The sequence below is a fragment of the Phyllostomus discolor genome, chromosome 6, assembly GCF_004126475.2.
Source record: "Phyllostomus discolor isolate MPI-MPIP mPhyDis1 chromosome 6, mPhyDis1.pri.v3, whole genome shotgun sequence".
NCBI lineage: Eukaryota > Metazoa > Chordata > Mammalia > Chiroptera > Phyllostomidae > Phyllostomus > Phyllostomus discolor.
Genome location: NC_040908.2, coordinates 163914094 through 164184409, shown reverse-complemented (window position 1 = coordinate 164184409; position 270316 = coordinate 163914094). Strand labels below are relative to the sequence as shown.

The 270316-nt window shown below is 53.4% G+C and overlaps 20 protein-coding genes, 1 long non-coding RNA gene, 9 other non-coding genes and 1 pseudogene across 51 annotated transcripts in view; 23 read left to right on the top strand and 8 right to left on the bottom strand.

Annotated features, from left to right (window-relative positions):
• The first annotated feature begins 5060 nt into the window (after nucleotides 1-5060).
• Nucleotides 5061-22219, top strand: SLC22A8 (solute carrier family 22 member 8). 2 transcript variants are annotated; one of them, XM_036029615.1, is made up of 11 exons: nucleotides 5061-5175; nucleotides 5923-6282; nucleotides 15239-15342; nucleotides 15918-15976; nucleotides 16556-16724; nucleotides 18895-19018; nucleotides 19237-19352; nucleotides 20289-20503; nucleotides 21214-21322; nucleotides 21454-21657; nucleotides 21745-22219. In XM_036029615.1, the coding sequence occupies exons 2-11, from the start codon at nucleotides 5947-5949 to the stop codon at nucleotides 21797-21799; spliced, it is 1491 nt and encodes a 496-aa protein (XP_035885508.1). In that variant the 5' UTR covers nucleotides 5061-5175; nucleotides 5923-5946; the 3' UTR covers nucleotides 21800-22219. The 2 variants fall into 2 exon arrangements, with proteins under 2 accessions (XP_035885508.1, XP_028372844.1); XM_028517043.2 differs by having other exon boundaries at nucleotides 15918-16072.
• Nucleotides 22220-29039: 6820 nt separating this feature from the next.
• On the top strand, nucleotides 29040-37101 carry SLC22A6 (solute carrier family 22 member 6). The gene is made up of 10 exons (XM_028515085.2): nucleotides 29040-29652; nucleotides 30000-30103; nucleotides 30356-30510; nucleotides 31660-31828; nucleotides 32297-32420; nucleotides 32573-32688; nucleotides 33689-33903; nucleotides 34046-34154; nucleotides 36329-36532; nucleotides 36808-37101. Exons 1-10 carry the CDS (start codon nucleotides 29299-29301, stop codon nucleotides 36896-36898), a joined length of 1641 nt encoding a protein of 546 aa, XP_028370886.1. The 5' UTR covers nucleotides 29040-29298; the 3' UTR covers nucleotides 36899-37101.
• A 4072-nt stretch (nucleotides 37102-41173) lies between these two features.
• Nucleotides 41174-60929, top strand: LOC114499142 (solute carrier family 22 member 6-like). Its single transcript, XM_036030018.1, is given in 10 exon segments — nucleotides 41174-41224; nucleotides 41227-41559; nucleotides 47148-47251; nucleotides 49486-49778; nucleotides 50527-50695; nucleotides 51254-51527; nucleotides 54245-54278; nucleotides 54614-54722; nucleotides 60432-60515; nucleotides 60869-60929. Coding segments are annotated over 10 exon segments (1497 nt in total). The 5' UTR covers nucleotides 41174-41188.
• Nucleotides 60930-69386: 8457 nt separating this feature from the next.
• On the top strand, nucleotides 69387-81597 carry CHRM1 (cholinergic receptor muscarinic 1). Its single transcript, XM_028517499.2, has 3 exons — nucleotides 69387-69968; nucleotides 70429-70521; nucleotides 79059-81597. The coding sequence occupies exon 3, from the start codon at nucleotides 79143-79145 to the stop codon at nucleotides 80523-80525; it is 1383 nt and encodes a 460-aa protein (XP_028373300.1). The 5' UTR covers nucleotides 69387-69968; nucleotides 70429-70521; nucleotides 79059-79142; the 3' UTR covers nucleotides 80526-81597.
• Nucleotides 81598-98689: 17092 nt separating this feature from the next.
• LOC114499141 (4F2 cell-surface antigen heavy chain-like) lies at nucleotides 98690-104376 on the bottom strand. Its single transcript, XM_028515083.2, has 9 exons — nucleotides 103858-104376; nucleotides 103392-103565; nucleotides 102715-102809; nucleotides 100857-100925; nucleotides 100703-100761; nucleotides 100379-100559; nucleotides 100125-100268; nucleotides 99237-99320; nucleotides 98690-99126 (listed from the first exon to the last, which is right to left on the bottom strand). The coding sequence occupies exons 1-9, from the start codon at nucleotides 104261-104263 to the stop codon at nucleotides 98710-98712; spliced, it is 1629 nt and encodes a 542-aa protein (XP_028370884.1). The 5' UTR covers nucleotides 104264-104376; the 3' UTR covers nucleotides 98690-98709.
• Nucleotides 104377-117070: 12694 nt separating this feature from the next.
• Nucleotides 117071-140388, bottom strand: LOC114499411 (4F2 cell-surface antigen heavy chain-like). 2 transcript variants are annotated; one of them, XM_036029614.1, is made up of 9 exons: nucleotides 139839-140368; nucleotides 139291-139464; nucleotides 138393-138487; nucleotides 136801-136869; nucleotides 136646-136704; nucleotides 136318-136498; nucleotides 136064-136207; nucleotides 134703-134786; nucleotides 117071-117164 (listed from the first exon to the last, which is right to left on the bottom strand). In XM_036029614.1, the coding sequence occupies exons 1-9, from the start codon at nucleotides 140266-140268 to the stop codon at nucleotides 117099-117101; spliced, it is 1302 nt and encodes a 433-aa protein (XP_035885507.1). In that variant the 5' UTR covers nucleotides 140269-140368; the 3' UTR covers nucleotides 117071-117098. The 2 variants fall into 2 exon arrangements, with proteins under 2 accessions (XP_035885507.1, XP_028371377.2); XM_028515576.2 differs by lacking the exon at nucleotides 117071-117164 and adding an exon at nucleotides 134070-134593 and having other exon boundaries at nucleotides 139839-140388.
• Nucleotides 140389-150792: 10404 nt separating this feature from the next.
• On the top strand, nucleotides 150793-150863 carry LOC114501130. The gene has a single exon (XR_003684895.1). It is a non-coding gene; the product is annotated as a small nucleolar RNA SNORD26 (small nucleolar RNA).
• Nucleotides 150864-151114: 251 nt separating this feature from the next.
• Nucleotides 151115-151188, top strand: LOC114501129. The gene has a single exon (XR_003684894.1). It is a non-coding gene; the product is annotated as a small nucleolar RNA SNORD27 (small nucleolar RNA).
• A 320-nt stretch (nucleotides 151189-151508) lies between these two features.
• On the top strand, nucleotides 151509-151583 carry LOC114501128. Its single transcript, XR_003684893.1, has one exon. It is a non-coding gene; the product is annotated as a small nucleolar RNA SNORD28 (small nucleolar RNA).
• A 372-nt stretch (nucleotides 151584-151955) lies between these two features.
• LOC114501138 lies at nucleotides 151956-152081 on the top strand. Its single transcript, XR_003684902.1, has one exon. It is a non-coding gene; the product is annotated as a small nucleolar RNA SNORD22 (small nucleolar RNA).
• A 201-nt stretch (nucleotides 152082-152282) lies between these two features.
• LOC114501127 lies at nucleotides 152283-152349 on the top strand. The gene has a single exon (XR_003684892.1). It is a non-coding gene; the product is annotated as a small nucleolar RNA SNORD29 (small nucleolar RNA).
• A 175-nt stretch (nucleotides 152350-152524) lies between these two features.
• LOC114501131 lies at nucleotides 152525-152594 on the top strand. Its single transcript, XR_003684896.1, has one exon. It is a non-coding gene; the product is annotated as a small nucleolar RNA SNORD30 (small nucleolar RNA).
• A 191-nt stretch (nucleotides 152595-152785) lies between these two features.
• On the top strand, nucleotides 152786-152853 carry LOC114501132. The gene has a single exon (XR_003684897.1). It is a non-coding gene; the product is annotated as a small nucleolar RNA SNORD31 (small nucleolar RNA).
• A 313-nt stretch (nucleotides 152854-153166) lies between these two features.
• Nucleotides 153167-153292, top strand: LOC114501137. The gene has a single exon (XR_003684901.1). It is a non-coding gene; the product is annotated as a small nucleolar RNA SNORD22 (small nucleolar RNA).
• Nucleotides 153293-157523: 4231 nt separating this feature from the next.
• Nucleotides 157524-157714, top strand: LOC114501245. The gene has a single exon (XR_003684993.1). It is a non-coding gene; the product is annotated as a U2 spliceosomal RNA (small nuclear RNA).
• A 633-nt stretch (nucleotides 157715-158347) lies between these two features.
• On the top strand, nucleotides 158348-163343 carry WDR74 (WD repeat domain 74). Of its 2 annotated transcripts, none has more exons than XM_028515798.2 (11): nucleotides 158348-158482; nucleotides 158564-158670; nucleotides 158748-158869; nucleotides 160470-160545; nucleotides 160679-160825; nucleotides 160983-161084; nucleotides 161956-162056; nucleotides 162142-162197; nucleotides 162504-162649; nucleotides 162719-162793; nucleotides 163121-163343. In XM_028515798.2, the coding sequence occupies exons 1-11, from the start codon at nucleotides 158377-158379 to the stop codon at nucleotides 163298-163300; spliced, it is 1218 nt and encodes a 405-aa protein (XP_028371599.2). In that variant the 5' UTR covers nucleotides 158348-158376; the 3' UTR covers nucleotides 163301-163343. The 2 variants fall into 2 exon arrangements, with proteins under 2 accessions (XP_028371599.2, XP_028371600.2); XM_028515799.2 differs by having other exon boundaries at nucleotides 158355-158482; nucleotides 162737-162793.
• An 843-nt stretch (nucleotides 163344-164186) lies between these two features.
• Nucleotides 164187-178320, top strand: STX5 (syntaxin 5). Its single transcript, XM_028516538.2, has 11 exons — nucleotides 164187-164346; nucleotides 165016-165259; nucleotides 166510-166580; nucleotides 166749-166804; nucleotides 166924-166994; nucleotides 169848-169964; nucleotides 170048-170104; nucleotides 170284-170365; nucleotides 170846-170952; nucleotides 171120-171241; nucleotides 177571-178320. Exons 2-11 carry the CDS (start codon nucleotides 165035-165037, stop codon nucleotides 177728-177730), a joined length of 1068 nt encoding a protein of 355 aa, XP_028372339.1. The 5' UTR covers nucleotides 164187-164346; nucleotides 165016-165034; the 3' UTR covers nucleotides 177731-178320.
• Nucleotides 178321-179453: 1133 nt separating this feature from the next.
• On the top strand, nucleotides 179454-189977 carry NXF1 (nuclear RNA export factor 1). Its single transcript, XM_028515384.2, has 21 exons — nucleotides 179454-179909; nucleotides 181393-181582; nucleotides 181805-181955; nucleotides 182753-182836; nucleotides 182942-183046; nucleotides 183170-183250; nucleotides 183374-183443; nucleotides 183587-183675; nucleotides 183799-183906; nucleotides 184086-184195; nucleotides 185995-186031; nucleotides 186830-186898; nucleotides 186979-187034; nucleotides 187170-187277; nucleotides 187397-187455; nucleotides 187565-187680; nucleotides 187802-187844; nucleotides 188394-188466; nucleotides 188711-188893; nucleotides 189410-189470; nucleotides 189586-189977. The coding sequence occupies exons 1-21, from the start codon at nucleotides 179882-179884 to the stop codon at nucleotides 189622-189624; spliced, it is 1860 nt and encodes a 619-aa protein (XP_028371185.1). The 5' UTR covers nucleotides 179454-179881; the 3' UTR covers nucleotides 189625-189977.
• On the bottom strand, nucleotides 185863-186905 carry LOC118501387. Its single transcript, XR_004904032.1, has 2 exons — nucleotides 186817-186905; nucleotides 185863-186028 (listed from the first exon to the last, which is right to left on the bottom strand). It is a non-coding gene; the product is annotated as an uncharacterized LOC118501387 (long non-coding RNA).
• A 107-nt stretch (nucleotides 189978-190084) lies between the features above and the next one.
• TMEM223 (transmembrane protein 223) lies at nucleotides 190085-191178 on the top strand. The gene is made up of 2 exons (XM_028516347.2): nucleotides 190085-190428; nucleotides 190880-191178. Exons 1-2 carry the CDS (start codon nucleotides 190095-190097, stop codon nucleotides 191170-191172), a joined length of 627 nt encoding a protein of 208 aa, XP_028372148.1. The 5' UTR covers nucleotides 190085-190094; the 3' UTR covers nucleotides 191173-191178.
• A 231-nt stretch (nucleotides 191179-191409) lies between these two features.
• TMEM179B (transmembrane protein 179B) lies at nucleotides 191410-193597 on the bottom strand. The gene is made up of 5 exons (XM_028516635.2): nucleotides 193445-193597; nucleotides 192435-192622; nucleotides 192217-192351; nucleotides 191971-192049; nucleotides 191410-191765 (listed from the first exon to the last, which is right to left on the bottom strand). Exons 1-5 carry the CDS (start codon nucleotides 193583-193585, stop codon nucleotides 191604-191606), a joined length of 705 nt encoding a protein of 234 aa, XP_028372436.2. The 5' UTR covers nucleotides 193586-193597; the 3' UTR covers nucleotides 191410-191603.
• Nucleotides 193598-193612: 15 nt separating this feature from the next.
• TAF6L (TATA-box binding protein associated factor 6 like) lies at nucleotides 193613-204498 on the bottom strand. Of its 3 annotated transcripts, none has more exons than XM_036029613.1 (12): nucleotides 204347-204498; nucleotides 203564-203626; nucleotides 201473-201632; nucleotides 200990-201076; nucleotides 200144-200294; nucleotides 199938-199988; nucleotides 199303-199397; nucleotides 198475-198549; nucleotides 198110-198330; nucleotides 197649-197781; nucleotides 194551-194679; nucleotides 193613-194428 (listed from the first exon to the last, which is right to left on the bottom strand). In XM_036029613.1, exons 2-12 carry the CDS (start codon nucleotides 203569-203571, stop codon nucleotides 193655-193657), a joined length of 1884 nt encoding a protein of 627 aa, XP_035885506.1. In that variant the 5' UTR covers nucleotides 203572-203626; nucleotides 204347-204498; the 3' UTR covers nucleotides 193613-193654. The 3 variants fall into 3 exon arrangements, with proteins under 3 accessions (XP_035885506.1, XP_035885505.1, XP_028373211.1); XM_036029612.1 differs by lacking the exon at nucleotides 204347-204498 and adding an exon at nucleotides 204146-204340; XM_028517410.2 differs by lacking the exons at nucleotides 203564-203626; nucleotides 204347-204498 and adding an exon at nucleotides 204146-204340.
• Nucleotides 204499-208271: 3773 nt separating this feature from the next.
• Nucleotides 208272-211516, bottom strand: POLR2G (RNA polymerase II subunit G). Its single transcript, XM_028515869.2, has 8 exons — nucleotides 211403-211516; nucleotides 211165-211274; nucleotides 210123-210282; nucleotides 209296-209346; nucleotides 209127-209192; nucleotides 208951-209022; nucleotides 208717-208750; nucleotides 208272-208499 (listed from the first exon to the last, which is right to left on the bottom strand). The coding sequence occupies exons 1-8, from the start codon at nucleotides 211412-211414 to the stop codon at nucleotides 208486-208488; spliced, it is 519 nt and encodes a 172-aa protein (XP_028371670.1). The 5' UTR covers nucleotides 211415-211516; the 3' UTR covers nucleotides 208272-208485.
• A 2876-nt stretch (nucleotides 211517-214392) lies between these two features.
• Nucleotides 214393-217587, top strand: ZBTB3 (zinc finger and BTB domain containing 3). Of its 4 annotated transcripts, XR_004904031.1 has the most exons (3): nucleotides 214968-215096; nucleotides 215438-217146; nucleotides 217203-217587. XR_004904031.1 is itself a non-coding variant. In XM_028517253.2 (2 exons), the coding sequence occupies exon 2, from the start codon at nucleotides 215487-215489 to the stop codon at nucleotides 217038-217040; it is 1554 nt and encodes a 517-aa protein (XP_028373054.1). In that variant the 5' UTR covers nucleotides 214393-214953; nucleotides 215438-215486; the 3' UTR covers nucleotides 217041-217587. The 4 variants fall into 4 exon arrangements, 3 of the variants coding, with proteins under 3 accessions (XP_028373054.1, XP_035885504.1, XP_028373053.1); XM_028517253.2 differs by lacking the exon at nucleotides 214968-215096 and adding an exon at nucleotides 214393-214953 and having other exon boundaries at nucleotides 215438-217587; XM_036029611.1 differs by having other exon boundaries at nucleotides 214880-214991; nucleotides 215438-217587.
• Nucleotides 217588-221558: 3971 nt separating this feature from the next.
• On the bottom strand, nucleotides 221559-228824 carry TTC9C (tetratricopeptide repeat domain 9C). Its single transcript, XM_028516189.2, has 3 exons — nucleotides 228200-228824; nucleotides 224284-224466; nucleotides 221559-223245 (listed from the first exon to the last, which is right to left on the bottom strand). The coding sequence occupies exons 1-3, from the start codon at nucleotides 228435-228437 to the stop codon at nucleotides 223151-223153; spliced, it is 516 nt and encodes a 171-aa protein (XP_028371990.1). The 5' UTR covers nucleotides 228438-228824; the 3' UTR covers nucleotides 221559-223150.
• A 1012-nt stretch (nucleotides 228825-229836) lies between these two features.
• HNRNPUL2 (heterogeneous nuclear ribonucleoprotein U like 2) lies at nucleotides 229837-242646 on the top strand. Of its 3 annotated transcripts, none has more exons than XM_036029610.1 (14): nucleotides 229838-230736; nucleotides 232591-232726; nucleotides 233026-233102; nucleotides 233303-233442; nucleotides 234184-234274; nucleotides 234374-234486; nucleotides 234718-234981; nucleotides 235144-235266; nucleotides 235872-236000; nucleotides 236544-236712; nucleotides 238107-238307; nucleotides 239355-239428; nucleotides 239693-239800; nucleotides 239917-242646. In XM_036029610.1, the coding sequence occupies exons 1-14, from the start codon at nucleotides 230151-230153 to the stop codon at nucleotides 239995-239997; spliced, it is 2292 nt and encodes a 763-aa protein (XP_035885503.1). In that variant the 5' UTR covers nucleotides 229838-230150; the 3' UTR covers nucleotides 239998-242646. The 3 variants fall into 3 exon arrangements, 2 of the variants coding, with proteins under 2 accessions (XP_035885503.1, XP_028371378.1); XM_028515577.2 differs by having other exon boundaries at nucleotides 229839-230697; XR_004904030.1 differs by lacking the exon at nucleotides 239355-239428 and having other exon boundaries at nucleotides 229837-230736; nucleotides 239917-239950.
• Nucleotides 242647-245289: 2643 nt separating this feature from the next.
• Nucleotides 245290-258943, top strand: BSCL2 (BSCL2 lipid droplet biogenesis associated, seipin). Of its 10 annotated transcripts, none has more exons than XM_036029603.1 (13): nucleotides 245290-245385; nucleotides 245649-245728; nucleotides 247460-247675; nucleotides 249412-249728; nucleotides 251364-251445; nucleotides 255151-255294; nucleotides 256573-256707; nucleotides 256887-256984; nucleotides 257838-257979; nucleotides 258118-258196; nucleotides 258262-258372; nucleotides 258478-258558; nucleotides 258700-258943. In XM_036029603.1, exons 3-13 carry the CDS (start codon nucleotides 247601-247603, stop codon nucleotides 258840-258842), a joined length of 1407 nt encoding a protein of 468 aa, XP_035885496.1. In that variant the 5' UTR covers nucleotides 245290-245385; nucleotides 245649-245728; nucleotides 247460-247600; the 3' UTR covers nucleotides 258843-258943. The 10 variants fall into 10 exon arrangements, with proteins under 10 accessions (XP_035885496.1, XP_028371954.1, XP_028371951.1 ...); XM_028516153.2 differs by having other exon boundaries at nucleotides 245292-245385; nucleotides 258130-258196; nucleotides 258301-258372; XM_028516150.2 differs by having other exon boundaries at nucleotides 245297-245385; nucleotides 245592-245728; nucleotides 258130-258196; nucleotides 258301-258372.
• On the bottom strand, nucleotides 245672-247084 carry GNG3 (G protein subunit gamma 3). Its single transcript, XM_028516155.2, has 3 exons — nucleotides 246858-247084; nucleotides 246411-246510; nucleotides 245672-246163 (listed from the first exon to the last, which is right to left on the bottom strand). The coding sequence occupies exons 2-3, from the start codon at nucleotides 246507-246509 to the stop codon at nucleotides 246035-246037; spliced, it is 228 nt and encodes a 75-aa protein (XP_028371956.1). The 5' UTR covers nucleotide 246510; nucleotides 246858-247084; the 3' UTR covers nucleotides 245672-246034.
• Nucleotides 258944-259051: 108 nt separating the features above from the next.
• LRRN4CL (LRRN4 C-terminal like) lies at nucleotides 259052-261757 on the top strand. The gene is made up of 2 exons (XM_028515080.2): nucleotides 259052-259764; nucleotides 260262-261757. The coding sequence occupies exon 2, from the start codon at nucleotides 260267-260269 to the stop codon at nucleotides 260981-260983; it is 717 nt and encodes a 238-aa protein (XP_028370881.1). The 5' UTR covers nucleotides 259052-259764; nucleotides 260262-260266; the 3' UTR covers nucleotides 260984-261757.
• A 1489-nt stretch (nucleotides 261758-263246) lies between these two features.
• Nucleotides 263247-263986, top strand: LOC114499138 (annotated as a pseudogene).
• Nucleotides 263987-268278: 4292 nt separating this feature from the next.
• The window catches only part of UBXN1 (UBX domain protein 1), a 2678-nt gene continuing 640 nt past the window's right edge, over nucleotides 268279-270316 (top strand). The window contains exons 1-8 of one of the 3 annotated variants that reach the window (XM_036029601.1): nucleotides 268279-268399; nucleotides 268503-268590; nucleotides 268730-268783; nucleotides 268869-268963; nucleotides 269059-269128; nucleotides 269360-269551; nucleotides 269642-269693; nucleotides 269813-269929. In XM_036029601.1, the coding sequence (XP_035885494.1) occupies nucleotides 268532-268590; nucleotides 268730-268783; nucleotides 268869-268963; nucleotides 269059-269128; nucleotides 269360-269551; nucleotides 269642-269693; nucleotides 269813-269929 (639 nt within the window). In that variant the 5' untranslated portion in view covers nucleotides 268279-268399; nucleotides 268503-268531. Of the gene's footprint in view, nucleotides 268400-268499; nucleotides 268591-268729; nucleotides 268784-268868; nucleotides 268976-269058; nucleotides 269129-269359; nucleotides 269552-269641; nucleotides 269694-269812; nucleotides 269930-270316 lie in introns of all 3 variants that reach the window. The other 2 variants (XM_028515595.2, XM_036029600.1) reach the window with 2 other exon arrangements.

The window sequence follows — 270316 nt, the reverse complement described above, 5'->3', positions numbered from 1 at the left end:
GCTGGAGTTTGTGGCTCCTAGAGGAGGTAGAAGCGGAACAGACAAAGGGATTCCAGAAGGTGGGAGGAGGGTCGCCTACACAATTGGAAAATTTCACAGAGTCCAGATTTCAAGCTATTTTTAAAATATCTGAAGATCTGGCAACCCCGAGCCTGCATATCCCCATGGCAACACCAGCTGGTGCTGCGCGGCCAGCTGCCCCCTGCAGACTGGACGGGCGCCCTGCACTTCTTCGCGGACCCGCCACTCACTGTTGCCCACACCTAGCCCAGCCTGGCCCTGCAAACGTTTGAGTGCGCCAACCCTGGTCTAAGGCATCTGATGGGCAGAAAGCCACGCCGGGGACAGGAGAACAGTGGCATCTGTCCCAGCAGCCTGCAGCTAGGAGAATCACACCGAGGTTCTCACGGAAGTTGTCAGTGCGTGGGGGTTTCCAGATCCACGGAAATCCTTCCGTTGTGCTGGGTTCAGGTGGCCCGAGGGCTCCAAAACTCGCCCTCTCCGCCCAGGCGAGAGATACAGTTCCTGCTCTGCACCAGCAGGGGGCGACTCTCCCTGCCAGTCCCTCAGAGCTGCGTGGGAGCACCGTTCCTGCGGCTGAGGGCTGCTCGGCTCCCATTGCTAAAGCGCAGTCCCTTGGTTGTCCTGGGTCCTGCAACGGCCCCTTTTCCACCTGGGGTGACACCTGAGGTGACACCCGGCTCGGCAGTGATTGGCTGGGTCTGGACATAGTCCAAGTGCCCAAGGACAGCCTCGAGAGCCCACGCACCCGCTTCGGAGCCCTGCTAGCCTATGGCCCGGGAGCCACACAGCACCCCTCCTGCCCTCTCTTCTCCAGCAGCCTCCTCTTCCTCTTCTTTTGGAGCTGTGCAGCCCTCCGGAGGCCTGTGCCCCAATTACTACGTGTTTGGCACTGTGTGCAGGGCTTTATATACTTTATTTAAAATCCCAACGATCCTATGAAGTAGGTAATAATTCCCATGTTGTAAGTGGGGAAACTGAGGCCATGTAACTAGCAAGTGGTGGAGCTGAGATTCACATCCGGGCCTGGGGAGCCCCTCTTCCCTGGACTGCCTGGTTCTCCGGGAGGGAGTTTCAGAGTCAGCCCACGAGGGGGGCAGAGCGGGGTGGGGGGGCTAGGGTTTGAGGGCAGAGGACAATCCCTTGCTCAGGTGCAGCCTGAAGCCACCCACACAGGCCACCTGTCCTGTTGGAGTCACCCCAGGACAGGGGCTGAACCTGGGGTCCCTACACCAGGATTAAAGGCTTCAGGTGTCAGCGTGGCCACCAGGGAGGAATGGCTGTTGGGAGCTTACTGACCACCTCGCCAGCCCCAGCTGCGCAGGCAGGGGCAGCAGAGACCCCGGACAGTTCAGATGGCCCTCTCAGGGGGGTGGAACCTGGATGAGGGTCGAGAGACCGAGAATCCGCTCCAAGTGGTGGTAGGGCCAATTCCCCACCCCCACCCACGGGGAGCCGAGAAGCCCAAGCCCGGGCTAATCATCAGCCCCTCTGAAACTGTCACAGCAACATCCCAGCTCCCGAGACCTAGGTCACCACCATGCTGGGAAGAGAGGTTCCCCCCATGCTGTATCATCCAGTTTAGTTCCCATTTTCCCACCATGCCGTGCACGCACGCACCTGGGTCTGCAGGTTCTTTCTCCAATTCCACCTGGTGATCACCCTCAATTATCAATGCCCAGTGTCTACACTATTGACCCTGATCTGGTTCCTCACACCTGGTCGGTCATTCCCTCCTCCCCTGAGCCAGCTGGAACTGTGTGGGTCTCCCCCGTGGCATTCAGGTGAGTCTCCTTTGTGCCCTGATTGTCTCTGGGCTGCCATCTTTCCTGCCAAGCAGACAGAAGGCAGGGAGGGTGGCACACAGCACTGAGCACGGGCCCTTAGGCACACAAGGGATGAGACTGGCCATATGGATGGACAGAAAGATGAACGGGCGAACAGGTGAGTGGGCAGGAGGGTGGCAGCCCACAGAGAGGTCAGTGTGGTCCCTGTAATTGGCCGGAACACCCAGAGGCCCCACTGCTGCTAGCGAGTAAGATTTCCCTGTTTCACTTGTCGCAGCCCCTCAGCAAATCCAGACTTAGAAAGACCGCACTGTGCACAGGGAGCTGGCTGGCCACAAAGTTCGTTTGGTTCCGTCAGATGGCTCTGAGTAGCATGGAGTTGTCTTCAACTTTATTTGAAACAATTTTGTTAGACTGTATTGTGACAGCTGTCATATCAGTGTGTGTTAAAAAAAAATCTTGTCAAAATTGGTGAACTTTTTGTGTAGCCATTTTAATATTGAAGATGGAAGAAAGTACACAACATTTTTTGCATATTATGCTTTATTATGTCAAGAAAGGTAAAAACGCAAGTGAAATGCAAAAAAAAAGATTTGCATGGTATGCACAGAAGGTGCTGTGACTGATCGAATGCATCAGAAGTGGTTCGCAAAGTTTCGTGCTAGAGATTTCTCACTGGACCATGCTCCACATTTGGATAGACCAGACGAAGTCGATAGCGATCAAATCAAGACATTAATTGGGAATAATCAACATTCTACTACATGGGAGAGAGCTGACATACTGAAAATATCCAAGTCAATAAAATTATTGGTGAAAATGAAAAATGTGTCTTTTATTTTATGGGAAACAAAAATTAAACGGACTTCTTGGCTGACCCAATACAAAGGCAGCTAGGAGTCGGCTCTGTGCTCCCTTCCTCACTGAACTCCAGCTGCCCTGCAGGTAAGATGAGGATATTGGACTGGATGACTCCCTGCGCCCTTCAGCTCAAAACACTCATCTGTGCTGGGACCTGGCCAAGAACAGGGGAAGCTGACTGAATGCAGTTGAGCTTAAAGGAAACTCTGGAAGAGTTCAGACAAAGGTGAAAAGAAGAGAGAAAAGAAAGAAAGGAGGGGCTGAAGGAAAGGAGGGAAGGAGGAAGGGAGAAAGAAAATCGATTATCATGTCCCAAATTAAACATGCATTAGGCACATAATATTTCCCAAATGTATCATTTCTTTAAAAAAGCAAACAGACAGTTCACTTCCTCATATTGAGTTTAGGACCACAACATGGAGGTTGGGGTGGGTCCCCTGGTGTAATGGAGGTACCGCAGGCAAAGACGACTGGAGGAGTAAGATGCCACCTGGAAGGATGAGCTGGGGGAGGGGTTTAGGGTTGGGGGGGCTACTTTCTCTCCACCCCTCCCCTACTTTAGCCAATCCACCTCCTCCAGTATCTACTTTACATATTGATCTTATGAACCCAATATATTATTTAAATAAAAGATTTCTGGTGGGCTTTTCTTTGAGCCACTTAAAAAACAAAGAGGAACAAGAGGCCCAGAGGAGGTGATCTGCCCAAGCTCATACAGCAAGTGCCTGGCCCCAACCCCCAGGGCCAGTTAATAGAAGCCTCAGTTCAGATGCCGTGAGTCCAAGCACATCCACTGGACGCAGAGGAGAGGGGCACTGCCCCTCCCTGAGCAGCGTGAACTCCCCCCACCTGGCTCTGCTCCCGCAGCCTCAGTGGGAAGCCACAGGGCACCTTTCAGACAATGTTCCACTAGGAACAGACGGGGAGCCCAGGCCCAATTATGGACCTGAAAATCTTGCAGAGGGTGAATGCCCAGAACAGGGGGTGCTCGGGGCAACAGCCCAGCTTCCCGCCAGCTTCACAGTTGGAAACCTTCCTAAAACAACCCTTTGGCTGCCTCGGAGCATAATTTAATCCTTCTTTGATGACTCCGGATCTTGCTCGGCCTGGGGCCACTCAGAGAACATCAATCACTGCTGGGCCCAGGTGGGGGCCCCGAGGAGGGGCAGCTGACCCTGCCCTGGGGTGCGGATGGAGGAAGAGTTGAGAGGAGGCTTTGGGGGAGGAGGGGCATGGCTGGAGCTTGAGGAGCTGGATGCTGCATTGGTGGAAAAGGGGGCCAAGGAGGAGAATGGGAGGCCCCTCCCTTACCATAAAGGGGGTCCCTAGGTGGGCCCCACCTTGGCTCACAGAGCAGGTGGGGTGGGGCAGCTCCCAGGACTCTCTGGAGGTAAAAAGCAGGCGGTGGCAGGGCTGTCGAGAAGGCAAGGCTGGATGAGGGCTGAGGGAGACGGCACAGGGCCCCTAGTCTTTCTAGAGAATGTCAGCTTCCACGCACAGGAGGGGCGCAGGGCCACACCACATCTGCCATGCCACTTCCTGGTGGGGGGACCCGGGGCAAGTTACTCAACCTCTCTGTGCTCATTTCCGAATTTATGGTGCTAGCATAGTGACAGGCCCCCTGTGAGGCTAACATATGTGGAAAGGGCTGGAAGAACATCCCTCAGAACACTCCAGAGTTGGCTCCATGTGAGACTGGATGTTTTGTTTTGGTTGGCTTGTTTGTCTTTCCTATATTTTATGCATGGAACACAGTCTTATATAATTAAAATAATATTCAGAGAAACAACAAAACAAAACAATGGAGGCTGTGATTTGCCCCCAGCAGGATGCAGCCTGTCTGGAGAGGGGCCTGTCCGAGGAGCATGGCCTAGGAGGGGCTTTGGCTGAGTCTCTGGGGTCTGACATGCAGACACGGGTGCCCAGGGGATGACAGCCCCGAGCCCTCGGACACAGGTGCAGGGGACTATTTCTTCCTGGGCGGGCCCTTGCATTTCCCAGAGGCAAGTCTCCAGGCCCCTTCTCCAAAGGCCCCAGGCAGGGAAGGTGAGACCCTGGAGAATGTTGTCTGTTCGGGACAGAACACCTCTCTCTGGCTATTGTCAGCTCCCCCGTCCTCAGAGATGAGGTGGGAATGGGAGCCCCAGGACTCGGTCAGACCCCCTCCTAGACCCCTCCTTCCCCAGGTGAGCCTGCTCCACAGGCTCAGCCACACTGGCAGCCCCGCCTTTGCTGAGGCAGCCCTTTGTGGAAAGCTCAGCTTGATGGATCCACCCAGGCTCTCCCTGCCCGGGAGGGCCGTTAATCCTCAAAAGAAAGTCAAACATTATCCCAGGGAACAGCTTAGGCCTTATATAAGCCCCCTCTGGGGCAGGCACAAACACAGCTCGCTGGAGCCGAGCTGCCCAAAGAGCTACTGCTGGACCCCGGGACCAGGACCGAGTGAGGCTTCAGCCACATCGACCGACCGCCAGCCCCACCGGAGGCAGCCAGGCCCAGCCGCCAGGTGAGGAAGGGTGGAGGCCCCCAGGCCCTGCCCAGCCCCCAGGGACTAGGCCTCCTAAAGCCGGGCCCTGCCTCTGCTGTGACTGGCCAAGCCCCTTACGCCCTCTGGGACCTGCCCGGGCCCTTTCTGCTACCCCAATAGAGTGGGTCTCACCCCAGGGGACGGTCAAAAGCCAGGAGGCTCAGAGCTTGGGGCGGCCCTTCCCAGCAAGCAGGCTGAGGTAACCATGTATGTCTGCTCCAGGCAACCAGGGGCCTCCTCCCCCACACCCACTATCCATCCTGTATGTCCGAGACTGGGCCCGTGGGTCCCAGCTGTGTGACCCGCCCTGCAGCACGCATGCAGCACACATGACCAGCCTGGCCGAGTGCACACGGACTCATGCCCCCAAATCCACACACACACACACACACACACACACAACCATGCACCCAAGCTCACACCACTGCACCCTCACGCTCTAGCCCAAACACATTCACCCCAACAGACCTGCTGTGGACATACACCAGCGACCCCTCATCTGTACGTGCAGCTGGGTCCCTCCCCCTGCAGCCACGTGCAGATCTGTGCACACACGCAGCCGAGCCCCACACCCTTACACGTCGATATACACACAACGTCCCACACACTTGTGTTCACGTACACCTTTTGGCACGCCATCCCACACGCGCGCCCACACCCATCGACGTGCCCACACGTCACACACTTGCACACATGCCTCTCCCCGTCCTGGTGCCTTGCCCGCAGCTCTGGCTCCTCTTGCTCGGCACCATGACCTTCTCCAAGACCGTGGACAGCGTGAACAGCCAGGGCCCCTTCCAGTTCCTCATCATGGTCCTGCTGGGCCTCCCGGCCCTCGGCATAGCCAACCACAACCTGCTGCAGATCTTCACAGCGGCCACCCCCGCCCACCACTGCCGCCCACCCCCCAACGCCTCCGAGGGGCCCTGGGTGCTCCCCGTGGGCCTAAATGGGAAGCCGGAGTCGTGCCTCCGTTTTGTGCACCCACCCAACGCCAGCCTGCCCAACGACACCCGGGGGGCCACCGAGCCATGCCGGGATGGCTGGGTCTACGACGTCAGCGCCAGGGACTCCATTGCAACTGAGGTATGCCCAGGGGCGGCCCTGTGTGCCACTTAGAACAGCCCCCACAGCCTGCAGCACTCACAGACAGGGAGCTGGCCAGGCCCAGTGTCCCCAGGCCCCAGGGACAGGGCGCTGGATGGGAGGAGAGGATGCACTGGGGTGCACATGCGTACCAACCAAGAGCTTTGGTTTCTTTGCCCTCAGAGCACAAGCATTTCTCCAAGCAGCCCATTCTGTGCACGGGGCATGGTGTTGAGCTCGGGGGACTAAGAGTGCCCTGGCCTTGCTACAGAAAGCACCCCACAGAGAAATGCGAAGTTGCTACTTGGAAGGACTTGGGGCTGTGACCTGAGACTACAGCCTGCCCCTGAGCTGGGTGTGGGGGTAGTGGGTGGGGGCAGGGGCAGCACTGAGGGAAGAGTCGCTACAGAAGTGACCCTGGACCCGAGATAAGAACTTGCGTCCAGAGTTAGCCAGGCAGGGGTGGCGGGGGGCAGGGAGGGAAAGAAGGAAAATTCCATCTTGTTCATACAAAGGTCCCAAGGTGGGAGGTGAATGGAGGAGAAAGAGGACAGAGTGGGGGGTGGAAACCCCCCTGAGCAGACCCCGAAGACGTCTCCTCTGCTCGCCCGGGCACTGCTGGGTTCGCCCCACTCATTCCTGCCTTCCTGAATCACTGGTCTTTGCACCTGCGCCCGACTCCGGGAGGTGCAGGGTTAAATCCGACTCGAATGTACAGGCAGGCCAGAGGCCATGGTGAGAACTGGCCTTTACTGAGGCTCTACCCGCTGCCTGGCACATTTTGGTGCTTTGCAGGCATTGTCTCCCAATGTGATTCCCACCGTGATGTCCTACTGAGGGTGATTTTATCTCCTGTTACAGATCAAAAACAGCTGAGGCTCAGAGAAAGGGAGGGAAGTTCTGGTGCCACACAGCCGGTCGGTTTCAGGAATTGGAATTTAAAGCTAAAGCCCATTGGAGGCACCAAGTGGAGGACAAGGGTCTCTGGCAATTCAAAGATGGAGGAGCCATGGAATGCCAGGGAGGCTTCCTGGAGGAGGAGGCATCTGCACAGTGAGCAGAGGCCAATGTTTTCATTCCCCCTAGGGGGACTGTGAGCTCCTCAAGGGCAGGATCTTGCTTTTGCCTCATTAGAAGAGCTGGGTTCCTAGGTCTTTACCCAGTGCCAGTCCTGCACTGGGCATGCTGTGTGGGTGGGCTCCTGGAGTCTCAGGAGATGATGGCATCTCAGCAAGAGATGTGTTACTAGTATCTCCAGTTCACGAACGAGGGAACTCAAGCTCAGTTGGCTTCCATGACTCTCCTAGGATTACACACGGTTAGGACCAGGCAGCGGAAGGATCTGAGCCCAGGACTCCCTGTGTTTGGAGTCCGTTGTTGCTTCCATTTGCTTGATGAATAGTCCCATTTCCCCCCTTCATTCCCCTCCACTCTGCACACCCTCTTCCACCCACATTCCCCCACTTTAGTTCATGTCCATGTGTCATAAGTTCTTTAGCTTCTACATTTCCCATGCTATTCTTGCCCTCTCCCTGTATATTTTCTACCTACCATCTATGCTACTTATTCTGTGTACCTTTTCCCCCTCTCTCCTCCTCCCACTCCCCTGTTGCTAACCCTCCATGTGATCTCCATTTCTGTGGTTCTGTTCCTGTTCTAGTTGTTTCCTTAGTTTGTTTTTGCTTTTGTTTTAGGTGTGGTTGTTAATAATTGTAAGTTTGCTGTCATTTTACTATACATGTTTTTTTTAATCTTCTTTTTCTTAGATAAGTTAACATTTCATAAAATAAGGGCTTGGTGATGATGAACTCCTTTAACTTGATCTTATCTGAGAAGCACTTTATCTGCCCTTCCATTCTAAATGATAGCTTTGCTGGATAGAGCAATCTGGGGTGTAGGTCCTTGCCTTTCATGACTTGGAATACTTCTTTCCAGCCCCTTCTTGCCTGCAAGATTTCTTTTGAGATATCAGCTGACAGTCTGATGGGAATTCCTTTGTAGGTTACTGTCTCCTTATCTCTTACTGCTTCTAGGATCCTCTCCTTCATTTTTACCTTGGATAATGTAATTATGATGTGCCTTGATGTGTTCCTCCTTGGGTCCAACTTCTTTGGGACTCTCTGAGCTTCCTGGACTTCCTGGAAGTCTATTTCCTTTGCCAGAATGGGGAAGTTTTCCTTTATGATTTGTTCAAATAAGTTTTCCACTTGTTGCTCTTCCTCTTCTCCTTCTGGTACCCCTATAATTTGGATGTTGGAATGTTTAAAGATGTCCTGGATGTTCCTAAGCTTCTCCTCATTTTTTTGAATTCTTACTTCCCCATTCTTTTCTGTTTGATTGTCTCTTTCTTCTTTCTGAGCCATTCTATTGTGAGTCCCAGCTTTCTTTCCATCACTATTGGTTTCCTGTACATTTTCCTTCATTTCTCTTATTGTAGCCTGCATTTGTTTATCTAATTTGTGACCAAAATCAACCAATTCTGTGAGCATCTTGATCACCAGTGCTTTCAACTATGCATCTGATAGGTTGGCTATCTCTCAGTCGCTTAAAAGTACTGACTCTGGGGCTTTCACTTCTGTTTGAGCCATATCCCCCCCCCCCTCTTTGATCTGGTCTTGCCTGTTACACATGAGAGGCGGAGCCTTAGGTGTTCACCAGGGCTGGGCACCCCAGTCACTGGGTTGTGACGTTGTATGTGGGGGCGGGGTCTGAGAGAGAACAATGGTGCTTGCTCCGCTCTCCATCGGACCTCAGTCCTTCTGCCACTTCCCCCAAGAAAACTAGGCCCCTCTGGTGCCAATTCCCGTGTGGGTGGGCTTGTGCACCCTGTGGGACTTTCCAACAATCTCTCCTGTGAGGCTGGGAGTCTCTCCCTGTGCCTCAGCCTGCCCAGGTGTTTTCAATCAGTGCCCCAAGGCTCTATTTCCCAGCTCTGGGATCCTGGCTTGCGTGAAGTGCCTTGCTTCACAGTCGCTGCCTCGCTGGGTCTGCCAGTTGTCACCCCTCAGCTGGGGTCTGCCAGCTGCTGCTTGCACACTCAGGGTCCACCCGCTGCAGTCTTGTGCGCCCCTTACACACCCAGTCCCAGTACTCTCTGCTCTCTGAGCCGTCACCTGCGCCCAGCTGCCCGACTCCGCCCCTCCCACCGGTCTGGATGAACGTGTCTATTTTAACTTCTGGGTTGTCTGACGGCCATACAGTTCAATTTTCTGTCAGTTCTGGTTGTTATTCTGTTTCTAAATTATTGTTGTCCCTATCTTGGTTGTGTGAGGAGGCACAGTGTGTCTACCTATGCCTCCATCTTGGCCGGAAGTCTCACCCTGAACTTTTTTTTTTAATTCTTATTTGTTGATTTAAGAGCGAGGGGGAAAGGGAGAGGGAGAAAGAGAGAGAGAGAGAGAAACATCAATTTGTTGTTCCATTTATTGATGCGTTCATTGGTTGATTCTTGTATGTGCCCTGACCAGAAGACTAACCCCCAACCTTGGGGGATGATGCTCTAACTCACCTTGACCTTTGATGCCTATCTTCCAGTTTCCCTCTGAGGGGCCTCCTGGCCTCTGATCTGGCTGTGCTCCAGCGCCTAAACCTGTCCCTCACCCTCTGGGCCCGATAGCAGAGCAGCCCCCGGGCTCTGGCCCCAGCTGCCTCCTCAACCACAGTTCCAGCCCATCCTGAGCTGCATGTCCTGTGGTGGCTCATGGTGATGGCTCACATATCCTGAGCCTTCCCACCTGCAGCCCAGAGCTCAGAGCAAAGCACAAGTACGGCATCGGGAAGCCATGGTCAAGGCCATTCGTTGGGGGCCCAACAGACCTGTTTGAGTCACTGCCTCGAAAAGAACCAAGCTGTGCTTAGCCAGGTTATTGACTCTCTATGCCTCGATTTCTTTGTCTGGAATTGGGGACGATCATAACACCCACTTCGGATACTAGAGCATCATTGGGAAACCTCACTCCTGGGTGTCACAGGCCCTCTCTTCCTTACCTGCTACCTTCCCGGTGCATCAGCCTACTTGGGAAGCATTGTGGGGGGTGGGGGGGGCTTTCTCTTCTTCCCCTCTAGAACCTAGCTTCCTACAGGCTCAGGAAACACTCCAAGACAGGAAAGAGAAGGCCAAGAACATTGGACTAGGGTACTGGGAGCAAGAACTCTATATGGAGTTCCCGAAAGTCAATGGGGAAGAGGTCAGCCCAGGCTACACCAAGGGCTGCATGGAAGTCCCGGAAAGCTCCCTCCAGCCAGCAAGTTAATTTTTCCTCGCTGGGCCTCATCAGTCAGATATGAATACTAACCCTGGCCCTGTTCACTCGTTAATTATTCATTGAACAAATATTAACATTGACCACATCCCAACCACTCTGTTAGCTGTGAGGGACAAAGAACCAAGGGGACGCCTCTGCCCACCATGAGGTCGCAGAGGGCCAGAGGGAGGTGGGTAAATCAGCAGCTAGAAGGCCATGGAATGTGTCCTCTTGGAGGTAAGAAGAGGGTGCTGACTGCGAGAGGAGAAATGGGGAAGGACATGATCTCAGCCACGGGTCCACTTCACAGATGCTCACTGACCGCCTGCTTGGGCCAGGCGCCAGGAAAGCTCTTCCTGGCATCGTGATGTGAGCGTAGGACTGGCAGCGTTGCTAGACCAAGGGAATGATGACCAGTACAACAGCAGAGAGAAATGTAACAGCAAGCTTTCCTACCACCACTAGTTTAACCCGATGAACCCACGAGAAGCCCACGCCCCGTGTGGCCTGGCCTGTGTGTGAAGTCAGAGAAACAAATCACAGTCGGTTCCTGGAAGAATCACTGAACCTTCAGCTGTAGGTTTTGTTACCAGGGCCTTCTGAAGAGTCTGACACCGCTAACCGCAGAGAAAGCACGCCAAAAATTTCTGTAAATATCTTTCCCTCCCTCCCCCTCAAAATTCAAGGATGCCTTTAAAAACCTTTCCAGTTCTCTCTGTATCAGGTTCCTTCATTGCCACATTCTTCTATTCCCAGTCCCTTGCCGCCACCACCACCACCACCACCACCCCCCCACCAAGCCAGCAGGTACTTCAAACATATAGGAAACGCAAGGTGTATTCATGTCCTAGGGCTTCCGTTGGAAAGCAGCACAAATTGGGTGGCTTCTAACAACAGAAACACATGCACTGCCTCACAGTTCTAGAGGCCAGACGTCCACCATCGAGGTGCAGGCAAGCTCCCCTACAGGCCCGAGGGAAGCATCCTTGCTTCCCTCTCCCAGGTTCTGCTGGTGGTTTGTGACCTTCAGCATCCTGGGCTTACGGACACATCCCCCCAGCTTCTGCCTCCATCGTCACGGGGTCTCCTCCCCGTGAGTCTGTCTCTTCTCTTACAAGACCTCTGGTCAGATTAGATGACGGCTCCATGGCGACCCCAGTAGGGCCTCACTGTAACTAATTACATCAGCAACAACCCTATTTTCAAATAAGGTCACGTTCCAAGGTATTGGGAGTTAGGACTTCAACCTGTCTTTTGGGGGGGACACAGCCCAATCCACCACAGCTGCACATCCGAGGCGGGAGCCCCGTGGATGGGGGTTGATCTGCAGGCAGCCACGGCCACTGTTACCACCAGTGCCGATGAGCCTCGTTAACCATGAAATCTCTTAAAAGCTACTTACAATGCAATTAATGCCAAGACTCTTACTATTTAACCACAAAGGACTCTTCCTTCTGAGCTTTGAAACCTCATTTTACCAGTCCCGGTACACAATGTTCTGTAGAAGTCCTTCTGGGCTGATGGTGAGGTTTTTCTAGTCCTTCTCGCCGACGTGTGCTGAGGGATTTGACATACACAGCCTAGACCATCTCCTTCCCGGCACAGGCCCCGCCTGGGGACACGAGGCAGCCCGCCTCAAAGCACGTGGAGAGGGGACCCCGTGATCCGTCAGGCAGACATAGGCACAGGTCTAAGTCTCTGAGGCTCTCCGTCCCTCTGTTCTTTCTGGGGGGTGCTCACACATTCACCTGCACACTGTGTATTCAGTGACCACTAGGTGCTGTTCTAGGCAATAGAAGTCCCGTAGTGAACAAAACAGACCCGAAGCCTCACTTCCATCAGGATAACATTCTTGGGAGAGAAAGTTTAAACACTGAAAAGTATGCAATAGGTCTGATGGTGCAAACGCTATAGAGAAAATAAAGCAGGGTAGAGGGGTACCCACTGCCGGGGCAGAGGGTGCAATGTTAAAGATGGTGGGCAAGGAAGTTCTCGTTAACGAGACAACATCTGAGCAAAGATTATAGGAGCCAGCCGAGTGGCTATCTGGGGGAAGAACATTCCGGGGCCAAGAGACCACCACATGCCAAGACTCTGGGTGCCTGACATATTTACAAATAGCAAGGAAACCAGCGTACCGGGAAGAGGGCACGTGGGAGACAGCAGTAGAAGTGGGAGCAGAGAGGGAAGGAGCATGAAGGTGGGAGCAGATTCTGCAGGGACTTCCAAGGCTTGTGGTGTGTTTTAAATGTGACTCAAAGTCCAACCAAGACTTTCCGATTCTATGGAAGAACCTGGCTTGCAACAGGTGTCCTAAAGCCTACGGCATCCCCAGGGCCAGGGTGGAAACCAAGACCCTGTAGATCTGCTCTGTGACGGTGGGGCTGGGCAACAGCCGTACACTAATCCAAGCATGCCTGACATTGACCTTCTCATGATCCGAACAGGCTGGTGTCTTAAGGCGCTAACTTGAAGGTTGGGGGCGGAAAATCAAATTCCCATCCTGGGGGATGTATTAGGATAGGCTAGGTTGACATGACAGAACAATTCAGTGGCTTAAGGGATGTAGAAATGTTTCTCTTTCTCGTGCACTAGATCTCAGAGGGGCATTTCAGGTTAATGGGTGACTCTGCTCCGTGAGGTCGCTCAGGAACCCAGAGTGGCAGCAGCGCTGCCATCTTCAACACAGGGCTTCCAAAGTCGCCAGCTGTCACCACCCCACCAACAGGAAAGGAGGAGGCACGCCACAAAGTACCAGAAGCCTCTCGAGACACCCACTGATGGCCTTTTCTTTACCCCCTCACTTTCGCCTTACCCTTCTCCCTCCGCCATCCCATGCACACAGTAGGCAGGCTCCCTGTCCAGCCAGAAGAGCCCAGTGGGTTCGCTGGCCTCGCTGGGCCACTCTGAGACAGCTGCAGGCCCTGGCATCTCATCCACGCCGCCTCACTGTTCCCTACTTCCAGCAGAGGAGGGTGTGGTTCTTCCCCTGCCCTGTTTCACTTCCGCAACATTCCTGCGAGGCATTGCTGGTGCATAAAATTCTCCACTTCGTTACACAAGTAACTCAGGGTAGCTGCACAAAGGGTGATTTAGGGGATTAGCAGGAGATTGGGCGGGGCAGGTAGGCAGGGGCCAGGGCACAAGGGCTTTAGAAATCTGTGTTAGCAGAGCCCTCCCTTTACCCAAAGGGACAGGAGGCAGCCAGGGAGTGGGAGAAGCAAGACAGGAAGCAGGTTTGAGGGGTGTTTTAGAAAGTCATGGAGACTATCCTAGAAAGAACGGATAGGAGAGATGGAGATCGAAGGCCGGGACACCTGTCAGGAGAGGGTTGCAGGAATCCTCCTGGGGTCTCCGTTTCCTCACCTGCAAATCGGGGGTGAGAGTGCCACATCATAAAGTTGTCGTGAGGATTGAAGGGGTGGAGGTCTGGAAAGTGCCCCCCCCCCCCACCGTGTGTGGTGAACCCTCAGGAAATATCGGCTGTCGTCCTTAACCCATTTGCAAAACGGTGTGACGCATGCTAAGATGGTAGTCATGGAAATAGAAAAGTCCAAATTCAACAAATGTTAAAACGTTAGCAACTGGAGAGTTGAGTGATTGTAAAGTGGGTGAGGAAGGAATGAAAAGAGGGCTTACCGGTCACTGAGATTTGGAGACCACCAGGCAGGGGCATGACACGCGGGCGCTCAGATGCCCGCGGGACACCCATCACCCGGGGCGGGGGGGTGGGGGGTAGATTTCAACAGGCCGCTGGGTCTCCTGGTCTCAAGACCAGAAGAAAGTCTGGGTTGAAGATACGGAGTTGGAGTCTTCATCATAACATAGCCACTGAAGCCAGTGGCATTTCCTGGGGGGAGTGGGTGAAAAGAGAGGGCGACCCAAGAAGGGCTGGGGAAACCCATCCCGGAGCCCACGGAGGAAGAGAGGGAACAGCAGGAGGAGGGAGGGGTCGGCAGTGCCATGGGGGGGCGGTGCAGGCCCGTTCCGGTCAGGACACAGGCGGTCCCGTGTATTGGGTGGGGAAGACACCGGCTTTGGGGAACACGGTTTCTGCGGAGCAACAGAGGCAGGACGGAGGCAGCAGCGGGGGGTGAGGACCAGGAGATGGCAAGCATAGCGCCTCGTACAAGAAATGTGGCCGGAGAGGGAAGGGGGACTGAGCGGAAGGGGAGGGCGAAGAGGGGGCGGGGCGAGCCGGAGAGATGGAGCACTTGCACGTGCTGATGAGGCGGGGTCAGGAGAGAGTGCGAGGGGGTGAGGCTGTGGGCAGGAGCGAGGTGGCATCCGTGGAGGAATGCCCCCGTGGGGGAGAGAGGGTGAGGTCAAGGGTAGAGCAGAGGGACTGACCTCGGATGTGTGGGAGGTGACAAGTGGGGAGCCATGGGGATGTAGGCAAGCTCGGCAGGGCTGAGGACAAAGCTGGATGTGACCGCTGAACCGACTTTGAAAGCTGTGTGACAGGCCACGCGTGCTAGAGGGGTGCTGTCATCACAGAAGCACAGGTCAGGGCCCCAGAGAGCCACAGGGGGGCCTCGGGAGCCCGGGGGCCAGGCTGAGAGGGGAAGGTATGCCTGGGAGGCAGGGGGCCAGGTGCAGGGCGGTCACGTGGGGGCGCTGGAGTGGGAGTGTGCTCTTGGGGGCGCAGGCTGGGCATGGCTGGGGGGCTGGTTGGCACTGAGCCGCGTCGGTGTCCCCTTTCTCTCGTGCAGTGGGACTTGGTGTGCGACGCCAACAAGCTGAAGGAGATGGCCCAGTCTATGTTCATGGCAGGCATGGTGGTAGGGGGCATCTTTCTGGGAAGCCTGTCCGACAGGTGAGACACTGGGGCCTCCCACGAGGGGGCACAGCCCATGGTGACCACCCTGCCCCTCTGTGCTCCCCCCGTGAGCCCCAAAGAGGCAAAGGGCTGAGGAGGGCGGGAGGGATGGTGTTGCTGGGCAGCCCTGGGCGAGCCCCAGGGCTCTCTGGGCCCCAGCCTCCTCTCTGACCCAGAGCCCCTGTGACTTGAGTCCTCCGGCCTCCCCAGACCCAGTGGGGGAAGCGTCCAGGTTTCCCGACACAGCGCAGCGGCTGAGTGGCCATAGAGATGGGGTGGATGGGCTGCTTCGCGGTGGCCTGACCCTTTGAGCCCTGCTCAGGCAGCTAAGCTGGAGGTGGAAGGGATGACTAATTAACTATAAAACCTCTAATTACAAACTTGCCCCCCCCCCCCAACAACAACAACAAAAAAGCAATTACAAGCAAAGCTCCATCCGGGAAGGGAATCTCACGTCCTGCACGGCGCTCCGAAAGACGGGAGGTCCCACCCTGCGCTCCAGGTCTGCAGAGTCCCTCACCTCTGCTGGCTCCCAGCAGCTAACCCGGCCCCTTCTCTCCTTCGAGCTGCAGGTTTGGCCGAAAGCCCATCCTGTCCTGCAGCTACCTGCTGCTGGCGGCCAGCGGCTCAGGTGCCGCCTTCAGCCCCACCTTGCCCGTGTACATGGCCTTGCGCTTCCTGTGTGGCTTCAGCATCGCAGGTGTTACCCTGAGCACCGTGATCCTGAGTGAGCCTCAGGGGCAGCGGGCAGGGGAGCACCAGCCGGAGCCTGGAGAGTGGGGTCTGGGCCTGGGGCCCCCCGGGGCCTTGGTAGAGCAAGGTGTCGCCCTCCGAACATGACAATGACACCCATAGGAGCAGCAGCTCTGTGTCGGTCCTGAGCACCCACCTCTGCTGAGCGTGTGATCTCGCTCAGTCCGCACACATAAGGGAGGGATGCTGTTACCCCCATTTTACAGACAAGGAAATTGAGGCAGAACAAGGGAAGCCACCGGCCACTGGGGAGGCCGTCGAGAGCGTGGGCTTGGGAGTCAGGCTGGCCTGAGTTTGGGCCCTGCCTTCTTGAGCCTCCGTCGCAGCACCTGTCGAACAGGGTCAATGAGCCCTGAGGGTCAGAGTCAGACCCAGCAGCCAGGAGCGGATGTCCCTCCACAGGCAGGTGCCCAGGGTCCAGAAGGGCCCTAACCTGGTCCGTGGGCTCCTCCCGCAGGTGTCGAGTGGGTGTCCACCCGGATGCGGGCCATCATATCTGTTGGGATCGGCTACTTCTACACTGTGGGCCAGTTCGTCCTGCCCGGCCTGGCCTACGCCATCCCCCAGTGGCGCTGGCTGCAGCTAACAGTGTCCGCTCCCTTCTTCGTCTTCTTCCTGCTGTCCTGGTAGGTGGCCTCTCCCCCTTCACGTCCCTCCTTAGGCCCAGCAGAGCCCAGCAGAAAGCCCAGGCCTGGCCAGGCTGGCCAGCTCTGTCCATCCTGGCGCTTCCCTGTCCCAGAGTCAGGGAGGGGACCCCAGGAAGGAGGAATTACCTACACAAAGGCAAGGCGCAGGAGGGGGCAGGTGTCTGGGGTGCCCTCCGGGGCTGCCTGCAGCAGCAGAAGGGCTGAGCTGACACAGACAGGACAGGCCAGACCTCAGAGAGCACAGAAAAAGCCAGGAGGCCTGAGCTTCGCATGGGGGGCCGGTGACCCCCTCCAGAGGTGTCCATGGTGCTGAGCAGCTTGGTCAAGCTTCTGTCGGGGAAATGACAGCACAGAGAGACAGACCCAGGTGGGTGGGGACAGGAGACAGAAGGGAGGTAACCGTAGGGGCAGGAGGATCAGGGGACAAGTGTGAGAGGCATTTTAAAGGAAAACCCATACCACGTGGGGACTTCTGGGTTCGAGGTGCAAAGGAGAAGAAAGCTCAAAGCCTGAGAACCTGGCGGGATCCAGGTGCCTGGGTCAGAGGTCCCCAACCAGTCAAGAGTTCATTGGTAGCAAGCAAACCTGAGGGCCCATGGAAGACAGGAAGTGAATCTCCAGAAGGTAGTTGAGCCAATGAACAGGAAATAAGAAACGCACTCAGGACGAGAAACAGAGTCTCTCAGCAGCCCCTTTACTGGGCACTGGCCACGCGCGAGACCTTGTCCTAGGGGCTGACCTAGACTGTCTCCCACCCTCACGGCATCTCCGCGAAGGGAGCCTCGTTGCTCCCGTTCCACAGGTGAGGAAACCGAGGCTCTGAGAAGCAAAGCAATCCCCCAGGGTTACACAAAAAGATACACAACTGGGATGGGACCTCCATCTGGAAATGAGAAATAGAATCTTCTAGAAGGGATGGGCAATCCTGGGGTGCGAGAGGGGCTCAGCAGGGTCAGGGTGGAGCCAGGAGATGTCCCCAACCTGGGAGGGGAGCAGAGAAGGAGCAAAGTGTTGAAATGGCAGCAGGGTCAATCGGGTACGGTCAGCCGAGAGCCTGGGCCCCTTCCTATGGGACTCGGGACAAGCCTCACCCACTCCGAGCCTCAGGGTTTTCTAAGCGAGATGAAGATAAGAACAGAACGCGTGTCACCCAGACTCACACGTGCCCGGCCCACGGGGAGGCTCTCTCCTGGGAAGCCACTGTTGGCATTGTCCCCGGAGTGAGGGGATGGAGCTCCGGCCCTGCCACGGTGACTGAAAGTCACTGATAATCCGGGTGTGCGTGGGCTGACAAAACTGGGCAGACACAGACGCTGAAAGGCCAGGAAAGGGGATAGCCACAGGCCCTGGAGAGGACCGGCCACTATCAGCTGAGCCCAGTGGTCTGAGTGACCAGTGTCCACTCCCCCAAGGGCCCTGCTGGAGCCAGGTCCTGGGTGCCTGCAGGGGACCACAGCTGGAGTCGATTTCAACTCAGGCCAGACTTTTCCAAACATCGCTCCTTCCTCCTCACACCTAGTGACCCTCAGGGGCTGCTCAGGGTGAACCGGCCCCACAGGTGCAGCCCCGGAGGGAGAGAGAATGAACTTGGCTACCCTCTCGCCCATCCTACCACGCCATGCTGTGCTCACCCCCCAGCCCCTCCCCAGCAGAGTTTTGGTCCTTTGTAGGAAGAATCTGAGGATCCTCAAACCCATGCCCTAGACCACAACCCTCACTTTCGCCCCCTTCCCAAGCTGCCCCTTCACCCAGGACCTGCAATGCAGCCCAGGGAGGCTGGGGCGGTGAGCGTGCACAACCTCAAGCCGTCCAGCCTCGAACACGCCAGCCCCTCCCCAGGCGCCACCTGCCTTGGCCTCGGGCCCAGGGTGCCTAGCTAAGAAGACACCCAACGATAACAAGCAGCCCGGGTGGGGGTTACTGAGCAAAGGCTCTTCTGTGAGGGGAGAGGACAACAGTGGAAGTGGTGCTGGCTGCAGGCGGCCCAGGTGCAAGGCTTGGCCAAGTTCAAATGCCGTGAAATCTGTAGTGAGGCAGCTCAGGTTTCTGGGCCTCCTACCCCTCAGCCCTGGCTGGACCTCTTCATCCAGCCTCTCAAAGGGGCTTCCAGGGCGGGGGTGAGCCACTGCGGTCTGACCCTGGCCCCCAGGTGGATACCGGAGTCCATACGCTGGATGGTCCTGTCTGGCAAGTCTGCGAAGGCCCTGAAGATCCTCCGGTGGGTGGCCGCCTTCAACGGCAAGAAGGAGGAGGCAGAAAAAATCAGCCTGGAGGTAGGAGCCGCGAGGCACTGAAGTCTGGGGCAGGAAACTGGGCTCTGCAGCTCTGCTCTTGGGCTGTGCCCTCCTCCGGCCACTGTTCCCCTGCTCACACGCCCACCCCCATCTGACGCTAAGCAGGCTCCTCTCAAGGCACCAGGCCTGCCCCGGCCTCTCTTCCTCCCGCCGGCCAGCAGTGACTAACGGCAGCCTTCCCCTCCCTCTGCCCCAAGGAGCTCAAACACAACCTGCACGAGGAGGTCCCCTTGGCCAAGGCCAAGTACAGCATAGCCGACCTGTTCCGGAAACCCATCCTGCGCCGCATAACCTTCTGTCTCTGCCTGGCCTGGTAACCCACCACCCCTCCCTGCCCACGCCTAGCGCCTCTGCCCAGGCAGGGGTGACCAACAAGGCCTCCGGCAGGCGAGCAAAGCCTGGGGCACCTGCAAGAGGCGTCAAGGGACCCCTTCCCCTGGGCTGCCCCTGGCCAGCCCCAGGAAGTCCTCTGTGTCCCTGCCCCACGCCCGGGTCCAGCCATCAGGGTCTGCTTTCCTCAGGGGGCACACTCCCCACCCCCTGGACGGTTGTTTCAAAGCCCCTCCCCAGCTCATGCCCCTGCCACGCCCGTCTCCACCCCCTGATGTGCCCCTGACACTGTCCCCCACTGGTCTGCCTCTGTCCTCCGAGACCCCACTGAGCACAGTCCTCAGGGGACAGACTCGAGGACAAAACTGTGTTTCTCCCTCCTCATCTCTTCTGTCCGCCATTCCACTGCTCCTGCAAAGCCCTGCCTGTGACCTGGCTCTGAGGCCCTTCTCCACCCTGGCCATCCCTACGCGAGACTGGATTTGTTCAGGGACCCTTCGCAAGCGACCCCAGACTTCCAGGGAGGGAAGGCCAGGCCCCTGGCCCACACTCGAAACTCCACTTTCACTCCCCCTCTCCGGGCGTTAAACTATCGCCACCCAAGAGTGACCCTTTACGGCTTCCTCTGGTCTCCAGCAGCCCCTCCAGCCCCAGTGTTCTCTGGAGTCAGTTATGTGGCGTCTTTGCCACCGGACCCCGGACCCTGCCCGTGTCAGACATAACCAGTCGATCCCAGCACTTCCTCACCTAGTCCAGGCACAGCCTCAGGGACCTCAAAACAGCCCTGGGGCCGCCCAACCGATCAGTGGCAGCTGGGACGCAAACGAAACTAGTCGTCATCCTGGTGACCCAGTGACCGGTATGGGGCCAGGCCCCAGCTGGGCAGCAGGTGCTAACTGGACCGTCCCCCGACCCTCAGGTTTGCCACCGGTTTTGCCTACTACAATTTGGCTATGGCCGTGGGAGAATTTGGGGTCAACCTCTACGTCCTCCAGCTCATCTTCGGCGGGGTCGACATCCCCGCCAAGTTCCTGACCATCTTCTCCATGAGCTACCTGGGCCGGCACAACACCGAGGTCGCCACCCTGCTCCTGGCAGGCGTGACCACCCTGGCTCTCATCTTCGTGCCCTCGGGTGAGCTGCCGGAATGAACCCCGCGCCCTCTGGAAGAGGCTGACCCGTGCAGGCCAGCAAGTCCATGGGCATCGAGGGCGGCCACCCAGCTCAGCAGCGGGTGCCAGGGACTCCTGCCAATTCTGTCTCTGATTCACTGCGTTGCCCTGAGGAGGTCCCTGTGCTCTCTGGGGCTCAGGTCTCTCGTCTAGAAAGCAACTCAGTCGGGCTACACGACGTCCCAGGTCCTTTCCCGCTCTCACTCTGGAAAGCACGCTGCCATCTGCTCAGGGTGCAGAATCTCTCGAGGGGTGGGCCTGGCCTGGGGGGGCACCATGGGAGAAAACGGGCTGGGGTGGAGACATGGCAGAGCCCAGTACTCACAGAACCCCCTCCACCATAACCGCGAAAAAGCCAGCCGTATTGTCTATAGACGTTTCTGTGTTGATGCCCCTCTGTCCCTCCAAAGGAACTGGAGATATTTTAGGACAAGAACAGGCACAACAAAAAAAAAAAAAAAATAATGAGAACAGGGAATCAGAACCTGGGAAAACCGCAGGTACAGCAGGACACAAACCTGTTAAAGTTAAACTCTAGGAGTAGCAGAGTGGCTATTACTTGGCTTTACGTTGGGGTCTGAGCTTCCCGGCAGCCAAAGCAAAAAGGGAGCCAAGGTCTGCACGCAGGTGCTCCTAAGCCCCAAGGCTCACCACACGTTCTTCCCCCCACAGACTTGCAGACCCTGAGGACGGTGCTGGCTGTGTTGGGGAAAGGATGCCTGTCCAGCTCCTTCAGCTGCCTCTTCCTGTACACCAGTGAACTGTACCCCACGGTCATCCGGTAGGTGCTGGGCCTGGGGCTGGCCCCGCCGAAGGATGCAGGCTCAGGTGGGACTGCGGCATCCCCCTACACCCTGCCGGGGGCCCAGCGCCGTCCTCCAGGCGGCCAATCCCCGCTCTGAACCCTCGCAGGCAAACGGGCATGGGCGTCAGCAACCTGCTGACACGCATCGGCAGCATGACGGCCCCGCTGGTGAGAATCACGGCGGAGTGGCACCCCTTCGTCCCCACTGTCATTTTTGGGACCGTCACCATCCTGGGAGGCAGTGCTTCCCTCTTCCTGCCTGAGACCCTCAACCAACCCCTGCCGGAGACTCTCGAAGACATGGAGAAATGGTCAGTCCCCCGCTCCGGCCTCCTCGGGGCCGTCCCTCGGGGAGGCGGGTCCGGGCCCGGGGCTCTCCCTCAGCTCTTTTTCCCTAGGTCCCCACGGGCAAAAGGGCCAAAGCAGGAGCCAGAAGCAGAGAAAGATTCCTAGAGGAGCCCTCTGCAGCCTCGCCGACCAGGCCTGGGCCCCAGCTGAGGGCGACAGACCCTCCAGAGACAAGCCCCAGCCAAGTCCCTGCCTGCCCCTGGGCTCCATGGGGGACAGGGGGGCCCTGGGCAGGTCCATGCTCTTAGAACGGAGGCTTCTGAGAGCTTGGGGACATTATCACCGCCACCACCACCACCACCGCTCCCCCAGCCCAGCCCCGACTGGCTCAAAGGTTCCACCACCGGCCTCCCCAGACCCTGTCGCCCCCTTCCCTCCTGCAGCCCAGGCCCTGCCACCTTCCCCACTGCCCCAGCTCCCTCTCCCTGAAGCCCCCTGGCCACCCGCCCGGCTCAATCCTCCTCCCCTTCTTGCCCTCCACCCCCTTTTTTAATGGGAGGTTTCAATAAATGACAACGAAAACCTTGTGTGGCTCAGAACGGGGAAGGGGGGCAGGCCGCGGCGTGGAAGTGTGAGCTGCACACGCGTCACCTGTACCTGCGTGTGCAGGGAGGACACACAGGTACATGCAAGCCGGGCTGACGCGAGCATATGCACGCATGTGTGAGCGTGCTGAAGCATGCACACACCAAGCCAGCGGCACAGCATGTCACAGACGGGGTCACTTACACCACACACGCTGCTTTCTCGCTGCCCTGGGAGCTGAGAAGTCTGAGGTCCAGGTGCTGGCAGACTCAGCCCCTGGTCAGAGCTCTCCTCCTGGTTCGCAGCCAGTCCCCCTCCTCGCTGCGCCCGCACACACAGGGGGAGGGGAGAGAAAGCTAGTCGTCAGGTGTCTCTTCCCTGAGGACATGCACCCCCTTGTGAGGGCCCCACCCTCGTGACCTCCTCTGACCCTAGTTATCTCCCAAAGGCCCGCCTCCAGTCACCACCACCTTGGAGGGAAGGGCTCCCACATGCGCATCCGGGTGGGGACCCGGGCCGGGACGAGAGATCCACTGCAGGTCTCCGCTCCTGTGAGCAGGCAGCTGGACAGACCCAGAGTGGCCGCAGATACACGGGGCTCCTCCATCCCAGCCCAATCTTCCTCCCCTGCTCGCCACACACACACCCCCCCATCCACGTCCCAGCCCCGCGCCCACCACACGGCCGTGCCTCCTATTTGCAGAGAAAATGTCAGCCAACGCCGACCCCGTCCACGTCTGCTGCCACGTTTCCTGGGGTCCCGTCTAAGTCCAGTCCTCTCTCTCGGGGGCCCAACACCCAGCCTCCCCCCTCCGTCAGCAGCCAACTGCTTTCCCCCTGAGGCCTCCACCCAATCCCTCCCTCCTGGCTCCTTCCAGCACCGGTTAAGCTCAAGCCTCTCCTACCTGAATGAAAACCACGCAAGTGCCCTGGCTGGCGTAGCTCAGTGGATTGAGTGCGGGCTGGGAATCAAAGTGTCCCAGGTTCGATTCCCAGCCAGGGTACATGCCTGGGTTGCAGGCCATAACCCCCAGCAACCGCACATTGATGTTTCTCTCTCTCTCTCTCTCTCTCTCTGTCTCTCTCTCTCTCTCTCTCTCTCTCTCTCTCTCTCTCTCTCTTTCCCCCTTCCCTCCCTAAAAATAAATAAATAAAATCTTAAAAAAAAAAAAAAAAGAAAACCACGCCAGCAAGCAAACCTCCTCAGAGGCCTCACCTCCTGCCAGACCGCCCAGGGCCTTTCCCTCGTTCACGGCCCGACATTCTGGAGCAGCGGTCGGCCTCCTCTTTCCAACCCACCCGTCTCCGCAGCGCACACAGCTCCCGCCCCACCCGGAACTGTTCCCACCAAGCGCACGCACTGCCCCGCGCTGAATCCACAGGTCACTTTCCATGCCTGGTCTTACCTGGACTCAGAGCAGATTTGGTTCTGCTGGCCGCGCCCTGCTCCCTCGGTTGCTGAGACGCCACGCGCCTGTGGCTCCCTCCCACGCTCTGGCTGCCCCTTCTCAGTCTCCTTCGGGGTGTCCCCAAGGATCCGAGTCCCAGGGCCTGCTGACTGAACCGTTGCATGACCCCACCCCTCTGCCCAGGACCAGGGGCCACTGTGGGTCCAAGTCTCGCCTATCCCGTGTTCCGTCCCGGGCTGGGGTTTGAGCGTGGACAGTCCAGTCCGTCCCTTGGCCCTCGCCCTGGGAAGGACGTTGTCATGAGGGTGGGCTGGTCCAGAGGCAGGTCGAGCAGAGAAAGGATGAGGAAGGGACACAGAGAAAAGCAGAATGAGAGACGACAGGGCCTGGGGAGACAGAGCTGGTGAAGCTGTTTCCATCGATTCTCCGTGAGCTCCAGGTCCAGGGGCCTGCTCAGCCCCGCATGCGCTTTGGGACCCTGGGTTCCCGTAAATACCCCTGAACTCTCCACATCGATTCCCTTTCTGGTTTCAGCTAAACTCGGGGATCCCCATCCCTGTGACCAGACGGTTCCCGAAGCTGGGCCCCTTCCTCGGCCACCCCTCGGAACCCTCCCCCGGGGCCCATCCTCTGACCCTCTTCCCAGCGCTGTCCAGCGGGCACGCGACGCGAGCCACCGCCGTGAGTGAAAAACGCCCAGTGGCTGCTTTGTCAAAGTTTTAAAAAAGGGGAAGTGAATTTTAATAAGAGTGTGTCGGATGCGATAACAGCAGGTTGCACTTCACCCAGGGCATCCCTGCATCACCGTTGCTGCGTGTCGCCGGCATCAGAGTTTTCTCCGTGAGAGATTTCACAGCCTTTGGTTCGCACTGAGGCTTCCGGACCTGCTGTGCGTTTTGTCGTAGCGGCTAGAGCTCTCCCTGCAGACCAGCCCCCCTCGAGTGCTCTGCCGAGGCTGGGGGCCGCCCTGTGGGACGGCTCCGGCACACTCCAAGGAGCTAACTGCCCTCAAATCTGTCCTTAGACATCTGAGAGAGGGGAAGAAAGAAGTAAAACAAAACAAAACATCTGAGAGAGAGCTCACCAAACCTGAGAGGCCTGTGGGCCCCTGCATCAGCTTCTCCGTGACTCCCCTTCGGGAGGAAGTGTGCGCCCCGTGACACGTGACAGGCCTCACAGTCTGTCTCTGTCCTGCCGCAGTCGGGCCCCACCCGCTTCTACACCCGCCACCTGCCCCCTGAGATCCAGCCTCATTCCGCTTCCTTCGGTGCCTTCTCTCAGCCCTGCCCTTCGTGCCCGCCCTGCACTTGACTTCTGCCCCGCCCAGCCCCGCTGCCCTTGACTTAGGGTCAGCGGACACAGGGGTCACCGAGGCCTCCCTTGGGCTTGGCTGGGGTGCAACGTGGAGGGAGAAGAAGGGGCTCAGTGAGGAACACCGGCCACCTCACTCCCCCACCACCTGTCAGCGGTGAGGATTCGGGGTGGCACCCAGGGTCTCCAGGGCTACTTCAAGGTGTTTACTGCAGATACATGGGAGGGAAGGGACGATGCCCAGGACGGCACGTCCCAGCCACGCGATCAGGACTCCTGGGGAACTGGGAGGCTGGCCAGGACTACTGACCCATCCTCCTTCCTGCTCCCAAAGCCCCTGCCCGGTCTGGGTGCTGCCCCCTCTCCAGCTCCCCTCCTCCAGCTCAGCTTCTTCCTGTCCCCCTACTCCCTTCTCCCTGGTCCTGAGCTGGGCCTCCAAATGGCTTAGTGATTCGCCACTTGGCACCTCTCTTGGGCAGAGTCCTCACACCGATCCACCTCATTGGTTACCGGCCCCGAGTCAGGCAGTCTGCACGTGACCTGTTAACGTCTGCACCATCCACCGGCCAGGGAAGCCGGGTCCTGGGCACGAAGCTCAGTTTGGCACCTTGCTCCGGAAGTCACCGCGGGCCCGTCGGGCCTGCCCCGTCTGCTGTGAGACTCCCCTCCCTGTCGAGCCGTTTCAAACTCATGCTTAGGGCGTGTGAGCTGAGCAAGAGTGTTTTCTTTGGTCTGTAAATTATTTACTTGAAAGGTGTCACAAGATAATAAAAAATCAAAATTACACGTCGTAGCACTCCTGAAGTCCCATTTATTTAACAGAATGAGTTAGGCAAAATCCAGATGTCTCGGAACACCTGGGACTTGTAAGAGCCTCTAGTGTGATAGAAAGAGCAACGGGAGCCCTGGCTGGCGTAGCTCAGTGGATTGAGCGCGGGCTGAGCACCAGTGTCGCAGGTTCAATTCCCAGTCAGGGTACATGCCTGGGTTGCAGGCCATGACCCCCAGCGACTGCACATTGATGTTTCTCTCTCTCTCTCTTTCTCCCTCGCTTTCCTCTCTAAAAATAAATAAATAAAATCTTAAAAAAAAAAGAAAGAAAGAAAGAGCAATGGCATCAAGAGGACTGCTTGCCGTGTGATCACGGGGCACCCTCGCCCGCTCTGAGCCTCGACCTCCCGACCTGCACAGTGAGACATTCTCAACCCTGTGATGGCCTCCGTCTCTGATTCTGTGGCTCTTGGCCAATCTCAAGTCCCCAGGTTTGACCCCTTAGTCCTTAGAGGATAGTCCCTGACTCTGCAAATCATTTTCCATGGGACCATTTCTCTCTAGAAGTTCTCTCTGAGCTGGGAGGCCAGTGGGGACTCCCCTTGCTACCCGAATGATCCCAGGAGCCAACCACAATGCAGTCCCTAGAGTCTCTAGTTGAGCTTTTTCCAGACTCAGCCTGACTGGAAGCCGGGCAGGCACTGGAGGGAGGGGGGGAGCCCTTCTCCAAGGCAGGGCTGGGCACAGGCTCAGAGGGGGACGGTTCTTGGGAGGACCCCCCCACCTCCCCCACTGGCCTCAGCACTCTGTCCTCTCCCCCGTGAAGACAGCAAGTTCTGGCAGGAGACTGGCCCCAGAGCCCCGAGTCTGTTTGTCCAGCTGTCCTCACACCCCCAGGGCACGAGGCTCTTGTTTTATATACCTTGGCCTGCAGAACGGTGTCAGGCATCTGGACACCCACTGGGTCCCAGCCCAGAGCCCACCCTGGGTGGAAGGAGGGAGGCTGGGCTGAGTTGCATCCCTCTCTGGGCCTCCCCTCTCCCCTTTTGGACAAACGAGATGGGGTGATGTCTCGGACCTCACTAGCTGGGCAGCCCACCCCTCCAGAGCAGCAGTTAAGAACCTGGCTTTGAAGTTAGACAGAACAGGTGTGAACCCATCTGAGGCCTTGAGCATCCCACGGCCCTGAGGGACAATGAACACCTCCCAACTTAAGACACAAAAGAGTAGTTTCTGTAAAGTGCACACAATGACAGGGCATCTTGAATCCTTACAAGAGATGTTGGAGATCACACTGCTTCATCTCAGCAACAAGATGAAGATTTTGCACCTGGAGAACCGAGGACTTGAGAACCAGTTTGCAGAGAGGGGCCGCCAGAGACCTCCAGTGGAAACACACCACAAAAGACAAAGGGCAGCCCCAGGTCAACAGTGGAGTCAGTGTGGTGGAGAAGAACGCTGGGGGCATGCAGGAAGACCGGGGTGTCCCTCCAGGGGGGCTGGCCAGGGAAAGAGCTCCAGCCCCTTGGAGCCCAGGCTATCCTGCTATATTTGGGCAAAGCAGGGAGAAAGAATTGTCTTCCTCACTTTGCAAGCTGTCTCCCCGCCCAAATGAGGGCATGGGCGATCTTAGAAATACCTGAGTAGGAGCCGCCTGTATGACTGCAGTGACCTTAGCCGGGCAGGGATCGATCATCCTTTAGCTTGGCGGATCTCAACCTTAGCATGTTGGCATTCTAGGTCCAGACAATTCCTGGTTGTGTGGGGGTGCCCCGTGCATTGCAGGGTGTCCAGCGACATCTCGGAACTCTACCCACCAAAGCCAGTAGCACCACCACCCACAGTGGTAACAGCCAAAAATGTTTCCAGACATGGCCAGTGTCCCCTGGGGGTGGGGGTGGGCAAAATCACCCTCCGTGGAAAATCTCTGTTCTTTGGATAAGATGTGCTTAGGCATATTTTCTCCCTAAAATCAGTGCGATAGTCTTCCCTCTTTACCAGAAATGAACAATAGGTACAGCGCACCATCACTGAGCTGTGAGGCAGGGGCTACTTTAAGATCTGTACCTGTATATGGGCTCATTCAACCCTCCAACAGCACAAGAGGCCAGCAGCACTCTCCTCTCCACCGTGCGAACAAGAACACAGAGAGAGGGGTTAGACGACTTCCCCCCGCCAATACACAGCCCGCGAAGGGAGAAAGAGGATGTGCATCCACGTAGGCTGAGTCCAGCGTCCTGTTTCACAACGTATCCCATGCAAATGGAAAGCAGGAAGCGGTAACCCGCTCCCTTGGCATCCCCGACCCATGATCCAACCAATCAGCCAGGTCCCACCCAATCAGAGCGCGGCACTGCCCTCCCTGACGGTGAGTGATCGGAACTCAGGAGCCAAGCGCTGGAGGGAATCAAGTGGCTGTCTTAGAAGTGTGGCTAAAAATAAACTCAGTTTAGGCTCATTGCAAACAAAGGGCAGGAATTTGAATCAGGAGAAGCCAGAAGGTTAAAGCTGAGGCGCTGGAAGAATCGATCGCCAGTCAGGGGTGTCCAACCTTTCGGCGTCTCTGGGCCGCATTGCGACATGTAATACAGAACAATCTCATCATGTTTTAAGTAACTTTACGATTCTGTGTTGGGCCGCACTCACAGCCACCCTGAGTTGCACACGGCCCTCGGGCCGCAGGTCGGCACCCCCGAATCTTGAGTGACGTCCGTCCCGGGCCCCATTGCTTCAACAGCAGCCTCCAACCCCTGCTGTTTCTTCGACTGAACAAGCTCTGGTCCTGTGAGAGGCGAGCTGGCCCCAGAAGACTGAAGACCAGGGTTGCCAACTTCAGCCAATGAGACTACAGGATGCCCAGTTACATTGGAATGTCAGGTCACTGAATAATTTTTTAGTGTAAGTATGTCCCATGTGATTTTAGGGACACGATTACAGTTAAAAAAAAGAAAAAATTGTTGATCTACTATTCAAATTAAACTGGGCGTCTTATATTCCGGCAGCCCTCCCCAGAGACAGTGCTTGGATCCTGTCCACTGACGACGACAGAAGCCCCTCAAGAGGTCACCACACTTCTCAGAACCCCCTTCTCACTAAAAGGAAGGCTGAAAGGCCCTGCCCCCAGAGGCCCAGAGGGGCCCCCCCGAGTCCATTTCTTCCTACCACCCCCTCCTCATTCCCCCCTCTCCTGTCCTTTACACCCCTGAGGTCTAATAGTCCACTGACACCAGAATATTTGGGTTAATCCTTCTGAAATTAAGTCACACTTTAACTACATCCCTCCTTGCCAAGAATTAAATGCTGCCCTGTAGGGGTTGGGGCTACAGCAGACCCTGAGGCCCTACCAAGTGAGAAGACGCTGCGAGGCAAAGGGAGGGCCAGAGAGGCAGAGAGAGGGAAGGAGGGGTGCCGGCCGGGCCGCTGTCCCCCCACAGGGCCAGCTCAGATTCAGCTCTAGGAGCAACGGAGCTGCGGAAGCCACGGCAGCCCCTCTCCTCCAGCCGGGGACCGCGGGCAGGCAGACCCGGAGACAGGGGTCCTGGGACTGGAAGTCCTCCACTCCCAGCCACACCGCTGGGCCTGTCCCCCATGGCTTTCAATGACCTCCTGCAGCAGTTGGGGGGCGTCGGCCGCTTCCAGCAGATCCAGGTCACTCTGGTGATCCTCCCCCTGATCCTGCTGTCTTCCCACAACACCCTACAGAACTTCACCGCCGCCATCCCCACCCACCACTGCCGCCCGCCCGCCGGCGCCAACCTCAGCGAGGACGGGGAGCTGGAGGCCTGGCTGCCCCGGGACAAGCAGGGGCGGCCGGAGTCCTGCCTCCGCTTCACCTCCCCACAACGGGGACGGCCCTTCCCCAATGGCACAGCCGCCACAGAGCCCTGCACCAGTGGCTGGATCTACAGCAACAGCACCTTCCCTTCCACCATCGTGACCGAGGTGAGGACACCTGGGCCCCTCCGTGCACCATCCAGAGTGTACCTCCCCTCTGAAACAGACAGACGGACAGACAGAAACACACACACACACGTACACGGACCACCTCAAATGCCCCAGCGGCCGCCACAGGCGGACAGGGAAAGTTCAGGATGGGGAGGACTTTGTAGAAAAGGTGGATGTGGGGGTCCAGCACAGTCAGTGCCTGGGACCGACCGGGGAGACAGACCGTGAAGAGAAGTGTCAGGGGAAGAGGGTGACAGACCTGGGTGTGCCCGAGGGGCAGGGGTGGGGACGCCACCCTGCAGCTCAGGCTCATCTCTGCTGGACCTTGTCCCCTCTCCCCGCAGTGGGACCTCGTGTGCTCTCACAGGGCCTTACGCCAGCTGGCTCAGTCCCTGTACATGGTAGGGGTGCTTCTCGGAGCCATGGTGTTCGGGTACCTGGCAGACAGGTCAGTCCTGGAGAGGGCCAAGCAGCCGGGCTGCGGCGGGGGGCTCCTCGGCTGGGCCCAGGTGGGAGGTCGCCATGCCCAGCTGAGGCTGCTGTGAGGCCCTCCAGCACCGGCCTCGGGACATGCCACAAAGACCGCCCCCCCCCAGCCCACCGAGGACCTCACCCAGGGCAAGCACTGCTCCCCGCACCCTGCCCGGCCGCCTTGGTCCTCAGGACCCCTGACGCAGGTCCTCCCCCCTCCCCCCCGCAGGCTGGGCCGCCGGAAGGTGCTGATCTTGAGCCACCTGCAGACAGCTGTGTCAGCAACCTGTGCGGCCTTCGCTCCCACCTTCCCCATCTACTGCGCCTTCCGGCTCCTCTCGGGCATGTCGGTGTCCGGCGTCGCCCTCAACAGCCTGACCCTAAGTGAGGGGTGCCGGGAAGGCAGGGCGGGTCCCCACCCACGCTCCGCTCGCCAGGCAGCCCAGCGCCCCTCCCCGCCTGGGCTTTCCAGCCCCCGCTCCCAGCCTGTCCCTCCCGAGCTGCCCTTTGGGATTGCCCTTTCGGCCGACCTAACGGCCTCTGTGGGAAGCTTCTGCCCTCCTGGCTCCTCATTGAGATTTGGGCTGGCAAACTCCATTGTCCAAGACAAGCAGGTCCCGTGAATGACTGAAGCAGACTAGGCGGTACAAGAGGCATTAGGGGGTGGGGAGGACTGTGCCCAAGGGGCCACAGCCAGGTCTCAGGGCTGACAGATCTTCCCCCTTCCTTTTTATTCGTGTAAATGATCCCAAGTTCCTAATGTTGGCAATCCATTCTAATGTGTTTAACACAGGGCAGGCGGGCGTCGCGTAGACGGAGCACAGGTGGACTGAGCGTGGCTTGTCCATGAGCTGTGTTTCCCTTTCCCCGCGTTCCCCAGATGGGAAACCCGAGGCTGGGGAGAAGGGAGAGGGTTTACTCGAGGTCACCCGCAATCGTAGCACGGAATCTGGGCTTTGGGGGTTCTCTGAACTACAGGCATTAACGGGGACGAGGCTGGGGCGGGGCAGGCCGCCTGGAGAAGGCTGCCCCAGGAGCCCACCCGGAACGGGGCTGGGCCTCTTCAGATCGCTGCAGGGAGGTGCCCCCCCTCCCACCTCCACTCTCCAGGACGGAGGGAAGCTGCTGCCTCCTCCAAGCTGCTCCGGCCCCTGAGGCTGCAATCCAGCCCAGGGCTGAACAAAACCGGAGGAGTGGCTGCTGTTGAGGACGGTCTGAGCGGTCAGAGACACTGCAGGGAGAGGAGGCCCTGGCCAGGAGCAGCGCAGGAAGGAGCAGACACGCAGCAGAGGAGTGGAGGGGACGGCTCCTGGGGCTCCCAAACCCGCCTCCCCACCCGCCCCTCCACTGGAAGTCTTCCCCTTTCTCTGCCTGGCACGCACCCTCATTGGGTGTATCTCCCACTGAGCCTTGGGACAGACCAAGGTGTGGGTGTGGAGAAGGGTCTTTGCCTGCCCCGGGGCCTCCGCCCCCCCCCGCCCCCCGCCGGCAATCCAGGGCGTTGCATCGCTCTATTCTGACCCTCCTTTCCAGATGTGGAGTGGATGCCCATCCACACCCGGGCCTTCGTGGGCACCCTGAACAGCTATGCCTTCAGCCTGGGCCAGCTCCTCCTGGCCGGCCTGGCCTACGCCGTGCCCCACTGGCGCCACCTGCAGCTGCTGCTCTCCGTGCCTTCCTTTGCCTTCTTCATCTGTTCCTGGTGCGTGGGGACCCCAGGTGGTGGTGGGGGGGGGGGGGGCCACAAAAGCCCAGGGGGCTGCAAGGGATGAGACGCACCCCCCCCCACACCAGATCTTGCCAAGCGCCCTGCCCCACAGAATCAGAGAAGGTCAAAGGCGGAAGGTCAAACCCAGGCCAAGCCTCAGTCGGACAGATGGGGAAACAGGCTGTGGGGGGATTTGCCCCAAGGTGTCCAGCTCTCTGGCTTCCCCCAGCTTCCCCCAGGTCTCCAGCCCCCGATTGCTGAGTTCCTGGGTTGCACAGTGAGTCGTCACCAAGCCAGGCACGGCTGCTTCGAGGTCCTAAAGAGAGGGATTTGACAAAGCCACTGGGTGCCCAGACTTAAGAGAGATCCTACTGCAGGCCCCTAGAAAGCCCACCCCCTGCCCCCAGCCCAGAGGACTGGCACTGAAGCCACGCCCACATCTACACCCACCCCTGCTCCCAGGTTCTTCGTGGAGTCTGCCCGCTGGTACTCCACCTCCGGGAGGCTGGACCTCACCCTGAGCGCCCTGCAGAGAGTGGCCCGGATCAATGGGAAGTGGGATGAGGGGGCCAAGCTGAACATGGAGGTGAGACCCCCAATGCTTCCCATGACACTGCCTTGGGCTCTACCCCGAACCCTGGTCTCAGGACCCAGGGGTGGGGCCTTCCCTGAGTGAGGGTCTAGGCTGCGAGGAGCTCCTGCACGAGCCCAGGCCCTGAGCCCTGCCCGTCCTGGCAGGTCCTCCGGTCCAGTCTGCAGAAGGAGCTGGCCATGGGCAAAGGCCAGGCCTCGGCCATGGAGATGCTGCGCTGCCCTGCCTTGCGCCACCTCTTCCTCTGCCTCTCCATGCTGTGGTAGGCCCGGACGGACAGACCCACAGACAGACAGCTGTTTGGGGAGAGAGAGTATGCCCCGGGCGGGAAGCGTCGGATGAGAGGGAGGGAAAGTCAGCAGGTCTGCACCGGGGGCCGAAGTCCGGCACCAGGGGAGAGTCTGGAAGGACCGGCTGACCTCCAACCTCAGTTCAGCACCAGTGTCCCAGCTGGGCCTCGCCTCCTCCTTTCATCAACCCCGTTCCAGCATACAACAGGAAAATCTCACCAGGATGCGTGGCCCCCGAGTCGCCAGGAGGACATCATGAAGCAGAGACCAGTCAGGCTCGAGAAGCACTTGGAGACTTCCCCGGCCTTGGCCAGAAGCATGGGCATGGGCAGTGCGATGCCTGAAGCTTATCTCCTGACGCACACTTTGGGAAAAGCTGATTTCAGCCAAACGTCTGCTGTTCCCCCGGCAACGCAACCGATTACCCCTCCTACAGCTACCTTCACCAACCCACCACCGCGGCCATCCCCGTGACCGTTCAGGGAAGCATGGTCAAGAGGAACAATCCCACCAGCACATTCTTTGTTTCCAATTCTGGATTTGCTCCTGGGTGTGGGTTTCATCCAATGACCTGAGCATCATTCTGTGGGCTTCTGACGTCTTCGGAAACACAGCGCCCATCCCCGGCACCATGGACAGGTCCCTGGAGGCTGTTGCTGCTCCCAACGCTTGGGCCCTAAAGATATGGCTCAGACTGCCCACCTGTCCTGCCTCGGCCCGGTGGCAATAGATAAGAGAAAGACCCAAACTGTGTAAATTCTACATAGCAACCAAGTGACAGAATCGGGAGTATTTCAGGACCACCCCACTATTTAAACTGGATACTAACATCCAAAGAAAGCTTAACCAAGGAGGCGCATTCCAGCTCCTTATTAAGCAGGGTACTCAGGGCAGCTCACCCCTGTTTGGAATGAGCACCCCTCCTTTTAAGCCTTCCCAACACACCCCATGTCCCTCCTCTCTCCTCACCAGGTTTGCCACTAGCTTTGCCTACTACGGGCTGGTCATGGACCTGCAAGGCTTCGGGGTCAGCATCTACCTCGTCCAGGTCATCTTCTCGGCCGTGGACCTGCCTGCCAAGCTCGTGTGCTTCCTAGTCATCAACTCCCTGGGCCGCCGGCCCGCCCAGATGGCCTCCCTGCTCCTGGCCGGCATCTGCATCCTGGTCAACGGGGTGGTGCCCCAGGGTGAGTGCTCACCAGCACGCAGGTCTTCCCCTTGGCCTCGTCCCCAGACGTGACTCAACTTCTCAGAAGGAAGGAGAGGCAATTCCCCCCCACTCCCCACCCCGGTTCCAAGATCCTGCTGACTCCCCTCCTTTCTCTCCAGAGCAATCCATTGTCCGAACCTCCCTCTCTGTGCTGGGGAAAGGCTGCCTGGCTTCCTCCTTCACATGCATCATACTGTACACTGGGGAGCTGTACCCCACGACGATCCGGTGAGTGGGAGCCTCGTGAGGAGCCTTGGGGTAAAACATCCCCCCACGCACAGGTCAGACCCCAGAGCACGGCCCAGTATGCCCCCGCCCAAAGCCCCTCCCCAGCACTCATCGGGACAAGGTACGCAGCTGCCCCTCAGTGCATGCTGGGTGGCCCGACCAACACAGGTGTGACTACCGACTAAGCCTTACCTGACGCTAGAAGATCTCAGAAGGTGTCGCAACTGAGACAGAGCAGGGAGCCAAGACTCACCTCAGAGCACAGGCAGCAAACACAAGGCCCGTGGGCCAAATCTGGCCCTCCACCTTGTTTTATCCGGCCCGGCACCTTGTTTCTACCCGGCGGCAATGCCGAGCTCCTTGCCCCTAGTTAGGGGGTAGTTACATTTATACCGTCCTGAAATTACATTCGGCCCTTTGAAGGCCACCTCGAGGCTGATGTGGCCCCCAGTGACATGAGTTTGATTCCTCCGTCTTAGAGGCAATGAATTGAAACCACCCCCTTGATCTGACACTAAATCTGAATTGCACCTGTAAACCCCGTGGTACGGCTCAAACCAAAGACCACAAACGTGAAAGTGCTTCCCCACCACTTAACAATGGTGGGGCTGGATGGTACGCCCGCTCTGCGGATAAGCACAGCACTGCTTTTCCGAGTGCCAAGCTTCGGCGGAGGAAGGGTCATTGAATTAAGAAACGAGAAACACGTGCCTGTATTAAGAATGGGATGCAGCCCTGTCTGGTGTAGCTCAGTGGATTGAGCGCGGGCTGCGAACCAAAATGTGGCAGGTTCAATTCCCAGTCAGGGCACATGCCTGGGTTGCAGGCCATGACCCCCAGCAACTGCACATTGATGTTTCTCTCTCTCTATCTCCCTCCCTTCCCTCTCTAAAAATAACTAAATAAAATCTTTAAAAAAAAAAAAAAAAAAAGAATGGGATACAGCCCTGGCTGGTGCAACTCAGTGGATTGAGTCTGGCCTGTGAACCAAAGGGTCGCTGGTTCAATTCCCAATCAGGTCACATGCCTGGGTTGTGGGCCAGGTCCCCAGTAGGGGAGCATGCAAGAGGCAACCACACATTGATCTTTCTTTCCCCCTCTTTCTCCACCCTCTTCCCCTCTCTCTGAAAATAAATAAAATCATAATTTAAAAAAAAAAGAATGGGAAGCAAAATTAACATGAGATGTCAAAGAAATGTCAGGCTTCCCTGAGCCACTTGGCATGAGAACCCTGAGGGTCATGGTCAGGGTTACTGAACCGAGCCCTCCTGAGATACCAGGGAAAGAATAATCGCGTAAGCCACTTACTGTGTGCCGTCTTAAACTGCTTACAAGTTTCAACTTGTTTAATCCTATTAGGTAGATATTGGGATTATTCTCATTTTACAAATGAAAAAAACTGAGCCACAGAGAAGTTAAGCGACTTGCCCAAGGCCACACAGCTTGCAAGTGAAAAAGCTTGGATCTGAACCCAAGCAGTGTGTCTCCTGAATCAATGTTAACCTCCGCCTTGCCCTCATAGAGAATGATCTTCACTCGCTCATTCCGATCCTTCCCCAGGGGATTCTCTTCCCCCAGGCCTGTCCTTGTGGGGCTGGAGCAACCGAAACTCAGAACCCCTGCAGGTGATCTGAGGGTGACTGGCCTAACCCAGCTGTCTGAACTGACTGCTGAGGAAACTCAGGTGCAGAAGGCAAAAGGGGCTTGCTGGCCCCCGGGTCTCACAGCAGGTTACTGGTGGAGGCAGGCGAAATCAGTGTCCTGACTCTCTGGCCAGAGCCCTCCCCAACCTGTTCTTCTTCTCCTCCTTCTCCTCCTCCTTCTTCTGCTTCTTCTTCTTCTTCTCCTTCTTCTTCTTTCTTCTTTCTTCTTCTTCTTTCTTCTCCTCCTCCTCCTTCTTCTCCTTCTCCTTCTCCCTCTCCTTCTTTCTTCTTCTCCTCCTTCTCCTCCTCCTCTTCCTCCTCCTCTTCCTTCTTCTCCTTCTCCTCCTCCTCCTCCTTCTCCTCCTCCTCTTCCTCCTCCTTCTCTTCCTTCTTCTCCTTCTCCTCCTTCTCCTCCTCCTCCTCCTCCTTCTTCTTCTTATTATTATCATCTCTAAAACACACGCCAAATCCATTTGCTAATCAGTGGGGAACAGAACACTAACCGGCTCCCACCCCCTGTGGACCCCGCAGACAGACAGGCCTGGGCCTGGGCAGCACCATGGCCCGAGTGGGCAGCATCGTGAGCCCGCTGGTGACCATGATGGCTGAGCTCTACCGCCCCATGCCCCTCTTCATCTTCGGCACTGTCCCCGTGATTGCCAGTGCTGCCACTGCCTTCCTGCCGGAGACCCTGGGCCGCCCACTGCCGGACACGGTGCAGGACGTGGAGAACAGGTGGGGCTCTGCCCACAGTGGCAGAGCAGGGGCTTACCCCAGGTCACGCATCTGAGCCACGCTGTGGCTCAAACCCAGGCCTCCTTTTCCGGGCCAGGGCTCCTTGCTCCCGTTTCCCCAGTTGCCTAAGTCTCCCCAGAGTCCTTCCTGGGGTACCCAGCTGCAGGGAGGGGTAGGTGTTTGAGGCAGAGAGCTGGTGGCTGGGCACAGGCGCCCCCAGCTCCCAGCCCCAGCCTGCAGGCTGCATACCCAGGGCACCCTTCTGCCGCCCCCAGGAGGAGAGGGAAGTCACAGCGGCAGCAGCAAGAGCAGCAGAAGCAGATGGTCCCACTCCAGCCCTCAGCACGAGAGAAGAGTGGACCCTGAGCACCAAGAACGGGCCTCACACAGCCCTAAAGGGAACAGGGGTCCTCCAGGTCCTGGGCCACCACCCACACGAAGAGGCAGAAGTGGGGATGGCAGCCCAAGTGTCGGGGGCTGTGGTTCAGGGGAGCCCCTCCCCGGGGGTTCTCCTCTCTGAAGAGATTCCACCAAGACCACATCATTAAAACGTTTTTCTGTGTGCAGCACCTCTCTTTGTCTGTCTCAAAAGTAACAGCCCCTCCCCATGGGCCAGCTTCCAGCCCACAAGGCAGTCCAGTCCAGTCCCTGCCCTCGGCCCCAGGACTTTGCAAACCATCCCAGACCTCGCCCCCCACCGCCACCCCCTCTCTTCCTCTGAACCGTGTCCTCTGGCCCGCGCATGTCTTCTGCACAAGCATAATCTTCAGAACCTCATCCCTGAGGGACACCCCCAGGAAGACGCCAGTGATCTCAGATTCCCTCATGGGCAGAGAGAGGGCAGATCTCCTCCAGGGACTTGATCATCATGACCTTGACCAGGAGGCCCGGCTTGGTGACAGGGACCCACTCCCTGTCCTCAGCCTTGCTGCTGTGAGCTCTGCATCCCCAGCCCTGACCCCAACCATGACCTCGGCCCCAATGTCACTGCCAAATCCTCCATGGAAGCTGCCCTGGCCTCCCATTTCCAGGGCCCTTTTCCTTGGAAAAAAAGCACTTCTGACCTGTGTCCCCAAGGAGTCATCCCTGGGACATTGGCTCGCATCCCAACCCCTCACCTCTGGGCCTGAGTTCTGATGCCGTCACGCCTCACTCCAGTGGTCTCAGATGCTGTGTCCAGTCTTGACCACAAGGCCCTGTCCTCAGCCAGAGTTAGGAGGGCCTTTGTGACCACCCTCGGGCTCTCCCGACACAGCTCTGAGCACGTCCTAGCCAGGATGGCACACGCAGAAGCGTCCTCAACCACGTGGCCCCGGGACTCCACGCGATAAGGAAGTTCATTCCCACTGTTTTCAGCCACTACCTTTGTGGCCATTTGTTACAGCAGCAGTCAGAAACTGATGCACACCCTTATTCTCAGACTCCTCTGGGTGTGTCAAGCTGGCCCAGATGGGAATTTATTCCAGATGGCCCAGAGAGATTTTATTTTCTCATGCACCTTTTTTTGGTAGGGATAGCGCTGTATTGTCTCGATTGCCACAGTCCTCACCACTCCCTATTGCTCACACCTTTATGTTACCCTCTGGCCTTGTAGCCATTTAAGTTCGGCCCTCCTAGACTCCTCTCTGTGAAACCCCCACCTTGCTGTCATACGTTTTCAGAGCTATGAAAGGTTTTTGTTGTAGGCATAGGGAGCAAAAGGAAAGCACTGGGTGGACCCCCCTGCTCATTGTTCCTCCTCATCCAAGAGAACCATCAAACAACCTTCTTTCAGCCTGTATCATGCTGTGGTCCTAGAACGGGAGCTGACTCCATTACCAAAAGCTGGAGTGATAAGCTAGGTGAGCTTGGGACTCAGTTTCCCCGACCAGCCCAAAGGAAGTCTGTTGCCGATTCTCCCAAACTCCTCCCCCAAGGGAAGCCCACACCCAAAGGGCAAGTTCTTTGGGAGATACATCCAGAGAAGAAACCAGGTGGCCTATCGGGGCCTGAATTGGTCAGGGTCTTTTTGTTTGTTTTTCCTTTTGTGTTTCTTGGGCATCACCCCACACACCTGAAGGTTGGCAGTTCCAGGTGTGATTCCCGGTGAGGCCTGGGTTGCGGGCCAGGTCCTCAGTTGGGGATGTGTGAGAGGCGACTGACCCACTGGTGTTTCTCTCCCTCTCTTTCTCCCTCTCTCCCCTTCTCTCTAAAAATAAATACATAAAATCTTTTTTAAAACAATAAATAAATAAAGCAAAGCACTAGCATAAGGTTGAAGTCTGGGCCTGGCAAACACCTGCCTGGGGCACTACACAAAGGGAATGTCTTCAAAGCCCCTTCGTGGGGCCCTCCCGCCACCCCTGAGTCCCCTGGGGCCCCTCGGGTGGGAGGGGTCCTGTAAACAGTTTTGTATCCACATAAACACCCCCCGCTGATTTTTGTCTGGTTTTCTTCACCTCATCCTCCACCCTAGCAACCTCGTCAGATTCTCTTACCGTCACCCAGATGCACATCGGGTGTGGCCTCTCCATTCTGGGGGCACTGAGCCAGCCTGCGGTGGTTTTTCTCTTGGCTTTCCTGGCGCGTCGTCCCCCATGGGCCCTCTCCCTGCAGCCCTTGCTTCCCTGGCTGCTCTTCCCTCTTCTCTCGGCTTTCCTTCCTCCTCTGGTTTTTTCCACTCTTCCAGTATCTCCTCATCTTCTGCCTTTCCCTTGTCTTCTCTCTTTCCCTTGTTTTCTAACTTTTGCTTGTCTTCCAGAGTACAAGCTACTTCTGGCTTTTTCGCATTCTCAGGCTGTTTGTTTTCCGTCCTCCCTTGATCCTGGGCAATCCTTCATTTTCCCTGTAGAGTCTTTCCACATGGAGATGTCCCATCTTTTTCCTGCCCCGCATAAATTCTGGACAGGGCCCTCCTCTCCTAGCCTTGCCGAGGGTTCCCAACAGCGGCTGTAGAGAGCGGGAAGGACATGAAGCGACCATTAGGAGCTCACAGGTGCTCAGGGTGCAGCCACAGCGAGCACGGACGGTGGGCGCCTGGACCCTGCATTAGTCAGGATGTAGATCTAGGTGGTAGATGGACGATGTTGAGTCTGATGGGACGTCTGGAACTGTGGCAGCCACCTGTGACCCAACAGAGCAAGAACTAAGGCAACAACTGAGAGGAACACAGTGGAAAGATGGCCCTAACCTGCGGGTGGACAACGTCATTGAGCTCCTGATTTAACGAGGCCACAGCCACCTACCACTAATCAGTAATTTGGGGAATTCAAATGTAAATCCTCCTTCTTCCTGAAGTCATTGAGAGTTGGTTTTTCTGTGATCTGTAGCCAAAGACATATTGACTAATTTATTTTACAGCTCCATTGCAATACAATAGGTAATTTTGTCCATATTTACGGTATACATTTTGATGAGTTTTGACAGATGCATATGCCCGTGAAACCATCCCCCACAACCAAGACAAGGAATTTATTCATTACCACTGCAAGGTTCCTCATGCCCCTTCTTGGTGTAGACATAAGCTGCTTCTATTTCTTTCTTTTTTACGATTTTGTTTGTTTATTTTTAGAGAGCGGGAAAGAGAAGGAGAAAGAGAGAGAGAGAAACATCAACGAAACGGAAGCATTGATCAGTTGTCTCTCCCACACCCCCAACCAGGGGCCAGGCCTGCAACCCAGGCACATGCTCTGACCAGGAATCAAACCAGCAACCTTTCCCCTTATGGGGCAACATTCAACCAGCCGAGCCACTAAACAGTGGGATTGCTGAGTCATATGTAAGGTGTATGTTTAACTTTTTAAGAAATAATCAAACAATATTCCGAAGTGGTTGTAACATTTTACACCCCCACCGGCAGTATGTGAGAGTTCCAGTTGCGACACATCTTTGCCTATACATGGTGCAATCGATTCGTCAAATCTTAACCATTGCAGGGGCTGTGTAGTGTGACTTCCTGTAGTTTTCATTTGCAGTTTCCTAACGACGAATGCTGTTGAGCGACTTCCCATGTGCTTATTTCCATCTAGATCTGTTCCTTGGTAAAGTATTCAAAAATTTTGCACGTTTTCAAATTTGATTGTTTGATTTCTTATGATTGAATTGGAAGCTTTTTTTTTTTAATGTATTCTAGAAACAAGTCCTAGGCCAGATATGTGTGTTTTGTAAACAGTTTCTCCGAGTTCATAGCTGGGCTTTTTATTGTTACAGCAGTGACTTTTGAAACTTGCCTTTTTATTTTTATGGCAGTGATTTGGCCTTCCTTCCTGACCTTAACATTTTTCTCTTCTTCTCCAAGGAGGAGGCCACCTGTTCTGGCCCCATCAGAAGGCCCGAACTGCCAGACTGAGGGGCCTCGTCAGTGACCCTCCTCAGACCTGACCTGTCCTTACATCCCCTTGAAGAAACCATTAATGCAGTGAGTCTTAATAATTGAATGTCTTACTCTCAAGTTGTAGTTTAACTTGATTCCTTAAAGAAAAAAAAAAGTTGTAAAAACTGCTACTGGCCGTCAGGAGGCCCGGGGCTACAGCGGACCCGGACTGATGAGATAGAGACAAAGGGTGGTTCTTCGCTCCCCCCCAGGCCCCCGCACCCCCCACCCTCCCGCACACCCCACACCCAAAGACAGGAACTGCGTGTGGGAGCAGGAGGCCTCAGCTCCAGCGGTCCTGCCTCATGGCCTTCAGTGACCTCCTGCAGCAGCTGGGGGGGACGTCGGCCGCTTCCAGCAGATCCAGGTGACTTTGTTGTTGCTCCCCCCGCTCCTGCTGACCTCCCACATCACCCTACAGAACTTCACCACCACCATCCTCACCCATCACCGCCACCTGCCTGCCAATGCCAACCTCAGTGAGGATGGGGAGCTGAACGCCTGGCCGCCCTTGGACGGGCAGGGGCAGCCCGAGTCCTGCCTCTGCTTCACCTCCCCACAACGGGGACGGCCCTTCCCCAATGGCACAGACATCAAGGGCACAGCAGCCACAGAGCCCTGCACCAGTGGCTGGATCTACAGCAAGAGCACCTCCCCTTCCGCCATCGTGACCGAAGTGAGGACACCTGGGCCCCTGCCTCGCCCCCTTCCAATCCCTGCATCCCCATCTTACCATCCCCAAACAGACCACGTGACCCTGACCTGAGTGTATCTCAATGTGGGAAGAGCCTGGAGCTGTGAGGAGCTTCGCCCCAAATGTGAGAGAACAGTGGCTGGAGTTTGGGGGCTTCCTGATAGAAGAGACGTGGAAGTCCTTGAGGAAAGGTGTGCTCTGCCCTTTCACCCCCACCAGAGAGAGACGCTGTTCTGGGAGTTTAATATTTTCCTTTGCTTTCCCTGGGGTAGGGAACTGGTGTGTGGGGGGGGGGGGGAACGGTACAGAGGGAGGGGGAAAGGAGACATGCAGGTGGCTGGGAGTTACAGGGGTATTCCTGAGCAGGGGAGTCTCAGCTCAGTGTCCTAGAGACAAAAACGGCCTCTGAGTTCATCTAGAAAGAGCTCTCAGCAACTGGGGCCAGGAGATAGAGACCAGCCAAGGGAGAAAAAAACAGGAAGGAGAAGAGGGTTATGGGGGTCCTTTCATCTGTAGGAATTGAACACCCCTTCCCCCCAAAACACACGCCTGCCTTTGTAAAGTCACCCCAGACTGCAGAGTGGTTCATCCAGCTGAATTCTGTACCTTGTACCTGTCATATTAACCATGTTCTTAGCAGCTGTTCTAGTTAACGGTCTTTTGGTGGCAAGAAACAGAAGCTCTCCCCAGTTTGTTCGGGGGAAAGGGGGGTGGATTACTGCACGACTACAGGGATTTTAGGAAATCCAAGGACAGGAAATGGAGTGTGTCCAGGCCTCATGGAAACTGGAACCAGAAACCGGAACACAAGAGGCGTCTCTGTACATTTACTCTGTTCCCGTCCTCTCTCCGCCCATCTCCTCTGTGTGCTCACCTTGCCAGAGGACCACCTGTCCCAGCCCTGATCCATGACCTTTCAGACTTAGGGTCTGCCAACAACCGGAATGTTTCTGTGTGTCTTAAATCAAACTCTCAGAAAAGTCTCTGATTGGCTCAGCATAACACATTGATGGGCTCATCCCCTCCCACAACTGGCCCAGTTAGATGTCCACACCTCATTTAATCACCATGGCAAGAGGCAGCACAGTGGGATCATGTGACCCCCTTGCCCACCAGTCAGGGCTATGCCGAGAAGATGCCCTGAGTAGGAACTGTGGTCAGGCATGGTCCTCAAACTTGCCTGATGTGGCCTCTGTCTGAAACTGACCAAATTTAGTCTCCCTGCTGTGGAGACACACCCATATCAAATGCTGTCCCTCCCATGCCTGGTGTGGGGGATTTTCTTCATCACTCTCCAGCCTCAGCCCAAGTTCTGAGACATCCACATCAACACACCCAAACTTTGGGTCTTACCAGTCCTTCCAGATCTGCTTCCCCGTTTCCCTTCTTAAAACTTTACACTCTGCTTGCCAAGGTCAACAGTATTCCAGGAAACATCAACCCGGCACTTGCTCTTCTGTTCAAACAGCAGGCAGTTTGGTCCAAAAGCTCAGATCTCTTGCCATCTAGAACTAAGAATCTGGGTACACAAATGCCTTGGACCTTCTTCTAAATAAAGACTGGATAGTAATCTCATCATTGTTGGTTTCAATGACTGACAAGGCCAGGTGCACAGGTAGGCCACTCCCCGAGATGTATGGAGATGCCGAGAATAATCCAATCTTCTCCTAGTAGACACCGGGGGTGGGGCCATCACCCACTGGTGCACACAGGCCTGGGATGCCAACAGTCTTCTTTTACAAGTGCCAGCCAGACGACCTCTTCCTTGAACCAATAATGTCAAAGCCTAGAGTTGCACCAGAAAACAATTCACTCAGGTAACAGGCAGCTTACATGCATAACCCAATGTGAGGCTGGACCTCCTGAGTTGTGAGCAAATGAAACAGCTCACCAATTAACAGGGGCTGCTTAAGCAAGACACTTAATCACAATGAAGACACTCCACCCAGGCCCAATGGCCCCAGGTCACCTGAGAAAGAAAAGTCCCAGCTTGCTCCTTGGAAGGAAAATGACCCAACATCCGTAGGGTTACCTCAGCACTCTGAGTACAAAGCAAAACAGCAATAAATATAATAAGAAAAAGAGGCTGGCTGTGGGTTATAATAAAAACCCTGAGCACTTCTCCTTATTTTCTTCTGAACTAAAATATCCTGGGCAACAACTAGCAGCTTCCATCTGTACCATATTAGTCAAGACTCTTATTTGCAAGTGACTGTAATTCAACTCAAGCTAATTTGAGCATCAAGGCTCCTATGCCCAAACCACAAGATGGGCAGAGGCAGAAATGGCTCCAGGAACTGTGGGCACCAGAACTAGGGGTGTCATCAGGACCCTTCTGGGTCTCATCTCTGCTTTTCTTTGCATGCTAGGCATGTCCACAATGTACACGATCCTTCACAAGGTGGCCACAGATCATTCTGGGCTCACTCCAAATGACTTCCCCACCAGAGAGAAAGGTTTCTGTCTCCCAGCTCCAAATTTGAAAAATTCCAGGAAAGACTGATTGGCTGGCTTGGGTCATGTGCCCACCCCTCGGTCCAAAGACTACAGGGCAGGGAGGGCATGGGTTATTATGAATGACCCAGCCTGAATCTCCTCTTCCTTCCTGTTCTGCAGATGATTAAGAGCTGCCATTTCACCTCTCTGCTCTCTGTGCTTTTCTCCTTTTCCTTCCCCAGAGGCCAACCTCAAAGCATCTGTCGTTTATCGTAGCCTTCATTAAATTAGCCATTCAGAGCGTGCCAGGCGGCGATTCTCTGAGTCTGCCTCAAAGCCTATTCCTAGACTTTGGTTCCTATTCCCAATAAAGTACTTCTCTACACAAGAGACCCAGGAGCATTGTCCTTTTCAGTTGTGTGTTCGGTTCCTGGTCAGGGCACATACTTCAGTTGCGGATTCAATCCCCAGTGTGAATGCATACAGAAGGCAATAAATCAATGTTTCTCTCTTGCATCTATGTTTCTCTCTCTCCCTTCCTCTTTCTCTAAAGAGCAATGAAAGAATGTCCCCAGGTGAGAATTAAAAAAAAAGAGGCCCAGGAGCACACAGAAATAGTTGATCCTCAGGGATTCCAGGTGCACATGAAGAGAACACAGATGGTGGTGTAAGCCCCAAACAACCTTTGCTTTTGCAGGTGACGAGACCTTACAGCAAACCACAGGCAGAGAGACTCTGAGAACTCTGTACTCACTGGTCCATTTCTAATGTGGACTGCGTACAGATCTCATAATAGACTGCACAGAAGCCCTTCCCTTTGCACCCCCCTGACTCCTTACCTCTTTCCCACACCCTCTTGCCCCTTATCCTTTCATTTCTCCGTTCCAGGCTACAATAACCTTCACTCACTCACCGTTTCCCACGTCCATCTCCACAGGCACATTCCACTCATGTGTTTCCAGCAAAGTACTGTGAACATGAATTCTCAGCTGGACACAGCCCCAGAATCAGTTCCAGATAAAAGCCATATTAGACAACACATAGAATTACAGGAGAACAGTTGTTCAAATAAAACAGCAATAAAGTCCATCATTCTTTGGGGAAAAGTGTTTGAATGCTGACATTGCAAATTTTACATCGTGTGGTATGTGCATCCACAGAATATTAAAAGTCCTATAGTAATTAGTGTATTTGGAAATAAGGATTTCTCCCCAGCCAAATCTTGGGTATACATGAACACACATCAGGGGGCGGTCTCCAGTTGCCTTGATCATTTGAGCCCCTTTATCTTTTTTTTTTTTTGATGAGCAAAAGAAATGACAGTTTAAAAATTCACTTGAAAGTATAAAAAATTGCTCCTAATTGTAAAGGAAATGCCATATCTATTGATCATTTCAACTCAATCTTAATGGCATGTCCATCAGCAGGGTGGCTCTCCTGCAGGCTGTAGAGCTATTCTGACCCATCTAGAGTAGAGAGACAGTACTTTCAAAATGATGGGCTTTTTCCTTATATTAATTAAAATGGCCACAAAATATAAACTATAGGTTGTACTATCCAATTGCTGTTTATTTGAAAGATGCAGATAACCACAACTCTCTCAAATGTGTGTATGGAAAGTCAATGGAAGGATGAAAGAGTATTTCACAGAATTCAAGGTCAAGAATGTAGGCCCACAGAGTCATATGACAAGATGCTCAGCATCACTAGCCATCTGAGAGATGCAAATTCAAACCACAATGAGATGCCACTTCACACCATCAGAATGGCCATCATAAACAAATCAACAAACAAGTGCTGGCGAGATTGTGGAGAAAAGGGGACCCTAGTGCACTGTTGGTGGGAATGCAGACTGGTGCAGCCAATGTGGAAAACAGTATGGAATTTCCTTAGAAAACTAAAAATGGAACTGCCTTTTGACCCAGCAATTCCACTGCTGGGATTATATCCTAAGAACCCCGAAACACCAATTCAAAAGAACCTAGCACCCCAATGTTCATAGCAGCACAATTTACAATAGCCACGTGCTGGAAGCAACCTAAGTGCCCATCAGTAAATGAATGGATCAAAAAACTATGGTACATTTACACAATGGAATTCTATGCAGCAGAAAGAAAGAAGGAGCTCCTACCCTTTGCAACAGCATGGATGGAGCTGGAAAGCATTATGCTAAGCGAAACAAGCCAGGCAGTGAAAGACAAATACCATATGATCTCACCTATAAGTAGAACCTAATCAACAAAACAAACAAGTGAGCAAAATATAACCAGAGACATTGAAATTAAGAACAAACTGACAGTAACCAGAGGGGAGGGGGTAATGGGGGGGATTAGGGGGAAAGGTTGTCAAGGAACATGTATAAAGGACACATGGACAAAGCCAAAGTGGGGTAGAATCGAGGGTGGGAGGTGGGGATGGCTGGGGTGGGGGGGAAATGGAGACAACTGCACTTGAACAACAATAAAAAAATAAAAAACAAATAAAAGTGAAAAAAAAAAAGAATGTGGGCCCAGGCTCATGAGGGTCTGGGATCAGGGAGCTGAAGGGGACTGAAAGCTGGACTCTCCCTCTCCACCTCTCTGGTGCTGACTGGGCTCTCCCCCGACTTCCCTCTGACTCGATACTTCATTCCTCTTCCTCCTCCTCCTCTTCTCTCTTTCTTCCATGTTTCTCATGCTCTGTCTCCGCCTCTCACTCTTTCTCTCCTGTTTTCTCAGCTCCACTTCCATATCGTGCCAAAGCTTAGCCATCCCATCCCAGCTTCAGGTGTCCCGACAAGTCTTGCTTCTCTGAGTCACATTTCCAAATTAATAATCAAAAGATTCTGATTAGCTCGAGCCAGCTCCAGGGCCAGGTTTCTTCAGGTGTGCCAGGGAGGGATAGCTTCAGGAGCCCTGAAGGAGATTGAGGGGTCAGTGCTCAGAAGAGGAGGAAGTGTCTAAGCAGGCACCATGAAAGGCACCTCTCACATGTTTTGAAATAACGTGATGAGAAAGATTGCCTGGTAGGGGGAGAGAGGCACTCCTGACACGCAGGTCTCAAATCAAGACCCTCAGTCCCACCGGGAGAGAGGGAGCAGGGCTTCCCAGGGACCAGCCAAGCTCTTCTGGACCCCAGCTCTTCCTTCCTCGCAGTGGGACCTCCTGTGCGCACACCAGAACTTGCCCCAGCTGACCCTACTCATTTTCACGGCAGGGATGCTGTTTGGAGACTTGGTGTTTGGGAACTTGGTAGACAGGTCAGTGGTGGACAAAGCTGGGTCAAGGAGCAAAGGCATGGGCCCTCTAGGCTGGACACGGGGGGAGACTGGCATCCCTGAAAATCCAGGGAGGGACACATGACTGATCCACTCGAGTGTGGTGACATCTGGAAAGCCTAACGGAGTCCATCAGCACTTTCCACACCTAACTTCCTTTCACTTACTTTTTGCAATACCCTTGTGAAGCCAGCAAGGGTGGTGCTATCATCTGCATTTTACCTGTAAGGACACTGAGGTTGAAGGATGTTAAATAACTTGCCCAAAATGTCCAGAAGGATCAAAAAAGAAAAGCTATCCATTGTTAATTCTGAGGATTGGAATTGGCAAGAAGAGAACTTTTCACTCTGCATTTCTATACATTTGGACTTTTATAACAATTTATTACCTTTATCATTTTAAAAAACTAAATAATGTTTTTTAAAAGTACAGTCACAAGGCCCTGGCTGGTGTAACTCAGTGGATTGAGCATGGGCTGCAAACCAAAGGGTCACTGGTTCGATTCCCAGTCAGGGCACATGGCTGGGTTGTGGGCTGGGTCCCCAGTAGGGGCGCGTGGGAGACAACCACACATTGATGTGTCTTTTCCTCTCTTTCTCCCTCCCTTCCCCTCTCTCTAAAAATAAATACATAAAATCTTTGAAATAAATAAATAAAGGTACAGTCACACAACTCGTAAGTGGCAAAAGCAGGACAGGAATCCAGATTTTCTGACACCCTGAAGAGGCCACTTGGCGCCCCTTCTGCCTTGTGTGTAACCTGTGCATGTCACGGAAACACAGACCTGAGGGTCAGTGAGAGCACGGAGAAAGGCTCAGCTCCACCGCTAACTGTGTGTCCGTGGGAGGGCTGCACAGCCTCTCTTTGACTGATCTGGTTTTTCCCCCTATGAGATGAGGGTGATGATCCTAACCCCAGAAAGTTATAGTGAAGGTTACGTTAGTGCCTGGAACTCAGTAGGGATCACCCTAACCTTGACTATCTTGCAGGCCCACGACCATAAACAGATCATGGAGTGGATAACAGGAGGCAATTTTCTAGAGCATAAAATCTGCCAGTTTTAGAAATGTCATAGCAGATCAAAAATACACAAAATCAGCTTTATTCTTTTTTTTTTTTAGAGAGAGGGGAAGGGAAGGAGAGAGAAAGGGAGAGAAACATCAATGTGTGGTTGCCTCTTGCGTGTCCCCCACTGAGGATCTGTTCCACAACCCAGGTATGTGCCCTGACCAGGAATTGAACTGGCGACCCCCTGGTTTGCAGGCTGGCACTCAATTCACTGAGCCACACCAGCCAGGGCAGCTTTATTCTTCATAACATATAAGCCACAGTCAGATCCATTTTGCAAAAGCAACAACTTTGCATAGGTTTCTCAAAACAAATCTATAAGCCAAACTCACAGATACAGAGAACAGGTAGGCAGTTGCCAGAGGCGGAGGGCTGAGGGCTGGCCAGATGGGAGAAAGGGGTCAAAAGGTACGAACCCCCAGTCATAGAACAAATGAGTCATGGGATGTGATGGACAGCACGGTGACTACAGTGATTAATAGCGAGCTGCATACTTGAAAGTTGCTAACAGAGTAGATCTTAAAAAATCCCTCATCACAGGAAAAAAAAATTTTATAACTATGCATAGTAAGTACACCTATTGTGGGATCATTTTGCAGTGTATATAATTATTGAATCCCTGTGGTGTACACCTGAAATAATACAATGTTTCATGTCAACTATGCCTCAATTTCTTAAGAATTACAAAAGACTGTCTCCTAGCAGAGGTCTGTCAGAGATCCTCCACCAACCATCAGAGAATCCACCACATCCTGCAGCAGCAGCTCCCAAACCTTAAGAGCTTGCTAAAAATCCTATTTCTAGCTTAACTTCCAGAAGGCCTTGAGTCGGATTCAGGCATCTGAGTAGTTTCCACACACCCCTGTGATTCCGAGGAGAGTATTTGGGCCCCTCCACCCATGTGCCGATGTGTCAGGACCCTGGACAGCGGCAGCCCAAGCCTGGGCCTACTGCAAGGGCGCCCAGGTTCCAGCCCTTGCCTTCTTATCCCCCGACTGCCGTCTCAGCACCTACCTCCTGGTCACACATGAGCAGCCTTGCACAAAAACTATTAGATGGCCCGGGGCACCAAGCGTGAAACAGACAAGGACACTGGGCAGGGAGGAAGCAATGTGCTCTTTGAACCTGAGTTTCTCCTCTCCCCACAGGGTGGACCACAGGGAGGTACTGACCTGGAGCTACCTGCAGGTAGCGGGGTCAGAGGCCTGCACTGCCTTCACACCCAACTTCACAGCCTACTGCACTCGCCGCTTCCCTTCAAGCGTGGCTATAAGGGGCCTCACCTCCAACTCCCTGACACCTAGAGAGAGGGGCCCTGGGTGGGCTGGGCTTGTGGGTTCAGTGGAGCAGGGGACCAGACCAATTCAGACCTCAGCTCCTTCCGAGTACAAAGCTGAGACCACCTGTCCCAGCACCCATACCTACCAAGGCCTCCCTTGGGGTAGGCAGGGCCCAGGGAAGAAAGAAATGAAGATGGTGACCTCTTTGGTGGCTCTGATCTTTGGAAGCTGGAATGCCTCCCAGATATTTGGGGATCACTGAAAGGATGAATTGAGTAAATGTTTGATAGAGACTGGGGGGTGGGGTTACACAGAGAGGTCAAACTGGGAGCCTTTGATCCATCATTCATTTATTTAACACAGTTTTAAGAGGCACCTAATTTGTGTTGGACTCTGCATTGGGGACACAGGAGTGAACTAGTGGACACTACCCGTGAACTCAGAGCTGGAAGTCTACTGGGGGAACTGCCAAGGAGTTACAGATTCCCCAGGCCAAGCAAAGGGCATGGCACAGAGTTGCCAGCCCTAACTGCTTGTTGGGTTAAAATGAGTTGAAGGAAGTGCAAGTGGAATGGCCATAGGCAGAGCAAAGGATGTTTGGGAGAAGCCAGGTAATATGAATGTCAGAGCTAGACTCTGGGAAACAGGAGCGCACCTGGGATTCAGAGCCCTCCAGCCTACTCCTGGCTCCACACACACACTGAACGGTGCTGTTGATCAAACCACCTTTGCCTTACCCTCCGGGGTGGGGAGGGGAGGGCAGAGATGCACAGAAGGACTGAGCTCGAAAGAGGGGCCCTTCTGCTTTGATGTGAGGGTCCTCGTTCACCTGGAGATGACTACTAACCCTCACATACGTGTCTACTCACACGCCCCTGACCTTGGCCTGAGCTCTGCTCTTCTCCCCAGGCTTGGAGTGGCTGCCCATCCATGCCGGCCCAGTTCTGAGCTTCTTATTTGGGTTAGTCTGCAGCCTCTGCCAGTTCTCCCCACCTGGCATGGCTTATGCTGTGCCCTACTGGCGCCACCTGCAGCCATTGGTCTCTCTGCCCTTCTTTGTCGCCTTCATCTACTCCAGGTGTGTGGGGCCTGGGGGCAGGGCAGAGGCTTCACAATCACAGGTGGACAGAGCATCCTAGACCACCCCTACCTACCTACCTACCTACCTACCTACCTTCCCTCCTAGTGCCGCAGGCCAAAGCAAAAAGAACCAAGGCTCAGTCTGGTAATGGGGAACCCCGTGACCAGAGAAGGTTGAACTTGTTATCTCATGGCTCCCGGAACACGAAGACAATAGCAACCCTCGGAGGAGAACCCAGGGGTCCTAACTCCCAGCCCAGAATCCTTTCCATCCCTCCAAGGTGTCTTCCTTCTCTGGTCTGCACCCTTCGCAGGCAGCCACAACTCTATCAATACAGGTTGAAGGCAACCCCGCCCCGGCCCTCCGCCCACAGGTCCCCCGTTAAGTCAGCCCTCCGCCTTGGGGAGGCTGCCCCTCTCCCCGAGGGCCCTATGGAGAGTGGCCTGGGTCAACGGGAAGCAGGAAGAGCGAGCCAAGCTGAGTAGGGAGGGGAGAGCCCTGGGACCTCGTGCGACACCCCGCCAGGGCTCTGCCCGCCCTGACCCATCACCCTAGAACCTGTGCCTCCCAGGACAGGGGTTGGGAGGAGGAGTTGCCCGGGAGGCCTGGACCTAAGCCCTCTGCACCCAAGCAGCTGCTTCACATGCACCTGCGGAAGGGCCTGAGGATGAATGCGGCCCAGCCCTCAACGTTGCAGCTGCTACGCTCCCCGCCGTTCGCCACCTCCTCCTCTGCCTCCTGCCGCCGTGGGCGCTCCATCCTCAGGCAGGCAGGAGACAGACAGACTGATGGACAGAAGCAGATTGAGAAAACAGAGCAGACTGGGAAGGTAAGAGGCTGGGGGGGGGGTGTCCCCCAGCAAGTGGCAAAGTACATAGGCACCCTGGAGCCTCAGAGGGCTCCCTGCCTCTCCAGAGAAAGCCCAGCTGCCCCTCAAACAGCCAAGTGCTCCCCTTCCCTTCCAAGACCTCCGAGCTCAGCTCCCCGCAGGAGCCCTGACCTCCTGGCCCCAAGAGCTGTATGACAGCATTCCCATTCCCCCGAAGGTGTCTCCGATGGCCGTGTAACGCATCACCACATATTTAGCGCCCCGCCGGGCGGAAACCAACATGTCAGGTGGGCTACATTTGAAGGCCTGACTTGAGAAGAATCCACTTCTAAACTCAGCCAGGTCATTGCCTGAGTTCACTTCCTTGAGGGTGTAGGACCGAGGACCCTGGTGTCTTGCTGGCTGTCGGAACGGCCCAGGGCTGCCCTCCGCCTCCGGCACTGCCCTCAGGCCCGCACGTGGGCTTTCCCAGCGGCTGCTCCGCTGGCCGTGCCAGCAGAGAGGGTCTTTTGAGTGGGTCTCCTGGCTGGTCCCCCTCCTGGAGTCCAGGGGCCACCAGGTCTTCCCAAACACTGCACAGCAGGTCCCTGGCACCACAGTCATTTGCAGCTGACAAAGGTACGGCCCTGATCTCACTTGTTTTACATATTTCTAGAATACCTCTGTGGGAAAACTTGCAGGAAATCCATGTGGGTCAAGTAATTAGGCAGCTGGAATATGCAACAGAACGAAATTTTAATGGCTTTTCTAATCCCGTATTTCAGAAACGGTCACTGTTAACATGCTGGCATGGGCTCATCCAGACTTTTACCGTTTGCACATGCCTGAAACAGGCAAATGCACAGTAATCTATATCACATGTAGTTGCAAAAATGCAGCATAAATCACAGGCATTTGTTCTGAATATAGTTCATGAGCATCACCCCAAACCAGTAAACGCAGACCTTCACAGCTGACCCTGTGTTCCCGTGATTCAGGCCCTCCCACCGAGGAAGGCAGAGAGGACCGAGGGGGGAGGGGCCAGGAGGCCAGAAACCAGAGGCTCCGGGGCCAGGGTCAGTTCAAAGGTAAATAACCCTGAGGCCTCCTCATCCCCAAGGAAGGGCTAAAAGATGCGGGAAGGGTCAACGGTCATTGGTGACTAACCCACAGCCTCTGCCCATCCCAGAGTCCACCCAGGGGGAAATGGGAGGGGCTAAGGGTTCAGGGGCATTAGTTTTAAAACAGACTTCAGTTTTGTCTACACACCAACCTTCTCTCCAGTAAGTAAATATTTCACAAACGTGACCCTCATCCACACTGAGTACTGTTGCTCCGAGAAGCAGAAAACAGTATCTTCTTTTTCAATTCACATTTATTTTATTCTGGAGGAACTTGAACATTTTCTTCATATGATTTTTACCTATTTCTTATAAACGTCCTATTCATACCCCTTGTCCGTTTTTTTCTTTTTATTGACTTGTAAGAACCCTCTTTTACATTAAAGATACTAACCTAGTACCGCATATGGTCAATATTTTTTGCATTTTAAAATCTCTTTAGACTTATCACTTTTTTAAAATAGAGACATTTTGTTGCTTTGCATAAACACATCTACCTATTTTTAAAATCCAGCTTCCGTGTTTCAGATTATATCCTTAGTACAAAACTATTCACCTAGATTTTCTTCAAGCGTGTTCATATTTGTCTCGGCTTTTATATTTTGTGACAATTCATTTGAGATAGAGAGGAACATAAAGGAGAGGAGGTAGTCTATTTTTTTCTAGGTTAGTTAATTATATCAACCCATTTAACGAACGGCCCGTCCTTTCCTGGTCAACGTGAAACATCACCCTTATCACACACCGTTTCTGAACTATTCAGTCCCACCGACTTCTCTGCCCAGTCTGGTGCCAATACTATTCTGTATAGTTCTTCATTCTAGCGTGGCTCATAGACGCCTGTCTTCCATGGCCAGCCTCTCACTGTGCCCTGCCCAGCCTTGAGGCAGGACGCGACACCTAACCACATCTCTGAGGCTCCACGCTGCCCCACGACACGTCACAAAGCTGTGCTGATCTCATGAAGACTCCATGGGGAGACAGACATGACGCTAACATCACACGCCACACAGCCAGACGTTGAGAGGCAATTTCTGCTCTCCCTCAACTCCAGCAAATCCCTCCAATCGATGGCTTGCTGCTATGGATTCTTCCCCCTGTCTCTCCTAATGCTTCCTCCGTACAACCTCTAAAACCTCCCAAGAGTGCATCTCTAGCTGTAAATTGACATACAGCACTCAACAAAGCAAAAAAATGAATCCTTTCTTTCTTAGAATTCATCAGCTGTTTCTTGAGAATCCCTAGGAGGTGAGGTCTCTTGCAAACAACCCCTCCCGGTACAAAGAACCAATCAAAGCCAGCTCCCATCCAAAGCCAATCTCTCAAGACAGGGACTGGGGGTCAGGGGAGAGAGGGAGGACCTACGGCAAAGTTAAAACACGTTATTTTCTCCTGGGTAATATTAAAATGCAGTCTAATATATGGTAGATAATGAATACTGCCTTTTAGAATTAAGGAAAGAGTTTTTAATGTGCATTCAAAAGGGGAAAACCCACCCACACAGCTGATGTAAGTCCTGCAAGAAAGAGCAGATGCAAGAGCAGCGTGCCAGCTGCAGCCCCCACACAGAGGTGGCACCGCTACCACCCAAAGCATGTCCCCCTGCTTCTGCCCCAGGTCCGTACTCGACCTCGGCTACCTCGGCTTAATCGTGAGTCTGCAAAGCTGTGGGGTCAACATCTGCCTGATGTAGGTGCTCTTCACAAGTGCAGACACCTTATCTCATTTCCTGGGCTTCTTGGCCAACAGGTCACTGGGCCACAGGCCTGCCCAAACAGCCTCCTTGCTGCCGTCAGGGATCTGCATTCCAGCCTGTGCTAGGATACCCCAGGGTGAGCACGTGCCCCACTCCCGCCCCCACCCTGGTCCTTTCCCAAACCCAGACCCCCATCTGGCCCAAGCCAGCTACCTAAAAGGGTAAGCAAAGACCCAAAGCGCCTCCCAACTTTCCCCAGCACCCCTATCGTCAGTCTGATTTCCTTCCAGACCAGTTGTTCCGCCACATCACAATGGCTGTGTCGGGAAAAGGCTGTGAGACTGGCTCCTTGAACTGCCTCCTCTTGTACACCAGGGAGCTGTCGCCCACAGTGATGCGGTGAGCAGAGTGCGGGGGAGGCGTCCTGGGCCCGGACAAGGAGGCCCTAGAGCCCGAAGCTTTCCAGGAAAAATGGCACAAGGTCAATCGGTGATTCTGTAAGACAAGAAAGGAGGGCAAAGACATACAGAAATTAGGATGAGTTAAAGACGAAAGATAAGATGGTATCACTCACTCCAAATATATCAGTCACCACAGAAATGTAAATGAGTTAAACCTACCAGGTAAAAGGCAGAGATATTCCCAGTTGATTTTTTTTTTTTAATTTAGTTGATGATGTTTGCAGGAGGCCCACCTAAAATGTCAGCACAGGAAAATGTTAAATGTGGGAGAGTGGAAGAAGACATACCAGGAAAGCACTAACCAGAAGAAAGCTAGGCAGATACGCTAACAGGAGTCAGAATAAACTCTAAGACCAAAACACGTACAGTGTTTAAGAATATGGCTCTGGCCCTGGCTGGCGTAGCTCAGTGGATTGAGCGTGGGCTGCAAACCAAAGTGTCGCAAGTTCGATTCCCAGTCAGGGCACATGCCTTGGCCCTCAGGAACCGCACACTGATGTTTCTCTCTCTCTCTCTTTCTCCCTCCCTTCCCTCTCTAAAAATAAATAAATAAAATCTAAAAAAAAAAAAGAAAGAAAAAAAAAGAAGTAGCTGCATCCAGCATTTCCCTTAAAAAAAAAAAGAATACGGCTCTGGTATGTAAAGTAACTAGTCCAAATGCTCAGTTATCTCCTTACCTGTAAAACACAGCTAAGAATAATAATAATAGTACCAGAAATAAATTAAACAGAAAACAAAGATATAAAAAAAACAGTCAACAAAACAAAAAGTTGATCTTTGAAAGGATCAATGAACCCTGGCTGGTGTGGCTCGGCAGTTGAATGTCGGACTACAAACCGAAAGGTCACCAGTTCAGTTCCTGGTCAGGGCACATGCCTGGGCTGGGGGCCAGGTCCCCACTAGGGGACCTCAGAGAGGCAGCCCACTGATGTTTCTCTCACACATCGATGGTTTTCTCTCTTCTCCCTCCTTTCCCCTCTGTCTGAAAAGTAAATAAAATCTTTCTTAAAAAAAAAAAGAAAGAAAGGAAATATCAATGAAATGGACAAATCCCTGGTAACAACAATCAAAAATATATAAAGGGAGCCCTGGCTGACATAGCTCAGTGGATTGAGCATGGGCTGTAAACCAAAGCATCACAGGTTCAACTCCCACTCAGGGCACATGCCTGGGCTGCAGGCCATGGCCTCCAGCAACCGCGCATTGATGCCTGGTTCACAGCCTGCACTCAATCCACTGAGCTACGCCAGCCAGGAGATAAAATATTTTTAAAAGAATAACACAAGTGAGTTCAGCCACACTTTTAAGAAACAAATCTTCCAATATTTTAAAAACACTTCTCTAAGAAAGAGAAAAAGAGGGAATTACCTCGAGTCCGTTGTAGGAGGACAGCTTACACTGAAACCAAAGGAGGATGGCTGGGAGCTGAAGCCCACAGGCCGGTCTCACTCATAAACATGTGCAAGCTCCTAAACAAAACGTGTTTAAATGAATCCACTGATGTCTAAGAATGATAATACATTATGACCAAGGGGCATTAATCTCAGGAAAGCGAAGGTGGTCGGTCGTATGTTAATACCACCACATTAATAGATTATCATTGAAGTAAAAGCAGAAAAATTCTTAACAAAAATTAACAGCCATTAAAACAAAGAGCTTTAAGAAAAGAGTAATAAAAGGAATTTTAACTTGATAGGGAACATTTACCAAAAACCCAAAGCAAATGTTATTCTTAACGGTGAAACATCAGAAGTATTCCTTTTAAACCTGGGAACCCAAGGAACAGGCCTGCGACTCCTCCCCCGTTCCACATTATGCATGAGGATGGGGATGCGGCTGTGCTGAGGGGCTGAGGGGGGGAGAATGACAAATAACAGCCCTGGCCGGGTGCTTCAGTGGGTTGCAGTGTCGTCCCAATGTTCGCGCACTCTCCCTCTCTCTCTCTCCCCTTCCTTTCTTTCTCTAAAATCAATAAATATATCCTCGGGTGAGGATTTTTTAAAAATTAACTATAAAACATAACAAATAACAAAAATAAGACTAGGAAGGAAAAATCAAACTGTCACTTTGTAGAGGATACAGTTCTCTATAGAAAAATCTAAAATCATTATAAATAATAAAACTTTTCAAGGTGGCTGGATACAAGGTCAATAAATAAAATAATTGCATTTTCTACTCTGGTAAAAATTAGAAAGTTTAACTTTTTAAGAATTCCTGTATCAGCCCTGGCTGGCATAGCTCAGTGGATTGAGCGCGGGCTGCGAACCAAAGTGTCTATCACAGGTTCGATTCCCAGTCAGGGCACATGCCTGGGTTGCAGGCCATGACCCCCAGCAACCGCACATTCATGTTTCTCTCTCTCTCTCTTTCTCCCTCCCTTCTCTCTCTAAAAATAAATAAATAAAATCTTTAAAAAAAAGAATTCCTGTATCAAGAAAATATCTTTAATTGTAGTGAAAGGTATTAAGGAAAACTGAAATGCACTATGTTTGTGGACAGGAAATCTCATAATTGGCATTCTCATAATTGGCATAAGATGATCTAAAACGTCAATGACTCCGATATTAATTTATAAATTCAATGCAATTCAGACAAAAATCTCCATAGATATTTTCTCTTTTTTTTAGATTTTATTTATTTATTTTTAGAGAGGGAAGGGAGGGAGAAAGAGAGACAGAGAGAAACATCAATGTGCAGTTGCTGGGGGTCATGGCCTGCAATCCAGGCATGTGCCCTGACTGGGAATCGAACCTGTGATAGACACTTTGGTGCGCAGCCCGTGCTCAATCCACTGAGCTATGCCAGCGAGGGCTCCATGGATATTTTCAAGAAACTGGTGAGGAAATTCTCAAATGTATATGAACATGCTATGGGCCCAGTATCACTAAGTTCTTTTTTACAAAGAACAAGATAGAAGCATCGGCCCTGCCAGAAATCAAGCCCTATTATAAACGCATATTATAGGAAATACTATAGTTATAAGATTACAGCAACTAAGACAGTGGATGAGGGAGCAAGGGAAACAAATTGGCCAGCGGAAAAGAGCAGCAAACCTGGAAACAGACCCACACACGGGAGCAAGCCTCCTGCAGAGGAGGCATGCGACTGGATGAAATACAGAATGGTCAGTCAGTAGTGCCACGCACCTACTCCCTCACACGGGAAATAAGCCCAATGCAATCTACGTTTCACCCTGGAACGGAAACTAACTTCTGCTGAGGAGGGGATGATTTCTGAAGACATAAAAAGGGTTAGCCAAAAAAGGAACACTGATAAATTTTTCTACTTTGAATGTTTTTTTTTAATTCTGCCCATCTGTTTCCCTATAAATAAGGTGAAAGGAGTAAAAGAAGATATTTTCAAGGATTTGTACCCAGCATTTATTTAAAAAAAAAAACTTCTGGAAATCAAATAGAAAAAGAACTTCTATTTCCATGAAAATAACACAATAACACTGAAAACAACTCCCCAAAAAGTATAAAGTATTTTTAAATATCCTTTAAAATACCGAAGAGCTAGAAGAAGAGGAAGGGAAAACAACGCCGCCCATCTAGGGGAAATCGGGGAGCCGGAGAGGTGGGCAGAGCACCTGGGCATCCGAGCAAGTGTGGACATGATGGGAAACGCTGTGTGCATTCTCCTCAGCCTCAGACTCTGCTGTCTAACACAGCCCGGCGGCTGCTGGCCAGCACTGCTCTGCTGGCAAAGGAAAAGAAAGGAAAGAAAAAATGTTCAGCCCTGGCCGGTGCGGTTCAGTGGGTTGGGCGCTGGCCTGCGAACCCAAGGGTCGCCGGTTCCATTCACAGCCAGGGCACATGCCTGGGTTTCAGGCCAGGTCCCCAGTACAGGGAGCGTGAGAGACAACCACACATTGATGTTTCTCTCCCTCTCTTTCTCCCTCCCTTCCCCTCTCTTTCAATACAAATAAATGAATAAGTCTTTTTTAAAATTTTTGAAGAGAAGTGTTTCAGATGTCATTATTTGGAGAGAATATGATCATCTACCTAGATGAACCAATAAAACAACAAGCAATTGAAACTAATGCGAACTCCTCAAGGATGCTGGATACAAAATCCAATTACCCAAACATCGAGAGTAATAACTTACAAGCAATAAAATAGAGAAACACCCTAGAAAAACTTTGAAAATGAAGATACCATTCAAGATAACACCGGAAGCTGGATCCTACTGGGAAATTACTGTGGGACACCAAAGACTGTCACGGAGGAAGTTATTGAAACTCTTTTAAGATCATGAGAATTATTTCAGTAAGTGAAGAGACATTCCACACTCTTGTTTAGAATGAAATAGGATAAAGATGTTCATCCTCCCCCAAGTTAATTTATAGAAATTTAAAGGGGAGCCCTGACCATATAGCTCGGTTGGTTCGAGTGTTGTCCCAGCACCCCTAAGGAGCAGGTCCAATCCCCGGTCAGGGCACGCGCAAGAAGCAACCAGTGACTGCATAAATAAATGGGACAACACATCCATGTTTCTCTCTCTCCCTTCCCCTTTCTCTCTTTCCCTCCCTCTCTCCCTCCCTCCTTCCCTCATCAATAAATTTTTAAAGAAATTTAAGGAGGCAATAAAGGACAAATGATGGATGATAACGCCATCATCCTATAACTCCAAATGATGGATTATAATCATCATGAACTGAAGATTATAATTCACTCAACCCTCTGCACTTGAGGTTAAAAGAAAAAAAAATGCAGCGGAAGAGGGAGTGGCTGAGCAGCTCGCACGACCAGGAAAGATCAAAGGTCAGCAGTCAGTCTGAAGGCCTCACTGGAAATGCAAAGGGACCGGCACAAGACAACAGCTGAGGCGGGCAGGGACCCACCATGCGGGGGTTTACAGGGAGGCCAGACTTCATTCTAGCACAGTGAGACACCACGGGATGGCTTTAAGCATGATATGACCTGGGTTATGGTTTTAAAAAACCACTTCGGCTTCCTCTTACAGAACAGGCTGGGCACAGAGGCCCAAGACCAAGGACAGCAATGGGAAGACGGGTCGGGACCCCACGGAAACAGCACCGCAGCGTTAGTGCCGGCAGCGTTAGCGCCCCCCAGCGCTGCGGTGTCAGCGCTGCAGCATTAGCACGGCAGTCCGGCCACAGCAAGAAATGAAAATGGCCTGGCGTGAACTGATGGGCATTGGTTCCGGGAGACTGGATGGCTGGGATGGGGAAACCCGGGGGAGGAGCCAACTCGGGGGTAGAAATGAAGAGTTCCTCGCCCTTGACCTTTTAGACATCCAAGTGGAAGTGTCAGCGAGGAAGTCAGCTATACAGCCTGGAGTTCAGAGGAGAGGCTGGTTGGGGACTCACTGACAATCATACAGCAGGTTCATATCGGGGCTGGAACCCACGCTTCCTGGCTCCAAAACCATTTGCTCCCCACTTTCCTTTCAGCCAAGGTCAACGCCAGCGTTGGGCACTACAGCGGGGAATGTGAAAAGAAACAGCAACAGCGGCAGGCACAGCTGGGGCTGCTGCAACCCCTCAGCCTCACCCAAGTTCTCCTCCCCCAAGGCAGAGGGGCGTGGCCATGGCAACAGCCTTGGGTACCACAGGCAGCAGCCTAAGCCCATTAGCGGCCAGGACCGCTGAGTTCTACCCCTCCCTGCCTCTCTGCATCTACAGAGTGGCCCCTGTGGCTGCCACCCTCTTCCTGCCGGAGACCCAGGGCCAACCTCGGCCCAGCAAGATTCAGGACCTGGAGATAAGGCGGGCTGCACCCTCCCCTTCCCTCTCCTCCCCTCCCTCAGAGTTACAAGAAACTCCCATCTCCTTGCTCCAGCCTCCTTTGACAAAAGAAGACCAGGCCCAGGGGAGAGAGCAAGGACTTACCTAGGGTCACTCGGCAGCACTCTGGCGGAGCCAAGGCCAGAACGCAGGTCTCTGGGGCCCCGGGCCTCCTGGGTCCTGTTCTCACACGTAGGCTGAGTCCCCCGGAATCCTTTCTGAGACTCTCAGCTCTTAAAAACAGTGGGCAGTTTGGAATATCAAGTGGGACAGCTGAGCACAAGTGTAAAAAAAAACCAAACTCAACTCAAACCCTGCTCGTCCTTCTCCTGTAGATGGAAAAGGAAACTGGGGCAGGAGCAGCAGATGGTCGCGCTCCAGGCCCCCGAGGACTGAGAGAGGGCAGAGAGCGGACAAGGCGCCCCTGCACCTCCTGCATATCCACGCTAAGCAGCAACGGAGAAACGGCAGCCAGGGGAGGACAGAAGCCACCTCTGCGGAACCTGTGGCTGCAGAGAAACATTTCCCCTACGCCCCCCCACTCCTAGCCGGCTCACTCATTAAAGTAACTTTGCCCAACTTCTCCCACTGTTCCCCTCTGGCCCAAACACAGTGGCCACTGCACAGCAGCCAAACCTCGGACCCCAAAAGTATCCAGTGACCCCTCATGGAGAAAATCCAAGTGCAACTACAACTGAGATACATTTCACAGGTTGCAAGTTACAAGAGCAGTATTTTAAAAGAACCGCATTTCTGGCTCACGTGGTTGAGCATCATCCTGCAAAGCAAAAGGTTGCTGGTTCGATTCCCGGTGGAGGCACATGCCTGGGTTGAGGGATGGTCCCTGGCTGGGGAACATGCAAGAGGCAGCCAATTGATGTTTCTCTCTCACAACGATGCTTCTCTCCCTCTTTCTCCCTCTTTTCCCCGTGTCTAAAAAATAAATAAGATCTTTAAAAGAGTTGCACTTGTATATATTGGCAATAAGCTACTAGAAATAAACATTTAACATTTACAGTAGCATCAAAAAATGGAAATATACAGAGACAATGAACAGGTCAGTGGTTGCCCTGGCCAGTGTGGCTCAGGTGGTTAGAGTGGCGTCCAGTAAACCAAAGGGTTGCAGGTTCAATCCCCAGTCAGGCTGCACTGGAGGCAACCAACAGATGTTTCTCTCTAGATATCATCTCTCTCTCTCTCTCTCTCTCCCACCCTCTCTCTCGCTCTCTCTCGCGCTCTCTCTCTCTCTCTATCCCCCTTCCTCCCTCTATAAGAGCAATGAAAAAAAAAAGTTCACAGATTAAAAAAAAAGAAAAAGATCAGCCCTGGCTGGTGTGGCTCAGTGAATTGAGTGCCAGCCTGTGAATCAAAGGGCCCCTGGTTCAATTCCCAGTCAGGGCACATGCCTGGGTTTCGAGCCAGGTCCCCAGTAGGGGGCACATGAGAGGCAACCACACGTTGATATTTCTCTCCCTCTCTTTCTCTCTCCCTTTCCCTCTCTCTAAAAATAAATAGATAAAATCTTAAAAAAAAAAAAAAAAGATCAGATCAGTGGTTGCCAGAGGTTCAGAGAGAGCGAGGATGGACAGCAGGTGGAACACAGGACTCTGACGGCAGGGAAACCATTGTGTCTGACACTTATGATGGCACCATACCTACCGAAATCCTTCAATAAGCTCTCAGGTAAGCATTATGGTAATCCTCAGGCAGAGGAAGGTTACGAGACACAGCTAAGAAATAACTACACTTGAACCCAGACAGCAGAACTCACGCATGTGCTCGCGCGCACACACACACACACACACGGTGCTCCCCCCTTGCTTGCCACGTTCCTCTGCTCCCTTCAAGGCTTCCTTCCAGGTGCAGTGAAACACCTTATGCGTCTTGCTCCCCCACCACCGCGTGCAGAGACAGGCACGCACGGCCCCAGCACCAAGGCGGGGGACAGGACCGTGGGACCTGCACCTGGCTCTGCAGGGGCAAGGGCCGACGTGCCACCGCAGACCCAATGCGCAGGCACCCACTAGGACCCCAGGGTCCTCCTCTCTGTTTCTAGATCTGCTCTCCATCCCTGCCCTTGGCCTTGGCCTTGGCCCTGCCCCCATTCTGTCAGCCCATCTTCAAAGAACATCAGAGACAGGAGAGAGTCCTTTGGGACCATCTAGTCCATCTCCAAATCTAACCCCGCCCAGTTTATAGATGGGTAGACTGAGGCTGGGAGTGAGGCCATGGCTCCTTTTCTCCCACAAGGTTCTAGACTGGGCCTCCCGGTTAACTCAGACAGCCTGGTGCCCCGCTGTGCTCTCTGCCTCTGGAACCAGGTCGTCCTCTCCAGCCAGGCCCACGCCCTCCCACGGAGCCCGTTCTCCCTAGCCGTCCCTCTCTCTTCACCGTTTGTCCTGTTTCAGAAGTCCACGGGCTGTTGTCTGCCCTCGTACCTTTCCCCAGAACATCTCCTCTCTTCAACCAGCTCATCAACACCGCCCCCCCCCCCCCCCCCCCCGGCTTCTGGGCTCTGGTTCCGCCCCGCCCCCCTCCCTCCGCAGTGCCTAGCACAACGCTGAGCAGACTCCAGACTGTGCCCTCAGGGTGGGGCTCCGATATCAATCTGCAGGAAGGAGGACACGCCATAGGCTGCACTGTGTGGTTGTTAAACAGTCACTACCGATTGATGGAAAGCTCTGGAAGCCTAACCCTGAATTACAGGCCAAGGAAACGAAGGAAGGCTGGGCTGGGGCGGGGTTTTTCTCCCTGCCTTCCCCCACCCCAGGTGGTCTACAGAGTCACTTCACCAGCTGTTGGAGGCAGGACTGCTAGCGCAGGCCGGGCACGTGCCCCTGGGAGAGGTCTCCAAGCTGGGAGACACAGAGGTGCAGACGCACCCCCAGAGGGAGGCAGTTTGAGACCCAAGCAGGGCTGCTTCCCACGGTCCCAAACCGAGACCCAGTCTGCCTGCCTCCCTCCCTCCCTGCACTGGCGCCATCTTCTTCTGGGACGTTGCCCTTCAGGAAAGCGCTTTCTCCTCTTAATGTGCACCCAGCCCCTCCATTTCTGAGCCTCCCGTCCTCCGTGGAAAGGGCAAGAAGGGCAGGGAAGGGCAGTCCCCGCCCCTGGAGCCACAGGCTGTGTCCGCTGGCCCTTGGCTGCGCACAGCCCCGTCTCCGACTCCTGTGCGGGCTCCAAGTTCAGGCACACCCCTGACGGCCCTGGGGAGAGTCACTGCTAGCCCGCAGGCGCCGGCGCCGCCCCCTCCCCCCGCCTCAGCCTCGGAGCTCGGGCCCTAACTCGATTGTGCACTGTTAATCCAGCGAGTGGCGGGCAGAGTAAACAGGCGGCCTCCGAGGTCCGCTCCGACTCATCAGTCCCTGCCCTGGTCAGGCTGGCAGGCGGCGCCAAGGGGGCCGGCCGGCTGGGGAGGGGGCCTTAGACCCGAGTAGAAAGCCTGATTACCAGCCCCCACCCCTGCAGTCCAGCTGTGGGGGCTGGGGGCGGGGCGGCATTGTGAATACGCTGAAGCTGAAGCTCCGCAGGCCTTTCGGACAGGGGCCAAAGCCGCGATCTGGCGTCAACGGGCCTGGCTCTGGCGCCTCCTAGCGGCGCGACCGTGGACAGTCTACTGAACCTCTCAGGACCCTAATCTCTTCTTCTATAAACTGGGGATAGTAATCCTCCCTCCTTCGACGGATTATTACAAAAAATAAGTTAATTAAAACATGTTGCCAGCACGTAGTCGAGGCTGCGCGGTGGTTAAAGAAGGGAGACAGCAAACACCAAGCCAATTCCCAGGACACTCCTCCCTCTCATAACCGACCCAGGGGGCTCTCAGCTAGTTAGGCTCCAACCCGGAGAGGGGGCCGAGGGGCAAGATCCTCAAACTGTGAAAGAGTCAAGAGGGCCGGCCCTAACCTCTCTGGGCCTCCGTTTCCTATCTGTGAAATGGGTGCCACCGCTGTGCCTACATCATGAGCTGTTACGAGGATTGAACGAGGAAGCGCACGCGCCATCCTTTACCCACCCCTGCCAAAGAAAGACCTGCACTGCAAGGCACTATAAGGCGTGAGGGAGGAACATGTAGTATTATTCTTTTTTTATTTTATTTATTTTTAGAGAGAAAGGAAGGCATGTGTCTGACTGGGAATCGAACTGCCAACCCTTTGGTTCGCAGCCCGTGCTCAATCCACTGAGCTACATCAGGCCGTTACAGTATAATGACACTCCAGGCCTGGAGTATTATTCTTGTATCTGCGAAGGAAAATGGGCGCTCCGCACCAGCACACCCCAGGCCCGGGCACCTGGCCCCCAGCCGCGCTCCTCTGGGCGCGGAGCTGGGCGGCCGCTAGGGGGCAGCACGGCGGCGGCAGGCGCCGAGTGCGGTAGGTACCGCTGGGACGTCCGCGAACTGCCCCGCGCACGACCGCGAGCAAAGGCTCGGATGTTCCCGACCTGGCAGCCGGGAAGGGTGAGGGCCAGCCCCCTGGCCACCCACGGACTGGCTGCGCCTCGCCGGGGCGAGGGTCTCGCCGAGAGGTGTCTGGAGGAGACACCGGGTTTAGGCTCCGCCCGCCCGGCCCGGTCCCACTGTTCGCCATCCTGGGCTCGCAGCTTCAGTCTCACCTCGGTGGGGGCTCGAGGACAAGGCGCACCCGCCCGCGGGAGTCGGGGGGAGGAAGGTTACGAGGACAGGAAGCAAACTGAGCAGGTCTGGAGTCAGGGGACCCCGAAATCGAGCCTGCCTGCCCGGGGCTCTCCCTGGGCGCGCAGACTCAGATATGGAGCTAGAGGACTGTGGGGGCAGCCTCAGGGCCCGGCCCGAAGTTCCCTCGCGAAGCGCCTTCCACCGCTGGGGCTTCCCTGCAGCAGCCTCTCGTTGGGCCTAGGGCTGGGCCTGGGCGCGTACTCTACGTGGCGGAAAACTGGGGGACCCGATGTCCAGTGACCCAAGCGAAACAAAGTCGACGCCGTTACCCAGACTTTTCGGGCTGTTCTTGGCTGTAGAGGTGTGAGCGAGAAGCACCTGCCGCCAGAGCACAGAAGAAAGCGACCCTTCCCCACTCCCGGTCGCTGGTCCACGGTGCGTCCAACTCCTAGGCGGCAGGCGACCTGGACTCCGAGGCCCCGCCGCCTTAGACCGGACAGAAGACGCTCAGGGACTCCCTGTGGGCACGCAGCTCTGCGTTGAGGCCGGTCCCAGCGTCCGAGATGGGACTGAGCGTTCACCACCCCCGCCCCATCTGGGCGCCGCGAAACTCAGCAGAGTTGCCCGTCCCGGCTGTAAGAATCCCGGAGCGCTCCGCCCCGGGCCAGGCCAGGCCGAGCGAGACGCCAGGCTCCGGGCCTCCCTAAACCCCACTTTCTTCAGGGTGGGGGAGGGGCTGCTTCTGGGCCCTCCCCCTTCCCCCAGTCTCCCAGCCCAGAGCCATCAGGGAGGTAGAGCGCCCGGTACGTGGAGAGGGAAGGTTTCCACGAGGCCTTGATTTCTGAACCACATTCAGGAAATCCAATTTCCTGTCCCAGGATGATGCTTTAGTTGTAGCCACTTTCGCCGCTGCTCTCCGGCGGTGGGAACGCCAGCAGCCCTGACTAGGCCGCCTGCATCCACAGCCCCAACCCCATAGGATTTTAGCATTCTTTTAAATCCGGGAGTTGGTCTCTCTCTCTCTCGGGACCCCCGCCGTCGGAGTGGGGAGGAGGAGCGAGGCTGGGGGCCTAAAGCGATGGGGGAAAGGCAAGCAAGGAGGGGCGCCCTCTGGACAACCAGCTGCCTCCTTCCCTGGCTCTCAGTGGAGGTCATCTGGACCGCAGGTGAGGACACCAAACTACGCCCCTCCCCACGGCACGGAGGACCAACCAGCGCGGCTTCGCAGGTCTGGTGGGGGCGAGGAAGATCGCCCACCTCGGCCTCCGTCTCCCAGGACTGAAGCAGCAGCAGCACTGAGAAGCGGCGCGATTATCCGGGCTTGACCCGGGGACGTGGGCGCAAGCAGAGAGTGAGCGTTTGAACTGAGGGGCTGCGAGCTCACAGCATGCCAGTGCGCCCACCCCTTCCTTCACCCTTTCGCGGCCTTCAGCCAGAGCCCCGCTTTAAAAGTGCTGTTCCAGGGGTCTCGGCCGTCCTGGGACTGCAGGCTGGACCCCAGCGCCAGGGTGGCGTCAGGCTCACCCACCGTTCCCTGTGGGGAGCCCCGGATGCGCGCTGTGAAAGTACTCATCTGTAAAATGGGAATAATGATGATAATAATAATAATACTACCTCCCTCAGAGAGTTGTAGTGAGAAACAAACCAGTTCATGAATTTAGAGTGTTTTCGCAGCGCCTGGCCCATAGTTAAGTGGTCAGTGCGAGCTATAAATAACAATAATGGCTTTCTCTTGCAGCAAACGCCTGCCCGGGCCACGTTTCACATGCAAAACTAATCAGCCAACAGCGCCGTCAGAAAGATGTCTCTAACTCCCACGACACTGACGGAGAAACTGACGAAGAAACTGAGACCTAGACACCTAGAGAGGGCCACCACCTTGCTCAGGGCGGCTCAGCTGGGAAGCGATAGCACCGGGTTCCCACCCAGGGCAGCTTCTCCCCAGCCCGTCCACGGCGTCCACGGCGAGGAGGCTGCGAGAGGGGCCCAGCCGCGCAGGGACGACCCCGCGCTCCCTCAGCGGCCTGGAGGGGTGAATCCCTCGCCGAGTGACCAAAAATAGCAACCGGTAGGCTCAGAGACCCAGGTGTGCCGCCCCAACGCGGTCCCACTGGGCCAGACAAGACAGAACTGGCTGAGGTCAGACCGGGCAGCTGTCCGGCGGCTGGGGGGGGTCGCGCGGTGGGGGCGGGGAACGGACCCCCACGTGCGCCTCCTGCCGCTGTTTTGCGAAGCCCTTTGTCGCGAGCAGCCGCGTTCGTGCCGCACTCGGCGGCTTAAAATAAAGACAATGTTCCCAGCCTCCCTGTGGCTAAATCGGGCGCGGGCGCGGGGGCGGTGAGAGAGCTGGGTGGGAGCGCTGCTCCGGGTCCTACCTCCCTTCTCCCTTCCTACCTCAGTTTCCCCATCTGGTCCTGGGACCTAGCCACGGAGGCCTGGGCAGAGCAGTCATGGGGTGGGGTGGGGTGGGGTGGGGTGGGGCGGGGAGGGAGGACATGGGGCGCGTTATTGCCCTGCCTCCGTGGGCCTCACCGCCTTGAAGAGGAAATCGCTTGGGACAGAGCGGGGCACTCCGGGGAGGCAGGGGGAAGCTGGACACCCTCCTCTCCCGCCTACAAAATAAGTGTTTTTATTTCGACAGGGACGTGTGCAGAGGCGGTGGGAGAAGAGAAAAGGGAGACCAAGGAGACTGGGGGGAGGGGGCAAACAAGAGAAAGCCTGATTCAGACTCGGAAATGGATGTTGAGCTTGGAGGCCTAACACCCCCACACTCGGCCACGTGTGCGCGCACAAGTGTCCGCAGCCCCACCGCGCCCTGGAGCCGCAGCCACACACCAGGACCGCCCAGCAGGGGGCAGTCCGAGTCCGAGCCCAGGGGCAGGGACTGGCCAAGTTCCAACCCACCCCTGACCCGCTGGCTGATCAGGGAAGGGAGCGGGTGCTCCGATGCCTCTCCGAGCGGCACTATCTCCTCGACCCCAGTGGGGGCGGTGGACTGGGTGCTTGCTCTAGCCTCCGCCGCCTTTGAGAAGCGAGGCCGCCCCCACATGCACTCGCCACATGCGCCTCCCATGGCTGCTGGCCAAGCCCCAGGAACTCCAGTTCCGCTCCACCTGGTTCCACTGGCGACTGGGCTCCAGCCCCAGGTTACCGGCAGGCATGCTCGGTAGCGGGAAAGTGGTGGGACAGGTCCCAAGCCCTGACGACTCCAGAGCCCTGAGCCCAGAGCCAAGGGACCTTCATCAAACACTCGCCCACCACAGATTAGTCATGCTTCTGCTCTTTGGTTTCCTCATCCACACAATGGGGACAATAGATGACCCTGCTCCTGCCTTCCCCCCAGGGCTGCAGCACGGCCCAGTGGGGCAGAGCCCACCGCAGCCCGGCCATAGTAGCTGCCCCTCTCTCCTTCGTGGTTGGCTCCCCAGGAGGCCTCCAGGGCCAGGTGAGAGCAGTGCTGGACCCAAGTCTCTATGGCAAAGGGCCCCCCGGGGGTTCTGTCTCTGAGGAAACTCAACACAGAAATCCAAACTGGGGGGCCGGGGGGAGGGTGCTGGCCAGGCGGTGGGGCTGAGGTGAGGAGGAAGGGCAGGGTTGTCACTTCCCAGGTGCACACCTGTGAGCCCCGTGTGGGCGTCAGGGGAGACGGTTTGACAAGCTGGGAGGAGAGCTGTCTGTCTGTCTGTCTCCCAAGTGGAAGCTGGGGGTGGAGCCGGCAGGGAGATGGAGGCTGCCTCGCTTGTCAGAATTAACAAGCCCCACCGCGCGGCGGCACTCAGACACACACCAAACGCAGACATGCGTGCACACACGCATCCTGGCTTCAGACCAACAGGTTGACACCTGTATTTGCAAAGGCTGCGCGGTGGCGTGCGTCCTCGGGGGCACACATGTGCGGGGCACTCAGCGTCGCGTGGAGCAGGCACACAGCCCCCCCCCCCCACACCCATCCCCGAAAACCAGACGCCTGTGCGCCCTCACACCGGGCTGTGCAGCGGGGACAAACACAGAAGCACACAGCCCGGCACGCGGGCACGTCCACTCGGCCCCGGGGCGGGCGCGCCAGCCCTCTGGGTCTGTTCCAAGTCGGAGCCTCTCACGTGAGGCTCAATGTGTCATTTCCAAACAGAAGGAACCTGGCTCCTTCGCAGCAGGGAGAAGAACAGGGTGTGGGGCTGGGTGGGTGGGAGGGTGGGTGGGCGTGTGGGCATGTGGGGGGCAGGGGCAGAGCGTGTGTGAGGGAAGGAGGCATGTGAGCCCCGGGGAGCATGTGTCGGCCACGGTGCGCTCGGGCTGGGGGCTCCGAGGTGGGGTGGGGGAAGGAGCCCGAGGAAACAGAGTGTGCTTTTGTGAGGGTGTGTGTGCGCGCCGCTGAGTCTGTGTGCAGTGGGCGTGGGTGTTTGTCTCCCTGTATCCGCCTTCTCTCGCTCTGGACTTTTAGCCTTCCTGGGCTCATCTACCTCATGGCCGGCCCCCTCCCTCCCGGAGCTCAAGTTGGGGGCCCTGGTGGAGGAGGGGGGCATGCTCCAGGACCTGGTCCAACCCCAGACGTTGCCTGAGGCTTCCCTCCAGCTCCCCTCCCTTCCTTTTCTCCCTCCCTCTCTTTCCCGTCCTCCCTCCCCCCCCCCAGGCTGGCGTGCCAGGGGGTGGGACATGCCAATCACTGGCTGTGCCTCTCCGGCTGCCAGCACAGGACGCAGCTACCCCCCGGGAGCCAGGTGTTTGGGTCCCTGGAGCCACCGCCGGCCCCCAGGACGCAGTGGGGTGGAGGACCCTACAGACCCCTCTCCGGCCCCATGGTGAGTACATTTGGAAGGGTTTGGGAGGGGCTCCACCGAGGTGGGGGCTGGAGAAGCCGGGTCCTGGGATCAGGGCAGGGACCGGACTACCAGGAAATGAGGATGGACCCCCAAGAGAAGAGGGGGCTGGGGAGGGGGCTGGAGGCGGAGGGGGCTCCACAGCGTCGGACCCTGGCTGCTCCAAACACCCTATCCCCTGGCTGTGTGTGGATACACCTGATGGGTTGTTTTTTTTTGGGGGGGGGTCAACTGGCAGAGGAGATGGAGACCCCCTTAGGAAACTGGACCGGGAGCCCAGCAGGGATCGGGCCGCCACGCAGCAGGTGCAGCCCCTGGAACCCCAGGGACGGAGTGGGAAGGGTAGGGGGCCAGCAGGCAGCGCTTGCCGTCTCGCGTCCTGGGGGAGGTTGACCCCCACAATTGGGGTGCCAGTCCCAGAACCCCTCCTCTCCTCCCTCAGGGAATTCTGAATCCCACCACCCCCATCCACCTTCAGCCCCCCCAAGATGGACTGAACCAGGCTGCTGGCCAGATGGACAAGCTGGATGCCAAGGTGGGTGTTGGGCCAGAAGCCAGCAGGAGAATGGGCCAAGAGCCCCAGGGCTCTCTGGGGACAAACGGCACATGGACGGCCACACTTGTCCAGGAACATGGTGCCAACATGTGCAGGGGCCCAGAGGGTACGCCCTATGTTCTCAGTACCCTGGACTGCCCCGGGGCAGGTCTCAGTCCTAAGGCACCAATGCCGGGTACCCCCAGGCTCCGAGGTGCAGGAACAGGCTGGGAGCCTCAAGCCCCGATCCTTGCAGAGTTGCCCATTCCTGGGCTGGCAGCTGGGGAGGGCTGGTCAGCTGTCACCGGGTCCTCCAGACCGTGCTGCTCAGGTGTGATCGGTGCCGGTGGACAGGGGTGCACTCCTTCCCACAAAATGCACCTGCAGCTCCACCCTGACTGACCCGGCCCCTGGCCAGCTGGCCGGAAGGAGTCAGAGTGTCGCCTGCACCCGGACGGTCTCCTGTCCCGGGGTCATCAGCAGCTCACCGAGCTCTGAGCAGAGAGCTAGTTCTCCGCCCCCTGGCCTCGGCCACTGGGCAGGCCGCGATCACCAGTGTGATAGCGAAGGCTCGGGGAAGGTGGCGAGACGGGGCTGCCAGAGACACGACTCGTGGCTCCGGGGTTGGGCCCGGAGGTCTGAGAGCTGAGCCCAAAGCCGAAAGAGGGGTTAGGCAGAGGTCACGTCACACCCAGAAAGGAACCTCCCCATCAATCAGGTGGAGAGACCGAGGCTGAAACGGGGAAAGGGACATGCTCGTGGTCCCAGAAGGGATGATTGGGGGTCCAGGTGGGGCTCGGACCCCATTCTCTTCGCCCTCAGGGCAGCACGCCCACCTGCCTGAGCAGGACGGCAGGGCTGGGGAGTGCCGAGCCCTGGGAGGCAGGGGCTCGGGCTCCGGCGGGTGGCAGGTGGGGAGAGGTGGGTGACTATCTCACTGGGTTTCTGCTCTGCTGTGATGCCATGGTGATGCCTAGAAGGATGGGGGAGGGAGGGAGAGAGAAGAAAGGAAGTGGGGATGCGAGCTCAGGAGGGAAGAGCAGGGGGCGTGCGGAGAGGGGCAGGAGGGCGCAGCACTTCTGACGCAGCCCGGAGCGCGTGGTCCCGGGCCCAGCCTGCTCACCGCCCGGCTACCTGGCATGGTCTGGCTGAAGCGAGGCCACCTGTGAAAGTCCACCCACAGTGAGGACATGTGGCCGTGGAGCTGGGGGTGGGCTCCTCTTCTGGTTCAGTCGTGCATTTGTGAGCATTTAACTCATAGCTGCTCCCCCACCCCACGGACCCTACCCCCCAGGGCTGGATGGTGCTTCCCAGGGAGACTGTTGAGCCTGAAAATGCAATACATCGTATCTGCCTGCCCCCTGGAGTCCAAGGCCAGGCATCAGAGGTGGAAGCCTGGTGTACCTTTAATGGGTCTAGAGCCACCTTCAGAGAACAGTTAAGCCAGGGGGAGAAAGCCCCCTCTGCCCGCCTGGCCCCAGCAGAAGGGACAGGTCCCTGCCCGTGTGAGGTCCCAGCTGCCCGGCCGCACAGCCCCCACCTTTACCTCCGTCTCCCCAGTATTGCCCATTCCTTCTAGCCTGGGTTCTGCAGGCCCCTGGGCCCAGAATCACAAGATGGCTTCACTCCTCCTCCTCCTCCTCCTTGAATCTTTCGCCAGCACCACCTCATGCTCTGCCTCCCCTTCTCCACGCCTCGGCCAGTGGTCAGAGTCCCGAGACCCCAGTGTTCAGGAACCCCACTGCCAGCCATCTCTCCCGGCCTCCCCCCACCCCACCCAGGGCTCCCTCCCCTCCTCTTGCCTCTCACCATCCAGAGCCACAGCCCCGGGGGATCTGTCCAGGGCGCTGGCGGTCAATAGTCTGGCCTGCCCTGCCAGAGGCTCTGACCTCATCCCTTAACTGTTTGAGTCCAGGGTGACTGACTTCTTCCTCCCCTGCACCGGCAGCCGCCTCCCCGCCTGTCTTATGCCCTCGCTCCCCCCAAGACGTCAGGAGAAGCAGGGTTTCCTTTGTCCGTTCCCGGTCCCCAGAAGACAATGCCGGGGGTTGTTCCCCTGGGCTCGTAAGCCAGGCAGGGCCTCACCCCAGGCGCAGGGACCTGGCAGGTGAGGAACGAGGAAGGGAGAGAGGAACAGAGGGACTGTGCTCTGGAGCTGGTCCCGACGACCCCTGTGGGCAGCGGGCTCATCCTCATGCCCCTGGGCCAGAAGCCAAGCAGGACGAGTCCACAGATACAGTCGTGCATTTATCCCCCGAACCTTTACTGAGCAGCTACTGTGTGCCGGGCCCTGGGCTGAAGCAGTGCCTGGGGCAGGCGCAGCCCCCACCCTGCCTCTCAGAGAGCCACCGCGAGGCCTCCCCCTCCCACCGCGCTGTCACCATGCATCACACGGACAGACGGCAGGCCCCGTCACGCACACGCAAGCCAGGTCCTGAAGGAAGGGCTCACTCCTCCCAGTTGGCTGACTTGACACACGAGAGTTTGGTCAGGCTTGGTCAGGTGGACGGGGGGCTGTTGAGCCCTCCCCACCCCCACAAGAGCAGTTTAGGGTGGGGGGATCCGAGAGGCTCGTCTCAGAGACAGGCTGCCTGGGTCCGAATCCTGGTGGCGTCGCTGATGAACTCAAGGCAAGGTCCTCAGAGGCTTAGAGACCCTTGAGCAAACTGCCCCTTTGGCAAATTGAGGGTAATAGAACCTACTTGGCAAGGAATTATAATGGGTCAGTTAAATGATGTGTATAATGCGGCCGTGGCCAGGTGGCTCAGTGGGTTGGAGCGTCGTCCTGTACACCCAAAGTCTGAAGGTTCGGTGCCCAGTCGGGGCACATAGGGGAGGCAACTGGCCAGTGTCTGTCTGTCTGTCTGGTCTGTCTGTTTCTCTCTCTCTCTCCCCCCCCTTCCCTCCCTCCCTTCCTCTTTCTATAAAAGCAATAAAACATATTCTTGCATAAGCATTAAAAATAATAATGTATATAATGCTTACAGCCATGTCCGGTACATTGTAAGCAGTCAGTAAATACCACTGGCTATGATAATAATGTTATTAACCCCGGCCAGGTAGCTCTCAGTTGGTTAGAGCATCATTCCAATAAGCCAAGGTTGTGAGTTCAAGTCCCAGCCAGGGCAGCTGCCATACAAGAGCCAACCAATGAACGCGTAAATAAGTAGAACAACAAATCAATGTTTCTCTCTCCCCCCTTTCTAAAATCAATAACATAATATTAATATCAGTCATTAAAAGCTCCCCAAAACTTTCATCAGGAGGCCATTGTCCTGGAGAGAAAAGCCCTTCCCTGTTTCCTTGCCACCTTCCTGTACCCCAGAACTGACACCCTCAGAGGATGAGTCGCGGTCCATCCCCACAAAGTGACAGACTCCCCCCCCCCTCCCCGAGCACTTCTTGTTCTTATGCAGTGGAGCACACGCCCTCACCCACAGACACGCACCCCCTAGAGAGCCGTCCAGCGAGACAAGGGTAGGGACGGGGCCTAAAGCTGGGCAGAGGCAGGGCCAAGGACTCCCTGGGGGAGTCTGAGCCCCGGCCCCTGCACCCACTCTCCCCCCGTGGATGCTGCCCAGAATACGCCAGGCAAACAGCCTCCAGCCTCCCTTTCACTTTCAACCTGGTGACTGACTCCAAGCCCCTCCTTTTCGGAAATCCTGGGGCTGCCGAACCCTGGCACCCCAACTCTCCCTCTCCGCCCAGAGCGTCAACCCCCAGCGCAGCCAGCTGCAGTCATAGGAAGCCCCGTCCTCTCCCGTCCTCACCCGGCCACCCCTTGGCCACCTTGAACAGGCAGAGGACCGCCCCCAGCCCAGGGTCACAGAGACGTGCCCAGGGCCATGCAGCAGAGACCAGAGCAGAAACCTCCTGAGCAAATCACGGCCCCAGAGAGGTTTGGGGGAGGACCTGCTTGCTCCTGATGGAGGAGGAAAGGCAGGGTCTTTGACAGCTGCCCTGAGTGGCGTCCCAGGACCTCAGAAGCTGCAGGGACGGCAAGAATCAGGGTCCAGTTCCCCAGAACCTCTACTCTTCTCCTGCCCCCCTTTACTTCAGATGGGAGGCCTTGGGCCGTGCAGCTCATAGGCCGGCCCGGTAGGAAGAACGCAGACCTCGGAGCCACAGGTCTGGGCAGAGTCCCAGCTCCCCTGCTTCCTGTGAGAGACCATCGGGGAGTCATTCAGCCGCGCCCCCAGGGTCTTCAGCTATAAAATGGAGCGTGGACAGCAGGGTGGGGGTTGCAAGATGCGGGGAAGCATAAGGGGACTAAATGGTCATGGAAAGAAATGCAATAAAAAAAATAAAACAAAAAGAGCTAAGAGCTCCCCTCCCCCATTGAGGGAAATTAGATTTTACCGTAAATTAAGGGAAATAATATCATACACCAAGTGCCTAGCATGGAGGAGGTGACTCATTCTGGTGTTTAGCAATTTAAAATGAGAAGGTTAGCCCTGGCCAGTGTGGCTCAGTTGGTTGGAGCGCTGTCCTGCAAACTGAAAGATTGAGGGTTCAGTCTCCGGTCAGGGTTCATAGGAGAGGCAACCAATCACTGTTTCTCGCTCACCTCCGTATTTCTCTTCCTCTCTCTACCCCTTCTTTCCCCTCTCTCTAAAACCAGTAAGCATGTCCTTGGGTGAGGATTTTTCTTTAAAGGCACCAGAGTTGATTTTATTTTATTTTTTAAGATTTATTTATTTTTAGAGAGGGAAGGGAGGGAGAAAGAGAGAGAGAGAAACATCAATGTGCAGTTGCTGGGGGCCGTGGCCTGCAACCCAGGCATGTGCCCTGACTGGGAATTGAACCTGCGATGCCTGGTTCGCAGCCCGTGTTCAATCCACTGAGCTACGCCAGCCAGGGCAGGATATTTTTTTTTAAATGAGGAAGTTGGAAGGGGCTTCCAGCCTCCTCACTTCCAAGAACCCCTTCTTCTCTCAGGTCCCCCCTTCCGAAGCCTTTTTTTTTTTTTAATTCATCGAAGCCTTAGCTAGTTTCCAGCGAGAGCCTGGCAGCGGTCACGATGGGCAGCGGCTGCCGCGTTCCCACCGCGAGGTCACTCGCGGCCTGGCTGAGAGCACACATGAGCTGACGGCTTCTGTGGCCTCAGCTCAGGGACTTGGGGCCTTCCTGTTCAGCATCTTGAGATGTTAGTTGCCGGGTCCTGTAAAATCTTAGAAGACGCCAGGCGGGTGCAGCGGCCCCACCGTAGAGAGGAGCAGCTCGGGGACCAGAGAGGGGCCGTGGTCTGAGAGCAAAGGGCCAGGGCCAGGGGGTGGGGCGGCGCATCAGAATGCTGAGTCGGGGATAATACCCGGGGCTTTTCCCTGAGCGTCATTTCAGAGCCAGGTGCATCGGATAATGTTGTTCCCGTCAGCTGGGGGGCGCAGGGCAGCTGGGACGGGGAGGGTTAAGTGATGGCTGATGTCCGCACAGCCAGGAAGGGCAGCGCTGGGACTGGGGCTCGGAGCCAGGGCCGCCTGCGGTCCACAGTGCTGGAGGCCGGGCAGGCGGGCAGGCAGAGTGCGTGAGGCGCTCACCTCTGAGTAAAATTCAAGATAAACACTATAATAATGTAACAGTTTCAGACCTCCAGCGGCAAACTACAGCCCACGGTTGGGTGGGCCGCCCGTCTGCTTTTGTAACTCAAGTCTCCTTAGCACCGGGGCCAGGATTGGGGCGAGGCCGGACAGGGGTGTTTGTGTGAGTGCGGGGTGGGGGCCTGTCTTCGTGTGAAATTTTGTTATGGGTGTTTTGCCTTAATTTCCACTTTCAAGGATTACATTGCACTGTTATTTTTTTGATGGCTGGAGTCTGGGGGCACCTCCTTAAATTCTGCACCCAAGGCAAGTGCCTTCCTCGCCTGACCCCTGTCCCAGCCCTGCGGTGGCAGGAGGGCTGGGTGCGGTGGCCCACGGAGTGCTGGGCTCCGCAGGGAAGGAGGCCCCTGCGGCTGCGAAGGAGCAGGGCCAGCAGGCTCCTCTCCGAAAAAAGCCTTTTCACGGTTTGGCCCAGGTTGCCGCTGGGGGCGGCAGAGCTGCCTAGAGGCCCCCCCCCACCCAGGGAGCTGGGGGTTGGGCAGCACCCAATCTAGGAGCCAGGACACCTGGAGTGACATGACTCCCGCTTCCCCCTTTCCTCTGGGCCTCGGTTGTTCCAGTTGTGCAATGGGCGTCAAACAGCACTGGGTGCAGATCAGAGGGACCAGAGGTGAGCGGGGCACCCTGCCCCGCAGCCTCGCCAGGAAGCCCCATCAGGGCCATCCCATCCCAGCCTCCCCGCCCCCCAGCACCTGGCTTTGGCTAAGGAAGGAGGATGCGACAAAACTCAGGAAGCCCAGTAAATAACGCCGTAGTGTGATACTTGAACAATTCAAACTGGCAAACTCTGGCCCCCAGGGCCAACCACCAGTTTTTATAGAGCGTCACTGGCACGAACGGCTTGGGCTCAGACCCCGCTTCCTAGCTTACTCGTGTCTCTTGGGCAAATTCTTGCTTTTCTCAGCCTCAGTTTCTTCGTCTGTGAAATGGGGAGAAGAGCAGCGCCTTGGTCATAGGCTCCCCATTACCATCGCTGCAGCCAGGCGCAGGGGTGTCGTGAGCTGCGTCTGGCACGCAGCGAGTGCCACATCACAGCGACGATTGGTGCCTGCTGCCGCTCTCACGGTGTCAGGCGCTCCGAGGCAGCGGGGAGCCCTCGGGGCCCCACGCGCTGGGAGTCATGGGAGCCCCTGCGCCAGGGCTGTTCTGGGCGCTTCACGTCTATTGGCTGCTTTAAGCCTCGCCGCAGTTCCTTGACCTGTGAGCTAGGGACTCGTGCGCTCCCCGATTTTCAGTTGCGGCAACTGAGGCACAGAGCAGTTACATTGCCGGCGGAGATCGCGCACGCACCCGGGGGAGGGGCCTCCTGGACCCGGATGCAGACGGTGCGGCTCCAGAGTCTGGGTCCTTCCCCTAGGAGGTTAGGTGTGCCCCCGAGTGTGCAGACTGTCCTGGACACACGGGCAGCCACAGTCCTTCTTGCTCGTGGGTCACGCTGCGACCTCTCCATGCCGAGAGGTGCTCTCACATGCTCATAGCTCACCACGAGCCATGGAGAGACCTTTGGCCCCACACACTCTGGGTCACGTGCACTCTCCGCTGCCTCACCCCCAAGGTCACCTGTCCCACAGCCACCCTCCCACAGGCATGGCGCTCTAGTCTCTCTGTCACAGACCAGGTTTCCAGGAACACCAGGGCTTGGTGAGCCTTTGCCCAAAATCTCCCCCTTGGACTTTTTCCAACGATACAGCCCCTGAAACCACAGTCGCAGGTAGGAGGAGACCCCACTCTCCTCAATGGACAGGCAGATGCCTGAGGCCCAGCTCAGGAGAGGACCTGCCCAAACACAGCTGCGAGGCCGTGGCCGGGCTGGGCTGGGCTGGGGCTCCGCCTGCCTGGCCCGGAAGTCACTAAGAGTCCTTGCTCTTCCTTTTACCCACACTCAGTGCCTGGCTGGACTCCAGTTTTAAGAACAATCTGGGGGATCTTCCGTTCTTGCTGCCCCCCCACTCAGCTGGAGCCCGGGAACAGAGTGGGGAGACACAGGGGCCTCCCACACCCCATCTGGGGCCAGAGCCCGCGTAGCTGGGAGCTGAGTCCCCTACCCCCACTGCCTGCTTGTACTGCAGACCTCCTGCCACCAGGCACCTCCGGGCTCCGCACAGCCCTCCCTGCTGTCCTCACAGAGGCTCGGAGGCAGCTCCACCCACTGCCCTCCCCCCCCCTCTCTGTACCCCCAGCCCCCCCACACACACAGACACACATTCACCCCAAGCACCCCTCTGCTCTCGTCTCTTGCCCCTTCTCTTCTCTGGAGCCACGCCCCGCCTTCTCAGGTCTCCTTATTTGGTGGGATTATCCCCCTGGAGCTCCACGTGCTCAAAGGGAAGGGGAAGTGGGTTCTAATCCTCCTCCCCGCCGGGTGCCAGTGCCGCCGTGCCCAGGCCTCGCAGCCAGGGTTGCCTCAGTGAAGCGGGGCTCCTAAGAGACCTTCCCCCGGGAGATGTCCAACAGCGAGGTTTGGTAATTCAATGAGGTGCTTAGCTCTGCGTCTGGCGTGTAGTAACTGCTCAGTAAATGAGAGCTGTAATAAAATTGAGTGAAACGCTTTGAGAATTTGGCAGCGCTGTATACACAAAGCCCGTCTCCCAGCCCTGCCGTGTGACTTAGGCGAGGCAGGAATTAGTAGCAATTTCCCCCCGAGGAGAAAATCAAGGCTCAGAGTCTGAATGGTGAGGCTGGAACGAGGACTCGGATCTCTGGGTTCCGGAGCCGCCCCCACCCCCACGCTGCCGGCAAACCCATTCATGGCTGGGGACGTGCGTCGGAAATGACCGCGTGCAGACACCAGAGCAGGAAGGGACCAGCGGGTCAGGGAGGGAGACGCTGTCTGGCCTGCAGCTCCGGTGGGGCGGAGGCTGTGGTGTTCCCCGCACCCGCCCCTCCGGGCGGTGCAAGGTCTCCGGCGGCCCCACCGAAGCCCACGTCCTCTCTTTCCAGGTGATGACCTCCCCTTGAGGAAGCCCCCCGCCTCGTGTGACTAGAGCAGGGGGCTGCACCCTCAGCCCCACCCGGCCGGCCGCCATGAATACCTCGGCCCCGCCTGCTGTCAGCCCCAACATCACCGTCCTGGCGCCAGGGAAGGGGCCCTGGCAAGTGGCCTTCATTGGGATCACCACGGGCCTCCTGTCACTGGCCACGGTGACAGGCAACCTGCTGGTCCTCATCTCCTTCAAGGTCAACACGGAGCTCAAGACGGTCAACAACTACTTCCTGCTCAGCCTGGCCTGCGCCGACCTCATTATCGGCACCTTCTCCATGAACCTCTACACCACGTACCTGCTCATGGGCCACTGGGCCCTGGGCACGCTGGCCTGCGACCTCTGGCTGGCCCTGGACTACGTGGCCAGCAACGCCTCCGTCATGAACCTGCTGCTTATCAGCTTCGACCGCTACTTCTCCGTGACCCGACCCCTGAGCTACCGCGCTAAGCGCACACCCCGCCGGGCGGCCCTGATGATCGGCCTGGCCTGGATGGTGTCCTTCGTCCTCTGGGCCCCCGCCATCCTCTTCTGGCAGTACCTGGTGGGGGAGCGGACGGTGGGGGCCGGGCAGTGCTACATCCAGTTCCTCTCCCAGCCCATCATCACCTTCGGCACGGCCATGGCCGCCTTCTACCTCCCAGTCACGGTCATGTGCATACTCTACTGGCGCATCTACCGGGAGACCGAGAACCGGGCCCGCGAGCTGGCGGCTCTGCAGGGCTCCGAGACGGCAGGGAAGGGGGGCGGCAGCAGCAGCAGCTCGGAGCGGTCCCAGCCAGGGGCTGAGGGCTCAGCGGACACCCCCCCGGGGCGCTGCTGTCGCTGCTGCCGGGCCCCCCGGTTGCTGCAGGCCTACAGCTGGAAGGAGGAGGAGGAGGAGGACGAAGGCTCCATGGAGTCCCTCACGTCCTCCGAGGGCGAGGAGCCCGGCTCCGAGGTGGTGATCAAGATGCCCATGGTGGACCCGGAGGCGCAGGCCCCCCCCAAGCAGCCCCCGCGGAGCTCCCCGAACACCGTCAAGAGGCCGACGCGGAAGGGGCGCGAGAGAACGGGCAAGAGCCAGAAGCCCCGCGGGAAGGAGCAGCTGGCCAAGCGGAAGACCTTCTCGCTGGTCAAGGAGAAGAAGGCGGCGCGGACCCTGAGCGCCATCCTGCTGGCCTTCATCCTCACCTGGACGCCGTACAACATCGTGGTGCTGGTGTCCACGTTCTGCAAGGACTGCGTCCCCGAGACCCTGTGGGAGCTGGGCTACTGGCTCTGCTACGTCAACAGCACGGTCAACCCCATGTGCTACGCCCTGTGCAACAAGGCCTTCCGGGACACCTTCCGCCTGCTGCTGCTCTGCCGCTGGGACAAGCGGCGCTGGCGCAAGATCCCCAAGCGCCCTGGCTCCGTGCACCGCACCCCTTCCCGCCAGTGCTGACGGCCCCTCGCCCTCATCCCCTCCACCCCCGGCCCTGGGAGGGCCCAGAGCCCCGGAAACGGAAACGGCGCACGTGGGGCTGTGACCTCAGACCCCGGGCCCCGCTCAGGCCTCTCCAGGCTTCCCAGGCCCCGAGGTCACCTTCCAGGGGAGCCCAGAGAGACCCTGCCAACTTTCTGCACTTTGCTATTCCCAGGCAGGGAGCGAACCTGGGGAACTGGTTTTTCTGTTCCCTGCTGGGTGGGAATGGGCTCTTCACCAGGAAGAAGGCCCCGGAGGAGGATCTGGCCTTTGGATTCCTTGTTTGCTTTTAGGCAGGAAGTCTGTCAGGAGCCAGCAGGGCGGCCTGGGGAAAGAGGGTTTACCATTGCTGTTATCCTTGGCCCCCTGGATGGCCTGGATTGGGGTGGGATGGCGCCCCCTGGGGCCACAGCAAGGAACTGGCACCAAAGGTTGAGAGAAAAGCTTGGCTCAAAGGGACGAGCCCCTGGCTGGGGATCCCCTCCCCCCTCAGGCACAGCCCACTCAGCTGGGCCCTAGGCACACTCTCCAGGACTGTCCAGCCTCCCTACCAATGTCCTCAGAACATCCCTGTGTGGGTCACCCCCAAGGCAAATATCTAAGCCTCAGCAGGACAATGGCACCAGGGTACCAGCTTGGCTAGTCACACATCGAGCCTTGAGGCAGCAGCAGGACCAGGCCCCAGGTGTCCTGACTGTCCCACCATGTGGTTCCCCTGGAATGAGGGGCAGGGGCAGGGGCGCCCACTGTCCAGCCTCACACCTGTGTGCCCTGCCCGAGAGAAGCCCTCAGCCCCTCCCCGGCTCCCAGCCGCCACCTGGATAGGTTTGCCCCGTGCAGACCCTGCCAGGCCTCCTGCATGCCGCGTGCCTCTGGGCCGCCCCCCACAGGCCTGGCCGGGCCAACAGGTTCTGTCCTGCGAACTTCCCGGCCCCACCCGTGCATGGCCTCCCAGCCACCCTCACCTCCAGGCCCGGCCTGGCCCCCAGTATTCCTCCCTCCCACCCTCAGCAAGCGCTGAGTCTGTGAATAAAGCCACATAATCAGTGGATGCTAAGGATCCTTCCTCCCTGTGCTGGACCAAGGCCCTGGTCTTCGGCCAGGGCAGGATGGGGCAGAGAAGGCCCAAGCACCGTGGAATGTGGGTCACTGCCCTGACGGTGGCCCCAGGAGGGGCAGCACGGAGTGGTTGGATCTGCTGAAACCTGTGGGCCCCAGCATCCCAGTGCTCCCGGCTCAGGTGACAAGGGCTGCAATGGGTAGACCAGGCCACTGGAAAGGGAAAAGCTAAGCTAAATAAACTGCCCCTGCCCATGGGCCAGCATATGATCCATCAGCTTTGCCATCTGTGGCTCTTCTGGGGGCCCTGTCACACCCAGCGAGGACGAAACTGGTCCAAAGCCCCATTTGCAGATGGGGAGACTGAGGCCCAGTGGTCCAGGAGCACTGTCCAAGCTCACCCCACCAAGCAGCCCCCGGGCTTCGGGGCAACAGTGGTCCCCAAAGTGTGGCTGCCATCGGAGGCCCTCCAGACCACCCTTGCATAGGTCCCTCAAGTCACTGGAAGGACACATGGAACTCGGGCAAGCTCATGGCTATAGTTTATTGCAGTGAAAGGGTACAAATTCAAATCCGCAAAGGATAAGGCGCCGAGAGGAGGGTCCAGCAGAGAGCAGGTGCGAGCTTCAGTGGGGTCACGGGGGAGCACTGAATTCTCTCAGCAACACCGTGCGACGGCGTGCCCCAAGTGTCGCCAACCAGGAGAGCTCACCTGAGCCGCCGTGACATCCAGGGGTTTTACTGGAGGCTGCTCATGCAGGCGAGGCCGACCTCAGTGACTTAGTCTCTGGCCCCTCCAGGGGTTACACTGTGACCATGTGGCCCGGCACCCCCACTATAAATCACGTCGTCAGCACAGATGATCTGGCATGGCTTAGGGCCCCCAGGTCAGCAGGGGCCGTCTTGTCAGGCAGGATAGTCCAGGGCTTAGGAGCTGCCTCCCGGGGGCCAGGCAGGGCCAACCTCTCTCAGGAACGGGTAAGGTGTGGATAGCCCGGACCTACTCAGTGAGTCCTGCAGCCCGCAGTGGTCCCGACCAGTAGCATTGGTACCACCCAGGAGCTTGCTAGACATGTAAGTTCTCAGGGTCACTCCGGACTTACCGAACTGAAACTCCAGGGGCAGAGCACAGCCCTGTGTTTCAGCGAGCCCTTGGGGGATGGGGACACAGGCTCAAGTTTGAGAAACGCCGGCCCAGAGGTACAAGGTCCTGGGTGGGGCTCAAACCCCGAAGAGGGAGGGAGTGGGCATTCACCCCACACAGCTGTCAGGACTCCCAGAATCCTTTTTTTTTTCTTTTTAATTTACTTTTAGAGTCAGACAGAGGAAGGGAAGGAGAAAGAAACATCAATGTGTGGCTACCTCTCAAGCGCCCCCTACTGGGGACCTGGCCCCAGGCCCAGGCATGTCCCCTGACTGGGAATCAAACCAGCAACCCTTTGGTTTGCAAGCAAGCCCTCAGTCCACTGATCCACCCCAGCCAGGGCGGGACTCCCAGAATTCCTTGAAAAGGAAGCTTCCAGCACTATGAGCAGGGGCGGTCCACGGAATAGGTGTACAGAACAGGCTGGCCAGGGACTGGCAGGAGTGCGGCACTGTGGACAGTGACTTTAAGACAGGAACTCCACCCCCTCTCCCACCAACACAGCTCCCTGGGTTATCAGTTCCAGGCCCCGAGAGGAGCCTCCCTTGTTAATTGCTTCCACTCCGCCCTGAGCCCCCGTTAGGGCTCCATGCCCTGGTCTGTGTTGATGGAGCTGGTCCTGGGCGGCAGGGAGACCGAGCAGGCCCAGCAGTGCCGGGAGAGCAGAAGTATCAGGATCCCACCGGGCAGCGCTGCTGGAGAGCAGAGGTGAGGAGGCCAAAGCCGGTCTCCGAATCAGGAATAGGGCTGGCAGGTCACGCCCGTCCTTCGTCCCAGGCACAGGTCCCACCAGCCTCTGCCCCCTCCCCACACAGCCTTAGATGAGTCTGATTTCAGTGTCCTCCTCGCTGAAAGGGGAGCGAGCCCCTCGCGGAAGAGTTAAGAAGAAGATGAGGGAGATGGTCGAGAAACTACCGTGATGGCTCCATGATCGGTGTCATCGCGAGACCAGGCTGCTCGCAGGTAAAAGCCAGGAACAAAGGCTGGTTTCCAACGCACATCCCTCTGCACTTCTCCCGCCTGGGGTTTGAACAGGCCGGGGTACCCCCCCCCCCCCCCCCCCCCCCCCCGCCACCCGCCTAATGCTAACCCTCCCACCACAGCGCAGGGGAAGAAACGGGAAGAAACTGCTTGGAGAAAGGAGTCTGGGGAGCGAGCCTGGGTGGTGGAGAGCGCGCGGTCCAGACAGCCTCCCGGAGAGGGGGTCTGTGCCCTGCAAGCCTCTGAAGCGGCAGTCCTGCAGGTCCAGCTGCCAGAAGATGGAGGAAATGGTTTGAGCTGGACGGTGGAGGGTGGCTGGACATGCCATGATTTCACCCCCAACACGGCACACAAAGTCCCACCCTGAAGAAGTCCTTCTTGGCCGCAGAAATAAGGGCCCTTTCGTGCCTGAGCGGGAAGTTGGGAAAGATTAAGGCAGCTTTGTGAATGCCACCCTGGCCCCTAGCAGGTAGGAGCAGGCTTAGAGAGAGACCACCAGTTAGGATGCTCTGTCCTCTACCGCCCCCCGCCCCCCGCCTCCCGCCCCCACCTCCATTCACAGCCTATCGCTTTAGCGCCATCTGCGGGCAATCCAGGGAATAGTCCTTCCAAGCCTGGGCTGCTTCCCAGAGAATGGGACCACAGGACCAATAGGTCTTGGCCGCCTCAGCCCCTGCCCTCGCCTCAGCCCTGCCCTCGCGCCTCAGCAGGAACTAGGGCCCCCAGAGGATCAGCCCACTTGGCTGCTGCCCTATACCTGCAGAGGCAGGGCCCTCCCTCTCCCCAGGAGGCCGACCTCACCAGCAGCTAGGTGACGGATGAGGGGAGGCCCCGGACCTAGGGACAGCTCCACATTCTTCAGGTGCTTCCCGGGGCTTTGGGGACCCCTGGTTTCACACTCTGAAACCTGGCTCCGATCTGACAGATGCTTACCCAACAGGAAATTCAGGCAGGCACCCGCTCGCCTTTACAGCACCAAAGCCTTTGAAGGCCGGGTGCCCCACACCAGCCTTGGGCCCTAAAGAGTCCGAGGCGTTCTCAGCATAGTGGGCAACACACACAAACCCCCGAGCTCCAGGAATCAGGCTGGCACACGGAGGAGGCCTGAAAACTCTTCTCACCCTTCCCTCCCAGCCCCTCCACCTCCCTGCCGCCCAGCTCCACGCTCGCCCTCTCGGCATGGCCGGCCTCGCCCCCACCCCGTTCACAGTCCTCAGTGCAGAAATCTGGGCATCGTCTCGGAGTCTTCCCCTTTCACCCCTGTGCCCAGTCAGTATGCCTGAATAGATCCCCAACTCATGCAGGGTTCTGCACGCCACCGTCACTACCCCAGTGCAGCCCTCTTGCCTGAAATGGTCAGATACCGTATTTTGCCGTGTATAATGCGCACCCACGTTTTTTGTGCGCATTATACACGGGATTATTATACCCATGGTATGCAATCGTTATACCCATGTATACTGCGCATCCTTGTTTTCTCCTTAACACTTTGGCCCCCAAAAGTGCACACTATACATGGCAAAATACAGTAATCCCTTACTTCAGAGTCTAGCACACTTTTTCTGTAGTGGGACAAACAGTAAATATTTGAGGCTCTGTGGACCAAGGGGCAAAATTTAGGATATCACACAGGCACTTCGGTATTACAGTCTCTGTCACAGCTGTTCAGCTCTGCCGCTGCAGCTGAAAGCAGCCAGAACAACAATACGTAAGTAAATGAACGTAGCTGCGTTCCAATAAAACTTTATTTGAATTTCACTGAGATTTGAATTTCACATCCTTATCATGTGTCACAAAATACTCTTTTTCTGATTTGCTTTTTAACCATTTAAAAATGCAAAAACCCATCCTGGCTGCTGTGGCTCAGTGGATTGAGCGCCAGCCTGCAAACCTGAAGGTCACCAGTTCGATTCCCTCTCGGGGCACATGCCTGGGTAGCGGGCCAGGTCCCCATTTGGGGGTGTGCCAGAGGCAGCTGATTGATGTACTGATTGATGTTTCTCTCACACGTGGATGTTTCTCTTGCACATACCCTTCTAAAAGGAGAATCTGTTTCCTATACTCCCTACTCACAAACTTCACACACCAGATGAGCGGGGTTTCTCCCCACACACTAACCAGCTCCCCAACACCATCCAGGTGCCCTACAAGTCCTGGCATTATCTGGAATTAGCCTCGGACTCCACAGGTGAAGGGCTCAGTCCCACAAGACTGCCCCCACTTCAGACACCAGTCACAAGTTGTGGGTCCCGAGGTGACTACTTCAGTCTGATTTGGCTACAAATTGGGGGTCCCCATGACCCACTCTCCAGGTTCAGTAATTTTCTTTTTTTTTTTTAAGATTTTATTTATTTATTGTTAGAGGGAGGAGAGGGAAGGAGAAAGGTAGGGAAACATCAGTGTGTGGTTGTCTTTCACGCGCCCCCTACTGGGGACCTGACCCACAACCCAGGCGTGTGCCCTGACTGGGAATTGAACCACAGACCCTTTGGTTCGCAGGTTGGCACTCAATCCACTGAGTCACACCAGCCAGGGCCAGGTTCAGTAATTTTCCGTAACAGCTCACAGAACTGAGGGGCACACTTACATTTACCAGTGATATAAGAAAGGATATGATAAAGGATACAGGTGAACAGCCAGGTAAAGACGAACACAGGGCGGCGGGGCCCAGAAGGGTCCCAAGCATAAGAGCTTCTGTCCCCGTGGAGGTGGGGTGAGCCAGTCTCCCGCCACAGGGACAAGTCCACCCACGGGAAGCTCTCTGAGCTTGCGGAGGCCTCCTCCTGTAGGCGTGGTTACCAACGTCCCTCCCCGGGGCTGGAGGGCGGGGCTAAAGTGCCCAACTCCTCCTCCTGGCTTGGTCTTTCTGACGCCCCGACCCCATCCAGGACCCCAGGAAGAGCCACCTCCCGAGAACAAAGCACGCTCCGCTCTGTCACCCGGGAACTTCCAGGGATTTAGGAGCTCTGGGTCAGGAACCGGGGTGAAAGACCAAGCATCAGAACAAAAGATGCTGCCAGCACCCCCATCGCTCAGGAAATTAAAGGGAAGCGTTTGGGAGCCAGAAATGGTGAACTTGAACAAACGACGCCATCTCTGCAAGCCTCGGTTTTCTCATCTGCAAAAGGAAGATAATCGTGTCGGGCCTGCTACATACTGAACACGCAGAAAATACTGGGCTCAGTGGGTTTGGTGTCGTCCTAAAAACCAAGATTCAAGAAGTGTCTGTTCGTCTTCAGAGGGGGCAGGCAGAATGCGTAATAGCAGTCTGCTTCCCCGTTGTTCACGGCAGCAACCATGTAACGACCACGGGCCGTCCGCTGTGTCACGATGGACCCAGGGCTTTCCTGCTCCTCCGGGGCCGTGGTCTGGCGTGTGCACCCCCAGTGCAGCGGGGCAGAGACAGAGGAGCATGAGAAACGGGCAGGGAGGAAACCAATTTTTTTAAAAAGATTTTATTTATTTAATTTTAGAGAGAGGGGAAGGGAGGAAGAAAGAGAGGAAGAGAAAAAGCAATCGACTGCCTCTCGCATGACCCCCAACTGGGACCTAGTCCGCAACCCAGGCACGTGCCCTGACCGAGAATCGAACCAGCGACCGTTTGGATTGTGGAATGACGCCCAACCCACTGAGCCACAGTGGGCGGAGTTCTTTTTGAATCTTGAAATTCCCTCAAGATGGATATTACTGTTCCTATTTGTGATATGATAAATAAGTACTGTACTTTGCCATATATAATGTGCACTTTTGCCCCAATTTTTGAGGGAAACATAAGGGTGTGCCTTATACATGGGTAGTACTAATTCTGTATCTATATAAATGTTTTTAATTCTTTTATTTATGCTTATGCATTAAAAGTGTGACTCTAGAAAGCAACAATACCCATATGCAAAACAACACCGTGGAGTACGATCATCAGTTTTGTTTCTGAATATAAACAAATAAATAATTGAATTAAAAAATTAAAAGGGGCCCTGGCTGGTGTAGCTCAGTGGATTGAGCGCGGGCTGCGAACCAGGCATCGCAGGTTCGATTCCCAGTCAGGGCACATGCCTGGGTTGCAGGCCATGGCCCCCAGCAACCGCACATTGATGTTTCTCTCTCTCTTTCTCTTTCTCCCTCCCTTCCCTCTCTAAAAATAAATAAATAAAATATTTTTTAAAAAATTAAAAGGTTTTTTTTTCCGTGAAAATTTGGGCCAAAAATACAGGCGTGCATTGTACACAAGAGCGCATTACACACAGCAAAATACAGTGTTGGGGTTTTGTCCCAGTTGCTGACACAGAACTTCTAAACCCCTTGGTACTGATTTCCTGAGTGACCGAAGTGAGAGGAGCATCTTTTCTTATTCACAATAAACACCTTCAAGCACACCTGCGTTTCTGCTAATGAGGTGACTTAGGGGGCGGGGTAGGGCATGCCTGGATAGCTTCAGGTTGTCAGCTGGTGTGCGGCAGAACCAGACACCAATCCTGCTGAGTAGAGGGTGGGGACTTCCAGCCCCACCCCACACTTCCTGGCAGGGGAGGAGACTGCAGGTTGAGTTCAGCACTAAAGGCCCAGGACCTTATCACTAATGCCTCCATAATGGAATCTGCATAGAAACAGCTGGGGGGCAGAGTTCCCAGAGCTTCCTGGTCGGCAACATACCTAGCCCCAGGCACCTCTTCTATGGGGCTGCTCCTGAGTCGTAGCCTTCATGAAACTGGTAATAGTAAGTACGGCACCTTCCTGAGTCCTGTAAGTCATCCTAAGCTTACTGAACCTGAGGAGAGAGTTATGGAAACCCCCTGAAGTTATAGCCAGTTGGTCAGAAGTACCCGTGACAATGGGACATCTCAAAGGGGGTCAGTCATGTGGGAAAGAGCCCTTCACCTGTAGGATCCGGTGCTGACTGCGGGCAAGGTGTCAGAATTGAATTGAATTGCAGGACTCCCCCGGTCGATGTCTGGAGGATCACAGACACGCTGGTGTAAGAAGAAAGCAGCACATCAGGCGTCAGAATGCTACAAGTAAAAGCAGCTGGTGTAGGTAGGTCAATGGTTGAGCACTGGCCTGCAAATCAAAGGGTCACCGGTTCCATTCACAGTCAGGGTACGTGCTTGGGCTGCAGGCAAGATCCCTGTGGGGGCTGCCTGAGAGGCAGCCACACATCAATGTTTCTCTCCTCTTTCTCCCTTCCCCTCTAATAGAAAGCAGTTTTTCTCCCAAATGATCTCCAGCCCATACTCCCTGCTAATGTTACAGAACACAACAACAAGGTGGGGGGGGGGGGCCTGGGATGATATACTATTATTGAAAGAAGGCCCCGAGTCCGTTATGTCCGCCACCAGAGGAAAGACGTCTCTCAATGCCAGAGATTTGTGAAAAGGAAAGGAAACGTTTATTTAATGCTATACTAACTTAAAGTAGTGACCTAATGTCTTCACCAAAATCCCAAAGTCCCTTAAAACACCCACAAACAGACACAGTCCTTCCTTCCTTCCCCCTTTGCCCAGTCCAGAGTACCGTATCTCAGGAAAGGAAATAGAAGTCCATGGCTCAGGCAGTCCTCTGGTTCTTCCCAGTTAGTACTCCCTCTCGAGTGGGAGACCTCCCTGGGTTCCCGGCACCCTCGGCTGAGTCGCCAGGATCTCTGCTAAAACCAGGTGGTGGTTCCCCCTTCTAAAGCTGTGGGGGTCCCCACTCTGCCAGGCCGCGTGGTTCTCTTTCTCCAGGGCTGCCGCATGGTTCCCTCTCTCAGGGCTGCAGGAGTCTACACTCCGTCAAGTCCACGTGCTTCTCCTTCCTAAAGCAGCATGGTTCTCCCTTCTCAATGGCCGCCAAGTCTGGGTTTTAAATCCCCGCGGCCAATCTTCCTCTGCAGCCCCATTTCCAACTCCTTCCACACTCGGCTTCACATCCCAGAACTCATATCATTCCAGCTTTACTGGGCTGCCATCATGAGTCTGGGCAGGTGTGGCCCCATGTCCTTGAGCCAATCCTCTCTGAGCTCCCACGCAGGCGCTGTAACGCAGGGGACCCGCCCCCCCCCACAGTTACATCTGGGTGGGGAAGTTACTTCTGTTCCCCTGTCTTAGAGCTGATCACAGCTACTTAACATATCTATGCAACCAGCCAAAGGCTATAGATATGTTAAATGACCAACCCAGAAGTTAGCTGCAAGGCTGTTGCTATGCAAAACAGCTCTCAATGGCCCTGCTTCATTTGTCCCTTCCCCCAACCCACACCCTGGGGTGGGGAATGGAGACATCTTAAAATCTCCTGGACACCTTAAGTTCTGGACCGCATTTCAAATGTCCATTTGGGGCCCCCCCCCTCTTGGCTGCACCCTGTAACACTAACACTGGTGGCCTGGCCTCCCCCCCACTCCCCTGCAGAGCCTGCTGTCCGCCTGAGCCAGGCAACTTAGCATTGCACGTATCATCCCCTCTCCAGCCCCAGGGACCTCGCCCTCTACTCTCCGCAGCTTAAACTCCATGTCTGCAGTGCCCACTGGCACCAGGCTCCCTCCTCCTCCGCCAGGCCCTGTCCTTCTTTCTCTCCGCCTTTCAGCCCCTCCCCTGCCATGGCTCTTCCTCCCCAGAAGCCAGAGCTGAGCAACCTTGCCCCCACACCACGCGCATCACAGTCCCCTGGCCCCTGCTCCCACTGCAGACCCACCCCCGGGGCCCACCGTCCCTGATCCTACACATGGGCCGTCAGGCACTGCTGGGGGGACACCTGCTCCCGCGCACACGGGCTCCGGGGCAGACGCAGGGCTGCTGTCCTCAGCCAACGGGCCTCACGGTGCCATGTCACTCCGCTGGTACCTGCCCTCAGCCAGCTCCCTGCCCTGTTCCCAGAGGGAATCTCGACCTTGCCCTCCTTCCTCACGCACGGCCCCTACCCTCCGCCTCACAACAGGTTTCCTTCTGTGCGTTGATCCAAATGAGACAAGACTCTCAAACTCCTCAAGAAATGTTGCCATCACTGGGTTCATGTTCCCCCCCCTGCGCGTGGGAGAAGAAAGACGTGTCAATGCTCCCCTTCTGGCTTAACAAGGACGCACAGGTATTTATTTATACCTCCTGGAAAACAGAGATGTGAATTTAAATAGTATTGCCAGGGCAACGCCTTATCAAAGGAGACAAGCAACCAGAATCTCTCGAGCTTCTTGAAATTTGAAGGTTTCTTTCACAGGCCAAAACAACAGCCTCTTAAACATAATTGTCTTGACAAGACTCTCTTGTTAGAAATAACGTTTGCAACGATGGCTTTGTCATGCAGAAAAGAATCTGCTTTTCTTTCTGTGGCTTTTGAAAAAGAAGACACATTTACTCCTTACCGCACTGAGATTTAGGGGGGATGGGGTCCACCCCCAGTCAGAGGGATCCAGAGTGTTCGAGGTCAAGCCCTGAAGTTCCACCGGTTCCCTCGGAGAGAGGCCAACGCAGGTCTGGAGAATGTTGTGCACACCGCCTGTCTGTCAGCCCGCCCTTCCCTCCGCCAGCGGCTCTGCCTTCTCCCACATCAGGGCTAGTCCGCCGGGAGTGTGCACAGGAGTCACCTGGGATTTCAATCAGACTCAGGCCCTGGCCGAGTGCTCAGTTAGTTGGAGTGTCATCTCCTGCACCAAAAGGTTGGGGGTTCGATTCCCAGCCAGGACACAAACCTAGGCTACGGGTTCGATCCCCCAGTGGGGTGTACATGGGAGGCAACCAATCGATGTTTCTCTCTCTAAAATTAATAAACATTTTTATTAAGATTGTATGTATTTATTTTTATAGAGAGGCAAAGGGAAGGAGCAAGAGAGGAAGAGAAATATCAATGTGTGGCTGCCTCTCACACGTACCCTACTGGAGACCTGGTCAGCATCCCAGGCGTGTGCCCTGACTGGGAATTGAACCTGCAATCCTTTGGTTCACGGGGCAGTGCACAATCCACTGAGCTACACTAGCCAGGGCCTCAACAAGCATATTTATTTTTTATCTTTTTTTACTGTTGTTTGAATACAGTTGTCTCCATTTTCCCACCACCGCTTTCTCCCACCCCACCCACCCCACCCACCTCCACCTCCCACCCTCAATCCTACCCCTCTTTGGCTTTGCCCATGGGTCTTTTATAGCAATAAACACATAATATGTTTTAATCACGCAGGTTCTGATTCACTAGGCCTCAGACAGGCCTCACATTCTAACAGTAGGCGATGTGGTGGCTACTGCCTTCCAAACAGATACTGAACGGGGAGGTCCTGGGTGTTTCTTCAGGAACTTTCTCCCCTCTGTAACAGCCAGCGCTGTTGAGGCCCCACCCACCCTCAGCTGATGGATGGCCTTGATCCTGCTCCACCGAGAGAAAGGAAGGCAATCCGTGGGTGGGACGCCCCAATGCCCACCACGTCCGCGCACCACCTCCGCGCTCACTTGCCTCACCTGCACTGTGCCCCCTCCCACAAAGTCCGGCCCTCCTTTCCCCGGCCCTCCCCACCACTCACCCAACCGCCCTAGATCCCACCCCCTCTCCCCACCTCGAAGGCACTCCTCCAGCAAGTCTGTCTTCCCCGCATGCCCCGGCAACTGAAGCAAACGTGCCGTCATTGCTGCCATCGCAAAAACAGGAAAACTCCTTCCACTGCCTGTCGAACAGAACTGAGACTAGAGGATAAACACTCTCATCACATTTCTCCACTGTGCCAGGAAGGGCTCTGGAGACCACGCCCAGTGACACCTCTGTCACCCAGTCTGAAGGCCAGCTGGGACGGCCCTGCTCTATCTGACACTGACCCGGCCTCTTCCTCCCGCCCTCCCATCACCCGCCACCCACCCCCAGGGCTCAGTTCTCCCCTGCTCCTCCTTCACTGAGGCTCCTCCCCCACCGTCTGCCCTGTCAGTGTTGCCAGTCCTCCGGGCTCCATCCTTCTTACCCCCCAGCACTGTCACCAAGGCATCACTGGCACTCACAACAGCACTACCCCCACCGCCTCTACCCCCAGGGCTCCTGGATCTCCCCCTTCCCTCTTGGAAAGCTCACCTGCAAGGCCAAGAGCTCCTAAACCCAGAGCACGTAGGTGGAGCTCATCACCCTCCCACCTGCTGGGGCTTCTCTTCCTGCCCCCCACTCAGCTCCATGGCCCAGCCTGCTCCCCACTCCCCCACTAGAAACTCCAGTCCACACACACCTCCTGACCCCCCTCATAGAGCCCACCCCTGCTGCACCCTCATGAGACCCTGGGGCTGCTCCACTGGGACCCTGCCTCCCAGCCTCCCCTCCTCGCCCCCCACAGCCTTTGCCCTTGATTCTGAGACTTCCTGGGCGGTTCCCAATGGCTCCCGGTCCCCGTCCCAGGACCCTGAGCTTCTCCCTCCACAGCAGCAGAACCCGAGGGAGCTCTCTTCACCTCAGGCCTGACCCTGCCACTCCCCACCGAGGCCCTCCTGGGGGATCCCCACTGGGAGAGCCCTGTTCCTTCCTCCTGCTCATCTGAGCTCCTCACACAGCCTCCTGGGTCCTGTCCACCTTCTCACACAGAACAGCCGATAGGAGGGAGGAAAACCAGGACTTTTCTAACCATTACCCTCAGGCATAACAAAGCAAGTTCGGGAAACATTCACCTCATGATTCCCCAACAGCCAGGAGAGACATTCTCGAAAGTTGCTTAAAAATAGACTCCCAGGTTCACCCCCTGGAGATCCCGATTTACTGGATGCTGGACGCAGGAGGTGTCCCCTGGGAGTCTGCATAACCACGGGGGGAACCACCTGCAGCCTGGCTGGTAGAGGCCTTTGCCCTTCAGCCTCGGCTGGGCCCTCACCACTCCCCAGACTGGCCCCAAACTGCTTTGGGGTCCTCACAGCCATCCTGCTGGCTTGGCTGAGTGGCTGGATGTACACAGTGTCCCTGCACCCAGGAGACCCTGTCCTACCAGCACGTCACACAAATGCCCACTGGCCGCACCCTGTCAGCTCCAGGGCAGGTGCAGGCACCAGCTGTCCCCATCTCTCCGGCACCAACTCTCCTCTGTCACCCAGGCCTTGGCTCCCTGCTGCCCACAGCGCTGACCTCAGGACTGAAATTGAGGGCACAGGGGCTGCCATTCCCAATCAGTGAAGCCGGGGCGGGGGGGGGGGATTTGAGTCTCCCTTTTGCCCCCCACACTGCAGCACACTGCCTGGCACTGGGAGAATGAGTCAGGCAGAATGTCAGTCCCTCCCCAGACCCGCAGGCGGGTGAGTGGCCCGGGGCCCTGGGGCAAGACCCAGTCCAGGGAGACAGAAAGCTTGACCCATGGAGCTAAGGTCTCGGTCCAAATGGAGCTTCAAAGGGGAGTCCCTTCCCCTCCCTGGCCCTCAGCCTCCTCCTGGATGCCTTCAAGGAGAAGAAAAGTTCAAGTCCCATTAAACCAATTTTCTTTTCTTTTCTTTTTTTTATTTTATTTATTTACTTATCCAGAGAGAAAGGGAGGGAGGGAGAGAAGGAAAGAAACATCGATTCTGTGGTTGTGTGGTTGCCTCTCCTGCACCCCCTAGTGGGGACCTGGCCCTTAGCAGGGCATGTGTCCTGACTGGGAATGAAACCAGTGACCCTGAGGTTCCCAGGCCAGCACTCAGTCCACTGAGCCACACCAGCCAGGGCTCGTTCAATCAGGTGTCTAACATGGCCTCCAGTGCTCCGAATTCCAACCTTTGGGTCCTTTGGATCCTATGGGGACTGGAAATGATGTGAGGGGAAGGGCTGGTCCACCCGGATGCAGAAGGTGAGCATGGCACCAGGGACAGAGAAGCAGCTGAGGAAACGGCTAGGGAGTTCGGGAGCAGCAGAGGGGGCTGTGCTGTGGGAGCCGCCCGGCCCCTCCCTCCTGGTCAGGGCTGGAACACCCCGAGTACAGGCAGAGTGCTCCCTGGCCTCACGGCCCACAGGCACAGAGCCAGAGGGAGGCAGGCAGAGAGCCCACAAGGCCTGGGTCTCCGTCTCCTTTCTTCCTCAACCAGGACGCCCTTAGAGGCCCAGGCCCAGCCCCTGGAACTGGGCTCTTTTCCCTGAGGAAGCTGGGAGGGCTGCCCGCACCCCCAGGGCCCTCATCACAGCACAGGGATCCCACAGCACTCCCTGGGGATGGCCCAGCACAAAGGCAGGGGCCCCACACCTGTTCCCAGCCCCACTGCTGCCACCCCAGGGACCCTCCAGCAGCAGCAGCAACAGCAGCTGTACCCACTCTCATCGGCCTCCCTGTGCAGGGAGGAAGTCACCTTTGCTGCAGGTCTGACCTTTGCCCTCAGCCAGTGGGAGGTGTGGTCCAGGCCCTGGAATGTCCTGACTGGTGGGAGTGTCTTTGTTAGCACGGGGACTTCAGACATCAGCCTGAAGATGTGATTTAGGGTGAGGGCCTGGGGTCCTGCCATCTCTGGAGAGAGGAGACCAAAGGTCAGCCACGGGGCCAGGAGGGGAGTAAGCCCCAAGGGCACTCTGGACACCAGAGGCTGGGGAGCCTCCCTCCCCAGCCAGCATGCTCTACGCCAGGAGGCCGGTGTCCGGAACTGCACTGGGACCGGGCCGTGCGTCAGAAGGTCCACGTGGGCATTCTGCCCTGAGCACCTGGTCCTTCGGTCAGTTCAAACCCACTTGCTTTCACTTCACGAAATCTGTAATCTCGGCACTTCCTGAGCTCTGTGATCGTCCCAGCAAAGACCTGCTGAGGACAGTCATGAGCTGCCAGCTGGTGTCTGAAGTGAGGGCAGTCGGGGTACTAAGGGGGGACCCACACCCTGTTACTGCGCAGGTGCCAAGCTCTTTGACCTCCTGTGACACCACCTTACTGTTACAGGGTATGGCCAAGGGGGAGCCCCAAACAGGGATTTATAATGGGATCCAGAACTCAGGGGATCCAGGAAATGTTAAAAAAAAATATATATATATATGTATATATGATGTCCTCACCCCCACAAGTCTGAGCTGGGAGATGGGACACATGGAGCAGGGCCATTCAGACCTGTTTTGCATAGCAACAGCTTTGCAGCTAACCTCTGGCGGGGTCATTTACAGTATCCGTAACCTTTAGCTGGTTTCACAGATATGTTAAATAGCTGTGGCCAGGCTTTGAGCCAGCAGGATGGGAGTGACTTCCACCCAGGATATAACTGGGAGGCAACTCCCCCTGGTTACAGCGCCTGCATGAGAGCTTGGAGATGATTGGCTCCATGCCACATGGCCACGCCTGCCCGGACTTACTATGGCAGCCAAGGAAAGCTGGAGGAATGCGGGAATGCTGGCAGGTGTGACTGGTTGTGGGAAAAGTGGGAAATGGGGCAGCAGAGGAAGATTGGCGCTGGCATTTAGACCCAGCAGTGGCAGCCATGCAGAGGGTGGGGGCGGGCCCCCAAGGCTTGGGCAAGGTTCAGAACCACGTGGCTTTGGGGTACTCCCTTTTGGCACGTGGCTTAGGAAGCAGGAGAGACTTTGCCTGGAAGGAAAGGGGGGAAAGGACTCTTGCTGGTGGGCCATGAGAAGGTGCCACATGGTTTGAGATTAACTGGAGATTGTGGTGGCGACACAGCAGATGGTGCCAGAACCAAGGGACTGCCTGAACCATGGACTTCTGCTTCTTTTACTGAGATACGGTGCCCTGGACTGGGCAGAGGGGAGAAGGACTCTGTGTGTGTCTGTGGGTATTCTAGAGGACTTCAGTATTTTTTTTCTTTTAATCATTGTTCAAGTACAGTTTTCTCCCATATACTCCCATTCCAGCCCACCCACCCACCCCTCCCCAGTTCCCTCCCATTACCACCCTCCCCCTAGCTTTTGTCCATGTGTCCTTTAAATTTGTGCCTGTAAACCCTCCCCATTCTCCCCTGAAATTCCCTCTTCTCTCCCCTCTGGTCACTGTCAGTCTGCCCCCTATTTCGGTGTCTTTGGTTATATTTGGCTTGTTTCTTTGTTTTGTTGTTTAGGTTCCTGTTAAAGGTGAGATCAAATGGTATGTGTCTCTTACCACCTCGCTTATTTCACTTAGCATAATGCTTTCCAGCTCCATCCAAGCTGTTGCAAAGGGTAGGAGCTCCTTTCTTTCTGCTGCATAGAATTCCATTGTATAAATGTACCATAGATTGTTGATCCATTCATTTACTGATGGGCATCTAGGTTGCTTCCAGCACCCAGCTATTGTAAATTGTGCTGCTATGAACATCGGGGTGCAAAGGTTCTTTTGGATTGCTATTTTAGTGTTCTTAGGATATAGGACTTCAGTATTTTAATGAAGACATTAAGTCATTACTCTAAGTCTGCATAACTTTTAAATAAGTAATTCCTTTCCTTTCCTCCAATCTCTGACACCAGGAGACATCTCTCCTTGGCAGCAGGAAAGGCGAACCTGGGAGGCGGGGGGGGGGGGGGGGTCCCAGAGAAAAACGGGGGTACTTTCAGTAATTTATCATCCACACGCAACCCCCTCTGTTCTGTGACATTATTGTGCTCCTCACCACCTGCCCGCCCCCTGCCAACCAGGCCTCCTCCCCTGCCCCGCCCCCACTCCTCAGTGGCAGACACAGTCCCACCCAGGGCCCCGCAAAGCCCCTCCCCCACAGATCTGCCTCCTGAACTCCCCCCTCACTTCAGGCCTCTCATCCAAATGTGACCTCTGGACCCCCGATTCCCTTCACCCCAAACGCCCACCTCTCCTCCTGTCTCTTTCCTCTCTGACCACCATCACCACACCCACCACACTCTAAGGCTGATTCACCTTATTCCTAATCCGTCTCCTCACCAGAATACAGGCCCCAAGGGGACAGGGGTGGTCGACCTTTGAACCCTCCTCCATCCCAGGACCTGGCACAACACCTGGCACGTGCCAAGTGCGCCATCAATTCCTACGGCTGCAGGACCTCCCTTGGGAGTGCCTCTAGAAACCCATCTCCCTGAAAGGCTGAGTCTGCAGACACAGGAAACTGGCAGCACGTGTCTGGAGACCAGGCAGAGGAGACAAGAGCAGCCAGGCCAGACCCGACACCTCCAGGGCGGCACCAGGTCCCTCAAGGGGAGGAGGCACAGTGGGCACCCTGGCCCCGAAACCTCTGCTCTAGGAGCCTGGTGGGCCCCTTGCACTCTGGGCTGCAGCAGACATGTGAGACGCCAGGGCCCTGAGCGCTGTGGCAGAGGTCAAGGTAGGGAGACAAAGGGAGGGAAATTCCTGCCAGAGCAGCGGGGTGCAGGGAAGACAGGACCATACCAGGCAGTTTGACTTTTATTGGAAGCCAGCACACAAGCCATTGGGGGTTCATCTATAATCTGTAACACTGAAAAACCACCACAACAAAGCCCTGGATGCTGTGGCTTAGTGGCCTGCACTAAAGCTAGCTCCGGCCTGCAAACCTGAAGGTTACTGGTTTGCGTCCCAGTCAGGGCGCATGCCCAGGTTGCAGGCCAGGCCGCCACTGAGGGCTTGTGAACCCACCCACGTGGCCCTTACACACCGATGTTCCTCTCCCATCCTTTCTTCTGCCTTCCCACTCTCTAAAGATAAAAATCTTGCCCTGGCTGGTGTGGCTCAGTGGGTCCATCACTGGCCTGTGAACCAGAAGGCTGCTGCTCTGATTCCCCATCAGGGCGCGTGCCCGGGTTGCAAGTCAGGCCCCCGGTTTGTAGGTTTGGTCCTGCAAGTGGCAGCCACTGATGTTCTCCCTCTTTTCCACGGATGGTTCCCTCCCTCTCTTTATCCTGCCTTCCCCTCTCTCTGTAAATAAATACATATTTAAAAATAATAATAATAGCCCTGACTGGTGTGGCTCAGTGGACTGGATGCCAAACCGCCAACCCAAGGGTTGCAAGTTTGAATCCCAGACTAGGTCACCTGCCTGGGTTGCGGCCAGGTCCCCAAGTAACGGGCGCACAAAAGGCAACCACACATTGAAGTCTCCCTCTTTTTCCCTCCCCAAGCCCCTCTGTCTAAAAATAAAATCTTTAAACAAATAACTTAAAAAAATAAAAAATCTTTAATAATTAAAATTTTTAAAAAAGAGAGAGAAAGGACCCAGAGCCCCAAGGTCCGGGGCAGCGGAGGGGAAGGGCTGGGGCCCCGGTCAGGCCACGTCGGGGAAAGTGGAGCAGCAGCCCCTCGTGGGGCTTCAGGCTCAGGTGGTCCAGCTCCACACGGTCACCTTCCTTCCGGCCTGGATGAGTGCTGAGCAGCAGCTCAGCCTCCGCAGGCAGGCCCGAAGCCCCCAACCTGGCAGCTTGGGGCACATCCCCAAAGTTGAGCACAACCAGGAAACGCTTGTTCTGGTCCCACTGGCGGACGTAGGAGAAGAGGTCCGGCCCCGAGGAGAGGACGTGGAAGTCTCCGTGCAGCAGGGCGCGCTCCTTACCCCGAAGATCGCTCAGGCGCCGGAACAGGGACAGGAGGGAGTTGGGGTCCCCATCCTGGCCCTGCAGACCATGGAGACACAGCAGGAAGGGATGGAGAACTCCCCTGGGTGCAAACCCCTAAGGGCCCCTGGGCACCCTCTGCTGGCCAGGCCCCGCCACCACGCCCTTACCTGCACTGTCAGGTTGGAGCTCACAGGCCCTGAGGTGTTGGCTGAGCTGGATCCACCCCACAGCATCACTGGGGCCTTTGCTGGCTGGAGGGCAGGGAAAGCAGGATGGGGAAAAGGGTGGGTCTGTGCCTCCTCACTCTTTCTCCTCCTGTTCCCCCACCACAGACACGTGCACGCTCTGCACTCCCTCCCAACTCCCACTGGACCCGCAGCAGGGTGGGCTCCCACCTCCAGTCCTGCACACACTGTCCCCTCGGCCGGCAGGGGCTTCTCCCAGACAGCCACAAGCCAGCCCTGTCACTTCCCTCTCCTCTCCACTCCACTGGCTCATAGGGCTTTCTGTGGCCACTCTTACAAAATATAACCCCTGGCCAGCCCTGATTGGACACCTGCTGGCTGTCTCACTTCACGGCCTCCGGTCCTCCGGGCACCACGGAGCCCTCTGTGCACGGCACGTGGGATTCCACTAAACAAAACGCGGCAGCATCAAGGAGTGACTGGTTCTGTAAGTATCAGCTCCAGTGTCACCGCCAAACCCATGACTGGAGCCAGGAAATGCATTATGGTCGTCCACTGTCACAACACTCACTGCACACTCTCTCTGCCTCGCCTGCTGCCCGCTGCACCCCGAGTGCCTGCAGGGCGGAGTGCCCGCTGCACAATGAGTGGAAAGTGCGTGAGTGAGTGAGTGAGGTGACAAACGGAACATCGACCAGGGCCCAGACACTGTGTTTAAAGTGAGCCATCACTGAGTCCTAACTACCCTACACGAGATGCAGTCCCCGGGGAGAGGAGACAGGACAAGTGACACGGCTAGCAAGGCCACACCACAAAACCGCCAGGCTGGATAAACATGACCTCCCCCCATGTGCTGGGGAGGCCAGATACCTGTCCGGGAAGGGCCGCTGCCTTCAGGCCAATCTCATCCCCGGAGCTGAACACTGGGGTCCCCGGCAGGGTGAAGAGCAGCAGGTGGTACAGCCGGAGCAGGTGCGCCGGCACAACAGAAGCCAGGAGCCCCACCTGAGACAGCTGTGGGAACGGGTGCACTGGTGAGCCCCAAAGCCCATGATGCCCCATGTCTCCCAACACCCGTTCCCTCCAGAGCACGGCCTGCCCCTCCCCCACCACTGTGTGCTCACACTCCAGCTGCACCAGCGATTGTCTGTGGCGTTCAGATACTGGGTGACCAGCTCTTCAGTCTCCTTGCCAGTGAAACCGGAGGCTGACAGGTACGAGCTGGTCAACAACAGGTCCCTGCTCACTGCCAACAGCCTCAGGATCTCCTCAAGACTAGACAACTCAGTCCCTGCAATCAGGAGCCTGCAGAGAGCACAGCAGGGGTCAGGGCTGGGGCTGGACAAGGAAGGAAGCATGGACTAGGAACTGCCCCCTCCCAGGGCCTAGCACTCCACTGAGGGGTTCCCACAATGGAGCCAAGGTGGGGCCGGGGGGCTGGCACTCACCTGTCCTCACTGAAGTTCTTGGTGACATTGTGCCACTCGGCCAAGTATGATGGCGCGCCCTAGAAGACAAAAAGCAGAGTCAAGTTCCACCAGGCCCTGGAGAGTCCCTCTGCTCTCAACCAGGCTCTGCCTCTCACGTGCAAAGGGAACTCACCCACAGACTCTCCACGTCCCGAATCTGGACCCCATCCACGCCGGCCTGCAGCCAAAACTGCAGCGCGTCCTGCAGCGAGGAGGGGCCAAAGGAACAGAGAAGGCATTACCACTGTCATGCAAAGGCAAAGAAAATTCCAGCCCACAGGAAACCATGCGTGCCATGCACTTCCCCGCAACCTTGGCAGAGCCCCTGCATGGGAGACCTGAACAGTCTCATGTCCCCACCTCTGTTATAAAGTTGCAGCCCTTGGTCTGCAGCCATCGTAACCCACCGCTGATTCTCTTAGTGACACAGCGTTTCTCTTCCCGACTCCTCCCTATTACCAATCATAAGGCCTCCCTTCGACAACGGCGAAGACCCAAGAGAAAAAGCGTGCTATTAAACCTAATTTTATTTACTGCTTACCATGTGTGGAGCGCTGGTATACCCCTTTCAGAGATGAGAAAAGAGTCTCAGGGAAGCAAGGAGGCAAGCCCAAGGCCCAGTCAGAGAGCAGCAGAGACGGGACTCAAATCTAGTCAAGATCCCAGACAAACACACTGACGCCTCTCCCAGTGTGCTGACGCCTGGGGCTGCTGTAGAAGCCACTGGGAGCACAGCCAAGAAAGAGAGAGAGAAGTTTCCAGCACACCCCCGGGGCAGCTGACACGGAGGTGTGAAGAGAAGGGCCAGCTCTGCAGAAGAGGCCCTGGCCTGCAGCCCTGTCCTTTGTGGGGCACAGAACCCAGGCCCATGCCCACTGCCTTGGTTTTCCCTTTGTCCTTGCTCCATGCGCCCTTAGGGAGGATACCGCTCTTCATACGTTACCACCTGAAAAACCTCTTGAATCAATACCTATTAGTAATTTTTTTTAAGATTTATTGATTTACTTTTTAGAGAGGAGAAACGAGGAGGAAGAGGAGGGGAGAAACATCAATGTGCAAAAGAAACACTGATCAGTTGCATCTCACACACCCCACCTGGGGACCTGGTCCACAACCCAGGTATGTGCCCTGACCAGACCTGAACTGGTGACCTTTTGGTTGTCAGGATGGTGCCCAATACACTGAGAAAACCAGCCAGGGCCCCTTATTAGTAACTTTCAAAGGATCGTCTAGCAATGTGCTAACTCGTGAAATGCATGACCCAGAGTGGCCTACGGAAATGCTGGGAAAATACAGAGCTCTGCCCCAGAATCAGGGCTGCCCGCACAGTGTCTGCCTGCCTCCACTCCTGCTCCACCCACTCAGAGCCGGTCAGTGTCCCAGAACCCAGACACTGGGAGCTTGGGTGACTCCCAGCCTGCTGGACAGGGAGTTTCAGCCTGTACCTTCCAGGACGTCAGAGAAGAGAAATAAGGCCGCTGGGGCCTCAAATCCCATCACACAGAGACCTCTGAACCTTGGTGTCCTCACTGACAGTTGCTCAGCACGCAGAGGACACCATATATACAATGCTGGCATGGTCTCACACACACAGGAAGACCCCAGGGCTTAGGATTCCAGACTGGGCTGTACTTCAAAACACATCAAACAGGAGCTGGGAACAAGAAATGGGAAACCAACTGGACAGATTCCCACTCACAAAGGGTTCCTCTTCCAAAGAAAAGAAAAGAAACCCAAGTTAACATGTGAGATTCTCTCTTCCTGCCATGGTCACCTTCAGAGACTCAAAGCAGCAAGAAAAATGAGCGGTAAAAAACGAACAAGCAACAACAGGGGTCCCTGCCTGGCTGGTGTGGAGGTGTACCTGCCGGGCCCCAGCAGGAAGGGCCCTGAGCTGGGCAGGGCCGAGTGCACAGGGCTTGCTGTGGAAGGACCCACCCAGCCCCAGCCCCCGCTCCTGCTCCCCCGGCCATCAGCACCAGCACACTCACCCTCATCTTGGTGGCCACAGTGGCACTCTGACTGGGAAGGAACCAGGACTGCTGGCCCCTGTAGTTGGGAGTGAGGTCCAGGATGACCCGGAGGCCTAGAACAGTGCAGAAAGAGACAGCTGTGAGGAAGACTGTGGGCTGAAGGGAAGGGAGGGAACCCACACATACAAGTCAGACCACTGCCTCTGCTGTCCTTGGTGCAGAAGCTTAGGGTTGGACCCTGATGGATCTCAGTCCATTGAAACAGAGCAAGGAGGGGCCTTGAAATCTCTCAGGGCAGAAGGTCAAGGGTGTTCATAGAAAGGCCCAGCTGTGGGGCCCTGCACACCCCACCCCAAAGTGAGTCCTTTGAAAGTGAGACAAGAGTTCATCTCCATTTGCTTTCCCCAAAGGGTCCACTCTCTGCAGGTTTAATAACCACCAGCTCAGTACAAGCCCACACTCAGAACTACGGGCACGGGAGCCCACAGTGAAATGACTGCACAGCCCAGTCCAAGTCTCTGGACCACCTGGAGAATCCACTTCCGTCTGAAGCCTAACAAGGCTGCTCTGCTCCTGCCCCGGGAAAGCTGAGAGCCAGGCCGGGGCCACCCACACAAAAACGCTATCCTGACCTTCCTGTGTCCTGGAGACCAAGCCCTTCCCAGCTGCTCCCTTGCCCACTGCAGGACCCTCACCCTTTTTCTTGGCCGACTGCAGGACAGTGTCCAAATCTTCCTTGGAGCCAAAAGTGGGGTCGATCTGTTCCAAGTTGGTCCCATCGATGTCATCTTTCTGGTTCTTGTGAATTGGGCCCAGCACCAAGGCCTTCACCTTGAGGGCGCTCAGGTAAGGCACATGCTCTTTCAGGCCTGAAATGGAGAAGAGGGGGAGAGTGAGGAGAACCTAGAGGGCCGTGGTTTCCCCGCCCCCCAGACTAAGTGGGACGGAGGAGGTTGGATCGAGGATCAGGAGAAAGAGGAGCAGTTGCCCCCTCAACCCGTGGGTTCGTAAACAGGCTGTGATTGGCTCTGAGCGCCGGAAGAGGGAGGGGCTACATCAGGGAAGCCGCAGAGGCTCTTGGGATATCCCCTCCCAAAGTTCTGGTCCGGGTTGGGGCCTGAATGGCGGCCGGATGCGGGTACATGGGTACTCGCCGCTCACCAGCTAGGTCGCCCGCGTCCTTGCCCTGGAATGCCTGAAGGTCGCCGATGCGGTACAGGGCGCCCGTGTGGCACCAGCTCTGCTCCGGCAGCTCGCGGCAGGGCGGGGCCCGCATGATAATGACCACAGCTTGGGCTAGCATGCCCAGCCAGCCAACACACAAGACCAGCAGCAGTGCCCAGCGGGTGCGCACCCAGCCGGGGTTGTTCGCCACCTTTAGCAGCTCTTGTTTAGACAGGCCGGTGAACTTGGCTGTCTCCGCCTCCGTTTCCTCGTTGGCCACCTTGATCTTCACTGGACCGTTCTCGGTGCCGCTGGCCGGCCCCGATGCCGCGTTCATCGGCTGCGTCTCGGCTTCAAGTTCGCTGAGCTCCACTTCTGGGTCCACCTTGATGTCCTGGCCCATGATGCCTGCGGAACTGGCGACACGACTGCTGGACGCCTATCTCGTCCTTCTGGCCCCAGAATCTCCCGCTGCAATTTGAGACATGCCTTCAGCTGGGCAAATTTGTACTACCGGGGTAGAACGATCAGGAGCCCCTCCCCCCCCGCGGCCCGCCCCTTAAAGTGGAACAAACGTGATTGTTCTTTCTCCAAAGCTCCAGGGGAAAGTAAACGGGTAATAGTTTCAGGAATTCGTGCGTGGTCCAATTTCTCATTTTGAGCCCGGCTACTCCCAAGATTCCTTCGATTCAGACGCTAAGATGCCACTCTGGCAAGGATCCACCTTCAGGTGGGCAGAGTCCTTGATTTTTCCCCACTCCTGGGGTCGCCCGCAGTTCACTCCAGCCACTGGAAGGTGGGCGTGGAAAGGGGCCCGTCCTCAGAGCCCTCACCGCCTGCTGCTGACTATCCCCACACCATCAGCCTATTTACCCCTGACCCTGGTCTCAGGCCTCTGCCTGCCTACTCTTCCCAAGTTCGCAAGGCCACTTGCGGCTCAGACCAACCAAACTCAGCTTCTGCCCTACCCCCTCCAGGCCTTGTCCCCTTAGGCCTCTGAGACTTGAGGGCACCTCCGCTTCCCCGCAGGGTTACTCCCACTCCTTCAAGACTCAGCTTGAGTTTAGTTTGGTTAATGCATCAGGCAGCAGTTATTGATGGGATGCCCGCCCACTGCAGTACTTGGCTTTCTTCACTTTATTGAAATCACTCTAATCCAGTGTTCTCCAAGACATTTTATGATGACCCTGTTTGGACAGGGAGGTGCTGACACGCCCAGTCGCCCCCTCCTCCAGTTTCTGGCGCCAGGATGTCCCGGCAGCTTGGAATTCCACATGCAGAAGAGCCTCATAGGCACCTCTGGGCTGTAGCCAGCATTCCAGGGCTGGGGCTCCCTTAGAGGTACCCACCCTTTTCCTATAGCAGATCAGAGGATGCCATGTGCAGACTCTTCCCTGTAAGGAGTAGGGATTAACTTAGACCATGAGGAAATAGGAATTTAGCTAGTTAGAGCCAGGAGATTACTAGGTTACTAAACAAACATCCTGCCTTCCCGCCTACTGTAAGAATGCTTGGTTTGAAATTCCCGTGCACCGTCTCTGTAAGCAAATAGCTGACCACGGCGTCAGTTTTTTATGGAATGCTTGCTTTCTCGCGCCAAAACTCCTATATAAGGACCTGGATGTGAATATTGGTGCGCCATTCTCTTTTGTAGCTCTCTGTGGGCACTGTGTCACTTGACACTTTGAGAGTTCGCCCCTGCGCAGGTTAAACTTGGCCAATAAAGTAACATCTTTGATACCCTAAAGGCTCCAATATCTGTATTTGCGTCCGCTGGGTGCTACATTCTGGAGGCCCCAGCGAGATTATCGATGGATTTTCGGTTCGGAGACCGGACGGGCAGCTCGAGCTGAATAAGTATTCGCTGAGGATCCTGTTTTGGTTTCTGGTTTCTGGGCTCCGGAGCAAATAATCCTGAGGTAGAGGTGGGACGCCACTGATATCTACCCAGGAACTTCCAGAGGCAGGACGCTGCCCCTGGAATTTGGTTTTGGAAATTAAGTAGTGACTGGTCACTTCAGGTTCCCTCCCCTTTTGCGCTGCGCCGCGCTGCAATCGAAATATTTGTGTGAGTGAACGAGCTCGTGAATGACTGTGTTTGTAGCCCCACGGGGAAACCTACGGGGCATGAGAAGGCCCTAACCTGCGGATCCTGTGTCAGGTCAATACGCCATAACGATTGGCAATCTAACCCAGACTCTGATCGGGCAACTTTAGCTAAGACCGGCATCACCTCGCCAGAGGGCAGGCCGGGCGGGCGAGCGACTGAGCTCTGTACCTTGTCTGTGTGGTATGTTGATTGCTTTCTTAAGCCCTCCCAGGATGGGGCAGCGAGAATCGGCGCCCAGCTCCCCACCTGATTGTCTATTAAAGAATTTTTCTGATTTCCAGAGGCGAGCCTGAGATTATGGTGGACTACCACCGGACCCTGAGTTCCTGCGGACGCTAAGCCAATTGGAATGGCCCACCTTCGATGTGGGATGGCCCGCTGAGGGCACTTTTAATCTGCCTATCTTGTTTGCAGTGCGGGCCACAGTCTATCGGATTCCCTATCCCGACCAGTTAGTTTATATTGATGTTTGGGTAGACATTGCAACAGAAAGGCCTGGATACATAAAGAAGTACCTGGGTGGGGGCCACCGGGGAAGGCGGGCGATTTGCCTGGCCACACCTGAAAGTGGGGGGAAGGGAAAAGACACAGCACCTGCCCCTGAACCTCCCCGAGCTCAGCCTAGGTCGTACCCAGTTTTGTCCGGTCCACCAGAGGACCATCTAGACCCAGTAAATGCACCTCCTCCCTACCCTCGTAGGGAGGAGGAGCCAGATTCCTCTCTGCCGGGGATCGGGGATCGACGGACTTATGAGCCCGCCACACACTCGGGGAGGGGCCGTTTACGCGGCGGGAAAACACGCCATTTTGGCTGGGGAAGGGGGCGGGGCCCTTTTGCCCATGGCGGGAAAAGACGCCATTTTGGCTGGGGAAGGGGGCGGGGCCCTTTTGCCCATGGCGGGAAAAGACGCCATTTTGGCTGGGGAAGGGGGTGGGGCCCTTTTGCCCATGGCGGGAAAAGACGCCATTTTGGCTGGGGAAGGGGGCGGGGCCCTTTTGCCTGCAGCAGGAGGGGCTACAGTCTTGCCTCTTCGCAAGGTGCCTTCAGCATCAGATGCTCTGCCGCGGGCGCCCCCACGGCTGATCTATGTTCCCTTTTCGACTAGTGATTTATATAATTGGAAGCACCAGAATCCCCCGTTTTCTGAGAAACCCCAAGGACTGATTTCCCTCCTAGAGACTATTTTCAGGACTCACCAGCCAACTTGGGATGATTGTCAGCAGATTTTGCAGACTCTCTTCATGTCAGAGGAAAGAGACCGTATTGTGAGGGAGGCTACAAAAGCTATACTCGGAGAGGAGGGAGAAACTATGGCTGGTAGAAGGGAGATCGAGGACATTCTCCCCTCTCAACCCCCTGCTTGGGACCCCAACACTACTGGGGGAAGGGATGCGCTCCTCCAGTATCCCGGGGCTCTACTCAGGGGGCTCAAGGCAGCAGCTAGGAAACCTACAAATTTTAGTAAGGTTAGCGAGATTATTCAAGGCAGAGAAGAATCCCCTGCTGCATTCTTAGAAAGGCTCATGGAGGCATATAGGGTATATACTCCCCTGGACCCCGAGGCAGAGGAAAATCGAAGGCTGGTGAACATAACTTTTGTGACACAGGCTGCCTCAGACATTAAAAGAAAGTTACAGAAAATAGAAGGATTTGAAGGAGAAAATAGAAGTAAGTTGCTAGAAATAGCTCAAAAGGTTTATGTGAATAGAGATGACCCAGAAGTCGGAAGAGCAAAAGAAGTTGCCAAAATCCTACTGACAGCACAGCAGGCCCCAACTAAGGGCAAAGGAAGAGGAGGGGGCCCACAGAGAAGTCAGAGGCGGCAAGTGGAAAAAAATCAGTGTGCGTATTGTAGAGGGAAAGGACATTGGAAGCGGGACTGCCCCAAGTTATTGGTAGAAGGATCAAAGCAACAAAAGAGCCCCGAGGTGTTGCTCCAAACCCTAGACTGACTAAGCCAGGGCTCCATTCCAGTTGGCTCCCAGGAACCCCTGGTGACTTTGAAAGTCGAAGGGAAGCCTATAGACTTCCTGGTCGACACGGGAGCCACCTATTCAGTTTTAAAGCAACCTCAAGGACAGATACAAAAGGCAACTACCAGAATAGTAGGGGCTACGGGCAAGGCAGAAGCATATCCGTGGGCCACTGCACAAGTAACTGACCTAGGAAAAGGAACAATTACTCATTCGTTTCTAGTCATTCCAGATTGCCCCTATCCATTGCTCGGGAGGGATCTATTGCAGAAGCTTCGGGCTACCATTACCTTCAGGCAAGTAGACAATTCCTCAGAAAGCCAGGAAGCCGGAGTCAACCTAGACATAACTGTTCCACTGTCTGAGAAATACTTATTGGCCACCATCCAAGAAGGTAAGGAGGAGACAGCGGGGGTCCCGAACAATCTCTTAACAAAGATACCTGGTGTATGGGCAGAGACCAATCCACCTGGACTGGCGGCTCACCAATCACCCGTCCTGGTGCAATTGTTGAGCACTGCCAGCCCGGTTAGAATTCGGCAGTATCCGGTCCCAGCACGAGCCAAGCAGGGGATCGTGCGGCACTTGCAACGCTTACTCAAAGCAGGGATACTCCGACAGTGCCAGTCAGCCTGGAACACCCCTCTACTCCCAGTCCAGAAGCCGGGGACAGTTGACTACCGCCCCGTGCAGGATTTACGGGAGGTGAATGCGAGGGTAGAGACAATCCACCCTACGGTGCCCAACCCGTATACCCTGCTAAGCTCGTTGCCTCCAACACACACATATTATTCGGTCCTAGACTTGAAGGATGCCTTTTTCTGTATCCCGCTGGCACCCCAGAGCCAAGACATCTTTGCCTTTGAGTGGAATGATCCCGAGGACGGGTTAGTGGGCCAGTTCACCTGGACTCGGCTGCCACAAGGGTTCAAGAATTCCCCCACCATTTTTAATGAGGCCCTAAGTAAGGACTTGCAGGCCTTTCGGTCATCACACCCGTCAGTTGTGGTATTGCAGTATGTTGATGACATCCTCATAGCCGCGAGAAGCAAGGAAGACTGTGAAGTGGCCACTACAAACCTACTGCAGGATCTCGAACAGATGGGGTATCGAGTCTCTGCTAAGAAAGCCCAAATCGTGACTCAAACTGTAAGTTACTTGGGGTATAATTTGCAGGGTGGCCAGAGGACCTTGTCCAGCCGGAGGATCCAGACGGTCCTGCAAATCCCAGAGCCCACCAACAAACGACAGGTGCGTGAATTCTTAGGAGCAGTAGGATATTGCCGACTCTGGATCCTGGGTTTCTCAGAATTGGCCAGACCCTTACACGAAATGACCCGGGGAAAGGAAGAATCATTCACATGGACCGATAAGGAGAGGCAGGCATTCCAAGCCCTTAAGGAAGCATAAGTGGCCGCCCCGGCCCTGGCTCTGCCTGATCCGGCTAAGCCCTTCCAGCTATTTGTGGCCAAGAAGGGAGGGATTGCACTAGGAGTACTCAGCCAGGAACTCGGGCCGTGGAAGAGACCAGTGGCCTATCTATCCAAGAAGTTAGACCCAGTAGCCTCTGGGTGGCCCACCTGCCTGAGGGCACTTGCTGCCACGTCAGTCCTAGTCAAAGAGGCAGGCAAATTGACTTTGGCCCAGGACCTACAAGTGATCAGTGAACACTATGTTGAACAGGTCCTCAGGGCACCTCCCGATCGGTGGCTGTCTAACACCCGGCTAACGCACTACCAGGCACAGCTGCTTAATCCGCCATCGGTTCGTTTCCTGAAGACCACGGCTCTCAATCCAGCTACCCTTCTGCCCGTGCCGGACTCTACTATAGCCCATGATTGAAAACAGATTCTAGACACAATGACTGGCTCCCGTCCAGATTTGAAAGACCAGGCATATGAAAAGGTTGATTTGACTTTGTTTACGGATGGTAGCAGTTTTGTCACCGACGGGTTAAGGCATGCAGGGGCAGCAGTGACCACTGAAGATGAAATATTATGGCAGAAGGCCCTGCCTGCAGGAACCTCTGCACAGCGGGCTGAGCTAATTGGGCTAACCCAAGCCCTGCAGATGGCGGAGGGAAAAACTGCTAATATTTATACTGACAGCCGATATGCTTTTGCCACTGCCCACATACATGGAGCCATATATAAGGAACAAGGCCTCCTAACTGCAGGAGGCAAAGACATTAAAAATAAGGATGAAATCCTCGCTCTATTAGATGCTATATGGTTACCTACTAAGGTTGCCATTATCCACTGCAAAGGACATCAAAAAGGATTTTCACCAGTCGAAAAGGGGAATCGGCTAGCGGACTCAGCTGCGAGGGAGGCCGCGTATGGCTCCCCAGAGACTGTACTCCCTCTCCTGCCTCAGCCTAGGCTACCCCTTCACCCCAACTATACACCTGAAGAAGAGCAAGATGGAAAGAGACTAGGGGGAATGCGGAATCAGCAAGGATGGATAGAGTTACCAGACTCAAGGCTCTACCTGCCCCAAGGACTTCTAAGGCAAATTATTAAGGACATTCATACCAGCACGCATCTAGGACAGACTAAGGTAGAGCAGCTAATATGCCGGTACTACTACAGCCCAGGAATGAAAAGTACCATCCAGTCAGATGTCTCCAGATGTAGCACGTGTGCTAGAGTGAACCCACCAAGTAAGGAACTGCCTCCCTTGGTCAGGTATAGAGGAAGTACACCAGGGGAACTATGGGAAATAGACTTTACTGAAATGACCCCTGGAAAGTATGGCTATAGGTATCTATTAGTTTTAGTAGATACCTTCTCCGGGTGAGTAGAAGCATTCCCCACTCGAGGAGAAACAGCATCCACGGTATGCAAGATTCTACTACGGGAGATTGTACCCAGGTATGGCATACCCCTTGCCCTAGGCTCAGACAATGGGCCGGCTTTTATATCTGCCATATCACAAGAGTTAGCCACGAAATTAGGTATCAAGTGGAAGTTACATTGTATATATAGACCACAAAGCTCAGGACAAGTAGAAAGAATGAATAGGACTCTTAAAGAAACCATAATTAAGAGAGGAGACCGGCGAAAACTGGGTCGAGCTACTCCCTTTTGCCCTTTTTAGGACACGGTGTACCCCTTACCTGAGGAAATGGACACCATATGAAATCATGTTTGGGCAGCCGGTACCACTTGTACCCCGACTGACCACTGAAGAACTGGAAATGTCTAATCATAACTTCTTAAAGTCCTTACAGGCACTGCAGCATATTCGACGTGAGGTGCGGACCCTCCGACAGGCTATCCAGGTGGAGAAGGCTGAAGGTGCCAAACTACCAGAAGCACCAGAACCTGGGCAGTGGGTGTGGATCCTGAACCATAGGAGGGGCAACCTAGAGCCTCGATGGACTAGACCCTTTCAAGTAGTGCTAAGTACCCCCTCTGCAGTTCGGGTGGCTGAGGCCCTACTGGATCCATCTCTCCCACACCAAGCCAGCCCAGCCGCCCGGGGATAGCCAGCAAAAATGGCAGGTCAAGCAAAAGCCAGGAGAGCCCTTGAAACTCACCTTCTCTGTCTAGGGCTGGCAGTATCCTGGTGTTTGGCCTGCTCAGGGTTAGAGAGACAGGAATGGGTCTTAATTAGAACAGCAGATGGGACTGCGCCTGCTGAGAATTATACTTGGGGAGGGGAAGACACACTAAACCTGACTATTGATCTGTCTAAACTTTTTGGAGACAGTCTGTGGGACTCATCACTCTCTGACAGATTGGGAAGCAGTGATCTGTATACCTCTTCCGGAATTGTGGGTGGAGGAGCGCCGTTAAGGCCATTAGTGAAAGATGAAGAAGAATTCCTGCACAAACAACTAAGTCGAACAACAGCATATGGGTGTCCCACTCCAGACAGGAAACGGGCACGAGGGTGTGGATATGAAAGTGACTTTTATTGTAAAAGCTGGGGTTGTGAAACAATAGTAAGCCCATTAGAATGGACCCCCGGAGGAGGAAGTGATTCACATATTAAGCTTACCAGACACAAGGGAAACACTGCTCTATGTAAAATAAGAAATTGTAACCCAATAAGTATAACGGTTCTACATCCAACTGACCCAGAGTGGGTTAAGGGTCGTACGTGGGGAATTAGATTGTATACATCGGGAACTGACCCAGGAACATTTTTTACTGTGAGAAAATTACCCACTAAATATAAGCCTCCATTTAGAGGAGCTGGGGGCAGACTACCCCCACGACTACCTCCTATGGTTCCCCCGACGGAGCCTCCTAGACGAATAGCCGAAAACTCAATTAGTCCAGAAGACCTTAGTCCAACTCCCACAGAGCCCGAGATAGCCAAGCAACGGCTGCCTGATATAGGCTGTACTCCTAACCCCTTCCTAGAGAGACTGCATCATCAAGATAATTTAGTCTTAGAGCTTTTAGATAAGGTATTTCCTTTCTTTAACAGTACACAGCCAAGTGTAACTGAATCCTGTTGGTTATGTTTAAGCCCTAGACCTCCATGTTATATTGGGTTAGGAGCAAATACTTCCCGAGGGGGAGAACTAGCCCCAGATATTACAGTATTACGAGGGAGCCCAAGTAAGGAACACATGGAAGAAATTGATGCATGTATTATGGGGGGAGGGCTAACTCTAGCTGAATTCCACGGAAGAGGGACTTGTTATTTGTTGGCCAATTTTGTATTAACCTCTAATTATAGTGACTATTGTATAGATCTACAAAATATATCCCTTGCAAGGGGAGCGCCCCAGGTTATGCAGGCACCAGAAGGTATATAAGGTTTGTATGTACACAAGGTATCTACAAGTGTCTAATGCCAATTAGCCCAGAATTATGTGTGAGTGCCTACATAATACCACAAGTGTATTTATATGGTGGAAATCCTAACTTCCTCTTAGGGCTCCCTCGACGGGTCACTCGTGCACCACTATTAGTTCCTATAGTAGCTACCATAGGTATAGTAGGTTCGACAGCATTAGGAGCAGCATCTTTGATACAAGGAGAACTAAGCCTAAGAAGATTATCCCAAATGTTTACCAAGGACATCTCTCTCCTCTCCGATCAGGTAATATATCTAGAACGTCAAGTAGACTCCCTAGCAGAAGTAGCTCTCCAAAACAGATGAGGGTCAGATCTCGTATTCCTAAAGCAGGGAGGACTTTGTGCTGGCTTAGGAGAGGAATGCTGTTTTTATGCCAATCATTCAGGAGTAATAAGAGAGAATATCAAGACTTTAACCAAAAGACTCAAAGAGAGAGACAATGAAGAAGAAAACTCTAATTGGTATGCTTCTATATTTAATGCTTCCCCATGGCTAACCACCCTTTTATCTGCACTTGCAGGACCCCTTCTTTTGCTTCTGTTATTAGTTACTATAGGACCCTGTATTCTAAATAAAGTCATAGCCTTTATTAAAGAAAGAATAGAAGTAATAAAGCTAATGGTTCTGTCTCAACCCTATACTATTATTCCTAATGATGAACAGTCAAGGGTTTGACAAACCACCCCCCCAAGAGAAAACGGGGGAATGTAAGGAGTAGGGATAAACTTAGACCATGAGGAAATAGGAACTTAGCTAGTTAGAGCCAGGAGATTACTAGGTTACTAAACAAACATACTGCCTTCCCGCCTTATGCAAGAATGCTTGGTTTGAAATTCCCGCGCGAGGTCTCTGTAGGCAAATAGCTGACCACTGCGTCAGTTTTTTATGGAATGCTTGCTTTCTCGCGCCAAAACCCCTATATAAGGACCTGGATGTGAATATTGGCGCGCCACTCTCTTTTGTAGCTCTCTGTGGGCACTGTGTCACTTGACACTTTGAGAGTTCGCCCCTGAGCAGGTTAAACTTGGCCAATAAAGTAACATCTTTGATGCCCTAAAGGCTCTGATATCTGTATTTGCGTCCGCAGGGTGCTACATTCCCCACCTCCCAGGTCCTCCCACTGATTATCCCCATCTCCCCAGGGTGCAAGGGTCCCCTTACCTCCCCCACCCCCATCACTTCACTAAGACAGGCCTTGGAGGCAGCTGCTGCTGCAGAGGCCTTGAAGACCACCCACCATCCCTGCCCGGAGGTCCTTGCATTGAGCCTAAGTGGGGCAAAGACAAGGGTCATGTCAGCACCATAAGGGGCCCACGCCCTCAGGAACTTCTTATTCCTGAGCACTGTCAGCTGGTTGTTTTCAGAGAGGAGCTGATGGAAAGAAGTTCTTTCTCCCTCTCTCACCTGGCCTGGAAGCCAAGATGGCTGTGTGTTTGGGAGAAAGCAGGAGGCAAGATCTGAAGAAACAGCAGAAAAGAAGGAGTGCTTAGACTCCACATCATCAGTGCCCGCTGGCACCAGGCTCCCTCCTCCTCTGCCAGGCCCTGTCCTTCCTTCTCTCCCCCTTTCAGCCCCTCCCCTGCCATGGCTCTTCCTCCCCAAAAGCCAGAGCTGGGCAACCTTGCCCCCACACCACACGATCACAGTCCCCTGGCCCCTGCTCCCACTGCAGACTCACCCCCGGGTCCACCATCCCTGATGCTACACATGGGCCGTCAGGCACTGCTGGGGGACACCTGCTCCCGCGCACCCGGGCTCCGGGGCAGACGCAGGGCTGCTGTCCTCAGCCAACCGGCCTCACGGTGCCCTGTCACACTGCCCGTACCTGTCCTCAGTTAGCTCCCTGCCCTGTTCCCAGAGGGATTCTCAACATTTCATTGCTTCCTGTGCGTAGATTCAAATGAGACAAAATACTTACTGTTTTTTTAAGATTTTATGTATGTACTTGGAGAGAAAGGGGGAGAGGGGGAGAAAAAGGGAGAGGTACACTGATGTGCACAGGTCGCCTCTCGCCTGCCCCCCTCTGGAGACCTGACCAATAACCCACACAGCTGTCCTGACTGGGACTAGAAGCAGCCACCCTTTGTTCACAGGCCAGCCCTCGATCCACAGACCACACCAGCCAGGTGTGGTGGCTACTAGCTTCCAAATAGACACTGAATTGGAAGGTCCTGGGTGTTTCTTCAAATGCTTTCTCCCTTCTCACCTCCAACACTGTTGAGGCCCCAATCTTCACCCTCAGCTGATGACCTTGTCTCCTGCTCCACCCAGAGAAAGGAAGGCAATCTGCGGGTGGGACCACCCAATGCCCACCACGTCTGGGCACCCCCTCTGTGGTCCTCTGTGCCCCTCCTTCTCTAGGACCAGCTACCACCCAGGCCGGCCCTCCTGCTCCCACCCCAACGCCCTACACCCCACCCTCCCTCCCTCCCTACCTCAAAGGCACCTGTCCAGCATTTTCCCCACGACAGGAGCGAATATGCTGCTACTTCTGTTGGTGTTGCCACTGTTCACAGGTTCACACGGGATTGGACACAGGGAGAAACATTCGCAAAGAAAACGAAGGGTGGGCAGGCGCTACCGCACAGCGCAACGAGACGCTGCAACCCCAGCCGCGCCTGTGCCTCTCTGGCCCTCGCCTGCTCACAGGTTCGTTTCTTGGCCCGGCTCCAGTGTTCCTACCCTCCCCTTTTCTCCCGACCGGAAGGCCTGGTGGTCTCCACGTGCGGTGCATGCTGGGCAGCCAGGTGGAGCAGTTCGCTGCCGGCGTCTGCAAGGGGAGCCAGAAAAGGCTGCCCCAGGAGGAAAGGCCCGAGTCACCAGGGTTCAGTCCCCTGCCCAGCAGCCCCGGGCGGAGAAGCCCGCCCACCCCTTCCCCCATTCTCCCGTTCGCGCTGCAGCCTGCTTCTGCAAAGTGGTAGGGCCGCGGGGACTGTGCCTCCATTGAGTTCTGTGTTCAAGTCAGTAAAGATGTTAATGTAGACTGTGAAAGATACAAACAAATTCGGTTGCCTTGGAGGATAATTTTCAACATTTAAATGATCTTTTTAAAGCACATTTTATCGATTATGCTGTTCCAGTTGTTCCATTTTCTTCTCGCCTTTATTCCCCTCCGCCCTGCATGCCCACCCCCCCACTAGCATTGCCCTGTTTAGTTCCTGTCTGTGGATCACACATATAAGTTCTTTGGCTTCTACATTTCCGATAATATTCTTCACCTCCCCCTGTCTATTTTGTACTAACCATTTAGGCTTCTTATTCCCTGTACCTTTTCCCCCATTCTGCCCTCTCGCCCTCCCTGCTGATAACCCTCCATGTGATCTCCATTTCTGTGATTCTGTTCCTGCTGTAGTTGTTTGCTTAGTTTGGTTTCGGTTTTGGTTTTGGTTTTTTGTTCAATTGTTGATAGTTGTGAGTTTGTCATTTTACTGTTCATATTTTTAATCATCTTTTTCTTAGATAAGTCCCTTTTACATTTCCTATAAAAAGGGCTTGGTGATGGTGAACTCCTTTAACTTAAAGTTATCTGGGAAGCACTTTATCTGCCCTTCCATTCTAAATGAGAGCTTTGCTGGATAGAGTCATCTTGGGTGTAGGTCCTTGCCTTTCATGACTTGGAATACTTTCCAGCCCTTTCTTGCCCGCTGACAGTCTTCTGGACTCTCCTTTGTAAGTAACTGCCTCCTTTCTTCTTGCTGCTGTTAAGATTCTCTCCTTATGTTTATAGTCTTGGCGAATGTATTTATGCTGTGCCTTGGTGTGTGCTTCCTTGGGTCCAACTTCTTTGGGAGTCTCTGAGCTTCCTGGACTTGCTGGAAGTCTGTTTCCTTTGCCAGATTGGGGAAGTTCTCCTTCATATTTGTTCAAATAAGTTTTCAATATCTTGGTCTTCCTCTTCTCCTCTGGCACCCCTATGATTCAGAGGTGGGAATGTTTAAAGTTGTCCCCAAGTTCCTAAGCCTCTCCTCATTTTTTTCTGAATTCTTGTTTCTTCATTGTGTTCTGGTTGAATGTTTATTTGTCCCTTCTGATCCAAATCATGATTTGAGTCCCGGCTTCCTTCCCATCATAGTTCCATGTACGTTTTTCTTTATTTCACTTTGTGTAGCCTTCACTGTTTTCTCTCCTTTGCTACCATACTCAACCATTCTGTGGGCATCCTGGTTACCTGTGTTTTGAACTCTGACCCTGACAGGTTGGCTAAATCTTCGTCGCATTGTTGTTTTTCTGGAGTATTGATCTGTTCTTTCATTTGGGCCATATTTCTTCGCCTTGGTACACCTGTAATGTAGTAAGGGGAGGAGCATTGGTATTTGTCAGGGCGGGGCAACCCATGTCACTGTGTTGTGTAGCTGAATGTGGGGAAGGGGTCTGGGAGGGAGCAGTGCAGCTTGCTCAGCTCCTGCCCCACTCTCAGTCACTTGCCCCACTATCCACAAGCACATTGGGCCCTTCTGGTGCCCATTCCCGGGTGGGTGGTTTTGTGTAGTTCTAGGACCCTGTGGGTCTCTGCAACAAACTCTTCTTTGAGGTTGGGAGTTTCTCCCACAGCCACAACCCCCACAGGTTTTTTCAGTCAGAGGCATTGAGACTCCATTTCCCCACACTGGAACCCTGGGTTGTGAGGTCTGTGTCACTCCCCAGTTGTTCCTCCTGGTTTATCTGCATGCAAATATGGGACCACCAGGTGCTGCTTCACCTGCCCAGTCCTCCAGCCTCCAGGACCCGGGAGCCCTCTCTGCCCTGGCTGCCCATCTCCGCCCCTCCTGCCCTCTGGATGAATGTGTCTTCTTCAACTCCTTGGTTGTCCAACTTCCCCACAGTTCAATTTTCTGGCACTTCTGCTTGGTTTTTGCTTTTAAATTGTTTTTGTCCTCCTTTTGGTTGTGTGAGGAGGCACAGTGTGTCTACCTGTGCCTCCACCTTGAAGATCTTTTTCACTGTATTGATCCGGGTGATTCCCAGCTTCATATCAACTTCACGTTGTTTACCAGAAGGAGAATCTGGCCTGTCGTGGCCAAGATGATCAAAAGAGAGGGCAAAGCTTAATTGGCTCAGTGTGGATTTCCATCACTGGAAAGCCTGGGAAGGTGATTCACATGAAGACAAGTGTAGCTCTGATTGTTTCTCTGAGACGAGGCACAACGTGGCTGGTCACTTCCAATAAGTTGAGGATGTCGGTTTACCAGAAGTAGGTGGAGCAGATTCACAGACAGTGATGACGGGAAAATGCCAGATCCGGAATAAGGAATGTTGTCGTCACCAGATTTTGAGAAAGAAAAATAACTCTTCTGCAAGATTTGGTCATTGAATGTCCAAGCCGCCTGCTCTAAAGGCAGCTGCTGCATTTGCCCCCTTCAACCCGCCTTCCCACGTGTCTGTGCTCTTGGCGGCTGCACTGAGGGTCGGCCCGGCCCATTGCAGGGCCATTTTCAGTCCGCTCAGGCAGTGACCTTACCCATGAGCATTTCTCGGACACCCACGATGCTGCCGAGGCCCTCAGCGGTGGATGCAGCGGTTGTCATAAGTAACAACCTTTCACCCCAGTCTCCTTTACTTCGTGACATAGACCCTGACGTGACAGGGAGCTCGGGGACGATGGGAAGATAACTAAGTTTTAGATTGTAGAGTATGGGCTCCAACAGGCTGAAAGAAGTTGGCTGACACCTGAACCCGGCGACCCATTGTCCCTCTGGCATCATCTTCGGGACTGTCCCACTGAAGTTATATTTTTCAAAAACCTCACCCCACATGGGTGTGCATGAGGGATCGCCTGTCGGGGTCCCAGATGTGTCTGAGCTAACACTAGCGAATGCCCTGCCTTAGGCGGCTTTTGGAGCCTGCGCCTTTGGTGTTGTTTGGCCCCTGAAGCTTAGTGTCTCTTTGCATGGAGGACGAGGAAAGGCCGCCCGTTGTTGCTTCGGAGTCTGTGCACTCAGACCTCATTTGTGTTTGCACTGACAGTGTGGCAAAGGAGTGAAAACGATGCTCATGTGCTATTGGGGTTTTTCTTTCTTTTCTGGATCCTGCTGGTGCCGAGGCTGAAAACCTCCACTGATGTTCATGACAGTGGAGGGTTTTAATGTCCATATTCTTTCTAATAGACTGTTGAGAGAAAAAGAAAATCGCGGAGCCACTGGGATGTCTGACACGCCTTTATTCAAGGGTGGGGCGCTCCACACACACCTCAAGATGCATGTCGGGCTGGTAGGGATCCCAACTCCCTTATATGCTTCCTGCACAGAGAGCCGGCAGGGTGCTGGGCTACTGTGTAACACAGTGATTCTGTGCGTACAAGCCCACTCAAGGCTGTGGGGAAACTACTTCTCTCCGTTGCCCAGGCATCTGGGTGAGGCAGCCTGACCCACTTCCTTTACCCTACAGCCCACCCCTCAGGGTTCCTCACTGTACAGTCTGCACAAGGGTACAGTCTGCACGAGGGTACAGTCTGCACGAGGGGGTCTTCCACGAGGGTCTGTGGCGGACTCCGGCCAGCAGAGTTCCACCTTGTTGCAGCTGAAAGAGAAAATAAACGCACAGGTGACAGCAATCCTGTGGGGAAAAAGGGGACAGCACAGCTACTCTCTCAAGGAGAGAGAGCGCCTGACCCTTGCCTAGACAGGCTTTTATTGTTTTTCTCGGGGCTTACATCAGAGAAAGATTTATAAGCTATTGCATAGAATATTGTTGTCTACGTTTTAGGCACAATCAAGGAAATGAAAATAACATGCAGAGAGGTAATGGCGGTGAGCTCATTAGCTCTATCCTTGGGTGAATTCACACAGGCTTTGGGAATTACCTTGAAGACAGATGATACACATTTGTTGTTTTAGACCAGGGTGAGGGAGTTTTAGCAAGACCAAACCGTAACAGTCAGTATGCATATTCTAGGCCTGATTCCCACAGGAAAACTCAGTTTGAAGCTCTGGCTCCTGCCCACCACTTTGCTTCTGTAGGTGTTCCGTACAGAGCTGAGTCACATTTGCCAGACTGAAACAAACCAGTCCCCTACAAGGGTCCCCTTGGTGAGCAGGGCAGAGCCTTGCACCCCGCTGCTGCAGCAGCTATACAAGTTGCAGTGGCAAGCAACAAATAAGGCCACCCCTAGGGACAGTGGCTGGTTCAATTCGCAGGCCAGTAAGGCCACCAGCACGGGCCACACACCCAGAGGGCCCCAGTGGGAACTGCAGCCCACACCTGATGCAGACCCCGGCTCGTGGGGTCCACCACATTGTGGATGGGACACGAGACATTCACACAGACTACCGAGTCCTGTGGAGGGAAAGGGCGAGCGTGGCTTCTCTCTCAAGGGGAGCAAAAGCCACAGCCCTTGCCGTGTCCAGCCTTTATTGGGTTTCTGGGCACGTTATATGATGGTCCTCATTTACTATGCCCAGTTTGGCTTTAGGTGGTTACCTTTTACAGAAAACAAAGGAGAGGATGCCACCAATCACATCACAGAAGAGGGGTATTTGCAAATGCAAAGGGGAAATTGGTTGAACCAGTTACACTCATCCTTGGAAGGTTTAGCATGGATGTTAAGAAGTTATTTTGCAATAAATGTTTGCTGCCTCAATTCAGGTTGAGGGAGTTTTAGCAAAAGCAAGTCTCAGAGTGGCCTAGGTACATCACAGGCCTGATTTCCCACAGGAGAACCTATCCCTGGGTGTGGGTCCTGTGCAACTCCAAGTGGGAGCTGGGCCCACGCCACGCAGAACGGTCTCCTACATTTCCCCCCTTGTTTTTAGTTAGGACCACTATAGATCCTACAAAGCTTGCTACTTGCTGGTCTCTCACAAGACCCTGGGAAAATAATTCGCAAATACATCAAAGTACACAGAGCATTATTACAAGTAGTAAGCAACCAGTGTTCCCAAAGACCCACATTCTCAGATTAAGCCCATCAGTCATAGGCAGTGATGACCAAATAGATAACATCCCAAGAACTCTGAGGGCCTATTTTGAGTCAGGGTCAATCAAATAGCTAAAGTGCCACAAAACTTTGGGGAAACGAACTCATCTCAGGCTTGGTCCCTTATCACTTAAATTGAGGGTATTAGCAAAGCAGGTTTCACAGGATTTTATGCATTTTCTCTTAGGCCCGATTGCCCCAGGGAACCTACCCTTTCCAGCACAGGGCCACACCCACCTCCAGCATTGTTTCAGGCTTAAGTCAGGCAGGGGAAGTAAGGCAGCCAAGAGATTAGAAGACTTCTTGCAGACAGAATGAGGACTCAGGCTATGTCACAGCCCAAAGGCCAAGGACCATCACCCTCTTTTTCTATAGCCCCCCAAGTCCTTCCATGAGAGCCACCCCATGATCCTGCCTGTGTTAGGTCGTCCCTCCCTTAGAGAATCTTACCCGTCATTGGCTAACCGCTCACGCACTGGGGCCCAGGCACCGTGAAGTAAAGTGGTCAGAGGTGGTGCTCCTGCCAGGGAGATAAGCTTTGTGTCCTCAGTGGCTTAGGGTCCCAAGGTCTGTCACCCAGCCTTAGCCATGGGGGGTTACAGCTTCTGAAACCAGGCAGGGAGGTTCCCAACATCTCATCTCCCCGCTTTTTCGTTTGTAAATGCTATTGTAGCTGTTAAGCCTGTGAAACTTGCTATTTGCTGTTCCCCAACACAATCTTAAGAAAACAGCCTCTATATACATCATAACTCACAAATAAGCATTGAGACAAGGAGGCATCCAAGGACTGCCAGGACCCAAGCTCATAAATTCAGTCCATTAAGCCAGTTTTTAGGGTTCACTCATTGCACATTATGGGGCACCGAGGGGTTGTTGCCCTCTGCAGGAGGCACTTGCACCTAGGCCCCTGTCACTGGGGCAGGCCCCATCCTCCTCCTTTGGCAGACCCAGGCCTGTGAGTGATGGTGTGAGTGTCTCTTTTCCTTCTGGTTGTTCAGGATCAGCTGGGCCATCTAGTCTGTCAGTTGATTGATTCTCAGCTCCAGAGCTTGGGGTCTGTCCCGCTCATGATAAGGCTGTACTCTTTTGGCTGGCAGCCAGACGGGACCTGTAGGGACAGAAACACACACATACCCTCTTCCCCAAGGTAAGAGATTTACAGGGCCCAGCAAGAGCCATCTCCCACCGAATCTCTACATAAAACCTGAGGATAAGATGACTTTGGCTGCTTCTTCTGAAAATGGTTCTCCATTGGAGTTCAGAGTGATTCATCACAATTTAGAAAATTATATGTAAACATGGCTAACATAATCAAATTTTGGGGGGAAGGACTCATGACTCCCCCTTTTTTGTTTTTTTTTTAAATAAGATTTTTAAAAGTGTGAGCCAGTTCTACAATGGCCTGACCTGTTGGATTGTAAGGTGTTCCTGTTTTATGTTGGATGTTCCAACGCTGAAGAAAAACCTGAGCAGATTGGGCAAGGTATCCAGGGCCATTATCAGTTTTAATTTGCTGAGGCCGTCCTAAATGACTAAAGGCCTCAAGCCAATGGGCTGTATATTTTTAGCAGATTCTCCTATTAAAGCGGATGCATGTAGGGCACCAGAGTAAGTATCACTAGAAATAAGAATGTATTTTAATTTCCCAAAGGGAGCATAATGAATGACATCTGTTTGCCAAATTATTTGAGAAGCTAGTCCTTGAGGATTCACTCCTGTAGATGGGGGCGCCTTGCTAAGGGCTTGGCCATCAGGACATTCTTTAATAATCTGCTTAGCTGGGAAAGACAGGCCCCCTGCTGTTTCTGCACGCTGCAGTGAGTTTAAGCAGCAAGTTAATTGCCCTGTTGTTCCCACGACCTGGTAGCCCCTAGGTTCAGAGTTTTCAAGAAAAGTGGGAAAGATGGCGGGAGGGGGTGCTCTGAAAAAGTATGGTTTACACAAAAATGGTTACATGCCAAGGGCCTTTTGTGACTCAATTGACTAACTGTTCCCTCCAGGAGAATAGCCAGATCTTCCCCAAGGAAATGATCAGTGTTTATCGGTACTGAGTTAAAAAGTGGTACTTCGCCCTGGCTGGCGTAGGTCAGTGGATCGAGCTCGGGCTGCGAACCAAAGTGTCACAGGTTCGATTCCCAGCAAGGGTACATGCCTGGGTTGCAGGCCACAACCCCCAGCAATTGCACATTGATGTTTCTCTCTCTCTCTATCTCCCTCCCTTCCCTCTCTAAAAATAAAAAATAAATAAAATCTTTAAAAAAAAAGTGGTACTTCGTCTTCCATGGAGAAGGGCTAGTACTCCCTGGGAGACAGCACACCTATGTTTCAGTTTTACAATAAAGGGCACAGCTCCAACATAAACAAGGAGGACTCTTAATATTTCTTTAACACGTCACACCCTCATCCCACTTATAGCATGCTTTAGACTGACAAATTTATGATCATAACTTTCAGAAACAGTTTTTTCTCTACTGGCAAATACATTTACTTTTTTGTTGTTGTTGTTAATTCTTATTGATCACTGCATTCCTTGAGTGTGCTCAGAAGTGAGCTGTCTCATTTCCTAGTGCCCTTGACAACTGTGGGGAGGCTGGAGAAGAGGGAGGGAGGACACTAATCTTGGCACAGCTTGTCCCCAGGACCAAAGCAGTCCCTGGGCCTCCGGAAGGAGGACTCAGAGTAGTTAAAAGACACATTTTCTCGTTATTTTTCTTCCTACATTTTTCACTGTCTGAGGGAAGTGAGATCTTACTCTTTTCTTCAACCAATTTAAATCCTTTCTGAGTAGAATCCTAATGAGGTAACAACATTAGAGATCTTACTCTATTTACCAGAGGTTTAGCAAAATATTTTGAGACTGAGCCATTCCTTTCAAAACAAAAACACAATTCAAGCAAACCAGTATTTTCAAATTAAATCCTCTGAAGAAGGGAGTGAACACAAACCTGGAATCTGATCTCACACCACCTCCTGCTATTTCAGCTTCTGCCCAACTTTTCCCTAAGTAACTAAGTCTAAAGATTCCTCATCAGGGAGCCATTCGGCAGCCCCATAACTGCTGAACTAGCTTCACACATTGCTCTTGTTCCCCTGAGAGCCCGTTCCCCGTGGCTGAGGATTCACAGAAAACTTTAGAGAAATGTTTTAACCAGTAAAGGCACCTCTTTCTAAAATTCCTCCCGCTGCAAGGACGGCGATTACAAAACCATTCTCAATTTGGCCTTTTCCACCTGCACCTTTAAATCCTCATGCTGGGGGACAGAGGGAAAAGGCAAACCTGAAGGGACCACAAGAGGCAGCTTAAAAGAAAGAATTTGTTGAGATGCTTGTAAATTGTTCTGTAACTAGTTGATGTTTTGAAAGCTGATTAAAGGGAAAATCTTGCTCTTTCTTCTAAGCCTAGACCTAGTTGTGGTTGTGCCGCGGGGGTCGACTTGTGGGTGTTTTTACAGTGATGCCGCAAACCCCCTTGTGGCTCTTAACTGCTCAACCTGAGCCCATGAGGTTGCGGCAAATGCTTGGGAGAGAGAGAGAGCAAGGCTCCTGCTTACTAAAGAAGGTCCAATTGCAAAGCAGTCACAAGAGAGGGCGACCTAGGTAGAAAACCCTTTTCCTCTGAAATCCAACATAACTTACGACCTAACTGAAAAGCGCTCAGAGTCGTTGGCCCTTACCTGGGCTGATGTGCGCATACTCCCACCAAGTTGGTGTGTTGTCCATAATGATGATGTCTCGTAGCCCCGGGTCCCTGTTCGTGGGCACCAGCTCATGCGGACCCCGGCTCGTGAGGTTCACCACATTGTGCATGAGACACGAGACATTCACATGGACTGCCTGTGGAGTCCTGTGGAGGGAAAGGGCGAGCATGGCTTGTCTCTCAAGGGGAGCAAAAGCCACGGCCCTTGCTGTGAGCGGCCTTTATTGGGTTTCTTGGCACATTACATGATGGTCCTCATTTACTATGCCCAGGTTGGCTTTAGGTGGTTACCTTTTACAGAAAACAAAGGAGACGATGCCACTAATCACATCACAGAAGAGGGATATTTGCAAATGCAAAGGGGAAATTGGTTGAGCCGGTTACACTCATCCTTGGAAGGTTTAGCTGGATTTTAGGAAGTTATTTTGCAGTAAATGTTTGCTGCCTCCATTCAGGGTGAGGGCGTTTTACCAAAAGTAAGTCTCAAAGCGGCCTAGGTACATTGCAGGCCTGATTCCCCACAGGAGAACCTATCCGTGGGCGTGGGTCCTGTGCATCTCTGAGAGGGAGCTGGGCCCACGCCAGGCAGAGAGTTCTCCTACACACACCGTTACACGCCTCCCAGCAGTGCCCAAGAAAACATCTCTGCCACTGACCCACGGGTGTTCAGCCCACCTGGGCCCGTTCCCTGAGGCTCTAGCACAGTGTGGGGCTGGCCCAGCCAACCCCCAGCCACCCCACATGGAGCAGCCGACCAACAGGATGGGCCGGTCACACCGCTGCTCCGGCCCAGTGCAGATGGCGGTCCAGGTCGTGTCCCACAGGGAAAGTGCATCGTTCTGTCTGTAGAAAGAAGCTGGGGAGATGCACAGAGGGAGGCCGGCCAGTGTGCTCAGGGGGAGTTCACTGCAGACCCAGCAGGCTGATTGGTCAGCCACCGAGGCATAGGCATGAACCCAGTCCACTGGGGTGTTACCTTGCACCCTAGGGGCAAAAAGACAGAGCACTTACAGGCACCAACAATGGCAAACCCTGACCCTCAGGCAATATGCAAGCCAGCTTCTGGTCACTGGATAAGACAGTGGCTGGCAGAGAGGGGGGTCTCCTGGGACACGAATACCATACCTTTCATACCCCAACTGTGGTTTCAACATCTACTTGCAGCAACAGTTGAGCCACTGGGAAGTCACCAAGTTGCCAGGAAGAAGCACCTCACGGTCTGCCGGCCCTGGGTGTGGCACCGTTAAGACTGGGGGCTATATCCCAATCCCAGGGCACTATTTGCCAGTTTCTCTCCACCCCTTGTCCCCAAGGGGCAACAACAGCCACCCATCCCATGTGGCCGGGTCCCAAGGCCTCGTCCACGTGGCTGTGTACCCCCGCTCCAGGCCCTCCGGAGCAGGCAGGAGGATATTCCCCTATCTCCCCGTGTCTGGTTGCAGCAGGACATCCTCAGTCTGTACCTGCGGCTGATCCGGAGCTGCCGTCCGGTGGAGCAGCACTTCCACGGGAGCTGGGGCCCACCCCTCCAACTCCTCATTTGGAGTCCAGATGACTGTCTGTAAGCGTTTCCTCCAGCCCCCCAGTGTGGGGGTGGCAGCCGGGGCTTGCAGGCCCTGCTTTAAGGGACCATTATACTGTTCAGTCATCCCCGCAGCTTGTGGGTAACAGGCCACATGGAGCCTCTGGTCACTCTTCAGGTCTCAGGCCCATTGTTGCACCAAGGCCCCCGTACAGTGCGTCCCCGGATCCTGTTCAGTGATCAAGGGTCACCTACAGCAGCGTGTAAACGCTCTAGCACCACAGTTAGTGCTTTGTGACCTGGAGCTGTGCGGGCCGAGCAGTGAAAAGCCTGTGTCCACACCTGTGATTGCATACCTGTACCCCTCTCAACCAGGCAGGGGTCCGAACACGATGCTACCCCACCACTGGGTCGGTGGCACCCGTCCCCGCACCACCTGTCCAGCACTTCCCACAGGCCTCCGGGGCTGCTCTTGCGGACAGACGACACAGGTCTCACATGCTTCCTGTGCCTCTGCTAAGGTGACAGGTAACCCCCTGGGTTTTATAGTGGACCACGTGGTTTTCTGGGCAGCATGAAAGAGGCAACAGTGAATGAGGCCACTGGGCTACTTCTTTCCCTGATGGGCCGGCATGCACCGTTTCCAGCCATCGCACCTTGGCTAGAGTATCTGCCTCATCATTCCCAGAGTGGGGGGGCAAGGGGGTGCATGCCTGGTCACATGATACACAGTGGTCGGTTTCTAGTGGTCTACCTCCCAGAAGTCTTGTCACAAGGACTGTCCCTGCAATGGCCTATGCATTACCTTCCATTTATGTATTTGCCTGCCAGGCAGAGACCACAGTGTGAGCCCCGGGACACCACCCAACTCCCTGTGCACATAGTCAGGGTGGGGCTTCATGCCCGCCAGGAGCCACAGGGCTGGCAATTTTGCCTACTCCGACCTACTCCGCTATGCAACCAGATCGTGTCTGTTTGTAGTGGAATTGCCACGGCAGTCCCCACGGCAGGCTGGCCCCTGCTGACCCCCCAGTGCACCGCGCATCTGGGGGAACAGGTGCCTGCCCTTCATGGACAGGGCTGGCTTCCATCCCTTGTATTGTGGTAGGGGAGGGGATTTTCATCTGCTGAGGTGGCAGGGCCCAACACGTCCTGCAGTGGTTTGCAGTGCAATCCCTGGAGCATGTCAGTGCCCCCCATATACTCAGGAATAGGCACGCATAAACAGTATACTCATGGGGGAGGGGGCAAATTCCCATGCCCAGAGAAAACCACACTGCCTTCACCTTTATGGGTCCTGGCTGGTCCCCTGTAGACTGGTTCCATGCCCCTGCCCTATTCAAATGTCCAAAGGATATTACCTCTGTCTTCCTCGGGGGGAGCGGGTGTGGCCCAGCCAGATAACCCTCCAGAGACACAGGATGGGCCCCTGGGCACACTCCCCTGACCCTGGCCAGGTTTTTTCTTTATCTCCTTCTTCTGAGACCGTAGTTCTGCTCACAACCACAAGAGGGCGCTGTTTAACGGAGAAACAGCTCCAGACACCATCTCCCGTAACTGCTGCTGCTTTTCCTCTGGCCGCCCCTCTGCTGCCTTGTCCTCTGCAGCTCTGGCCTCTGCAGTTGGCCCAGCCACTACCATCTGCTGCAGGGCTGCTGTCTGCCCCTGTCAGCGCAGGGGAGCGGTGTTCCAGGTGCCAGAGCACCTACCCTGCCCATAGTCCCCTGGCCCAGTCGGACTCGGCAACCGTGTTTCATGCCTGGGGCGGGAGTGGAGGTGGGGGGCAACAAGGGGAAGTGAGGGGGAAGCTGTAATTCCCCCTTCTTCTTCGGAATCCTTCAAAACCAGTGGGGAGGGGATTGCCTCGGCTTTGCTGTTTGGAAGTCTTCCTCCAGGACGCAGAGTGAGCCTGGAGGCTTGCTTTCTGCATCGGTGTTCCCTTAACTTCTCAGGAACTTGTCCACGTCCCCAAGTGCACTGTCCAGACACTCAGCCTCCAAGCCTTCCTTTGTCCTTTGGAGTGTCACGCTACCTCTCCAAGTGAGGTCTCAGTCCCAGCTTGCAAAGCTGAAAGAAACACCCAGCCCATGGCCTCTGGAGCCTCCTGGCATGGGGCTTCCTCCCTATGGTCGCCCCTACCGCCCGCCCACAGGGCCTTCTCTGCCTGTCCTGCGGGTGTGCCACTAACATCCGGCCAATTCTGGGGACAGCCCACGCTGCCAGGAGACTCACCACCAGATACCACAAACCTGTGCCCAGCCACCCTTCCACACCGCCCTCCAAGGGGGCTGGGGGCTTCTCCACATGGTACTGCAACAACTCCGCCCACTCAAAAAAAAAAAAAGGAAAACGCCCTCTGTTGCATGTTAAAAGGGGCTAAGAAAGTAGATCATAAAAGCTCTCATCACAAGCAGATAAGCTCTGTACTTAGTAGGGTGATCGCCCTGGAAGATACGTACACATCAATTAACTACATTCCTCCCCTGAAAAATATCAAATATTTATCCAACCTGAGCTTCAGGTAAAAAACAAATAAATAAAAATGCATGTTAGGCTGGGGAAGGGCAGGGAAGAAATAAACATAAACGAGAAGCAGCACACATTTTTAAACATGCTGGGCCTGTGTGCTGATGGAGGTGAACCGGACCTACTGGCGGGACCGTCCCCCGACATGTGCACACATCAGATCAGGGTGCTGCCCGCTGACACAGAAGTGACGGTGGAGGGAAGTGACACCTCAACTTAACATTCAATGAAGTCAACGATACACACTGAAACACCAATAAAAGCCTTTGGGTTCCAGCTGTGGTCCCCCATCAGCCAGTCCCTTCTGTCCCTCCCCAGCAGCAGCACTGTCTGCAGCCACGGGCCCCCAGACTCCCTCCTCCCAGCCCCCGAACCCCTCCCAGCGGGGCTGTGCCCCAGCCTCAACCAGGGCTGCTCTCGTCACAGGCACCCAGACATGCGTGCCCACAACCCCGCAGCCAGCTTCTGTCCTCCTGCTTGGCCACCAACAGCAGCATGTGGTGGCAGATTGGACCTCCTCCACCTTGCTTGACCCCGGGGCACGCCCCTGCCTAACCCACTGTCCCTCCTTCTGGGTCTCTGTTGCTGGCTCCTCATCCCTCTCGCCTCTGAAGGGCGACTTTGGTCCTTGGTCCTCTTCTCCTCCCTGGCTACACTGACCCTGGCGGTCAGCTCCAGTCATCTCACGCCTGTCGCTGCCAGCTGTATGCGCATGTCTGGCCCAGGGCTCCTCACCTGTGCCCGCCTGAGCGTTATGCCTGGTCAAAATCCTGATGTGTCCGCCCACAGGTCTGCTGGCTCTCAAAGGCACTGAGGCCCTCACTGAGCTGCTCACGCCCACGTTTCAAGCTCTGTCCCCAGCTGTCTTCCCCACCTCAATAAAGGGAGAATGCAACCTTCCAGCCACTCAGGCCAAAACCTTCAAGTCATCTCTGACTCTGCTCTAGTGAAGGCCGCTCTCCACGAGTCGGCACAGTGGTGTGCAGGGGAAACGGCAGCCCACAGTGAAGGCACAGGACACAGGGCACGACCCACCAACAGGACTCCCCCAGGCAGGGCCCTTGCACCTGAAGCAGCTCCTGGTTCTCAGCTTTGCCCACCCCCACCCCAGCAGCCAAAGGCTTTGCCACCAACCACACACACACACACACACACACAAATCGTCAGTGTGTCCCCAGGGGACAGCTGCCCAGGTTGCTCCAGTTAAAAGACATTTGCCCTTCCTGCTGATTGGCGCTGGCTTCCTGACCATTTTGCCAATCTGGCACTTCCTGATGGCCTTTCAGTGGAGTCTTTGGCTGCTTCAGAAAGCCAAGGACTGCAGCTGCTGCTGTGCAGAAACATGAACAATCCCTCCCGCCCTAACGTTGGAAAAATCCATTTCTCCATCGTGTCTGGAAGGGCTCTGGAGAGCAGGCCCAATGACACCTCTGACACCGAGTCTGAAGGCCAGCTGGCACAGCCCTGCTCTAATTGACACTGACCCCCCCTCTTCCTCCTGCCCTCCCATCACCCCCCACCCACCCCCAGGGCTCAGTTCTCCCCTGCTCCTCCTTCACTGAGGCTCCTCCCCCACCCACCTTCTGCCCTGTCAGTGTTGCCAGTCCTCCTGGCTCCAGCCTTCTCACCCCCCAGCACCATCACCAAGCTATCACTCACACTCACAGCAGCACCCCGGCCTCTACCCCCAGGGCTCCTGCATCTCCCCCTTCCCTGCTGGAAAGCTCACCTGCAAGGCCAAGAGCTCCTAAGCCCAGAACACCTGGGTGGAGCTCATCACCCTCCCACCTGCTGCGGCTTCTCTTCCTGCCCGCTCCCCGCCCCCGCCCCCGCCCCCCCCCCCCTCAGCTCCATGGCCCAGCCTGCTCCCCACTCCCCAACTTGACACTTTGGGCCCTTTGGATCCTATGGGGACTGGAAATTATGTGAGGGGAGGGGCTGCTCCACCCGGATGCAGAAGGTGAGGATGACACCAGGGACAGAGAAGTAGCTGAGGAAACAGCCAGTGAGTTCGGGAGCAGCAGAGGGGACTGTGCTGTGGGAGAAGCCCGGCCCCTCCCTCTGCTCAGGGCAGCCCTGCTGGCAGCTCAGGCTGCCCTGGGGTGAGGTATTCTGGCCTCTTGCCTCTGACACCACGGTGACGGTCCCCCTCACACTGTGGTTGGGGTCAATGACACAGCTGCTGTGCCTGCCTGGGGGCGGGCTCCCCTCCTGCTTTAAGGGGGCGGGAGGGGCACTGAGGAGTGCAGCTCTCAGGACCTTCAGAGGGCCTGTACGTGGTTCTCACCTGTCGCCCCAGCACAGAGGTCAGGGCAGCAGCAGGAGCCGCCTGCCACCACTGAACACTTGAGGGTCATCACTTACTTGCTGGCTCATCCATTCTCTACTTTCATCGCGAACATAGGGGAGAGCTCGTGTCTCCCGGGCGCAGTCTCCACTGGGCAATGGGACAAAGCCTCAGAGGGGGCGGCTGGTGACGGCTGTGCGTCCCACACTTGTGCCGCCGGTCTGCAGGGCTGCTGAGGGTGGAAGTGGGGAGTCCTGTTTGTGTGTCACAGCACAGCTCCTCTCCAAGTCCAAGTCCACGGTGAACTGTCCCCGCACGCTATCAGGACGACCCCTTTACCGACGGTGGGCCAGAGGGGAGGCGGGCAGGCAGGGGAAGGCTCTGAGGAGGGGAGAGGTGGGAATCTCAGGAAGAGGGGCCTGGATCAGACAGGAGCAGGAAGGGGGGGAAGAAGGGACCCCCTGGCAACCTGGGGCCCAGGCCCAGCAGGCTGGGTGTCTCCCAGGGCCTGGGCTGGAACACCCCGAGGGCAGGCAGAGTGCTCCCTGGCCTCACAGCCCACAGGCACAGAGCCAGAGGGAGGCAGGCAGAGAGCCCACAAGGCCTGGGCCTCCGTTTCTTTTCTTCCTCAACCAGGACGCCCTTAGAGGCCCAGGCCCAGCCCCTGGAACTGGGCTGTTTTCCCTGAGGAAGCTGGGAGGGCTCCCCGCACCCCCAGGGCCCTCATCACAGCCCAGGGGTCCCACAGCACTCCCTGGGGATGGCCCAGCACAAAGGCAGGGGCCCCACACCTGTTCCCAGCCCCACTGCTGCCACCCCAGGGACCCTCCAGCAGCAGCAGCAGCAGCAGCAGCAGCAGCACCCACCCTCTCTGGCCTCCCAGCCAGAGGCAGCCAGTGAGCCAGTTACAACCCCAGTCGGTGGGGTCACTGCTCAGAGCCCTGTAACCACCACCCCAGCCCTGACCCCTGTGCAGGGAGGAAGTCACCTTTGCTGCAGGTCTGGCCTTTGCCCTCAGCCAGTGGGAGGTGTGGTCCAGTCCCTGGAATGTCCTGACTGGCGGGAGTGTCTTTGTTAGCACAGGGACCTCAGACATCAGCCTGAAGATGTGATTTAGGGTGAGGGCCTGGGGTCCTGCCATCTCTGGAGAGAGGAGACCAAAGGTCAGCCACAGGGCCAGGAGGGGAGTAAGCCCGAAGGGACACTCTGGGCACCAGAGGCTGGGGAGCCTCCCTCCCCGGCCAGCGTGCTGTACGGTAGGAGGCCGGTGTCCGGAACTGCACTGGGACTGGGCCGTGCGTCAGAAGGTCCACGTGGGGATTCTGCCCTGAGCACCTGGTCCTTTGCTCAGTTCAAACCCACCTGCTTTCACTTCACCAAAACTGTAATCTCGGCACTTTCTGAGCTCTGTGATCGTCCCAGCAATGACCCGCTGAGGACAGTCATGAGCTGCCAGCTGGTGTCTGAAGTGAGGGCAGTCGGGGTACTAAGGGGGGACCCACACCCTGTTACTGCGCAGGTGCCAAGCTCTTTGACCTCCTGTGACACCACCTTACTGTTACAGGGTCTGGCCAAGGGGGAGCCCCAAATAGGGATTTGTAATGGGGTTCAGAACTCAGGGAGTGAAGGGAATGTTTATATATATATGTTTACATCATATATATATGATGTCCACACCCCCACAAGTCTGAGCTGGGGGATGGGACACATGGAGCAGGGCCATTCAGAGCTGTTTTGCATAGCAACAGCTTTGCAGCTAACCCCTGGCGTGGTCATTTACAGCATCTGTAAACTTTAGCTGGCTTCACAGATATGTTAAACAGCTGTGGCCATGCTGAGCCATGGGAATGGAAGTGACTTCCACCCAGGATGTAACTGGGAAGCAACTTCCCCTGGTTACAGCACCTGCGAGAGAACTTGGAGGTGATTGGCTCCATGCCACAGGGCCACGTCTGCCCGGACTTACTACGGCAGCCCAGTAAAGCTTGAAGAATGCAGGAATGCTGGCAGGTGTGACTGGTTGTGGGAAATGGGGCTGCAGGGGAAGATTGGCGCTGAGATTTCAACCCAGGAGTGGCAGCCATACCATGGGGACCCCTCAGCTTAGGGGATGGTCAGAACTACGTGGCTTTGGGGTGCTCCCTTTTCCCACGTGGCTTAGGCATCAGGAGACACTTTGCCTGGAAGGAAAGGGGTGAAAGGACTCTTCCTGGTGAGCCATGAGAAGGTGCCACATGGTTTGAGATTAACTGGAGAACACGGCAGTGACTCAGCTGATGGTGGCCGAAACAAGGGGCTGCCTGAACCACGGACTCTTGCTTCCTTTCCTGAGACACGGTTCCCCGGACTGGGCAGAGGGGAGAAGGAACAACTGTCTGTTATGGGTATTCTAAAGGACTTCAGTATTTAAAGACATTAAGCCATTACTCTAAGTCTGTATAACTTTTAAATAAATAATTCCTTTCCTTTTCTCCAATCTGACACCAGGAGACATCTCTCCCTGGCAGCAGGAAAGGTGAACCTGGGAGGTGGGGTGCCCCGGAGAAAAAGGGGGAGTCCTTTCGGTAATTTATCATCCGCACACAACCCCCTCTCTTCTGTGACATTACTGCACTGATTACCACCTGCGAGCCCCTTGCCAACCAGGCCTCCTCCCCTGCCCCGCCCCCACTCCCCAGTGGCAGACACAGTCCCACCCAGGGCCCTGAAAAGCTCCTCCCCCACAGATCTGCCTCCTGAACTCCCCCCTCACTTCAGGCCTCTCACCCAAATGGCACCTCAATGGACCCCAAATTCCCTTCACCCCAAACACCCACCTCTCCTCCTGTCTCACTCTTTCCTCTCTGACCACCATCACCACAACCACCACACCCTAACGCTGATTCACCTTATTCCTAATCCGTCTCCTCAGCAGAATACAGGCCCAAGGAGACAGGAGTGGTCGACCTTTGATCCCTCCTCCATCCCAGGACTTGGCACAGTGCCTGGCACGTGCCAAGTGCACCATAACTTCCTACGGCTGCAGGACCTTCCGGATCCCTTGGGAGTGCCTCTAGAAAACCCCATCTCCCTGAAAGGCCGAGTCTGCAGACACAGGAAACTGACCGCACGTGTCTGGAGACCAGGCAGAGGAGACAAGAGCAGCCAGACCCGACACCTCCAGGGCGGCGCCAGGCCCCCCAAGGGGAGGAGGCATGGTGGGCACCCTGACCCCGAAACCTCTGCTCTAGGAGCCTGGCAGGCCCCTTGCACTCTGGGCTGCAGCAGACGTGTGAGACGCCGGGGCCCTGAGCACTGTGGCAGAGGTCAAGGTAGGGAGACAAAGGGAGGGAAATTCCTGCCAGAGCAGCGGGGTGCAGGGAAGATGGGACCACACCAGGTAGTGGTGACTTTTATTTGAAAGCACAATACACCCTTCTGGATTAATCTGTTATCTGTAAAGTAAAAATAATAACAACAACAACAGAGAGAAACACTGGATCCCCTAGGTCCGGGGCAGCAGAGGGGAAGGGCTGGGGCCCCGGTCAGGCCACGTAGGGGAACTGGAGCAGCAGCCCCTCGTGCGGATTCAGGCTCAGGTGCTGCAGCTCCACAGGGTCACCTTCCTTTCCGCCTGGCTGAGTGCTGAGCAGCAGCTCTGCCCCAGGAGGCAGGCTGACGCTGGCAGGCAGGCCAGACGCCCCCAACCCGGCAGCTCGGGGGACATCCCCAAAGTTGAGCACAACCAGGAAACGCTTGTTCTGGTCCCACTGGCGGACGTAGGAGAAGAGGTCCGGCCCCGAGGAGAGGACGTGGAAGTCTCCGTGCAGCAGGGCGCGCTCCTTACCCCGAAGATCGCTCAGGCGCCGGAACAGGGACAGGAGGGAATCGGGGTCCCCACTCTGGCCCTGCAGACCATGGAGACACAGCAGGAAGGGATGGAGAACTCCCCTGGGTGCAAACCCCTAAGGAACCCCGGGCACCCTTCCAGGCCAGGCCCCGCCACCATGCCCTTACCTGCACTGTCAGGTTGGAGCTCACAGGCCCTGAGGTGTTGGCTGAGCTGGATGCACCCCACAGCATCACTGGGGCCTTTGCTGGCTGCAGGGCAGGGAAAGCAGGATGGGGGAAAGGGTGGGTCTGTGCCCCCTCACCCCTCCTGTTCCCACCCCACAGACACGTGCACGCTCTGCACTCCCTCCCAACTCCCACTGGACCCGCAGCAGGGCGGGCTCCCACCTCCAGTCCTGCACACACTGTCCCCTCGGCCGGCAGGGGCTTCTCCCAGACAGCCACAAGCTAGCCCTGTCACTTCCCTCTCCTCTCCACTCCACTGGCTCTCAGGGCTTTCTGTGGCCACTCTTACAAAATATAACCCCTGGCCAGCCCTGACTGGTGTGGCTCAGAGGGTTGGGACTCGTCCCAAAACCCAAGGGATCTCTGGCTCCATTTCCCATCATGACACAGGCCTGGGACGCAGAACAGGTCCCGGTTCTGAGAGGTAACTATTGATGTTTCTCTCCTACTCTTTTCCCTGCCTTCCCCTCTAAGAAGTAAAATCTTAAAATCCAAAAACAAGAGAAACCACCAGGTGCCTATTCTCTAAGCCCCAGGCGGCAAACACGAGGTCTCCGGGCCAAATCCGGCCCCCACCTTGTTTTGCCCAACCTGGCCCCTTGTTTCTACCAGGTAGCAGCACCCAGCTCCGTGCCCCTAGTTACGGAGCAGTTACATTCCTACAGTCCTGAAGTTACACTCGGCCCTTTGGAGGCCACCTTGGGGCTGATGTGGCCCCTGGTGAAAATGAGCCCGACACCCCGCTCTAAGCCCTACACGCATCGGCACGTGGCCTGGTGAGGACACCCGCTGACTGTCTGACTTCACCGCCTGCAGTCCTCCGTGCCCCGCGGAGTCCTCTGTGCACAGCACGTTGGATTCCACTCAACAAAACATGGTGGCATCAGGGAGTGACTGGTTCTGTAAGTATTAGCTCCGGTGTCACCGCCAAACCCAGGACGGGAGCCGAGCGAGTGCATCATCGTCCTCTGTCACAGCACTCACTGCACACTCTCTCTCCCTCACCTGCTCCCCACTGCACCCCGAGTGCCTGCAGGGCAGAGTGCCCGCTGCACGATGAGTGCAAAGTGAGTGAATGAGCGAGCGAGTGAGAGAGGGAGTGAGGGCGACCACACAGAACACCAACCAGGGCCCAGACACTGTGTTTAAAGTGAGCCATCACGGAGTCCTAACTACCCTACACCAGACACAGTCCCCGGGGAGAGGCAACAGGAGAAGTGACACAGCTAGCAAGGCCACACCACAGAACTGCCGGGCTGGATAAACATGACCTCCCCCCACGTGCTGGGGAGGCCAGATACCTGTCCGGGAAGGGCCGCTGCCTTCATGCCGATCTCATCCCCGGAGCTGAACACCGGGGTCCCCGGCAGGGTGAAGAGCAGCAGGTGGTAGAGTCGGAGCAGGTGCGCTGGCACAACAGAAGCCAGGAGCCCCACCTGAGACAGCTGTGGGAACGGGTGCACTGGTGAGCCCCAAAGCCCATGATGCCCCATGTCTCCCAACACCCGTTCCCTCCAGAGCACGGCCTGCCCCTCCCCCACCACTGTGTGCTCACACTCCAGCTGCACCAGCGATTGTCTGTGGCGTTCAGATACTGGGTGACCAGCTCTTCAGTCTCCTTGCCAGTGAAACCGGAGGCTGACAGGTACGAGCTGGTCAACAACAGGTCCCTGCTCACTCCCAACAGCCTCAGGATCTCCTCAAGACTAGACAACTCAGTCCCTGCAATCAGGAGCCTGCAGAGAGCACAGCAGGGGTCAGGGCTGGGGCTGGACAAGGAAGGAAGGATGGACTAGGAACTGCCCCCTCCCAGGGCCTAGCACTCCACTGAGGGGTTCCCACAGTGGAGCCAAGGTGGGGCCGGGGGGCTGGCATTCATTCACCTGTCCTCACTGAAGTTCTTGGTGACATTGTGCCACTCGGCCAAGTATGATGGCGCGTCCTAGAAGACAAAAAGCAGAGTCAAGTTCCACCAGGCCCTGGCGAGTCCCTCTGCTCTCAACCAGGCTCTGCCTCTCACGTGGCAAAGGGAACTCACCACCAGACTCTCCACGTCCCGAATCTGGACTCCATCCACGCCGGCCTGCAGCCAAAACTGCAGTGCGTCCTGCAGCGAGGAGGGGCCAAAGGAACAGAGAAGGCATTACCACTGTCATGCAAAGGTGCAGAAAATTCCAGCCCACACGAAACCGTGCCTGCCATGCACTTCCCCGCGACCTTGGCAGAGCCCCTGCATGGGAGACCTGAACAGTCTCATGTTCCCACCTCTGTTATAAAGGTGCAGCCCTTGGTCCGCAGCCATAATAACCCACCGCTGATTCTCCCGATACATTCCTCCACTCCTCCCCATTACAAATAATGCCCAAGACAGAAAGTGTGTTCATAAACATAACTTCATTCAACCCTTAGCACGTGTGGAGCACTGGTATACCCCTTTCAGAGATGAGAAAAGAGTCTCAGGGAAGCAAGGAGGCAAGCCCAAGGCCCAGTCAGAGAGCAGCAGAGACGGGACTCAAATCTAGTCAAGATCCCAGACAAACACACTGACGCGTCTCCCAGTGTGCTGACGCCTGGGGCTGCTGTAGAAGCCAGTGGGAGCACAGCCAAGAAAGAGAGAGAGAAGTTTCCAGCACACCCCTGGGGCAGCTGAGACGGAGGTTTGAAGAGAAGAGCCAGCTCCGCAGCACAGGCCCAGGCCTGCAGCCTTGTCCTTTGTGGGGCACAGAACCCAGGCCTATGCCACTGCCCTGGTTTCCCTTTTTCTCTCTGTTCCACTCTCCTCTTGTCTATTCTCATCCATCGGATCTATCACTCCTCATGTCATCACCACCTGAAAACGTCTCTTATCAGCAACTTTTAAAGAGACTTCTAGCAATGTGCTAACTCATGAAATGCATGACCCGGAGTGGCCTACGGAAATGCTGGCAAAATACAGAGCTCTGCCCCAGAATCAGAGCTGCCCACACAGTGTCTGCCTGCCTCCACTTCTGCTCCACCCACTCGGAGCTGGTCAGTGTCACAGAACCCAGACACTGGGAGCTTGGGGGACTCCCAGCCTGCTGGACACGGAGTTTCAGCCTGTACCTTCCAGGACGTCGGAGTAGAGAGATAAGGCCGCTGGGGCCTCAAATCCCATTACACAGAGACCTCTGAACCTTGGTGTCCTCACTGACAGTTGCTCAGCACACAGAGGACAACATATATACAATGCTGGCATGGTCTCACACACACAGGAAGACCCCAGGGCTTAGGATTCCAGACTGGGCCGTACTTCAAAACACATCAAACAGGAGCCAGGAACAAGAAATGGCAAACCAGCTGGACAGATTCCCACTCACAAAGGGTTCCTCTCCCAAAGAAAAGAAACCCAGATTAACATCTGAGACGCTCCCTTCCTGCCAGAGGTCACCTTCAGAGACTCAACGCAGCAAGAAAAACGAGTGGTAAAAAAGGAACAAGCAACAACAGGGGTCCCTGCCTGGCTGGTGTGGAGGTGCACCCGCCTGGCCCCAGCAGGAAGGGCCCCAAGCAGCAGGAAGGGCCCCGAGCTGGGCAGGGCTTGCTGTGGAAGGACCCACCCAGCCCCAGTCCCACTCCTGCTGCCCCTGCCATCAGCACCAGCACACTCACCCTCATCTTGGTGGCCACAGTGGCACTCTGACTGGGAAGGAACCAGGACTGCTGGCCCCTGTAGTTGGGAGTGAGGTCCAGGATGACCCGGAGGCCTAGAACAGTGCAGGAGGAGACAGCTGTGAGGAAGACTGGGGGCTGAGGGGAAGGGAGGGAACCCACACATACAAGTCAGACCACTGCCTCTGCTGTCCTTGGTGCAGAAGCTTAGGGTTGGACCCTGATGGACCTCAGTCCATTGAAACAGAGCAAGGCCTGGCTGGCGTAGCTCAGTGGACTGAGTGCGGGCTGCGAACCAAAGTGTCGCAAGTTTGATTCCCAGTCAGGGCGCATGCCTGGGTTGCAGGCCATGGCCCCCAGCAACTGCACATTGATGTTTCTCTCTCTCTTTCTCCCTCCCTTCCCTCTCTAAAAATAAATAAATAAAATCTGTAAAAAAATAAAAAGACTTAAAAAAAAAAAAAACAGAACAAGGAGGGGCCTTGAAATCTCTCAGGGCAGAAGGTCAAGGGTGTTCACAGAAAGGCCCAGCTGTGGGGCCCTGCACACCCCACCCCAAAGTGAGTCCTTTGAAAGTGAGACAAGAGTTCATCTCCATTTGCTTTCCCCAAAGGGTCCACTCTCTGCAGGTTTAATAACCACCAGCTCAGTACAAGCCCACACTCAGAACTTCAGGCATGGGAGCCCACAGTGAAATGACTGCACAGCCCAGTCCAAAGTGTCTGAACCACCTGGAGAATCCACTTCCGTCTGAAGCCTAACAAGGCTGCTCTGCTCCTGCCCAGGGAAAGCTGAGAGCCAGTCCAGGGCCACACACACAAAAACACTATCCTGACCTCCTCTGTCCTGGAGACCAAGCCCTTCCCAGCTGCTCCCTTGCCCACTGCAGGGCCCCCACCCTTTTTCTTGGCCGACTGCAGGAGAGTGTCCAAATCTTCCTTGGAGCCAAAAGTGGGGTCGATCTGTCCCAAGTTGGTCCCATCGATGTCATCTTTCTGGTTCTTGTGAATTGGGCCCAGCACTAAGCCCTTCACCTTGAGGGTGCTCAGGTAAGGCAGGTGCTCCTTCAGGCCTGAAATGGAGAAGAGGGGGAGAGTGAAGCGAACTTAGAGGCACGTGGCCTCCCTGCCCCCAGACTAAGTGGGAAGGATAAGGCTGGATCACGGGGCTCAGACGAGCTGATGCAAGCAGCTTACCAGATTGATTCAGAAACAAGCTGAGACTGGCTTCCGTTGCTGTGGGAGGAAGCTACATGCTGAGCCATGGAAAGAGAGGGGGTGGGGGAAATTCTTCAAAGAAAGGGAAAGAGGAGCTGTGTCCGGTGCAGCAGTTGCTGCTACCGGGTGTAATGGAGACCCTTCCTAGTCTATTGGGGGACCGGTTCAGAGTCGGTGACCAGTTGAACCAGGAACGCGGCGGATCGGGATGGGGGTACAGGGCGCTCACCAGCTAGGTCGCCCGCGTCCTGGCCCTGGAATGCCTGAAGGTCGCCGATGCGGTACAGGGCGCCCTTGTGCCACCAGCTCTGCTCCGGCAGCTCGCGGCAGCGCGGCGCCCGCACGATGATGACCACGGCGCCCGCCAGCATGCCGAGCCAGCCGAGCCAGAAGAGCAGCAGCAGCGCCCAGCGGGTGCGCACCCAGCCGGGGCTCCCCGCCACCTTCAGCAGCTCTTCTTTAGACAGACCCGTGAACTTGGCCGTCCCCGCCTCCGTTTCGTCGTCGGCCACCTTGATCTTCACCAGACCGTTCTTCTCAGTGCCGCCCGCCATGACCGCTGACACGGCGGCCCCAGAGGCCGCGTTCATCGGCTGCTTCTCGGGTTCCAGCTCGTTCAGCTCCACTTCCTTCATGTCCACCTCGGTGTCCTGGCTCATGGTGCCTGCGGAACCGGCGACACGACGCAGTCTGTGATGAGGTGGTGGCTAGACGCCTGTTTGGAGCTCCGGACCCCAAAGAGCTCCGCCTGCCCGTTTCTCCTCGGGGGCTGGGTGGGCGGGGCGACTGTAGGAAATTGGCGCGGTAACCCCGTCCCAGCCTGCCCGCCTCTGCCCTTTTAAGGTGGTTCCGACAGGATTGCTCTTTCCTGAGTTCCTATAGCTCAGGTGAGCAGTGGACCGGTGGACCGGACCCGTAATAGTGTCAGGAACTGTTGCGTAGTCCAATTCCTCATCTCTAGCCCGCCTACTCTCAAGGTTCCTTAGATTCGGACGCTAAGAAGCCACAATAGCATGGAGGCACCTTTAGGTGGACAGAGTTCGTGATTTTTCCCCACTCCCTGGGTTGCCTGCAGTTCACTCCAGCCACCGGAAGTTGGGCGCGGAAAAGGGGCAACTAACAATGTGGGATCCCGAGGCCCGTCCTCAGAACCCTCACCACCTGCTGCTGACTATACCCACACCATCACCCTATTTTCTCCTGGCCCCGGTCTCAGGCCCCTGCCTGCCTACTCTCCCCAACTTCGCAAGGCCACTTGCGGCTCAGACCCAGCCAAACTCAGCTTCTGCCCTCCCTCCTCCAGGCCTTGTTCCCTTAGGCCTCTGAGACTTGAGGGCACCTCTGCTTCCCCGCAGGGTTACTCCCACTCCTTCAAGACTCAGCTTGAGTTTAGTTCGATTAGTTCATCAGGCAGCAGTTATTGATGGGATGCCCGCCCACTGCAGTACTTGGCTTTCTTCACTTTATTGAAATCACTCTAATCCAGTGTTCTCCAAGACGTTTTATGATGACCCTGTTTGGACAGGGAAGTGCTGACACGCCCAGTCACCCCCTCCTCCAGTTTCTGGCGCCAGGATGTCCTGGCAGCTTGGAATTCCACATGCAGAAGAGCCTCATAGGCACCTCTGGGCTGTAGCCAGCATTCCAGGGCTGGGGCTCCCTTACAGGCACCCACCCTTATCCTACAGCAGATCAGGGGATACCACCTGGGAGGTGGGCAGACTCTTCCCCACCTCCCAGGTCCTCCCACTGCTTATCCCCATCTCCCCAGGGTGCAAGGGTCTCCTTATCTCCCCCACCCCCATCACTTCACTAAGACAAGCCTTGGAGGCAGCTGCTGCTGCAGAGGCCTTGAAGACCACCCACCATCCCTGCCCGGAGGTCCTTGCATTGAGCCTAAGTGGGGCAAAGACAAGGGTCGTGTCAGCACCGTGAGGTGCCCATGCCCTCAGGAACTTCTTGTTCCTGAGCACTGCCAGCTGGTTGTTTTCAGAGAGGAGCTGATGGAAAGAAGTTCTTTCTCCTTCTCTCACCTGGGCTAGAAGCCAAGATGGTTGTGTATTTGGGAGAAAGCAGAAGCCAAGACGCAAAGACAGAGCAGACAAGTAGTGGAGCCAAAGGAGAGCCAAAGGTTTGAAGGGCTCGGCTTGTCCTCTGCCATCCCTTCTTCACCCCCTTTTCATCCCCAGGCCTCTACCCCAACCACACGCTGGGAGAGGGAGTGACTTCCAAGGCAGGCAAGTGGGTAGAGGTTCAGACCAATGTTCAGGAATGATAAGAAGTCCAAGGCGCCCTGAGTGTGCAGTTACATGCCAACCAGTGGCTCCGCACAGACTTTATCTCCAGCATGAAAGCTCAAGGTCGAAAACTGGGGTCAGAAGCTCTTCTTCAGATCATTACACCGGACACCCATGGGAACACAGCTTTCACTCACAGCCTAGTGGCTCCCAGGAGATAAAGCAATCCCTTTTGCATGGGACAAAGAAGCTGACAACTTACCTCCCTGATTATCATCTCCCACACGGACTACTCTCCAGCCACATCATCCTTCAAACACCTGCGAGTCACAACACAGTCACCTTTTTGAGGCCTCTGGATCTTCGTTCACGCCATTCCCTCTGTGTGTTTGCCCTTCTCTTCTCCATGGTGCCGCCTGAGCTCCTATCCATTCAAGACTTAGCTCCGGTGGCAGCTTTTCTCAACTCCCCCAAAGAATAACTTTCCATCCACTGTGCACTTACCCCTACTACAATGCATGGCCAGTGTGTTTATTGCACTTCCTTGCCTGAGTGTCTGTTTGCACTTCCAAAGACAAGTAGCAGGGACCTCATGCTTTTTGTCCATGGGCCTCTTGCTCACAGGGAGCATAGAGCAGGCCTCGGTGGGTAAATGAGTGGATGAACTGTATCAATCAAACCCCATAATTCCCTTCTTAGACTCAATTCAACGAAAGTAGCATTGAAGGCAAAGAGATCAAAGTGAAAAGGAATTCAGTGACACTGTACATTATACAGATGAAGCTGTTCCTGCAGCAAAAAACAAGACACGTGTCACTGTTCACCAAGGTGAAACTGAGGACCGAATCCGGGGGAGGGGGAGCACAGAAAAGCAACTTCGAGGGCGAGGGAGAGGCAGCTGGAGAGCCTCAGTTCCTACAATGTATGTTGGTAAATATAAAATTTAATATAGAAATGCAAAGTATATCATTTGTCAAAAAGAATGGAGCCTTCAGGAGGAACCGAGACAAAGCACAGCAAAGCAGCTCAACAGCCCAGAGGCCAGTAAGGACCAGGTGCACCAGGAGCCCTCAGCACTTCACACTCAGGCCCACAGGTGGGGGTGGGGAAGTGCAGAGGGGACAGGTGTGCAGAGAAAGTTCTTTCTAATCCTGCATTGCAAAAATTCATGTTATGTTTCCCAACACACAAGGACGACTTGATCTTGGCCAAAAGATAAGGATGTGCCCTGGCTGGTGTAGCTCAGTGGATTGAGCTCGGACTGTGAACCAAAGTGTCGCAGGTTCGATCCCCAGTCAGGGTACATGCCTGGGTTGCGGGCCATGACCTCTAGCAACCACACATTGATGCTTCTTTCTCTCTCTCTGTCTCCCTCCCTTCCCTCTCTAAAAATAAATAAATAAAATCTTAAAAAAAAGATAAGGATGTTATTTTTTTCCCCCAAAGTGTAAAAAAAAAAAAAGATTTCCAAAGCAAGAGCAAAGACAGAAACTTAGGAGACTATCCCCATCCAAAAGACCCTGCAACTCTGCCAAAGCCTGGGGCACTGTTCCAAAGACCCAGAAAGAAAGCATTCAGGCTCTGCCTCTGAAACACCCATCAGCCTTGAGCAGTTCCGCCATTTGAAAAATAGATGTTGGATACATAAAAGAATGGCCAGGGAGCTCTTTAAAGATGGCATAACCACATTATTAATCAGGAAAAATGTAAATTAAAATAATAAGAAAATATAATTTCACATCCATCAGATTGGAAATATTAAAACATCTGACTTATCCTGGACAGCTAGCTGAGTTGGTTAGAACATCATCCCCATATGCCAAGGTTGCAGGTTCAATCCCCAGTCAGGGCACATACAAGGAGCAACCAATGAATGCATAAATTAAGTGGAACAACACACTGATCTGTCTCTTTCATTCTTTCTCAAAATCAATTTTTAAAAAATCTGACTGAGCGCAGGCTGTGAACCAAAGTATTGCAGGTTCAATTCCCAGCCAGGGTACATGCCAGGGTTGCAGGCCACAGCCCCTAGCAACCGCACATTGATGTTTCTCTCTCTCTCTCTCTCTCTCTCTCTCTCTCTCTGTCTCCCTCCCTTCCCTCTCTAAAAATGAATAAATAAAATCCTTAAAAAATCTGACTGACCAAGTGATGACAAGGATAATGTTGGGAACCGCCGTGCCTGTTGTCAGAAGCTGTAACCCCCGCTTAGGCTAAGGCTAAGGGAACGCCCTTGGAACCATAAGCCAGCAAGAAGACAAGCTTATCTCCCTGACAGAAGCACCGCTTCTGCTCCTTCATACCTCACCCTGCCTGGACCCCAGTGCTTGGTCAGTTAGCCAATGACGGGTAAGATTCCCCAAGGGGGAACGACCTAAGACAGGCATGATCACGTGGTAGGCCCCCAAAAGAAGGACTTTGGGGGCTACGGCAAAAGGGGGTGATGGACTCTCGCCCTTTGGCTTTGACAAAGCCCGAGTCCTCCTGCTCTGCAAGAAAATCTCTCAATCTCTTGGCTGCCTTACTTCCCTTGCTCCACCTAAGCCTGAAACAATGACAGGGTGCTGCCGCCCTGTGCTGGAAAAGGCGATTCCCCGGGTGATCAGGCCTAAGAAAGAACATGTAAATTCCTGTGAAACCTTCTTTGGTTAGAATGCTCTCAGTTGAATGAGAAGGGTCCAAGGAGAAAGTTAGTTTGTTCCTTAAAGTCTTGCAGCTCTTTGACCCTCACTCAAAATAGACCCTCAGAGTTCCTTGTTACCTATCGTTTGATCCTTACTTCCTGGCAATGAGTAATGTGCTTTACCTGAATTCTTATGCAAAAGGAACCCAATAAAAGCCGGTTTGGACGGTAAATCGGCGTGCTCCCCACTAGAGGGGGTGGCCGTTCCGTCCCTACTTCTTCACAGAAACTGGTCTGTCTCTGTGCATGTTTTTTCTTGAGTTTCTATGAGCCATCCGCAGCATTCCGTGATCACTGCTGGCTGGTGACCCACGCATCAGGATAAGAAATTGTATAAGCGGCGACCTAAACTGAAACAACCACTCCAGGTAAACCGTATCAGCAGCCGTCACAGTGAAAATACAGCTGTTGCCCCGCAGTGCAGCTCCGGCGATCCTACTCCAGAAAAGCTCTCCCGCATGCGCACAAGCACAGCCAGAAGGTTTCGCTGCAGCCCTGCTCACGGCAGTAAAATATTTGGATGTCTGAAAAAGGGCCTATCACTAGTGGACAAAATAATTTGAAAAAAATTTCTAAAGAGAACACTATATATGACTAAATCTTAAAGGCAGGCAAAACATGTCAAAAATATATAGCGTTAAAGAAAAAGGGAAAATAGCAGGTTCTCCTTACATTTCCCCCCCCCCAAAAAAACTGAAAGGTACAGTGGAAGGCCAACAGTCTGCATTCTAACTGGCATCTCTCCCAGAAGGGAGACCCACACCATTCCTGAAGGCCCTGCAGTATCAGGTGGATTTGTGGAGTGGATGGAGCAAGTCTCTTTTTAACCTCCCTGTGCAAAAATTCCACTTGATAAATAGGATCCTCAGATAGGTCATTTGTTAGATGTTAAATGGTTAGAACAGATATCATTCTTGAGCTTGGGCCCAAAACCAAAGAAACAACTTACAGTTAAGATTCCTACCCTGGCCCTGGCTAAGGAGGCTCAGCGGATTGAGCATCCGCCTATGAACTGAAAAGTCACTGGTTCAATTCCAGGTCAGGGCACATGCCTGGATTGCGGGCCAGGTTTCCAGCTGGGGGCGAACTGGGGACATGGGAGAGACAATCGGCAACTGGTGGGTGTTTCTCTCCCTCTTTCTCCCTCCTTTCCCCTCTCTCTAAAAATAAATAAAATCTTTTTTTTTTTTAAGATTCCTAGCAGGCCTTGCTTCCATAAATTTCACTCAAGGCTACAAAAGCATCCTGAAAGCTGCTCCTTATGCAATTCTGATTTTCAACACTCTCCCGAATCATTCTAATCCTTCCCTTGGAGAGTTTCCCAATGGCCTAGTCTCTTCTCAAATTGAATTGGGGCCACAGAGGCGCTGGCACATCCCTGCTCCTCTACTGATCCACGCAGTGCCTCCTGCTGCCAGGAGGGGGCAGAGGATTCCCTGAGAAAAATGCCTGAAAGCAGTTTGCGTCCCTGCAGCTATTTTCAACATTTTTCATCTCATGACAGACATGAAGTAATTACTAAAATTCTGTGACACACCCCCCCAAAGTTTTTTTTTGCCAGTCTGACAAAAGAACAGCTATAATTTGGATTTATTCACCCTGGACAGCTCTTGTGTTGGCTGTTGTCATTTTTTTATTTGACAGTCTAAGGGAAAAGAGGTCAGTGTCCCTGACTCTCTGAATCCCCTGAGTCAGGGATTGCATATCTTATTTTTTTATTTTTATTTTTGAAAGATTTTATTTATTTATTTATTTTTAGAAAGAGGGGAAGGGAGGGGGAAGAGTGGGAGAGAAACATCGATGCACACCTGAGAGATACATCAACTGCCTCTCCCATGCCCCCAGTTGGGGACCTGGCCCAAAACCTAGGCATGTGCCCCGACTGGGAATTGAACCAGCCACTTGACCCTTTCGTTTGCCGGCCGGCACTCAGTCCACTGAGCCACACCAGCCAGGGCTCCTTTCTATCTTATTCAAAGAAAAAAATGTTCCACATTCACTTAACTGGATGGATAATGAAACTTGCATTTTCACCAAACTTCAATCTCTCCTTGACATGTATAAAATGGCCCCAGGTTTGTTTTAAAAACCCTCACCACAAACTGGAACTTGACCTACAAAACAATAAGCACGGAACACTCATGTCCTTCTTTGACCTGAAGCACTCCACCCCACAGGGCTCCCTCCTCCACCCCTTCAGAGGCTGCAGGAGTGTCGTCCTTGTCAGAGAAGCCCTCTCGGAGTGCAATGACAACGTACTGCCTTCCGCCCCAGCAATCCCTCTCTCCCGACCTGCTTAGTTTTTATCATGGCATTTAATTCCACTTGACACATTATTTGTTTCTCTCTCCACCAGAATATACACTTCAAGAGAACATAAAGGGGCTGTCTGCTTTGTTCCCTGGTTACAGCTCCTGTGCTTAGTAGGTGCTCCACAAATAAATATTGGTAGAATAAATGTGAAATGAAAGTCACCTGTAAACTCCAACTGCCAAGAACACTGGTCTTTTTTGGGGGCGGGGGGGGGGGGGAGGGTGCTTATCCCCTTCAGCTCCTTTATAGCTTCTAAAAAGAGCATCCCATCCCGTTTTTGACATTCCCCTTTTCTGGTGGATTCTATGTCACTGCACGAGAGGTTGCAAACTCAGTCACGACCACCTTGGGCATATTTCGATTGTCACAGAATGTGCTGAAAATTTGAAGTCAGAAACCAACACTGAAAATGGACAAATAAGCCCTGGCTGGTGTGGCTCAGTGGATTGAGTGCTGACTTGCAATCCAAAAGGTCACCGGTTTGATTCCCGGTTGGGGCACGTGCCTGGGTTGGGAGCCAGGTCCCGGTTGAGGGTGTGTGAGAGGCAACTGACCAATGTATCCCTCAGGCATCCATGTTCCTCTCCCTCTCTTTTTCCCCTCCCCTATCTCTAAAAATAAATTTTTAAAATCTTTGTAAAATGGACAAATTAATATACAATTTTGGATTTCTGGAACCTGTTGGTCAGATTTTTTTTTTTACAGAGATAATATTCTAGCAAGGCAACAATCAGCTGGAGCTAAGCAAGGGCTGCCTCGGTTCTTCAGAGTCCCCTCCCCCAGTTCACATCCCTCATCTGTGTTACTTCCATTTTTCTAGATAGGTGAGGTGGAGGGGCCCCTGACTTAAGTCCTTCTCCTTTCCATTCCCACTGCCTTTGCACTTGTTAGTATAAAATCCACCTACTGGTAGCCTAAACTACTGAGACAATCTGATTAAGGTCCTCATCTCCATCTTATTCCTCAATTTCTCATCATCAGCCTGCTCAAAAACTTTCACTGGCTTTTTTCTCACTATCTACAATTCAATTATTTTGCTTTGCATTCCAGGCCCTTCTCATCTGGCCCTCCCCAGGAAATCTTTCCCAGTTTTTTTTTATATATATGGGTATATATTTTTTAAAGATTATTTATTTATTTATTTACTTTTAGAGAGGGGAAGGGAGGGAGAGAGGGAGAGAAGCATCTACGTGTGGTTGCTTCTTGCATGCCCCCCACTGAAGTCCTGGCTCGCAACCCAGGCATGTGCCCTGACTGGGAATCAAACCGGCGACCCTCTGGTTCACAAGCAGGTGCTCCATCCACTGAGTCACACCAGCCAGGGCCCAGTTTTATACTCTACTATGCCTTTCAGCTCACCTTTCATGAATTATACTCATCTACTTCCTACGTTTTCCAGCTCCAAGCCTGTGCTCAAGTAGTTTCTTTAACTGAAATTTCCTCCTTGGGTCTGTTTATCTACCCTTTAAGGCTCAACACTCCATAAAGTGTTTCCAATTCCCACGCCCAGATTCAACCTCTCTAACCCTGTCTGTCAGCTCTGGGGCTTCTGGATTTTCCATAGTTCATCAGCCCCATTTTCTATACATTTTGTTACAACTTTTCAATCATATACTTGATCAAGCACTCAATAGTTATGGAGCAAATGAATTTATTCCAATCTATAATAACTTTGTTCAAACTGGAATTCTCTCAGTATTATGTATAGTGCCACTTAGGCTACTCAGGGGCGCATGGGGACCACGCTGCCCCCAAAAGGGGTGAAAATTGGATCTTGGTAGAGGAAGGGGAACCAAAAAAAATCTTAGATTTTAAAAAGGTTTCTGGTCCTCCAATAGGCCACAGTACATGAGCAGAAAATATCGTGATATTAAAATTTCATGGTGGTGGTGGGGATTAGAAGGGAAATGTATTTTTTTAAAGATTTTATTTATTTTATTTTTTACAGGAGGGGAGGGAGGTAGAGAGGGAGAGAAACATCAATGTGTAGTTGGCTCTCACACTCCCCCTAGTGGGGACCTGGCCCGCAACCCAGACATGTGCCCTGACTGGGAATTGAACTGGCGGTCCTCTTTTTCGCAGACCAGCGTTCAACCCACTGAGCAACACCAGCTGGGACAGGACATGTCTTTTCAGGCTCCTGTGAAGAGCTACACGATAATGAAAAAGACTGAGAACAGTACCAGGGAATCATTTCCTTTGTTCCCTGCGTATGTATTCACTTGCTCCCCGCCTGACTACCTTGAGAACCGAGTGCCACGACGGCAGTGAGGCCGGGTGGTCAAAAGGGCAGGCGCCGGAATCAGGCTGCCTGGGTTTGCACCTTGGCTCTTAGATTACTCGGCTGCGTAACATCAAGCAAGTTACTTAACCTCTCTAGGTCTCAGGTTCCTAATCTATAACACGATCTTTTTACCTTTCTCCTAGTACTGTATACTAAGTGAGGTCGTACAGAAGGGCCCAGAGAGCTTCGTCAGGGTTTATACAACGTGCACGCACTTGAGGTTGTTTACTACAAACGACTGATGATCTAATGCTGGTAAGTCTCAGTAGCAAGTGTCTACCGGTAATCAGTCAGGAATTGTAGGCAGCCATGCAAGGTAAACCACCTTGGTAATCAGGAATTGTAGGCAGCCATGCAAAAGCTTTCACCTGGGGCCCCCTCCTCTATAAAAGGAGGTTAGTCATTGCACCTACCTCTTGGGATTTGGGAGGACTAATCAATTCATGCAGTGTGCTTAAAACGGTAGGTGCTCCTAATGTTAGTACTACAAGCCGAGGTCCTGGCAAAATCGGACCGAACAGCAGGGCCCTGGTGGCCAATCAGGAAAAATCGGACCCTGTCACAGACTCAAGTGGAGCACCTACGGCCTGATTCGCTTCCCCAAATGGTTCCATGCAAGCTCAGCCCGGTTCCATGCAAGCTCCGTCTGAGCTCGGCCCGGCCCGGGGCTCAGTACCTGAGGCACCTCCCGCGCTGGCACCCTGAGCATCAGGCCCGGATTGCGCGTTGGGCGGCTGACAGGAAGCCGAAACGACAACGGTCGAGGGTTCAGGGGGTTCGGGATCCATGGAGGCGGACCCTGCACAGGGCTTTAGGGTGTGTGTGCGCAAGGGGAGCTCAGGGAAGGGTGTGGGAGCAGGCGGCTGTGACCCAAACACAGCATCAGTCCAGGGTCCGCGAGAAGCCGTGGCAGGCCTCAGCGCTCCAAGTCTCACAGGAGACCGGCGGTAGCACGCTGCCGCAGCGCCAAAGGCGTGGTTTGCGCATTGACCTAAGGCGCATGCGCGCCCTTTTCGCGCCACTGGGGTCGCTTGCTCTCCGGCCTAGTCAGGGAATTTCTACCCGTGATTCCCCGGGCTCGCATGCGCTCTTCTCTTGCGCGTGCGCCCGCTACAGTCCCGCCCTCAAATCCCGTGGGTCTCTGCGGGATGGTATTTAAGCGTCTCGCTGTGCAATTCGGGTCCCGTTTTTCTGCCGCTGTCGGTAAGGTGTTTTGTGTTTCGCTACCCCGCGCCGCGTGCTTGTGGCGCCCTTTGGGCCGTCCTCTTTGTTGCACCTGTCTGAGGGTGGGGGACTGGGCCGGCGTGACCATGGCCTCCGGGCCTCCGGCGGCTCCAGTGCTTTGTGAAGGACAAAATGGCTGTGGCGGGCGGTGCCGGCGGCCCTCTCTGTGATGAGAACCTTTTCACAGACCTGTGCTGAAATCCGTGAGGATAAGAAACTCTGAGACTGGCCTTGCACAGCCGGTGCAGCCATTGTTTCGGAGAACAAAGCGTTTGTTAAATGTTCCGGGGTTGACCTAATGTCTTGTTTGCAGGCTTCAGGCGCGCGTTTGAACGCTCAAGAGCTGGAAATAGTCCTCTTGTTGGAGTAAGTGTTCGCAGCTATCCTTTTCGATTTTCGACTGTTCTCCGGGGTTGAGTGTGGGGAAATCCTAAGGGAGGTGCTACGGGGATGATAAAAAAATGAACTCTCTCTCTCTGATGGATTAGTGGAGACCTGTACATTCTGAGTAGCACCATCCGTCGCAGGTGTTTGGGGTTTTTTAGCTGTGAAGTGTTAATGGCGTTAATGAGGCTAAGTGAAAGGTGATCTTCGTTTTTTTTAGATACGGTTCAGTTCAAAAGAGCCTACAGGTGGGAGGATGGCACAGGACCCGGCCCCGTGCAACTCGGTGGTAACAGTGGGTGTGCTCCAGGTGGGTATGCAATGGTTATGCAGTTGCGGGTAGGGGGATGGGGTCCAGATGGCGTCTAGTTGGGCTGGCCACTCCATGATGAACACAAAATGACAAGCATATGACTGAACTTAAAAGTGATGTCATCTTACTCTACTGAGAAGTGAGCTGAGAAGATCCAGGGGTCTTTGAGTGGCTCTTCCAGGGTACCTGCAATGTCTCTTTTTTTTCCTGTTCCTAGCATTGCCTCATCAATCCTGAGGAATTCAGCTGCTTCCCAAGGTGACTGCAGGTAACTGTTCAAATGAGGAATTGGGGTGTCCTCTCTCCGGCGTTCCCCAAAGCCAGGAGAGCAACTGGTTGATGGAGCAGTGTCTCCTTCCAGCATGTTTCTCTTGAATGACCTTCTTGGGGAGGGAGAGGACAACCCAATAGTACAATTGGTTTTTGAGGGTGTGATTTTTTTCCCTCGCCCACGAGGCACTGTCAGATGATTTGAATTGTTATGCTGATACTCTGTGAGGTGTGACAGGTAATAGCATGTTAGAGTTCTGATGGCAGTATCTGTTAAATGAAGAAATCATAACCCATTCTTAACATTTTAAAGTAATTACTTGCTTCTTGTTTACAGGTTGTCCTGATGATAAATATTCACCTATCTTAAGGGTAAGTGGCTTCTCCCAATATTGAAGTAAATTAACATACATGAACCCATTCATTATCCAAAGGATAACTTAGCAACACGGGGTGTGCGTGTGTTACCAGAGCCCTGATTGGCCCATATAGCATTCTGGTTTCTCTTGTTCTCACAGTGATTTTCATTGCTTTCTTGCCTCCCCTAGATGCCCACTGATCTGTCCAGGGTTGAACTCTTGGAAAGAGTTGGAAGCGGTGAGTGTCTGTAATTTGGTTGTGGTTTGCTCAGAGTCCAGTGCCAGTGAGGAGAGCAGGCATCCTGTCTTACCGCAGTCTAGCCCCAGAGCCAGTAATGGTGAACCCACTGGGGCTGGCTGGGAGAGAGGATGAGAATTTGTTCCCTAAGGAACTGTCTGAGGTACGACGCATACCTGTGGATAGCGTTAGCTTTTCTCAGGGGCTATCCAGTAACCATGGCTACAAATAGCTTCAGCTGTGTTAGATATTTTACTAATATACATGGTCTCGTTTAGGAGCAGCTGGATCCTGTGTACTACTGGAAAGCCTCCAAGGTTAAAAAAGGTTAGTTGATTAATTTCAGGCTTATGCCTCCCAGCAGTCGGTTTCTGTGATGAATCAAACTAGCTCACTATGATTTACATAATGAAAACATTTGAACACCTGAGAAACTGGAGAAGCCAGTAGTGGAGGAGGAGGTACCTTGTTAAGGAGTTTTATTGACCCCAGCCTTGTCTTTCCCTAGGCACTGTTACCAGTAATCTGCTTATCTACTCAAAGGTGAGTGGTTTCCGTGTGTGTTGGTGCAAACAGCATGGTGGGTAGAAAAATGCCCTTTTTGGCCTATATACATGATGACTTACATGGAATCTCGTTCGGCTGACAACTTGCTGTTGAGACTCGGAAATCTGATTTTCTAGGACCTGGCTGAGGTGGGGACAGCTTTCAGTGCAAGAAGTTGCACATTGCCAACTCAGTCTTGTTTGTTTCAGGTGCAGCAACTTCTCTTGGAGCTGAAGAATGATTGAGGTAAATCTCTGCAACAGTTGCAGTCTATGGCTGACGTATAAAATTTGTCACGGTTGTGTGTGTCGCACTTTTTGGGTCACTCACCAGTGATGAGTTCAATACCGCCCCAGTCTGATCATTGTGACTGAAAGGTATTTCTGAGCTGTGAGCTTACCTTGGAGTGGAAGTTGACAATGGGAAGGAAGGTAATCGAGTAGGCTGTGCAGCCAATAGGAAGTTCTATTGGAACTTCCTAGAGAGAGAACTACCTAGTTCCTGTAAAATGTGCGTTGAAACCTGGCATATCCTATACAGGTGTGTCTTCCCCCCAAACAACAGGGGTTCCCAGGGCTGGTTGAGAGACTTAATTTCCAATCATTCTTTTGCAGGGACTGTGTAAGCCATATCTCTGCTCAACTTCATGCTGAAGTTAGAGGTGAGTAAATTCAGATGCATGCAAAGTGTGGGCTGAACTAAAATTTCCCAGTGATGAAACGTTCACATGTCTTACCTCCTGTTCTAGTCCCAGAGCCTGTAAAGGTGAACCCACTGGGGCTGGCTGGGGGAGAAGAGGAAAGTTTGTTCCAGAAGGAACTGTCTGAGGGGTCATAAGGATTTCTAGACATGGGAAACGGAAAAATAAGTCACTTACTGAAAATTTGTTCTTTTTTCCAGGTCTAAAGAAAGAACAATTGTATATAATGGTAGGTATCTGCTCATGTATTGGTGTTTAGTAGTTAAAGTGCTGACGTAATAAACAAAGCTCCTAGGGTTGTAAATGGTTTAAAGGTAAGCTCCTTGTAAACTCTCAGTGCATATTCTTGCCCACCCAGTAAGAAAACTCACTTTTCTTTTTCTCTGTAGGATGCCAGCACTTCCAAAACATCAAAAACGAATTTTCAAGGAATTTCTTGTATACTATGGCTGTTCAAATTTGTGCATAATCATTTCGGTCTTTATAAATAAACAATTTAAACTGTGTTGTGATTGGTGTGTTTGGTGGGTCTGTTTACCTAAACTGGGTTCAGTTTTTAGGGTGTCGGGGTGCTCAGGTGAACACTTGTTCAGTGATCCATCTTGATCTCTATAAACGGAGCAAATGCAAATGGCTACTTGAGAAATTAGTTTCATCCCAATGGGTTGCTTGTCCTCACAGATAACTGATGCTTTCAAATATTTTCTTATTTTTAATTGGGAGGGAGAGAAACATTGGTCAAGGACCCCTTGCCTGTGCCCTGATGAGGGATCAAACCCACAACCCAGGCATGTGCCCTGACCAGAAATGAAACCAGTGACCTTTCACTTTGCAGGACAATGCCAAAGCAGCTGAGCTACATGGGTTGTTGGGAGTGTCTCTGATTGGGCCCTGGGCAAGCTGGGTTTGGGGATGAAGTGAGGGCAGAGGCACACAGCCTGGGGAGGGTGGCGTGGGTGTGTGTGTGTACGGGTTGGGTCAGTGATTGGTTAACATGCACATGGGCCCCCACCCTACCTGGCACTTATGACAGTTGTCAGATTCAGATAAGGACCATCCTTATATTTCCCAATCCTTGACAGTGGATACTAAATTATGAATTCAGGGCCTCTGTAAATTTTAGGGTATAGTCATCCCTCTATCCTGGGGTATTGGTTCCAGGCTCCACATGGATATCAAAATCTAAGGATGATCAGTAATCATCTAAAGCGCATTTGCACCCTTGCTGGTGTGAAGTGCACTGAGTGCCAGCCTTGACCTTAAAGGTCACCAGTTTGATTCCTAGTCAGGGCACATTCCTGGGTTTCATGCCCTGGTTGCCGTGGGAGAGGCAGCCCAAGCAATGTATCTTGTGCATTGATGTTTCTCTCCTTTGCCCTCTAAAAATAAAGTGTAATTGCATGTGACCTAGGCACAACCTGCTTCAAATCACCTCTGGAAAATGATACGTAAGTAGTTGTACTGCATTGTTTAGGGAGTGACAAGTTCTGTGTTCAGTGCAGATGCAACTACCATAGATGTTACGTGTGGTACATGGGAGCAACAGTGAAGCCTTTTTTAAAATAGCTTGCATCTGGGGTTCAGCCTGCTATACCCAGAGAAGCATACTGAGGGCCAATAAAAAGGAGCCAAGACCACTGGAACCCCTTCCCCATGGATTCATGGCACAAATGTAAAATAAAAGACCTGTACTGGTTAAAAAACAAAACCCCTCCATCTGCAGTTGGTTTAGTCTGTACGTGGAACCCACAGATATAGAAGTCCAACTATGCATTTCATGTCAGTATAAGAAGGCAACTTAAATATTGGTTTTGTCCATTAAGTAGTAGCCCCACAGATTTGGGAGTTGTCAACAGTAATATAGCCATGGGAATGGGAGGGCTGGTCCTGGAAGTGGATCTAATGAGAAAGGCCCCCCGCCAGGATGGGATTGGTGTGTGTGTGGCGGGCAGGGGGGGACAGCAGAGGAGAAAGGCCCCGCAGGCAGGGGGAGGGCCCACAGAGCACTGGTTTGGTAATCAGGGAACAGCACCCACGTGCACACGTGACGGATGCTGTGTCGAAGCTACAAAGAGATCAGAACGGACTAGAAATGACCAAAAGCAGCTGTGCTGAGTTTTAGCTACACACCAGCCACTATGTGCATTACCTCATCTCATCCTCTCCCCAGCCAGGGAAGACAGGTGCCAGAACCGTCCTTGGATAAGAGGAGGAAATGGAGGCAAGCAACAGATTAATTGCCCATCCTCATAGTTAGAATAGGGGAGGAGGGGGTCAGCTGTCAGCCCCGGGGATATAACCATCAGACCAAGCTATTAGCTCTGGGAGTCGAGGCTACTGTTAACCCCAGATGTGGAAAATGCAGCAAGGAGGTGATGCAACCAAAGCTAGACAGATCTGATTTTCTTTATCATTGTGGAGTGCCTCCTCAATAAGTATAAAGAAATGGACAAAGGGCCTCCCAGGGAGCACATGTATTTCCAAGTTCTTGTGAAGCCCTCACTATCAGCCTCCTAGACCCATGCAGGGCAAGGCGAGCAGGGGGCAGTAGGAGGAGAGTGAAGGAGCCACTCCCCACTTGCCTTGGCTTCAGAGGCAGAACAGGGCTGCTGCTGAATGTGAACACCCAGACAGAGATCTGCCCGCTTGGAGATCTGTGCTCCACCATTCACGCTCGCTGTGCCCTGGCCAGGACTGCAGCCTGCTCCGCCCGGGGCTGTGGCTTGCCCCAGGTTAGGTCTTGCAGAATTTGGAGAAGGATGAGGTTGAAAGAAACTGAATTTTGTTTTTGCCCCTGTATTAGTTTTTTTTTTATTGCTGTTGTAACAAATACTGTAAACTCAGTAGCTTAAAACAAATGGAAGTCAGAAATCCAAAATGGATCTCAATGGGCTAAAATCAAGCTGTGTCAGCAGGGCCGAGGCTCCAAGGGCAATTCATTTCCTTGGATTTTCCAGCTTCTAGAGGCCACCAGGCATGACCCTCTGCCATCTTCAGTTAGCAATGGCTCATCAAATCTTCCTTAATGCTGCATCACTCTGATACTGAGTCTGATGCCTCCTATTCCTGAGGGCCTTGTGAGGATACGGGTGGGCCCACCAGATAATCCAGGATAATCTTTCTCAAAAGCCTAAACTATGTAAATTAACACATTCTGAGGTTGTAAGAATTCTTGGGCGGCGGGGGGGGGGGGGGGGCGGGGGGCGGGGGGATCATTATGTAGACCACACTCTTAATTAAGCACCTCCCTGGAGGCTCTGGGTTTTACTGCTTCTGGATTATCAGAAACCTTTCTAGTTGAAATTATATTAGTGAAAATGGAATGAGTTACTCTTGCCTGAAGGTTCTCAGCCGTGCCTGTACCTTTAACACAGAACCCAGGCCTCTGCTTCCAGCCCAGCTGCAGCGCTTCAGTTCAGGAGGTTTCCGACAGAACATGCCACATTTATATGAATATAGTTTCCAAGGAAACGGGACCTCAAGTCCCTTCTCAGGGACCTGATATATAATCCCTTTCATACAGCCGTGCTTTGCTTTGAGCCTATAGAACTGCCCATTCAGATTGGACCTACGCTGGCCTCACCCCCCTCTCCCACTGCTGGATCCTGATTTAAGAATCAGGAACCTCTGAAGTGTCTTTCTCAGTGCAGGGTTTCCCCTCTGTTGAAGGGTGCACGGCAAGATGTAAGGGGTGGGGGCGGATGTGACAAGTCAGCGGGGGAAGCACAGCAAAGAGCCTATGCCAGCAGAATTCAGTCCTAAAGCCCAACCTTCAGTGTGTGTCCTCACTACTCATAAATACCCACTACGCGCGTCATAATTTCCCCACTTAGGAAAGAGCAGCCTACAGAACCTAAATCAGGAAATGGTGAGCAGGGATCCCAAATCAGCAATTTGGATTCCAAAGCCTGTGCTCCCGGACCGTGGCCGCTCCGAATGTGTCCCGCATAGGGCACACAGCCACTCGCCGCACCTGCAACCCACTGACGAAGACCACCGCCAGCCCGTGCCCCGTGTTTCTGAAAAACCTTTTAGGGCGGGAGACTGGAGCCACAATCTAGGGAAAAAGAGACCACGTGGTCTTTGAAATCAGGACTTGTATGTGGACCAATCCTCAAAACGTTCAAAACTGGAAGGGCGGGTTTATGCAAAACACCCAGGATTGAGTAAGGAAAAGCAGTAGAGAACCATATTTTAAGGTCTGTTTCCAAAAACGTGTTATTATTTTGAAATAAGAATACTAAGAATTGAGGGTAGGAAAAACTACATATTAAAAAGGAATCCAGTCATTAGGCCATTAAAGTCGCCACAAACGTAAAAGCTATAACCATGGTAAGCCTGGCCCAGAGCGCAGAGTAGCAGTATCGCTTCTCGGCCTTTTGGCTAAGATCAAGTGTAGTATCTGTTCTTATCAGTTTAATATCTGATACGTCCTCTATCCGAGGACAATATATTAAATGGATTTTTGGAGTTAGGAGATGGAATAGGGGCTTGCTCCGTCCACTCCACGCATCGACCTGGTATTGCAGTACTTCCAGGAACGGTGCACCCCCTCTGGGGGAACTATTGCTCGTACAAAAATAAGACTGACTCTTTCAAGATCTATAAGCGTACGAAAATTTCTTTCAGCTTTACAGTGACTGAGATCCTCAAGGATCACAGCTATTAATTGGTTTTTTTGAACAAAACAAGTAATGAAAGCCAGGAGTATCATCAAGGCTTAAAACAGCAGCGTGGGTTCTTTTTGTTACTTTTTTTTCAAAACTTGAATTGCCTCCATTTTTACCCTAACTCCGTGCAAGAAAATTAGAAGAAAAACCTACTCCCACCTTTTCAAAACAAAGGTGTTGTAGAATCTTCGGTTTCATTTTTCCCGTTTTTCTTCTTTTTGTCTTTTATTTTCGAGTTCGAAACCATGCGCCACAGTAGTGACTTCAATAGTATTGTACAGAGAAAAAAATACCATATTGATACTTTACAGCAGGAAAACGGACTGGAGCTGGCTCAAAACCAGGCCTCGCGGCTCAATTAGGATGCGCTTTATTCTAAGTGGGAATTGGTTAAGTTACTTTGCAGATCCGTAAGAACGTCTCTACCTTTCGTTTTCGCATCGCGAAACTAGCGGGAACAGGCGACAGACAGGCAGACTTCCGGCACCTCAAACTCCCAGAAATCGCGTTGGTCCGGATCCCACTCCGCGCGCCTGGGTGACGCAAATGCTGCGCCGGAAGTGCGGCTGTGGGCTGCCAGGCTCCGTTATGGCAGCTGCAGGGGCACGCTGGAACCATGTGTGGGTCGGCTCCGAGACTGGGATCCTTAAAGGTGGGTGACAAGATCGGGTGTCGGGAAGTGGCGAGGTCGCCAGCTCGCGACCCCGGTGCGACTGACACCCGCGTCCCGCAGGGGTGAACCTTCAGCGCAAACAGGCGGTGAACTTCACTGCGACCGGGCAGCCGCGGCGCGAGGAGGCGGTGAGCGCCCTATGCTGGGGCGCGGGCGGTGAGACACAGGTGAGCAGCCGCTGGCCGGGGTGGAGCTGAGGGGCTGGTAGCCTCGCTGTCCTCGCCATCCTGTTCTCTGCCCGCAGATTCTGGTGGGCTGTGCTGACAGGACGGTGAAGCACTTCAGCACCGAGGAGGGCATATTCCAGGGCCAGAGGAACTGTCCCGGCGGGGAGGGCACGTTTCGAGGCCTCGCCCAGGTTGACGGGTAAGACCGAGACCTTCAATGAACGCTTAGGGCGACCGTTGAGGCTCACACAGGACGGCCGAAGAATGGTGACCAACCCTTACGGGGACACGGTCCTGGGCTGGGTGACAGGGACCTGTGTCCTGTGTTCTTTCATTCATTCCTATAACATTTAAGAACACCTAGTGAGTTATATGCATTCAGCGAAATGCAAGGGCTGCAGGTAAACCGACCATCCTCGAGGGATTTTCTCCTGGTTCTCAAGCCTTTTGAGTGACCCAGAGCACTGAGTAGTTTAGAGGATGTTTTTAAATGGGGACTGACGACCACCACCAAGGTGATGAAGCTCCCAAAGGAAAGGACAGGAGGAAAGTGCTGGTGGTTCCGTTACTGGCATAACTTTCTTCCGCAGATGAAGAGAGGAGGTTGTGAACGGGGCGTGTAGGTTTGGTGGTGATAATTCTGACCTCTTGCAGAGGGGGTACAACGTTTGAAGTAGGCCTTGAAGAATTGTTAGAATTTTGACAGGTGGAGAAAGGGGTAAGGGCACTATAGAAAGAGGCTACTGCCAGGGCAGAGGCCAAGGATTGGTGTCCGGCTGCAGGATACCTTTCAGGGAAGATAAATAAATAGCATCTGGGGGTTGTCTCTGAGGAAGCATTTCACTACAAGGTGGGCAAGGTAGGTTGGGATTCATTGTAAAGGGCTTTAGGTGCCAGGCTGAGAGATCCGCACTTTGGTTTCTCAGGTGGTGGGGTTGTTGGGTTTTGAGGGGGCAGTGCTGTATTCAGAGCTGTGAGCCTGTGGGAGTGTGGGGGATGAACTGTGAGAACAGCTGGAAGACTATTGTCACAGCTGCGGCAAGTGATGCAGGCACTGAACCAAGGTGGCAAGGGTGGGCAGATTCGAGAAAGAGCGTAAGCTCCCACTGTACAGCTGCTGGGGAGAGACTTGTTTGGGCTTCTTGGGAGGGGTTCTTGCAGAGATTGACATTTAGTGCCTAGAACCCAGAACAGGGGACTCAAGACAAGAAGCTGGTGTTTGACTTTGGCCAAACCCTAAACCCAGACCAGTCCCATTTCAGTCCTTTCAGTGACTGACTCTGACCCCTGGCGACTGACTTAAGATGTAGAAACGCCTGTAGGGCCAGCTGTGGAACACAAAGTCACTGCTTTGGAGTATCCCAGGCTTGATTTCTGTTTCTGGCCTTTGCTGAGTGGGCTGACTGCTTAGAGCTTCAGTTTCCCCACTTATGAAACCGGTAAACGTTCACTCTGCTGAAGAAATTAAATAACAGGCTCTGGCTGGGTAGTTCAGTTGGTTACACGGTCGTACCCAATAAGTCAGGGTTGCAGGTTCGATCCCCCCGCTGCAGGACACATGCAAGAATCAACCAATGAATGCATAAACTAGTAAAACAACAAATTGATGTCTCTTTCTCTCTGCCTCTAAAAATCAATAAATAAGAATTTAAAAAGTAAATAGACAATAGACACTGAAGCTGGAAACTGTCAAACCCTGCCCAGACTCGTTACCTAGCAGCTTCCTTAGGAAGAGGACTGGTAACACTCCCCTGTTCTTTTGTCAGCCTAACTCTACCCTATCCTTCCTCTGCCTGCAGCACCCTCATCACATGTGTGGACTCTGGGATTCTGCGAGTCTGGGGTGACAATGACAAGGAGACATCTTCTGACCCAGTGAGGCTCCCCTGCCCTGATCCTGACGGTTGTGGGAAGGCGGGAGCCAGGGGAACATGTGGACGAGGGCATTGGGCGAGGGTTAGGGACTGTGAACTGACGCTCGTTTCCCATCTCGCCTCGTTCTTTCCAGCTCCTGGAACTAAGGGTGGGCCCCGGGGTGTGTAGGATGCGCCAGAACCCAGTGCACCCCCACGTAGTTGCCACAGGTGGGAAGGAGAATGCTTTAAAGGTGTGGGACCTGCAGGGGTCTGCAGAGCCTGTGTTCAGAGCCAAGAACGTGAGTGATGGGTAGGGAGGGGCTGGGGTCCAGGGAGGTGGGGTCATTGACCACGAGTCAGAGACCAGGTGGGCTTCAGGGGTTGATGGCGGAGGTTTGAAAGAAGGGGCACCCTGAGCTGCCCACAACCCTGTCCCCCATCTACCCACCCCACCAGGTACGGAATGACTGGCTTGACCTTCGAGTTCCCATCTGGGACCAGGACATACAGTTCCTCCCTGAGTCACAGAAGCTTGTCACCTGTACAGGGTACCACCAGGTGAGGCATCACCCCACCCCTACCTCCTACTGGGCTCCAGCAGCCTCCTGGGGAAACAGCTTCCCTGTGTGGGCTCCGTCCCCATCCTTCGTCCCAGGGGCCTCTCTCACTGTTCTTCTGTCCCTGAACTCTCAGAGGAGGGAGCACTCCCCCATCCGTACCTGCCCCGCAACCGTCTTTTACCGCATTCCAGCGTGGAGTTTTGTGAACTGTGACTCTTCCTATTCCTCCCAACTAGGAGAGAAAGGAGTGTTCCTTCCCTTCATGGTAGAGTCACAGGGTGCAAGTGTCGTGAGAGGACACTGGGCTCCATGTCCAGAGAACTGGGTTTCTGGGCCTCATGCAGCTGCTGATTTGCTTCAGGGCCCTGGCTTGACTCCTCTCTGGCCTCAGCTCGTCAGCTTTGTAGAAAGGGCCCAACTGGGGAGCTCAGGCAGGACTGGGTCACTATATTTGCTGTTTCCTTTGCTCTGCTCCAAGCACACATGAGGGCTTACTCTCTCCTCCCTTGTTCAGGCTAAACTCTGTGCTTAAAATTCAGCGCCCTCGACAATTGGACTGACTTGCTCTTCCATCCCAAGATGGGAGAATGGGGGTATGGAATGGTCACATATGCAGGCCATGGGAATGCTGCTGCTTCCTAACCTGGGGGGCCGCTCCCCTCAGCCCTGTCCATGTATGCTCCTAAGAAGCTCTCCCCCAACCCCCAACACTCAAGAGAAGAGGGGTGCATTTCAAATGAGAAAGCTTCTCCTAAGAGTGGGTCATAAACAGGAAAGCCATACACAAAGAGGGGGAGAAGTGTGGGGAAGCCACAGTGGGGGGCTTTGTGGGGTGAGAGTACCCTTGTGATTCCTCAGTCTTCCCCCAGGTCCGTGTCTATGATCCAGCCTCCCCGCAGCGCCGGCCGGTCCTAGAGGCCACCTATGGGGAGTACCCACTGACGGCTATGACTCTCACTCCTGGGAGCAAGTGAGTATGTACAGGGCAGAGTAGGGTCAGGAAGGACTCCAGGAGGCTCCTGCTGACCTCACCTAACCTCTGGTCTCCTCCTCAGCTCAGTGATTGTGGGGAACACTCATGGGCAGCTGGCAGAAATTGATCTTCGGCAAGGTAGTGGACCGGAGAGCCCTGGGGGGAAGGAGAGGGCAGGATTCCCTCTGAGGCAGTAGTGGGGTGGTGGACCCCTCATTTAGGTGTCGGGGTTCAGAGTGTGCATTCAAAAGCTGTATGACCTCGGGCAAATTACCATAACTCCCTGTGCCTTAGTTCCTTTACCTGTGGAATGGAGCTGTAATGGTAACTCTATCTCAGCGTTGTGTTGAGGATGAAGTAGTGAAATGTAGTGATTTGAACAGTAAACACTCGGTACTGGCTGCTGGCTGGCCAGCTGGCACTGATGCCTGCCCCCTTCTCCAGGGCGCCTACTGGGCTGTCTGAAGGGGCTGGCAGGCAGTGTCCGAGGGTTGCAGTGCCACCCTTCAAAGCCGCTGCTAGCCTCCTGTGGCTTGGACAGAATCTTGAGGATACACAGGATCCAGAATCCACGAGGCCTGGAGCACAAGGTGAGAGCCTGCTGCCTCCAGAGGCCCCATTCCTGTTTCTGTACATTTCAGCATGTTTGGGTCCTTAAGGCCCCTCATCTCTTGCAGGTTTATCTCAAGTCTCAACTGAACTGCCTTCTCCTGTCAAGCAGGGATAACTGGGAGGTGAGCAGTTGGGTCTGGGAAGGTAGGAACCAAGGGCATGAGATGTGAGGATGTATTTCCCTGTGGGGAGAAAAAGGAAGCAGCTGGAACGCAGATCTGGACCTCTCCGTCTCTCTGCCACGTCTCTTAATTTTCCTGAGGAGTGTTAATAGTTATAGTCCTGCCAGGGCCACGGCCATGGGTGATACAGGAACACGGATGGGGATTGTTTCCCAGAGCAGGCAATAAAAGTGGTGCTACTTGGAAAGGTGATTTCCCAGTTCAAGCCTCCTTCTCTGTGGGTCTGTCACCGTGTCCCTGACTCCTAAGCTTTTCTCTACTCACTAGGACGAACCACAAGAGCCTCAAGAGCCCAGTAAGCTATCCCCAGAAGACACAGAGGCAGATGAACTTTGGGCTTCTTTGGAAGCAGCCGCCAAGCGGAAGCTCCCTGATTTGGAGAAGACCCCAGGGGCTCTCCAAACCAGACGGAAAAAGAAAAAGCGGCCTGGCTCCATCAGCCCCTGAAAAGCCTGAGCTCATTTTGTAAATAAACGACTGATACCCATCATGACCCTGAGCCTTTTGTGATGGGCGAAATGAAAGGGGTGGCTGCTTTCCAAGCTGGGGCGGAGCGATATCTGACGTCACAAAAGCCTGGTCGGAGCCAGGTGGGCTGGAGTGGGTGGCACGGAGTGCTGAGCTGCGAGGGCCATGGGCTGCTGCCAAGACAAGGATTTTAGCACCGGTGGGCAGGCCCAGGAGGCCGAATCAGAGGAAGTCGGGGAAGGTGGGAACACAGATACACCTGGGGAGCCCAGGGAATGGGAAGGGGGAAGGTGGGAACATAGATACACCTGGGGTCCCCGGGAATGGGAGAGGGGGAAGGTCCAGGAAGGCGGGGGGATAGCGGAGATCAGCGACCTCATCACCTTTGCAGACGCCGGAGGGGCCGATGTGGACTCGACGAACCAACGCGATCGCAAGTCTAACGAGAGCCTTTTGATCACCGTGCTGTGGCGACGGCTATCCCTGTTCAGCCGTCGGGGCTCAAAGAGGCAATCAGGCCAGAGTCAAAAGCGTGGGAGCAAGCAGGAGGGAATCCTGGAGGAGCCGGAGAAGGGGTGACCCCAGCCCTGCTCTCAGTCCTCCCTAGCCTCCAGAGAATAAAGTTTCTAACGTGTACCTGCCAGAGCGTTTGAGCCTCCTGCCACTCGGCCCGCACTGGGCGCTAGTACCAGCTGGGCGTCGGTCTCTTTAAGGCTCCAACCCCAGAGGTTGGTCCAGTCGGGTAGGCCCGGGCTCTATTCCTAGGGGGCGGGATCACGGCTCCGGTCTAGCCAATGGAAGGGCGGAGTCGTTCTAGTATTTGGGTGTGGGGCGTGTCTTGCCGGTTGCCGGGCTCGAAAAGGCGTGGCACCGTCCTCCAGTCACCGGGGGTGGGGTTACGTGTAGGTGACGTGGCGGCCTCTAGTTTTTGGTCGAGTTTCCGAGGCTTCCGTGCCAAGGGAAGAGGCGGTGACGACCCAGGAGATTGTGGCAGCGGCGGCGGCAGGCGGCAGGCGGCAGAGGAGGTAGGGCTTACTCTAAGAGTGGTCTGGCAGCTGTATCGGCTCGGGGCAGAGGCTTTTCGGCGGTGGCCACACGAAGGGGGGAAGGGAACCGGAGGCGAGCGGACAGGTCCTGCCGCCCGGCTCGCGGTGAGTGAATACCTCGGTGTCCAATCAGGGAAGCCTCTAATGAGAAAGACGTCGGCATTAGCTAATCAGTAGTTGCAGTCCCCTAGAAGGTGGGGCTTGAGGGGGTGGAACTTCCTGTTTCAAATAAACACCCAGAGATTTTTTTCCCCCCTCCTCCCACCGAAGTGTGTACCCCCTCAGAAGGTCCGTTACCATTTAATTCTCCCTGACCAGTCCAAGGAACCCGTGGGCCCACGTTACGGCCTGGGGCAGTTGCACAGGCCGGGCTGGAGCCTTGGGACCACGGAACCGGCCTTTGGCCCTGTCTCTGCTTCATGGCCCCTGACCCTCTCTCTGACTGCCCAAGCCAAGTTGGAAGAAGAGTGAAGAGGGGAATGGCTTAGGCCGGAAAGGAAGTAGGGCCCTGCCTGTTGCCGTCTGGCCCCAGGATCTTGGGGGCGGGGGGGGGGGGGGGGGGGGGGGCTTTGGGGCCCAAGAATTTGCTGGTTGGGGGAAATTTGTGGGAAAGAGGCCGGGGGAATGACACTCTCCCCTCCACATCAGTCCGAGGTTATGCGTCTCAATGATCCCGCGGAAACGCTACGGGTCTAAGAACACGGATCAGGGTGTCTACCTGGGTCTCTCAAAGACACAAGTCCTGTCCCCTGCAACTGCTGGCAGTAGCAGCAGCGACATCGCCCCTCTGCCCACCCCAGTGGCCCTGGTCCCTCCCCCTCCCGACACCATGTCCTGCCGGGATCGGACCCAAGAGTTCCTGTCTGCCTGCAAATCCCTGCAGAACCGTCAGGTAAGGACCAGGAGTGGGAAAGGCAGGGGTGAGGTGTACTCAGTTCTGGGAGAGGCTGTGTGTGTCCCAGCACTGTTGATTGAAATCATTCTTGCGGGAACCTGATAGAGAACTGATCAGGCTGGAGGGCACGGTAGGATCTAAGAGGTGGGCTAGCTAGCTACCTAGAGGCAAACGTACTTTTCTGTGTGTGAGGAATTCCCTAGAAGGCAGGGCTGCTGTTCCTGAGGGGATAGCTCAGGATGAGAGGTGGCTGCGATATATTTGGCTTGGATATGGAACAGGTCCTAGAAAAAGTCTTTAGCCTAGAGAAAGCACTTTGAATTTTAGTTCCGGGACACTTCTACCCCAAGTTTGCCGTGTGACCGCAGGGGAGTTAGTTGGCCCTCAGCTTTTATATCTGTACCGTGGAGGACGTTTTCTACTGTAGATAGATTTGCAATCTTATTTTTTAAAGATTTACTTATTCATTTTTAGAGAGGGGAAGAGAGGGAGAGAAACATTGATGTGTGAGAGATACATCAATCAGTTGCCTCTCACCACGGCCCCCAAACTGGGGACCCAGCCTCAACCCCCAAGAATGTGCCCTGACTGGATATTGAGCCCAGGACCTTTTGGCTCGCAGGCCACTGAGCCACACCAGCCAGGCCTATAATCTTTATCAAAGTTGGAGTGCTTATTTAAAAATTGCATTTCCTTGTCTTGATCCAGATCTTCTGAATCTAAGTAGGACCTGAGTGACTGTAATTTTGAATATTTTTACTGCTCAGCTTTTGTTAGCCGCTCTTCTGTATGATTGGCAAGAGCTTTCCAGCTCTCTCTGATCCCCTGAGTAGAAGCACAGAACGGTAATGTGAGCTACCGTTTGTTCAGTGTTCCAGAATGTACCAGCTCTCTGGCTAGAACCCTTTCTCATCCTCATTTTTAACCTTACCAACAACCGTGGGAGGTGTGTGGATTGTCTTCATTTTGTAGACAAGGAAATAAAGATTCCACATACCTTAAGTAACTTGCCCCAAACTCCCCAGCTGGTAAGTGATATAGTCAAGATTTGAACCCAGGTCTCCTAGTCTTCAAATTTGGGCTCTGAACTACTGCTGCTGCTACTACTACTACTACTACTACTAAAATTAGACTGTCTGGGGGAGGACACCAGTGGTACTAGAGAGTTTAGTGGACACCTGAGAACAGTGAAAGCTGGTAATGGGGCGGAGGGGACGAAAGTTTCACCTCTTGACGTTGCTTTTCAGAATGGAATACAGACAAACAAACCAGCTCTGCGTGCTGTTCGGCAGCGCAGTGAATTCACCCTCATGGCCAAGTGAGTTGAGAGGAGTGGCGTGGTGGGCCGATGCAGTGCCTGAGGAGAAGGGGGCTTGCCCGTGGTGACCTTGGCTGTGGGGGCTGGGATTCGTTGTGCTGGAGCTACTGGGGGAATCGGCCCTCTCCTGCCCTTTCCCACAGTGGTGTTACTGTTGCTTGCTTGCAGGCGCATTGGGAAAGACCTCAGCAACACCTTTGCCAAGCTGGAGAAGCTGACAATCTGTGAGTGTTCTCGGGGCATTTCGGAGGTGGAACAGTGAACCGGGAGAGGGCAGAGGAACCGTCCTCCCCGATCCATATCTTCAGCATCACCCGCCATGACCTCTCCTTTATCTCTGCAGTGGCAAAGCGGAAGTCCCTCTTCGACGACAAGGCGGTGGAAATTGAGGAGCTGACTTACATCATCAAGCAGGTGAGCTTGCTGGCTGTCAGGAGAGCCTAGACTTCCAGTCGGAGCACCACCATCGTCTCCATGCCGTGGAGACCCAGAGCAGGTTGCCAGAGTCAGCCCCAAACACCGTGCTTGTGCGCGAGTGGGCAGCTGCTCATCGGTCATCTGCTGCGTACAGAGAAAGCCCTGGGGGCTGGGCGCTTCTCTCACAAACACGAGGCAAGACCCTGCCTCCAAGGGTTCTGTCCATAAATTCAGACTCACGTGAGTAGGAGGGGTGTGTACAGGAAAGGTTTTCCAAAAAGATGGGTTAGGTAGTCTGGGAACACTGGAAAAGGCTTTGGGGAGGAGGTCAGACCCGAGCTGGTTTCGAGGCTTGTGCAGAGGCAGGTTTCCCAGACAGAGAAAACAGGGCACACAGAGGTATGGCTTACAGAAGGGGAAGTTCAAGTCTCTGCTCCAGCGTTACCTGCGCAGGGAGGCCTGCCCTGGCTGTGCTGTTTGATAATCCCGCAGCCAAAACGCTGATCTCGTGTCCCTTGCTGTTTTCTTTTTTATAGCACTTGATACAGTCTAACATTCTCTATAATTCACTTGCTGTGTTTACTGTTTGTCTCTGTTCCCTCCCACCTATCTCATTCTCCCTCGAAAAGAGAAAAAATAATGTAAGTGCCACAAGAGCAGAATTTTTTTTTCCTTTCCTGCTTGTTCACAGATGTATCCCAAGTGCCTGTAACAGTGTCTGGTATTTGGTAGGCCCTCAGTATTTGTTGACTGAATGAGTACCTGGCAGGAGGTGAGGCTGTAAAGGGAGACAGGTGGCCGGGTGTGAAGGTCCTCGTGGATCTTGCCGAGGAGCACGGACTCGCTCTGAATGCCCTGGGATGTACCGGCCATTAGACCCTGGATCCCAGTTGTGTCTGATGGACACTGAGTTCTTGGCAGTTTGGAGTCCTTGCTTTCCCAGCCCAATAGAATAAGCATAAAACATGAAACCGAGTGACCGCGGATGGAGGGGGTAAAAAAGACCTGGAGCGCGGAGGGGCAGAGAGGCCAGGAGGGACCCTGCCAAGGTCGTCCAGCACAAAGGCGATTGTGGCAGAGGCTGAAGGGCCGACACATTCAAGAGACGCTGTGCTGGGTAGAAAAGAGAGGGTTCCACTCCCTAGTGCGGCGGCATTGTACAGGCACGCAAGGCACTGCCGGACTCAGACAGACTTGAGTTCCAGTCCCAGGCCCACCCCCTGCGGTGTGACCTAAGCTGCCTGCCTGCCCTGAGCTTCAGTGCCCTTGTAAATGAAAGGCGATAATGACAGTACCTGCCTCACAGGCTGTGGTGAGGGCTCCTTTGTTCTCCAGTCACTGACAGTACAGATGTGTGGCCTTCGTGTCTGGGAAATTCCTTTCTAAGTGGGTGAATGAGACCCGATATGAATAAACAGAAAAGGCAATTTCAGATAGTCATAAATCCTTTGAAAAGAAGTAAGGCACATGAGTTACTCAAGGTAGGGGCCTACTTTATTTTTATTAAAAAAATTTTTTATTAATTTGAGAGAGAGAGGCAGAGACCGACATCAATTTATTGTTCCTCTTAGTTACGCATTCATTGGTCACCTCTTGAATGTGCCCTGACTGGGGATGGAACCTACAATCTTGGCGTATCAGCACAACGCTCTAACCAACTGAGCTACGTCAGTCAGGGCAGTGGTGCCATTTCCTAAGCGAGAACCCAGTAGAGGGGATGTTATGTGAAAAGAAACTTGGGGTGTGGTTTTGGACACATCGCTCTGAGGAGGCTACATCAGCTTCCAATCCGAAAGGACAAACCAGGCAGCAGTGAAAGCCATCCAGGAGTCTCGGGAGAGCGCTTGGGGCCAGGACACTGACTGGGGAGATCATTGGAGAGACTCCAGAAGTTCCCTTGTAAAAGTTCCCTTGTCTGATCTGGTTTTCCAGCCAGCCTTTTCCTGGAACTCACTCTTCTGGGCTTCGTTCCCCTCCCCGTGTCCCTCTCCCTCTGGTTCCTCCCTGGCTGGCTGCCCTGGACCAGGCTTTCTGCCCTTCTCTAGTGGCCTCCTTTGTCCCTTGTGGCTCTTTGCAGGCTGGGCTGGGGGGTGGCTGAGGCATCGGTCTGGTGTAGAAGGCCTGGCTGGGCCACTCATTGTGCGTGACCTTGAGTAAGTCACAGCTTTCATTTTTGCAGCGATCATTTTTAAAAGGAATTTTGTATATAGACATCGTCTCATCGATGCTTTTGGAAAACAGTGTTGCCTTTGACTCTTCATTTTCCTTCCTTCCTTCCTTGGCTCTTCTCCTGAGTACAACCCAGGTGCTTTGTTGCCCATATTCAGTGATTTTTTAGAGCGGGGGGTGGGGGGAAATCGGGAGACAGAAAGGGAGAGACCATCGACGTTTGAGGGAAACATCGATCAGTTGCCTTTTGCAAGGACCCTCACTGGGGACCAGGCCTGGAACCCAGGCACGTGCCCTGACCGGGAGTCAAACCAGTGGCTTTGTGGGACGACACTCCATGCACTGAGCCGTGCCAGCCAAGGCAGAATTTTCCCTAGTACATGGTTCTGTGACCGCAAGGTTTGCCCGTGGTGTGGAGAAGGGCAGCAGGACGGAGAGGGTAAACAAGTCATTTGTTTGCAAACAGATGAGGCCACGTTACGCCCCTGCGGTTCTCCTCTGCAGGGAATGAGCCTGAGAAAACCGCAGAGCGCTGGAGACCCTGGCAGGCCCTTGTGGTCTGACGAAGAACAGTTGCTCGTAACCCCTACTCTGCCCTCGCTGCCAGAGGCATCCGGGTGGGAGAGACCCTGGCGGAGGACTCCGCGGCTGATACTGTTTTTCTTTTGGCTCTTTCACCAGGACATCAACAGCCTCAACAAACAGATCGCCCAGCTGCAGGATTTCGTGAGGGCCAAGGGCAGCCAGAGCGGCCGGCACCTGCAAACCCATTCCAACACCATCGTGGTCTCCCTGCAGGTGGGGCCTGCGGGCAGGAGGGGCGAGACGGAGGGAAGAAGCTGTTGTCTTCTTCCGGCTGACCCTCTCTCCTTTTCTTCTAGTCAAAGTTGGCCTCCATGTCCAATGACTTCAAATCGGTTTTAGAAGTGAGGACGGAGGTGAGAAGCATCTGTGTGGGGGGTGGGGGGGGGGTAGGAAATTGGGGGGGGAGATGGAGACGGTAAAGAGACAGGTGGAAGGGCAAGGGCGTCTGGGTGTTGGGCCGACAGGAGGGACCTCTTTAATGTGCCTGCTGTCCAGGCGCCTCAGGGCCTTTGCATTTTGTCCCCAACCCCAGAACTTGAAGCAGCAGAAGAGCCGGCGGGAGCAGTTCTCCCGAGCACCCGTGTCAGCCCTGCCCCTTGCCCCCAACCACCTGGGTAAGTCACGGGCAGGGCAGGGAGTCTGGGTGGGGTGGGGTGGGGTGGGTAAGGCCTAGGTGCTCTGATGGCATCTTCTAAGGGCAGGGGCTGGGTAGGAGAGTGGAGGGGCAAGGAAGTTGGCGAGGCCGTACGTCTCAGAGGCCAAACCTGATGGCTCGAGTTCACGGTCCACACTTAGTCTGCCCTGTTCCCACCGCTGGGGCTGAATGCAGTCATGTTCAGAGGAATGACACTCACTGATACTTTGTGTGCACTCACCTTATTCACAGTCTCTAATTTTCACAACCACCCTTTGAGAAAACAACTATTATCATTCCCCATTTTACAGGTGAGGAAACTGAGGCTCAGAGGGGTTAAATGACTTGTCCAGGGTCACAAGGCTAGTAAGTGCCAGAGCTGGGATTCAAATCCAGAGTATGTGGGCTTTGAAACTGCTTTTAACCAGTAAAACGGGCCATGTCTTCTTTCTTCCTCCAGGGGGAGGTGCTGTGGTTTTGGGGGCAGAGTCCCGTGCCTCTGGGGACGTGGCCATTGACATGGTGGACTCTCGGACCAGCCAGCAGCTACAACTCATTGATGAGCAGGTACCCAGGCTCTGAGCTGGGGAGCAGTGGCCCCTCTGTTCTCTGTGGGCCACAGGCCAGTGTTGGAGTGTGCCCTGGGTGAAATGGCAAGTGGGGAGGGTCTTAAAGAGGCAGGCCCTGCCCCGAGCAAGCTCCCAGTGCTCACGTGTACGCTCTCTCCTCTGAAGGATTCCTACATTCAGAGCCGGGCAGACACCATGCAGAACATCGAGTCCACAATTGTTGAGCTGGGCTCCATCTTTCAGCAGTTGGCACACATGGTGAAGGAACAGGAAGAAACCATTCAGAGGTGAGACTCCTGCACGCTCTCACCCGAGACAGAGGGGCCTTCTGTCCCCTGCGGGTCAGCACCATAAAGGTCCCCAGGAGCCGCCCTTTAGAAGAGCAGAGTGAACCCTGCCCACTCACAGGGCCCGGGTCACCTGCCTCCATCTGTGCCAGCAACATAACAGGTGTTACGGGGCACCTGATCCATGTCAGGTACTGACGTGTGTGACTTGTGCAACGTGTGTGTGGAGTTCAGCAGGGCAGGTGAGGACAGCTGTTAAAAAAGAATGGACAAGAAATGTTCAAGTAGTGGAAGGGCTATACAGAGAGTTAACGTAGGGCGACGTGTTGAGAAAGTGACTGACAAGGGGTATCAGACTGGGTGGCAGGGAGGGCTGTTCTGAAGAAGGCAAGATGATGATGATGATGGTGATAGTGATTGAAGCTGGGACCTGAATGACAACAGGGATCTGACCGTGCAAAGAAAAGAGAGTATTGCAGGTGGTGTGGACAGCTAGTGTGAAGGCCCTGTGACCGTGCATTCTCGCTGTATGGGAGAATCGGGGCGACCAGTGTGGCTAAAGGTGAGGAGCAGCCTCGGACAGGTGGAGGTTGAGACCTGGGGAGGGAGGCTCCTCTAGCGCCACCTGCTGCTGTAAGAGGCATTTTATCTGCTCCCCCTCTTTGGCACTTAGCATTCATTCAATAGGCCATTGCTGCAATTTTCTTTTTCTTTTTTTTTTTAAGATTTTATTTACTTATTTTTAGAGAGGGACGGGAGGGAGATAGAGAGAGAAACATCAATGTGTGGTTGCTGGGGGCTGTGGCCTGCAACCCAGGCATGTGCCCTGACTGGGAATCGAACCTGCGACATTTTGGTTCGCAGCTCATGCTCAATCCATTGAGCTACACCAGCCAGGGCAGATTTTATTTATTTTTAGAGGGGCGGGGGGAGACAGAATGGGAGAGGAATGCGGGTGTGTGAGAGGTGCGTGGATGGGCTGCCTCTCGTGCGCCCCCACTGGGGACCTGGCCTGCAATGCAGGCATGCACCCCAGCAGGGGACCCAGCCGTTATTCCCGGTGCTCAGGCTTCAAGTTTGCCCAGTGGGAGCCGAGAGGTAGGCTTTTTGTTTTTTGTTTCTAAACAAATAACCGGAGAAAAGAAAAGTGTGCTCATCAGAATGAGTCAACAGAGAAATAAAAATTGTTGATACGGAGCAAAGGGGTTGAATTCTTGAGATTATGTCCCGAGACGGGAGGAGGGAGGGGGATGCAGTGCGTGTGTGGTGGGCTCGGCTCTGAGGGGAGCTGGGGATGGGGAGCTCCGTTCTGCCAGCTGCGTGGGAAGCTGCCGGATCCACGGAACGATGGGTGTAGCCAACTAGGTCTTCAGGGGGAAAAGAAAGGAGCCGGTGGCAGGTGGGAGAGCAGGATGTGTTTCACAGGTGCCGGGGCTGGTCGGTCTCCTCGGGCAGTGAGGAACAAGGCCGTGGGTGGAGAGACTGGGAGGGGGGAGGTGTGGGAGGTGGGAGGGGCCCACAGGGCCACGCGTGGCCTGCTTGTTCTTACGCCTTTTGGCAACACCCGGTCCTGGTTGGATTTTATTCCCCACAGCACTTCACCCAAGGATACGTTTATTGATGTTACTTTATTTTTAAGGATTTCACTTACTTATTCTTAGAGGGGAAGGAAGAGGGGCAGAGAGGGAGAGAAACATCTGTAGGAGAGAGAATGGTCGACCGGCTGTGACCGAGCCTGCAACCCGGGCATGTGCCCCCACTGTAGTGACCCTTCACTTTTTGGGACCACACCCAGTCAGGGTCGTTTATTGATTTTAGAGCAAGGGGGAGGGAGAGAGAAACAGATCTGTGGTCTCTGGAATGCACTGGCGGGGGTGGCACCTTCAAGCTGGGTATGCACCCTGACCAGAGTCCAGCCCACAGCCTCTTGGTGTACAGGATGGTGCTACGGCCCAGTGGGCCCCGTGCCCTGCGCCCAGCATGAGAGCGTTTGTACCCTGTGCTGTCAATTGTGTGAGACTGCGCATACACATTCGTATACAGGGGGTTTCCCGGCACCGACACCTCAGCAGCCGCACTCACTCGGTAGACGAGGTATAGGGAGACACTCCTGGCCTCCCGCTCGGAGATGCTGATGCTGCGGTTGTGAGCGGAGTGCCGCTGAGCGGAGGGGGTGCCAGGTGAGGGCCCTCTGGAGTTGGTTAGATCAGGGCTGGATTAACCTGTGCCATCACTCCCACCTTAGTGGCCCAGAAGGAGTTTTACAGTCAAATGGAGAATAAAGGGGGCCCCGGCCAGGTGGCTCAGCTGGTTGGCAAGTCATCTCATGCACCGAAAGGCTGTGGGTTCGATTCTCAATCAGGGCACACGCCTAGGTTGCGGGTTGGGTCCCCAGTCAGGGCGCGTACAGGAGGCAACCGATCGATGTTTCTCTCTCACATTGATGTTTCTTTCTTCCTCTTTCTGTAAAATCAATACACATAACCTTGGGTGAGGATTAAAATTTTGAAAAGATGAATTAAAAAAATAGCTATAGACATTCCTGTGTTTGCTTTCTGGATGCCCGTGGATCTGGAGTTGTGTACCATCTTTAGAAACCACTGATGGAGTCCAGTGTTCTTTTTTTTTCTTAGATTTTATTTATTTATTTTTAGAGAGAGAAGGGAGGGGGAAAGAGAGAGAGAGAAACATCAATGTGCGGTTGCTGGAGGCCGTGGCCTGCAACCCAGGCATGTGCCCTGCCTGGGAATCAAACCTGTGATGCTTTAGTTCGAAGATTGCGTTCAATCCACTGAGCTACGCCAGCCAGGGCAAGTCCAATGTTCTTAGTATGTAGATTTCCTTGTCCTCACCCTAAAGTCTCTGGAGGTGAGACCTAAGAATTTGCAATTTTGAGATAGGTGATTTTTATTTTTTCGAAGGTGTGCAAATTTCTGATTAAATGGTAGTTATTCCCCCTACCCCAATGTGTAAATTAAAAATTTCAAACTACAGAAGCGTTTGAGAGGGTAGCACAAGGCACCACCTATATTCCTTTTACCTGGATTCACCAGCTGTTAGCATTTTACAACCTTTACTTCCTCGTGTTCTTTTTTTTTTTCTGAGTCATTTAAAGGTGCAAACATCATGCCATTTTATTCCCAAATACTAAAACGTGCATCCACCCGGGACAGGTGTTCTCCTGGGCTGTCACGATCCCACTGTCACACCCAAGCAAGTTGTCAGTTCTCCAGTGCTGTCTAGCGCTCAGTCCATTCTCAGAGTTACTCAGGTGTTCTGAAAAGCACTTTCAGCTTTTTTTTTTTCCTTCAATTTAAGACCCAGGCACCATTCACACATTGCAATTTTTTCTGTCCAGCCTGCCTCCTGTGCTGTTTTCCGTGACATGGACTCTGTTTTGAGAGGCCCTGCAGTGCCTGTTGTGAGTCCTCCTGCGTGTGTGCCTGTGCAGTGCTTCCTGTGGATTCCGTCTGGGGTGAATGTTCTGGCTGACTGTGTGGGCGGTCATGGCCCTTGGCTCTTGATGAGATTACCCACTTACTGGTTGTGACAGGCTTGGTCACCTGTTTCAGGTGATGCCAATCAGACTCAGCCATCTGTGAAGGGGATAGTTTTCTCATTCTCTCAGGCCTGAGTGCATTAGCTGGCATTCTTCTGGCGAGAAGGAGCTTTCTGCCTTTGAAATTACTATGGAATAATAGTAATTTTTAAAAAAATTTCAGTGTATTATAATCCGTTACCATCATTATTCTTTTTAAAAATTTTTTTATTTAGCCCTGGCTGGCGTAGCTCAGTGGATTGAGCGTGGGCTGTGAACCAGTGTCGCAGGTTCGATTCCCAGTCAGGGCACATGCCTGGGTTGCAGGCCATGACCCCCAGCAACCACACATTGATGTTTCTCTCTCTCTCTCCCTCCCTTCCCTCTCTAAAAATAAATAAATAAAATCTTTTAAAAAAATTTTTATTTACTCTTTTATCCTCACTGAGGACATTTTTTTATTGCTTTTAGGGAGCGAGGAAGGGGGAGAAAGAGAGAGAAACATCGATTGTTTGCCATGGCGAACATGCCCTGACTGGGCATCAGACGCTCAAGCTGGGTTTATGTTCTAAGTGGGAATCGAACCCACGCCCTTTTGGTTTATGGAATGATGCTCCAACCAGCTGAGCCACACTGGCCAGGGCACCCATCATTATTCTTTATTACTAAACTTGGCCATATGGAGCTACATCAAGGCAGTTTCTGTTGTCTTCTTGAGCATAACTCAGTTACTCTCAGCCACTGGGAAGTTTGGGGAAACTGAAACTCAAACACTAAAATCCCCAATCTCCTAATCACGGTCATATAATATTTTCAGAATGGGCTCACTGTCTTCTTTGGTTCATCCTCTTTTTTTGTCGTTCCCAACTTACACTCACTTTCTAGTCCTCTGGTTTTCCGTGCCCCTCACAACAGCTTCATCGTTCATCCTTTCTGTTCAGTGAGTCTCCAGCCTCTTCCTGCTTGGTTTCTTCCCCTCCGTAAGGCATTCTCGTGTCCAACCCCTCAACACACGCTTTTCCCCTGCCGTTTCCCTCGGCCCTCTCCTTCCCAAGCCACTATTTTCTGCCCTGTCCATTTTGGTTACTTAGTTCCCCTGCTGTCTCCGCTCAGTGTCTCATCGATTCAGAGTTTCCTCATCACCAGGGTTCCCTTTTAGTGTCATTCGTGGACACCCATTTTAAATCTTTTATATGCCAGGTTGCATTTACTGTTTTTCCATTTTTGTTAAGCACAGCCAGTGTGAGCTTTATTGGCTGTGAAATGACAAGCGCACCCACACTAAGAAATGTGATTTTAGCCAAAAGCGAGGAAACCCGGTGCTCTGGTTGGCCCCTCTGACACAACAGGGAATCAGGTACAATCCGGGCTCCTATACTCGGACCGAGATTAGCTCACAGCCCTCAAGACCCAGGACCTTGAGCTCGCAGCCACTGGCCCTGCCTTTCCCCTCACTTTGCAGCTGGATTGCCAGGCCCCACCAACTTTTCTGTCCTCGTCACACCTTGGGAAAGTCTCTACTCCTAGGGACTCCCTTTGCACAGACCTGGGTGTGTATCTGTTTTTCAGACTGCATATGCAGGTTGACTGGGGAACATTTTCTTTTTCTCAGAAATCTCTCAAAAGATTGCCTTTCCTCTGAGGACTTCTCTGTACCCTGGAGGGAAACGTTCTCCTCAAGTAGGGCTTTTCTTACTCCCTGACTTCCTGTTCACATGATCAGTTTCTCTTCCTGTCTCACTCCCAACCAGGATTTCCTGACCATAAAGGCCTGTGAACGTCTCCCCACCCATTACAAATGCAATACATATTGATAAGATAAAAAATCAGTAAATACCGAGTCTCAGCTTTGGATGGTGAGCACACAATACAATATACCGATGAGGTATTTTAGCACACTTGAAACCTACATGACTTTATTAACCAGTGTTACCCCAATGCAGTCAAACCTCGGTTCTTGAACGTCCACCATCTCAAACAGTCTGGTTCTCGGCCACGTTATTCACGGAGAAAATGTCTCGGTTGTCGAACCAAACTTCAGTTCTCGACCCAGCGACCCTTTCACGCTGACAGCTTTCTAATGGGAAAAAGCAATTTGGTTTTCGAACAAATCATTTCTCGAACAGCCTTCTAGTCTGAATTAAGTTTGAGAACCAAAATTTCACGGTAAATTCAACAAAAATGTAAAAACTAAGTACTGGCGAGTTAAAAATTCTAATAGCTAATAATTGGGGGGCTCTTAGCGTGGGCAGGGCCCTTTATTAAGTGAAGCCTGGGAACCAGAGAGGTGGGTTTTGTGTTGTCTTCCTTTCTCTTTCCTTTTCGGTTGAGGAGGAGATTTGAGGTCAATGACTGCCTTGGGGCCGTGAGCTGATAAGGTGCAGAGCCAATTTTCAAACCAGAGTCAAGACTTAACGTTACCCTTCTAGAACTTTTTCTGTACACACATACACACAAAAATGGGATCACATTGTATGTAAACACTTTTTTTGTTGTTTCAAATTGTAAGAGAGAGTTTATTTAGAAAGTCACAGAGGTGTAGAAGTGAGCCAGCTGGGCTGTGTAGACTCAGGAAACAAGTTACAGAAGCACGAGAAGGGCCCTTGGCAATTAGGGGAGAGGCAGGCAACAGGGTAATGCCCCTGGGGGAGGGAAGGGCGCAGGCTTGCTCCGGAGAGAGCGCGCCTGAACTCCTGCCCACAGCGACCATCTTTCCGTGTCGGTGAGTGTGCTTCGGCAGCATGTGTTTTAATCCAGTGTCCTGTTCCCTGTCCTCTCTGCCCGTCCCCAGGATCGATGAGAATGTGATGGGAGCCCAGCTGGATGTGGAGGCCGCCCATTCAGAGATCCTCAAGTACTTTCAGTCGGTTACCTCCAACCGGTGGCTCATGATCAAAATCTTCCTCATCCTCATTGTCTTCTTCATCATCTTTGTGGTCTTCCTTGCCTGAACCCTCTCCACCATGAGGCACTCCATGGGGGTTTGGAACCTACGTGGAAGGACAGGTGGCCAGTGCTGTCATTGAGCCTGTGCAGGGCGCTTGGGAGAAAGGCCCTGTTTTCCTGGAACCGCTAAGAATGGCCACTGCCCTGGATCCCCCCCACCCCTTGCCTCTGGCTGGCCACCCTGTCCTCCCCTCGTCACCATCAGGCCCGTGAAACGCACACGGTTCTGGATCTGGACTCTGCTGTGAAGTGGCCGGAAGGGAGCAGAGGCCAACTGGGGGAGTCAGTGGGGGAGGTCGTCTCCCCTAGGCGATTTTTATAAACCCTCCCCAGCCTCTCCCAAAGAAAACTTTGGCAGCAAAGGGAGATGATGCCCTTCCTCACATCCCGGGAGTGAGGAGAGGAAGTGAAGCTGCCCCAGGGACCAACTTTCCCATCTGGGTTAGGATTTGACCTCCTCTTCCTCTCTCCATGTGAGGCAGGAGGCCCTGAGCACCTTGGCTGCCTGCACAGCCCCAACTTCGGCTGCTGGTGACTCAGTGCCAAGTGCACTGCAGCCCATTTTCTCTCAATTACAGCAAGACTGTCAGCCTCACTTGCCATGTTGTCATTTCTGGGTGGGAGCGTCGCAGGGCCTGGGCAACAGGCAGCGTGAGCCCACTGCCCAGTTCTTGAACAGAGAAGGTTGGGCCAGTAGCTGTGAGGGGCCTGGGTTTGGGCTCTACACAGTGGCCTCCAGGCAGGAGAACCAAGTTCAGCAGCTCTTCCTCAGCATGGCAACTGCCCTTCAAAGCGAGGAGCAGGTCCCTGATTGGTGGCAACTTCCAGGACCATCTCCAGCAGTTTTTGGATGTGTTTCATTTGCGTCCCCTGGTTGGCTTCAGTTTTTCCTTGAGCCGGATGAGGCAGGAGCTCTGCCTGCTGCCAGGAGTGAAAGGTGAAGAATTTGTCCCCAGCTCCAGCTGAGACTTTTGGTCCCCTCCGAACCCCTCATCAACTCCCAGCCAGTCACAGGAGAATAAGAGACCTGCCTGGAATGCCCACCCTCCGGGGGGGGTGATCCACAATCACATTATGAGGTCATGGGAGACTTCCCGTGTCACACATCACAAAGGAAACTCCAGCTATAGAGACAATCACCATACCCTCGCTTGGTTCTCGTACTTCGGGAAGTGTAGGAGAGCCCATGCCTTTTCTAGCCCTTGCATTTCATTTTCTCTCCCTTTGGCCTCTTTTTAGCAGGTGGCCTGGCTAGAATCTTCACTAGCCCTTTGACACACCATGTGGAGCCTAGCACAGCACATCTGTGGTGTGGCGGGGGGAGGGAGGGAAGGTTTGTGAAGACAATTGGTCACTAAAAGCCTGACAAGTCAGTCTCTCATTTGACTCTGCAACGCTTCGTGATGGGGAGATGCAGAGATCAGAAATTAATTTATTTCACGAATAGTTGTTGAGTTCTTACTTGCCAAGCATGATACTGAGCCCTGCGCTAAAAAAAAAAAAAAAAAAAAAAAAAAAAAAAAAAAAAAAAAAACCCACACACACAAAACCGTGAATTAGTCAAGGCCCCTGCTCTCTTGGAGCTTATGTTTAGTTTTCTATTTCCTGACAATCCGTTTTATAGGCGAGAAAAGGGGAAGCCTAGATCCGCAGCTGGCAGAGGCTGAGCTGAGACAAGCCCGTGGCTGCACCCCTCTAGGGGGTCTGTGAGCGATCATTCCCGCTCTGAGGCCCGTGTCTCCCATTTCTCGGGAGCCCCTCGTGTGGCCTCTATTCTCTGTCCGCAATTCTGGGCTTCTCAGCCTGCCCTCCTGCGATAGCCCCGCAGGATCTGGCGTGGGAGCAGACGGGTGAAAACAGGTGGCGCGGCAAACCAGCCCCAACCCTCCGCTTGGCAATCTGATATCTTGGGCGGGGCCTGCATTGGTGGGGCCCCGCCCCCGGCGCGGCTGCTCGCCCAGTGCGCACGCGCAGCGGGTCGGGCACTCCTGGCGGCACCACCCACCCCTTGGAGACGTCGACGCCGCGCCGCGCGTTTGGGCGCATAAATGCGGTGGCTCCCGGCGTAGGAGCACTTCGACCTGGAGTACCTGGCCTTTCGGACGATTGGTGGCGTTGCGGCCCGCCCCTGAGCCCGTCCTGCTTCTCGCTGTGCCATGGCGGACGGGGGGAAGTCCTACAGCGGTAAGTGCTGGCGCTGGGTCCAGGAGCCGGGCGATCTGGGGCTCGGGTGGGCGGCGCCGGCCTAGGCCGCAGTCCCGGGGCGCGAGGCCGCGAGGGACCCTAGGGGAACGGTGGCGGCGCGGGCGGGGAGCGAGACAGCCTGGGGGGCCTGGCTGGACTCGGGGGTGGGCGCCCGAGTTGTTGACTCCGGAATTGTGCCCTTGAGAGGAGCTGCGGCTCTGAGCGAGTGGCTCGGTGGTGGGGTGACGAGATTCCTTTGAACTTTGTGGGTGTTGGATCCCTGTCATTTCAGTTTGGCGGCCAGACTCTTTTTAATGTGAGTCAATTAAAGCTCGTGTGAGGTTCATGGGCTACCTGTGCCCTATTATCTATCGGGTCTAGTCGGTCTTGCCCCACTTCCTGAGACTTTGACTTTGGCTTAATATTTTAGGGTACATATTCGATGCTAGAACAAACACTACACTAGGTCCAGGTTAGTGATTTGGAGCACGACAGTGCGATTTCAATCCTGAGTTGGCTACATCAAGCTAGAGCGAGTTAAACTCTCAGGCCTCATTACCACCTCTCCAATGCCGGTAGAAACAGTATCTAGCCTCCTAAGTTTGTGTCCGTGTGTGTGTTAAAATAAGGTCATTCACAGCAGGTGCCTGGAGTGTCATACTGCCTGGAACTGGAGAAAGTTTTCAGTGAATGTTAACTGTGCCTTCTATTCATGTATTCTTTTCTAGTCATTTCTTGAAGTATATTGTTTACAGAGTACTGCGTTAGACAGACCTTTTTGGGAAGTCTTAGATTTTTTTTTTTTTAAGAAGCTATTTCTAGACACCAGGATTCAGAGAGTCATACTCCTGGAAGGTATTTTAGGAGCTTAACCTTGCCTTTGGTTAAGCACCCTAGCTGCCACTGGAACCTGCATGTAAGATTTGTCATTCTGAGTTAGGGGACATTTCTGGCCAAGGAAATAAAGCGCTCACTCCCAAAACTTCAGAGTGGCAGTTTGAGAACAAGATTTTTAAAGAAGTCCTTAAATTGGTCATAATTGTAACTGATGTTTATACTGTTCAGATAAAAGAAGCGTGTTTACTGTAAACTGTTGTATTCACTGTAATTGGTTTAAGGGGAGGGGAGAGAGATCATTATCTAAATCCTGAGAGGATTAAGTGGATTTGGGAGGGCGAGTGAAAGCAGGTTTCAGGTGACTTTCAGAGGGTCTGAGTTGTGTCCAGTTCCCCTTTTGGGTCACTCCCACTTCTACATTCTGTTTCTCCTCTCTGTGGTTCAAGTTTCTGCTTCGTTTTTCAAAAGCCCTGAAGTTTCCCATGATTTCCCCATCTCACAGAGAGGGTCTGTCTCTGGACAGGCACAGGAGTGTGTGTGGAGGCCGGCGCTGGTGCAAGTGTGTGTCCCGTCCGGCAGGGTGCTGGCTGGGGACTGTCTAGGCCAGTGGTGTGCTTTCTAATTTGTGTTCCGTTTCCAACTCTAGAGCACGATGACCGTGTTAGTTTCCCTCAAAGAAGAAAGAAAGGCCGGGGTCCTTTCCGGTGGAGGGGTGGCGGCGAGGGGAGCCGCAGGTCTGGAAGGGGAGGAGGCACTGGCGTTCGGTCTTCCCGCCTCGAGGATGACGACAGAGATGTGGCAATGAGCGATGCCCAGGATGTTCCCCGCGTAAGATAGTAAGTGACCAGTTGTTCTGGTTTGATTTTACTGACTCATTGTTTATGTAGCCCTCCTACTCCATGTCATTTCTCTTCCTCGACCAGAGTGAGAAATGCCAGGACCAGCTTCATGGTTGAACAGTCTGAGCCGTAGCCCTGAAAACGGTGCAGCGGGGTCTTTGAGAAGACCTCCCTACCATTTACTGTGTCTTCTTCTCCCTGTTCTTTGCTTGTCCACAGCAACCCCTATTCCACGAGACCCAACCGACGCGATGCTTGGCATGAGCGAGACCGCATTCACGTTACCGTGCGGAGGGACAGGGCTCCTGCGCAGAGAGTAGGGGCTGGCACCGGCCAGGATGGGACCTCGAAGAACTGGTTTAAGATTACAGTGAGTACCTGGGAAGTAGGTGGTACCAGGGAAGTGGGAGGTTGGGCTCAGAGTGAAGGTTTTTACTCTTCACATCCCAGAATCAGTCTTCTCAGCTACTTACCCCATAAGTAGGTGTCCATCCTTTTTCCTAATGATCAGTATCTTAGAACACCTGAGAGCAGGTTCAGAAAAGGTGTGGAAGGGACAGGCAGGATTGGGAGGGGAGGAGAGGAGAGGAGAGGCCGCCTAAAGGGAAGCGTGAGAACCAGTTGGCAGGTGGGATAACTCCCCTGGACGTCTCCTTTGGGCTCATGCCAGGCTGTGAGGGCTGGGGTCCCTTGACTTCTCCAAGGAGCACGCGAGGTGTGAGTAATGCCTTGGAACTTTTAGAATCAAACAAGCTGATTCCGTTGATGAATAACAGGTATAAACAGATAGGAGGAAGGTTAGGGAATCCATGTCTGGCTTGAGTAGAAAACTTTTAATTAGTGTTTTAAATTTTATTTATTCATTTTTAGAGAGAGGGGAAGGGTGTCGGGGAGAGAAACATCAATGTGCAAGATCACATTGATTGGTCTCTCCCTCTCCCACCTGGGGACTGGGCTGAAACCCAGGCATGTGCCCTGACTGGGAATAGAACCAGTGACCTTTTGCATTGCGGGATGATGGCCAGCCAGCTGAGCCACACCAGTCCGGGCAACTAGTGTTTCTTTAGAAAATCTTTTCAAGCTTGGCAAGCTGTAGGAAGGAGCACTAGGTTGGATCTGCTGCTCAGCCTTGGTTTCATTTTGTTCCCCTTTCTTTCTCTCATGTAGATTCCTTATGGCAGGAAATATGACAAGGCATGGCTCCTGAGTATGATTCAGAGCAAATGCAGTGTCCCCTTTACCCCCATTGAGGTAAGCCAAGGCCCGAGTGGCTGGCAGGGCACCGAGGAAGGGGGCGGGGCCGGGTGGGCCGGGGGCTCGGGGCTCCACGTCTGTGGCTCTTGTTTCCTTCTGCAGTTTCACTATGAAAACACACGGGCCCAGTTTTTTGTTGAGGACTCCAGTACCGCCTCTGCACTGAAGGCTGTCAACTACAAGATTTTGGATCAGGAGAACCGAAGGGTGTGTAATAAAGAAGGGGCTGGGCTTGCCTGGAGGTGGGGATTTGTGCGTAGGGCACTGGGTCTTGGTCCTGGGGCAGAAGCTTCTGTAGAGGTCACCCTGCCCTTAATGTGTTCCCTGTAGATATCCATCATCATCAACCCCTCGCCTCCGCCCCATACGATACTGAATGAACTGAAGCCAGAGCAAGTGGAGCAGCTAAAGGTGAGGCAGGCTCAAGTCTTCTGTGTTTCTACCCCAGTCCTAGCAGTCCTCATGTCCCTGCGCCATCCCTACCCCCAAGCGCACCACCCCGGTGACCACAGAAACCTTCTTCTTCCTCCATAGCTGACCATGAGCAAGCGATTCGATAGCTCCCAGCAAGCACTCGACCTCAAGGGCCTCCGTTCAGACGCAGGTATTATTGTTGGCGGCCTCAGATGGGTGGAGCCGGGGGATCTCTCGGGCAGGGAGGAGAGTTTGAGCATGGTTTGGCGCTACCACTGGCCTAGGCAAACCTCCTCATGCTCCCTTCCCTTCCCTTCCCTTCCCTTCCCAAAGACTTGGTGGCCCAGAATATTGATGTCGTCCTGAACCGTAGAAGCTGTATGGCAGCTACGTTACGAATCATTGGGGAAAATATCCCTGAGGTGAGACCTTTGCCCTGGTGTTAGGCGGGAGGAAGCAGGGTGGGATGGAGGGGATGCGGGTTGGGAGGCATATTTGTCTCTGGTCCCCTCCCTGCTGATGCTTCCTCTGAACTCTTCCCGCAGTTACTGTCCTTGAACTTGAGCAATAATAAGCTATATAGGCTGGATGACATGTCCAGCATTGTGCAGAAAGCACCCAAACTGAAGATCCTAAACCTCTGTGGCAACGAGGTAAGAACTGAGACCTGCGCGTGTTTTGTCTTGGGGGAGCAGAGGGTGACAAGGACTTGCCTGGTGGTGGCCAGCGGCGAAAGAAGGAATTGAAGAGATGAGGGTGGGGTTGGAGCGTGGGTCTCAACCTGGCTCTCTTAACCAGGGCCCTTCCTGCCCTTTCTCCCCATCCTTTGCAGTTGAAATCTGAGCGCGAGTTGGACAAGGTAAAAGGGCTGAAGCTAGAAGAACTGTGGCTCTTAGGAAACCCCCTGTGTGACACCTTCCGCGATCAGTCCACCTACATCAGGTCAGTCGTAGCCTCTGTCTCCCCTCCTAGGGACCTTCACCCCCTGGGAGGCCACGTTAATGCACCCTGACCAGTGCCCGCCTGCAGGAGATGTGCAGCCCTGAGCTGGAGCCACCCGTCCTTGGGAGGATCACATGTTCCTCCCGTTGTCTGTCCATATCTCCCAGCTTTGCCCCGTGTCTCCTCTCCTTTCCTTTTTTGACCTGACTACTTGTTTGCTGGTTCTATGGCCTTTCTCCCTCCTCCCTGAACACAGCCTTTTCTAGACTCTCCCTACCCTGCTGTTCCAGGAAGGGCACCTCCCCTTTCCTACCATGAGTGGGGGTGTCTTGTATATGCCCCACCGCACGGTGTTGTCGTGTGCCAAGAGTCTGGTATTTCAGGGCTGAGAAAGCCCTCCCCCTGGGGCTGCCTGCTGATGGGCGTTCCTCCTTTGTCCTGGACTGGTGGCCCCTCTTGTCCTTTTGCCAAGAGGGACCCTCTTCTCACAACCCATTTGCCCGCAGTTGTTGCCTGGGCTTTCTGCTCATTCTGAGGTTGAGGCTGCCTGGTGGCCAGTGCCATGGATCTGTCTCTCACCCAGGGGTGTGAGCTGGGCCCTCCCTGGAGAAGAAACCTGGGTTCCCCAAGACATGTGACCGGAGCCGGGGCCCCGCCAGGAGGCGGGGGAATCCCAAGGCAGGTGCTGGGCGTGGAGGCCATGGGGGCATAAGCTACCAAGGAGACAGAACTGACCCTCCTGGTGGGGGCGCTTCCCTCGCATACCTCTCATTACCCTGCTTGGCCCCGGAGGATGGCTGGTTAGCCAGAGACGGGTAAGATTCCTCAGGGAAGGAACAACCTAAGACAGGCACAGTCGCAGAGGGGCCATCAGGAGAGAACTTGGGGGCCAACAGAGGTGGGGCACAGATCCTCACCCCCCCAACTTTGCAGGGGCCTCAACCCTCATCCTTCTGAGGGAGGTCTCCTGCCCCCATGGCTACTTCGCTTCCCACGCCCAGCTCAGATCGGGACCCAGGTAGCAGACAGCGACCTGGCCAGCAGCAACTACCCTCTCCCTGCAGCGAGGATTTGCTTCCCATTTCTGCCTTGGACCACAGGGGACGGGGCAGCTGAAGGAAAGGGCTGTGTCAGGGTGCTGCTCTCTTCCCTTTGTTCTCTTTCTCTTTTTCTAAATGCTTCCTTGCCTTGTAGTTCTTTCTCGTTCTCTTTCCTTTTTCTCTCTACTCTCTCTCCCTTTTCTCCCTTGCCCCTGCCTCATCTTGCCACTCTCTCTTTCCCTTCTCCTTTTCTTTCCCTTGCTCCTTCCTTGGCCTTCTCTCTTCCTGATCCCTGCCTTGCTCATCTCCCTGCCCCAACATCCTGTGCCATCCCTGTGGTGTGTTCTGGTCTTGGCCAAGGCCAGACCTGGCAGAACTGATGGATACCTGTTGAGGCAGCGGAGCCCCTGGGCTCCCACCCCATTCCCTCCTCCCGGGGCTGCACAGGTGAGTAGGTAGAAGGTAAGGGGGGGCAGGGAGGGAAAGGAAGTTCTGGGCTTAAAGCCTGGGCTGAGAGTGCTGCTTCCGTGGCACTGGGGTCAGAGAAGAGAGAGTCAGCCTTCGAGGTGGCCGTTTCCGGGTGCCCCAGGTGAGGCGGGGAGTGGGGCCGTTTTTCTTGGAGCTCAGAGGCGGGGAGGAGGGAGAGAATGAGCGAGGGGGGATGGGCTGTCCCTTGGGCATTGGTGTATTTGCTCCTAGAGCAGCCCAGGAGGCACCGAGGCTCTGAAGCGTCACTCACTTCTGTCCCGTTCTTGACAGCGCCATTCGTGAACGATTCCCCAAGTTACTACGCCTGGTAAGTCCAGGGTTTTGTCGTCTTTTTAAATACTTTATTTATTTATTTTTAGAGGGGAAGGGAGAGAAGGAGAGAGAGAGAGAAACATCAATGTGTGGTTGCCTCTCCTGCGCCCCCTACTGGGGACCTGGCCTGCTACCCAGGCAGGTGCCCTGACAGGGAATTGTACCAGTGACCCTTTGGTTCACAGGCTGGTACTCAGTCCCCTGAGCCACACCAGCCAGGGTGACTTTTGTCTTCCTTAAGGATTTTGTTTATTTAAGTCCTGGCTGGCGTAGCTCAGTGGATTGAGCACGGGCTGTAAACCAGAGTGTCGCAGGTTCGATTCCCAGTCAGGGTACATGCCTGGATTGCAGGCCATGACCCCCAGCAACCGCACATTGATGTTTCTCTCTCTCTCTCCATCTCCCTCCTTTCCCTCTCTACAAAATAAATAAAATCTTAAAAAAGAGAGAATATACTTAAAAAAAAAGATTTTATTTATTTACTTGTAGCGAGAGGGGGGAGGGAGGGAGGGCTCCATGACTTTTCCACACCCAGGCCGAGCAGCTGTCACCAAGGTCTTGCCTACTGTGTGCTTGCATGACCATTTATTTGGGGACAGGGACCCTCTGAAGTACAACACAGGCTCTGACTCTCCTTCCCCAAGGAATGTCTGTAGACAAAATGGCATCTGTCAGGATTCCATGTCTCCTTTACACTTGGCCTCTGGCTCCTTTACTTTTAGTTTTTCCCTTTTATTACTCATCCAGCCTTTTTCTCCAGTTTCCACTCCCAACTCTCACTTCTTTTCGGTAGGACGGCCATGAGTTACCCCCACCAATCGCCTTTGATGTTGACGCCCCCACGATATTACCGCCCTGCAAGGTGAGCATGGGGGGCAGTGTTGGAACTTGCGTGGGGAGGCGAGTATTGGTTACACGGCCCTAACGTCTGTTTGATTCCAGGGAAGCTATTTCGGTACAGAAGCCCTGAAGAGTCTGGTCCTGCACTTCTTGCAGCAGTAAGGATCCCAGGGCCCCTGCAGCAGGGGGAGGCGGGCCAGCCCCACCCGGCACAGCTCAGCCCGGGGCGTTGGCGGGTCCCTTTGTGGACCCAGACTGTGGAGCACAGACCTTCCCTTGTACTTTCCCCACAGGTACTACACAATTTATGACTCCGGAAACCGGCAGCGGCTCCTAGATGCCTACCACGATGGAGCCTGCTGCTCCCTGAGCATCCCCTTCACCCCCCAGAACCCTTCCCGGTGCGTACCGCAGCCCGGAGCCCGCTCAGGCCCAGGGTTTCTCCGCAGATACAGGCCAGCACCTCTCAGCACCCACACCGCTGTGACCCCCCCCCCCCCTTTTCTTCTTTATTCCCCAGAAGTAACTTGGGCGAGTACTTCAAGGATAGCAGAAATGTGAAGAAACTGAAAGACCCGAGTAAGTGTGTGACGGGAGCAGAACGGGGTGGGAGACGGGAACGGAAGGAACTGGTCCTGGGGCCGAGTGCATGGCTGCTCCTGACCTCGGCTTCTCCTCCACCCCGCAGCGCTGCGGTTCCGGCTGCTGAAGCACACGCGGCTCAACGTTGTGGCCTTCCTCAATGAGTTGCCCAAAACTCAGCACGACATCAATTCCTTTGTGGTAGACATCAGCGCCCAGACCGTAAGCACTCACTTCTTCCCTGACTGCCTGGGATTGGGGGTTGGGGGGGATGCAGCTCAGGGGCATGGGGTCCTCAGGCTCTGGCCAGGAGCCTGAAAGCTAGCTGTTCCTTCTCTTTCAGAACACATTGCTGTGTTTTTCTGTCAATGGAGTCTTCAAAGAAGGTGAGCACCTTTGAAGTTCTGTTTGTGGAGTGGCCGTTCTCCCAGCCAGAGTCTCTCAGCACTCAGCTTCCCAGCTACCTTCTCTTTCCTCGTCCTCCCTGACCTCCTCCTGCTCTGCCCACAAGCCACCTTCATTCGGCCTCCCTTCCCTCCCCGTCTTTCCTCTCCGGGATTAGGAGGGCATGGGCCTGGGAGTCAGGCAGCTCTGAGCTTCTGTCCCAGCCGTGGTCCTGAGTGTCTGCGGGCAAGTTCCATTACTTCTGAGACCCAGACTCTCTGTTTGTAAGAAAAGAGAGTGGTAGCCGTCTCATAGTGTTGCTGACTTAGAGTCTTGTGCTTGACACAAGGCTTGGCACACAAAGATGACAGTGTTTTTACTGATTCCTACCTAACACTCCGCCCTCCCTACTTCTGCACCCCCGCAAACACATGATCACCCCTGTCTGGCCCGGTGGGGGTTCTTTGTGCCAAGTACGACCGTGATTTGAGAAGCTGTCTGTAAACGCACAGTGTGAATGACTCAGGCCATCACCGTTGTTCCCGTTGCAGTGGACGGGAAGTCTCGGGACTCTCTGCGAGCCTTCACGCGGACGTTTGTCGCTGTTCCAGCCAGCGGTTCAGGGTGAGCTGAGAGCTGTCTGTGGTTCAGGGGTGGAATGTGCAATTGTGGCGAGTTTGGTGGGTGACTTCCTTGGGGAGTCCTTGGGAAGTCCATAGCAGCAAGGTGGTAAAAGTGATAGCTGAGAGTGGGAGGAGCACCTTGAAGGTATTTTAGAATCTGAGCGTGAATGTCAATGAGAATAGGAATGACGTTGGGAGGATGAGCTGATCTGTGCTCTGCTCCTTACGGTGCTTTTTGTCCCAAGGCTGTGCATCGTGAACGATGAGCTGTTCGTGAGGAACGCCAGCCCCGATGAGATCCAGAGAGCTTTCGCCATGCCCGCGCCCACGCCCTCCTCCAGCCCGGTGCCCACCCTCTCCCCGGAGCAGCAGGAGATGCTGCAGGCATTCTCCACGCAGTCCGGCATGAACCTCGAGTGGTCCCAGAAGTGAGTGCTGGGTGTCTGTGCAGGCGGGGGTACACTGAAGTAGGGCTGGTAGTGAGAAATGAGTACTCCTGAAATTTTGTTCTATTTTTTAATTTTTTTTAAAGACTTTATTTATTTTTAGAGGGACAGGGAAGGGAGGGAGAAAGAGAGGGAGGCAAACATCGATGTGTGGTGGTTGCCTCTCACATGGCCCACATTGGGGACCTGGCCCACAACCCAGGTATGTGCCCTGACCGGGAATCGAAACGACCCTTTGGTTCACAGGCCGGGACTCAATCCACTGAGCCACACCAGCCAGGGCAGTCTTCTTGATAGTTATTTAATATTCCTTTATGTTCAACAGGTCAATAGATGTTTGGATTTTTACTGATTTTTTCCATTTGTATAAACTGTGCAAGAATGTGCATAAATAGCTGGGAAACGGGCAAGTGTGTGTGCAGAATGAACGAAGTGGCATTTAGTGGCCAGAATGAATGCATTTTGAGTCTGATGGAGCTGCCCCTTCTCGCACCGCAGGTGCCTTCAGGACAACAACTGGGACTACACCAGGTCTGCCCAGGTCTTCACTCATCTCAAGGTGAAGTTTGGAGATAGGATGCCAAAAGGCAGACCCCTGGGCCTCCAAGCGGGTGGAGGTGGGAGGGGCAGTTGGGGTGGCACACCTGGCTCTTCTGACTTTTCTCTTTCCTCAGGCCAAGGGTGAAATTCCAGAAGTGGCGTTCATGAAGTGACCCCTAGTCATGCCCCAGAAGAATCCCCCTGTAAATAGTCCTCGGATGTTGATGCCTCCTTGTCAAGGTTGTCATCTCCTCTGCGCCCTGCCCGAGGCCACCTGAGGCCACCCTGTGACTGTGACGGAGGAGGGAGGGTTGCTGGATCCCTCTCCCTCCCCACCTTCTGGAAGACTCTGTAGGGCTTTCAGAAGATTGAGCCTCACTGGTGCCAGGAAGCCAAAGGTTACTTTGTAGAACTGACACTAAACTACCCGGAGGACTGAGGTGCTTTGTGTACTTAACCCCAGGAGCCCCTGTCCCTGCCGCCACCGCCCTTGACTTTTTAAGATAAAGAGTGATATTATATTTTGTGTCCTGTGCACTGTTTCGTCCGGTCCCTACAGTTCATGGGGAAAGCCAGCTACCCGCCGTAGAAACCCGTTGCGGCTCTCGCGCGCACGGCCCACCGACAGGAAGTCCCGCCCCGGATGTGGTGCCTCGCAACCATGGCGGTGCCCGGGCGAGTGCGGCTGGTGCGGCTGTTGGTCACCGCGCGGGACCTTCTCGCGCGCCGTCCCCTGCATGGGATGACCCCGCCGCGGGACGTGCTGCTCTTTCAGCACGAGCGGGGACGCTTTTTCACAGTCCTTGGGCTGTTCTGCGCCGGCCAGGGCGTCTTCTGGGCTTCCCTGGCCGTGGCAGCCTTGGCCCGACCCCCAGTCCGCATGCAGCCTCAGGATGCGGAGTTTCCAGACCGCAGCCGCTCGGACGTGCGCTCCGCGCTCTGGCGCTATGGTCTGGCCATCGGCTGCGGCACCATCGGTAAGGCATGGGCTGGCTTCCCACCAAAGGGGACCTGCGGTGGCTGTGCATGACCCTCCCTGCTTAGGCAAGGGGAGTGGCGGTTAGGGGTCTCCCGCCCCTCTAGGATGAGGAGGGGTAGGCAGGTCACTGCCCCGCCCCATGTGAGGGCGGGACACTGAAAATGGATGGATGTCCCCAGCACCAAGCCTTCCAACAGGCCTAGGCTGAGGTCAGCCTCTCTGCAACCTTGAGCAAAGTACTTAAGCTCCAGACCCGTTTTCTCATTAAAATGGGGTTAGACATCTAAGGTTGTTGGGAGGAATCAGAAACACAGGGATCTGGTCTGGGGTATAAGAGGAGTGCAGTCAATGTTACTATCATCACAACCTTTTCTTATTCCTCGGGCACTAAAAGGATTGCTGCTTAGCTCCCAGTGAAAACCCTTCACCCCAGTCTGCTCTTCCTGCAGGCACCCTGGTACTTGCTGCTGGTCTCCTCTTCTCCCTGCGCTCTGTGCGTTCCGTGATGCTGCATGCGGGAGGGAAGCAGGTGACCCTCTCCACTCACGCCCCCTTTGGCTTGGGGGCGCATTTCACTGTTCCCTTGAACCAAGTATCCTGCATGGCCCACCGGGGTGAAGTCCCTGCCATGTTACCTCTAAAGGTCAAAGGCCGACGCTTCTACTTCCTCTTGGACAAAGCTGGACATTTCCCCAACACGAAACTCTTTGACAACACTGTGGGTGCCTACCGTAGCTTGTGAAAAAAACCCTCAGGACACTCACCCCTCTCAGAGGGGAATAAAGACTGAACCTAGGGATGAGGTGACAACCAGAGTGACACAAGGGGGCCCAAGATTCATGAACAGCAAATAAAAGCACTCACCCCAAGAGCAGGCACCTGAATGTACCTCTAAGTTGGGATCTGTCGGTTCAGCCTTTACTTTTTCCTCCCATCCACCTACCTCCAGTGCTTTAACACTAAGAACTCACTCCCAGAATGAAGGAAAAAAGTAGTAATGATATATTGATACAAAAATAGCTGTTAGAAGGGAGGTGGAGGGGGCCTATGATCAACTTTCCCTCTTGGAGGGAAAACTGAGGTTCCCAGCATGCACTGGGCCAAGCGGGGACAAGAGGATCGCAGGCACTGGGGCACGGAGAAATGGGCTGCAGGAAGCACTCCGGTTACGCGTCAGGGACGGGAAAGGCGTGGCCCGACCAGAACGTCTGTTTCAGAGCTCCACTCAGGGTCCCCCGTCTCCAGAGGCCGGAATGGGGTAGTGTCAGACTTCAACTGCATGATCTGGAGCACCAAGACCACACACCACAACACCAGATTCACCCAGGAAGCGTTCTGTGGGAGAGGGAGCAGGAGTGTGAAGAGTGCAGTCACCTGAAGTCCAGTTCTGCCCACACACCGCTCTGAACCCGTGTCAGGCTGACAGGCCCTGCGGCTGCTCTGCCTCTCACTGGTGAGCACCCATCAACCATGGACGTTCCTATGAATCTGTGTATCTACCCCTGGGCCTCCCCCAGGCTTTCAGACCCCGGGACCTTACTTCAGCATTGTGTAGGTTGGAGTAAAAATGCAGAGCGGTTCCACGGGGTGTCCATGGAATTTTCTGGGCTTCTGAGCAGCTGTGAGGTCAAAAAGACAGCTGTGAGAAAGGGGAGCATTTATGCCAAATACTCTTGTCCCCAGGTGTCCTTTGAGAACTGATGGGGACAAAAGGGGCATTGTAGACCCCTCTGCAGAGGGAAGGTGTCAGCCCCCTGGGGCCAGGCATCCCCCCGTGTCCCATTACCTAATCGTAGTGTTCTGAGAGAGGATGGAGTTGCAGAGAGCACTGGTGCCAAATCGAAGGACACAGGCGGACACTAAGACCAGGAAGATGGCTACAGCTGAGAGGGCCAGTGCGATGCAGAGCCCTACCCGGCCTCTGTGAGGAGGGAGAGAACAAGCCTTGTGGTTGAGGTGGGATCCCTCCCACCTCAGCCCTGGCCCTCAGAGTGGAGCAGTCACCTTTGGGAATCCTCAATGCAGCTGCTGCAGACCCAGAAGAGCAGAAGCAGGAGGCTGTAGAGGGCCAGGAGGCTAGAGGCCCCAGCCACAAAGTAGCAGAGGGAGGGGGCTGAGCCTTGGGACAAGGCCAGGGAGGAATGGTTCAGGGTGGCCACACCATACAGGGGACAGCTGCCACTGAAGGAGGCCTGTGGAGAGAGGTTGCTGAGTCCTGGGTTTCAGGTTAGTGCCTCTCCGTGCAGGCTCACGGCAGGTGTTAGGGATTAGACGTGGGCCCAGGGACACACTGGGAAGTTACTTGCACGCTGTCACTTCCCGTTTTCTGGGCCAGAAGAGGGCCTGCTGGGAAATTAATCCTGCAGTGGCCAGAAGGGTCAGGAAGTAGGCAGTAGTTTTAAAATACATCGAGCTTCTGAGATGCCTCACAAGTCCTGGTCTCCCCTCTGCAGAAAGCCTAGAGTAAAACCAGAACTTGTGTGACCTAGAAACTACCTCGGACGTCTTCTGACTAGTGCCTACTTAAAAGGGATTAAACGAACCTGTTTATTAAGACTTCCTGGCTGGGATAAACGATGTAAAACTGGCTTGTTTTACGCAAGCGTTTTCTACATCGCCTGTTTGTCACCACGTTGTGTTTGCAATCATGTGGTAACCTGACCACCTCCACCACACTATGCTTCTCCGCTCGCTCAGCACCAAGGTATCTGACTTGACGAAGGCGTGGCCTCAGCCGACTTGTTTCAAAACCAGACTAAAGTCAAGCAGCAAAAGCCTCCAAGCCGGGCTATGTCTGGTGCTGCTTACTCTTGAAAGCTCGTCCCTTTGGCGAAAGAAGGACTCAAGCATGACCTGGGCGGCGGGAGCCGCAGGCCCCTGCTCGCCAGGCCCACCGGCTCCGAGGAGCCAGCAGCGCGCCCGGCCGGCCCCACGGCAGAGCGGTCTTCTCCGTGTGAGGCTAAGCCCCCCTGCCGCCTACCCGTCCAGACCCCACTGCCGCCCCGCAGCCGCACCTGGGTTCGGGTGAGCGTCGCGGCCGCCAAGGCCCCGCACAGGAAGGCGGGGACAAAGAGCGCGAGCTCGAAGCGCTGCAGCCAGGAGAGCGCCATGGCTCCCTCGCACCCAGCAGCGCGGCCCCGCAAGCCCCGCCTCATGCGGCCCGACCCACGAGCGCGGAGACCTCACTTCCGGCGCGGGTTTATTTCAAGAAGAGGCGCGCCGCCTCACAGCGGCAGGTACAGCGAGTAGTCCGAGAGCACCCAGCGGCGGGCCGGGCGGCCGGTGCGGCCGATCATGGGCAGCTTCTGCACGTAGCGGGAGGCCGGGCTGGGCCCGTAGGGCGCGGGGAAGGCCGTCTGGAAGAGGCGACCGCGGCACCGCCTCCCGGCCTGCCGCCCGGCGATGATGAAACGGAAGTGGGGGGCGCCGCGCGGGGCGAAACGGCTCTTCTGGAAGACGTCGCGGGTGCCGGCACCGGGGCCCTGCTGCCGGGGCGCCCCCCGCGCCCGGTGCACGCGCGGCAGCGGCCTGTTGTCAGCGGCGGCGGGCGCAGAGGCCGACGGAGGCCCGCTGCCCCGGGGGCTCTCGTCGCCCTGAGGGCTAACCATGGCGTTGTTAGCCGTCAGCTGCGGCATCTTTCGCACCGAGTCTGGGGCCACCGCCGGCTCCTTCTTGTCCCCGGGGGGCCTTGGGGCCGTGGGCGCGGGCTGACCCGTGCCGAAGCGGGTGGCCAAGCTGTCACCGAAAAAAGCGTAGAGCTCTCGGTAGATGTCCGCCAGGGTCACTGAAGGGGAAGGTTCCTCCGGCCCCGCGCCTCCTGGCGGCAACGGGAGGCCAGACCCAAAGCCCGGCTCTGCGCTGCCCCCAGAAGGAGACTCCTGCAGGAGAAGGCTGTCCCAGGGCAGGTCGTCCGCGCGCCGGCACCCCCTGCCACCGGGGCCCCTCTTGGTGGGGAATGCTGCCTGGGCCTTCATCTTCAGCAGCCGCTCCACGGCCACCTGTAATAGCAGAGGGGTTAGGATACTCAAGAACTAGGGGGAACCCAGGCCCATCCAGTATTCCAGTGTAAGCCCGTTGAGCTTCCTGCACGGGAAGGAGGCAGGAAGGGGCTGGCACTCACCAGAATGGCTCCGTAGACCTTGTGCCCATCTGCTTTAACCTGGGCATTAGATACTGAATAGTCATCCAGCACAGCTTGCAGATTGGTCCAGTAAGTGGACAGGTGTGGGTAGAGGACTCGTTCTACTGCCTGGGAAGGGGTACAGAGGGATGCAGTGAGGGCCTCTTTGATGCTTACTGCCCCTCCAGTATGCTTTCCAACAAGAGATCTTTTATCTCCGACACTGGACAGGGCTCAGTGCTGCTGAATTCCGTGCCTGGCAGACCCAACCAACATTTATTTGGAACCCACTGTATGCCCAAGTCTTCACTAAGCACTGGGAATGAAGATCAGGTACGAGGGCAATATAAAATGACTCCACTAGAACGGACAGGCAGTGTCACTGACATAAGAGCTAAGAGGATATTTTGTTTGCCAACTGCTACCTTGAGGCAATCCATAGGCAAGTACTATCCTTTTTTGTTGGGCCCTGATGGATCAGAGGCTTTGGTTAGTCACCCACAGCCTAAGGATTGGAAACGTTGACAAAGTGACAGTTCCCAAGAGCATATAGCTTACTGCAGACTCAAGATATATGAAAAGTTAAATGATTCTCGAACTATGGCAGTTAAAAATCAAACCAATAATAAAACAGCATGCCAAAACTTACAAAGTCTACAGGCATTCAAGGGAAAAAAAAAAGCATCTCAATATCATTAAATATAAAAAAGGAACCCTCTCTCCCTACTTCATTCATTCTGTAAGGCCAATGTAACCCTGACCCTAAAACCAAACAAGGACAGTGTATGAGGGGAAACATCATTGGTTTCGCTCATGACTAGAAAGAAGTCCTTCAACATTTTAATAAATGCAACAGTTTTGTAGAAAATGCACTCCATTCCAATAAAGTTTTGGGTCTTTTTAAAGGCTATACCATGACCAAACTGCGTTTATCCTAGAAATGCACAGATGGTCTCCCGCCAGAAAATCTCAGCCCCAGCCTGGCGCTCCACGGCAGCCGCTGAAAGCAGACTCCCCCCGTCGGCACGCCTCACCCCACTTCCTCTGCAGCCTCGTCCCACATGCTCAGTCGTGGCTGTGAGCCTGAGAAACCTGGTATCACACTTGAAGACAGAAACACAGGAGGAAAACCCACTGCCTTTGAAAGAAAAGAACTACTGACAACGAAGGCTGCACCTGCCTCTCCCATCTCCCTGTCTGGGTGGCAGGGAAGGAAAAGAACTTGCAAGGAAGAAGCTAGGGGGAATGACAGGAAATTCAGAGTCAAAACCAAGCTGGTCCAAGGGGTCCTGCATGTAGTAAAATGCAGTTTAATCAGAGTGCCATTTTTTTTTCTTGTTCAAATTATTGTAATCATTGGAATGCACAATTTTTAAAATACGCAAATAAGTTTTAGAAAGCAGGGGCGAATCTCTAGATACAATTAATCACATTAACAGATAAAGCAGAGAAACCAATTCATTTCAAAAGATACAGAAAAAGCACTTGATGCCCCAGCTGGTGTGGCTCAGTGGGTTGAGCGCTGGCCTGGGAACCCAAAGGTTGCCGGTTTGATTCCCAGTCAGGGCACATGCCTGGCTGTGGGCCAGGTCCCCAGCTGGGGGCCAGCAAGAGGCAACTGACTGATGTATCTCTTGCACACTGATGTTTCCCTCTCTCCCTCCCTTACCCTCTCTCTAAAAGTAAATAAAATCTTTAAAAAAGATTTTTTTAAAGCACCTGATAAAAGTTCAACACCAATTAATGGTAACATAAATTTCTTGATCTGAGAAAGGTTATCTATCTATAAACACCCAAAGTAAACAGCCTCAATGGGGAAGATTATTAGCAATTCTTTTAAAAGTGAAAATGAGGAAAGTTGCCTGTTATCTTATGTAAAATGGTATTCAGTGGTCCTAGCAATGAAATAATAAAAAGAAATGAAAGGCATTAGGCCTAGAAGAGATGCAATAAAGCTGTCATTACTGTACATGACATGACTGATCTACATTAAAAACCCCGAGGAATCTACAGGCGGAAAGCACAGTTCGGTAAAGCAGCAGAATCAGGGCGCACGGCGACTGCTTCTGCACACCAATAAGAAACGCCACAGAAAGCAGACAGCGTCACAGCAGCATCAGAGAACAGCCAGATTCTAGGACGCAATTCAATAAAGTACACGTAGGTTTTCTTCAGGGAAAGGTATGAAAGGATCCTGAAAGAAAGACCTCAAGAAAAGGACATATGTTTGTGGACAAAAGGAATTATGAATGATGTCAATCCTCTCAAACACTGATCTAACAGACCCAGTGTGATTCCCATGAAAATCTCAGCGGCATCAAGCAATTTATTCCAGGCAGGCGAGAGTGGTTCAGCAGAAAAATCCATTCCCAGAACCTGTGAAATTCTCAGAACTAAGATAATCTTTGGCTAGTCTCTACAGACGCTAAAACGTTACTGACAAGCTCAATGATCTATTCCTGTTTAAAACATACTCAATATGAGAGGAATGAAGGGTAGTTCCTTAACATGATAAATTAGAATGGGCAGGAACTTATGAAATTGTGTATTAATATCTGCCATGGGGGACTTTTGAAAGGATAAAATGTTTGTATACAGAAAGTCAGTAAGCCAATGTCACCCCAATAGATTCAATAAAAATCAGCAAATAAATGAAAAGAAAAAATAGCTCTGGCTGGTGTGGCTCAGTGAATTAAGCGCCGGCCCACACAGACCAAAAGGTTGCTGGTTTGATTCCCCACCAGGGCACATGCCTGGGCTGCAGGCCAGGTCATGCAAAAGGCAACCAATTGATGTTTCTCCTGCACATTGATGTTTCTCTCTCTCTTTATCCCTCCTTCCCCTCTCTCAAAAAATAAAAAAATTTAAAAAAATTAAAAAATAGAAATATCTAATTAACTTGGATGTTTCTAATTAGATATATCTAATTAAAAATGGCATTAAAAAAACTGAAAGGCCATCACTGAGGTCTATGGCAAAAACTCAATACACAGCAGTAGCAAGCACATACCATTTCATGATAAAAGACACACGAATGCTCTTTTTCTAATGACAAACAGGAGCTCTAACGGCTCTGTGAGCAAGGCCAGGGTCCTCACCTTCCAGCCGAGGGCATGCAGCCCCACCACAGCCCCGTAGTGAGAGCAGAGAGGCCGCACGGGGTCTGCCAGGACCTTCTGAAGGGAGAGCAGGATTTGCTGATACAGCCCGCTCACGAGGTCCCCGTGCATCCTGCGGGAGCGACATACAGTCAGAGGGGACAAGGCACGGCGCTGCCCAGTGTGATTCAAGTCACAGCACAGGGAAACAGCACTTGTCTGACACGCCGGGGTGAGTGAACAAGGTGGCAGGGGTGACCTGCCTGGGACCTGAAGGCCCAAGGACCAAAGCCTTGGCATACCTGTCACCCATTTGTAGAATCCCAGTGTGCCCAGGGCACTGACTAGGAAGCTTTCAACAGAGAGCCGCAAGGCCTGCACGTTAACCCCACCTCCCCACTCCAACCCGCCTGGCTCTGCAGCTGCCCCACCCTTCACTCAGCCCTCCGCCCAGCAACTACCAGAAGATGTGGCTGAGAAGGAGGGCTGCCCCATCTCGCAGAGTCCAGTGGTCATTCAAGGGGTTGATAGAGGCCGCCAGTGGCTCCAGGACGCAGTAGAGGACACTGCCCACCAGGGAGCGGACGTAGGGCCCCAGGCAGAGGTGTGGGTTCCGAACCAGGCTCCGCGCCACTTGCAAGAGCCGGTGCAGCTGCTCCAAATCGTGGCTCACAGACTTCACCTGTTGGTAGGAGAGGGTTGCTCAGGAGGACACGAGGGTGCACAGCAGCCTGCCGCTGTGATGGCACCTGCCGTCTGCCCTATGTGCTGCTGGGTCGGCGCCTCCTCCCAAAACGTCCTCCCCTGCCCCAGCCTGCTCACTCACCCCACTGACCACATAAACAAAGTAAGGCAGGAGCGCTGCGATCTTGGAGTTGGTCTGCAGGTCCTGGAGAGCAATCTGAAAAGGAAGGGGCCAGACTGCGCTGCATCTAGCAGCCCCAGGTAGAGAGCAACCTTTTTCTTTAAAGGTCAGTTTGGCACACATATACTAAAGTTTTAAATGTTTATACTGTGGCCCTGGCTGGTGTGGCTCAGTGGATTGAGCACCAGCCTGCGAACCAAAGGGTCGCTGGTTTGATTCCCAGTCTGGGCACATGCCTGGGTTGCAGGTCAGGTCCCCAGTAGGGGACATGTGAGAGGCAACCACACATTGATGTTTCTCTCCCTATCTCCCTCCCCTCCCCTCTCTGTAAAAATAAGTAAAATGTTTTTTAAAATAAAAACTGGTTTTTACTTAAAAAAAAAAATAACTCTAAAACAGAGGCCACATGGTTGAGCAGACCACCAAACGATCCCTCATCTGAACTGGACAGAAGAGGACTGACCAGCAGGGCCTGTGCAGCCCCAGAGGCTAGCGCAGCAGGGGCTGGTACGAGGCCCGGGGATGAAGGACCGAAGAGCAGGCCTGGCCAGCGGTGTTGGTGCCACACTTAGCCCCAGGTCAACAGACACTGCAAGAGCGGTCTCTGGACCTAAGGGGTGGGGGGACCGATCACTGGAGCCCCCACGTGGCCCTGCCACACCTCCCCGAGCAGAGCAGCCCCTACACACACCCATCTGTGTGCAGGAGACCGGATGCAGGTATCTGAGAGAATCTCATGAGAATGTGGGAGCTGCACGGTGTGCCCCAAATCGGGGCGCACTCGCTCACCTTCATCAGCTGTGGATCATCCCCCAGGACAGCCCGAGTCACTTGCTGGTAGTACTTGAGAAGGTCATCAGTCAGTGAAGACACAGCGCTGGGCACTGCAAGACGGTGGGCAGGAGGCAGTTAGGGTGGAGAGCCCAGGCCTCTCTCGGTGCCCCTTGCCTGCCCGCCCCCCGCAACCACCATCCTCACATGCCCCCCCCAGGAGCCTGTTCAGACAGGACCCCCAGAGCACAAGAGCCGCGGCAGCCAGACACTCTCACAGCCTGACCTCACAGGCCCTCCACACCCCTGTGCCCTGTCAGCTGCCTCCCACCCGTCCTCTGCCAGGCCAATTCCTGCTCACTCCCTAAGCCCCAAGCTCTGCTCAGCAGACTCTGGAAGTGAGCACAGCCCCTCCGGGACCCCAGCATGCTGCCCAGACTTGCATGCTAGCACCCAATACACGGCTTCATGATTGGTTACTGGCCAGTGCTCCCATCCCCAGCTCTGAGCCCTCTGGAGAGACCAGTGCCCACTCAGAACAGGGTGTGTGTAAGTACTTGTCAGATAAAGACTCAGGGCTATAGGGGCACCAGCCACACCTCCTACGGGAAGAAGGTTCAACCAGAGGGCCCGTTCCCCACAGGATGCCTTACCCGATCCTTGAGGTGCCAGGTTCCCTTTGCCATCCAGGTAGGAGACGTGGACTAGGACCAGAGCAGAGAGACGGCTCAGCCTGCGGCTCTGCCCCTCACCGTACCACCCACCCCTCTGAGCTGTGCCCCGTCCACCCGCCAGCCCATCCCCACTCCTCTGACTGCCCAGCCCTTGTCCCCAGCCCACGAGGGACCCCAGCATTCACCTCTCACGGCCGTCTCGGCGCAGCCTTTGGGGATGTTGGTGGCCAGGGCCAGCTCCACCAGGTTCACCTCTCGGTCTTCGGGGAAGTAGAGCTCACCCTCCTTGGCGGGGCGCAGGGGCAGCACCTCCTGGGATCCATAACCACACACCGCCTGAGCACAGGGAGGACCAGAGAGCCGGCTGAACCCAGGGAGGAAAGAGGCGCTCTCCCGACCGGGGCAGGGAGCCTCGCTTGAGGGGAGTGCAGAAATGCTGAGAAAAGGGGGGACGCCTGCAGCTTCAGGCCCCCTCAGGCCCCCCTCTGGGAACCTGGCCGAAGCATCCAGCGCTCATGGGGTCAAGAAGCAGAATGTGGTTCCTCCTTCCAGATCCATCAGGGCTCTGAGTCCCACCCCCAGGCTACTTACTGGTCCTCTTCCTCCCACTCGCCCAGCCTTGAAAACACCACTCTCTTCTGAACATGACCTTCTCCCCTGACTCCCTGGCCCGGAACAACTGTGCAGAACATCCTAACACCCTCACCGTGCTCAGGCTCAGGCTCCTCTCTCACCCGGAACGCCCTCTCTTTTCCTCCCACCTCCGTCTAACCTGAGCTTCCCTCAAAGGGCCAGCTCAAGTCCCCTCTTTTCCGAAGCCTTCCCTAAACTCCTGGCCCCTGTGGCCTCCTGTCCCTCTGTTCTAAAATCACGGACCATAGGGGCCTGGGCCTGGCCCCTATCCTGCAGTTGCTCTGAGCTTTCCTCCTGTGTGTATTTGGTCTCCACGTTTCACAGCGTTGCCAGCCCTGAGCTTGGCATGCAGGCAGGTTTCATGCCAGCTGAGCCCTCTCAGCCTGCGCCCCACTCACCTCCACGTTGCTCCATCTGAGGGCCCTGTTGAAATCCTCCACGGTCAGCTTCCGCCGTTTGGTGTGTTTCATGAACTGAGAGCTGTTCTGGGAGGGGAGGGACAGAGTCGGAGACAGCGAGCAAGGCGTGTGGGGCCCCCGGTGCAGAGAGGCAGCTTGGGGAGGAGGCAAGCCTGGACTGCAGCTCGGCTCTCATGCAGACAATACCCAAGGTCACGGTTCCTCTCTGGGCCTCCGTCTCTCATGTGCAGGATGTGGCTACAGACCTGCCTGAATGCCCAGCGGGGCTGCTGTGAGGAGGAGCACACGAGCAGACACCCAGAGGGTGCTGTCTGCAGGAAGGGGAGCCCTGGGAAGGGCAGGACAGCCCCCACTGTATTCCCTCACAGCACAGAGCGGGTGCCCGACCTGTTCGGTGAGTAAACCCCCGTGGGAGGGGGTAGCCAAGGAGAGTTGGGGGTACCGGGAGTGGGGGGTGTGTACCTGGGTGGCCTCCCGGAGACGGTAGCACACATCCTCTGCGAGCAGGGCCGCCACCTCGTCGCTCAGCTCCAGGCCTGTGCTCTCTGCCATGAGTCGCACCGACTCCCGAGGGATCTCCACAAACCGCCGCTCTTCCCGTTCTGACATGGCCCCTGCGGAGCTGCGAGCGGGCAGGGAAGGTCTGAAAAGCCACTCGTCCCCCGCAGCCCAGGAGCCTGGCTCAAGGCCTTTGGAACCAGCCTTGCGGCTCCTGCTCCAGAACCCCCAGCCGAGCCGCCATGAAGGCTCTGAGTGTCCAGGTGAGGGAACGGTGAGACTCGGAGCAACAGACTTGAACTGGGCCAGAGGGCAGACAACAGTGACACCTGAGAAAGTGCCCAGCCTTGGGATCCACAGAACCAGGTCCCAGCCCTGTCCCACCACTTCCTGTGTGAGGTTGGCTGAGACCTTCATCAGTCTGAGCAACTGGTGTCCTAAACCGTAAGTCAAAGTAATAGCCCCTGCCCCCCAGAACTCACAGGGCTGGGCACAGAATGAGACGATGCATGAGAGAGTCAGGGGCCGACAGGCCACGCAAATGGAAGACATTTCACTGTGAACAAAAAGCTTCATGCCTTCTTCCTTCTGATTCTTGCTATAACCACTATCTACTAAATCCTGATGAGAAAAACTGCTTTACCTGGCACTCCCTTGCTCAAAAACCTTCACTACTTCCCCACTGATGATAAAAGGTCAGCCCAAACTCCCCAGCATGACACTCCGGTTTGGTCCCGAGTCCCCAGAGCTGTTCACGCTGATCACTCCTCCCAGTAAGTCAGGCCTGGTGCCTCCCGGCCTCCCTAAGCCCCACCCCGGTGCTCAGGCTGGTCTGCTGCCCCTCCATGTCCAGGCCCCGGCACCCTCCTCTTGGCTAGGACAAGCCCAGTCTCTCCTTTGAGGTCTGCCCGACCCATCTGCCATGGGGGACAGTCAGGCTTTTCATGGCTGGGCTTCCGCCTATGTGCCTGGTCTTCCCCAGTTAGGCTGCAAGGCCTGGAAGTAGGAACCTGCTCTTCGGTTTACAGGATACGGCAGAATAAGAACCTAACAGAAACTGCGGCTGTGACTGACACCAACACCACATAACACAGTTAGAAGGTAGGTCCCCTTGGGCCAACTCGAGGCATCAGCCCCAGGGGCAGCAAGACCTACCCACTGCTCCTCTCTAGCAGGAACCACGGGGTCCCCAGGACCTCCAGGTTCCTAAACCCAGGGGACGTCCTACCGGCCTCCCTGCAGCCTTTCTCCCGATGGGTCCCCACTGCCCTACGAATAAATAAAGGACAAACCATGGCTCCAAGGCCCTGCACGTGCGCCTACTTCTGCTGCACCTCTTCCCACTCATTTCGTGTCCTGCGTTCCTGCCCGTGGCCTCTTTTCATTTCCTCAAAACACCTTATTTTTGGATGGCCGTACATTCTGTTTCCTCTCCTTGAAAGGCTCTCCTGCACCCAGTTCCCTTGGTCTAGTGAGCGCCGTCGTGCTTTTCTGCCGACGTCAGTGCCAACGTCACTGGCTCGGGGAAGTCTCCTCGGACCCCCAAGATGTCCCGGTACTTTGTCTTCAAAGCAGTTATCAGTTTGTAATGATATATTTGTGTCACTTTTTAAAAAAAGATTTTATGTCTAGAAAGAGAAGAAGGAGGCCCTGGCTGGCATAGCTCAGTGGATTGAGCACGGGCTGCGAACCAAAGTGTCGCAGGTTCGATTCCCAGTCAGGGTACATGCCTGGGTTGCAGGCCATGACCCCCAGCAACCGCACATTGATGTTTCTCTCTCTCTATCTCCCTACCTTTCCTCTCTAAAAATAAATAAATAAAATCTTAAAAAAAAAAAAAGAAAGAGAGGAAGGGAGAGAAAGAGAGGGGAAGAGAAACATAGATGTGCCAGAGAAACATCAATCAATTGCCTCTCATGCCCCCCAGGGAATGGAACCTCCGACCTTTCCGTTTGCAGGATGACCCATTAGGGCAGCCTAACTTTCTGATTAGCGCTCACCTCCCCCACTAGATTGTCAGCCCCAAGCCAGCAAGGAGCAGGCCTGTTTGCTCACCTTTGCATCCCTAGCAGCGTCAGCCACAGTGTCAGCACATCATACACCCTCAAGAAACACTTGCTGAAAAAAGGAATAAAGAAAAGCTATTTTCCCAAGCACATGCCATGCCTGAGGCACTGACCTAAGTGCGCATACCGCATTTTACCCTTGTTAACAAAGAGATGGGTATTATGTAAGCATTGTGTCTGTTTCACAGCCAAGGAAATTATATCTCAGAAGGGGAAAATGTTAAAAGGACTTGTCCAAGATCATCCAGCGATCAAATAAGGAGGAGGGACTCGAACCCTTGTTCTTAATCGTCAGGAGTGACGGGCTGTGTGGGGAACAAGGCCTGAATTCCCAGTGCGAAATATCTGGCGCTGGGGGACCCGCCAACACAGAACTGTTCAGTCTCTGTCTCCCCATCTGTGAAATGGGAGCACGGGTCCTGCGCCGCGAGGGCGTTGGAGGGAGTTTCCCTATTTTGCACCCACATTAAGACCCACAAAGTCCGGCCTCGGACCAAGATCTCCCACTCCTCGACCTCCCCTCGGCATCCTCGGCCACTAGCCACATTGGTAAGGAAGCGCGGGAACTGACCTCTACCAGCCGCGGTGCTGCGCATCCTCCCACCCAGCTTCACTCATCCTAGATCCTGCGGTGGTGGGGTGCAGGAGGTCAAGGGTTACGGAACTTGGGTCACGTGGTCAGGGAAGGGGTCGGGCACCCAGCGCTGCGGGATCTAAGGCGGGTCGGAGTGCACAGTGCGCAGCAGGACGGGGAATCCTTGGGCCTGCTCACCTAAAGGCTCCGGCAGGAGAAGGTGGCTACCGAGACAGCGGCGACAGCGGCAGCTGCTGCTCCCTCTCACCCCGTTCACACTAATTCCCTCTCGGAGCCCTCAGGCGCCGCACTCCACAAGCACATCCAATCGGCGAGCACCTTGCGAAGTTCCCGCCCCCCAGGGGACTCCCAGCCATGCGATTGGCCACTGGGAAGGTGCTGTGAAAGAGCCAGGCGCCTGCGGGTCACGTGATCCTAAAGAGTCGTACTTCTTAAAGCAACAGCTCAACAGCTCTTGGGAATTCGGGGAGTAGGTGTGTATGGTTTGGTGTACGTTTTAATAACCGTGTCCTCAAGGAAGGCGTCCCCATTCCCATGGTCTTGTCTGCACCTGAGTTTCCGAGCACTTGCATTTATGCAACTGTAGCAAAACTTTAGACTTTGGTGTGTGGCTTAGTTTTCCTGCCCACTTAGTGGAGCTCAATTTGCCTCTCGCATGTCACCTGCCACTTACCCTTCCCAAAGAATGGATGAGGCTCCTGGTAGGTGTTCTCTGGGGCAGAAGGGTCTTCGGACTTGACCAAATCCACGTTCAAGCTCCAGACTCCAGGGCTCTGCTCATCCGGATACCCTACCTTGTATCTCTTGTCCAAGAAGCCAAATATAAGCCCGCTCCTACCTCGCAGACTTCTTTGGTGGTTTTACACGTACACGTTTCTCCAAATTTGGGCAATTCTCAATTGAGAAACAAGCGGTCTTATTAAGTAAAGGATGATATTTGGAGTCAGACCAAGCCGGGTTCAAATTCTAATACCGCTTTGGGGCAAATTACCTAACCACGTTTCCCTCCCCCATCTACAAGCTGGGTAATAATGCCCATCGCAGTTACTGCAGACTGAGATGTCTGTGAAAGCACTTTGCAGGGTTGGTGGTTGAACGTTCACTCATGCATCATGAGGCAGACAGTAAATTAATTCCTTTATGTCCATCCAAGGTGGGATAGTTCGCACGGGCCGGGCCATTCTTTATAGAATGGAGCTTTCTGCAGGGGAGCGGGCATGGATGCAATAACCTCCCTCTTCCTCCTTCTCAGGGCAGATGCTGCTGCCTCTAGAAAACATCCTCTGAGACCAGAGTTGGAAAGCCAGATGGATACAATTGGAGTTGCCATGGTAACACAACCCAAGGAGCCTGTGACCCTGCTGAGTATTTTCCAATCACGTTCAGAATGGTGTTTGGTAGTTTTAGTGTCGTGCTTGAATGCTGGGGTGCCGTGCACCTCTGCACGAGGGGAAGGACTGAGGTCCTGGGTCTGAGATCAGCTCAGTGGAACCTGGGCTGCTGGTAGATCTCCTTGCTAAAATGTCATTGATATGGACAGCCTTTGGCAGCCTTGGAGGCCCGAGACAATCAAAGGAGTAAGGCTGAGAGGCCTGTGGGATGTTGTGAAACTATCCAAACTGTCTGGGGCTCATTTGCCCCCAACCTGAGTGGAGGCAGGAGCCAGGGAAAAGCAGTAGTTACAGGAAGCATGGCCACAAAGGGGAGAAAGGTGGCTCCCCCTCACTTCCCAGCCACTCAGTGTCTGACGGGAGCTATGATGGCTTTGGAGTGGGACGGACAGGTAAGTAAATAAATAACAATCAAAGCCCCACTACCCACTAGCTATGTGACCTTAGCCATGTTAGTTCACTTCCCTGACCTGCCTGCATCAACTACAAGATGGGATAACGAAACCTACTTCATGGCTTGTAAAAATTTGGTAATGTGTGCAAAGATGTATGAAGGATTCAGCATGCTGCCCAGCAGACACTCCTGTTACTGCTGACCTGTGATCTAAGACCTGTTTAACTGCATAGTATCAAACTGTAAAGGCGCAGAAGGTCCTGGAGACCATCTCCAGGCCAGGCCCCACCCCAGGCCCAGCCTTCTTGGTGGGGGCCGCACTCCATGTCCTTAGCAGCATCCACCTGCTCCTGTGCCATGAGCTGCTTCTCTGTCCGTTGGTCTCTCACTTCTAGGCCTGACATTACTTCCAGGTTAACCCTGACGCAATTTACGGGTGGGTGGACCCATTTGCAAACTTGGGAAGAATTTTATTCTCAGTGATACACAGGGTATCCAGGGTCTAGAGAAAATCCCTACCTGTGTAATCAACTCACAGTATGCGGTACCACAACTTTAACAGTTTCCACTAGCAAATTCATTCCAAATGCAGCACAGTAACTTTCCTGGCTCTTAACAAACTTGGAAAGCTGGCACAGTGCTGAGAGCTGGGGGTACAAAGATGAAAGGGAAGCATGTGAATCTACAATTATCTCAACAAAATAATTGAAACTTTTTAAGAAAGATTTTTATTTATTTTTTAGAGAGGGAAGGGAAGGAGAAAGAGAGAGAGAGAGAAACATCAATGTGCGGTTGCTGGGGGTCATGGCCTGCAACCCAAGCATGTGCCCTAACTGGGAATCAAACCTGCGATGCTTTGGTTCACAGCCCGCACTCAATCCACTGAGCTACACCAGCCAGGGCGAAACTTTAATAATTAAAAGACAAAAAGGGAGACAGTAACAAAAGAATGTTTCCTGACCCATTCCAGAGGTATGACAGGAACAGCTTCTCGTGGTCCAGGAGTTGAGAAGGCAAGGTGAACAGAACCACATTCTCACTGTGTCCCGAGCCCTGTTCTAGATGCTTCCTATCAGGGTCTCTGGAACTTGGCACAACTCACATCAGAGGCCAAGTAATTATTTACTGTGGAGGACTGCACTATACACCATACGATGTTCTGCAGCATCCTTGGCCTAGACCCACTAGAAGGCAGCAACACCCCTACCCACTTGCTATATCCAAAAATGTCACCACCAAACATCCCCTGGGGGCCAAAATCACCTTGGATGATTGCCATTGCTTTACAGGCATTGTCTAATAGTAATTATGATCGAGTTGAATGCCCATTATGGACCAGGCTCTGTGCCAGCCACTTGCATTATACTAAGTCCTCATTGAATGTGGTTGGTAGGTTCTTCGACTTTAAGTAAAATGACATATAAAGAAACCAACGTTAGGACAGACTGACATGAAAGTAAGTTGCTAAGGAACCTCATCAATGTTATAGTGAAACAATGTTGAACAGAACAATGTTGAAAGAAATGATATAACTCAAGGACCTGCTGTATGATCTTTGCCGGTAGCAGCAACCACCCGAGGAGGGCAGTATGCCCATTTTACAGTGGAAAAACCTAAGCCACCTGGCTGGGGCCAAAGCCAGTTGTTCTGTGTCAGTCCAAATACCAGGCTTCCTACTGCACAGCACTGCCTCCCAAGCAAGTCGAGGAAAGCTGCAAATGAAAAGGACAGACCGACCGAGATGTGCCAGATCGGGCAGTGAGCGGGCAGGCTGGGAAAAGGCACGCCAAGGTAGACGAACAGCATTGCAAAGGCAGAGTGTGAGCGAGGGTGGTGTTTAATATTTTGTAGTCATTTCACATATTTTTCTAGTGTTCCCCGAAGGAGATTATGAGCCATTTCACACCTTCGGTTGAGTTTAGTACAGTGATTGCTCAGCACAGAAAGGCCTCTGGTGTTTATGTACCCATCCTAGGAAGGGGCGGTGTTGGGACCCTGCAGCCTGTGTTATTACTATCCTCTCGTTCACCTCTCCCCAGCTGTACTCTTGGTTATTTTTAAGGGCGAGGGAAGGGAAAATACTAGGAAACTAGACTGGCGCTCGGAGTAGCTCTAATGATAGTATCACTTGCTGGAAGCCAGAGACACAACATCAGTGCCTTCTCATCAATGAGGTCGACTTTAGACCCCCGCATAAGGGTTAGTCATATCCTCTGGGGGGCCGAGGCATCAGACCAAGCAAAGAGGGTCTAGCGAGCAACTGCACCCCGGCCTTTTGAAAAAGAGCTGTTCTTACCAAAGAAAGAAGATAACACTCCCATGAGAACCAAGGGCTTTTTATGGTTAGAACGCACAGTCAAAATCTGCGAGTGGCGGCTAAACTGTAAGAAGAGCCGATGCCTTCTGGGACAAGGAACCTTCCTTGCCCCACCTCCCCCCAACAGCAGCCAGACCGGGCCTCTGGACAACATGGGAAGTGCGACAATCACACCTCCTAGACAAGGACCAAACAAGGTAGGAGGCCCTGGTGTTCAGCTCACAAGCCCTAGGAGAAGAGGAAATGCACATGAGTTACACCCAGAGCTCGGAGCAGCCGAAACAGTGCACCTCCCACCCCAAAGGGCACACATCCTGGATCTGCCAAGCAGACGGCACGACAGTTTCCTTCATCGGTGACTCAAGCATTAAATCCCATCTCCACCCCTGGACTCACATAGCCCTTCCCCAGGCAAGCACCCTGGCGTGCACAGTCAGGCACTCACCCAAGTAATCATCCATCAGGGAGCCGATAGCAAACTGTAGGAGGGAAGGCAAAAAGGAAATGAAGCCTAAGCCAGCACAGAGCTACTCCCTAACCTTCCTAGGCCCAGGCCCTCCGCCCACCCGTCCCCTCTTCACGACAGGGGAGCACAAAAACCCCATGATGTCTAGGTGGCAAGAAACCAATGGCTCCGGGCTCTGCCTGGTACTGGGAAGGAAGCAGGCAAAAGACTCACGATGTCATTCTTATCCACACGGGTCCCCACAATCTTCAAACGGATCTCATCATCCTGCTGAATCACAATGTCCTAGAGGAGAAGGGGACAGTATCTCAGGTGCCCCCCAGCCAGTACTCCCCCTCAGAGTGGCTCATTCCCTGCTTTCTCGCACCGACTTCTCCCTACCCACTCACCTCATCCATCGTCTTGTAACACGGCGGGTTGGAGTTAGGGTCAAACTCCATCTCTGATGGGATGGACTAAAAAGGAAGCGGGACGGGGTCAGCACTTTAAATGGATGCTCCGCTAGGTGGTCATGAACCCGTGTCTCTCCTTCGCCCCCCTGAGCATGCCCAGACTTACATGCCGAGAGATGAAGCAGGACATAGGTCCGATCTCTGTGAAGAGTCCAACCTAGAAGGAAAAAGCGTGATCCTGGCTTTTTCTCTTGTCTCCAGAAGCCACCTAAGCTTCCCATGTTTACCTAATTCCTAATCAATTCTCCTTGTTTTGAAACCAATCAGAATTGTAGCATTTGTTCTCACCTCTCTTTTTTTCGAGACTTCATTTTAAGTTAAGCAGATATAGTACAGCAGTGAAGAGCTGAGGCCTGGAATTTGTCTGTCCAGGGCCCGAACCCTTGCTGGTCACATGGCCTTGGCCACTAGACTTAAATTCTCTAAGCTTAAGCTTCTATAAAGAGATAAAAGAGCCCTGGCTGGCATAGCTCAGTGGATTGCGCTCGGGCTACGAATCAAAGTGTCGCAGGTTCGATTCCCAGTCAGGGCACATGCCTGGGTTGCAGGCCACAGCCACCAGCAACCACACATTGATGTTTCTCTCTCTCTCTCTCTTTCTCTCCCTCGCTTCCCTCTCTAAAAATAAATAAATAAAATCTTAAAAAAAAAAGAGAAATAAAAGCACCCACCTCCCAGAGTCACTGTGAGGCTTTTCACATTACCTGGCCCACAGTAATTACTCAATCGGTGGCAGCTACCATTATTATGAGTCTTCATATTAACATATATGCCCCTGTGTGAGGTAGGGTGAGGCCATACCATCTGACAGGTGAGAACTCTGAAGCACAGGGAGGTGGCTTGGCCAAGGACACACCATTAGCAAATGAAGCTGGGCCCCATACCACATCTTCTGAGGGACCACCCCACTGCCTCCCCTACGTTTGGTCTCACCTTGTTGACCTGAGTGACAACAGCATCCACGACTTCCCCTTTAAAGGGCCGGAAAACAATGGCCTTGTACTTAACTGGATAAAGGACAAAGCCTCGGCCTGGCTGGATCACACCAGCACCAATATTGTCGATGGTGGTGACAGCAATTACAAAGCCATACCTGCGAGGAGGATGACAAAGAGAAAGGCGCTGTGTGTGACAAGAGCCTCCAGACTGTCTGCAACAAAAGTCAGTGAGCCTGGGGGCAGGGGGCCGGCACAAACAGGAAATGGTACCCCTGCTCCCAGAAAGCTTAATGACCAAGAAAGAAGACAGGACACTGGTCAGCATCTGTCACGCCAAACACTGCTCTCATAATTTCACAATAAATGTCCAAGAACGCTGCAGTCCTTGAGCCAAGAGACCCTCAGAATCACGTGGGATGTATTAAAATGCAGATTCCCAGGCGTGTTCCCAGAGAGTCAAGATTATGTAGTGATAGGATGAGGCTCAGGAACCTGCATGCAAGGAACACCCCAGGTTATCCTAATGATGGAGGGCAAGTACTCCACAGCCCTCTGCTCATCCCAGCTCATGCACGTCACCATGTGCGAGTCCGCTTGTGCAGAGCCCAGAGATGGGCCACCGCAGGTCCCTGAGCATGGGGGATAGAGAAAACCAGCAGAATCACAGACGGAGAGCAGACACTTGCACAGTGATCAGACTGTGAGCCCCACAAGGGCTGGCCTCATTCTGTCTCTCACTGCATCGTTCCCAGGGACCGACACAGGAGCGGACACACAACTGGAGCTTTAGAAACGTTTGCGGAGTAAATAACCAATCTCAGCTGATGGAACAGAGTCTTGTGATTCAGCTTTGCAGAGGGCGCCATAGGAACCCAAAGCAGGAAGCAACGGACTGCATGGGGCGCCTAGGAGTATGTGGGAGGGTTCCCCAGAATAGGTGTCAGGACTTGGCATAATGAGTAGGAGTTGGGAAGGGGCTGTAACATAGGGTGCCGTATGCTTATTATTGATCAGGCAGCACAGAGTGCGGCACTCACTTGCCAGTGCAGGTCCCCTCCACCTCGGTGAACAGCTTCTGCTTCACCGTGTTGAGCAGGTTGGGGCCGAAGTAGCGCGGGTGCAGCAGGATCTCGTGCTCCAAGGAGATCTGCGGAGAAAGTGGAATGGAGACCAGGCGAGGCACAGCAGGAAGACAGGGCAAGAAGCGGCCCCTGGTCCAGGCACCCCACCTCTCTTCTCTTGACCTAGCCCTCCGCCACCCGGTGCCCTGCTCACGTGGTAGAACATCTTCCCAAACGAGTTAGGAGAGCAGCTAAATCTACACCTCTCCAGGCAGCAACGCCTCCCGCGCGACCGGAAACACACGCACCGCCCCAACCCAGTTTCCGGATGGGACGGCGTCGTAGGCGGAGACTCCGTGAAGCCCCGTCCATCCCCGCAGACCAGCCGTCCAACTGCCGGCTCTCTTAAATTAACCGTGCCCGGAATAGATGCTCAATTAGTACTTTTAAACGGAATTGATGAAAGGTGGCATAAATAACGCGCCTTAGCAGAGTGCATTTATGTAAACTCCCAGGTAGATAGTATCAGAATTCAGTTAAATTGAAGAACCCCCAGAAAGTATATGAGAATTGTTTGGATGTGTGCGCGGGGGAGCGGGGAAAACATTGTAATTGGAGTCAAAACCACTAGTGATAAATACTTGAAGCTAATCACTCCCTAATCATATAATTGCATGTGTAGGTATAAGCGTTCCATTGCTGTGGTATCCTCTGCATCACTTGGTATTTTCAGCAGGGTTTTCTTGTTGGTTTTGTTTAGCCATTTTAATACCTGTGTAGTAGTATCTCATTATGGTTATAATAATTTTCATTTCCGCAATGACTGATGACGTTGAACACCTTTTCATGTGCATATTTGCCAAGAGTGATCTTTTCAAAACTCAAGTCACACCATGTCACTCCCTACTTTAGAATCCAATGGCCTACTTTAGAATCCAATGGCACTTCCCTAGGCACTAGAATGAAATCATCGCCATGGCCCACCAGGCAGAGGCCAGACCCAGCCAACTCCATTTTCTGCCTCCCTCCTTCTGGCGTTCTCCACTCCGGTCACATTGGCCTCCTCTCTCACCTCAGGACCCATGCTGTTGCTATTTTCCCTGCTTCAAATGCTCTAAGCTCTGATTTTCAACTGGTAGGGCAGGGGCGGATGGGAGAGGGCCCATCTCAACCTTAGGCATAAGTTCAACATTCTCCCTGTCAAGAGGGCTTCCATGACTGCCCTGGCTCAAGTAGCCCCATCCTAGCCATTCCTCTGTTGTTTTGCCTTGTTTTATTTTCTTTCTATGTGGAGTCATCTTATTCATTTACACATGTGTGTGTTGCTTGCTTTCCCTCAAGGACAGGGATTCTCATCGCTGTGTTCCTCCATATCCGCCATGCCTAGAACCATGCCTGGCACACAAGCAAGTGCTCAGTATCTATTTGCATCACTGAGTGAACCTCTGACACCTACAATAGTGCTGGGCAAATAATGGAACTTAACAAATGTGGATTGAGTGAGCATCATTCTCATAATGAATCTACTATTATCTCTTTGAGCTCCCCAGGCATGGGTTGGCCATGATAAACTCTCCCTGAGCCCTAATCCCTTTGCTCCCAGCCCTCTCTCTAATGGGGATAAGAAAGGCTATTGTGGAATTAGAGATTATATCATTAGCACATTCTTAGCATTTAATAAATGCTAAATAAATGGTTGATATTTTTCTAATTTCTAAAATTACAATAGACACATTGAAGCAAAGTTTTTTAACCTTTTTCCTTGGGGTAAAGTTACTCCTATAAGTAAGAATGCCTTTGGTTTTAGCTTTAAATTTCACACATAGTTATTCATGTGCTATAATCTGTGTATGCTAGCTTAATACCTCTATTTCCTAAATAAAAGCTTTTATACAAAAGAAAAAGATCTAACTGACTGAATGACACTCTAGAAAGATGTGCCTCCTGGCATCCTATAGCTCTGGGTGACCCAGCTTTGAGAGGCAAAGCCACCAAGTTGTGCCCTGCTGAATGGTGCTCCTGGGGGTGAGACAGGCCTAAACCAGGGCACACTTGTTTTATTAAGCTGTGGTGGCCATTAGGGTGTATTGACCAGAGAGGGGATACCTTTTTCAGATTTGCACAGAGGTTAAAAGAACTGTAATTTTAAATATCTAGATCCAGCCCTGGTTGGTGTGGCTCAGTGGATAGAGTGTCGGCCTGTAAACCAAAGGGTCACAGTTCCTTCCCAGTCAGGGCACATGCCTGGGTTGCAGGCCAGGTCCCCAGTAGGTGGTGCATGAGTGGCAACCACACATTGATGTTTCCCTCCCTCTCTTTCTCCCTCCCCCCTCTCTAAATAAATAAAATCTTTAAAAAAATAAAAATAAAAGCAATCATATCAGAACACTTTCTTTCTTAAAACCCACTAATGACTTCCAATACACTAAGCATAAAATACAAACTCCTCACTGTGGCCAATAAATCCCATGCTTACCCACCAGTGTGAGGCCAGATTTTGCTCATGTATTCAAAAACGGTATCTCATAATGGCTTGAAAACAGAAGCTCACTGTCTTCTGTTAAGCCAGACATTAAAGAAATTTGGAAAAATATAAAACAATGCCATATTTTCACTACATTTAAAAAAATAATTTTTCATAAAAATGTTACTTATATTAGTTTTAATTCCTACACAATAAATATTGTATGGCTTAGAAGAACATCTTGAAGAGCTGGGGTCTCAAGCCGAGGCCAGTGTGGCTGGCATGTCTCTAGTACAAGGGTGGACAGTGGATGAACTGCCCCTGATTCTGATTAGGTCTGATTGGAAGGTTTGGCTGCAAAGTGAAGGTTGCTTAGTGCTTAGTGTGCTGGGTGAAGGGGTGAATAGTGGGTTATAGGCACTGAATCAAATCCCCTGATAGCCCTGTCAATACATTGCTCTGGTCAGAGAAGAGGCAGGTTTCATTAACTTTGAATTTACAGCCCTTTTCTTCGATTGTCTAAGGTTTTCTTCGATTTGTCTAAGGTTTCGATTGCCCAAAGATTTCTTCGAAAGTATACATGCTCTTTATTCTCCCATCCTGGGGTATTTTAGGGCCTTGAGCCCGCTTCCTCCCTTCCTATCAGCTCCTGCTCAGTATGCTCCAAGACAGGAGGGTACTGGAATCTCTTTATTGTACGTTGACTATAGAGTTCAGGCTAGGGACTACGACAGCATTCACGCAGCTGCTAGTTCTCTGACACCACCATTACTGAGTCACGAGCCCGAACCGTCAGACTGAGGGGAACGAAGCAGTAACGAACATTAAAGGCAGTCACAGTTCGAGAGTGAGAGAGGGACAGAGAGAGACCATTACAGTTCAAAGAAGTGTTGCTATTGCTCCCGGTTACGGCAGAGCAGGGTCTAAAAACAGGGGACTCCTGAGTGCCACACGAGCTTGTTGGCTCTTTTGCTCCCCGCCACCCTGCAGCTGACGCAACACAACAGCCTGCGAAGTGGAGGTCCGGGCGCTGGCTCGAAAGCTCGTCGCGCTCTGGTCCCTAAAGCCGGGTCCCTGCTTCAGGTAGAAGCTCAGCCAATCCAGAGGGCTCTGAAGCAAAGAAGGAGGGACGAGGAATTAAAGTTGAAGACAGGAATGCCAACCAATCCAGCGCCTAGCTGCCTGAGCGACGGACACCAGCACCCACTTGGAAACGCCGCTCAAAGAGGAAGGATGGTTAGTGGACAGTGAACCAATCCGTGACAAGAGAAGGCAAACTTGCGCCCATTACATCTAAGAAGGTGGGAAGGGGCGGAGTTCGCCCAGTGGCTGCTCGGTGGTGGGTGAAGGATCAGCTCTCTCTTCTAGTTTCCACCCTAGGACTCCTTAACCCCTGGAATGCGAGAGAGAGAGGCTCAGGGAGTTCCCGGAGTGGGGCGTAGAGGTACCACCCGGGAAGGCCTGGGAGCGAAAGAGATTCCTAGTTAGAGGAGCAGCTGGAAGCCACTGGGTGGGCTTCCAGGAAGCGGAGGCTGGTTAGGGGGGCGGGACTTCCGGGGCGGGATTATCGTTAACTGGGCGGGGCCTGCTGCTAAGGTTAAGTGTGGGGGCGGGGCTAAAGGAAACCACTGGGTATGACCTGGGAGAAAAGGATAGTAGTTTAAGCGAGCGTCTTGGGGGTCAAGGCAGTTTTCAGACGTTTGGGGATGGCCCATCAGTGCTCAGGGCTATCGTTAAGGTTTCTGGGGAGGTTATGTGCCCTAACCCACTGTCCTTTCTTCCCAGGGAACCACTGGTGGGGATCTTTGTGGGGGATTTCCCTCTGTGGGGTGCTATGGAGTTCCCAGAACACAGCCAGCAGCTGCTGCAGAGCCTTCGCGAACAGCGGTCCCAGGGTTTTCTTTGTGACTGCACCGTGATGGTGGGTAGCACCCAATTCTTGGCCCATCGGGCTGTGCTGGCCTCCTGCAGCCCGTTCTTCCAGCTTTTCTACAAAGAGCGGGAGCTGGACAAGAGAGATCTGGTGTGCATCCACAACGAGATTGTCACGGCCCCGGCCTTTGGGCTGCTTCTGGACTTTATGTATGCTGGCCAGCTGGTCCTGAGAGGGGATACCCCTGTGGAAGACGTGCTGGCAGCAGCCAGCTACTTGCACATGAATGATATCGTCAAGGTGTGTAAGCGGCGGCTGCAGGCGCGGGCCCTGGCAGAGGCAGACAGTACCAAGAAGGAGGAGGAAACCAGCTCACAGGCCCCTAGTGTGGAGTTTTTGTCCAACACTTCCCGGGGCCCTCAGCCTTCCGTGGCATCTGCTGAGACATCAGGCCACTGGGCCAAAGGGGAATGGAAAGGACCTGCGGCTCCCTCACCTACTGTATGTCCTCCAGATGAGCCACCAGTGCCTGGTGGGGCTGACACTACACAGCCTGGAGTGGAGGTTGACTCGCTGCATCTGCGGGCACCTCCTCCACCAGTGGCTGACGTCTCCCTTGCCAGCCCCAGTAGCTCCACAGAGAACATTCCTGCAAACTACTTCTCTGGCCTCCCAGCAGTTTCAGTGGAGCCACTGGCTCCCCTTGTGGGTTCTGAGAGTTCGAGGGTGACGGAGCCAAGGGGTACTGGAGCACCATCGCAAGGCTTTTATCCCCCAGCTTCGGCTGCAGCCCCAGCCCCAGCCCCAGCCCCAGCCCCATCCCAGGCTCCAGCCCCAGCGGAAGCTGAACTGGTCCAAGTGAAAGTAGAAGCTATTGTGATTTCTGATGAGGAGCCGGATCTGTCAGAGGAACAGCCTCAGGGGCCTGAGGGACTGTTCCCGCCTGGAGGGGCAATGTATGGCGGACAGCCCCCCCAGCAAGAGGCTTTTGAGGAGCCAAGGGCAGCAGGATTAGAGGAGGTGGGGCCAAGTGACCACTTTCTGCCCCCAGACTCTCACCTACCCTACCATTTGGTGCCAGGTGCAGCACAGTATCAGCGAGGATTGGTGACCCCACCCCTGCCTGCACCCTCAACCCTACATGAGCCACTTTACCTGCCTTCTGAGTATGAAGCAGCACCAGGAAGCTTCGGTGTTTTTACTGAGGATGTTCCCACTTGCAAGACATGTGGGAAGACCTTCTCATGCTCTTACACACTACGGCGCCACGCCACAGTGCACACACGTGAGCGACCCTATGAGTGCCGGTACTGCCTGCGCAGCTACACGCAGTCAGGGGACCTGTACCGCCACATCCGCAAGGCTCACAATGAGGACCTGGCCAAACGCAGCAAACCGGATCCAGAGGCCGGCCCCCTCCTAGGAGTGCAGCCCCTCCCTGGCTCCCCTACAGCAGACAGACAGAACTCTGGTGGAGGGCCACCCAAAGATTTTGTACTTGGCCCCAAAAACTAATGTGAGCTGATGCTAGGCCTGCTGTTGCTATCGATGGAGCAGCAGCACAAAAGGTTGGAAGTATCTCATTTCCCCTGCTTGATGACAGGATGGATCTGCCCAGGCTGAAGGTTCCTGCTGTCCTTTCCTTTACCCAGACAACTAGCAGGACCTTGATGGGCAGAGCATCTCAGCCAGCTCCTCTCCAAGGGCACTGGGAGTTTTCCCGGGTTATAATTGTTCTCCCTCCGAGTTCTGGACCATAAAGCTAGCAGTGAAAGTATCTCATTGCACTGGTGTTGGCTGGTTTCTTCCCCAAACCTGCATGACTCCTGACTCTTTCATACCTCTCCTCTAGACCTTACGAGAATTTGCCCTCTGTACTTGAGTAGGGGTGGGGATCAGGTCGCTTATGAGGAAAGAAGTGAGAGGCAGAAGGCAATGTAGACTTTGCTTAGGAATATATGCAAATTAGAGGATCTTACACAATTATGGGTTATTGTTGTAGTGAGCTCCTGTGTACTGGGCTGTATTAGGGACTTCATATAAATACCCATTTAATCCTCAACAACTTGAAGAGGTGTTGGCTCCCCTCTTTTTTTCCCTACCGACAAGAAAACTTGAAATTCAAAAATCAAAGTTCCCTTGTTCAAGGTCACAGAGCTAGGTAAGGGGCAAGCCAGAATTTGAACCATGGCTTGTGACTTAAAACACCATGTTCACTGTGCAGATTTAACACGATATTGAAAATAGTTCATTGAGAACTACAAGTTGTTTTCTGTCCTTTCGACTGTTTGGCTTTGAGTCCTCACCCCGTTCCCTCTGTTTTCCACGTAGAAAGACCTTGAAGGGGCTGGCTGTTGCCAAAACAGATACTGTATTGACGACTTGACATTTTTGCCTACCTGTTGTAAATTCGAACTGAGGTCTCTAAACATGAGACCTAAACCCGGCAGGTTCTCGGGGGGGGGGGGGGGGGGGGCGGCGCTGAGGGCCTTTTGTGTGAAAATGATGGGTGCTTGGGACAACTAAAGCAAGGAACTCCAGATGAGAGACTCGTCCTTAGAAAGTGTGACAACAGCCACCAGAGGTGGGATTACTGACCTGCGGTCACACAGGCGACTGCTGACAGTAGATGCCGCAGAGAAATGGGAGTTTGGAGTGTTGAGGGGGGATGGGGAAGAGTTCCAGGAATGTAAGAGAAGGGCCGGCCCCAGTCTGAGGAAGACTGCTGCTGGAGGGGGCGGTCTAGAGGCGGCCTACAGACCCTTCTCTCTGGCATACGAGGAATTGAGTCTGAAAAAAGCAGGGAGGAAAATTTAGAAAAAAGTGAAAATAGGAGTAACTTTCCTGAATTTTTCTCTTTTTAAAAATGATTTTATTTACTTACTTTTTAGAAAGAGGGTAAGGGAGGGAGGAAGGAGGAAGAGAGGGAGAAATACATCGACTGGTTGCATCTTAGACACTCCCAACTGGGAACCTGGCCCTCAACCCAGGCATGTGCCCTGACTGGGAATTGAACTGACAACCCTTTGGTTCGCAAGCCAGCATTCAATCCGTTGAGCCACACCTGCCAGGGCTACATAAAACTTAAAAAAGAAAAAAAAAAAAGACGTATTCTGGCTGAGTGACACATCATTTCCAGTCTTTCCTAGAGTAAATAAAAAATCAGAATGCCAGTGGTTTGAGCGCAGGCTGTGAACCAAAGTGTCGTCAGTTTGATCCCGTCAGGGCACATGCCTGGGTTGCAGCCCAGGTCCCCAATAGGGGGTGGGTGCATGAGAGGCAATCACACATTTATATTTTTCTCCCTCTCTTCCTCCTTCACTTCCCCTCAATAAATAAATAAATAAAATCTTTAAAAAATAAAAATAAATTTAAAAATTTTGTAAATAAAAAAATAAATAAATAATCAGAATGCCTAAAAAGAATCAGTTGCTTTCAAAAGGGTGAATTTTATGGTATGTGATACGTACTATGTATTTATAGAAAAAGAAAAAACTGATTGCCTTAGAACATGAATTCCTAAAAGGAAGACACAATGGGCCCACATGTGTACATAATGTACATAATTTCTCTGGACAGCCTGGAGAACTCCTGGCTTAACCGGAACCATTGTGACTGTCTCAGCCGCTCGTAATACCGAGCTAAGAAGAATCTGTTACTTGGTGAAATTCTCCTGAAAAGCAATCATTTGCTTTCAGTTCCCAGCATAAGATGCATTTTTAAAAAAGATTTTATTTATTTTCAGAGAGGGAAGGGAGGGAGAAAGAGAAAGAGAGAGAAACATCAATGTGTGGTTGCTGGGGGGCACGCCCTGCAACCCAGGCATGTACCCTGACTGGGAATCGAACCTGTGACACTTTGGTTTGCAGCCTGCGCTCAATCCACTGAGCTACGCCAGCCAGGGCTATAAGATGCATTCTTTTCTTTAAGTTTTAAATTATAGTCAGCATACAATATTATATTAGTTTTAGACGTGAGATGCATTCTTTATTGGAGGTGGCCGTTAGGAACTTTCAAGATGTTTCAAGCAGCAGCCAACACAAATAAGGCCACAGTCTCCTCACTTTATCTATCTGCTGGGTGCTAGGAACATTTTGTTGTCTGTGAAGGTGTGGTCAAGAGAATTATCTAGAACTTTCACTGCTTTTGATGGGCTGTCCCATCAGCGGATTCAAGGAACCACAGGTCAGCTCACACAACCTCTAGTCCAACACTGATCCTCCTTTGGCCAGTTGTTATTCCTGTTTGAGACACTGTCCCCAAAGGAACTCTATTGCTGGAGAGCGCTAATCATTGGATGATGCTTCCTTCTACTGAGCCCAAGACCAGCCTCCTTTCACAGGAGGGGACAGGCCAGGCCCCAGCCTAGGAAGAGTTCCACGCAGAGGAGTTACTTGCTTTGCTTTTGAGTTATACTCTGACTTAGTTTTCAGACAACCACTTGTTTCCCTCCAGTGTTAAAGACTTATTTCTAGGTTAGGATTTCATTTCCTTTTTTTAAGATTTTACATATTTATTTTTAGAGAGGGAAGGGAGGGAGAAACAGAGAGAGAAACATCGTCAATGTGTGGTTGCTGGGGGCTGTGGCCTGCAACCCAAGCATGTGCCCTGACTGGGAATCAAACCTGCAATGCTTTGGTTTGCAGCCCGTACTCAATCCACTGAGCTACGCCAGCCAGGGCTCATTTCTTTTTTTTTAACTGGCTACTTTGTAAGTGTGCCTTCACTTAGTGCTAATGCCCCTTCAATCCCAGGCATTTGGCAAAGCTCAGCTTCACAAAACTCACCAATTCAGCCCATTCCACGTTGGATTTGATTTTGATTTTTCCAAAGCCAATGTTGACAAAGATGTTTTACTTCCACATATATTTTTTATTGTAAAGCATTTTCTTTATTTATGACAAATGATATGATATGCTCTCAAGTCCCCATCCTAGTTTTATTAGTAAGCAATTTCAGTATGCACTTCTAAAAGAACTTTTGGAATACATTATCATACTCGGCAAAATTGACAATAATTCTTGTTCAAATTTCCCTGATTGTCTCAAACTTTTTTTTTAAATCCTCACCCGAGGATACATTTATTGATTTGAGAGAGAGAGATAGGAGAAATGTCAACTGGTTGCCTCCCAAATGCATCCAGACCTAGGATCAAACTCGCAACTGAGGCATGTGCCCTGACTGGGAATTGAACCCATAATCCTTGGTGTACAGGATGATGCTCCAACCAACTGGGCCATCCAACCAGGATGTCTCATAAGCCTTTTTTTTTCCCAATCAGAATCCAAATTCCAAGGTTTTTAGGAACACTGTACTAGACACTGGGAAGATATATATATTTTTTTCTCCTATTATTTCAGTCTCATAAGCTTTTAGTTTTGGTTTTTTTTTTCACATCAGAACCCAAAGTAGAGTCCCATTTATTTGGCTGACATCTCTTAAGCCTCTTTTACTCCATAGGTCCCCCTCTCTTTTTCCTTGCAATGTACTTATTGAAGAAATTAAGTTACTCATGGTTTCACAGTGTGGAGTTTGCCATTGACATGCCCATGGTATCATCTAACATACTCCTTTGTGCAAAGGCTCCTTTAAAAATACATACTTAAATAACATTTAAATAGTAGTATAGGTAGTACATGGTTTTGGCAAAATTGGGAAGGGGGTGGGTATGAGTTCAGAGAACACTGTTCTACACTATCTCCTATGTGCCAAAGTGTAACCCTTCACACCTGCCCTGAATGCCTTCTTTAAACTCCAATCCTGGAAACCTTTAGGGTCAGGGGAGGTGTGCAGCCTCCCCCCCCATGCACACCCCTCAGTACTGAGATTTTGGTACCTTTGGACAACTCCTTCAGGATGTGAGCCTGCCGGACCTCCTCCAGACCCAGTCGGACTGCCTTCCTTTGCCCACTCTCCTGCTCATCAACCGCTCCATCAGGAGCTGGCCTTGGGAAGAAGGACTGCAACATGGGCCTGACCACTGGGGTCTCTTAGCAACGCCAATAAAAGGATGCATGCAATAAATTTCTAAAATCCACTCTTAAATATCAGTTTTATTTTTTCCTCATTGATGTAGAAGATAGCTCACTGTAACACTGTCTTGAAAACACACACACAGATAAAATTGAAAAGCAAAACAAGCCCCAAACAAACAACTGCATCACGACAAAATTTTGTCAACAATCTAGACTTAGAAATGTAAGAGGCTCGGAAGAGGAATAAAATATTCTACTTCTGTTAGTTCTGTCCTTGCACTTCTTCACGATTATTAGAAAACCCTTTCGTGGTGAGCTGGTGGCTGCTTTACTCAAGGGTAAGGGGAGACGCAGAGGAGCCCAGTTCATCGGGAGACCAGGCGTTACTGGTAAACGGAGCAGAACTCACGTACATTTGGCAACACTACGGTTTTTCTTCCTGAAAACCGTCTGTGATTGTATGATGGCTGATGACACATGCTTACCGTCACCTCCACTCAGAGGCAGAGGCGGTGCTAGACGGCCCCGCCCACTCCGCAGAACTCACTCGCTGTGGACAGGGCGTCTGGCAAGTGAGCGGAATGACCAAGGAGCTCCTCCCTGGTGGATGGAGCCTCCTGCCGAGGCACGGCCGCCTCAGATCGCAGCTTCCAGGCAGTTTTAAAATTGGCTTGAAAGGCACTAAGAAAGGAGATCCCTTCCTCATGGTCGGCCTCCTCTGGAAGAGAACTGAGCTCTGGCAACATGCAAGCAGACAGGCAAAGAACAGATCTGTGTTTTTACTCTGCTGCTTTACGGCATTCTTTCTAGAAGACTCAGCAGTCTGCCTTTCCTAAGCGTCTTAGACAAACAAGCATACTATATGCACTTATTAAAAATTGAAATGTTTACTTGGGTGTTTTTGTAGCATGAAGACTAAGGGTTATTAAATAAATATTTAAATGCTTGACTCCAGAGATCTTAAAATAGAAGAGTTTAATGAAAAATTAAATAAGTCTACTATATTAACAAGCTAAATATAAATAGCAATGACTAGAAATTACCAAGAAAAACAATAGCAATGACATACTTTTATAGGGGGGGAATCTGAATGTGTACAAAATATTAAGAAGAATAAGGAATTACTTTACTTGGTTAATTTCAAATCTTTCATTTTAACAACACATACGGGCCCAATTCACAGTTGTCTAGTTTCACAAAAGGTACACATCGCCCAGTTTTTGGCCCCTAAAACTTCAGCTCAAGGCATCTGAGGAAACAGGAAGAAACTCCTTCCTGTCCATCATCATTTCCTCCTCTGCCAGCCCTCTCCTCTGCGTACCCACACGTCTAATGACACCGATCAGTAAAATCTGTGCCGTAGATACGATTAATGCCACCCATGGCTGAGGAGTGTTTCCTGGTTGTCTTTCTCAGGGCCAGTGTCCCCCAGGATACCACGTATTGAAAGCTCTACAAACATACAGAGGGGCAAAAACAAAAAGAGGCAGACTCAGTAAGCAGTTAGGGGTTTGGGCCGAAGTAGAAACCAGACAGAAATCCACCTGGGTCAGAGGGATGGGGTTCACTTCTCCCGGGAGGCTCAGGTTCCACTGGATGGGTCTTGATCGGTTCACCTAAGTTCAGGTGGAGAAGCGTCGCTCCTCTCTGCTAACCGAACATGCCCATGTAGAGCTGCTTCTCTTTGCGGTGGTAGCTATTGAGTTCTGACTGTGTCAGCTGGAGGTACCGCCGGACGTTGGCATCTTCGAAGGGGGCGAAGGGGGCAAGTCGAGAGCGTTAGAGCGTGACCTCACCGAGGGGCAGGAGAAGAGTGTTAACATACTTCCATTTTTTCTTTCATCCTTCTAAGATCTGAATACATTACAACTCTTCCACGCAATAGTAAATCTCATTACGACCACTTTGGGTTTCTGAAAAATCTCTATACAGGTCTGGGCCGGTTGCTAATTTTATGATGAAAGGGAGTTTGAGGAAACAGTTATTGTCCTCGCAGAGCCACTAACGATACTGTACCTGGAAGCCAGTTAATCTATGTACTTGAAGGCAAGTAACATGGACAAGTGGCTCATATTCGATATCTTTATTAATTCATAGTGGCTTTCTCACTTAGTTAGTGAGATTTGACTGTGCTGTCATAAATGGGCGGGGACCCCCTACTTCTAGCCTGTAAGCCAGAATGCAAACAGGGAGACAGCGTTCAGTGCTGAGCCGTCAACACAGGCACGAGTCCGCCATCCCTACCCAGGCCCATCTGCTTCACAATATCCTGTTCGCCTTGGAAACAAAGTGCCAAGTTTCAGATTCTGTCTTGGTAGGCCTTTTTCTAGGTCATATCTGGGGTTAGCTGAGAGATAAAGAATAAATTGATTAAGCAAAAGCCAGACCCCAGCTGGAGAGCTAGCAGAAATGAGGATTATCAAGTGTATTCACTGGATCCTATTTCAGTCTCCATCTAGGAAGTGAGACTTGAAATACAAAGCTTTAAAACCTCTTTCACTGAAGGAGGGGGGGCAGGGGGAGGAGAGATTACACGTGTGCGACTGTTTGAGCGTAAAGATTTCCGGAGGGGATACCATATTGCTCTCCTGTGGTGACAAGCACATAAGAGTATAAGGCCTGTTCATTGTACACTTTTATACTTTTTAAATTTTGAGCCATGCGAAATGTAGACAAAAAGCTCAATAAATTGCCAAAGTAAAATAAAACAAAACCACCCTCCACAGCTACCCCCTGAACAGGACAATCTTTGCCCTTCCCGCTCCAATCCCCTCCTCGCTCACCTTTTGGCTGCCTATTGACAGCAGCCAGGAGGTACTGCCGAGCTTGGTCATAGTCCTGCAGGTGGAAAAAGGCCACTCCGGCCCGATACAAGGCTTTGGCATTATCGGGCTGCCGCTCTAGGACTTTCTGACTGTACTCTTTCACTCGCTCGTAGTTTACCGGCTCCATCTGGAGGAGACAGGCTAGTGGGGCCACAGGAAAGGAAGAGAGAAGAGGGAGGAGGGCCTTGTTACACTGAATCCCACTGGCCAACTCAAGGCAGCAGCGAACACAGAATGACATCAACAACAGTCACGTATCCAGCAAATCAACGTGAGTGTCTGCCCCGGGCCAGACCTTCTTCTAAGCGTGGGATGCAGTGGAGAGTAAGAGCTTTACACACCTTCAGTCTACTTCAGTGTCTACCAAGTGCCTACCGTGTACCTAGCGCTGGGTTAGGCCCATCTATAAAACTGATAATATACTTTAAAGTTTATTTAAACCTCTTCTTCCTTGTGTCTCTCCTACCCGCAGCTCTGGGTCTTGAACATTCCACTTCACCACAATTCTTGTGCTGCAACGTTGTTAACAACTGCGGTTGCCATGAATGGTACGAGGCAAAACAAACAGACGAAAATTATTACGCGAGGCAACAGCAAGCACTGTGCTATGTGCTTGTTTGATCCTCTCGTGCACCCTGTGAGATCAGTGTGTGTTACCACCTCCACTGAATGGATGGATGAAGAAATGAAGGCTTGGAATGGTAAGGTAACTTGTCCGAGATCACACAGCTTCTGGATGGAAGGAGGAAGACATTTGAACCAAAGACTCTGACTCCAACATCATCATTGTTATTGACTATATATTAGTTCACTAATCCCTTGGATGATTTAATGGCACCTCAACATACAAATATGATAGAAGTAGTTTTTTTAAACTACTCCTAGTAATTTCTGTGGCCTCAGCCTGGACAGTTAGAATGTTGTTGTTGTTTTTTTTAAGATTTTATTTATTTATTTTTAGAGGGAAGGGGGAGAGAGAAAGAGAGAGAGAAACATCAATGTGCGGTTGCTGGGGGCCATGGCCTGCAACCTGGGCATGTGCCCTGATTGGGAATTGAACCTGGGACACTTTGGTTCCCAGCCCGAGCTCAATCCACTGAGCTACACCAGCCAGGGCAGAGTGTTTTAATATACTTCAAAAGGAGGCAATGATCAGGTCAATGTTCTGCTTTTTTTCTAATTAAGACAGGAAATGTTTCCCTATTCCAGAAGTGTGGGATCAAACACAGCACAATTACAGCATGGTGCTAGGCACAGGGAATCCTGGCTGGTGAGCTCGTTAAAGGGCCGGTTTGCATCCCCTTTACAACATCACCACCAAGTGGTCACAGAGTTGTCCTCAGATATTTCCCCAGATATGTGGTCAGCTAACCCATTACTATAGCTTCATTCATTCATTTGACAACTAGCTATGGGGTGCTGACCAAGGGCTAGGCAGAGCTAGGAACAGGATGAGAGGAACCAGACCTCCATCTTGATGAGTAAACGGAGTTTGCATCCTAGTCCCCAAGTAGCAGGAATATACAACAAACGAATTTTTTTAAAGTGCTTTGAGAAAACCAGCACTGCCTAAGAAAGAGTGAATGAGGTCAGAGTGCAGCTTGGGTACTAAAGACTTCTCTAAGAAAGTGACTTTTGAGCCACAATCTGAAGGACAAGGGTCCTTCAAGGGACAGAGCTTTCTAACCTAGGAGACGAGACCCTACAGAGCTGGAAGGCAGAAATGTACTTTACAAATTCAGTGTATGGAGGAGCCAGACTGTTTGGATTTTCTTCCTAAGTGCAATGAGATGCCATTAGAGGATTTTAAGCAGTGAAATGATCTGGCTCCCTTCTCTACAAAATGGGGATAATTGTAAAAACCTTGCAGGATTTTTGTATAGTGAGAGATATTTTAAATACACTGCTCAACATGTCACAGGCAGTCAACGGGTGAAAACTGGTAATTCAGTGAGTCTTTGTGGAGCACCGGCCAAGCACCCACCAGCAGAGACTTTACAGATGGGTGGGCCACAGTCGCTGCCTTCGAGTCCACCTGGGGGTTGACATACGTACCCATCTCTCCAACATCCCATTTCCCTAATTTCTAGTCAGTTCCCCGATACATACCCTACTGTCTAATGGGACCTCAACACACAAATCTGTTTAGCAGGCAATGTTAAGGCCTATTCTGCCTTTTCATAATGGAAAAGGGAAATGTGCAGTCTTCTGCAATAGGGACTTGGGGGTAGAGTTAAGAATTGCCTCGGTTTAACTTGAGCCCCACCACTTACCAGCTGTTTGACTGTTTCCTTAAATTCACCTCAAAGGGTTGTTGCGACACTGAAAACAGGTTAATTTGCGTAAGGGGCTCAAACAGTGTCTGCCTCGTGCATTTCATAAGCAGCCCCTCAGTGAACCCTCCCTGACCACTCTTTCGAAGTGCACACCCCCATGTCTGTGGCGCTCACTGCACCCATTTTCTGCTTTATTTCTTTTCCACAGTACTTACTATTTTCAAAAAACTTATACATGTTGCTTTTTTGTTAACTGTTCATCTCCCTCCATTGAATATATGTTCCATGAGGGCAGGGAACCTCAGCGCCCAATAAAAATTATTGAATTTAGAGCCCTGGCTGGCGTAGCTCAGTGGATTGAGCGCGGGCTGTGAACCAAAGTGTCGCAGGTTCGATTCCCAGTAAGGGCACATACCTGGGTTGCAGACCACAGCCCCCAGCAACTGCACATTAACGTTTCTCTCTCTCTCTTTCTCCCTCCCTTCCCTCTCTAAAAAATAAATAAATAAAATATTTTTTAAAATTATTGAATTTAAACATTAGCTACTATAACTGCTAGTTTTATTACTTGAGTCTAAGAGTAGCACTGGACACACACTGTAAAAAAGCTAGATTTTCACCAAAGTATAGCTGATGAGTATTGTAGTAAAAAAAAATCAGTTTTAAACAACCATTACAAAGTGTAAAAACTACTCCTAATAACTTTTACGGCCTCAGCCTGGACTGTTAGAATGTTTTAATATACTTCAAAAATAAGTTAATTTCCTGGTTGGTGGAGCTCAGTGGATTGAGCGCGGGCTGCGAACCAAAGCATCGCAGGTTCAATTCCCAGTCAGGGCACATGCCTGGGTTGCAGGCCATGGCCTCCAGCAACCACACATTGATGTTTCTCTCTCTCTCTATCTCCCTCCATTCCCTCTCTAAAAATAAATAAATAAAATCTTTTAAACAATCTTTTAAAAATGTTAAAAAATAAGTTAATTTGTCCCATGGTTAGTTTGCTTGCCACAGAACAGACCTAAGAAGTCTCCCTTCTTTTAGCAGATTCATCCCAGTGATCCTAACTCCAGTCATTCATCTCCTCACCCAAGGCCGTCTAGAAATGGCAGATAACTAGTTACCCAAATTATTAGCCAGCTGATTTACAAGTAAGAGGAAAACAAGGAAAGACTACCCAAAGCATCAGATAAGAATGACTTACACCAGCTGAAACAAGAGCCTTCCTTCCGGTATTTCAAATATTAAAAAAACAATACTCTCAATATCAATTCAGTATTCTCCATTGGGCGCAAAATTCCCTAAACCTATCAGCATCACCTGGGAGTCGGTTAGAAAATGCAAATAAATAGTAGGCACCACCTCAGATCTATTAAATCAGAATCTGGGGGTGGGGTTCAGGAGTTGTTTCATAAACTCCATAAGTCCGAGAACTGTCGTTCTATAAACTCAGCTAGAGCCCTGTAAATCGGAATCACATTTCAATTCATGGCAGAATAACTAGATGACAGCAGGAAAGCCCGTCAGTGTTTTTCCAAATGTTCATAGATTTTCGTGTACCTGCCTGGAGATTCTTACCCGCCCTTCCTCCCTGTTCTTACCAGCTAAATTGTTGTAGCAGTCTGTCTGGGTGCTGTGCAGTATGTTTTCTTGTTCAGGTGTGAGAGCCGGGCCCTGAGGTCCTAGATTAGGTATCGGGGAGGGCAGACTTGGATCCAGACCCCGCAGCTGAAGCAGAGCTCGATGGTACCTACTCACAGCATCTCGGTACTTTCCTTCCCGGTAACATTGGTTCCCTTTCTCCTTGTACAGCTGAGCCTCCTGCAGGCGCTTCTCCATAATTCTGTCACCCAATGCTCTTGCGGAATTAGGAAGCGAAAGAGCAACTGAAGCTCTGGGGGGTGGAGCAAAATTACTGATTTTGGTAGTCGACCTAAAGCAGGCAATTACCCTTTTCCTGGAGGCCCTCCAGGGAATGAGCTTTGCTTGTTTCTACTACCGCCCCTTCCTTTCCTCTCTGTGGTATTTTTCAACCTCCAGTGGTGCAAGAAACTAATCAGTGAGAGAGTGTGGGAATGGGAAAGCCAGAGATTAAGTGAGTTTCTAAAGAGGCGATTCTGGAGTAAGGAGACCCGGAAGATGCAAAGGTCGCAGTAATAAATCGAGGAAGGTGTGCGAATGCCGGCGGCATTTGCTTCCTTCTTTCTTTTGGACACACCTCCCTGACCTGGAAGTGGAAGAAAGTAGGCGGGGACAACTGCTAATAGTTTAGACGGTTTCCCTCCATCCCAGCTTTTTATTTGCACATATTCAAGTAGCATTCTTTGACGTCTGTGCCGGGAGCTGGGAGACCGAGGTGAATGTGATCCGTGCCCAAAAGCCATGACTGGCCCGGACGCAGAACAGTTCAGCTGCAAATTCTCCGAGGCCCGAGGCCAACCCTCATTCCCAAGCCCGGAAGTATCCCCCTGGGTTTTGGATTACGAATGGGACAATCCGGAAGACAGGGTCTGCTCTCTTGACAGTTCGTTGTCTAAAGGGTCGCGCGCATTGCACCATGGCGTCCAATCGGAAGCGGCCCCAGAAAAGTAATCCCACAGAAAAGACCCAGGCTTTTCAACCTTCCCTGCGGACCAACACGGGGGGGAGGGAGAAAAAAAAAAAAAAATCCCCTGACAATTTCGCCAATTGGAAAAATCCGGATGATCACGGAAGACCAATCACAACTGCAGATAACAATTCAAGTTGGCCAATGATCTAGCTAAAAGACGAGGTCCGATTATCTGTTGCTAGGTAGAAGTTGAGGAGTTGGGGGGGCGGGGCGAGGGGTTACTGTATTCCTTGGTTTTGAAGAGCCTTTTGGTTTACTAACAAGAAATGCAATTACTAGGAGGCTTTCACGTTGCAACATATATTCCCTTCTGGCTGTTTAAAAAAACTCTCAAGAAGTTGCTGCATGCATAGAGAGTAGAAATAGACTAGTGAGCAAGCCCCAAGACCAAAGTGCGATAGGAAGTCAGATGGGAGTGATGGTGGCGACCGGGTGGGAGGGGCCGTGGGAGCCTGGGCTGCTGCGCAACCACGGCTGAAGTACGGAAAGAAGGGCGCGCACACGCCTCCGTGCTACGAGGCACTTGATCCGCAGCCAGGCTTTCCCGTCTCCGGCTCCGGTGCGGCTGCGCAGTAAAACCTCCGGCGGCGATTGGCCAGTACGTGAGAGGGGGGAGGGAGGTAAAGGGAGGGAAGTCCGTCGTCCTAGCCTCGAGCCCGCCCGCGGCAGGGGAACCGAGAGCGCAGACAGAGAAATACTTTCCCGATACGTCGTTTTGGGCTCCGTAGGCTGAAAAGGGGAGCGAAACAGAAGGGAGAACCGTAGAAGAGGCTGCGCGCGGCCCGAGCCGCCTGCGTGCGTCCGTGCGCGCTCGCTCGCGCGGGCTCAGTACTGGCGCGTGAAGCGGAGGCGGGCGGCGGCGGCGGCGCCTGCGCGGTCGGGCTCGGTCGTCGGTTCGCAGGGGAGGAGGCAAGCGGGAGGCGGAGGAGGCGGCGGCGGCGATGGAGGTGAAGCGGCTGAAAGTGACCGAGCTGCGGTCGGAGCTGCAGCGGCGGGGCCTGGACTCGCGCGGCCTCAAGGTGGATCTGGCGCAGCGGCTGCAGGAGGCGCTGGACGCCGAGATGCTCGAGGACGAGGCTGGTGGTGGCGGGGCCGTGCCCGGCGGGGCCTGCAAGGCGGAGCCTCGGCCTGTGGACGCGTCGGGCGGCGGCCCGGGCGGGGACGAGGAGGAGGACGAAGAGGAGGAGGAGGACGAGGAGGCGCTGCTTGAGGACGAGGACGAAGAGCCACCCCCTACCCAGGCCTCGGACCAGGCCGCGCAGCCGCCACCGGAGCCCCCGGAGGCGGCAGCCGTGGAGGCCGCGGCCGAGCCTGATGCTTCCGAGAGGCCGGCCGAGGAGGAGGCCACGGCCGAGTCAGAGTCAGGTGGGGTAAATGGTGGCGAAGAGCAGGGCACCGACAAGGGGGAGGAAGAAGAGCCAGAGGAGCGGAGCGGGGACGAGACGCCGGAATCCGAGGCGCCGGGTGACAAGGCCGCAGAGGAACAGGGTGAGGAGCTGGCGGCGGAGACCGACTCCAACCTGCCGGGTGCGCCCTTTTCCCAAGCACTCAGCCCTGCACCTCGGGGTCTGATCCCTTGTTCTCCCTTACCTGAAAGGGCAAGATTCCCATCACCACTTGGTGGGACTGCCCAGGGGAAGCGGTTTTTAGTCTCTTCGCACATTTCTAGAAGATTTGACCACCGTTGGTGGCCCCACTCTCTGCAGGAGGGAGGTTCTTGCTTAACTTGGTTCGTTGGTTGGTAGTGGATGGAAGTGAACAGTGTTGCATGCGAACTGCTGGTGAGCTACCTGTGGAGCAGCCTCCCACGCTGCTGGTTATCTTTTCCTAAACCGAGAATGTACTGAGGAATTGGCGATTTCACGAATAGCTAGACCGACTGTTGGAGGCTTTTTGGCCCTTGGGCTGCCTGTTGAGTCTTTTCGCCATAAAAATATTAAGCAGTAAACTAAATTCGTCAGGGTTCTCTGAATTAAAAGCACGGTGGTATAGCTGGAGCCACACAGAATTTGGCAGCCCAACCTTGCTCTTGCTTTAGTAGCAGGGCAACAGCCTGTGGCGTGAAGGTGTCGAGTTTAATGGTTAACTAGTGAAGAGAAAGTCTTATCTAGTGCATTTAGAATGTCACGCAACTTGGCTAGGGGTTTTACTTTGCCTGTACTATGATTAAAAAGGTAATCTGACCACTGAGTTGATGAATGGGCATTATCTGTAAATTTGCTGTACACTTAGCCTTTTACATTTCAGGTTTCTGAGTAACTGAATTGAAATGATCGAGGTGTTGGTGGGTCCCTTGAGCAACCTTGTGTAAAGTTGCTCCCCCACCCCCGCCCCAGTTAGTGACCTGCCTTCCTTTGAAGTGATTGGATGGTTAGAGCCGCCCCATAACTATCTGTCGGAGTAAGGAGGGAAACTAGAGCTGCTTCTACTCTTACAATGGAGTGGGTTGCCTTAATTCTTTTTATAATAGGCTGTTTAGGCTGCCACTTAGTATCATAGTATAATTGGAACCCATTCCATGGGAGTCATGTGCAACTTGAAGATTGTTTGTCCTATGTCCTGGAGCAAAAATCCCATTACATAACCTTTGACTGAATGTGTAGCTCACATAGCAGATAAAAAAGGTCAAGGAATGAAGAACTGTCTTAAATTATTATTATAAAAATCTTTGTATTGAAAACTACAAAGGCCTAAGGAAAACACCTGTTTTTTTCTCCCCTTGTAAAGAATGCTGTTAAATATACGACAGCACTGTTCTCCCCAAAAGTATGTGCAGTGAGGATGCAGTATTATTTGTGGGTCTCTCGTGAATTACTGGTTTGCTCTTGCAACTTTCAGTAAAAACCCATGATAAAATTTTAGCTCTGTATCAGGCATCTGTGTCCACTTGCCATATAAGTAAACCTGTGGATGGCTGTGCATTTTAAAGCTGGAAAGGCACACTTTCATCTTTTTTAAAGTGAGCCTTCTGTATCACGAAGCTGTGGGAAAGTGTTAGAAAATATGTTTTATGTCGAGCTTAAATTCACATCTGACAATCAAGAGTCAAAATGAGCCTATGAAGTTTTGTTTTGTGTTTTTAATATATTGGTGGGGAAAGCTGCAAGTTTGACCTGATTTAAGCAGATAAATTTAGAATGCAGAAATCGTCCAGTTTTAATCTATGGCTTGACTGTAGTTAGTATCCTTTTATAAAATAAAATTCCAGCCAATGATAAGAGGAAGAGCTTTGTGAAATAAAACATTCTGTCGATGCAGTGGGAGCAACTTGGGTATCTTGATGGGGCAGATACTCAGATCGCCCTGTAGTTTCTGTTGGTTCTGAGCTGATTCTGTACTCCAGTATGAAAACTGCTGATTTTCTTTCCCTCCTTTTTGTAGGAGATGACCAAGATAGTGAAAAGTCAAAACCAGCAGGCTCAGATGGTGAGCGGCGGGGGGTAAAGAGACAGCGGGATGAGAAGGATGAACATGGCCGAGCTTACTATGAATTCCGAGAGGAGGCTTACCACAGCCGGTGAGGGAAACAGTCCCTTCCATTGAAGGGAGTGTCTGCTATGATTTCGGTCTACCTGGTGTATCAGAGAATCTGGGAAGAGGGGTGGATTGAAAACGGAATAGGTTTCTCTATAGGAGTAAGTTCTAGATTGAATCTGCCCCGAAAGCTCCCGTTGCCCTTTTCTCATTTACTGAAAGAAGCTGTCTGCTGGAATTTTATATTCACTGATAGTTTAAAGTCGACATGATGCCATGCAGACACCCCTCAAAGAAGAGGGCTTTGGTTACATTGTATCTGCTTTTCTTTTGTGTGTATAGCTCCAAGTCTCCACCGCCCCCTGAAGAAGAGGCAAAAGATGAGGAGGAGGATCAGACACTTGTGAACCTGGACACGTGTATGTATAAGGCAGGCAGGTTGGGCTTTTAACCAATCAGAAGTGATTTTGGAGAATTAAAACTTCATGGCCTGCAACTTTTAAGAGATGTAGCACGCGGGAGACTTTGTATCTGTCCCTGACAAGTCAGTGTATTTGTGTTCTGTGGATGGCTTTCAGGTGTTGGCATTAGCATAAACAGATTGCTTCTTTCCTAACAGATACCTCAGATCTCCATTTTCAAGTGAGCAAAGACCGATACGGAGGGCAGCCCCTCTTCTCGGAGAAGTTCCCCACGCTCTGGTCTGGGGCAAGGAGTACTTATGGAGTGACCAAGGGGAAAGTCTGCTTTGAAGCCAAGGTAGAATGTGTAGCTCATGAAAAGCATTCATTTATTAGCCCTGGCTGGTGTGGTGCAGTGGATTAAGTGGCAGCCTGTAAACCAAAGTGTCGCCAGTTTGATTCCCAGTCGGGGCACGTGTCTGGGTTGCGGGGCCAGGTGCCCGGTATGGGGCACAGAGGAGGCAACCACACATTGATGTTTCTCTTCCTCTCTCCCTCCCTTCTCCTCTCTCTAAAAATAAATAAAACTTAAAAAAACATTCATTTATTATTCCTTAAACTGTTGTGTATTGGACTCCTTCCCGCAAATATTTTATTAGTGCAGAAAAAAGTACCACATGTTAACAGTAACCTTAGCTCCAGTGATGAGCCCTCCTCCCATCCCCCAGGTCTTCGGTTGAAGTGCATTGATGGTTACTGTTCTGGTGTTGAGTTGTGTAGTTGCATTTTCAGTTTGCATAAAAATCTTGTCTCTTTTTTTTTTTTTTAAGATTATTTATTTTTAGGGAGGGAAGGGAGGGAGAGAGAGAGAGAAACATCAGTGTGTGGTTGCTGGGGGGTTATGGCCTGCAACCCAGGAATGTACCCTGGCTGGGAATCGAACCTGGGACACTTTGGTTCCCAGCCCGTGCTCAATCCGCTGAGCTACGCCAGCCAGGGCAAAAATCTTGTCTCTTTAGCAAACTTCGCTTCTGGGTTGGTCAGAGTGTCTGAGAATTTTGTTTTGTTTTGTTTTGTTTTGTTTTACTTTTTGGTCTAGGTAACCCAGAATCTCCCAATGAAAGAAGGCTGCACAGAGGTCTCTCTCCTTCGAGTTGGGTGGTCTGTTGATTTTTCCCACCCACAGCTTGGTAAAGTCGCTTTAAGTCGCTTCTTCATTCGTGTTTGCTACCGTGTGCTCACTCCCTGGGAAGTTAAAGTGTGGGTAACTAATTTGTTGACTATTTCAGGTGAGGATGAATTCTCTTATGGTTTCGATGGACGAGGACTCAAGGCAGAGAATGGGCAATTTGAGGAATTTGGCCAGACTTTTGGGGAGAACGATGTCATTGGCTGCTTTGCTGTAAGTGCTCCCGAAAGCTGTGGGTTCATAGCAAGGAGTGGGCGCTGGGGGCTCAGTTTGCTTCCCACCAGTCGCTGTCTTTTGTGCACTCGGTGCAGTGCATGCTCAGTTGTGTTGTGCCACAGCCATTGAGTTTTGTTTTGTCTTTGTGTTTTGTTTTTAAGATTAAATCGTTGATTCTCTCAGCCTCAAACCCTGTAAGCCCATAAGCGCCCTTGTCTTTCGTTGTAGAATTTTGAGACTGAAGAAGTAGAACTTTCCTTTTCTAAGAATGGAGAAGACCTCGGTGTGGCATTCCGGATCAACAAGGAATCCCTGGCAGACCGGGCCCTCCTACCCCATGTCCTCTGCAAAAATTGTGTTGTAGAATTAAATTTTGGTCAGAAGGAGGAGCCCTTCTTCCCACCACCAGAAGAGTTTGTGTTCATCCACGCCGTGCCTGTGGAGGAGCGTGTGCGCACCGCGGTCCCTCCCAAGACCATGGAGGAGTGCGAGGTAACGCCGCAGGGCGTGCCCACGCTTTGGAGCCGTGGGGGTGGGGAGGTTTTCTTCTCAAAACTCCACCCGCCTGGGCCAGGAGAAGATAGCACTCAACCAGGCTCTTAAACATGCCCCCCGCTGATTTTTTATAGCACTGCTGCTTCTGTCTGCTTGCAGGTGATTCTGATGGTGGGACTACCTGGGTCTGGGAAGACCCAGTGGGCGCTGAAATACTCAAAAGAAAACCCTGAGAAAAGATACAATGTCCTGGGAGCCGAGACTGTCCTCAATCAAATGAGGGTGAGTTGGCCCTGGTGGGCACTCAGTTGGCTAGAGCGCTGTCCCAGTACGGCAAGGTCGTGGGTTTGATCCCTGGTCAGGGCACGTATAAGAATCAACCAGTGACGGCTGCGTCTGCAGGTGGACAACAAGCCGGTGTTTCTCCCTCTCGCCCCCTCCCCCTTGTCCTTCTTCCTCTCTGTTTCTAAAGTCAATAAGTTTTTAAAAATGAGGATGAGGTACTGGGGGTTGTTAGTGAAATGGGAATTTGCCCTGGACGTTCCAAGAAACTCTCATCATCTTTTCCAGTGGAGTCAGTCTTTCAAGTGTCTGAGAACAAGGGCCCCACAGCCAGAAAAATGAGTTCTCAATATATGTTAGAAGGAGCTTGCCCCCCCCCCCCACTGTGTTGTACTTCTGAAAACTGATAAAATCTGGAATATCCAGATTAAGAGTGGAAATGACTCCCACGGGAAATGGACACCATTCGTGACACTGAGGAGTAGGGCCAGGCTGTTGTAGTAGCTTTGGTGGCAGTGAAGAGGTGACATTTACCAATGACTCTGCGGCTTTGACTTGCTTCATAACTTCTTGTGTTTCTCTTCATTTTCTCTCACACTCACCAGATGAAGGGGCTTGAGGAGCCAGAAATGGACCCAAAAAGCCGAGACCTTTTAGTGCAGCAAGCCTCCCAGTGCCTTAGTAAACTGGTCCAGATTGCTTCCCGGACAAAGAGGAACTTCATTCTCGATCAGGTACTTTCAGGCATTGAAAGGAACCTCACTTTACAGAAGATCCGAAGGTGACAATCTGGCATCCATTTCGTGTAATACAGTTGCTCAGAGTCACAGTGGGTGCATTTGTGAAGAGAGACTGAATTAAGGAACAGAATCAGTTTACTTAATTAATTATGACCAGGTAGTTTTGTGCTATAGTTGTAGCGTTTTTGAACTCAGAGATACCTCTCACGAGTGTTTCTACCAGAGGGTGTACGGGCCCAGACTACAGAACCCTGCCTAGACGCAATGGGAGGAGCTTTGGAGCTCCTTTGGGTTCCTGGCTTCACCACGTACTCGGGTTGTGGCCTTGGGCAAGTCCTGGCCTCTAGGAGTCTCCGTTTTCCTGGTGTGCAAAACCCAGTGACATCTGTCCAGGAGAGATGGAAGCATCAAAGGAGCCTGTGTCTGTAACGTCCCCAGTTGGGTGCCTCGTTTGTGAAGGATGCTCAGCGAGGGCCTGGGTTGCGTTTGAGTGACGATTGTTACTTCTAAGACACCCGTTGTTCCTTCTGCCCCTAGTGTAACGTGTACAACTCTGGCCAGCGGCGGAAACTGTTGCTGTTCAAGACCTTCTCTCGGAAGGTGGTGGTGGTGGTCCCCACGGAGGAAGACTGGAAGAAGAGGCTGGAGTTGAGGAAGGAGGTGGAGGGCGACGATGTGCCTGAGTCCATCATGCTGGAGATGAAAGGTGGGCTAAAGTGGTCCAGGTCAGGGGTCCTGTCCCTGGTCAGTGCGCACCTTACTAGGGCCTCTCCATCCCTGGAGTGACGCTCCACGCCTCAGGTGCAAAGCCGAAGAGTACATGAGTGGCTGGGAGCACTTGTAGGTAAATGAATAAGCAGAGTGAGCGGAGAAGCACTAACTGCTTGGCTCCTTCCGGGTAAGAGGCAGTGGACCGCCGAATGATGACAACTCACGGCAGAGGCTTCCTGGAGTCCGTTACTCATGTAGTAAATACTTGGAGTGTCTGCTACCTGCCCGGGACTATCCCAGATGTAGGGCCGTTGTGAATGAAAGGAAGCTCTGTTTTACTGAATTTATATTTTCAGAGGGTGGGAGATACTATCATTCAAATTAAAATGTAGTGATCGGGCCCTGGCCAGGTAGCTTGGTTGGTTAGAGTGCTGTCCCAACACGCCAAGGTTGTGGGTTTGATCCCCGGCCAGGGCGTGTACGAGAAGCAACCAGTGAATGCATCAATAAGTAGAACAACAAACCCATGTTTTCCTCTCTCTTCTATCCCTCTAAAAGTCAATAAAAAATATATAGTGTTTGGATAGAATGGTCTTATAATTATCTTGATTTCTGATAACACATTAGGTTTGTTATTTGTTTGTTTGCTTTGGTGTTTGATAGGAACCTGAAATCTCTAATGCAATACAAAGCCTAATAGTAAGGTCCCCCTTAAGGTGGGATTATCTGTCTGGATTGATCCTGCTTCCTGCTGTTTCCTTCAGAGTGATTTTTTTTTCCCCCTTACTGCCTTCAGCTCCTGGCATCCCCACTTGCCCTGTGAACTCATGGCTCTTTGAATTCTGATCATGCCCAGGGATGGGAGCTGGTTACACAGCTAAGAGCCAGATTGTCAGAGTTTATGCAGAGTGAACTGTGCCAGTCCATAACTGATACTCAGGAGCTTGGGGGAATTCAGTTCATGGAGGTTAACTGGATTCATCGAGGAATTAAGAGGGGGCCCCCCCCCCCCCACCCCTTGCTCTGAATTTTGCTGGTACTCAGCCTCTGAACTTGTATTTCTTAGCGGCTTATCTAACCCGCACAAAAAACTTTCTCAGTTACTTTTAGCCTCTGGCTACCTGCTTCTGTCCTGATAAGAAACCTTAACCCAGTTTACTCTTAATTTATTATGGATCACTTGAGAACGTGTAAATCTACAGTTTGCAGGTAGCCCTGTGCCTGGGGCTGTTGCAGTCTGGGGAAGACTTATGAAAGGACCAGCACCTCTTTGGGCCCTAGTGGAGGAAGCTTAGGAAATCTTAGTCTTCCTGCAGTAGAGGTTCTGTAGTGAGGTCTTCCCCATCTACGCCCCTTTCAGGCCCACAAGCTTCTCTCTCACTCTTACAGCCAACTTCTCTCTGCCTGAGAAATGCGATTACATGGACGAGGTGACATACGGGGAGCTGGAGAAGGAAGAAGCTCAGCCTCTGGTCACCAAGTACAAGGAGGAGGCGAGGAAGCTCCTGCCCCCCTCTGAGAAACGGACAAACCGCCGCAACAATCGAAACAAGCGCAACCGGCAGAACCGGAGCCGAGGCCAAGGCTACGGTGAGTCCGGGGCGCCTGCCGGCCCCCAGCTGCACGCAGTCGGTGCTTTGTGCTGAGTGGGCCCCGCAAGGAAACCAAGTCGAGTCACTCACAAGGAATAAGGAAGTAACTTCTTTATGGAGCTTATTTCTTCCTGTGTCCTTTACCCCCAGCTTCTTGTGCTTTTTCCATAATCCTTCAAAAAAAAAAAAGGTGGTTGTTTTTCCACAAAAGTAATTGTTTCTGAACCGTTGTTTCTGAAAAGCAGTGCGTGGGCCTCCTCGTTTGTCTGGTTGTCACTCGTGCACACCGGTCTCCCACGTCACGACTGCGGTGCGCCTGAAGGGTCTGTGCGCCAACACCGGATCCTTCAGTTCTCTCTCCTTTGTCTAGTGGGTCAGCCCAGCTATATAGACCGCAAAGGGAATGTGTTATTCAGTAATTGGGGGGGGCTACGAAGTAAATTGGGCTACCAGTGGGATTACTGTTCCTCCTGAATGTCTCATCTGTCAGCTAATCCTCCGTTGTGCATTCACTGCCCTTTACAAATGTGTGTGTACATGTGTGTGTGTGAGAGAGAGAGAGAGAGAGTGTGAGAGTCAGCGCAGTGTCTGAGTGCCTGCGACATGCTAGGCACCGGGAATGCCAGTCCTGGAGGAGCTTTCTGTCTACACTTTGTTTCATGTGCATAAGGTGATGGGTCCTGGGGTATATGACACCTGAGATCCTTTCCAGGGCTGAAAGTCAGTGATTCTGCGAATGGCAGTATTTACTCGTGTTTCTGACTCTGCCAAGTATTCTTCGCCATCTCAAATGTTTTGCAGGAACTGGGGGGCTTCCAAAGCAAGGTGGCTTGGTTTTCTTGTGTCGCCATTCCTCTGCCCTCCCCTCTCAGACTTTACAAAAAGTTCCTGGCTGGTGCTTTAATTAACATTGCGCGAGCCCGGCAGAAGCGGGCCTCCTATTCCCCCAGAATTGCCTTTGGCTCCAGCTTTTTGATTTCCACTCAGACACGGAGCCAGGACCCCACGCCAGCTGTCTGAGCGCGCTCTCCCATTTCTCTTCCAGTGGGCGGGCAGCGCCGAGGCTACGACAACCGGGCCTACGGGCAGCAGTACTGGGGGCAGTCTGGAAACAGAGGGGTGAGTGCAGCTCTCCTCCTGCTCCTCCTCTGGGCCGTGCTAGCCGTTCCTACTGGCTTGGGGGAGCAGGGGGGTCTGGGCTGTTTTCTCAGGGCTTAGGGTGTTGCCCATTGAATGTGTTTCTCTGGAAGAACTTGCCCTGGGACGATTAAGTCTGTTGTACAATCAAACCGAGATGTGTTTCACGTGAGAAGGGGGACAGAGCAGTGGATCGTGGCGCCAGAAGCCCGTAACTCTTAACCCCTTCTCCTTCTCCTCTCTCAGGGCTACCGTAATTTCTACGACCGATACCGGGGAGACTACGACCGCTTCTACAGCCGAGACTACGAGTACAACAGATACAGAGACTATTACAGACAGTACAATCGGGATGTGAGTATCTCCTGGGCACAGAGAGGGGGGCGGGAGGCAGGACCCGAGGAGTGGGTGTCGTGCCTCTGCCCTCGGCCAGCTGTGCCTCCCAGTGATGGGTTTCCCCTCTTTTCTAGTGGCAGAATTACTACTACCACCACCCCCAGGACAGAGACCGATACTACAGGAACTACTACGGTTACCAAGGGTATCGGTGAAGCCCCTGCCCTTGTCACCTGTCAGCCATGAAGCTGAATCTCTGGGGGTGCCAGGCACCCCCCCCCCCAAAAACACAACCAAGGAAAACAGGGGCTCTCGGGGTGGGGCTGAGCTGCCGGGGAGGGGCGGTGGGAGGGAGGGTGCGCAAGCAGGGGTGGGGGTGGGGGGAGGTGGAAACAAACGACAAAACTGTACATTTTTTTTAAAGTTTGTTGAAAAGAATATTGTCTTATTCTATAAAACATTTCAAACCTAGTTAGATATTTGTAATCAAAAAACATTTGCTCGGAGAGCAGCACTTAGGGCTGCCTGTCCTGTACCCTGCAGCTGGACAGGGACAGCACTGAAAATGTCACCCCTCTGACATTGCACGGCAGCTGGCCTGGCAGCCACGCAGGGAGAGCAGAGCGATGAGGCGCGTGGAGAGGGCGGGCAGGCGTGCGCGGGCACTCTCCACAGCAGGCAGGAGTGGGGGCAGAGGGAGAGCTTGTGACTGGGGCAGTGAAAATAAACGATTGGCTCTTATCAATCACTTGCACCACTAACCGTTTGTACTTTTTTTTTTACCGACCTTTCCCTCTTGGGATATCTGGTCTGGTGGGCTGGGAGGCCAGTGGCGTTGTCTCCACTCTCCCGTGCCTTCGTGCTGTTTGGCTGAGGCCTGGAGACTGCCGAGCGGACGGTTGTGTTACGTAGGGTCCCCAGGCTGAGGAGGCAGGGCCGTGCCCGTCTGCAGAGCAGGGCAGAGCAGCGTGCACGCCCCGTGTGCCCGTTCACGGGTTCCCACCGAGACCTAGGGGAGAGTGGGGTTGCAGGCCGCAGCCTGAAGATGGTGATCGCCAGTCTGTCCTCTCTGTCTTCCAAGGTTGAGGGAGTGGAGTCTCTGAAATCATCTCTGTTAAGAGTATCTGTCCTCTTCTGGTGCGAGGGAAGGAACGTTTCTCAGGGTTTCAGCTCACACGGAAAGGGAGCAGGATTCTTTCCATGGCAGCAGGATTGTGTACATAGGTGAATCCTGTGGTGTGGGCTACCAGGCCCAGGTGCTGAGAATAGCAACTATTTTATACAGTGTGGAGGGCGCGAGCCCTGCTGGTCTTTTTGATACACAGGTAGAAAGTGAATAGAAGGGGGTGGGGTGGGGGGTGGGAGGCAGCTCAACGGGGCTGCTGCAACTTGGGAAGAGTGAGTGTGTGTATAATGTGTGCATGAAAGGGGGCACCCCTTCCCGACATCTTGAAACAGGATTCCTCCGGGGGTGCTCGCCCTGCACTGTCCCTGAGAGGCCTCCAGCCAGGAGACTTCCGTCGGGATGGTCTTTGTAACTTTACCAACGCCCTCCCAGTTCTTGACTGGCAGCTTCAGGCGGCTGGATTCAAGGATAGAGGTGGGATATGGGAATGTTCTTTCAATACTTAGCTTCAGTTTTCACTCACCTTCCCGCTAAGCATTGAGTCAGCCAAGGGCTCACGCAGCAAATACCACATACCGCAGTGCTTCCTAGTGAGGGCCGGCCCTGGGTTGTGCTACTAGAATATGCTTCGCTTCCATTTCCCCACCTGGGCAGTTCTCTGTTGAAAAATTCTGTGCTGAGATTGGATCTTTCTCTCCCTCTCCCGCTGTGACTGCCACGCAGCCCTTCCCCGGGCCGGCAGGCCCTCGCTCTGGCCCTCCCTCTAGTTTCCTCTGTTTGTGACACACCCGTGCCCCACAAGTGCCTCCCACTCCGAGGCCGGAGCCGGGGGGCTGATAGGAAATACGTTTGCTTGCTCATAACGACGTCTCCCTGGGCACCTGCGTTCCTGCGGTGCCGTCCAGTGGATTTGTGTGTGGCAGTGGGTGGCGTGATTGCATGAACTTTTCTGTAACCCACTAACTTTTTATTATTCTTAAGGGAGTTTTTGAGAAGCTTCGCTGATAGTATCAGGGCGAGGAGATCAAAACTGGAGCCCAAAGAAATTCCCTTCGGGCAAGATCACGTTGTAATAGAAAATTGGATCTGAGGCCCGTTCAGGTGTTTCGTCCTCCAGCACACGGAGCCTCCCGCCGTGGTCTGTGACCCGGTCCGAGGGTGCTGGGCCCCTGAGCTGCTTTGCGTGTCTTGGGGGGAGGAGGGTTAGGGGAGGTACTTGCTGTTAAATTTTGGACACTAGAAAGTCATCTTTTTTTCAACAACAACCAAAAAACTTTTTCTGGGTGGGTGGAAAGAAACTGCCACGTCCTTGGTGGCGGAGTCCAAGAGATCCTCGCAACAATGCACATGTCTGGGCTTTTGTTTCTGTCTTTTTATTATTAAAAAAAAAAAACATGTCAAGGGGACAAATGTGGATTAACAGGAGGGACCCCTAGCCTTGTTTCCCTTAGGAGACGTGTTCCGTGTTTCATCAGACGTCTGTTGTCGTTGTTGTAGACGGAAACGCTTGTGAGAAGAACCAACATCACATGGAGCCTGTACATGTTTTTGCACAACCTGTAAAGCATTCTTGGAAGTGGCCAGTAAAAAAAGGGTTTTACCATTTTTAAAAAAAAAATGTAACTGTGTCATTGTTTACATCTGTAACTTTTTCCTCCCATGTTCTCATGACAACATTCTGGCGACTATGTAGGCACAGTAGCTTCCAGTTTTAGAATAAATAACCATTTGGATTGAATTCACTCTTCTATCTCCTGTGGCTGCACTGACTGGGGTAGAGTGTGTCATCTGGGGGATTCATGCATTTACTTCTGGTGCTGCTTCGAGCTGCCCTGGGTCCAGCCAAGGCTGGCTCTCCTCCTGCACGGCCGCCACTCCCTCCCTGTGTTCCACCATGGTGGCACTTGGGGGTCGTGAGCCTGCTTGGTGCTTGCTTATGCTAAAAGCGTGAGCCATTGGAATGGAAGGAAATGCACTGTGTCATGACCTCTGTGTCTTTGGCCTGTACTGAAACCAGCTGGGTGCTCGAAGTTAAGTATAAGGTTCTGTATCGGGGCCAAATTCATGCGCAGTTACCACTCAGAGGAAAAGCCTGCTCATTCAACAGAAAATGATGGGGGTTATTTCCTAGTGAATTTGGAGAATGAGAAGGTAACTAATTATTAAAAGCACTATTGCATTGCTAGCACTAACTGATTCTAATTGTAATTTCTAATAATCAAGCACTTACTGAGGCCGGGGTGCCACAGGCTGGTGGCAGTTCAGTGTTCTGAAGGAGCAGTGATTGGGGTCAAGGTGCTGCTCCAGTGTCTGCATAACACAGGTTCAGACCCCAGGACCTTGTACCCCAAAGGGTACCTTCGATTGCGGTGTCTGCCCACTCTCTAGGGTATTTTAAAAAGTTATTCAGTGTTACATCTAATTAATCATTTTTAATATTGATAGCTCATGCCTTGTTTCTTAAGCCCCCCTTTTCCCCATCTATGGTTGCAGCAGTATGAAATTTGAGTATGCAGAAAAAATGCCCTGGCTGGTGTAACTCAGTGGATTGAGCTTGGGCCTGCGAACCAAAGAGTTTCTAGTCCGATTCCCAGTCTGGGTACATGCCTGGGTTGCAGGCCAGGTCCCCAGCTTGGGGCATGTGAGAGGCAACCACCCATTGATGTTTCTCTCCTCCCCTTTCTCCTTCCCTTCCCTTTTCTCTAAAAATCCTACAAAAGAGTTCCCGTAAGACTATCAGCTGATTTCTCAAAACAAAACTTGATTTCTCAAAACAAAACAAAACATTGAGCCTTGGCTGGTGTGGCTCAGTGGACTGAGTGTCCGCCTGCAAGCCAAAAGGTCACTGGTTTGATGCCCAGTCAGGGCACGTGCCTGGGTTGTGGGCCAGCTCTCTGGTGGGGGGGCGCATGAGAGGCAGCCAGTCAATATCTCTTGCGCCCATGTTTTTCTCCTTCTCTTTCTCCCTTCCCCTCAAATAAATAAAATCCTTTAAAGGAAATGAGCAGAGGCTTTAATTAAATACATATCTTAAGATTACATTTATTAAGCACTTCTGGCTTTTTACCAAGTCTGAGCTGACATGGAAATTTTCACTTAGGACAAACACTGTCATCTAGTAGGAACCAGAAGGAGGTTCTCCGGGTCAGCCCTGCCCTGCTTGCCATTTGAGCAGCTGTAGCACACTCCTCTGGTGTTAGGAATTTGAGGGCTAGCTGTGTGCCAGACGCTGTCAGAATGCAGGGGTTTTCACGAAGCTCCGAAAGGGAACTAGGCCAGCTCCTGAACAGACTAGGGTTAGGTTCCCACTTCAGGAAGGCAGCCTGGTTCCTTTCCCAGCTCCCTCCCGTCTTCCTGTGTGAAGGTGTGGGGAACCCCGGGGAGGGGGGGGGGATGGGCTATCTATAATACTGGTCACCCTCCTATTTCTAAAGGTATCCCCTTGCCCCCCAATCCCCACCAAAAGTATCCAGGCACAAAACATGAGCTGGCCTAGCCCCCCCCCCCCCCGTGTAAGGAGGTATCCCTGAGTTTGGGGGTCTTGACAATCCATAGGAGCAGACATCATGGGACTGTTAACCTTCTCTGCCTTGACCCTGGTCCCACCTCAGTATGTTCAGCCTTGGAAGGAAAAGGCTTCTAGAAAGGCATTCTGAGGCGTATAAGCCTGCCAGGTTTGAGTCCTGAGGCACTCGTGAGACGTGAAGTCTTAGGTCTGGCCTCTGGCCAGGCAGCATGTTGCACCACTACACCGGGTCGTAAGCACACTGGGGGCGGGGAATCTCTTCTTGAAAATGCTTCTGAAGGGGGAGGTGGGAACAGAGGGAACACCAGTTCCCCGAAAAAATCCTGGGGCTTATCCAACTCCTAGAGACAGAAGGTAACGAGGAAAGGCACCCCGAAATGAACGGCGCCAATGTTGACGGCACACTTCCGTTGACATTCCAAAGGGAGCCTGTATTCTGCAACCCAGAAACCTAGGCTGCCTCCTCGCAAGATCTACACGACCAGAGCCTGCTACGCAGTGCTTGGTGCGGTCGCCCCTCCCATGATCCTAGGCTGTAACCTCCCACCTCCCGTGTGCCTTCATCTGGATCGTGGGGACATGGTTTTCCAGACTCTGGGAGGAGGTGTAGGAATGGGTATCGAGTTGGCGAGGGCGGGGCAGCCATTTTGAGGCAGATCAGACGAGCACGGATGGGACCATATTGAGAACTCTAGCTGCCTGGGGCCGCCATTTTAAGTTTGGGGTTGGCGGAAAATCCCTGAACAGTGAGACGCAGTGACGTAGGGCTGCCATATTGGCGCTGGTCCCGTGGCGGCGGCCATCTTGGAAAAGGGCCCGCTGTGGGCGCGGCCATCTTAGAAGTAAGACCGGCCCCTTTGCAGGAACTAGAACCGAGCTCCTCCCCTCGGTGCTGGGTTCCTCTTGGCGGCGGCTACCCTCCCGAATACCTCTTTAAGTCCACCCCGTTCGGTCTGTTTTTAGTTTCACTTGCCTTCATTGTTCACTACCCTCGTGTGTGTGTATGTGTGTGTTTTCTCTGTAGCCTCTGAATGTCTAGTGTAACTTAATCCTTTTACTTGAGATGCTCTCTCGCGGCTGCTGTCCCCCCAACCCCACCGATCTCCGATCCTAGACACTGTCTAACCTGCTTTGACTGGCCCTGTTCTCTGTGGCAGCCTTTCAACTGCCGCACCCACGCCCACGTCTAATGACTGATGATCCTCTCCCCCAAGAACTGTAACACAGGAGCTGTACCTCTGAGACTATGGATGATTTTATTCTTCAAATGGCTTTGCCCTTCCAATAGCTCCAGGTGAGACTGGGAGCAAGCACCCAGCCCATCCCTCTCTCCATGTGTGAGTGGGTCACAGAAGGAAGCGGGCAGGAATCTGGCAAGAATCTGGTGGCCCTGTAGTGGGAGGGGCAAAGGGGCCCCCGGTGGGCATGGAAGTGGGGTCGACAGATAGGTGAGGGGAGGGCCTTGTGCTTCAGATAACCTCACAGGTTTGGGCAAGGGCCAGGAAGAGTATGCAAGGGACCCTCAAGGGCTGATGACAGTTACTGACCTAAGGAAGGGCTCAGGAGAGGATAAGGTGAGTTGTGAGAGGGACCTGGCAGCTCAGAGGAGGGCACAGAAGAACTTCTTCTCCCGGAAGGGGTTCTCCGAAGTGGGCACAGGGGTGATGAGGGGATCCTCACAGGCGTGGGCATCACAGTAAGTCATCAGGTCTGCTGCTGCCTTGGACACCTGGGGCACAGCCAGGAGGGAATTGTTAGCCAACCAGAGCCCCTGGGAGGGACTGCAGTTTCCCTTCCCTTAAGACAGTCTTCCAGTCCCTCATCCCCCACAGAGGCCTGGGGACACCTTCTTACAGAGCCTGGGACTCCTTCCCTGATCTCAGAAGTCAAGGGGGGTGGGGAAGCATCTTTTATTCTGAGGTTTGGGAACATACAGCACAGCGCGGCCAACTAATGGGACTCAGGGTCCCACCCACCTTTATCCTGCACAAGCTGGCCTCAATCTTAAGCTGTTCCACCATCTTGCGGGCTTGCCCAATACTCATAGTGCTGTTCACAGGCGTCTCCCCTTTCATCCTGGAGAAAAGAGAGGGACAGCTCAGAGCAATCTCAACCACAGGCCCCCTCCATGCACACTCGTCCTGCCTTTATAAGGCTGGGGCCATGTGCCCCGATATTTTGTTTTCTTATTCCCATCCTCCAGTGGACTTTCCCATCCCGGTCTTCCTCAGCTGAGGAAATGAGCCCAGGCCACAGATCATTAGACATACCAGTGATTTAAGGCTTTTCAGCTGTCAAGCCATGTGTTCCCAGTTCTTTTGAAAGCCTCACCCAGAAGGAGCCCCGCCCTGATGGGGAGGGTACATAATCCCCACCTGCCCCCTTGAGCCCCAACGGGGAAAAGCAAGATGTTTCTGACTCACCTGAGGCCACAGGCAGCCGAAGCCCTGGGGAGTAGAATCAGTGGGATACACGAAAACCTCCTGCCTGAGATGGGTGCCCCACCTTGCAGGGAGTCGCAGCTGAAAGTGCCTGATGCAGCAGCAGAAGCTGCTAATACAGAGAAGGCCACTGGGTGGGTCCAGTCAGTGGTCTGCCGAGGGCTGGTCCCAGTTTCTGCAGCTCAAGCACTGCCCAGACAGCTGGTACCTGCAGATGAAGGATGCTAGAAGGAGCTGTTCAGATCCTGGAGCATACCAACTGCCTGGCCAGTGGGGGAGCCTGGCTGCTGCCTGCAGCCCCTGTGCACACTCCCACTGTTGCTGTCTCGATACCTGCCCCTCCCCCATTGTACATGTTCTGAGTCGCCTAGAGCCCTCCCCAGAGGAGCTGAAGCACAGGCAGACTTCCCCCTCAAATGGGGTGGTCTGGACCTGTGACAGCCCCTGCAGTGGAGTCTGTACTGGCTGTGGGGTACCCTGCTCATTTGAAAATCTGACATCAGCTGGGCAGTGGCCCCCATCATCCCCCTCCTGCCTCTACTCTGACACAGCAGTTATCACATGAATCTTCGTTTCTCTCCCAGGGACCCTCCGTTCCCCATACCCAGGAAAATGTGATGAGCTACAGGTATCAGCTTCTGGATCTCCACTTCGTGTTCTAGCTACAAGTGATTCGAGCGCAAGATCCAGGGGCAGCGAGGTACGTCAGGAAAATATCTAAAGAAATGGCAGACCAAAGAGAAGAATCTGGGGGGAAAGAGGTGCTCAGAGACCAGATCAAAGAATCGGACAAAGAAGAGGTAGGGTGCATTGTGGGGAGAGTCCGTGGATGTTTCTGGAAATAGATGGGCTTTTGGGGTGGGGGGGCGTGGGAGCACTGGTCTAAGAGCATCGTTGTGCTTGTTGCTTTGGGCGTGTAAAGATGCCCACCACACTGACCTTACCCTCTGACAGCTCTTTAAATAATTTTAAATATGTTTTTTTAATTATTGATTTTAAAGAGAATGGGGGGGAGCATTGTTGTGAGATGGGAACAGAGAGAGGAGAGAAGCATGGATGTAAAACATCAGTCAGTTGCCTCCATATGAGCCCCCCACCGGGAATGGAACCCACAACCTTTTTAGTGAACGGGAAGATGCTCCAGCCAACTGAGCCAGTTGGCCAGAGGCACTCGGAGCGCTCATACTTGGGGTGAATACAGACATACAAAAATAAAAGGCACAGCCTTCTAAGACCTTGTCTAGATAATGGGCTGTGCGGACTCTGAAGGGGAGTCTAGTTAGGGTCGGAGGAAGTCGATCACGCATCGCTAAAGCTAGAGGAAAAAGAACACCAGGCTGAAATGCTTGTGAATACGGCACAGCCGGAGCGTCGGAGCAACGCGCAGGATGCACAGGTGCCTGCAGACCGCAGTGCTCTCTGGGCGAATACTGTCTGTCTTGGATGCCTACAGGCCCAAAGAGCTGTGGGCGAAAAGGTCAGCGCCAGCTGGGTGCCCTTCTCTCTTTCCCTTTTTGGGGGTTAAAGGGCAGGTGGTGCAGGTGTGGGCGGCCGTGATTGCGGCCTCGAGAGGCAGACCGAGGTGGGTGCTGCTGACTCATAGCATGCCCCGGGAATGTCTTGGGTCTTGGAGGGAGGTGCCCGTCTCCTTTGGTCATGGTAACAGGAGGATGGACGGACAGGGACCGCGGAGGAGGAGAGCGAGGAGTGCGCGGAGGTGGGAGCTCCGCAGTCTGAACAGCCGGGCCCCTGGGCCTAGCTCCGCCCACTATCGGACCCCTCCCCTGGACTAGGCCCCGCCCCGGGGCTACATTGGCTGTCTGTGGAAGGGGGTGGGGCGTGCCCGGGAGGCGGAAGTCCCTCTCGCCGTTGCCCCAGGCAGCGCGAGATGCTGGTAAGTGCAGAGCCCTGGCAGCTGGCGAATTGGCTTTTTCTACAGCGGAGTAATTAAGCGGGGGGCTCCAGGGGCCGCGTCCACCCGCGAGCCGTAGGGGGTTGGTGGGGAGCAGCCGTAGTCTGCAGAACGCCCTGCTTGTGGTGAGGCGCAGGCGGGTCAGGGAGCGAGTGCGGCTCCAGAACGAGAGGAGAAACTTGGGAGGCAGCTGTGACTGTGCTTCCGCTGCTTGCTTTGAGTCTGGCTGTGCAACTTTAGGCACAAGTCACTTCACGCTTTCTCTCAGTGCAATACTTCGCAGTGTGGATTCAGTGTCACCGTGTATGTGAAAGCTCCTTAAGAATTTTAAGGCGCTCGTTCTCTGTATGTTTTGTGTTGCTGTGATTGAGTAGCAAGGCAGCCTGTCCCACAATCAGGTGGCAAGAGGACCAGTTCAACTGAGGAGCTCTGGCACTGGGGGTGAACAGAGCACAGTGGAGGAAAGGGAAGGGATAATTGGCTGAGAAACACAGTCATATGGAGAAAGGCATATGAAACAAAGGCTCTGCTGTCTCTGGTTCCTCAAAGTCAGCCCAGTAACCTTCTGTTTTGTCCCCACCAACCCCCAGAAAAAAGCTACTCTTTCCTCCTATCTTTTTCCAGGAACCACCATCTGCCTCATCTCATGGCCAGGGATGGCGCCCAGGTGGCAAAACAGCTAGGAACTCGAAGCCTGAACCTGGGGCCAGACCCACCACACCTGCTGCCGTGGTCAATGACCCGCCAGTACCTGCCTTGCTGTGGGTCCAGGAGGTGGGCCATGTCTTGGCGGGACGTGCCCGCAAGCTGCTGCTGCAGTTTGGGGTGCTCTTCTGTACCATCCTCCTGCTGCTCTGGGTGTCCGTTTTCCTCTATGGCTCCTTCTACTACTCCTACATGCCGACAGTCAGCCACCTCAGCCCCGTGCATTTCTACTACAGGTGAGAGGGGCCCTCCGTCTTAGTAGAGGAGTCTGTGGGAGAATTGCTGCAAGGCCCCTTGGGGCTTATTCAGTTCAACCCCCTCATTTACAGAGGAGGAAGCTTGGGCCTGGTGTGCTTTTGTAACTTCTTACCTTTCACAGCCCCAGGTTAAAAAGCAGGTTTTGGGGAGGGGGTGGGCTGGGATGGGAGTAAAAGGCAAAAAACTGTACTTGAACAACAATTTAAATAAAATAAAATAAAAAGCAGGTTTCAGGTGATAGGTGTCTATGATCCTATTTCTACTTCTGGTTAAAAGAATTTTTTAAAAAAAAATTTAATTGCAGAGTTTTTTTTTTAAGATTTTATTTATTTATTTATTTTTAGAGAGGGAAGGGAGGGGGAGAGAGAGAGAGAGAGAAACATCAATGTGCGGTTGCTGGGGGGTCATGGCCTGCAACCCAGGCATGTGCCCTGACTGGGAATCGAACCTGCCACACTTTGGTTCGCAGCCCATGCTCAATCCACCGAGCTATGCCAGCCAGGGCCCAGAGTTCTTTTTTTTAAAGACTTTATTTATTTTAGAGAGAAGGGAAGGGAGAGAAAAAGAGGGAGAGAAACATCAATGTGTGGTTGCCTCTCACATGCTCCCTATTAGGGACCTGGCCTGCAACCCAGGCATGTGCTCTGACTGGGAATTGAACCGGTGACCCTTTGTTTCTCAGGCTGGCACTCAGTCCACTGAGCCACACCAGCCAGGGCTAAAAGAATTTTTTTTTAATTCCCCTTCTAGGCATCCTAAGTGTCAGTTCTATTGAGGTTGGATCAGACCTCTCTCGGGGCCACAGCAGACTAATGAAACTAACTTGGCTTTTGCTAGAGGAGCTGTCAGGAAAGCAGCACTTTGCCTTTGACGTTACTTCCATTCCCCATAGTCTACTGCACAGCAGAGATTATGGAAACACGAGGTGCAGGGTATGTGAACTCCCCGAGTTTACTGGCCTTGCCACATCCTCTCCCTGTGTCTTAACAGTGGCTATAGGACCAATGAAGAGATGCCAATAAGGGCATTATCAGTGGTCCAGAATATTTTTTCCCTGTTTCGAGTCCCCCGTCATGAGCTGTAATTTCTAAAGCAGAGCTGCTTAAACTTTTCTCACAGAAGCTACAGCTCTTCCTGCCATAAAAGTATAGCTCCATGCCCGTGCATATCCTGCTACAAGTTTGCCTATAACTTGAGGGGGTTCCTGAGCCTCTTAAAGACCACCCATGGATCCCTCTGGAGGAGTCGTTTCCAGCTAGGCCCCAGACCAGACCTAATGAATCAGAATCTGGAGGTGGGACCCAGGAATCTGCATTTGTATGAAGTTCCCCAAGTGAGAACCACTTAAGTCTGAAACTTACCAACTCAGTGTCTATAGATTCCCGTTTAAGAATGCCTGCTCTGTGAGAGGAGACACACTGAAGTAGCCAGGAGAGAGTGAAAGAATCGGTTGAATCTGCTGGCTGCATCTGTGCTCCCTGTCTGTAACAGAGGAGGGTACCTGTCCTGGGGAAAGGGATGGGGGACAGGAAGAAGTGCTAGGGGGCAAGGTGGGGCACGGACAGGTGCGACAGACTCCATAACTTAGCAGCGTTATCCTCCTCCTCACTTAGGACTGACTGTGACCCCTCCGCCTCCTTACTCTGCTCCTTCCCCATTGCCAACGTGTCCCTTGCTAAGGGCGGACGTGATCGGGTGAGTATGGGAGCTGAACAGAGGTCGCATTAGCACTTTGATGACTTGGAATCAAAAGGAAAACTTGAGAAAGACCTGGAGAGCAGGATTGAGTAACAGAGACTAAGGAGGGGAGGCTCTCGGGAAAAGGGGAGTTGTGAACCAGTGCCACCTGAACGAATTCGACAAAAACAAAAACAAAACAACCCAGAAAGAAAGAAACAAAGAAAGGGAATCTAAAGAAAAAATTAGAGTCTAAATAAATTGTATGGATTGTTCTTTCCTGCCAGTGTTAGCAATGTTCTCCTTCTCAAATTGTTTCAGCCAGTCCGTATCGACGGCATGAGGTGTGTTTTAGACCTGAATGAACCTAAATTAACAAACCAGCTATTCCACCGGACTAGGATGGAATCTACCCAAGAGTTTTGAAAGCTTGGATATAAAGTTATGAAACTTGTGACAAATGTTTGTAACCTACCATTCCAAAGGGTACTGTGTCACAGGACGAGCCAGATGCCAGTGTGACTTCAACAGACCTGGAAACCCCAACAAACGGGGAATAGGAACTCATCCTTCTTTATTAGACTGAGAGAGGGTGCAGTCCCCGGATACCTCAGAAGGCCTGTGGAGGACTGGAGGGGCGACATCATGTCTGATCGTCAGAGTTTTCTGAGTTGTCATCAGTGGTCAGACTTACTTGAAGAGTTTCAAAATCATCTGAAAATTATTTTTGCAAACATGATACTTGGGACCACACTGACTCAAAGACAGAAAACACAGGATACAAAGAAACAGTCACTCTGACGGGGGGAGTGTAAGCTGCAGAGTTTGGGGTTCCCTAGGGTGGGGGTGCAGACCGGCCTCATTTGGCAACACAGATAACCTGAGAAACTGTGTCTCCTGGGACGTCTGTCATCTGCCAGGTAGCAGTTCATTATCAAAAACATACTTGCTGGGTCCCACAAGTGGGCCCCAAGCGGAAGAGTTCCAAGTAGCGCAGCGGCGGCACGCTGGGCACGGCGAGGCAGAGGTTTATCACTGTCGTGCTGCTACTCCGGCCGGGAACTCGGAGGTTCTGGTAGAATGTCCTGTGAGGACATTGATTCAGAGTGCTCGGTGGCAGCGTTAATACTGATCACAGACGGAATATGCAGAGCGGAACAGAAATGAAGCCGCAGCGCATCCATGCCCGGCCGAGTGCGTGCGGTTGTGTGGCTGCCCTTGGCGCGCACCACAGCGGGCTTCAGGGAGCCTCCGGCAGTTGGGCATGAGGCTGCTGGGTAAAGAAGGAAGGGGAAGTTGAAGGGCGAGGGGCGAGATCCAGCCCAAGTCCCTGGTAGCTGAAGCAGGTCGATCATTTTCTTCGTCTACAGTGGGCAGTTTTGAACGGACGGGTGGACGGACAGCTGAAGTAACGCGTCTGCTGTGCGTAACGAAATGCCTCACTAAACATAGGAGACGCGATCCTGCTTTCAGGGAGCTCAAAGGATTGATCGACTTCTGAATGTTGTATGAAGTAGCGAGGTGTAAGATGCAGATTCTGCACTTCAGAAGAGTTTGTGAAGAATTGGAGAGATCAGTGTGAGACTGTGGAGATGGCGAGGCTCACAGTGGACCGTCAGAGAAGAGGGAGTACTGTGTGGGAGTGGGAGAGAAGGGGAGACCCTGCTCACTGGGCAGGCATGCAGGAACAAGGGCGTGGAGTCCTTCGCAAGGTTCTGATACTAGACTCCACGGGTCTCTCTCGAGATGACATTCATTTAGACAGAATTGCTAGTTGTATATATGTATATATATATAAAAATATTCTCACACACATGTATCTTTATTGAGATAAAATTCACATTACATACAATCCACTCATTTAAAGCATGCATTCACATAGCTGGGCAGACGTCACCACGGTCTGTTCTGGAGCTCTCCCCGCCCCAAGGAGAAACCCGTACCGTGAGCAAGCAGTCAGTCGCTCCCACTTCCCTCCAAATCCGCCTGGAGGACTGTGGGGTTGGCCAAAAAGTTCGCTTAGTTTTTTCCGCATGGTGGCTCTAGTACTGCTTAGTTGTCTTTAACTTCAGTCAAAACAATCTTGTTAGATTGTATTATTGTATTACAATAGTTGTCGTTTGTCATATCCGTGTGCGTTTTTCAAGAAACATCAAAATTGGCGAATTTTGGTGCAGCCATTTGAATATTGAAGATGGAAGAAAATACACAACATTTTGAGCTTAGTATGCTTTATTATTTCAAGAAAGGTAAAAAACTCAACTGAAATGCAAAAACATGATCTGTGCAGTGTGTGGAGAAGGTGCTGTGACTGACTGAACGTGTCAGAAGTGGTTTGCAAAGTTCCTTGGTACGACTGACATTGTGGCCAAATAACTGTCTGCTGTGGGGCCGTCTTATGCACTGGAAGATAGCAGCACCCCTGGTCTCCGCCCACTACAAGCCAATAGCAGGAGACAGCTGACACACTAAAAATATTCAAATCAATAAAGTTACTGGTGAAAATGAAAAATGTGTCTTTAATTTTACAGAAAAAAACTAAACCAGACTTTTTGGCCAACCCAGTATTTTAATGCTGCAAAGAATTCAGTGAAGCAACTGCTTTAGACTCATCTGACCTAGACAGGGGGTTAGGAATGTCGTGGAACCCATTCTTCAACAGATAATTCAGACTGAAAATAAGAATCCATATAAAGACTGGGATCAGCACATTCCGCCTTTTACCCTAGTGACAAAATTCTCAGAGGACCCTCATAGCCATGTGCAGGTTTTAGAGCTGGTTCTCTGTGGGCTGGGGCAATGCTTTTCAATGTTAAAAAAAACCTATTCTCTCTTTGGTTAAAGACAAACATATGAGTGATCCCTGGACATGGACAATGGTGTGGGGATTGACTATGGGCGGGGAGGCAGGGGTGGCTGGGCGGAGGAGGGCAAAAGGGGAAAAATTGGGACAACTGTAATAGAATAAACAAGAATATTTTTAAAAACCTGTCGCAATAGCAAAAAAAAAAAAAGTTTTACCACCGCTCCTGGGATTCTTATATGCCACCCCAAGGGGGTCGTGACATAGGAAACAGTTGATACAGGGTCAGAGGAGCATAGGAATGAATGGTCAGGAGAAGCCAGGGTGTGCTGGTGGCCAGTCGGTGACATTCTAAGACTAATCCCAGGGAAGCAGTCTCCCCACTGGGAGTCTCAGGGTTCTACCAGCAGGACCAAGACAAGGGACCCACAGTGACCAAAAGTGGGCCTGGAGCACCAGGGATGGTGCCCGAGCTGGCTAGGGAGGTGGTGCGCACTCCGGCACTGGGTTAATTAATAATGTAAGTGCCGGCAGGCCGGGCCGGCGGGGTGGCCTCCCGGGGACGGGCCTGAGTCACAGATGGCCCAGTTGGCAGCAGGACGGTTCACTTTTGGAAAAGAAACCCGACACACCCTTAGAATAGAGCAGCTCGAGTCTGCCTCGGATCTCAGAATCTCCGAAGTGGGAAGGATCCAGCCACCAGAAGGGGGCAGCACCTTCTTGGGATGAGAGGTGGAGAGGCCTGTTGAGGCCAACCCAGGGGGTTGTGGCCAAGTATTTGGAGGGTTGCGGGGGAGGTGGAAGAGGGACAGTATAATTTTAAAAAAATACGTGTTTTTGCTGTCAGGCCCCTTCAGACAAGTAAAAAAAAATAAGGTAAAATAAAAGCAGTTTTGATGAGATGTGGCTGCCTCGGGCAGGTGCTGATGTATGGACAGCCGTACCGCGTCACCTTGGAGCTCGAGCTGCCAGAGTCCCCCGTGAATCAAGGCTTGGGCATGTTCTTGGTCACCATTTCGTGCTACACCCGAGGCGGACGCATCATCTCCACTTCCTCCCGCTCCGTAAGTGTGCAAGGCCCGTGGGGGAGGACGTGCAGAACGGCGGCGACGGGAGCTAGGCCGCTGGGGTGGGCCCTCAGGGAGGAAACACCCCCGCCGTGAGGTCACAGACACATCAGCACAAGGGAGAGGAGTCGGGTTAGCGAGTGAGGCAAGCACCCCCCAGAGAGCTGGTGGCATCATCCAGCCGCGGGGTAGAGTCTGCAGTGGAACTGCTCTGACGATGGGCTCCTTGGGAGCCGGACAAACCTGGGCTCACACCCTGACGCAGAAACACGCAGGCTGAGGGACAGCTGACCTAACCCTACCGGAGTTAAAGTGTTACAAGCGGCATAATAGTAACTCCGCATAGCAAGACTAGTCCGGGTTCAGTGAAGGAATGTAAAGTGCTTATTAGCACATAGTGAGTGTTCAGTCATTGTTAAGGCTCCATTCTTTTTTTTTTTTAAGATTTTATTTATTTCTAGAGAGGGAAGGGAGGGAGGGAGAGAGAGAAAAACATCAATGTGCAGTTGCTGGGGGCCGTGGCCTGCAACCCAGGCATGTGCCCTGACTGGGAATCGAACCTGTGATGCTTTGGTTCGCAGCCCGCACTCAATCCACTGAGCTACACTAACCAGGAAGGCTTCTTTCTTTCTTTCTTTCTTTCTTTCTTTCTTTCTTTCTTTCTCTTTCTTTCTTTCTTTCTTTCTAGAGAGGGAAGGGAGGAAGTGAGGGAGGGAGGGAGAGAGAGAGAGAGAGAGAAACATCAATGTGCAGTTGCTAGGGGTGCAACCCAGGCATGTACCCTGGCTGGGAATCGAACCTGGGACACTTTGGTTCCCAGCCCTCGCTCAATCCACTGAGCTACGCCAGCCAGGGGAAGGCTCCATTCTTAATTGTCAGCAGAACCATATCATGAAGCAAATCCCCGAATGTCCATGCAGGGAACAAAGCTTCAGGTGGTACCCTGGGCCTTGATCTGTTCCGGATTTTAGAACTCTCTGGGAGAAAGGCAGATCCGAGACAGTGTTAGGCTTAACCTGGGAAGGTTTCTAGGAAGAGGGGCCTGCCTTGTTCTGGGACAGAAACATGTGGTTGGGAAGGGCAGTGCTGTCCCTCAAGCATTTGGAACGACTGGGCTGAGACTTGGACGGGGCGTGGCAGAAGGTGTGAGTGAGGGAGCTGTGGACCCGAGGAAGAAGCACCCTTCACAGACTGCTCCGGGGCGACCACGGGCTGGGTCGGCCCGTGAGAACCTGGGGGTGCCTGACCGCGGTGTCTCCCTCCCGGCCCTGGCAGGTGATGCTGCACTACCGCTCAGACCTGCTCCAGATGCTCGACACGCTGGTCTTCTCGAGCCTGCTGCTGTTCGGGTTTGCAGAGCAGAAGCAGCTCCTGGAGGTGGAGCTGTACCCAGAATACAGAGAAAACTCGGTAAGTGGGTGAAGGGAGACGAGGACACGGCCTTCCCCACAAGCCCAGAGTTCTCCCTGAGGAGCCTCTGGGCACAGTGAGGGGGGGCAGCGACAGAGACCCCGGAAGCGGGCCTCACGTTGACAGCAGCAGGGTCGCGGCCTGATGCGGCTGCCACCCCCCTGCCCCCAACCCTGCAGTATGTGCCCACCACTGGAGCGATCATCGAAGTACACAGCAAGCGCATCCAGCTGTACGGAGCCTACCTCCGCATCCACGCCCACTTCTCTGGGCTCAGGTGAGGAACCACCAAAGCACACCTCGGGGGCTCACCCGGGGCTGCCCTTAAGCAAAGGGGGTCCTAAGCAAAGGTAACAGGTTTTACATGGGCCACAGGGTCTCAACCCAGGCTGCACAAATCAATTTCCTGGGGAACCAACCCTCCCTCCTTCCCTTCCTCCCTTCCTCCTTCCCTTCCTCCCTCCCTCCCTCCCTCCCTTCCTTCCTTCCTTTTGCAGCACTGATTTCTAACATTTCGAGTATACAACATTGTAATTCACCACTGTCCGTGCTACAGCATCCTCACCGCCCAGCCCTTTCCACCCGTCACCATACCACCGAGCCCCTTGACCCATCTTGTCCTCCCTCCGGCCCCCTTCCCCTCTGGTAACCACCCGTCTTTTGTCTGCCTCCGGGAGTTTGCTTTAGTTTTGTTTGTTCGTTTATTCCCTGGGGAACTTTTTTAAAACACTGATGCCTGGGCCGCAGCACCGGACCAACCGAACCGGAATCTGTTGGGCTGACCTCTGGCCATCAGACATTTTTTTTTCATTCTCACTCAAGGGTGTGCTCACTGGTGTTTAGAGAGAGAAGGGGAGAGAAGTGTCAGTTGATTGCCTCTCACGTGCCCCCTGACCGGGGACTGAACCTGCAACCCAGGCATGTGCCCTGACAGGGAACGCAGCCCGCAACCGTCTGGTGTGTGGGGCGACGCTCCAACCACCTGAGCCGCAGCGGCCAGGGCACCGTGAGCCTTTCCGAAGGCCCCCCAGGGAGTGCTGGTGTGCAGCCAGAGTTGAGGGCCGCCGTCTCCGGAGAAGGCTGGTTGGTGCCTGGAACCGCTACCTTTCTGTCCCTCCCTCCTGCCTCAGGTACCTGCTGTACAACTTCCCCATGACCTGCGCCTTCATAGGTGTCGCCAGCAACTTCACCTTCCTCAGCGTCATCGTGCTCTTCAGCTACATGCAGTGGATGTGGGGAGGCATCTGGCCCCGCCACCGCCTGGCCCTGCAGGTCACTGAGGGCCCCTTTCCCCGGCCCTTTGTGATTCTTCTTTGACTGGGAGTGAGCCTGGGCTGGGGCGCACTGGGGGGCCCCGGGTGTGAGGGCCCCGATCCCTGGTGAAGGAAATCAGTCCTGGCTGCTGAGTAGTGTCCTCCACAGGTGAACATCCGGAAAAGGGACGGGCCCCGGAAGGAAGCCCAGGGAAGGACCAATGCCCGTCGGCTAGGTAACTAATGGTGGGGCTCGGGGGTTGGGTGACGGGGGCTCTTGCTCCATCCGGTGTGAGTCCAGGCACAGCCATCCTGGCCCTGTCCTGCCCTCTGTCCCAAGACCAGGAGGAGCCAAACCAGCTGCCGGACGTCACAGAGGATGGTGAGAGCCCCGAAGACCCCTCAGGGACAGGTATGGTGCTGCGGCCATCCTCCGTCCATCCCTTCCTCCTGCCTCCCCCTAGCCTGCCCCTTTAGCCTCTTGCCTGACCCCTGCCATCGCCCCCTGTGGCTGCAGAGGCCCAGCTGTCTGAGGAGGAAAAACCAGATCAGCAGCCCCAGAGCGGCGAGGAAGAGCTGGAGCCGGAGGCCAGTGATGGTGAGAGACCCCTTGCGTAGGGAGCAGGGTGGGCTGGGCGGTGGCATGAGGGTGGAGAGGAGGCTGTACCAGGTGGGGGTGAGGGGCTCCTGGTTGTCTCATTTGCCATTTGGAATGTCGTTTCTCCCTCCCCTGGCCCAGGTTCAGGCTCCTGGGAAGATGCAGCTCTGCTGACCGAGGCCAACCTGCCTGCTTCCACCCCTGCCCTGGCCCCGGAGACCCTGGGCAGCTCTGACACCTCTGGGGGCTCTCACCAGCGGCACCCCACCTGCTCCAGCTCCTGAAGAGAACAGGGCAGAGACCCACACTCCAGCCCTTTCCACTGGGCCCTCTCCCTTCCGCCTTCATCTGTGGCTTTCCCAATAAATTGTATTCTTGCCAGTGACTTCCCTGACTCTTCGCTGACTCCTTGAACTTGACTCAGGGTCATTTGAAAACCTTGTGTTCCCCAGGCACCGGCCACCCCCGATGGGCAGAGGCTGTCTTCTCTGGGGCCAGATGGGGAGGGCCTCCAAACCCCAGATTAAACACAGTTGTTTTCATTCACAAGCCTCAGGAGTACAAGGAGAGAGGACCTCTCTGGCCTCTTCCATCCACGTGACTCCTATTTCCCTCTGGGGAGGGGGATAGTGTAGGGCGGGTCTGGAGAGTTGGGCTACATCATTCAGGCCTCTGCACCCCTCCTTTTATGTCCTCCGGGAGGCAGAAGGCAGGAAATGACAGCCAGGGAAGTGTTAGGATTTTTACCAAAACAGCATTTTGTGGCCCAAGCCACATGCCGTCCACAGCTGTTTTCCTCTCTGATACCAGCCAGGTGGCCCCCCTCCCTTGTGTCCCTTTTCATCCCTTCACATGCTCTAGCTTCTGGTTTCTCAGCTCCTGGCTGCTTTCCACATTCCAGTCCCCTTGCAGAACCCAGGCATCCTGGCCTCCAGCTGAAACCGAAGCGTGTGGCTTCCCCCACGCCTGGCCCTGTGACTCAGACCCTCTGAAGGGACCAGCCCTCTTCTTGGCACTCACCAGGAGAGGGGGGCAGGGGGAGGGGGGGCGAGGTAGTGACATCACAGCTGAAGGGTATAAAAGTTTCGAGGCAAAACAGAATTGAAGTGGAAGACGCAAAACCTGACGGCGCAGCCTGTGCTCCCGGGGACCGCTGGGCCTGAAACCCACGGAGGTCTGGTGGCGAACTCCAAGGCCCCCACACTGGTGAGAGGCTGTCGGTGGGTGGCCCGGGAGGATCGGGCAGGTGGGGAACTGGCAAGGATCAGGCCTCCGGTGACAAGTGGGCTGTGAGATCCCTATTGCCCGCTTCTGTTCTCTCTGCCCTTTCTCTCTCAGATCTTTCCTCTGCGTAGCAGCTGGGAATTACTCCACCTTTCTTCCCTCGGCTGAGTAAATATTTTCCTTCTCTTCTTCCCCCAGCACTTGCTTTATTCGTTAACTATTTCTACCACTTCCTACCTTGCTGGTCACACAGCTGTCTCCCGTGCGACCACATTTTATTCTTTTTCGCCTGAAATCTAGCACATAGGCTGTTCAGAAATTGGTTGACAAATGAGTGTGTCGGTCTCATTCCCTCCTCTTTCCTGTTCTCTCAGTCCCCAGTAGTGTCCCCGGGTCCCCAGGGGTTTTGTTGAGCCACGGGGCTTGGAAAGGTGGGGGCTGAGCGGCCTTTCCTAACTCAGCATCCCCTCCCCTTCCAGACTCCATGCTGGGCGTTCCCTGCTTTCTGTGGCTCCTGGCTGTCGCCTTCTCCTTGGTTCTCAGAGCGCAGCACTTGGCCCCTCAAGACTCAGAAGAAGAGGGAGATGAGATAACGCGGTCACCTTTGCCTGCTGTCCTCTGTGACTATGACCGCTGCCGCCACCTGCAGGTCCCGTGCAAAGAGCTGCAGAGGGCGGGCCCGACCGCCTGCCTGTGCCCGGGGCTCTCCAGCCCAGCGCAGCCGCCCGCCCCACCGCGCCTGGGAGAAGTGCACGTGGTGGCAGAGGACGGCAGCGCGGTGGTGCACTGGTGTGCCCCCTCCTCCCCGGTCCACCAGTACTGGCTGCTGCTTTGGGAAGGCAGTGGGCCTCCCCAGAAGGGCCCCCTCCTCAACTCTACCTTCCGCCGAGCAGAGCTGAAGGGGCTGAAGCCCGGGGGCGCTTATGTCGTTTGCGTGGTGGCCGCTAACGCGGCGGGTGTAAGCAGCGTGCCCGGGGAGGGTGGCGAAGGCCCTGAGGGTGCGGACCTCCCTGCCTTCGGGCCGTGCGGCCGGGTGGCCGTGCCCCTCCGGCCCCGCAGCCTGGTCCACGCGGCCGTAGGCGTGGGCGCAGCGCTGGCCCTGCTGAGCTGCGGCGCCCTGGTCTGGCACTTCTGCCTGCGCCAGCGCTGCGGCTGCCCTCGCCGCGCCCGCCCCGCCACCCCGCCCGCAGCGGGGCTCTGAAGCAGCCGGGGTGCCTCTGGGCCGCGCAGAGCTCCCACCCAGGAGCTCAGCCCGAGCTCCGGGAGGAGGTGCGGGCCGCTGCTGCCCCGAGCTCCGGGCGAGAGTTCACACGAGTCCTAGGCTGTCACCTGTGCTCCTGGCTGAAGTTGGAAAGGAGTAGAGAAACAGGGTGGGCAAAGCTTTTCTCAAAGGACAAGATAGTGACCAGTTTCGGTTTTGCGGTTCCAGAGGATAGAATCGAAGACATATAGGTACTTATATGACCAGGTAGCCATTTATAAAAGTGTAAAAACCATTCTTAGCCCAGGGACCTGACAGATGATGGCCGGGCCACATTTGGCCGGTTGGCTGTAGTTAGCAACCCCCGCCGCACGCCCTAGAAGGGCTCTGCCATGGTGGGTGGCTTGGGGCGGGGGTGGGGGTTGTGGATGAGCTGCTGCAGGAGGGGAGTTTGGGGCCAGAGACCACTCCTCCTGCCTTTTGTCTAGACACTGAGATTGCGCACACCTGTGTCTGAGGCCCGTGGGAATAAACCACCAGCATGGGGTGGAGAAGAGAGGACACCCCAAGCTGCTGTCTGGGTCAAGCTTGCCAGTTAAAAAAAATGATAATAATAAAACCAAGGGATTTCCTCTTCCCCCACAATTAGTCTTTACTGTGTACCCCCTGTGGCAGTATTAGATCAGAAACAAGAGGGAAACATTTAACTTGTCACAATCCTTTTCAACTCCCTGACCACACACCTATTTTTCATAGTACACACAATTTTGATTTTTTTTAAAAAGATTTTTATTTATTTTCAGAGAGAGGATGGGAGAGAGAAAGAAGGAGAGAATCATCCATGTGTGAGAGAAACATCAGTTGGTTGCCTCTCCCACTTCCCCAACTGGAACCTAGATCCAGCCCCCAACCCAGGCGTGTGCCCTGACTGGGAATCAACCAGCGACCCCCTGGTTCACAGGCCTCTGCTCAGCCCACTCAGCCACACCAGCCAGGGCTGAATTTATTTTTTTTAAGTGAATTGGTTGCTAAAGAGTATAATCCTTACTTTTATTGGTCTTATAACTCTTTTCCAAAAGTGAGATTCAAAGTTCTTACAATATTCTTTAAACTATAAAAGTAGCACAAATTTCACATAATATTGAATCATAGAAAGTGAATGTTCTCCTCCCCAAGATGTTTGTCTTGTAGCAGAGTGGATCTCTATGTGATACAAATATTTTCTTTTTTCACATTGTTTCTTATGCAGAATTTTCCCTCTTGGTAAATCATAGCCTCCTTAATTATGTTAAAGAATGAATAACTTTCTTTTTTTTTTAAAGAAGATTTTATTTCTTTTTAGAGAGAGGGGAAGGGAGGGAGAGAAGCATCCATGTGACTTGAAGACACATCCATCTGGCTCTCACAGGCAACCCAGGCATGTGCCCTGACTGGGCATCAAACCGGCAACCTTTTGGTTGGCACTCAATCCACTGAGTCACACCAACCAGGGCAGGATGCATAACTTTCCCCAGGAGGATACTCCTTAACTGACAGTAGCTGTCACTCTGTTGGAACATTTAAGTTGACTGCAGTGTTTGCTATGAACATGCTTGTCTGTGTATCCTCACGTGTTCATGTTTCTTTGCGGTACTTGCTTGGAAGTAGGTCAAAGAGGCAGTCCTACACAAGTTAATCATTCTTTTATTATTGGACTTCTAGAATAAATTTAGAACGCAGTTGTTATATAGAATATGCTCATCACACTCCAGTGAATACTTTGTCCCTTTTTACTTTGCTTCCTGTATCTTCATCATTTATCCATTTGCAAATAATGAGGGCTAACTACCTCACTATCAAAGACATATTTACACAATACATTGTACAGCTATGTTGTGGAGTTGTGCACCTGGAACCTGTATGATTCTGTTAACCAGTGTCATCCCAATAAATTCCATTGAAAAAGACACGCTTTCCATGTGTTATCAATCTTTACAATCATTTCAACAGATGGCATGACCTTTGCACAGATGAGAAATTTGAGGTCCTAAATGGTTTGCAGCTGCACGTAGGAAGTCGAGACAGGATTTGGGCCCAAGTCTCCCAGTTTCAAGGCTGACACGCTGCACTCCACCTTGGAGAGGCAACCCAGCATAGTGGTCTTGTGAACACACACTTCATTCACTAAAGTCACTAGGGGTTGAATCCTAGCTCCACCGGGTACCAGCTTTGTGACCTTAGGTAAATTATCTCATCTTCCTGTGTCGGTTTCCTGTGACTGATCATGGTACCTGTATCATATGGGTTGTAGTGATGATTAAATATGCATTAATCATCTAAAAGTCTCTAGTGTATAGATTGCTGCGGGTGGCCTGGGGGCGGGGGGGGGGGGGTGCTTGGGTGACAGGGCCGGAAATGGTGTGCTTGGTCTTTCCTTTCCCTTCGCAGCAAGAGCCAGTTTGAGCCCTGCGCTCCGCTCTGCGGGTTCGTGGCCAACGGCTTCTTCTCTGGCCCCCTCAGCGGCCGGCCCCTCACCTCGGCTGAGAAAAGGTGGTGGGCCAGAGCAGCGCCATCGCTGCCGGCGTGTGCGGGGCCCTCTTCTCGGGTACTGCATCGACTTCGACCGCAGGACACCGAGTGACCCCAACTCCAAGAACAGGCTGCGAGAACGAAGAAAGAAACAAAAGCTTGCCAAAGAGAGAGCTGGCCTTTCCAAGTTACCTGACCTTCAAGATGCTGAAGCTGTTCGGAAGTTCTTCCTTGAAGAAATACAGCTTGGGGAAGAGATACAGGCCCGAAGTGAACATGAAAAGCGTGTAGAGCACCTGACGGTCTGCGGACAGCCACGGCAGTTCCCGCAAGCGCTGCAGCAAACTTGCCCACCGCCGGTGTCCCAGGTGCTTCTGGCTACGCTTGGAACAGTTAGGCAGGGAACTGTTAAGTGCTCAGAGCTTGGCTGAGGATGATGTGGGATGAGAAACAAATGTCAACATAATAATCGCCATTAAAAATGTTTTTAAAATCTTCAAAAAAATAAAAGCCTCTAGTGGATATATTATCAGTATCAGTGACTTATTTTTACTTTGCCTCCTAGTAAACGCCTATGTCCTGGGCTAAGTAATCAACAAGGACTACACAGCAGGAGTATAAATGCTTAATGGGGTCATTACTGGGGCTGGGGGTGAGGTGGGGATCAACAAAGCAGGCTTCCCTGAGAAAGGAAACCTACCAAGCGTTTGAAGTCTTGCTCCATGTCATCAGTTTGGCTCAAATAAAGTTATAATTTTTAAAATATATATATATATATTATTGTTTATGCTATTACAGTTGTCCCATTTCCTCCTCTTCACTCCCCTCCACCCTGCACACCCCCTCCCACCCACATTCACCCCCTTTAGTTCATGTCCATGTGTCATACTTATAAGTTCTTTAGCTTCTACATTTCCCATACTATTCTTACCCTCCCCCTGTCTATTTTCTATTTACCATCTATGCTACTTATTCTCTGTACCTTTTCCCCCTCTCTCCTCCCACTCCCCTGTTGATAACCCTCCATGTGATCTCCATTTCTGTGGTTCTGTTTCTGTTCTAGTTGTTTGCTTAGTTTCTTTTGTTTTTGTTTTAGGTGTGGTTGTTAATAATTGTGAGTTTGCTGTCACTTTACTATACATGTTTTTATCTTCTTTTTCTCAGATAAGTCTCCTTAAGATTTCATATAATAAGGGCTTGGTGATAATGAACTCCTTCAACTTGACCTTATCTGAGAAGCACTTTATCTGCCCTTCCATTCTAAATGAAAGCTTTGCTGGATAGAGCAATCTTGGATGTAGGTCCTTGCCTTTCATGACTTGAAATCCTCCTTTCCAGAGACCTTCTTTTTTAAAAAAATTTTTTATTTTATTTTAATTGTTGTTGCAGTACAATTTTCTATCTTTTACTCCCATCCCAGCCCACCCACTCATCCCTCCTCACCTCCTTCCCATTGCTATTCCCGCCCTAGTTTTTGTCCATGTGTATTTTATACTTGTTTCTGTAAACCCTTCCCCTTTTCCCCTGAAATTCCCTCCCCTCTCCCCTCTGGTCACTGTCAGCCTGTCCCCTATTTCAGTGTCTTTGGTTATATTTTGCTTGTTTCTTTGTTTTGTTGTTTAGGTTCCTGTAAAGGTGATATCATGTGGTATTTGTCTTTCACTGCCTGGCTTGTTTCACTTAGCACAATACTTTCCAGCTCCATCCAAGCTGTTGCAAAGGGTAGGAGCTCCTTCTTTCTTTCTGCTGCATAGAATTCCATTGTGTGAATGTACCATAGATTTTTAATCCATTCATTTACTGATGGGCACCTAGGTTGCTTCCAGCACCTAGCTATTGTAAATTGTGCTGCTATGAACATTGGGATGCATAGATTCTTTTGGATTGGTGTTCAGGGTTCTTAGTATATAATCCTAGCAGTGGAACTGCAGGGTCAAAAGACAGATCCATTTTTAGTTTTCTGAGAAAATTCCATACTGCTTTCCATAGTGGTTGAACCAGTTTTCCAGCTCCTTCTTGCCTATAAGATCTCTTTTGAGAAATCAGCTGACAGTCTTATGGGCACTCCTTTGTAGGTAACTTTCTCATTTTGGCTTGTTGCTTTTAAGATTCTCTCCTTATCTTTAATCTTGGGTATTGTAATGATGATGTGCCTTGGTGTGCTCCTCCTTGGATCCAACTTCTTTGGGACTCTCTGAGCTTCCTGGACTTCCTGGAAGTCTATTTCCTTTGCCAGATTGGGGAAGTTCTCCTTTATTATTTGTTCAAATAAGTTTTCCACTTGTTGCTCTTCCGTTTCTCCTTCTGGCATCCCTATAGTTTGGATGTTGGAATGTTTAAAGATGTCCTGGAGGTCCCTAAGCCTCTCCTCATTTTTTTGAGTTCTTGTTTCTTCATTCTTGTCTGTTTGATTGTTTCTTTCTTCCTTCTGGTCCAGTCCATTGATTTGAGTCCCAGTTTCCTTCCCATCACTATTGGTTTCCTGTACTTTCTTTATTTTTCTTAGTATGGCCTTCATTTTTTCATCTAATTTGTGACCAAATTCAACCAATTCTGTGAGCATCCTGACCAACAGTGCTTTAAACTGTGCATCTGATAGGTTGGCTATCTCTTCGTCACTTAGTTGTATTTTTTTCTGGAGCTTTGATTTGTCCTTTCATTTGGGCCATTTTTTTTTTTTTGCCTTGACGCACCTGTTTTGTAGTGAGGGGTTGAGCCTTAGGTGTTCACCAGGGCGGGGCAACCCAGTTGCTGGGTTGTGAGGCTGTATGTGGGGCAGGGGCCTGAGAGGGAACAATGGTGGTGGCTCTACTCTCTGCCGGATTTCAGTCACTTCCGCCACTTCCCTCAAGCAAACTGGGTCCTTCTGGTGCTGATTCCCATGTGGGTGGGTTTGTGTACATTCTAGGACCTTGTGGGTCTCTCCAACGAACTCTCCTGTGAGGCTGGGTGTCTCTCCCAGCACTTCAACTCCCACAGGTGTTTCCAATCAGTGTTTTGAGGCTTTATTTCCCTGCGCTAGGGCCTTGGGTTGGTGGTCTGTCTCGCTCTCCAGTTTCTCCTGGTTTATCTGCACACGAATGCGGGACCTCTGGGTCTGCCAGCCACCTTGTGCACCAGTGCCCCTCCATGATCTGCCACCTCGCTGGGTCCACCCGCTGCCACCCTGTGTGGGGGTCTGCCAGCCACTGCATTTTGCTTTTTTTTTTGCTGTGACCCCTCTCCACCCAGCCATCCAACTCTGTCCTGCCTGCTGGTCTGGATGAATATGTCTACTTCAACTCCTTGGTTGTTGGACGTCCATACAGTTCACTTTTCTGTCAGTACTGGTTGTTTTTTTTGTTTCTAAATTTTTGTTGTCCTTATTTTGGTTGTACAAGGAGGCACAATGTGTCTACATACGCCTCCATCTTGGCCAGAAGTCCAAGGTATAAAAATTTAAAGAAAGCAAGCAAGCCCTGGCTGGTGTGGCTCTGTGGATTGAGTGCCAGCCTGCAAACAAAGGGGTCACTGGTTCAATTTCTGCTCAGGGTACATGTCTGGGTTATGTGCCAGGTCCCCAGTAGGGGGCGCGCGAGAGGCAACCACATGATGTTTCTGTCCCTCTCTTCCTCCCTCCCTTCTTGTCTCTCTAGAAATAGATAAATAAAATCTTTTAAAAAATAAAAGAAGGAAAGAAGAAAACCCAGAGTCCAGTCCAAAAACTGACTGAGAGTTAACCAAGCCCACAGAAGAGGCAGGACATCCCAGGCAGAGGGACCGGTAGGTGCAAAGGCCAGGGGGAGGGGGAGGGCCTGTTTTGCAATAAGCGCAAGTTACCCGCAAGTGGTGGAAGGTAAAACTGCTCACTAATTACTAATATTTACACAATACAGTCTTGCCAGGTACCTGAGGTAGGTGCTATTGTTATCCTCACTTTGCAGATGGGGCTCTAACAAAAAAGGAGGGGGAGGCAGGAGGAAGCCAGACTACTGGCATTTAAATCCCCTCCTAAGTGATTGGGGTGGCATGGAGTTTTAAGCAGGGAGGTGATGACCGGGTAAGATACTGTGTTTTGCAAGCAACTCAATTAATTCCCTGAAGAGGCTGAGCAGGTCAAAGAGTATTCACATTTCTAATACTAGTAAACAGTGGCAAATAGCTTCCCAACTGGTTGCACCAAGGGACCATACTGGGAACTGGCTTCCTTCTGCCCACGGGTTCAAGGCCGCACCTCCTTCCCCACAGCTCTCAGACGCCCTGGTTTAGGGGCCATTTCTCTATCCGACTCCCACAGGATGCTTGCCCTGCCCGGCTGGTCCTGACAGAAGGCCCACGTTTGTGCTTTCTTTTTTTCCTTATTTTTTTTAACTTTTACATTTATTTTTCTTTTTTATCCTCACCCCAGGACATTTTTCACTGCTTTTAGATATATATATAGAGAGAGAGAAACAGCCATGTGACAGAGAAGCATCAATTGGTTGCATGCACCCTAACGGGAGATCGTTCACACCCCTACTGTGGATTAAACCCGAAACCTAGGTATGTGCCCTGACCGGGGCATCGAACCCGTAACCTTTTAGTTACAAGATAATGCTCCAACCAACTGAGCCACACTGGCCAGGTCTTGTTTATTAATTTTAAAGAGATGGGGGGCGGGCAGAGATGAAGATTGATTTGCCTTTCCACTCATTTACGTATTTATTGGTTGGTTGTTGCACGTCCCGGACCAGCGATAAAACCTGCAACCCTTCCTAATCCAGAGGACGCGCTAACTCGCTGAACTACCCGTTGTGGGTCCAGGCTTGTGCTTTCTGACTCTCAGCGGCACCCGTCCACGGCCTTCTCCACGTGACCCAAACAGATCCGCGCATTTCCGCTTCCTCTCTGCTTTCTTCTCTTCGGTGTCCGCGGCGGGTCCGGAGTTGGGTGAGTGGGCGAGCGCCCCGGTCTGGACCGTCGGGAGCGGGATTGTTCGCGGGCCGAGGGCGCTCCGCGCTGACCCTCTCGGTCCTCCTTCTCGTCCCCCCAGGTCCCCGCGGGAGCGGCGTTGGCGGCGTCATGGCGGAGCTGACGGCTCTGGAGAGTCTCATCGAGATGGGCTTCCCCAGGGGACGCGCGTAAGGGAGGCCCCTTACCCCGGCCCGCGGGGGTCCCGGACGTGTCCGGGCCTTTCCCCCAGCCTGGCCTCAGGCTCTACGCCCCAACCTGACCGTCACCATGGCTCGTGGGCGCTATTCACGGTGTTTCTGCCCTCAGGGAGAAGGCTCTGGCCCTCACAGGGAACCAGGGCATCGAGGCCGCGATGGACTGGTGAGCGCTCGCACCGGGTGCCAGGGGACCGGGGGCTCCGAGGGGCAGCCTCAACGTTGACCTCCCTCCCGACCTTTTCTGCCAGGTTGATGGAGCATGAAGACGACCCCGATGTGGACGAGCCGCTAGCGACCCCCCTCGGACATGTCCTAGGACGGGAAGCCACCCCCTCCGAGCACGGTGGCCCTGAAGGTCCTGACTGAGGGACACGGTGTGATTGTTCAGGAGGGCCCGAGGAGGATGAACGGGTAATGACACCGATCACTTGTTTGTAGGACCTGGGTCCGCTGCGGAAGAAAGCAAACCCACCTTGAGTGAAGAGGAAAGACAGGAACAGACGAAGAGGTAAGGAACAGCCATGCATTCTTGAGTGTCACCTTCCACCTCTCCGCAGTACACAGTGTAATCGGAGAATCTCGAATTTTTCACATTCTTTCTGCCCTTGCTTGGCGCTTCCTTTTTTTCTGTCCTCTTTTATCACAGGGTCCCTGACTTGGTTTTCTGAGTCCCTTGTCATAAACTCACCTTCCCGATCCATGTTCATTTCTCTTGAGCTTTCTCCTTTTTGCCATACAGGATGTTGGAGCTGGTGGCACAGAAACAGCGGGAGCGCGAAGAAAGAGAAGAGCGGGAGGCGCTGGAACGCGAACGGCAGCGCAGGAGACAAGGGCAGGAGCTGTCAGCTGCCAGACAGCGGCTGCAGGAAGACGAGATGCGCCGGGCGGCAGAGGAGCGGAGGCGGGAAAAGGCTGAAGAGTTAGCAGCCAGGTCTGCTGCTGGGGGTGTTAAATGAGAGATGTGAAAGGAATCGATATGTGCTTTCTCCACACCTGACCTTTCTTTCTGTGTGCATTTCAGGCAAAGAGTCCGAGAAAAGATTGAAAGAGACAAAGCAGAGAGAGCCAAGAAGGTGAGTAATCGACTAGGGAGAGCTAATCCCATTTTGTGCACAGCTGGGAAACGAAGGGCGCACAGCGTTTCTCCTGAGGGTGGGGCGTGCCTGATGCAGTGTTCTTCTTTGTCCTCCAGTATGGTGGTGGTGGTGTGAGTTCTCAGCCATCCCCTCCGACAGAGCCAGGACCTGTGCCCTCCTCTCCCAGCCAGGAGCCTCCCACCAAGCGGGAGTACGACCAATGTCGCATACAGGTACTGATTCTGGTTCTGCTTGCTCCAGGGACCCGTCTGTCGGCCTAGGAAGCGCCTAGTCCAGAGCTTTTTTCAGTCCTGTTTCCTTTGCCAGACCTCCCCCTTCTTTGTAAGTGGCTTTTGAAATCCTACCTCCTCTGCTCCTAGAAAGATCAAATTTCACTTGCCCAATCTTACTTAAATCCATGTCTCCCTCTTACTCAGCAGTTATCTCTTCACTTCATGCTTTCATTGGGTTTATTACACAGCTGTTTGCAAAGCTAACGTTCATGTATGATGAGGAATTTATCCAGGTAGTTTTGTGTAATCTTGCCTTTGTCTTTCTTAAATTGTGAGGGAGCAGGGAGTATGTTTCTGTTCAGTACTTGGTCGAGCAGAGCCCAAGTA

What these genes read in the sequence shown, in the direction of transcription:
- SLC22A6 (XM_028515085.2), top strand. Translation starts at nt 29,299, where the DNA reads ATGGCTTTCAATGACCTCCTGCAGCAGTTGGGGGGCGTCGGCCGCTTC. An exon ending in GCCTTCTTCATCTGTTCCTG is followed by an intron (nt 31,829 to 32,296) that starts GTGCGTGGGGAC and finishes CCCTGCTCCCAG; the next exon opens with GTTCTTCGTGGAGTCTGCCC. An exon ending in CTCTGCCTCTCCATGCTGTG is followed by an intron (nt 32,689 to 33,688) that starts GTAGGCCCGGAC and finishes TCTCCTCACCAG; the next exon opens with GTTTGCCACTAGCTTTGCCT.
- BSCL2 (XM_036029603.1), top strand. Translation starts at nt 247,601, where the DNA reads ATGGCAGACCAAAGAGAAGAATCTGGGGGGAAAGAGGTGCTCAGAGAC. An exon ending in CAGAATACAGAGAAAACTCG is followed by an intron (nt 256,708 to 256,886) that starts GTAAGTGGGTGA and finishes CCAACCCTGCAG; the next exon opens with TATGTGCCCACCACTGGAGC. An exon ending in GCCCACTTCTCTGGGCTCAG is followed by an intron (nt 256,985 to 257,837) that starts GTGAGGAACCAC and finishes CTCCTGCCTCAG; the next exon opens with GTACCTGCTGTACAACTTCC.
- TTC9C (XM_028516189.2), bottom strand. Translation starts at nt 228,437, where the DNA reads ATGGAGAAGCGCCTGCAGGAGGCTCAGCTGTACAAGGAGAAAGGGAAC. An exon ending in CTGCTACAACAATTTAGCTG is followed by an intron (nt 224,467 to 228,199) that starts GTAAGAACAGGG and finishes TGGCCCCACTAG; the next exon opens with CCTGTCTCCTCCAGATGGAG. An exon ending in TGTCAATAGGCAGCCAAAAG is followed by an intron (nt 223,246 to 224,283) that starts GTGAGCGAGGAG and finishes CCCCCTTCGAAG; the next exon opens with ATGCCAACGTCCGGCGGTAC.
- TAF6L (XM_036029613.1), bottom strand. An exon ending in CCTGGCACCTCAAGGATCGG is followed by an intron (nt 199,398 to 199,937) that starts GTAAGGCATCCT and finishes ACCGTCTTGCAG; the next exon opens with TGCCCAGCGCTGTGTCTTCA. An exon ending in TTGTTTATGTGGTCAGTGGG is followed by an intron (nt 198,331 to 198,474) that starts GTGAGTGAGCAG and finishes TCCTACCAACAG; the next exon opens with GTGAAGTCTGTGAGCCACGA.
- LOC114499411 (XM_028515576.2), bottom strand. Translation starts at nt 140,268, where the DNA reads ATGAGCCAGGACACCGAGGTGGACATGAAGGAAGTGGAGCTGAACGAG. An exon ending in GGACGCGGGCGACCTAGCTG is followed by an intron (nt 139,465 to 139,838) that starts GTGAGCGCCCTG and finishes TCTCCATTTCAG; the next exon opens with GCCTGAAGGAGCACCTGCCT. An exon ending in GCAGTCGGCCAAGAAAAAGG is followed by an intron (nt 138,488 to 139,290) that starts GTGGGGGCCCTG and finishes GCACTGTTCTAG; the next exon opens with GCCTCCGGGTCATCCTGGAC.
- GNG3 (XM_028516155.2), bottom strand. Translation starts at nt 246,509, where the DNA reads ATGAAAGGGGAGACGCCTGTGAACAGCACTATGAGTATTGGGCAAGCC. An exon ending in CCAGCTTGTGCAGGATAAAG is followed by an intron (nt 246,164 to 246,410) that starts GTGGGTGGGACC and finishes GCTGTGCCCCAG; the next exon opens with GTGTCCAAGGCAGCAGCAGA.
- POLR2G (XM_028515869.2), bottom strand. An exon ending in GAGGGGACCTGCACTGGCAA is followed by an intron (nt 210,283 to 211,164) that starts GTGAGTGCCGCA and finishes TCCTCCTCGCAG; the next exon opens with GTATGGCTTTGTAATTGCTG. An exon ending in CCTGCTTCATCTCTCGGCAT is followed by an intron (nt 209,193 to 209,295) that starts GTAAGTCTGGGC and finishes CTTCCTTTTTAG; the next exon opens with TCCATCCCATCAGAGATGGA.
- NXF1 (XM_028515384.2), top strand. Translation starts at nt 179,882, where the DNA reads ATGGCGGACGGGGGGAAGTCCTACAGCG. An exon ending in CGGGGGGAAGTCCTACAGCG is followed by an intron (nt 179,910 to 181,392) that starts GTAAGTGCTGGC and finishes TTCCAACTCTAG; the next exon opens with AGCACGATGACCGTGTTAGT. An exon ending in AGAACTGGTTTAAGATTACA is followed by an intron (nt 181,956 to 182,752) that starts GTGAGTACCTGG and finishes TCTCTCATGTAG; the next exon opens with ATTCCTTATGGCAGGAAATA.
- ZBTB3 (XM_028517253.2), top strand. Translation starts at nt 215,487, where the DNA reads ATGGAGTTCCCAGAACACAGCCAGCAGCTGCTGCAGAGCCTTCGCGAA.
- SLC22A8 (XM_028517043.2), top strand. Translation starts at nt 5,947, where the DNA reads ATGACCTTCTCCAAGACCGTGGACAGCGTGAACAGCCAGGGCCCCTTC. An exon ending in GTCTTCTTCCTGCTGTCCTG is followed by an intron (nt 16,725 to 18,894) that starts GTAGGTGGCCTC and finishes CCTGGCCCCCAG; the next exon opens with GTGGATACCGGAGTCCATAC. An exon ending in TCTCATCTTCGTGCCCTCGG is followed by an intron (nt 20,504 to 21,213) that starts GTGAGCTGCCGG and finishes TTCCCCCCACAG; the next exon opens with ACTTGCAGACCCTGAGGACG.
- LOC114499141 (XM_028515083.2), bottom strand. Translation starts at nt 104,263, where the DNA reads ATGGGCCAGGACATCAAGGTGGACCCAGAAGTGGAGCTCAGCGAACTT. An exon ending in GGACGCGGGCGACCTAGCTG is followed by an intron (nt 103,566 to 103,857) that starts GTGAGCGGCGAG and finishes TCTCCATTTCAG; the next exon opens with GCCTGAAAGAGCATGTGCCT. An exon ending in AAGAACTTCAGTGAGGACAG is followed by an intron (nt 100,560 to 100,702) that starts GTGAGTGCCAGC and finishes TGCTCTCTGCAG; the next exon opens with GCTCCTGATTGCAGGGACTG.
- HNRNPUL2 (XM_036029610.1), top strand. Translation starts at nt 230,151, where the DNA reads ATGGAGGTGAAGCGGCTGAAAGTGACCGAGCTGCGGTCGGAGCTGCAG. An exon ending in ACTTGTGAACCTGGACACGT is followed by an intron (nt 233,103 to 233,302) that starts GTATGTATAAGG and finishes CTTTCCTAACAG; the next exon opens with ATACCTCAGATCTCCATTTT. An exon ending in CTGTCCTCAATCAAATGAGG is followed by an intron (nt 235,267 to 235,871) that starts GTGAGTTGGCCC and finishes CACACTCACCAG; the next exon opens with ATGAAGGGGCTTGAGGAGCC.
- STX5 (XM_028516538.2), top strand. Translation starts at nt 165,035, where the DNA reads ATGATCCCGCGGAAACGCTACGGGTCTAAGAACACGGATCAGGGTGTC. An exon ending in TGACTTACATCATCAAGCAG is followed by an intron (nt 166,995 to 169,847) that starts GTGAGCTTGCTG and finishes CTCTTTCACCAG; the next exon opens with GACATCAACAGCCTCAACAA. An exon ending in CAGGAAGAAACCATTCAGAG is followed by an intron (nt 171,242 to 177,570) that starts GTGAGACTCCTG and finishes GCCCGTCCCCAG; the next exon opens with GATCGATGAGAATGTGATGG.
- WDR74 (XM_028515798.2), top strand. Translation starts at nt 158,377, where the DNA reads ATGCTGCGCCGGAAGTGCGGCTGTGGGCTGCCAGGCTCCGTTATGGCA. An exon ending in AGGAGACATCTTCTGACCCA is followed by an intron (nt 160,546 to 160,678) that starts GTGAGGCTCCCC and finishes CGTTCTTTCCAG; the next exon opens with CTCCTGGAACTAAGGGTGGG. An exon ending in CACGAGGCCTGGAGCACAAG is followed by an intron (nt 162,650 to 162,718) that starts GTGAGAGCCTGC and finishes TGGGTCCTTAAG; the next exon opens with GCCCCTCATCTCTTGCAGGT.
- TMEM223 (XM_028516347.2), top strand. Translation starts at nt 190,095, where the DNA reads ATGTGGTGCCTCGCAACCATGGCGGTGCCCGGGCGAGTGCGGCTGGTG. An exon ending in CATCGGCTGCGGCACCATCG is followed by an intron (nt 190,429 to 190,879) that starts GTAAGGCATGGG and finishes CTCTTCCTGCAG; the next exon opens with GCACCCTGGTACTTGCTGCT.
- LRRN4CL (XM_028515080.2), top strand. Translation starts at nt 260,267, where the DNA reads ATGCTGGGCGTTCCCTGCTTTCTGTGGCTCCTGGCTGTCGCCTTCTCC.
- CHRM1 (XM_028517499.2), top strand. Translation starts at nt 79,143, where the DNA reads ATGAATACCTCGGCCCCGCCTGCTGTCAGCCCCAACATCACCGTCCTG.
- TMEM179B (XM_028516635.2), bottom strand. Translation starts at nt 193,585, where the DNA reads ATGAGGCGGGGCTTGCGGGGCCGCGCTGCTGGGTGCGAGGGAGCCATG. An exon ending in TCTCAGAACACTACGATTAG is followed by an intron (nt 192,050 to 192,216) that starts GTAATGGGACAC and finishes TTGACCTCACAG; the next exon opens with CTGCTCAGAAGCCCAGAAAA. An exon ending in CCAACCTACACAATGCTGAA is followed by an intron (nt 191,766 to 191,970) that starts GTAAGGTCCCGG and finishes CCTCTCCCACAG; the next exon opens with AACGCTTCCTGGGTGAATCT.